Source organism: Castor canadensis, chromosome 1 (assembly GCF_047511655.1).
Source record: "Castor canadensis chromosome 1, mCasCan1.hap1v2, whole genome shotgun sequence".
Taxonomy (NCBI): domain Eukaryota; kingdom Metazoa; phylum Chordata; class Mammalia; order Rodentia; family Castoridae; genus Castor; species Castor canadensis.
The window spans coordinates 16,097,529-16,385,886 of NC_133386.1; the positions used below are offsets into that span (position 1 = coordinate 16,097,529).

Here is a 288,358-nt window from a genome sequence, read left to right on the forward strand (position 1 = left end):
TTAGGTTAGTGGCCAGACCTGACCTATGAAACCCAGGAGTTTGGTCCTGTACCCTAAAGCTCCTGTAACATCTCGACCCAAGTGGGCCAAGTGGGCCAAGTGGAGGGAAGGACAGAGGATGTCAGAAACACAGGTAGGGCAGTACGCAGGCATGGAAGGACCAGAGCTCCGTGGTTCCTGGATGTCTGTGAGGAAGATTCTGCCATGTGTAGGGCTGAGGCCTAGATTAACACCTGGAGGAGGTAACTGGAAAGGGCCTGACAGCCCCAATCCATCAGGCTGGGTGAAGCAGGCAGGTGATTAGGAGATCAGGAGGAAGGCAGATGCTGTAAGACAGACCTAGGAATTCTGTCAGGTGAGAGCGGGATGGGCTTCTGGGCACACCTGGACACTCCTGCCCCTCCCTTGTATGGAGACTCCTGACTGCCAAATTTACACCAGACTCCAAATGGCAGTGAACTCAGCTCCAGAGCTGATCTTAATGAGTGTGTGCTGTAGATCTTACCTTCAGAAATAAGAGACAGGTATTGCCAAGCCACTCTGGCTGATGAGCCTTGCACAGCTTTTAAATTTTCCCTGCATCAAATCGCTAATGCTCCCTCGGGAATAGGAGTGGTTAAACCAAGAGATTATGCAAGTAACCCTGCACAACTTTCCTGATTTAGTAGACTCTTCTCTGGCGTCACAGGTCTGAGTCATAGTTGAGGAGAAGTAGGGGACTGTGTCCAGTCGAGCCACACCTCTGAAGGAGTTTGAATGTGGGGTATAGAGACCACAGACCAAGAACCATTCAGGAACCTGAGTCTTCCCAGACTTCACAATCATTCAGCTACCACCACACTGGCCTGAAACAAGATCAAGGCACAGATATGACAACAATGAAAACTGATCTAAGAAACCTGACAGAAAAAGGAGTTAGAAGCTTCTAGGTGGCCGCAGAGTTAGTTAGGCATTCACTGCCTGAGAACCCCAACTTTGTACAAGAAGTCGCTTTTGCTTTCAGGAAAGTTTTCCGAAGCTCGGCCCCCAGCGGTGGAGGCAGAGTGGAGAATTTCCTGTTGGGAGCCTGGACTTTGATTCTGCTTTTGCAAACCTTAGGCTCCAGAACCAACTCCAGAAACACATCATTGATGGCAAGATAGGTAAGGACTGTCGTCAACCACATTGACTTCAGACGGGACCGAATCGGGGGACCAAAATTCATAGGTCATTCAAGAAAAAAAAAAAAAGAGGGGGAGGAAGAATCTGAAGGTAGGAATGCCAATGGGAAAAGACACCGACCCGGGATGTGGGAGGGAAAAAGGTAGGGTGACAGACACTCCAGAAGAGCGCTTAAGAGGCTTGGGTTTCGGCCCAGAAGGCAGAAAATCCCAAGTGGAACTTTCACCCGGCTCATCCTGGTCCACTGCCCGCCGCCTTCCCCGCCCCTGTCCCGCCCATCAGCAGGCGTGGGGAGAAGCTGATTTCTTTTCTTTTATGAAAACAATTCCGGATGTTTGAGTTTTGTCTGCACGCGCGGGGGGGTGAGGGCGGAGGGGGCGGGAATGGGAGGGGCGCCCTCGGTACCTAAGTCTCGCGCGGGTCAGCCTGGTGGACACATTTTCCGTCGCCGGGCTGCAGGAGGCTTGGACTAGGAAAGCGGCACAGGAGAGGTGGAATCCCGGGAAAGGGAAGGGAGGGGGGAGGCGGGACGAGTGAGCGATCGGGCACGCGGGAGTCGCTGCTGACACCTTCCGCCCCACCGCCGTTTGCGGGGAGTGGGGTCAGGCCGCGGGGACCCGGGAGTGACCCCGAAGGGATCTATGAGAAGATCTGGAGGCTGGGGACGGGGATGGGAAACCAAGGGAGGAACTGCTTGGAGATGCGAAAGTTTCTGAAACTTTTGAAATTTGCCAGCAAAAAGTAGAGCGATGCCCGCGCCCTAGCGAGGACGCTCAGGTTTGTCTCCTCGCTCCCAGGCTCCGCGGCGGACACCGGCTTGCGCCCAAAGTGCAGAAGAAGCCATGGCGCGGGCCGCTGTGGCCGTCCTCATTCATTCCCTGCTTCTCCTACGGTGGAGCCAGACCGCTGCAGCCGGTGAGTTCCCGCGGTCCATCTGACTGGGAGTGGACGGACGCTGGGACAGGCCGTTCCGGACAGGACCCCCGAGCCTTGGTCCTTCCTTGGTGCCTTGCCATCCCCGGCATGCGCCTTGCCAGAGGCGCGCTGGGTTCTCCCTGAATCCACCCCTGCCCCCGCCCCTCCCCCGCTCCCGCCCCGCCCGGGCCTGCAGGGAGCTGAAAAGTGAAGAAGTTAGCAGCAGAAGAGTGGGACTGGGGACTGGGCGAAAGGGACAGGGAAGCTAAAAAGGCAATCAGGAATCTCGGGCGACACCCCCCCACCCCCCGGCCTCACTGCCATCTGCAGTAATGGGACTAGAATCACCTGGCCCGGATGTGATGCGGCACAGGGGATGGATCCCACAGGAACTGCCCAGACACCCTGACTCCACCAGGCCCCACTGATCTCTGTAGACTTCCTCCCTGCCACGGGCCCTCCAACATAGCCAGGGCTTTTTGCCCTGCTACTTCCTCCCGCACTTGCAAACAGATCACACTATAGGAACCCAGGAGATCACCCAACTTCTCCGTGACTTAGCCCACCACAAACCTCCCTCTTCAATGCCCATGTAACCCTGGCCCTTCTCTAACTTCCTGTCGTCCAAGGGGCCCTAACCCCTCCTCCCCACCGCTGGCACCATGTGTCCCTGCCTGAGGATGCACATCCCCACCTCAACCACAGAACCTAAAGCAGGAAGAATGGGGCACATGTCCCCACATAAGCCCCTAGCATGGTGCGGAGTAGGGGCGTCTGTAGACTCCTGCCCCTGAATCCTCTGCCATCTGCTTTACATCTGGGGAGACAGCGACCTACAATGGTATTAATTAGATAGGACTCAGTTGCTTTTTCTGTAAAGAGCAGACTGAATAGTTTCATCTTTGGGGGCCACACAGCATCTGTCTCTGTATCAGGTACTCAACTGTCCTTAGTGTGACAGCAGCACATGACAACATGCAAATGATTGAGAGACCAGATGTGGCCACTCTTCCAGTTTTCTGACTGGATTCCGTACATCCAGTGTCCCATTGCTGGTGCCTGTTGCCAGGGCATTGTCCCGTCATGGTGCCACAGTTGTATGTTTCACAGTCAGCAAAAACTCCTATGCTGCCTGTGGTTTGGCATGGACTGGAGGTGACAGCATGAGATCCTGTTATTTGGGGCCCACTGCTCCCTCCTTGGCTGTCTCATGGATTCTTTGGTCCACAAGGGCCAAAAGAGACACTCCCTGAAGCCACAGGTGTGCACCAAGGGTGAGGTGGCACCTTCTAATTGAGGGTCATCTTGGTCATGTCCTCCAGGATGAGATAATTGGTTTTTTGACATTTTTATTAGTATATATTAACTGTCCAGGAGTGACTTATTGTGACATTTACATATGTGCTTACAAGGTATCTTAATCAGATTGACTCCCTCCATCATTCTCTCTCATTCCCCCTTCTTAGAACAATTTCAACAGGTTTCATTGCAAAGTATTTTTTTTGCCCTCCTTCACCCTCTCTGCTTACTCTCCCCCCTTCCAACTGGTACTCACCCCTGGACAGAACCTGTTTTACCTTCCTGTCCTTGATTTTTTAAGTGTGTATTGATTGTTCGAGGGGGTTCACCATGGTATTTCACACATGCATATTGCACTGGAATCAGATTACCCCTCTATTACTCACTCTGTCTTTATTGCCCTGCTCCTCTGTTATTCAACAGCTCTCAGTGCATTTTGCTATACCATCTTCACACACAGATGCAACATATTTTGATATTAGTCACTCTCTAGTGGTATTATTTTAAGTGTATTTTCAGATGAGAGGCCTTGCCTTTCCTTACTGGGTTAGCCATGCACAAGTGACTTGCTAGCTATGACCCTGCTACATTTCCTCATTTCTGGGAATCTTGCCTATCTGAGCCCGCCCAGCCTATCTACTTATGACCTAGTGGAGAAGCACCCAGCTCATCATGGCCCCCGAGCCTGCGTGGTCACTTATGTCCTAGGACAAAGGCCCATAGCCAAGGGCCCAGGACCATGCCAGAAGCTGCCTTAAAATGCTATCCAGTTCCCCAGTGCCCGTGGCACAGGCTTCTAGACACTAGGAGTCCGTGTTCTCATTCTCCACTTAGGAACTTCCATAACTCCACACTGCACGACTTCCTAGTGCAAGTGCCTTCGTATCACGGGTGGTCCTGAGTCCCAGGGCCCTAGTGGCAGTTTCAGCCACACTTGTCATTCACATATTGTCTATGGCTGATTTCAAGCTGCAAGAGCAGAGTTGAGTAGTTAGAACAAACGATCTTGCCTGCAAACCCTTAAATAGTTACAATGTAGCCATTCTCAGCAGGTTCTAGGAGCCCTAAGGTGGGGTGAGTGAGCCAGAAAGACTCCTGGCACTTGCTATGGGAGTAAAGGGAGCTTCCTTATTTGAACCTGGTCTCTCCTCCTAGGAATGGACTCTGTCAGTGTGAGAAGTGATTCAGTTGGGGAAACTGGCACAGCAACCCAGCTTTTAATGGATGAGAGCTTTATCATCCTGTCATCTGTCCCTGTGTTTGTCTTTAAACATTCAAATCCAACAATATCTAGGTTTGTTGCACATGTATTTGACTCAAGGATCTGTGTGTTCTATTAGTCATGGACGTAGCCCTCTGGGAACCAGGCCCCAGGCCGCATCCACCTTTCTAATCGCATGGCCATTGTACCTTCCATGTCTGATTCCTGAGCACTCTACCTGGGGTCTTTATGTTGGCATTTTCTGCCCTGTGTTTACTGGGAGCCCAATTCAGGAATACCGTCTTCTACCACCAGCTCCAGCCTTAAGCTCTTGACATCACTGACCTCCTGACAATGCTGGTGCTGCTCTCACTGGGCATCCTTTCTGTGCTTGGTGAACAAGAGTTCACCATGGAGCTGAGTGGACTCGACGTTTCTCTGAACATCTTACATATTCTGTCCACTGAGGCACATGCACTCTCTGAGCCTAGGGACCTCCCCTTTACTACTACATTTAGAGGTTTTGGATTTTCTACTTAATGCAGTGCGGGCCATCCTCTGACCTGGTTCCAGGAAGCCATCCATGTAGCTCACTGGCATTATCTTCAGAACACTTTGGCTATTCATTGTCTGCTGAAAGTCCTGTGTGTCCAGGTGGACTCTAGGCCCCCAAGAGGACAGTCAACAGAGGATTCTATGCTGCTTGTGGCTTCTGGGTGGACTGGAGGTGATAGGAGGGAGTCCTGTGGTTTTGGGCCCACTGTAAAGGATGTTTTGCTGTCCAGTGAATTTGCTGGTCCATGTGGGCCATAGCAGATACTACCTGAAGCTGTAAGTGTGGCTTCTTCTGAACATTGTCCCACAAGAGCCCAGGACTCTGCTTATTGTAGCTGCTCTGCAAAAATGTTTGTCAAAAGGCAAGTCACCCCTGAAATAAATTTTACCTTAAAATTTTGTTTATTGAATAGTTAGGGCCAAATAGTAAATATTTATCATCTAGAAGTTTAATATCCATTTGAGAAAATCATATACAGAAGTAGATATAAAAAATAATATGTTAATTTCATTATTAACCATAATTATTTATCAATGGGATAGTGTGTGCCTTTTGGGAGGTATACAACTTCCCAAACCTGAATTCAGATTGGACACTGACACTCTCATTGCCTATTTCTTTCTTTTTTTTTTATTCATATGTGCATACAAGGCTTGGGTCATTTCTCCCCCCTGCCCCCACCCCCTCCCTTACCACCCACTCCGCTCCCTCCCTCTCCCCCCCACCCCCTCAATACCCAGCAGAAACTATTTTGCCCTTATTTCTAATTTTGTTGAAGAGAGAGTATAAGCCATAATAGGAAGGAACAAGGGTTTTTGCTGGTTGAGATAAGGATAGCTATACAGGGAGTTGACTCGCATTAATTTCCTGTGCATGGGTGTTACCTTCTAGGTTAATTCTTTTTGATCTAACCTTTTCTCTAGTTCCTGGTCCCCTTCTCCTATTGGCCTCAGTTGCTTTTAAGGTATCTGCTTTAGTTTCTCTGCGTTAAGGGCAACAAATGGTAGCTAATTTTTTAGGTGTCTTACCTATCCTCACCCCTCCCTTGTGTGCTCTGGCTTTTATCATGTGCTCAAAGTCCAATCCCCTTGTTGTGTTTGCCCTTGATCTAATGTCCACATATGAGGGAGAACATATGATTTTTGGTCTTTTGGGCCAGGCTAACCTCACTCAGAATGATGTTCTCCAATTCCATCCATTTACCAGCGAATGATAACATTTCGTTCTTCTTCATGGCTGCATAAAATTCCATTGTGTATAGATGCCACATTTTCTTAATCCATTTGTCAGTAGTGGGGCATCTTGGCTGTTTCCATAACTTGGCTATTGTGAATAGTGCCGCAATAAACATGGGTGTGCAGGTGCCTCTGGAGTAACCTGTGTCACATTCTTTTGGGTATATCCCCAAGAGTGGTATTGCTGGATCAAATGGTAGATCAATGTTTAGTGTTTTAAGTAGCCTCCAAATTTTTTCCAGAGTGGTTGTACTAGTTTACATTCCCACCAACAGTGTAAGAGGGTTCCTTTTCCCCACATCCTCACCAACACCTGTTGTTGGTGGTGTTGCTGATGATGGCTATTCTAACAGGGGTGAGATGGAATCTTAGCGTGGTTTTAATTTGCATTTCCTTTATTGCTAGAGATGGTGAGCATTTTTTCGTGTGTTTTTTGGCCATTTGAATTTCTTCTTTAGAGAAAGTTCTGTTTAGTTCACTTGCCCATTTCTTTATTGGTTCATTAGTTTTGGGAGAATTTAGTTTTTTAAGTTCCCTATAGATTCTGGTTATCAGTCCTTTGTCTGATGTATAGCTGGCAAACATTTTCTCCCACTCTGTGGGTGTTCTCTTCAGTTTAGAGACCATTTCTTTTGATGAACAGAAGCTTTTTAGTTTTATGAGGTCCCATTCTTAGTTGCTGTGCTGCTGGGGTTTCATTGAGAAAGTTCTTACCTATACCTACTAACTCCAGAGTATTTCCTACTCTTTCCTGTATCAACTTTAGAGCTTGTGGTCTGATATTAAGATCCTTGATCCATTTTGAGTTAATATTGGTATAGGGTGATACACATCTCATTGCCTATTTCACACAGATTGTTTACAAAAGTATTTGAGTTTCATCATAGCAAGTGTTGAAAACACAGATGGTAGACTATCCCAAGCAATGTTCCATAGTCCAAATGTTGAAGTTTGAAATACTTTGAACTAGTGCTACCTCTGGTGTGCAACAGGGAGCACTGCATACCTTTCAGCTGTCTCATCTTCCCCAGAGTGTTTCAGAGACTGTGTCCAGAGCCTGTGGGCACAGATTGGACATAGACTAAAGAGAGGGCCAAGGACCTGGAGACTAGTGGAAGTTGAAGGGTCTATGGAGAGCATGGGATGGTCTTCGTGGGGGTGGGCAGTTTCTTCCACCTTGCTGTCAAGATGTAATCTTGTCCAAAAGCAAATGGATGGTCTCTGGTGGCCCAGAGGTTCAGACCTTTTGAAAAGATTTCCCTCTTTTTGTTATAATAAAAGCCACTGAACACTTGTTCATCCCAGAACTAAGGAGAACAAGGAGAAATGTCTGAATGAGGAGCTATCCAAGGACTTCAGAAAGATCTCACAATGAGTCTACATTTACTGGAAGGCAACCCCTTAGGTAACAGGTTGGTGACCAAGATGGGAGGATGTGACCATTCCCAAGATGTCCCTACAGTGTGTGTGTGTGTGTGTGTGTGTGTGTGTGTCTGTGTGTGTGTGTTTGTGTGATAACACACATGTATAAATAGTGAATTTCCTGGTTGATTTGTTGTGAATGGAGACACGGACACAGGGAAATAGGGTTTCCTATCCAGCCTTCCTTTCCTGTGTTACCTGCTTATGATCCTGTAGAGACATCACCACCCCACTAACCCATGTCTCATTACCCTGAACTTATTTTCCCCAAATCTACGTAATACAAAACCATCACAAAACTAAGCCAAATACTGAAGCTAACATAAACCCAGGGGCCCTGGCGCTCACAGATCTTAGGTGACTGTGCAAGGCACTCCCCACTGATCTCCTGCATTATGGCAATGGTCCAGGGCACATGGGAAAATCTTTTCCTCATATCTTTTTCAACCCCTACTCCACTGGCAAACGACTCTGCTTTTAAGTGCTCCATCTGGATTCTGACTTTTTGTGTGTGTGATGCCAAGGATTGGACCCAAGGCCTCACAAGTCCTAGGCAAGTGTCCTACCACTGAGCAACACCTCCAGCCCCTGGATTGTGACTGCTGTTTCTGCTGTGTCCAGTCTCCCTCTCTGCCCACGGGACCAGCCCTATGAAGACAAAGACGTTAGCATTAGTATAACCCAAGTTGAGGTACTAACCTACCTATAACACAGCTCCTAACTCAAAATCCTCTATCACAAAAAAAATAACTCCCAAGGATTCTTCCGTCCGCTGTAGAGTCCTAATTCAATGAAGTGGGATGACACGTGTAACCTTTAGAATATAATGAGGGTGTGGAATGTGACTTCCAAAGCTAGATCTTAAAAGGAAACAGGCTGTTCTGTCATAAGGACACCCAGAGAGGCTGGGTGGTGCAGGCCTGAGCCCTCCTGCCCACAGCCATGAGTGAGCCAGCTTGGAGGTTGATCCACGGTTCCATGAAACTGGGGATCATCTAGATCTAGCCTCCTTGCTTTCCATCACCAGGCAGCAGACCACATGTAGCAGGGAAGCAGCATTAAAGGCTGCATATCTGCTGATGGGATGGAACCTCTTTGTCTCTGCTGTGATCATGATTACAGGTGATAGAACTTTTCTCCTTGCTGGAGAGGATGGGGCCATCGACCACATTGTCCACCATGCTCTTTAAACGCCCAAGACAGGAAATTCTCAGTGGGTCCTTGTCTGACCTTCTTCCTCTCCATAACTGCATCTCATGGATGCCTCCCACCCAGACACTGTGGGAGGGTGTCCCAAGTCTCCCTGACTTACAGTTGCTCCTTGTTTTGAAGTCCCCTGAGTAGCCCATCTCAACCAACAAGCCATCACTCAAGGTGGTGCCTGGCTATAACTCTCCAAGACACAAGGAATGACAAAATTGATTTCTTCTCCGGTGCCACACAGGAAGAGTCACTGTCACACATAATCTCCACAGTGGATTTAAGGCTTGCAAGAGCTGTTGGTTTATCCTGTGGCTACAGCTGTCAGTCTTTTGTCACCAAGGCTGCCTGGCTCACCTTGCAGTTTTGGCTTCAGTTTCCTCTCCCCCCGAGGGAGGAGGGCTGGAACTGCAGTCCATTTCCTACTTTTCTCTGCGTAGCGTTTCTCATTCACTGTGTTTTTCAGCTGTCCTTTCTCCTTGTTCATGCTTCCCAATGTTCTTCCTCTCTTTCTCTCTTCAGAATATAGTCTGTCCTTTGTGCTCCAGAATTTTCTCATTCACATAGTTGCATGGAAAAAGCTTCTAATCTGCCATATTACCTTAAATTTGTCATGTCTTCTGTTGTCACTACTGCTGCCAAAGAAGCCTGGAAGACTAGGAGCCATAAGTATTTTTGGATGCATGAACTGATGGAGGAAGAAGGAGGAATTGATACTTCATGCTGATTGTGCACACATGGATATCTCCTTTTCATGATGAAGTGACAGTGTGGTTTAGTAGACGGAACCCAGAGATAATTTGAAACCAAGTTCACTGGTGGCGGGAGGGGAGGGGAGTAGGGGGAGAAAGGGCAGATAGCCTAAGGCACTAGCAAGGTACTGTGCTCACATGTGACAGCTCACATGAATTTGCCATGTGTCCCATGATACCTCCTTTTGCATTCTGTTGAAAGTGCTGTCTGATCAGCTAACTTTTCAGTACAGGAGGACAGACCCTGTCTTGTATAGCAAACCTCAGAACTGGATAGAACTCATTAAATTGCTTGTGAAATGCATCCTCCTGGTAACACTATGTGCAACCAACCTCAGACAGTTTCAGGTGGTACACAAGTAAGGATCTAGAAGTTTGAAAGGGGCCCAGCATGAACACTCCTCCCTCTGCCAGCATTCCCTTCAGAGGGTGACTGGAATCAGAACGTTGGGTCCCAGTGGCCCTCTTCTGCCTGTCCTGGAACTCACCTGAGTGATTCTCTTACAGCTACTCATCATCTTCTCCTCAAGTTCACTGTCAAGTCTCAGTCGAGACCTCTACAGCCCTGGTGTGAAGTGCTGGGCTCAGTGGATGAACAGCATGTCCTTAAATACGATAGTGACAGCAACAAGGTCGAGCCATTGAGTCTACTGATAAACAAATTAAATGGCACCAAAAATTGGACAGAATTGACTCAAACCCTGGGAGACATAGGGCGAGAGCTCAGAATAATCCTGCTTGACATCAATGGTACAGAAATAAGTACAGATGGTAAGTATGGGAAGGGGTGCAGAGACAGAGACAGTCAGCAAGAGAAAGGAAGGGCAGAGCATGTACAGAGGGGTTTGAGATGGCTTTGTGTAAAAGAACTAAAGGCTGCCACAACCCTGGAGGCACATGGTGCTTAAAGGGCAAGAAAAGAAAAGTCAGGGAGAAAACAATACAGGCCCCTAAATGTGCAGAGAAACACTGACCTTTTGGGAGGTGATGAAGCTGTCAAGTGGAGGATGAAGGATTTGTTTGGGTTACAGGTCATCCCACCTTGCAGGCCAGGATCATTTGTCAGCATGAAGGAGAACAGTGCATTGGTGCATTCTGCCAGTTCGGCATCAACACAAAGATATTCTTCCAATTTGATGCAATGAACAACATCTGGAACGTGACTGATCCTGTATCCAGTGGGATCAAGCACAAGTGGGAGCATGACAGGGAACTGGGGAATTTTCTCAGGAGGATATCCATGGGAGATTGCAGTCACTGGCTCAAGATATTCTTGAAGGAATTGTATGGTAGGTTGTAGGATGGGAAGAATGTCTAAACTTCTCTCTGTGTGGATGTCAGCAAGTGTGTGCAAAGGAAAACTTGATGGAGACTAAGTGATTGATTTCTTTTGGTGTTCCTGTCTGGAGAGATAGTAGTGGCCATAAGAATTTATCACTATCTTTCCTTTCCCATTTTACCTCCATCCTCCCTTTCCCATCTCACTTACTGATGTTTTTTCCTCTATATAAGAGCTTCCTTCTCTATTAACCAATGACTCAGTCACCAAATGTTCTATTAATGGGTTCCCAGTATATATGCATCATTATAAGCTTCTGGGGTCTTTTCTCCCTGGTTATTGTTGTCTTTCAACCAGATCCAATGTCACTTGTTATGAAGACTTCACCAATTTCCCCAGTCATCACTACACACCACCCATCTGGTCAACTTAAACCGAGTTCTACCCACAGTAAGTATGTCAAATTCTATGAGAATTGGATGGGCATTTGCTTCCCTCATAGAGATATGAGCTCCATGAGTACATGGTACAACCCGTATCATGTCTGTACAGCAAGACATGGTAGAATAAGTGTCAAATGAGTCAGGAAATATATGGTCCCATGGGCTTCCTGGTGCTAAGAAAAATATGTTTTTAGATTTGACATGGATTTTGCTTTTTGTTTTAGATCTGCCATCTAAGAGCCCAGCTGCCATCTACTCTCCATTGATCCTGGTTATTTCATGTGTCTTCAGTGGTCTTCATCTTCTTTCCTAATTGACATTTCAGCATGGACTTTTGAAGGAGATCAGGTGGCATAGAAGTTATGGAGCAGTCTGGCTGCTGCCTCTTGGGAAAGTCTTAGTCTGCTGAGAACTTGAGGGAGCCATCCACTGGTCTCATCCAAGCCTCTGTTCACCAATGTATCTCTCTATGGAAATGATGCCCCTTCTTTTCTGGACCCCAACCCCCTTCACTCCACAGTAGGGTTTGGAATGAGTGTTGTTGTGGTAGAGGAGGCTAGCATAGGCAGCACAATGGTGCAGTGATAGGAGGGACAATACAGGGTGTCCTCCTGAGGTGGTACAGGGTCTATAATCTGGAAAACCTGGGTGAAATGTTATCTCCTCAGGATCCTACCAGGGGATCCTACCAGATCTTTTATCAAAATATTGTCTGCTCCGTAAGGATCACATGATGGATTCATAGTTGGTTGCATTATTTGGAGGTGATGGAAATTAGAAGATGAGACCTAGCTGAAGAAAGTAGATCACTAGGGGTTTGCCCTGTCAAGATATACCTTGTTCCCAGCCTCTGCTAATCTCTCTCTCTCTCATTCTCTCTCTCTCTCTCTCTCTCTCTCTCTCTCCTTCCTGGTCACCATGACTAGTGAACTTTGCTCTGTCATGCTTTTCTGCCATGATGCTGTACTTTGCCACAGATCAAAAACAATGAAGCCAGCTGACAATGAACTAAAACCTCTGAAGTCCTGAGCCAAAACAAATCTTTCTTCCTTTTAAGTTGTTTATCTCAGGTATTTCACACAACACTGAAAATTCTAACACAAAAGGAATATTATTCAGCCACAAAAGGGAGGATATTGTACAGCAACATGGGTGATCTTCATGAGGTTATGGTAGTGAAATAAGCTAGAAACAGAAGGATACATACCTTGTGACCTCACCTATTTGCTGGGTCCAGAAAAGTCAAACCCACGGAAACAGAGAACTTTAAGTTATAAGATGAATGTAATATATATAACATATAACATGGTGACTCCAGTTGTTAATGATTTGTATTTATGTGGAATTTGCTATGAGGGTAGATCTGAAATGTTCTCGGCATATGACACACATGTTACCTGTGTGTGATGATGGATGTATTACTTGCTGTAACTATGGCAATCATACACAATATATGTATAACAAACCATCATGTTACACACATTAAATACATTTTTATTAGTTAATTATATTTCAATAAAGTTGAAACAACAAAACCAGGGGTGATAAAAAAAAAAAAGTTGTGAAATGACAAAATCATGAGCTAAAATCTCCATGATGTGATGTGTCAATATCTCAGAGAAGATAATACTATCCAGCAGTTATGGAGCCTGCATTCCAGGTGTGCCATTGTGTTTTCAATGCCTTGAATGGTGGCGCAGTTATTTTTAGTCTACAGGTGAGTGATCTGGAGATTAAAGAGGCTTGGCGACTTGGTCACCATGGTCACACAGTGTCATGCCTGGCGTTGTGCTGTATTTAGTAGGATGAGAAGCATGAGAGATATAATGGAGAATTTAAAGGACTATGACTTTGGGAGAAGGGACAGACCTCTGGAGCATGCAGAGAGACAAATATTTAAAGCTGAAAAACAGCTTATAGCTGGACATCAGTGGGTCACGCCTATAGTCCTAGCTACTTGGGAGGCTGAGGTCAAAAGGATTGAGGTTCCAGGTGAGTCCAGGCAAATATTTGTGCCTGAACTCCAAAATAACCAGAGCAAAATGGACTGGAGGCGTGGCTCAAGCAGTAGAGTCCCTGAGTTCAAGTTCCAGTCCCACATAAATTAAAAAATGAATGAATAGATGATAGCAAGTATAAGAGAAAATGTTCTAATGAATACTAAACACTGTTCAGAGATGGAATGAGGTGCAATATATTGCATTATCAGCCTGTGAAGTGGGGATAGTTTTGGCATGTGCTATTTAAGTGTGTTGGAAATAAATAAGTCAATGTTTGGGCAGAGCTCAGAACAGATTGTAAGTTCTAATGTAGAACTCTTTATAAGTGTTTCTTTAATTTGAAGGAATTGACAGACATGTTGAAGCCAAGCTGACACTGGACCTTGCCTTAGTCGATGTAGAAGTTTTCAGGATTTCCTACAGTCCCTTACCACCCTGCTCTTGAGAATGGCCTTTTGCTCCATCCTTAATGTGGGTTGGGAAGGCAGTGCCCACAGCCATGTTTGTACCTCATGATCTCTGCACCTCAGTTAACTGCCCCTGGGTACATAGGACCAAGCTACATTTATAAGAGGGTCTTATCTCAGTTTCTGTGCATTGCTGGACTTGAGGTATGGAGGGCAGAAAATACCATGTCTTGAAAGAAGGACAAACGTTATGTATGTGCAGAGAGAAGTGGAGAGCTAGCTTTAGAAGAGGGAAGCAGCAACTGAGAGATAACTGCCTGGCTACTGAGTGGTCCACCTCCCATGGTCCAGGACCTTCTGAGACTCAGCCACCCCCTCTCCCTGACTGTGAGACAACACACATGCTTAACTTTTGTGACCCTTTTTCTTTAAACCCATCCCAAGTGGTTTTCTGTTCTTTGCAATCCTTAACTAGGACAAACCCAAAGCTTCCACTGCCATGGTTAAAGTTCATGTAAAGAATTCCAAGTGGATGCTCAGGGGAGCCCCTGGGGACCAGATGCATCAGGCAGCTGCTGTCTTCACCCTCTATGTCCAGGACTATACCTACCTGGTTCTCTACCTACTCCTGAGCACCCCATTTGTCCCCTGTGATGACCAGCTTCTCTGCTCTACTGCCCCCTTTCATGTAGCCCTGAAGATCATCTGAGTTCTCAGCTATACCTCTCTCACTAAATCCTCTTCTTCCTCGATCCTGTTTCTTATAATCTGACTGGCTCAATTTGACTGACATAGTGGCTAGGGTTGGGGACACTTGAGAACTGAGGCTGCCAGAACAAACTCCAAGAAAGGGATGTGGAGGAGGAGGAATCTTAGTGAAATGGCCACTTGGCTAGAATGGTACAGAGGACATTTAGGCTTCAGCTGGCTGCACAACGTATAATCTTGGGGAGGCTCTTTCATTTCTGTGTACTGTGGTTTTCTTATAAAATTAAAAAATTAGACTAGCTCTGTGTGCTTGGTTGAAGAGGACCTTCTACCATGGAGGAGAACTCTTCTTTGGTTAAGAGTATTTGAGTAGCTCTGCTCCTCTGCTAGAACCTCCTAACAAGCCCTCAAGAAGTGAGACTAGAAGTAATGACATTGCCTAGCATTTACTGAGCTTCTACTGTGTCAGATGCCCTTCTCAGCACTCCATGTGCACTAATTCAGCTTATTCAATGCCTATGAGGCATTTAAGATGGTCATTATAGACTAAAGTTTTTAATTCCCTAAATTCACCTTAAAACTTAATCCTCAGTGTGAAAGTGTATGGAGATGAGGACTTTGAGAGATGGTTAGGTCATGAGGATGGCATGCCTTTGAATGGGATTAGTGTCCTTATTAAAGACACCCTAGAAAGCTCCCTCACCCCTTCCACCATGTAAGGACATAGGAAGATCACCTCAGAGCTTAGAAACAGGCCCTCACCAGATGACTAATCTTCCAGCACGTTCATCTTGGATTTCCTAGCATCAGAACTGTGAAAAATAAATTTCTATTGTTTATAAGCCATTCACTCAATGGTATTCTATCACAATGGCCCAAACTAAGACAGTCAGCATCTCATTCTAACATTCAGCAAATTGACCTGCAATGTGCAAACCTCAGGTTGTTCAACCTTTAGCCCAAATGGTCTGATGAGAAACCAATCACCATCTTCCCAGTCCACAATCTGACATTTTTATCCTCCCGGAAAAATTTTTCTATCCACTACTAATGTCAGGATGTGTAAGCTTCCAAAACAAAACTAAAAGAGGAATCAGCCCAAATCTCCCCATAATGTACAGTGAATAAAGCTTGCTTTTATAGCTTTATTATCTGACTTTGTTTCCTAATTGTACCTCCTTGTAATCCTAATCCTGTCTCCCTACTCAACTCCATGCCAGTTGCATCACAAGGTTTTTCCACCTGGATGTTGGGAACATGAACTAACTATTCCCAGACCTGTGCAAACTCAGAAGTTGTTGAGCCTGCTTCTTCCCAGTGGTTCTCACTCCAGTCTCAGTAGTTTCCTTATGTACTCAATCAACACTCAGATGATGAAGGCCCGTTCTGCAGATCACCAGTCCTCTCTCTTTCTACATCATTCTCTCCTCACTGGCATTCTGCCCTGTGTATCAAGCCACCTTGGTCTCCCTAAACTCTCAGTTCTGTCTCCCCACTCAGAGAGAATGCCAGGCTTTCTTTGGGCTCCCCTATCTATGCTGCAGCTTGGAAACCCTCTTCAGGCAGTAAGCAAGGCAGTCACAAAGCTCAGCTCTTTTGTCTCCCTTCTCCCAGTTCTGTATTACCATTGTTTCACACATTTTTCCCCAGATTTTTCATTTGTGATTGCAGGGTAAACCCAGTCCCTGTTAGTTCATTATAACTGAAGCAGAAGTAAAAACCTGTTTTTTAAAAAATCTTTTAAATGGTTTACTATAAGCTAATTGTAAAAAAAAAAATCAACTGATAATGAAGTCTCATAAAGTACTATTGTGAACAATCACTTTCAGGACCTCTATCTCATGCACCAGAAATAACCACTGCCACTGGGAAACAAACATACGCCATTTCTACTTTTCTCAAAAAGATTTCATTGTGCGGGCAAGAATGTAGGTTGTGTGTACATCTCAAAACCTTTATGAAAGCCATATGAAGTTATGAATGTGAAAACGGAAAACTTTGAAACCATAAACAATTGCTAAAATTATATCATATTATCACATGTTTACTTTAAATACTAATAGTTATTGAAATAACTAGTCTTTAAGTTTGATGATACTTCAGTGCCTTTGGGGCAGTATTAACATTTGAACTCAGGGTCTCACCAAGTGCTCTACCACCAACCCATGCCCCCAACCCTTTTTGCTTTAGTTTATTTTTCAGATAGGGCCTCACACTTTTGCCTAGGGCCAATCTCAGATCATGATTCTCCCACCTCCACCTCCAGAATAGCTTGGATTACAGGCCTGTATCACCATACAAATCCTTGTTTTTGAGATGGGGGATCTTGCTAACTTTTTTGCTTGGGCTTACCTAGAACAGTGATCCTCCTATCTCTGCTTCTCAGTAGCTGCGATTACAAGCATGAGCCACCATACCAGCCCCCTCAGGGCCATTTTTATCACAAGTGAAAACTTCCATAATAAACCTACTTGAGTTTCCCAAGGCCTATGGCAAAAAAAGAATCCTTATATTGCTTCAAAGTCATCTTAAAGTAGCTACAGTTGTGTGGGATAAATATCCCGTAAGTGAAAGAAGCTCTAGCTCCAAAGTAGTATAGTCCAGACATAACCTTTAGGGCTAAGAGGCCATTTCTTTCAGCCTCAAAGTCACTCATTACATCCCCCCTCAAAAAACTTCATAGTTTCTCCCCATGATAGAATGACAAGAAACATTGGGCTTTTTTTTTTTTCTTTTCTTTTCTATTCTATTTTTACCTTCTAATTCTACCTCCTACTCTGTTCTGGGATGGCAAACAGTGGAGTGGGTTCCTAAATGTCAAAAGAGGAAAAAGAGCAGAGGGTCCTACTTTTCTATCTTATTATTCTTTCTCTCCTAACACACACACACAGACACACAGACATTTAACAATGTCCAGCATCCAGGCAGAAATTTCTGGATATGCTAAAAAAAAAAAAACAAGAAACTGTGACCCATTATCGGGAGAAACCGACTTAAAAATAAACAACACACAGAAGCCGAAGCTGGTCACTTATGGGTAGGACTCTAAGGTGTTTCCCCATTTTCTTATACCTTACATCATTTAAGACACACATCCCTGATTTTATATAACCTAGCAGCTATAGAGGGCTCTCCTTCCTAGGCTGCAGAAATTGCTCACCAGGTCCCCATAATTGGCTGGGTTCCTATTCTTAGTTACATTTGTGGAAATCTGAGAATGTGGCTCCTGGTTTTTATATCTTCAAACAAACAAAATTTCCTTCACATTTCTGCTCCCCAAACCCACGTCCCCAAGCACATCTTGGGACGTTAATGTGGAAACAGGGTCTCTGGACCGGAAAAACAGATGATGCAATCTGGTGGTTCCCTTGCTGTGCACATCCCTTCTCTGGAGCAGTCCTCCAGAAGTCAGAAAACCCTTCCATCCCACTCACTCCGTCCCCCACCCAGTGCCCTGCTCCTGTGAGCTGTCACCCTGGGCAGGTCTGCTTGGTTAATGAAGCCTGCAAGGCCCAAACATTAACCCTGGGCAGGGCCACAGTAAGGGAGGATGTGGGGGTGGGGACCATCACAGAACCTACTCCTCTGCTCTCCGCCCAGCTCTTCTGCCTGAAAGGAGCCAGCGCAGGGCCCGGGGGGCGGAGCCACGACAATCCCCGCCCCCTGGCGCGGCCCCGCCCCCCGCGCGATGCCGCTCGCGCCGCCGCCATTGTGCTCTGTCCAGGTGCTGATCCAAGCCTAGGCCAGCTCGTCTCCACCTAGCGCACCCAGCTCGGAGCAAACCGGAGTCGGGCGCCCAGCAGCCTCCCGGAAGGCCCGGCCCGCTATGTCTCCAGCTGCTGTAGTGGCGGCCGGCGCCGGCGCGCCCGCGGCCTCGGGGAAGCAGCCGGGCTCCTGGGGCGCCGCGCTCTGAAACCGGGCCTAGCGCCAGCCGCGGCCGCCCGCCCGCCTCCCCGACTTCCTTCCGCACTCGGCCCGTCCCCGCGGCGGGCCACCATGGCCTGCGCCACCCGGGACGGCGCGGGCTCCGGGCGCCGGCGGCCGACGCGACACCGGGCGCTGCGCGGGCTGCTGCTGCTCTGCCTGTGGCTGCCGAGCGGCCGCGCGGCCGGGTCGCCCGCGGCGCCGCCGTCCGAGCTCTCGGGCGTGGAGCAGCTGCTGGAGGAGTTCCGCCGGCAGCTGCAGCAGGAGCGGCCGCAGGAGGAGCTGGAGCTGGAGCTGCGCGCCGGCGGCGGCCCGCGGGAAGGCTGTCCCGGCCCCGGCGGCGACGGCTACAGCGCCATGCCGGACGCCATCATCCGCACCAAGGACTCCATCGCGGCGGGTGCCAGCTTCCTGAGAGCACCGGCGTCCGTGCGGGACTGGCGGCAGTGCGTGGCGGCCTGCTGCGCCGAGCCGCGCTGCTCGGTGGCCGTGGTGGAGCGGCCCCGGCGGCCCGCGCCCCCCGCCGCCGCGCTCGGCTGCTATCTCTTCAACTGCACGGCGCACGGCCGCAGCGTCTGCAAGTTCGCGCTGCACCGGGGCTACAGCAGCTACAGCCTCAGCCGCGCCCCAGATGCCGGGCAGGGCGCCCTGGAAGCCGGCACCCCAGCCAAGGCCACTGCCTGGGCCTCGCCCCGTCTGGGTAAGCGCCAGCCTGCTTGAGTCCCGCTATCCTTGCACGGGGGCTAGAGGGCTGTGCTTTTTCCATACACCTGGGAGATCCGCCCTGGGAGGACAAGCCAAGTTACAAAGGAAACGCGCTAGAGCCCAACTTAGTGTAGTAGCGGATAAGCAGAAGAGTGGCGTCGATTGTCAGTCTTAGGGATGGCTCCTGAGAAAGCCCGGTAAACTGACAGAGGCAGGTGCGGTGAAATACTGTTGTATTTTTTCTAAATTGGTTTCCTTTTTTTAGGGGGGAGGGGACTGATCTGAGAAGATTAACAGAAGTTTGATTTTAAAGGGAGAATAACTGAGGGGCAGGTTATTTTATTCTCAGGTTTTATAAGACATGGTTTGCGTCAGGTAATTACAAAGCAAAATCTAAGTGCCTCTCACCACTCATGATTTGGCCTGTATGTAGTTCCAAAAGACAAAAATGGGAAGGAAAACTACTGTTGAATTAATAAAGAGTGAAAAGAAGGGACTTCATTTTGGATGGGATATAAGAACATTTACAAGAGCTAAAAATGCTGGTGTGTGATTTCTAATAACATAAATTATATCATCAGCAAGATTAGCATCAGCCACTTTAGAGAGCCAGGTATTCCATGTGGATCTGTTATGGTCTGAATATGAACTGTCCCCCAGGCTCATGTGTTGAACCCTTGGTCTCCAGCTGCTGACATTCTTTTGGGGGTTCTGGAAACTGGGAGATGGGGCCTAATTGGAGGAAATAACTAGGTAATTAGGGACATGACTTTGAAGGTTACCTGGTCCCCAGACCCTTCCTCCCCCTATGCTTCCTGTCCATGGAAAGGTGAAGAGTTCCTGGGCTCAGCTCTTCACGGCCATGATGTTTTGCCCAAGTGCATGAGGCCAAGCAACTATTGACTGGGCCCTCTGAAATCCTGAGCCAAATAAATCTTTCCTCCTTGTTAGCTGTTTATGTCAGCTTACTTTGTTACAGGACACAGAAGTAACCAATAAAAGATTCATTGAGGAAGTTCTAGAAATCTTGTATGGATGGAGCCCAGCCTCCCTCCTCTGCCTCCACCTGAAATGAGGGCTCAGAACCTTTGTCAGTCAGGGAAACAGACATCAAAGGGCCATCCTGCAACTAAGACATTGGAAAGGACCCTGTGGTTTCCTCAGCACCTGTTCTTGGACCCCTACCAGCCTCCCTGAGCCCTGCTAAGAATATAACCTGCCAGAGGTTAGGGACCAGAACTGAATAGCCTGAAATCCAGTCTCTCTGGGAAGAATTTGGGAAGTCAGGGAAGGTTAAAGCTGTATAGGCAGAGTTCTGCTGCCCTTTCTGCAGACCACCTGCTGCCAGTCTTGTTCTTGCATTCTCCAAGTGCGAAGGAAGGAATTGACTTTTGCGGTCAAGGCCAATCCCTCTCCAGCAGGCCGACCCAGCTGGCTGACACAGCTCCTTCTCCAAGGACCTTACTTTCTCACATTTTCATCTTCTCTGTTTTGTATTACAAATACATTGTAATTGTATTTCATAAGTTGCCGGTTGGCAATGTTGAAGAAACTACATTTAGACCTGCAACTCTGGCCACGTACAAATTCCAGATAGGCTAAACAAATATTTTTATTAATTAAGCCACAGGTTACTCCATGGATACTAAAATTTGAAAATAAATTACTAGCCTGGTGCCAGTAATCCTATAATCCTAACGACTCAGGAGACAGAGATCAGAAGAATCACGGTTCAAAGCCAGTCTGGGCCCTATCTTGAAAATACTCAACACAAAAAAAGGCTGGCAGAGTGGATCAAGTGTAGAGCACCTGCCTAGCCAATATGAGGCCCTGAATTCAAACCCCAGCACCCCTAAAAATAGTAAATTTACTATTGGATATCTGGACGGAAGATAGCTTTCTAATCAGTTAAAAGATCAGAAAGAAAAATGACAAACTTTATATATGTGAGCTCCATGTCAAGAAATAAAAGGAATTATAAATAAGAGTCTGGAAAGTGTGATTTTAAAATATTATGTTAAAGAGCTTACGAATCAGTAAGAAAAACAAAAATAAATGGGCAAAGGACCTGAGTAAACAGTTCCCAGAAGAGGAAGTGTAGTCGACAAACATGGAAAATGTTCAGCCCTAGAAGTAATCAAAGAAATGTAAATAATGCAAGCTTGTACTTCTTAAATTGATAAAAGTAGGTTTAGTTTTAGCTTGGCATATATATGGGAAACTTTTTGTACTGTTCCGTGGTCACTGATAGTGTAGTTAGTACCACCCTCTTAGGACTCAGTGGGAAATATGCAGCACAGACCACTAAACCATTCATTCTTCTGGAATGTCTTCAGGAAAATGACCTAGAGTAGAGAAAAAATGTGAGCAAAAAGTGTTTAGCATCATTATTTATAATAATGAAAAGGCAGCAAAGTAAATGTCTAATACAGAAGTTAGGAAATTAACATGACAGTGAAGTTTAGATATAAAAAAGGCAGTCCTAGGATGTAAGAATGAATATTACGAGATGGATGAGGTCATTCGTTAATGGATTCAATTCTAGATGTGAGTGGGATACACTTAGGGTATCTCAAAGCATACTGAAAGGAGCTTTTGAGTTAGAAATACTTCGGCATTCTTAAGCTAATACATTTCCCATTTGTCTTAGGCACTAACTTAGCCTCTCTGAGCCTAGGTTCCTTGTCAGTAGTACACAGATCATAATACCTACCTCATATACTCTTAGAGCTAAGTGAACTTATGCACTGTGCCTGGTACAAAGAAGTCATCCAATAAACAATTATAATTATGTGTGATCATCAACTTGTATGGAGAAAGACCAGATGGTTCATAACAAAAATAATGATAATCATATTGGGATCATGGGTAAGTTTTTTCTAGAGGATTGCAGTTTAAAAAAATATATGATTGGGGCTGAGGATATGGCTCAAGTGATACAAGCCCTTACCTGGCAAGTGTGATGCTCTAAGTTCAAATCCCAGTACTGCCAAAAACCAAATACATAAAAACACATAATGGTGCCACACTGGTACCTCATTTCAGGGTCCTTTCTCATTTCTCGGCCTGGTCAGTGTCCTTAGCGCCACACAGTACAGATCCACACAGTATTTGAGGTGAACTCTCTGAGTGTTTTAAAAAATTATTAATAGTACCAGTCATGGTGACTGTAATTCCAGCTACTCAGGAGGCTGAGGCAGGAGGATCTCAAGTTCAAGATCCAACATAGCAAGACCCTATTTTGAAAAAAATTACTACTAGTGTTCATTGCTCTTTACAGCATATAGGGATATTTTAATTTGTCTACTTAAAACTAATATTTAAAAATAAATGTTAGTATAAATTGATGCTAACTGTAATACCTAATTGCTGAATTATAAGATGCTTCCCAGTTTCCTGTGGAAACTATGAGCCTTTCATAGAACTAAATGAAAGGTCAACACTCCAGAAAGGCCTATTGAGCTTATAGGTTTCATCTGTCCTTGCCTGGGAGAAGCAGAATAAAGCAATTTAGTACTCAAGCTCTGCTCAGAGGTTGGAAAGGCAAGACAAGTTTCTTCTTAGCCCGGGGATTGTTAACTTGGCTTATTTTAGTCAGAGTTACTGGTGACTTACAATGTATTACCTTATAAAAAGAAAAAGTTTATTTTGGCTCCTGGTTCTCGAAGTTGTAGCCCAAGATCAGAGCACCCTGTTGCTTTGGGCCTCTGGCCAGAGTAGCACATCATGGCAGGAGTATGTGGCCAAGTAAACTACTAAAAGCCAATAAGTAAAAGAAAGACAGGAGGGATGGAGATCCCACAGTCTCCTTCAAAGGGCATGCCTCCAGTGTCCTTAGGACCTCCCAGTAGGTTCCAACTCCTATAGGTTCCACCACCTCCCAGCAGTGCCATGCTGTGCACCAAGCTTTAAACACATTGGTCTTTGGAGAACAGCCAACATCCAAACCATGGACCTCATCTTCATGACACACACATCTATGTCTTAACTCAGCATGGTGGCTCATGGCTGCATCCCAGCATCTGGGAGCCTGAGGCAGGAGCATCTTGAATTCAAGGCTAGCCTGGGATGCATAGGGAGACCCTGTGTCAAAAAAATAAAGCAAAAAGCAAACAAGAAATCCACACAAATAGGTTCATGTATCAATAGCAATAAGCAATAAGCATTTGTATTTCTTCCCTATAGTCTTAAATTATTTAGTGCCATTGAAGATCAAAGCAAATACATATATGTTTTGCTGATTGAGACCATCTCAACAGAAACTGCAGCTTCTATTATAAAAATTAGTTATTAGATGTTCTAAACCTCTTCTGTTTTTCTAGATGATTGACTAGGTTCCAGGGAATTTCTAGGTAGGCTTTATTTAGTGTGGATCCAAGTTTGCACTAACTTTCCAAATTTATGTATTTCCCATCCATTGAACACTTTATATTGCTCTTATTTTTAAAACTTAAGGGTAAGAAAATAAAATCTACACTAGAAGTAAATTATGTTTTATTGAGATTAGGTTCGAGGATCTTTTTTTAAATAAATTCATTTAATAAAACTTTGAACTTAAGTCTTTTATAGGCAACAGTTGTACCTCTTGAGCCATACTGCCAGCCCTTAAGTCTTTATAAAGTGAAAAGTTCACTCCAGAGAATAAAAGTATTTCTCTGGATTTACATGTGCTCTGGCTCCAGTGCATTGTCTTGTACCCACACTTCCTCTATAGCTATTGCTAGTAGCTGACACTCCATACTTGCACAAGTGTCATAGCTAAATTCCGTACCCATTATATGTTGCTGTTTTATTGCTTGTTATGGAAAGACACAGTGAAAATCAATAGGGAAATAAATTCCAATTCATATTCATTCTCTTGCTAGTTCTTTGCTGAACCAAATCTATGCAGGCAAGATACAGTCTCTTCATAAATTAGAAAAAATAGGGAATCATCTCTCTTAGGACTATTTATTTTCTCTCTTAGATAAGGATGAGCCTCCACTTAGCAAGGCCGGAAAAGATGTGGTTTTGCATCTGCCCACAGATGGGGTGATTTTGGATGGCCGTGAAAGCACAGATGACCATGCCATCATCCAGTATGAGTGGACACTGCTTCAGGGTGACCCATCGGTGGACATGAAGGTACTGCATGTCATCCTAGCGAGCGAAAACTGATGTTTCTGGGAAGTAGTTTTTTGTCCTTTCACTCATGTTCCCAAAATGCCTGTGAGCAAGCAAGAGGCAGAAAAATGGAGAAAGTATGAAATTGGTTGTCAAAAAAATTATTTATTCTGTAAATGTACTTTTCTAGTGAGTAATTTTGATCATTTGCTTTGAAGTGTGTCACATTCTTGCTGCTTTCTCTTGACCAAAAACACTTCAAGGAAGCCAGGCAAGACAGTGTACCTCTGCAATCCCAGCTACTTGGGAGACAGAGATCAGGAGGATCACGGTTCAAGGCCAGTCCAAGAAGAAATTTGGTTAGATCCCATCTCAACCAATAAAGCTTAGTGTGGTGGCAGATACCTATCATCTTAGCTACAGGGGCAGCATAAATAGGAGGATCACAGTCCAGGCCTGGGCAAAAACACAAGACCGTATTCAAAAAATAACTAAAGCCAAAAGGGTTGGGTGTGTGATAGAGCTCCTGAATAGAAAGCACAAAGCCTGAGTTCAAACCCTAGTAAAGCCAGAAAAAAAAAAAAAAAAAAGGAAAAGCAAAGAAAAGAAAGAAAGAAAAAAGAAATTTTGAAAAAACACAAAAGAATATAATAATAGAATGAACTCATTTTTCACATATCAGAAAGTAAACATTGTACCTAGTGGTCAGTCCTTCTTGCAACCAAGTGTGCTAAGAAGTAAGGGGTGCAGTGTTTCCGCTCAGGCACTTGCTGTTCTCTATCTAGACCTGGCTGGATTTGCTGCAGTGTAAATGAGCTACTTGCCCAGGATCTGCCTGTACATAGGAGGTCTTGAGTCATGAGATAAGTCAAGACTTTTTCTAGATAGGAGCTTTTCCCGGCTAAGGCAAACAAACATCATCTAAACCACCCATCAGAGGAACTGAAAGAAGAAGGTGAGATAGTGAAACACCAATTTATACTCTGTTGGAACTAAAGCAGAAACAATAATCAGCTAGTCTGATAACACTGATGTCAGTGATTACATAGTCTTAGAATTGGACCAGGCCAACGTTCAGTATCTTACCCAGCCCATCGTCCAAACGAGAGCCCTCTACAACTCCCCATCCAGAGGCCGTCCACTCTCTGCCTGACTTTTCCAGGAACAAAAGCTCACTATTATGCATCATACCGCTTACCATCAGCTCTATTTATTAGGCAAACAGTATGTACCTCCTTGTTGCATCTATGTATCGGAACTAGATCTTCCCTTTGGAAAAACACTAAACACAACTTTTTATCCTGAGTAAAAGTCCTTGAATGTGTTCTCACACCATCCACCATCAAGCCTCATCTGGATTTTCTTAGATTAACCCACATACCTCTTAAAAATCGGACATCCCTAATGGAATCTCATATTTATTCTGTGGTTCTTCCTGACACACTGCTTCCAACTATGATCCACGTGTTGTCTCTACTTCTGTTGATGAAGCTGATTTCCATGAGCTGTCTCAGTGGCCGTGTCTCCTGATGGGCTCATGTCAAGCCTTCCATTAGCAGGATTACCCACAACCTGATTCATCTTTCCACATGATTGCTGTTATGACGGTCTCCCCTCTCCTGTGTTTGTATAATTGATTTATTGAACCTGAGTGTAGGACGTTCTTTCTGTTTATCCTTATACCGCAGCTTTTGTTTTTTCCTTTTTTTTTTTTTTTTTTTTTTTTTTTTTTGCTTTTTCCAGTACTGGGGCCTGAACTCGGGGCCTACACCTTGAGCCACTACACCAGCCCTTTTTGTGTGTGTGAAGGGTTTTTTCAAGATAGGGTCTCATGAACTATTTTTCTGGGTTGGCTTTGTACCGTGATCCTCCTAATCTCTGCCTCCTGAGTAGCTAGGATACAGGCATGAGCCACTGGCACCCAGATACCTCAGCTTTTTGGTCTTTATCTACAACAGAAATAATTTCGAACTGTATGTCATCTGCCGTATTTATTATCCTTTTATGTTTTTGCATCAGCTGTGAGACTGATTAATATATCTCAATTTAAATTGTGAGGATTAAGGTTTATTAGGAAAGATATATGGACAAGCCCTTGATACCACTAGAGAGCTCCCTTGAGATGACACCAGCTATTTCATGGCACTTCTGGGATGTATCTGTTCAGGCAGCTGCAAATGAGCTTCCATCATCCTGTAGCTTTTCATAATTGCTACTAAAAGCTTTGTTCTGCAAGCAGTATATTGCACCGCTGGGCACTGAGTAGAAGTAATGCTAATGATGCGTTATTTAGTTTATTGAAGGTATTTATGAAGGAGAGACTAAACTAGGTATATTAGGACTGGCTGCTGTGCCATCAAGAAAAAACTGGACCAATTCCTCAGCCAGGTGTACTACAGTGATGGCACATAGATCTAAAGTTATAAAGCCATCATCTAAGTGACAAAGCCAGCACTGTGGGAGCCATTTCCTATGAAATTGGGGCTCTCTTATAATGGTGTACATTCATGAATGATCCCAAAAGTAAACACTCATCCTACCAGGTCATTGTCATAATCATAGCCACCTCCAGCATTCACTCAGTGCCAAAAAGTTTAGACTTATCTGTAATTCTTGGAATAGCCTCAAAGGAAGGCTCATTCCCATTTAACGAATAAAGATTGTCAAAATTGTGAAAGACTTTGAAATTCAATAGAATTCTGGGGGCCCCTGCAGGGTTAGTATTTATAAGTTGTAGAAAGCTGACAGCAATATAAATGATTTTCCTTTGTAGAAATGCAAATATATTTTTCATATATAGACACAGTTGATGTTCACTCTGGAGAAAAGAGGATTTCAAACATGATATTTTTTCCCTGTCAATACTAACCAATCAATTAAAACATTTATTTTAGTATCAATTACAAATGCATTTCAGGTTTTTTTCTACCTCTGCACAGTGGCTTTCGTTTACTGGCATGAGACAGAATTGAGACCTCCAGTTATAAAAAAGTCTACTTTGACCTACAAGCTCTCCATCACTTTCTGTGCAGAAGCTTAAAGCTGGGAGTTGGAAAAGAAGTCCATCTGTCCTTTGTTGTTTATTTCAAAGAGATGTTAAGCACTGTTCACTGACATGCTGTTACATTACCTTAAAGTACAGCACACTGAGAGAATATCACACAGGGCCATTTTAGTAACTACCAAGGAGCCTACAGTAAGAAACTGATCAAACTGGGAACAAGAACATGCAGCGTGAAAAGTGGCATCCTGAAGGGCTGGGGATGTGGCTCAAGTGGTAGAGTACAAGCATGAGGCGCTGAGTTCAACCCCAACACTGTCAAAACAAAGAAAGTGGCAGCCTAAGAACTATCAGAAACCATTAGAGTTTTATGTGGGTAAAATTGCAATGAGACTAGAACTGGTTTGGGACCTCAGTGTTGTATTTTGACCACCTCACACACACACACTTTTTTTCATAACTCACATCCTATGCATCACTGACTCTATCTTAAAAACACACCCAGAATTTAACCACTTCTCTTCACAGCCGCTCTTATGACCCTGGTCTGAGCCTGTCCCCTGTATGATCACTCAGAGTGGTTGTGCCTTAATTAAGGTAATATAACAGCAAGACACTCTATGGAAGTTTAATTTCCCTGTGTATAAAAATGATCTGAGTAATAGAGTACCATTCATCTTGATGAGGGTCAGCCAAGGGAGAGCATGGAAGTACTTGTGAAATGTGGAATTCCAGGTCTCACTGACTCAGATGCTGTGAGGCTGGGGCCCAAGAGTCCATCCCTTAAAGAGAGCTCTGGACTATAATTAAACAGCAGAAAGTCTGAAACACTGTATCTCATTGTATTGCTTGTTTTGGGTTTTTTAATTGTTGTTTTTAAGACTAGGTCTCCCTGTGTAGCTAGCCCAGGCTAGTCTCAAACTTGCTGTATAGCCCAGGCTGGCTTTGAACTCATCATCTTCCTGCCTCAGCTCCTGAGAGCTATTACCACTAAATAACCATAAAGCATTCTGTGGTGTGTGTATGTAGTACTGAAAAATCCTCTAAGCCAAATTTATGCACAGGAGTTCAGATTGTCAGCTTTCACACATAAAAACAAGCAAAAGATTGCGATAAAAGGGCAACCTGTATAATTTCAAATCAACATAATAGAATGTGTAGTGGTTAGCATTCATTTGCATGGACAATATCCAGACTAGTTTATTTAAGCAGAAAGGGATTTTTTAAAATAAGATATTAAACAGTTAGTTTAATTAGAGAGCTGAAGAAGCAGTCTTTCAGCTGAATGCCCAGGAATGACTCCAAACTCACAACACAGAGCAGGGCCTTGGAAGCTGTGATTCTTGCCATGATCAGCAATCTGTCTGCAAATGGTGTGGAGAGAGGAAGGGTGAGGATGAAGCCCTGGGGTAGGGAACAAGCAGAGGTGAAGGCTAGAGGCCCTCAGCAAGAATGGATGGGGAAGCCAGACATCCATGGTTCACACCTGTAATCCTAGCTACTTGGGAGGCAGAGATCAGGAGGATCTCAGTTTGAAGCCAAATGGTTCTTGAGACACTATCTTGAAATATCCTACACAAAAAAAAAGCTGGTAGATTGGTTCAAGTGATAGAGTGCCTGTGCCGAGCAAGCACGAGGCCCTGAATTCAAACCCCAGAACTACAAAACAACAAAAAAGAACGGGTAGGGGAACTCAAGAAACAGAGGCAAAGGAAGCAAGGGCATCAAAAAGACAGGACTGACCAACTTTGTTAAATACAGTAAGAAGGCCTGTTAAAAAAAATTATATAAAGGTTAAAAAAAAAAAAAAAAAAAAAAAAAATTATAAAGGCAACGAATATTGTTGATCTTGAATACTTGGTCACTTTTGCAGTTCTGTTAGTGAGTTTTCTCAGCACAGTCTGGGGAAGTGTGGAAAGTGGCCACCCGGGTGGGTGAAGACCAATCAGGAGACAACTGGAAGCAGCAAGTGCAACACAGCCAGCCCTCAGGGAGTTCCATGACTGGAGAGGATCCTTGAGTTTAGGGAATGATTTACTTATTGTCATTCATTTTGGTGGAGGGGCAGGGAGGATGAGAGAAACTTGAGCATAGTTAATAGCTGAGCTATTTTAAAGACAAGTTAATTGATGGGGCAGAGCACAGGAGGGACAGCTCCTTTGCAGTGTGTCAGGAAGAAGACAGCAACAGCACAGGGACATGCCTGGGAGGAGATGGGTGCAGTCGTAACCAGTGTCCTGGTTTTCTCCTTGAAGTAGATGAGGTTACCTGCTGAGAAGGATGGGACCCCTTATGGGATGTGGAGCTTGGCAGGGAGGTGCAGGTTTACAACAGTGGCTGCTAAGGGCAGGTGAAGGGATTGTCAGTTAAGATAACTCTGGAAATGGTGGATTCAAAATGGGGCCACAATGGTGTGGGATTTAGTATTTGGCAGCCTTGGACCTGAAGAGGAGAAGCAGGTCATGGCACTACTCCATGGAACCACACTGATTTCCACTTCAGGAGGATGCTGGACCCTATGTTCAGCTATCCTCACTAAACGTAACTTGTTCTGTTTGTGACCAGGTGCCTCAGCCAGGAACCCTGAAACTGTCCCACCTGCAGGAAGGAGCATACACCTTCCAATTGACCGTGACTGACACTGTGGGTCAGAGAAGTTCCGACAATGTGTCAGTGACAGTGCATCCCAGGACCCACTCCACAGGAGGTGAGAAAGCATTTCTCCTTGAAGTTCACCATAGCAGTCCAAATCAGCTATTCATGGGAGGACAGACTTGGATTGGCATTTTACAGTCCAGCTCTGCATTCCATGGAATGAGAAAGTTTTTGCTAAAAATATAATATCAAAAACAGGCCTCATATTTCGGAGTGAAGGGAACACTCTGGGGTATGAGAATAGAGTGTGAACTACTAGACCTGTAAGTAATTCATCTGTTCTCACTTACCTTCATCAAAGACAGCATCTAGCTAGGCACCGCTGGCTCACACTGTAATCCTAGCTACATGGGAGGCTGAGATCAGGAGGCTCATGGTTCAAGGCCAGCCTGGGCAAATAGTTCAAGAGGCCCTATCTCCAAAATAACTGGAGCAAAATGGATTGGAGGCTTGACTCAAGCAGTAGAGTACATGCTTTTCAAGCATGAAGCCCTAGGTTCAAAACCCAGTCCCACCAAAAAAAGAAAGCATGTGGCTTTTCCAAGAGAGGATTTTGTTTAAAGATGCAGGGTCTTTTTGATATGTATGTTCAAAGAGTGAGGCTGAGAAGGTCAGCTGAAATAGCCCAACACAGGGCTGGGGCATGACTCAAGTGGTAGAGCATTTGCCCAGTAAGCGCAAAGCCTTCAGTTCAAACCCCAGAACCCAGCGGGGAAGAAAAGGACTATTTTGCCTAAAACAGCCCACCCCATAGAAGCAGAGTGCAGAGCTGTGGATACTTGAGGCTGGAGCATGTAGAAGACATTGGTCAGCATTCTGGTTAGGTGGAAGGAGTAAGTTTTAGGAGCAAGTGCACATCGTGATGACTATGGCAAATAAAAACGCAGATTTTAAATGCTCTCACCACAAAACTGATAGGTGAACTGAAGGATATGTTAATTAGCTTCATTTAATCCTTCCACAATGTATACATGTGTCAAAACGCTGCATCACACCCCATAAATATAACTATTATATTTGTTAATTAAAAATAAAGTGTGGAGGGGAGGAAAAGCATACCACAGGATGGAAGTAAGACTTGGCTGTTGGGTGCAATCAATTTCTATACAATAAATTATTTCAAAAAAATTTAAGAAAGAAATAAAAGAGTATGATTAAAGAGTGCAGTTCAAACATATTAAAATATGCAAAGTACATGGGTCAATTGAAAAGCACTACTTAAAAGTTTTCCTGGACACTACACTGTACAGGAAAGTATTAATAGTATAATTTTAAATATAATGACATTCTCTTATTCTATTGCACAAGGAAAAATCATTTCTTTCATTCTTCTATGCTACTTACATCTGCATTTCTAATATTAGCTCCCCAAGTTTTAAAAAAGACCTGTTGTTTGGAACGGGCAACACTAAGAATACAGAGGCATTGCACCCCTCACCATCGTTCTCTGGAGAAGTGCTGAGATAGTGCACCTTTGAGAACCCCGTTATCCAGTCAGGGGATATTTTCTTAGAGTCTGCAGTGTGCAGGAGCTGTGCTAAGCACTGGGGACAGAGAGGCACACTCAGTAGACGGGACCACCATCCTCCCGAAGCTTTGCCATCCTCACTAGCCATAGCTCTAGCAAATTTGCAGCACATCTCTGGCTTTCTTGAGTACTAAGTGTCTAATACTTAAGATTTGGCTGGTAATTAAGCAGCAGTTTGAAGAAGAAGGATAAAAAAAATTGGAATATGACTGCAATTTACTTTTACAATAATGGATTTAGTATTCCCTCAAAAACATAGATATGCACATTAAAAATGAAGTTTTACAAAGCTGGAGGTTTTAGAATCCTAAGGACTTGGCAACCTTGATAATTTGCATAAGTAGCATTAAAATTTTGCATGGCTGACAACTCCCTGTTCCCGCATGGTTTACCTGCCGTGAGGAAGCCAGACACCAAACTCTCCCCACTCTGGCATCATCGTGTCTCCAGGGATAGTGAGTAACCCAGTCTGGATTTGGTCAGCCCTGTGGATTGACTGCAGCTGCACAGGAGAGTCAGCCAGCTACTAGAATCATGCCGAGTGTCTCCGTGGCTGGGCATGCACCAAGACACAGGAAGCCCAGCACTGGGGACGCTCACAGCTCACTGGTGTAAGATTGAGGGTCCAAGGAGGCTCACCTGGACAGGCACTGAATCAGGTGCTGATTCTGGGAGGAAAGTGCTCTTGGGATGAAGACACAGCCAGCCTTGTCATCTGTGCAGGAATTAGTAGCCTGGGGCCTGTCAGGGAGGAAGAGCCTACATAGACATGAGCAGGTGGCTGACACCTTACCAGCCAGTGGTTTGCCCTGGTTTATTCATGCAGGCCAGCTTTCCAGGCTCTGAAGGCAGACCATCAGTTGTAAATTTCTGACCCTTCTCCAGGATAATAAAATGTATTTGAAGTGACAGAGAACAATGTGAATCACCTACTGAAAAGCCACTTTGGTGTCAGTCTATGTATGTACTTTATATAAGAAATATGAATCAGTATCGTATACTACTTCCTGGAATCACGTACTGGTTACATTGGAAAATATGCTATGATTTAAAGTTAATGAAGTACTGTGTATGAATAGTGAAAAGCAGGTAGGGATAGAGGGGTTTTTCTGTCTCCTCTGTTATATATGCTCGTCTTGCGATTAATGACCCAGCTGTTACAGTAACCAAGAGTGGCACCTACCAGAGTAAACAAACAAGAGGGTACCTCTGACCACATGATAGTAATTGGTTCAATTGTTACTAGATTGACATTTTTAAATACTTTTTTGCATGTTTGGAAAAGAAGGTACTTCCAATATGATCTAGAGTGGGCTCTAGATAAGACCCCCAAGAGATGTTCAAAACATTTTTAGCACAGGAAAGAAGAAAATTTAATCTTCTGAAATTTTTCAGTATGTGTAACAAGGTGTATATTCTATGCATATTACTTACATATAAATTTGAGATGAGTGTTCAATATATCAAAAAGTTTGGAGACCACTAATCCAGATACAGAGAAATTATAAATATGGACCTGTATCTAAAACCATGCAGAAATAAGTATAACCTTGAGCTATGTAGGATTTTCATGTTATGACTTTAAGAAACATGACAAGCAACTAAGTCGCACTTGGTCAGAGTTTCCCTTTGCTTTTTCTTCCAACTCCTCCTGATAGCTGCAGCTGACTCTGGAAGCCCATCTTTCTGTCTTAGCTGTAGACTGCCTGCAGGAGCTTCTGTTATCATTTACTTTCTTTACCTTGTTTTTCTTCCTGAACCAAGATATCTTCAACTTGCCTTGCACTCCTTTTCCAACATCTTAGCTTAACTGCTTTTCAATAAAATATATGTCTAAGATGTCATTTGTACACGTGGAGTGTGCTTGGTCATCGTCATCAGTAGAATATCACATAATTTGCACCCTCCCATGTTCCAGAGAGAATTGTCTAGGAAGTAATTATCATCAAAGGAAATAATTATCAGAGTGATGAGACAGCCTACAAAATGTTAGAAAGTCTTTGCAATTATTCATGTCACAAGGGATTAATAACCAAAATATGTGAGAGCTCAGAAAATTATAAACACCAAAAGAATAAATAATGCAATTAATAAATAGGTATATGACTTAGTTCTCAAAAGACGTACAAATGGCTGATAAACTCATTAAAAAATATTCAACATCCTTAGTCATGAACGGAATGCAACTCAAAACGACATTGAGAGTTCACTGTAGTCAGAATGGCTATCCTCAAGAAAACAAAAAACTGACCAATGCTAACGAGGATCTGAAGGGTAGGGAGAAGTTGTCCTTGTACACTGTTCGTGAGAATGTAAATCAGTGCAGCCACTATGGAAATCAGTATGGAGGTCACTCTAAAAACAAAAATAGAACTAACATAGGATCCTGCTATCCTACTCCAAAGTGGCATAGTCCATCTATTACTGCAAAACTGTGGGACTCCTTCTGACCTAATTCTAGCTGGATATCTTTCATCTGTGTTACCAGTGTCAGGCAGTACCCAGTCCTTGTGTAGCTAAGTCTAGTAAAGGTGCCTTAATCAAGGATGAAGAAAAATGCCTTTCAAAAAAATATTTAACAGGGTATGGTGGTACACACCTATAATTCTAGCACTTGGGAGGTTGGGGCAGGAGGATAGAGATTTTGATACCTGCCTGGGCTATATAGGGAGATGAGAGAGAGAGAAGAAAATAAGATATTTGTTGCTTCTATAAATTGATTGTACTGCAAACTAAAAATTCCTAAGAGCTCCAAAAAGGAAGAAAATGTCATTATTCCATAAAAATAAACTCCTGTCAGCCAATAGCAAAAGACTATGTTGGTAGACAACAAGTGGGATTCAACAGCAGAAAGCTCATCTCAGTGAAGAATTACTTGGATATGCGAATGCAAGAGACAGCATATGGTAACCCCATCTCTATTAAAACATAGTCAGCCAAGTGGTGGCACGGTGTTAGGTGGCCAACTGAGGAGCAGTCAATAACCAGAGGAAGAGAACCCAGTGGGAGTGAAGGAATGAATGCAGGTGAGACACCTGAGGGACACCAGGGGGCATGGAGGGTCCAGAGTCACTGCTCCTCTGTTCCAGCCTCTTAGGCAGCGTAGGCTTGGAGAAAGGCCCTCAGGCAGAGCCCTGGGCACTCCTAGAAGACAGTCATCAGGTCAAGAAAAGGCCCTGCAACCTTTTCAGAACCTGTTGCTCTGACTCTTAGGTTTTCCCCATTGTCCCCATCACTTTACCCAAATGCCTGTTCCCCTTCCCCTAGCGTCTGCTCATCTGGACACAGTGGGTCTTAACTTTTCCTGCACTCCTGTGACTTGAGACTGGTTTACAAACAGGATGTTTGACTGTTTGCTCACGCTACCACTTCTTCTGTGACGATGGCTGCTGCGTTGACATCACCCTGGCTTGTGATGGAGTACCACAGTGTCCTGATGGGTCTGACGAAGCCTTCTGTCAAAACTGTGAGTTGACGCGTGGCCTTGTCACTAAAAAAGGTTGGAGAGGAACCCAGTGTTCATCCTCTGCCTAGTGTTAGGTCTAACTTTATTTGAAAAAGCTATGCCTTGAGTGGGAATTCACTAAGTTTCAGGTCTGAGTTGCATATGTCAAAATTTTGATTCTATATGTTTTTTTTTTTTTCCAAATATTTTCCCATCCTGAAAATACTGAATTACATATCCTTTTTAAAAAATTGAAATGAATTAATATTTTGTTTTGATAACTTTTTTTGAGCCTCAAGGCTAGCCTGAAACTCAGCATACTCCTACCTCAAACTCCTGAGTACTAGGATTACAGGTATATGCCACAATGCCTGGCATTGTTTTGATAATTTTTAAAGAACATTTATGACACACTAGGGTCAGACTAAGCTAAGTTAGAGCTTCAATGTCACATACATAAAAGTGCACTGCGAGAAAGAAAAGCTGCAGTGGACTCAGGAACTCACTCCTATAATCCCAGCGACAGATAGGAGGATCACTGTTTGAGGCTCACCCTAGGCAAAACTCAAGACCTTAATCTTAAAAGTAAACTAAAACAAGAAGCGCTGAGGACAAGGCTCAACTGGTAGAGCTCTTGCCTAGAGAGACTGGAAATACAAGGTTTTAGTTTTGTCTCTGTCCATTTCTTTGCATGTAATATTTGGAAAGCTGCTTACTGGGAGGGAAGACTGATTACTCATTTGAAAAGCAGAGAGAGTGGTAACAGTTTTTACAGGGCTCTGACATGTCTTAGCTGGGTGGGTCATTAGTCTCAAATAGCCATGACTTTAAATCAACTACAAATGTAGTGGTTTTCGTTAAACTTCAGAAAAGAAATCCAGCAACTAACTAAGCTCTTCCACACGTCAGTGGGCCTTGGCCGCAAGACGGCAACCCACACAGCAGCCAGTCCTGCCCAGCCGGGAGCTGCAGGGCTGAGTGATGATGCAGAGGGGGACTCCTGGTTGCAAAAGTCTCAGAAGGTCACTGCTCCCAACCAGCCAGCAACTTTATCAGACCCGGAGAAGAAGAATCACTCTGCCTTCGGGGGACTAGAGAGTCAAATTATTCCTGTGATGCCAGGTAAGGACTTGGACAGATTCTCCATGAATAACCTCATTTTCAAGTTTATGTGACCATATACAAACTCATGTATAGAACATGTTTGTAATGGTGGAACTTCTCTATGGAGCTTTGGGTAGGGAGGAAGAGGGAAAGGAAAAGATTGGTAGAGGGTCATCAATATTGAAATACATAACATCTGTGCAGGTGAGGGTATAACAATATGTATTGAAAGCTGTTGATAATGGGAGATGAGAGGGAAGGGGTTGGAAAGTAAAGTATACTCACAGTGGGGATACTTAGAGAAACCCCTTTTAACATTGACTTAGGAATTAGTAATGAGAGGCACAGTGTAGAGGGGTGCTTATGAGAAGGATGGCAGGTGTATGGAAGAGATGAAGGTGAGAGAATAATGGTTGATGGACTTCACATACCTCTTGCAATTGCTTTAAGTGGGAAGGGAAGGAGTTGGGGGTAGGGGAGATGGTGAGGGTGATCCAACCAATGTACTATGTAAGGCTATTTGGAATTGTCACAATGAATTCCCCTGTACACTGAATATATCCTAATAAAAATGAGAAAAAATATGAAGAGTTTGGTAAAAAGAAAAAAACCTGACATTTTCACTGATTAATTCATAGTAAGGAGCATCTACTACGTACACTCATCCCTTGGTGTCCCTTGGGAGTGGTTTGAGGATACTAAAGTCCACAGATGCTCGGGTCCCTTCTAAAAAGCGTCATGTTATTTGCATGTCACCTGCACATATCCTCCTGTGTACTTTAAATCACCTCTAGATTCCTTAGAACACCTGGCACACTGTAAGTGCTGTGTGAACTGTTGTTATACTGTATCATTTGGGAACTAATGGCCAGAAAAGCTGGCTACATGTTCAGTACACACCCAGTGTTTTGTATTGTGCTGAGGATTGAACCCATGTCCTTGTGTGTGCTAAGCACTGACTTTACACTGAGCTACACCCCAGCCCAAAACACATTTTTTTTTTTATCTAAACAACTTCAACAAGAGGTTAGTTGAATCCATGGAAATGGAACCCCTGGATATGGGGGGATGACTGTACATTCATATATATATACATACACCAAATGTACCAATACATTTATTTGTAAATAAATTAGCTTACAGAAACTAATGCCCTAAGTGTGAAACTTCAGGTTATGCTGAGATGAAGCAGCATAGCACGAAGAGAAGGGTCACCTTGACACAATCATCTGGGGTACTAATTCAGTTATATGTCCAATTTCACTTAACCAATCAGGGTTTTTTTGTTTTTTTAAATAAGGCTAATAAGATTTTAAAACACATTCATACTACTAAAGTATTATAAAACTCCTTCATTTTAAATTTCTTTTTGTATACCTTTATATTTGCATTATTACGGAACAGAAATCCAGATTGTCAGATTTCAGTTTTGTGACTGTCTTTGCAGTATTCAAACTCTGCATGTTTTACTGAAATAATCTCAGTACTTTAATAACTTTTATTAATAAATTTTTGTTTATTTTACAAAACATGGAAGATGCAAAGTAATAACACAAAAATTACTTAAAATACCAGTCTTTATTGAAAATTACTTTTAATATTTTGGTACATTTCTTTCCAAAGTTTTTTTTGAATATTTTGTACATTTTAAGTGCCTCTATACAAACATGTCTGCAAAATGCTGAATTCTTTAAGGAGTTTTCTTTTTTTTTTGGCAGTAGTAGGATTTGAACTCAGGGCCTTGTGCTTACTAGGCAGGCACCCTACCACTTGAGGCACACCCCCAGCCCCTTTTACTTTTGTTATTTTTAAGATCAGTTCTCTGTGTCTAAGCCAACCTGGACCAGGATCCTCCTGTTCATACTTCCTGCATAGCTGGGATGACAGGTGCATGCCACCATGTCCAGTTTATTAATTGAAATGGGATCTCACTAACTTTTTGTCCAGGCTGGCTGTGAACCACAAAGCTCCCCATCTCAGCCTCTCAAGTAGCTAGAATTATGTGTGTGAGCCACTGAGCTCAGCTTTGTGGGGTTTTTTGAGTCAGTGTCTTTCTAATCCAGGCTGCCCTTGAACTCACACTTCTCTGGCCTCCGCCTCCTCAGTCCCGGGGCCATGCCCGGTGTACCTCATGGCAAACTATGAGGGCTTTCCTTGTGACCTTTCAGTTAGGCACACTTCACATGCCAGTTCTTGGTTCATGACTTATCGGTACTGCCACCTTCTGGACAGATCAATCACTACGTATAAGCCACCACCTAAAGAACAGGTAAGTGGAGACCAGGTGGCCCTGGCAGAAGTGCTGCAGGGAAGGGAAGCTCACAGAGAACTGGGTTCTCAGAGGCCAGGGTAGATGAATTCCTGCTAAGGCCCTGGTAGAAGGGCCCACAGGAGCACAATCACAGTGGCTGAGGATAGAGTGGAAACAAAACTGGAATAGCCTGGCGCTTATACTTTGCTCCTTAGCCTTCCCCACGCTAGGTACTGCCTATCCGTTACCACACGATGCCCAGGGTTTTGAACTCAGCTTAAAACCTCTGAAAATCGTGCTCCAGGAGGCTGCCACCAGCAGTTGATAGAAGTCAGCACCCAATGTCAGATGTATTTGCAATCTGTTTTTGTCCTTTTTTATAATCAATAAACCTTTAGTTTTAGCTATGAAGATGTAGAGTGATGTTTCAACAGAGGCAAAAAGATTAGATGTCCAGTTATTCTTTATGACATATTTGCACATTTTTCAAATTATTAAAGCAATTCACATTTATTGTAGAAAATTTGGAAAATATAGAAAATGTAAAGAAGAAAATTAAAATCACCTAGCTGGGCACTGGTGGCTCATGGCTGTAATCCTAGCTACTCAGGAGGCAGCGATCAGGAGGATCACAGTTTGAAGCCAGCCCAGGCAAATAGTTCAGGAGACCCTATCTTGAAAATGCCCAACACAAAAAGAGATTGGCAGAGTGGCTCAAGTGGTAACAGCTCCTGCCTAGCAAGTATGAGGCCCTGGGTTCAAACCCTAATGCTGCCAAAAAAAAAAAATTTAAATCATCTAGCAAAACTCACAATAAACACTTGGTTGCATTTATTTCTGGTTACTTTTTTTTACACACACATTTATTCATTTTTAATGAAACCAGGATGATAATGTTTTATAAAATTTTATTCTCATTTGTGAGCAGTCATGTGTTATAAAATATTCATCAAAAACACAATTTTTGAAAGTCTAGGGATGAAGATAGAACTTTGAAAATGTTAGAAAGAGCCCTCTGCCAGGCCCTGGTTGTTCACATCTGTTATCCTACCTACTCAGGGGAGGCTGAGATCAGGGGGATAGTGGTTCAAGGCCAGCCCAGGCAAATAGTTGAAGAAACCCATCTCCAAAATAATCAAAGCAAAATGGACTGGAGGCATGTGTCAAGTGGTAGAGCACCTGCTTTGCAAAGCCCTGAGCTCAAACCCAGCCCCACCAAAAAAAAAGAGCCCTCTGTTTCTGTTTAGACAGCAGCTGTCTCTATCCTCCCCCTCTGCTGTCCCTAAACCCACCAGATACTGTCCCTGAATGGCAAAACAGAAATTGATTTCACTGTGCATTATTGTTTGTGACATATGTTTGCATTTTAAAAGGATCATCAGATGTACAATAAATATGATTTCTTCCACTGCCTCCTTCACCCACAGGCACATGGTAAGGAGAAATAGGACTTGGCTCATTAAGACATGTCAACAAACTAGGCCCCAGTGGCTCACGCCTATAGTCCTAGCTACTCAGGAGGCAGAGATCAGGAGGATCGCCATTCAAAATCAGCCTGGGCCTAATAGTACCCTTCACAAAAAAGGGCTGGAGGAGGAGCTCAAGGTGAAGGCCCTGGGTTCAAACCCCAGTCCATTAAATAAAAAAGAAAAAAGACATGTTTACAAGGCACTTAGACAAATACTAATGTTGTAGCATAGAAAGTAAGGAGATGCAACCTTTCATCTGTCAATGACATTGTAAAAGGTAAAAAAATCATAATAACTAATGCCTGTAAGGGTGGAGAGAAACAAGTCTCATGCACTTCTGATGGGAATAAAATCAGTACAGTCTGCTAAGAGATGTTTCTGAAGCCTGAAGTCTGGGGATGCCTACACCAAGTTACCCCACCCTTGGTGGCTCATTCCAGGGATATCACTGGGGATCAGATGAAGGGCTTGTACAAATGTTTGGTTATACAAGTGAATGCACACTCAGGACATTCCAAGCCTCTGGCTAGGGGAACACAGACTCTAGTGTGGCCTGTGTTTGCTCAGCACCTAATGACATAGTGGCTGGATTGTTGTTGGATATGTTTGCAGCTGGGAGCCTGTTCTCTGTGTAGTCCAAGTCATTCATTAACAAGGCAGTTCTCTTTCATCCAATGGAGCAAGAGGAAACAAATCTGATTTCAAGCCCTGCAGAGTGCTGTAAAAATAGTGTTGTATCTGCCTTCACATGAGCTCTGGTTTGGGTTTTTGTTTTTTTTTTTTTTTTTTGACAATTTGAGAATTCATGTCTAGCACAGCACTTCAGTCAGATTCTGTAAAAAACTGAACTGAGACATGGATCCAAGAGAAGGTATGCTTTGTGTGCAAGTGTGAAGTTCTTTTTGCATTTTCCTGGTTTCTCTGCTAACTAGGCCAAAGCTCATTGGTAGTTTCTTCTGGAAGTACTAGAGTAAGCAACTTTGACCTTTGTGTTATGATAGAAGGTATTTTATTTAAGGATTTTTTTTCCCTTTTTTTTTGGCTGGGGGTTCAAACCCAATGCCTCATGTATGCCACTCCACCACCCCTAAGGACCTTTTTAAAGGTTTTATTCATATGCCCTAAATTTTTCATATTTCACCTTCTCATTGTGGTAGACTATCTCTTTTCTTATGGGGAAATCATTTGGAAACTGTCAGGTCACAGTTCCAAGAAGGTAGTTTGGATTTGTCAAAGTATGATAGACAGCACAGCTGCGAAGCCTATCTTTCTCCACCATAGTGCCAGGAATCTGTCAGATTCTGAACCAGATGGAAAATTCAGTGAAAGGAAATTCTCTCATTACAAATGAGGACATCTTGTGGTTATTTCCATGAGATTATTTTGAGGGGACTAGGTCCTCTTTCATTGATGTACTTCTTTCTTTGGAAAATGACTTTTAATCGTCTGTAATCAGCAGATGCCTGACAGCAAAGTCCATTATCCTGAGGCACTTGGATAGGTGGCTATCTTGGAAGAGGCACGTGGATCTTCTACACGGCTTATCTGTCACATAATTTTTATTTTTGAAATCTATAGATGTTTAGTAAATTCTATTTGTAACCCCTAACTCACATGTGGGTAAGTTCCAAGGAACCACTTGATTTTAAATATAATTGTACCTAGAAATCAGTTTAATATCCCCAGCATTCTGATAGAATTAAAACACTACCCTACAGGCGAATGCAAATATGTTCACAAACAGTGATTTTGTATGTGTGTGGTGCTGGGGACTGAGCCAGGGTCTTGTGTGTGCTAAGCACCGCTCTATCACTGAGGTGCACCCCCCATCCCCAACAGTGCCAGGTATACCTGGTTAACAGCTATCCTTTCCTAGCAAAATACTAAACGTTTCCTGAAGAGAGGCCCCTCTTACCTGCTTTGCAGACATTCAGAGTCCTTCACAATGACCAGCAAGAAAGGTCAATGCTGGTTACTGTGTTGGTTGGGCTGGTGTCATGGGTAACCACAGAAAGCAGCATGGCAGTCTAGAAGGCAGGCCCATATGTTAGCCAGTTTCTCAACTGTACTTCCAACTTAATCCAGAATGTGAAAATGTTCTGGGGATTGAAAATGAAATTAAAGCAATTTCCAATCAGCTGCCACCTCCCTCAGTGAATGGTAGGCATGCATGATAGACATAATGCAATAGGTCATCTAGAAGAGGGGGAAAAATGTCTTCCCAAGACATGAACTCTTCTAGAAGGATCAATACAAAAAGAAACATTTTCGATGCAAGTGCTGTAATTGTTTCTTGTTTGTTTGTTTTGGCAGTACCAGGGTTTGAGCTCAGGGTCTTGGCACTCTACCACTTGAGCCACGTGCACTGTAATTGTTCTGTTTAGTGCTGATCTGCCACACTGGATGAAGCCCGTGACTAGATGTGTGGGAGTGAAACCTCCTCTATGGCATTCCATGTGCTGAAGTCTAGGAAAAGGGAATCAGGCAGTCTGGGAAATTACAGTGCATTTTTCCATGAAAGGTAGAAAACCAAAATTCACATTTTGAATACCAGGAAGGCACGGTAATACCCTGGAAAGTTCTAGAATCCATGGCAGTCATGCCTCCTGGTGTCTTCTGAGCACATATGTTCTCTCCCCCAGTATCTGATTCCTCCCAACTCTGCATCCCTGTCTCCTCCTCCCCAGGGATAGGGACACTGAAGAAAATACTCTTTAATTTTGAAAGCTGAAGATTCAGAATGAACTTGACCCCTAAGTTCAGACCCCCTTTCCAGTTAACAGTCCATTTCTCTTCTGCAGCCTTCACAGAGCTTTGTCCTAGGCTTTTACATTGAAATTTGTAATAATGCCAGGATATGAGTTAATAAATATGATATCATCTGTAAGTTCTTGGAGTAGGAAGCTTGTGCTTGCTAGCTATGACTTTGAAAGCAGTGTTGGTCACTGGAAAGGCTGCTTTGGGTCAGTTCTGGGTTCTAATTCCAGCCCCACTAGCTCCTGGCTACTACTAATTAACTTCTCTGAACTGCATCTCCTCATCTGTAGGAGGATAATATTATCTGTGGCTACAAAGGTTGCATGAGATATTATATGTAAATAATTTTTTCAGTAAATGTTTGCACCCTATGAAGTTTTGCTGGAACACTCACGTTCAGTGGTAAGGCAAAAGAGCTGAAAGTCCATAGACAGTTCACTCAGATAACCAATAGACAGTGCGATGCTGGCCCTGGCACTGAGTTTCTCTTCAGAGTTAAGATGAACAAGCTCCTTAGAAAGAAACATGGTGAACACAATTTTTTGTTTTCCTTTTGGGTAAAAGACAAGCCAGTTAATCCTCTAAAAAAAGGACAGGGGCTTGGTAAATTTTGTCATTTTTTGTGTAGTTCTAGGTCCTTATTTTTCAAAAGGTTAGGACTTCCTAACCATGTGATCTTCCCACTTCCAAATTTATTACTGGAGAGAGCAGTGATGGAGAACGCACAGAGGTCTCTTTGCAGCTACCTGGGGGGAAGAGGAAAGGAATGCAGAAGTGGTGCATCCAGTAGCTTGAATTCCAAGGGCTGCTAAATTTTGAGTGCACAGCTGCTGGGCAGACCAAGAGATAGGCATATCAGTAATTTTTATCTCCACATCATAAACTGTGTTCTTTTTGAGATCCATAAGCAAATAGCATTTGGAAATTTCAGGTGATTAACTCTGAAACACAGCAGTATTTCCTGTATCTTTGACAATCGAAAGCTCAAGAACACTCACCAAGGCTGAGAGTGTATAAGCAAATGACAAGGCTTGCATTGAGCCTTCAAACTGGTACTGACGTACTCGGGTTTCAGTATGAACACCAGCTCCATGACATTCACAGCTGTACTCCTTACCACATTCCTGAAGAAGGATTCCAAATATTTCCTGCCAAAAAATTCCACTCTAGTGTGTCTACAACAGTGAAAAAGTAGTAAAATATAGGCTCTGTGGTCATTGTTGTTTCTCCAAATTGAGTAGTGCTTCCTGTTCCACAGCTGCTCATACCCGCAGAGTAGCTACCTAGGCTACTAGAAGCGTAGTAAAATCTCACAGAACTACCTTGCTCCAGGATCAAGCAGAATATAAGAAAATCCTTATATCTGGAGGAATCCTTGGTGACCTGTCCTGGCTATATTCTGCAAATCTGGAAGTTTGGTTGAAATATATTCTGATTAAAAATAGTAATGATTTTCATGCATGAAATGCCTGTTACTCTGAGCTCCTTAGGTCTTTATAATAGCCCAATGACAGGCTGGGCACAGTGGCTCATGTCTGTTACCCTAGCTACTTGGGAGGTGTAGATCAGGAGGAACACCATTCAAGGCCAGCCCAGGCAAAAAAGTTAGTGAGACTCTCCCCATCTCAACAAATAAACTGGGCATGGTGGTTCACTTCTGTAATTCCAGATACACGGAAGGTATAGGTTGAATGATTTCAGTCCAAGGCCAGCCCCAGGCAAAAACATGAGAAAGCCCTATGTGAAAAATAATTACAGCAGAAAGGGCTAGGGTGGGGTGAGGTGGGGGGATGGTTGCCTAGCAATCAGAAGACTGAGTTCACATCCCAGTACTGCCAAAATAATAATAGTAATAATAACCCTATGACATTAGAAATCATTGCCCCCATTTCATAGATGGAGATACTGAGGCACAGAGAAGCCAAGGACTTAGACGAGGCCACACAGCTAGTAAATGACGAGGCCAGGATGTAACTGAGCAATCTAACGCAGTCTAAAGGGTGACGGTGGCTGGGCAGCCAGCCTCGTGTGCTCAAGGGCCTTCTTGTAGCTACAAACACAAGAAGCAGTCACAGCTCCCTAGATCCCTGCCTGTGAGGCCGGTAGAAGCTCAGGAGGAAGAGGCCGCAGCACCTGGCACGTGGGGCTCACTGTAGGTGGGGCTGCATGAGGCCTCACAGGCCATCCATGCTTTTGCCCTCAAGCACTTCTGCACTTTCCTCCTTAAAAACAAACTTAAAGAAATACGTGTTATGACTGTATTGGAATAAAGTATAACCCAGGTTGAACTCATATTTATTCACCATTACCATTACAGGTTGTTGTCTTGTGATTTTAGAAGAAATTGAATACATATTTTTGTGAGGCCCCAGGCTCCAGGCCTACTGTGCCTAAGTCAGCCCTGGCTACAGGATGGGCTCAGAGATTCAGCTGTACTCTGGAGAATGGGGAGAAAGAATTGAGTAAGAGGGAAAAATATTTTAATTAATTTCATAGGAAAATGGAGTTGGGAATGAAATTACCTAGCCAGGATACCCTAGCTGTCCAAAGTGAAGGGTACTTATTGGGACTAAAGGATGATAAGAGAACTTGAAAACCATAGACAGAGCTGATCAGAAAGGAGAATGAGGGCTGGCAGCCTGGCTCAAGTGATAGAGCACCTGCCTTGCAAGCCTGAGGCCCTGAGTTCAACTCCCAGTACCACCAAAAAAAAAAAAAAAAAAAAAAGACAGAATTTGGAGCACTGGGGACCCAAAGCCAGTGCTCACCCATGAAAAAGCTTTCTTTTACCCATGACTAAATGAAAAAACTGAGGGCTGAAGATCCGGCATTGAGGACTGAGGGGCCACCATCAGGGATATTTCAGAGATGAAAAAGGAAATGGTCTGCATGGTGTGACTGACAGGATGGACAGCTATGTGGAAGGAGTGTTCAGAAAGCCATAGGGAAGGAATTGTTCTTGTAGACCTTTCTGTTTAACAGTGATAACATGCAATAACCATTTTACTCATTCCTTTCTGCCTCTAGGGACCTGACTGACTACAGTTGCTCACTGTCTAATTGACTTTGTGATACTTAGTAAATTCACAAAGATTGAGTAGTATGTTACCAAAGAATTTTATATACTACCTTGATACTGTCTTACTTCAATTGCAGGAGTTCTGTTATGAACAGAACATTTCTGTTATGAACAACAGAATATAAGCAAAGAAGCATGTATAAGCAGATAAGCAAAAGGAACTCTAAAATTTTGTTTCTCAATAAAAATGGACCTTCTCAATAAAAAATGACCTTCTCATGTGGAAAGGTCATTTCTAATTTATTACCATTTCTAATTAATTATAGTATTCAAAAACCTCACTTGAAATCACATCACAGCATGAGAGTAACTCCACCACTCAGCAGTACTGCCCCGCCAGTGCAGTCCACACAAAAATTCTGTGCCGTTGCTAAATGGGAAGTAACAGAAAAGCACAGCCAGGGTTCATCAGACCTGGAGGTAAAAATCCTAAGACATGATCTTTCTGGATAGTTTCCCTCCACCTTATATAGCACCTGAATAGAAGAGTTAAACAAATATCTCATCAACAAGCAGCTAGACATCCCTGAGCTTGACCCCAGCCCTGTGACCCACTTACTAGTGGTGTGAACCTGGACAGGAACCTACACCTGAGCTTAACAGAAAAAACATAGCTATTAATACCTGCTAAGGAGGGTTGTGGTGAGAAGTGCCAGAGCATGTTTTATACCTTACCTGTGCTCATTGTTAATTAATAAAAACAAACACACGAAACCCCTTTCTTGCGCAGTTCTGCTTCCCATGCATGGTGTCCACAGGCTGCCCTTGGCTCCCTTCCTCTAGCGGTAGCACAGAGTAGGCACAGAGTGCTGCTCTCCCTTTCTTGGTCGAGGTGGCTTTGTACTAGCCACGTACTCTGCTTTATTACATTGGTTGCATTAGTTAGATCTGGAGTTTTAGTAGCAAATGCAGGGCTATGTTTATTTAAGACATAGAACCTGCAAGTACTTTCTCTAAGCCCATCTTTTAAAAAAGCTGCATTTTCCTGAATATTTCTTGAAGTTTCTAATATACTGTCAACATATGTCTATTTATTTTCCACAGACAGTAGTTCCTCAGGGAAGAACAAAAAAGAGGAAAATTATATTTTTGAGACCAAAAGTGATCGAGGAAGAGGGGACCATCCAGCCCCAGAAGCTGGTAAGTGCACAACCTTAGAAACACCTTGCAGAGTAGAGACATCTGCAGACCACTTGTACCCCAGCTGAGGATGTCAACTGGAGCCATTAGAGTTCACAGCCAGAGCAGTGGTCCATGGGCCAGAACTGTCTTCTCTGTCACAATGCATCTTGGTATTCTTGGTAGGAGTACACCATCTTTACTCCTCAGCTCTTTCACACACCCTGCCAGGTGTGATATTCTGTGGAAACAGTCACACTTGTAGCAGAGAGGTTAAGAACATGGGCTCTAGAGTTCAAATCCTGGCTCCACCTCTAAACTCCATGACCTTGGCCAAGTTCATATCTCTCTGGATCCCAGTTGGTGAGATGAAGATAGTAAAAATTTTGTTTTATGGGATTGTTAGGAGAATTAATGGGATGCTTACACCAGGGCATTCAGTGCACTGCTTGGTTCATGTAGTGAGCCAAGTATATAATGAGGGCTCTTACTGTTATTTATGATGCAAAAAGAGTGATGAAGAGATCTAGTGCCCTCTCCCAGCATTCCAGGAACAAAGACAGAAGACAGTAGAAAGGGGAAGAGGTACAGGAAGCAGAGGAAAAATTTACTAAGTAGAAGAAGAATACCATAATTCCATACTTTTGGTTGTTTTTAACAAGAAAGAAATCAATGGACATATTCCTGCAGAAAAGCAAGCTGTAGTCCTAATCAGTAGAAAGAGATTTAGGAGAACAAAAAGAATTCTTAAAGTATATATCTAAACACTGAGAAAGCTGTCTTGAGAATCCTTTGTAATATCTGGACAATATAAAGTATAATTATTAAATAATCAAGGTCTGAGGCAATCCAGATGCCAAGCACCTGGGTTCCCTCATTCCAGTCTCTGGTCTGGTGGACATAGCCTGTCTCGCGGTATGTGAATAAATGGTTCTCTGTCCCCTAGCACCATCCAGACAGAATCCAGCCTCCCTCTGTTTTTTTGTTTTACGTTTCCTTTTTAGGTATTCCTTGAAACTGCCAATATTGCAAGTCTTTCATAGAAATATGGAGCTGAGCAGATTCTTTTCATCTACAAAATTATGGCATAAACATGCTGAATTTTCTTTATTATTGCTAATAAACCTTACAGGTACATGTTTGTAAAATAAACTCCTAAGAACTGACTGTAGAGCATGTTGCAAGGTACAAGAAATAAGCTAAAAATGAGTGTGTAAACCTACATCTGCACCAGCACAGTACTGAATGCTGGCAAGCACTTATGATAGCACAGGGAAAAATTAATAATAGGAAAGAGAGTTCAGTCCTGAAACGCTTAAATCTAATACATTATTGTTTCCAACTGTCCATACCAAATTGCAGTGCTTGAAAAAAGCCAAAAGTCTGGCATGGAAAATTACACAGTACTTATAGAAACACAGCTGCTTTTTGAAAACTAGGTAAGTTAACTTGGTTAATAAAAAAAATAGTTTGTCTCAGAAAGGAATTCACCCCATGGATTTTCTGGTTAACATGACACTAGTTAGGTTAGTTCTTAAAAATGGCACTGGAAATTCTCTGTGAGCGCACAGATGGTACCAGTTTCATTAAGAACAAAAGCAGTAGGGAAAATGATGGAGTGGGTGAATCTAATTAAGATACCTGGTAATCACGTTTGTAAATGTCACAATGAATCCCTACTGTACAACTAATCTATGCTAATTTAAAAAAAGCAGCGTTGGGCATAATGGCACAGGCCTGTTAATACCAGCCTCCCTCTTGCCCTCACACCAGATGTATCCAGAGACCCAGTTGTAATTGGCTGGTGTCCATTCTAGTTGTTAGATATTTTGATGTCACCTCCAATCATATGAACAGAATACATAATTCTTCACCTTAGCTTCCTGAGAATTATATCATAATGTTTTTTAGAAGGGGTTAGAAAGTTTTTAATCTCAAATTCTAAACTAAAAGTATTGAAGAAACTATGCCAACTAAGTACTTAAAAGTACCAATAAGTTCTGATGTCTGGTAAATACTGCTTTATGGGAGATTTCATTTTCTTTGTCACAGAGGTGCCAAACAGGGGTCAGGTTTGACAGTTCAGCAACCTCGTATCTGATTTGGCAAATAGAACATTTTCTTTCTTTGTCTGTGTTTTGTTACCATAGCTAAGTCTGAGCCCCTGTGGGGTTTGGATATTTGCCTGCAGCTTGCTTCCCCTTTAGCCCAAACACTGGTCCTCGTCTTTAAGCAAGTCAGACACATTTTGAGGACTGGAATCCTCTTTGTCATTTTCCTTCCCCCACCAGGCATAACTGGAGCTGGGTGTTGTATTCCAGTTTGTAAGAAATGGTTTGGGGATCCTGCGGTTTCTGTGGGAATAGACCAAAGTCTCCTTTTCTGGTCTTGTTCCTTTGTTATACATCCAGCTCATGTAGCCCATTCAGTAAGACAGAGGAAAACTAACACCTTCAAGCCACTCAGCCCTTTCAAAACTTCTTCCATCAGGGTGGCCATGAGGAGGCAGTAGTGGCTATAAAAGCCCCAAACGCTAGGCATGGAAGGGAGGCAATAGTTCTGGACCCTCTTGAGGGCTGAGTATGTGAGACATCTGAAGTCAGATTCCATGCTGGGGGTTTAGCTCAGATTTTTCTTTTGCAATACTCTAGGGGAGCATTGGTCTCACCCCAAAATGTGATACCCTGTAACTAAAGCGACTTTCACATCCCCTGTCCTTGAGAATCTTCAGGTTTACCTGGGTTTCTGAAGCTGCCCCGAGGTTGAAAAGTCCTCAGTGTGAAATCAGTTCCAGATCCTCACGTCAAGAGGCCAGCTCTACCTGGGCTGTTTTAGGCCAGAAAATCAAGGCTGTGTGGAGGGAACTTGTTTGGCTACCCACCAACTATTCTGTTTGCACCACCCTCCCCTTTCCTCCAGCACTGGATAAAGAGGTGTCCCGTCTCTCTAAGGCCGTCACTCCTGGATCTTGATGTGTCCTCTTGTTTCTCAGTTTCCCTATCATCTAATAAGTTTCCAGTGCTTCTCAGTTTCCCCACTGACTCATTCACTCAACAGCTACAAACATATTCAGATCTCTCTCAGTATAAAACTGTGGCCCTCAGTCTTCATTGTCCTAAATCCAGTGGATTCCCTAGGCCTCGTGCCTTCACCTCTCTGTAGCATTTTATTCAACTGAGCCTTTCTTTGTGGACTGTGCTTCCCCTCCACTCCCAAGCCGCACTACTTCTCTAATCTGTCTTCTGCTTCTTTGGGGGCGTCTTCTTTTGTGTGCCCTCAGGATGTTGGCCTTTCCCAAGACCATGCTCCTGGCCCTCCTTTCTTTCTTTGTCTCTGGCAGCTTCACACACTTTCATGGCCACAGCTACCACCTTTATGCTAGAGGCCACCACACAAATTGACCCAGATAATGCAAGATGCTAAGAGAACATTTCACCTGAACTATTTATAAGCATCTTAATCTGAAAATGTAAAAGAGTAAACTGATCCACCCCAAATGAACCCCAACATAACATCGAAATCACTGCAGCGAAAACCCTACTGACCAGACACATGGACCACTCCCTTCACATCTGTACTGCTTGTGCGGTTCTGTCATGGTAACTTTAATCTTCACTGTAGCTTTTCATTTAAATGTCTATTTATCCAGACTTAAAGTCTTTCAGAAATGCCTTTCACTTTTGGAGTAGGTACCATACTGGCTAAAACCACAGGCTCTGGAGCCGTCCTTCTGGTGGTATCCTATCTCTGTAACTTAGAATTCTTGTTGCCTTAGTTCCCTCAGTTTGTCAAATGGGTACAATAATATATATCCACTCCTGTGGTAGTGGTGAGAATTCAATGACGAGTTCTAATACTGGTACTCTTAGCATTAGCTTATCTGTTGGGGGGGTATTTTTATTTCTTTTTTAATTGACAAAAATTGCTTAGTGTCTTTGATTACTAGGATTTAACCTCAGTGTCTGGTACATGGAAAGCTATTAATTAATGCAGAATGAATAAATAAATGAATGAAAGAAAATGTTATACAATCAGCTTACACAATGGAGACATTTGCTCCTCCATTTTCACCAGCTGCAAGTCAGTATAGCTAGAAATAGTTCCAGTATCTCATCCCAAATCTGGTCGACTAAGAGTAGATAGACTAAGAATAGAGCCTGCTGAGCTTGGTTGGAAGACGGATCTGGCATCCATGCCCCCTTCAGACTCTAAAAGTTGCTTCTGGTCTGGTGTCTTGGATCAGCCCCACAGGAAGAACTACCTACCCACGGCCAAAGTCACACCAGCATATTTCTAATTAATTTTTATTAGTATAACTTCATAATAAATTAATTATTCTTGATGGTGCTGGGGTTTGAAACTCAGGGCCTTAAACTTGTTAGGCAGGTATTCTCCCACGTAAGCCAGTGTCCCAGCCCACGCCAGTATATTTTGAGGTTAGTTTCCAAGAAAGTTTCTACTGGCTGGACACCTGGAAGAGTCCTGGAATTAGGAAAGGAACTAAGTATCTTAAGCCTTAACCAGAACCAGAAATCAGGAGTTAGTCCATACTGGAAAACGACCATGTATGAATCCATAAACACAATCTATGACTACAATGAAAAAAATTTCCTGTGGTCCAGTGTTTATTACAGTTGGATGTGAGGGTGATCTTACTGCAATGTTTGTCCCCACTAGCACCATGCACATTTTGTAGGAAGTTGGTACAGATTTGGTTTTCAGGAGATCTGGGTTTGAGACTAAACTTACAGGTATACAGCCAGGCACTCTTAGGCACGTTACTTAATCTCTCTGCACCTTAATCTGTAAAATGATGGTAACCCTGGAACCGATTTGATTAACTAAAATAGTGCATGCAAAGTGCTCATCATGTAGGAAGCAGAGCTGTCATTGCTGCTAGTCACTGACTGACCTACCCTATTTGTTTTGAATGTGTCACAGGCGCAGTGCTACCCCTGGCATTGGGTTTGGCCATCACTGCTTTGCTGCTTCTCATGGTTGCTTGCCGACTACGACTGGTGAAACAAAAACTTAAGAAAGCTCGCCCCATTACATCTGAGGAATCTGACTACCTTATAAATGGGATGTATCTGTAATGAATATAATTCAGCTGTAGGCGAGAGCCGTTTCACTTACAATTTATTATGTTAGGTTCTTATTTACAATCTGTTTTTAATTAGGCTAGAAGATTCTGTAAATCACAAACCTTTATTCATTGTAGATTTTCTTTAGGAAGCAGGTAAAATGTTTGAAATTTAGAAATTCATGTAATTAAAAGACTTTTACGTGGCTCAAGTGGCAGAGTGCCCACCTAGTAAACGTGAGGTCTTGAGCTCAAACTCCAGGAGCACCAAAAAAAAAAAAAAAAAAAAAAAACCACACACATACACACAACTTTTACTATTCTGATTTACTAACCTGTCTGTGGAAGCAGAAATTTGTAGTTTACCGAAGCCGAAGTCAGTATCTCAAGGAACCACCTCGGGAGACAGTGCTTCATGGGCCCTGGTAACCCTGACAACCCTGGCAGCATTAGATGCAGCTGCCCCATGTTCTGTGGCCATCTTCTCCTGTTTTAAGTTCCAGTGCTCTCCTTTTCCTTTCCCCTGTGGATCTCGAGTGAGTGTGCTTTGAATAAGTTACCTGTGGGAGGTATGTATGTTATAACCTTATGGACAGGTCAGAGAACCCTCAGGAGAAGAATGTGAGTGCTTCCCAGTGCTTCTCATGCTGGCTGGTGGCTGCCACCTTACACTGATCTTTGCAGGAAACTTCCCTTCCTAACCTGATTTTGGATTAGGAAGAGCTCTAAGATGGCTATGGAGTGGGATAGGAAACCAAAGTGGAAGCAGAGAACCTGGCAGGACAGAATTTTTAGCAGAAATGTAGGTGCAGGGTAAGTATGCAAGGAAAACAATTACTACTTTGTTCTGTCTGCTCAACACTGCTCCCTGGCACAGAGCACAACTTGTGCATGTAGTCAGTGGTTCTCAAGATGAGTCTTTGTTAATGAAAGAGAAAAATGCAGATTCTAGAGCAGAACACTGAGTGGATTTCTGGGTACAGCTTTTGTAAAAATGTCACCTAAGGATTGGCAGGTCATGTGACCTAGTGGAATGATTTGGGTTTTGTTGTGTGGTGCTGCTGGAGAGAACCAGGGCCTTACACGTGCTAGGCAAGTGCTCTACCAATGAGCTACATCCTCAGCTTGCCCTCATTGTTTTAAAATGTAATGTACAATCAGCCAATGTCAGACTTCTGCATTTCCGGAACATAAAGCAGTTTTGCACAAGTTCACCCTTAAATAAAACTGGCATAGCGTCTCCTTTTAAGTTTGTATGCATTTAAAGGCAGCTTATTCTACTGGCAGGAGTGCAGTGTGGTGCTCATCTACACTTCATCATGTTCCTGTTTTGTTGTTTTTTCTTTTTTCCCCATAAATGGCAAATGTTTTAAGGCACTTTAAAAACCCTCAAGAGTCTAGTACGGTTTGCTTTTAGACTAAAGTAGGTGGTTTCTTTAGCAAGGGGCTTAATTTTGATGGGGTCATGTAACCTATCAAGATACATTAACAGAGCTACCAGTTTCTGGGCTCTGCTGCATTACTCTAGCTGTAGCTTTCTCTAATAAATCCTACTTCCAAAAAAAAAAGATACATTAACAAATGGAAAGTTAGTTCTAGAAAAACAAATCGAGTATCATTTTTTGTTTCCTGAGAAACTCGAGGCTTTTGTTGAATACTTAGAATTGAGCAATGATTTAAATTTCTCACTGGCAGTTTAAGAGAAGTGGACTGAGTGAATGAATTTAAGATGTTTGTATTCTGTGATGCTTTTTTTTTTTTTAATATACAGAAGGATGTCACCTATAGCCATATCCAATAAAATAAAATCTGATAAGGCATGCATCTTTCAGCACATATTTTATATATTAAATTAATACAATTTAGTATTGTTATGGTGTTGAAATACTTAAGATGTCCATATATATGTAAACAAGTCCTTTAATAAATTGTATTTTATTCTTATGCCTTTTAAAAAATCTTTTAATGTATTATGTTGGCTTAATTATACCAATCCTGTTTTACAAAGGGGGAAACTGAAGATTGGAGAAGTGACTTGCCCAAGGCTACGTAAAGTATACTGGAGCTGGGCATGGTGATGCATGCTTGTAATCTCAGGCTAGTTGTGAGTTCAAGACCAGCACCAGCAAAGTTAGTGAGATCCTACATCAAAACAAAATGAAAACAAAAGGGCTGGGGCATAGCTCAAGTGGTAGATCACTTGCCTAGAAAGCATGAAACCCTGGGTTCAATCCCCAATACCATAAAAAAAAATTAAAATTAAGTGTACTGGAAGGGAAAAGGATCAAGATCTACAAAGTATTTAAATTATCAGATGGACCAAATGAGACTTTCCAGCCTCTTAAATGCTGGGGTTGCAGGTATGTATCACCTTCTGGAGTTGAGTAGGACTTTTAAAGAGTCATCTTACCTGGGATCATCTGATTGAAGAAGTTCCACATCTAAGACAACTCAAAAACGTTACTAAAAGGGAAAGGTGTCCACATGTGAAACATGTTCTGTGTTTCACACCTGTTCCTAAGGAAAGGCCCACCAAAACCATCTTTCTGAAAACTTTCATCCTGAACGAGTTGACATCAGCTACTCTTCCAGCCTTCCACAGCATTTTAACGTTCCATGTCACCCGAGAACCAAATACGGTCTATTCCACAGGCAAATTTTTTTTCATCTTTCTCGTAGTGACTTTTTCAAAACATGATTCGGCACCACGATTCCCCATTGCACTTCTCAACACCTCCTTTTAGTCACTGATGGCTGCTCTGTACTGTGTCTTCCTTCAACCCAAACACAGGGGTGACATTCCAAGTGGGCCTCCTCAGTTTGGCTGTTCACGGCAGCCCGTCTGACTTTTAACTGAGTTTCTCCTGTGTGAACATTCTACACAGCAGTATATGCCCTGGAACACAAGCATCCCTTACCTTTAGATGTTCCCTCAGTATCCTCCGTAATATAAGCATCTAAGCCTGGGCTTCTGTTAATTTATATCATCCCCAAACAATTTCAGAGTTTGGTTTTATTTCTTTAGAGATTATACTACTTTCTTCCTAGCAGAGCAACTCTAATCATTTGTTTTCTGACTCCAGGTTTTCTACATCTTTTTGTATGGAAATCAAATGAGAATTTCTAACAAAGAATGCTCAAGCTGAATACAAAGAGGAAATGGCTTAGTTTGCTGGTGAAAACTGTCCTCATGTAGCTGGCTTTTTCTTTTTTTGTGGCACTGGGGTTTGAACTCAGGGCCTGATGCTTTCTAGGCAGATGCTTCTACTACTTGAGCCACTCCCCACCCCCCCTTTTTGTTTTGTGATGGATATTTTTGAGATAGGGTCTGGAGAACTATTTGTCTGGAGCTGGCTTTGAACTGTGATCCTCCTGATCTCTGCCTCCTGAGTAGCTAGGATTACAGGCCTGAGCCACTGTGCCCAGCTTGGCTGGCCTTTTCATCAAACACCTGTCAGGAAGTTCTTTGTTCCTGGCTCCATTTCCCCAGCTCTTTAGCCCTACTGAATTATAGTATAGATAGAGGGAATTTAAATTATAGCTACACTGTTGGCCAAACATGAAACCACCACGATGAACATAAGGTTAAGCACCCTAAAGCTAGGAGTTTTTAGGAATGGATGGAGTGGTTAAAACTGAGCCTTCTCCTACATTTGCTTTATTTAGGTCTAAGAATGTTTTCATTCCTACTTATTTTAATTCTCAAATCATACCAGTTTTTAAAATCTTATACAACATAGCACTGCACATTGGAAAGATATCAACTTACTATTCAGCTTAAAGATCTTTTCATAAAGTTATTTCTAAACTTAGGAATCTTCTCAAAAACAACTTTTTAATACAAAATAACAGTTAAGACTTTTTAAGAGTGGGAGGGGTTTCTCACATGCTAAGTGAGCATCTCTTTGTCAGAATTATGCACATGAGAGAAGAGCGTTGCTGAGAGTGCTCATTCGGCTCAGGGAGAGCTTGGACTATTTCCTCAACCTCTAGAACCTTTAGAAAAACTAGAGTCTTCTTATGAAATGTATAAAACCACAACACTGAAACAAGATCCCTAAGTGTCATTACCTTCTTACAGTCATTATATTAACAGATCCATTTACAGGCGAGAGGGGTTTCAGGATGTTTGTTCTTAGCTATGTTCTTCCTGGACAGTAAGTCAGTTCACTAACCCTCCCACCTGTTTGGCATTTATTGTACAGATACCAAGGACAAGCCCTGGGATAAGTAGCAGAGATAAATGGCGAGTAGTCTCAGCCCTGAAGAAATGTCACATTTGACGATTTGTCGACGCACTAATGCCATTTACCTACTCCAATTTCACAAAATGGAGCATTAGAGAAATAACATTTCCTCTGTGATCTGAGTCAGCATTCTGGATATGGTGGATGTGCTGCTCTTCCTCCTAGATTCAAACACCACCAATACCTCTTTCGCTTTTACTTTATTTGGCAAAGCAGCGCTGCATAAACTGTGCAGAAACTAGCACACAGCCTACACAGCAATGTTAGATTCACATACATCATCGGCAGCCAGCTAGAAACAGAAAAAACAATATGAGCTACAAGTCTCCTGTCATTTTTAGAAAGAAAAAACTGTCAGTTACGTCCAATCTGAACAGTTGAGTGTTTCAAGGACATCACCTGCCATCTTTTGAGTTTGAATATTTACAAAGCCTAGTTTTAAGGTAACAAAGCAGCTGATTGTATCTATAACATGCTATTCTATGACACCACATCGAAAGCTTTAAAAAGAAAGCTCATCTCTATTTTCTTAGTAGCATCTAACAGACATCCAAATATCAAGAACCTTAACTTGTGGATGGTGGTGTTATCTGATGTACAAAAGAAATCTGATAAATTAATAGTGGAACAGAATTAAATGTCCAAGACAAGAAAAACCACTCCTCAAAATCAATTCACAAACTTAAGTTTTCCATTGTGCAGAACCCCTTCTTTTTTAATATATTAAAGTAAAATGTGGGCATGTTAAAGTAATAACTCACAAAGTTAGACTTTGTGTCCTACTAATTTGGTTCTGTGCCTCTTTGAAGAATTAGAAAAACCTACAAAACCACACATTTCATGCTGAAAATAATAGTGTAACAAAGTCCAATACAAGCTGTGATGCTGTTGGTTTTCAAAAAGCTTTAAGGACTGAGATGAGCAATCCACTGTAATAGTATAGACTGGTCAAGCTGATGTTGCTTTTACAATTCATCCCTGGGGGGAAAAAAAAAGAAAGAAAAATGTCAGTAGAAGTTGCATACCATAAAATTTGGCTTTCCAATAGTTTAGATATAATACTTAAGTCAGTAAAAATGCTCTGATTCCCCAAGCAATACATGAAGAGAAATAAAAGCACAAATAATTCCAAAGTCAAAGCAAAAATTCCAAGCATCTTTCATGCTACTCCAAAATGAAGTTGAAACCTAAAGAGACTGTGGTCTTTATTTTTTAATTCTAAAGATAAGTTTTCTTCCTATAAGATAAAAAATTCAGAAAAATGATAACTTCTACATCTAGGATCATCTTGCTAATACTACTTATTGTAAAATGATGATTTGAGTATTCAGAGTTCAAATGATTTTTTAGAGTTATATTCACAAAACTGGACCAAAAAAATGTAGTCTTTTGCTTAGAGTGTCTGTTATCAATTGTGGAATGGATGGATCTCAGCCCAAACTCCTCGGGAGGAAACGCCTCATCTGTAGGTAGGTTATACCTGTCAGGTGATTTCATAAGGCAGCTTTATCAGCTCCAAAAGAAACCATTCGCTCAGCCAGGTGCAGCACTGTGCCAGCAACTGCCAGTGAGAGGAAGGGAGGAATAAAAATGCAGTCTAAAATAAACCGCATGGCGTATAAATCCTACCTCAATAGAGCTGTCAGAAGTGAAAAAATACAACTACCAGAAATCCTACAAGCCTCATATTTGAGGATAATCTGAGTGACAAAAACATCATTAAATACTCAAGTACTTCAGGGATAAGGATGGTCTCTGCAGTTAAATCTCAAATGATTCAGGGAAAAAAAAATCACATATATATATATATATACATATATGTAGAGAGAGAAAGAGGGCATGAGAAGAAAAATGGTAATAACTCATGACTTTGGATGAAAAGATCAGGAAGTCCCTGCACTACTCTATCAAACTGTCACTAATAAGAATTAAAGTGAAGATGGAGTGGCTTGGGTGGTAGAGCGCCTACCTAGCAAGCATGAGGCTCAGAATTCAAACCCCAGTACCACTTTAAAAAAAAAATTAGAATTAAGTGTTTCGAAAAGTTGTTAAAATAAATTTGAAGGTAAAGGTAACTGAAATGAAGAGCTTCTGGGTCATAGGTAAGGAGAGGGATTACCAAACAATTTCCCCTTGTTAAAAATGGAATTCCATAAATAGTGAAAAAAAAGTTTAAGCATAGATTGGCCTAAAAGGGACAGAAAAGGAGCAAACAAAAACCAGATGACCTCTAAAATCTCCTATAAACCTAAATTTTAAAAGAAACAGAGCATCTAATAGAGGAAAAGGGAGAGAGTAGGGTGGAAACTGATTTCAGATCACATCAGTCATAGGGGACTCCTCTGACTTCCAGTTAAGTCTGGCCCCCAAGATGTCTTGGTAAGAGAGAGGAGGGTGGGAGGAGAGAACATTGAGATTTATAGACCTGGTCATGGCCACCTCCCTCTATCACTGTATCTCCTATAGCTTCTGTCAGGAGCCACCCCTGTCCCTGCCTGTACCTACCCTCAATGGGCTCTAGTTAACTATGCCTTTCCCTTTCCTCATTAGGCCTAGAGCAGTCAGTTTCCTGCTGTTACTCTGTGTCCTTGGGTATGTCAAGATCTTTTATTGGCTCCCACATTTCTGTCCCATATTTCTCTGAATAGTCCCTTCATTAATATCACCTCAAAATCCTACTGAGTATATACTTCCACTTCCTGCCTGGACCCTGGCAGTGTATGAACACAAATAGAAATAGTAAATTAAGTTAACTGTTAATGTTCTACCCTTGCCAACATTAGACTTCCCGGTAATGTTTTAGGACTTTTTTTATAAAGAAATGTAGCAGATATTTTTTATCAATTTAGTTTGTAGATTTTTGCTTCACCTTTAATTATATTCTTTAAGCCTCCAAATTACAATTAATTGAGTAGTTTTGCAATTAGAACCACACCTATGGATGTATAAAAGTATATTTGAACAAAAAGGACATCTACAACAGAGAAAAATTAGAATTCCAGTATAACTACAGAAATGTTTTCTAATGATGTAAATATGCAAAATTAATATTTTTAAGTTTGAAGGACAAAAAAAAATCAGATCTACGTTTAAATGCTTAGTAACATTTAAAAACTGCCCATAAACTTAAAAATTATTCTAGGGCTAGGGGTGTAGTTAAGTGGTAGAGTACTTGCCTAGCATGTGTGAAGACGAGTTTGATCCTCAGTACCATCAAAACAATGATCAATCAACATTTTAACACTAACAGGTTGGCTTTAACAGATTTTGAAGGGCCTAAAGCTCATGTAATTAGAGAGAGGAGAGGGGTATCTTTAAGAAGAAAAATGAAGACTATGCACATAAAATTGGGGTCAGGGCCAGGAAGGGCCTTAGCAAGCAAGGATTCGCAGCGTCAGCTCCATGAGGGTCACAATGAATCCACTCCTGGTTATAAAAACCAAATTCCAGGCTGGCAGAGTGGCTCCAGCAAGTGTGAGGCCCAAAACAAGTAAAAACCAAATACCTTTCAGTATTCCTTCACATTAAATGAGAGCTAGGACTGTCCAAGGCTAACATTTATCATGTATAAAATGAAGCATTTTAAGTTTAATCTGAATTTTTAGCCTTAACTCTTGATACCAAATTTCAGTTATATCAGTGAAATGTTTGCCCCTTTCAAACGATGTTCATCATAGTTATATAAAGTTGTAAGCATACTAGAAATATAATGAAAGAAGGTTGTAAGTGTTGGTTACAACTATATCTCATTCCAACTGAAAACCAATGATTTTTAAGAAGTAGTGGAACTGCAGGCTACAATTCAAAGAAAATAGCTATAATCACACTAGATGAAGAGTAAAACACAATTCCTAAATTCCTAGTAAGAGATCTTAAAAAAGGCCAACCTGAATTTAGTTAAAAGTAAAACATTGCTAAGCATGGTGCAAACACCTGTAATCCCAGCACTTAGGAGGCTGAGGCAGGAGGATCACAAGTTCAAGGCCAGCCTGGGCTACTATAGTGAGTCCCTGTGTCAAAAAGCCCAACAAAACAAAAGGTAAAACACTGTTTTGAACAAACTGAATTAGGTTCATTATCATTTTGGTGATTAAAAGTACCATCCCAACTACACAGGAGGTGGAGATGGAAGGATCACAGTTCAAGGTTAGCTCAGGCAAGTTAGTGAGACCCTATCTTAAAAAATAAGATGGGTGTGGTGGCTCACACCTGCAATCCAGCTATATGTGAGGTGGCTATAGAAGGATCATGCTCTGAAGCCAGCCCTGGCAAAAAGCATGAAACCCTTTCTGAAAAAGAAACTAAAACACAAAAAAGCTAGAGGCATGGCTCAAGTGGCACATGGCTTATCTAGCAAGCACAGGCCCTGAGTTCAAACCCCAGTACTTTTCCTCTTTATACAGAACAAGTGGACTTATAATCACAATTTACTTACTAAGAAAATAATTATCATAAAATAAGAATCTTCTTGGCAACTAAAAATAGATTTCAATTTCAAGTAGTCATAGCTAATGGCATGCCTATGTGCTCGTCTCACTTCCTCTCATTGAGAGAGAGAACTTTCGGCTTCAAACAAAATTCAGATTATGCTTGCGGCACTGACAAAATCGGACATTTACATTTACAGTGAGCCACGTGAAGACGATGTGAAGACGATGTGAAGCCGATGCTACAAGCTGCTGTGGTTGTGAGACCCAGGTATTCACTGCGCAGCTTGTCAAATCCCCCCCTCCCCAGGAACTCAGCTTGAACAGCTTAAAATCGCTGGCCTAGTCTACAGAGTAGTGAGAAGCTGACTCCTCATTGTGGCTCTAAAATGTGGAACAGCTATGAACCGACTAAAGAAAGAAATCAAGACAAAAGGTAGAATGTCCTCTCTGAGACTCAGGGTTTTGAAAACAGACAACTGTGTCTTTCCCTTTTTTTCTTCTTATAACAACAGTACAACAGAAAGAAAAAGGCAGGAAATGACAGCACTTTTTTCTAGACAGAGGACTTTGTCCCATTCCTAGACAGCTGAAACAGCGGCTGATAATGAATAAAATGCACTTAGAAAGTACTGAACTAAAGCCGAAACTCTCTTAAAAACAAAACAAAATACCTTTATGACAACCCAGTGTCACCCTCCCTTTCCCAAAGATGAGTTACTGAAAGAAGGGCAGACCATGCAAAATTTTTCACAAGTTTAATGCAATGAATTTCTGGTATTTTAATGGAGTAGCATGAAGGTGGCAATGAGAAAACAGCCCTTGCAGTCTAATGTCTTAAAATCCACACCCTTTCACCTTGCATGTGTGGAAGAAGAAAGAGCAGAAGAGAAAATCACTTCCACCTGGACCACTGCTTTTCTTTATCTGTTAAAGGCACATATATCACCCCCATCAGAGGCTTCATTTTGACGCTGCCATCTTGTAGCTTGTCATACTGCTCCAACATTTGGTTTCCACCAGCAGGACCAACTGGCAATATCAATCTTCCGCCAGGCTTTAACTGGTCTATTAGCTAAAGAAAGAAAGAAAGCAAAGCAAAACAAAAATACACACCAAGTTACAGATTTTACAATAATAGCTGACATCACTGTAAACAATATTCAGTGTCCATTGGCAGAAGCCAAAAATATACTTTATTTCATCACTTCTCAGTATCCTTGGGGGATTGGTTCCAGGACCCTTCAAGGATACCAAAATCCAGTAGCTCCAGTCCCTTATATAAAATGGTATAATATTTGCATATAACCCACACACATCCTCCTGTACACTTTAAATCATCTCTGGATTACTTGATATATCTAATATAAGGTTTCTGCATCACTTCATTTACATGGATTCAGTACAATACTTGGTGGACAGCAAATTTAAGTTTTGCTTTTTGTGGTCCTAGGGTTTGAACTCAGGGCCAGGTACTTGCTAAAGTTTTACCTTTTCCATCTTTCTGGATTTCTCCCCCTGAATATTTTCTATCCACCGTTGGTTGACTACAAGAATGCAGAACCTGGTTCAGACTCTACTGCTGTTGTGGTGCTTTGGGGCAAGAAGCTGGTGCTCCACTGGGCCCTGGACCTGAAGATGAGGTGATATGGGAACTATGGCTATGCTAACAGTGGACCAAATTATATTTACAATGTCATAACTGAAGGGCTGGCGGAGTGGCTCAAGTGGTAGAGAGCCTGCTTGGCAAGCATGAGGACCTGAGTTAAACCCCAGTACCACCAAATAATAATAATAATAATAGTAAGGGCCAAGGTCATAAATGAAAATGATTTTAATAATACTTCTTGATTGGTTGGATTGGAGGAAGGGAAGACAGCCAACTGTACATACTTTGAGTGTTGTACTCAACTGTCCACTTACTCATTTACCTCTCAGCCTCCCCTACAAGCTCCTTGAGAACAGGGACTGTGCCTTATTCATCTTTGTGCCCTAGCACTTAACACAGTACCTGTCACAACTACAGGGCTCAACATGCTTGAACTGAACCACATGATGTAGTGGGAACGTCAAAGGCAAAGCAGAGAATTCTAAAGCCTGTGGATCTTTTTGGGTTGGAAGGGAAGTGGAGGGGGGCGAGGAGAGAAAGTGTAGAAAACAGGCAGGAAATCACTATCCTATTATTGTTGAATCTAGGACATGACTGAAGCAAAGATAAGGGAACCTTAATTACATGACTGAATTTAGGACTACTGGCACCAAGAGGAGGGAAGTTATGTTGGAGTTCTATAGCATTAGAATGAAGACATCCCTATCAATGAAGAACCAAGACTACTCAGTGAAAGCCTCTCCAGTTAGAAATGTTTAAATATGATACCATTTGAATATAACCTTACAGATTGCCACTATTCAAAAAAAAGAAGAAACCTGATTTTGGGTATTACTACCCTAGGGAAGGGTGCCCTCAATTAAAATTTGGTCAGCAATTCTCTTATTTTTTCCATTTTAATTTTTATTAGAATAATACTTATAAGTATTCTTTGAGTTGTTTTTCTGAATTTTAAGGCTTATAATGAAAAACAATAGATGTCTTCCCAACCCCAACCTTGCTTCCTAAATTTAGTCATTTTAAATCCTTTTAGCTGTGTCTTCTATTACTTTTATATTTCAAATTATATATTAGATAAAGATTGAACTTTTAAATATACAGTCTACTTCCATTCCCTAATCCAACAGTCAAAACTTTATTAAAACCATTTTTCAGTTATTACTGTGTAAAATACAATTTGCTGTTGGGCCAAAAGATAGCCCATGACTGTTCTTTTCTTATGTATAATAGGTTTATTTCCACTGCAGCTACAAGTGAAGACTTTTCTTTTCAACTGTTTAATTTTCTTTGAAACTGTCTCCTTGTCTTTCTACCTTCCAACAGCTTCTCAATGAAATTTTCACACTAGTTAGATAGCTAACCCTATCTCCTTAATGCTCTTTTTGTCTTTTCTGCAGGATTCCTTCTAGGCCTAGCATACAGGTTTCATTCTGGGACTTTCCTTTACAATAACCCTGGGAACTCTTACACTTCTCTCCGACCAAGATATCTGACTCCTAAACCCCATGACTTTCTGTCTTTGGTCTTTCCTGTCTCAATCTCTCCTCATTTCATCAATTTTTTGATGATATTATTAAAGCAATACCTCCCCAAAGCATTTTGTGGAACAGTTCATAAGATATGAGAGAGAATGCAATTTCCAAACCTAAAACTATTCTTATTCTATTCCTTTGGTGATGTGAGTTCATGGAGAATTCAAGGGTGGAAATCATTTTCTCCTCTTAACTCTGATGGAGCGCCTCCTCCAAAATTTGCTCCTGTGCCTTACTGATTCTAAGGCTGCCATCTTAGCAGTCTGATGCCTTTCTGATTACCAATCCTTAACTATTACAACTTCCTGTTTCCCAAACATCCTGAAATTTCGTGACGATATTGTGGTTCTTTCTCTCTTTAAAAATTCATTGTACTGGACAACCTTGTAGGTCTTGTCTAGAATTATCTTCTATAAATTACGTTTTTCAGTTTTGGCTGAGGGTTGTTTCTCATACAGAGTTTCTAGCAGCAACCCTTCTTTGCAGACTCATGCTTCACCTTTGATAGCCCAGGTCTTGAAGCCTTTTCCGGGGTTTGCAGTGCAAATCGCTGTTGTGATGATATCTCCCTCTGCAGTCACATGGTTTCTGCTCCTCCTGAGTCAGCTACTATTCATCATTTTCTACTTTCACACATGGCTATGATCAGGACTAGACGTCTGATCACCTAGTTAAGTGAGTATGGAGCTTTTGTTTCTGTTTCCTGTTTTTCTAGTTGTTTTGGGGTGGCGCCCAAGAGGAAGCTGAAACATCTTTTCTCTGCTATCTCCAAAATGAAAAGCCCCTACAGCATATTTCTCTTCCAATTTAATCGGTGTACATAGACCCCTATAATGCTTGTAAGTGCTACTATAACACCTGAATTCATATTGAGCTAAATAAATCTCCTTCAAGATCAGTGCAGGGACCTAATGGGGAAAATAAGGCCTGCACCCATCCCTTCACTCAAACGCAGCTCTACTTCAGATTGTAACTGGTTACTCTACGTGGCCAGTATCTTACAACAGTTAAAAACCCATTGGTCTGAGCCAGGTGTTGTGGTGCCTACCTGTAATCCCAGCACTTGCGGGGGAGGGGACTTAAGTAGAAGGGTACTAAGTTTGAGGCCATCCTGGGCAACATAGCCAGACCCTGTCTCAAAAAACAAAAAGAAAAACCCCACTGCTCCAGTGTTCATATGTGAAAATTCATTGAGCTGTTCATCTATGATTTATACAACTTTCTACATGTTAGTATTTCAATTAAAACATGTTAAAAACACTCATTTAGTCTTAATAGATAACCAAGAAAGCCAGAGAACATAAGTGATTTTCCCCAAAGTTATTCAGCCAGTAAACAGTAATCAATAATCAGTTCAAATTCTCCAACTTTCATCTTCTTACACTAAGCCAAACACACACACACACACACACACACAAAAAAAAACTCTTTCCAGACTGAGAGCGACAAAACTTTTAGCCCCTAGGTATGTAGTTAAGACCTCGGTAAAACTCAAATGCAATAGAAAGCTAGCATTTCAGTGAATTTAACTAAAGACTATTAAAGGCTGATATAAACTTATTCAAATCTTACTAAAATGAAAAATCACCACTGTCCTTGAACATTTCCTTGGCTATGTAATATGCAATACTGGAACTAGCCTTCCTTCTCATTGCCAACTAGGTAAATCCTACTATTTTTTAAGATTCAGCTCAAGTTCCATCACTAGATAGTCTCTTTGACCACTCTGCCAAATTCTCTCCCTCCTGAGACACATACTTTCTTTTCTGCCTCATATAGATCATGTTAATGATGTGCTACCTTACTAGTAACTAAAATGCATGAAATAAAAGTCTAAGTATATTCTGAAAATCATTCAGAAGTCATTTCTATATGAATCCTTCAGTTTTCGTTGAATAAAGCAAAAACAGAAAAGATGCAACTCACTGCCTGAGGCACAACTGGGGCTGCAGCTCCCACATGGATAGCATCGTAGGGGGCTTCGGCGGCATATCCCATTCTTCCGTCACCCACTGAAAAACAAAGCCATGCTTTCAAAACCTGTGCAGGCCAAACCTAATATGGCAAATTATAGCATAAGAGGTTGAAAGTGGGGAAAAGGTAGATTTTATTTTGAAATAAATGATATTGGAAAACTAGATTTTGTTTTGTGTGAGAAAAAGTCTATCCTCAGACATACATAACAATCAATGGCAGGAGCACTGAAGACCTAAACACGAAAAGATAAAATGAAAAAGAAATAATGTGAGGATGTATTCCTATGATTTCAGGTAGCCATCAGGACACAAAGCACTGGGGGAGAAAAACGGCAAGTGTGACCACATGAAAATTAAGAAGTTCTATTAAAGGGAACCAGTTGTAGGGACACTGATCAATGGCGGAACCACTAGCCTCACATGTGCAAAGGCCTGGATTCCATTACCTGTAGTGCAAAATAAATAAATAAATAAGGGATGGGCAATAAGATGAAAACGCACACCACAGACAAGAAAAAAGATTTATGATATGTATAAACCAACAAAGGGCTCATCTCTAGAAGACCCATAAATCAAAGAAAAGTACAAGCAATCCAATAACTAAACAGGCACTTCACACACAAGGAAAACAAATGGGAAATACATGTAAAAGTCTCGAATCGCGTTGGTCAACAGGAAAATGCCAATTTAAAATTGTAAAGAGATACGGTGTTATAGTTTCACTACACCGGAAAACAAAAGTAATTGTTTTTCTTATTTAGTACTTAAAGTGAATGTAAAGGAATGTAATTATTATCTTAAGCTTGCATTACGATCTTCTGAAAAAACAACAACAAAAAAAACCCAAAAACGCTCTGGTAAAGAAAATGTTTAAAGTTTTCTGATACTCACCAACCAGCTGTACTCTCCCTGAAGACAAAAGTGTTGGATCATCCTTTCTGACGTTATTTATGGAGTCATCTACTAACTCTTTAATGTGGTCAATTCCTATGACTTTTCCACTACTTCCAACCTGAAAAAGAGAAAATAGTTCAAGAGTTCACTGGGCTAAATTTGTTTTATTAAGTGTCAATAATATGTTTCCTTATTTAAATTTGAGAAATCAAAAATAAATAGCTTAAGCTTCCAATTATATTGTTAAATCCTCAGTCTATCAAACATGATCACACACAATTTCTCAACTATAATCTTTACTGAGTAATTATACTTAAGCACTTGAGAAACTAGAATAGGCTGGTGGAGTGGCTCAGGTGGCAGAGTGCCTGCCTAGCAAGTGTGAGGCCCTGAGTTCAAACCCCAGCACCACAAAAAGAAAAAAAGAAAAAAAAAAAAAGGAATAAGTAACGAAAGTATTACACTAAGAAATTAAATCTGTTTGGATTTCTAGTTTTCTAATCCAGAACTTCAAAATGGGTTCTAACTACCAATATTTAATAGTAATGCAATAATTTTTATTTAAATTCCAGCTAAAAGTGTATCATTAAATATTAAAATGTTACAAAAAATTTTTATGAAGATGAGTGAGATGGTGCTTGCCTACAATGCCAGCACTTGGGAAGGTGAGGTAGGAAGATGGCAAGGCAGCTGGATTCCAAGACAGTCTAGGCTACACAGTAAGACCTTATCTCAAAAAATGACAAAAAAATTCATGAGGTAGGATTTCTATACCTGATTGTACTGTGCCTGTTAGTGGAAATTATAAACATAAAATGTTAAAAGGACTCAAGTAACAATACTAATTGCAAAAAAGTTCAACACAATATAGGCTCTGAATTCAGACTACATGGGTTCCTATCTGAATTTCATCATTTACAACTGCATAACCTTAGCCAGTTAAGCTTGTGAATCAGGGTTCTTCCCTGACTTAAAAGATAACTCAGAAACCTAATGATTTTTAAAAATGAAAATTCCAGCCAGGCACTGGTGGCTCATGCCTGTAATCCTAGCTACTTGGGGGGCTGAAATCCTGAGATCAGGAGGATCACAATTCAAGGCCAGCCCAGGCAAATAGTTCTCAAGATCCCATCTCCAAAATAACCAGAGCAATATGGTCTGGAGGTGTGGCTCAAGCAGTAGAGCACCTACCTTACAAGTGCGAAGCCCTGAGTTCAAACGTCAATCCCCCCAAAAAAAAAAAAAAAAATCCTCTAAAACTGTACATATTTAGCACAGAGAATAAGTCACGAATTAAATGCAATTTCTAACATTTTCAAAAAGAATTGCTGATATCCAGTAGTGCGGACTTGGCCTCTACAAAATAAACAATTTCTGAAAAGTATGTGACACTTCATTTTATACCAGGTACTGTTCTAGATTCTTAGCGTACAGCAATGAAAAAAATTAGATAAAATTCCCACCACTGGAGTTTACATTCTCATAGGTCTACTGAAGATATCTATAGCAAGTTACATGGATTCTAGTCCAAGATGGATCCACAAATCTCAATTTAGCTAGGCCAGAATCTTCCAATCTGGCCTTCGGGCACAAGGCTTCTCATAACTAACCTGACCTGATTATCTGAGCACAGGTGAACCTTTATTCCACTTGCTTCAGTGGATCCTCAGCTGATACTCTGGATCATCACTTACCAGCTGAAACTTGTGTGATAAAAAACTGAAGCACAATAAACAAGTCATTCTTCCTAACAGTACTTTTCCTGATGTAAACAAAGCTCTACCTTCATGTGTAATAAATCCACAGGAGTGTCTGAAAAACAGGCTCACCATATTCTTTTCTGTCAGGTGAGAATTTGGCAGAATGTGGTTTGGGACCTAATTGGGATCCCAATGGTAGAGACTGTCTGAGGATGAAGCTAACATGGAGGAACATAAACCAAGACCCAGAGAGAAGTGCATTGTCAATAACAATATCCGGTCCTCTCTAAATCCAGCCAGGCAAGAACCTAGATGTTTTCCTACACTTTTCCATTGCATAACGTAAATAAATTCCCTTACAACAATCCTAGTGATGCATATTCCTACTGCTGTCTTAATAGAACCAAAAAATCAAAACCACTATATATACATATATATATATACATAGAGAGAGAGAGAGAGAAATCACACAATATGTTTCTGTCAGGATCAGAGTGAAAAACAGAGCTCTTACCATGCGTGCAAAGCAGGCAGTAAGGATTCCACTTCCAGATCCTACATCAAGAGCTGTAGCTCCTTCATGCAGTTGATCAAACAGAAGTTCTAGTGCATATGCATGCTGCCAAAAGAAAACAAACCAAATACTGATTTTTTTCAGGACTCTAAAGTACACATACAATACCATATAAAGTTGCCAAATTATCTTCTATGAAGACACTAAAAATATACTTATATTCACATAGGAACCATATAAGAAAATACTGTTAGAATTCTTAAAGTTAGATATAGTGCTTCAGTAATTCTAGATATTCAGTGTGAATTAAAATTCAAAGTCAAAACATAAAAAAGGATTTACAGTGAAAAGCCTCTATCCATTCCAATCCCCAACTATTCAGTTTCACTTTTTTTAAAGGCAACCAGTGTTTCCAGCTTTGTGGTATCTTTGAAAAAATGCTCTGTGAGCAAATACATATGCATTTTAAAATTTTTATATTTTGAAGGATCATTCATAGCAATACTTAAAACAACTGTTTGCTCTTTTTTTAGCTCAGGAATATCTTTTAGCATGGACGTATTATAATAAATATCACTAATGAGACATTTAAGTTACTTGCAATCTTCTAAGCAAAGCAAGAAATAAAATAATCTTAATGTCAGGCGTATCTGTAAGACAGTAATATAATAATCTTTATAAAAACCTTATAAAGTATATTTATATGTTAAATTGATAAAGGTAAAATTAAAAGAACCAAGGGATATATATTTTTATGCTTATGGTATACATAAGTTATAAATAAAATTATATTGGTTGTGCTTTGGATCAGATCAAGAAGTAAACCCTTCTCTACCTCCATCCTCTTTATAAACTTGCATTTCAGTACTTTTCTAAAATATGAAGTTGGAGCTAATGTTATCTCAAAAGCTGACCTTAAACGCCTGGTGTTTTCATTATTAAAAATCATTAAATATATTTATTATCAAATTTAGTTGATAAAAATACATGTTCAAGTTGGATATGGTGGTGAACTCCTATAATCCTAGCACTTGGAAAGCTGAGAAAGGAGATCTTGAGCTCAAGGCCAGAATGGGCTACACAGAAACCCTGCCCCAAATAAAAAGTGAGAGAGAGAGAGAGAGAGAGAGACAGACAGACAGACAGAGAAATGGAAGGAAGCACAGAAGGCAGGCTAAAAAGAGTCCTAACAATCAGATGAAACTTATTACCTGCAATTTTCTTTTCCCAAAAGATTCAGAACAATGATGAAATCTAAATAAGGTCTGTAAATTGGCTAACAGTGTTGAATTGATGTTAATTTCCATATTTTGATAACTGTACTGTGAGAATGTAAGAAAATGTCCTTATTTTAAATGTAAAGAGTATTATACCTGCAATTTATTCTCAAAGAACTCAGAAAAAGGGAAATATATACACACCTACATAAACATATTTACATATAAACATACATAAATTTGGGAGAAGAGAGAAAGAATAAATGATAAGGCAAATGCGGTAAAGTAACATTTGGGGAGTATGAATAAAGGTATACAGTACTGTTTTATTCCTACATTTCTGTAAGCTTGAAATCATGTCAAGATTTTAAAATTTCTCATCAGAACTAGGAACAGGGAAAACGAAGGACAGAATGGGAGTTTCATATTCTGCACAACTACTCTAGGTGGTAAAAGCCAGAATACTGGTTCCCTTTTTTGGGGGGTGGGGGGTGGGTCTAACTAGAAAAGGCCATGAGGAAGCCTTCCGGGATGTTGAAGCTGTCCAACAGCTTCATCTGGGTGGAATAATGCATATCCATAGGTATACATTCTGTGCACTAAGACTTGTGCACTTTACTGTGTGTATATTACAACAGAAAATTTAAAGATGACTTATTCCAATCACTAAAAGTGGATGATCAAACTATTAAGGTCCTCCTGATCTGATACAACAGAAAGACCATTTAGGAAGTGTTCTTTAAAACATTTTTTAAAAGGAAATAGTTAAACACCACAGGGAAATAATTAACCAAGTTCAGAATGTGAGAATTTCTACAGGACAAAGAAACTAGCTTTGTCAAAAAATAAGTAGCAATTTGAAGAGGAGGGTCTAGTAACCACTGTGGTGCTGCATACATATAATCCCAGCACTTGGGAGGCTGAGGTAGGAGGACCACAAGTTTGAGACCAACCTGTAATACATAGGAAGGCCCTGTCTCAAAAAAAAAACAAAAAACAAAAACAAAAAAACAAGTTGGGTGCCTGTGGCTCACACCTGCAATCCTAGCTACTGAGGAGGCAGAGATCAGGAGGACCCAGGATCGAAGCCTGCCCTGGGCAAACAGTTCATCACAAAACCGTATCTCAATAAAAAAACCAAAAAAGGGCTGTTCAAGTGGTAAGAGCACCACCTTAGCAAGTGTGAGGCCCTGAGTTCAAACTCCAGTGCTGCCAAAAAAAAAAAAAAAAAAACATAAAAGAAGGGGTCAGTTAAAATTAAGAGACAAAAATGACTAACATGAAACCAAACAGATGCAACATCTGGACCTTGTGTGGATACTGACTTAAGTTAACTGTGAAAGAACTTTTTGAAACATCTGGCAAAGTGTGAACATAAAATAGGTATAAAACAAATGAAGGTTATTGGGTATGAAGGCATTACAGAGTTGTATTATTAAAGTCTTTGATATTTAAAGATACAGGGATAAAATAAGCTGCTTTTAGTATCTCCCAAAAGTTTAGTAATTTCTATTATAAGATAATAAGAATTCTACTATGAGAAAAATGGAAGTAAAGAAATACCTCCTATAATACCGCACTTTCATGAATCTAGAAATCAAAAGGACCAGAAGGGAATTGTTAAAGGTTCCAACCCATAATTTACTGCAGTACAGATCCAATAAAATTTCAAAAGAAATTCTGGCATGTTTTTCTTTTTTTCAGTACTGTTTGTACAGAATTTATTTGGATTTTTTTTCTTATAAGGAGGGTATGTTAAGAAGTCAGGTCTGGGCAATTAGTTTGCAAGACCCTATCTCAAAAATACCCAACACAAAAACAGGGCTGGCAGAGTGACTCAAATGGTAGAGTGCCTGCCTAGCAAGTATGAGGTCCTGAGTTCAAATACCAGTACTACCAAAAAGGTGGGGAGGGTATGCTAAGTTTTTATTAAAGTTTCAGTTTCATTCATATTTAAAATGTTAAGGCCTTCAACTAGTGTCTTCCATATTCTTATTACTATAGCTAATCTTCAGTATTTTCATTTCTATGTCTAAAAACTAGCGTATTTTAAAAGTTTACTTTTTAAGTTATGAAAAATTTCAGACCCACAGAAACATCAGAAATATAATGAATGTGCTTTTCTCCTCACATAAATTCACCATCTGTTTATTTGTGCCTCACTATTTTACCAAACTATCTGAAAATAGGTTGTGGATCTCATGGTGCCTCACTCCTACAAACTTCAACACATATCTGCCAAAAGCCAGGACATCTTCACAGTCGTTACTGCACAGCCACATCATCATCAATACCACACTCGAGAAAATCCACTAGTATCATCCAGCCCACTCACCACACTCAATTCTCCTCAACTGTCCTCCAAAAGTGTCCTTTGCAAATCTTTCTCCCTATCCTTTCATGGCTTCTATATTTGCCAGTCTAGAATATTCTTTCCTCATCTCTCCTCCATCTACCACTCTGCTCTGTTCTTCTGAACAGACTGTTTTAGTGTCCTGTTCAGTTGTTCCCGCAGGTAACACCCCACATCCTACATGTGTCTGTCTCCTTGGGATTGGATTCCAAGAAAGAACTTGCACACGAATGCGCCACAGCTCCTGCTGCACACCTCCCACTTTCCACGTCAGGAGGCACATGCTGGTCATATCCTGACTGAACACATTAAGTGCAAATGCTTCAAATTTGTACTTAGAAAGTAAACTGTGACGACTAGAAGACCACATTATTTTCAGGGCATAGTTTTCTCTTTGGAACTCATGAGTAATAAGGAATAATAATTTGCGATCACATGAATATTTTTTGCTCCCTAGCAGTCATCCCATTAATGGTTTTAGATTCATTGACAATCTTGCCTAAATTAATTATTAAAATGATGATTACAAAATAGTAATTTTTAAAATTTTATTCCTTCTATATATATTAGTTGGCATTCTTCTGGTTTTCCTGTAAAGAACAGCTTTCATGAACTGAGCAGGTGGCACATACCTGTAATCCAAGCACTTTGGAGGTAGAGGTAAGAGTATCTCAAGTTTGGGGCCAGCCTAGGCCACAGTTATAGGACCCCCATCTCCAAAAAATAAATAAAACCCACATGTACTGTATGATTCCACTAATACGAGTATCCAGAGTAGTCCAATTCAAAGACTGACAATAGAATGGTAGTCACCAGGGCAGAGCGAAGAGGGAATGTGGAGAGATTGAGTGGGTACAGAGTTTTCATTCTGGAAATAGAATAGAGTTCTGGAAAGTAGTTGCACGACAATGTAAGTGTACTTAACACTACTAAACTGTCAATTAAAAATGGCAAATTTTATGTCATGTATTTTACCACAATTAACATTTTTAATGCATCCTTTTCAAAAATGAAGGCAACCCTTTAAGAGATTTGAATGGACATTTCTCCAAAGACGATACACAAATAATCAACAATCATATAAAAAGACCCTCAATGTCATTAATCATTAGTGAAATGCAAATCAGAATCACAAAGAGATACCACATCATAGTCACAAGGAAGGATAAAATAAAACAGCCCATAATGCATATGGTCAAGGAAATAAAAAAATGCTGATAGAACTGCAGAAATGGTATAACCACTTCAGAAAACTATTTAGTGATTCCTCAAGTAGGATATGTCCAAGTAATTCTACGACTAGGTACACACCCAAAAAAAACAATGAAAAGTTGTGATCACACAAAAACTCGAATGTGAATGTTTATTAGCAGCATACTTTAGAAAAATAAGAAAGTAGAAACAATCCAAATGCCCATCAATGGATGAATGGGTAAACAAAATGTGGTATATCCACATAATGAAATATTATTCAGCCATAAAGAAGGAATGTACTGATTTACACTATAACATGGATAAATTTGAAAACTTTCTGCTAAATTTTAAAAGCCAATCACGAAAGGTCACATATTATTCCATTTATACAAAATGTCCAGAATAGGCAAATCTAAAGAAACAAAAACTAGATTAGTAGTTGCCAGGAGCTGCCTGGGAAGAATAGGGGATGAGAATCAACTTCTATTGGGTGTAGGGTTTCTTTTGGGGTGAGGAAACTATTTTGAAATTACACAGTGGTGATGTTTATATAACTGCCAATAAACTAAAAACCACAGAAATATATCCTTTAAAGAATGCCTACTCTAGTATGTAAAGCTGCTTCATTTTTAAATTTTTCAAAAAACGCATCCTCTGCCATGGAATAACTTCCCATGTTTTATTCGGCAGTAAACTGGATACAAAGGACCAAACTTCAGTGGGGCAAAAATAACACAATATTTCCTTTAATGTCTGAAAACACACCCCTGTAGCCAATTTCCCAAACATATTGAGTATCAATTTTTTAAAACAACTTTTAGGATTAGGTCAATGCTTCTATATACATCTTTCTTTTGTGAAACAGGGGCTTACTACATAGACAAGGTAGGGCTGGATCTAACTAAGTAGCCCAGGTTGGCCTTGAACTTGCAATCCTCCTGTCTCAGCCTCCCCCCACAAGTACACGCTCAGCTTCTACACACATCTTTCATTTGAAATAGTGATTCAATCTATTTGCAAAGATCTTAAGACTATAACCTTTCTAAAAATCATCAATTTCTTTGAATACATAAATGCATAAAGAAGCCATTACTTTTCCATGGCTAAAAAAAGAAATGAGAATGAAGAAACTGATAACAGATGTAGGGTACAGAATGACAAGCTGACCTCATTTGCACTTCTACACCCCTCATCATCTAACCATTCTTATTATAACCTATCTTACAGTTTTTTGTTTTCACTCCTAGGAAAACACGGATGTGTGTATGTATGCATATTTTGTATATTAAAGAATGTTCTAAATACCCTCTGCATTCTATTTTTCTCCTTGATGTTGTTTTATTTGTTTATTTGCTTTGAGATCAAGGCTTACCTTGAGTTTGCTATGTAGCCCAGGATCAAACTCACAATCCTCCTGCTTTGGCCTCCCCAGGGCTGAAATTACAGACGTGCTCTGCCATGCCTGGTTTCTACTTGATGTTTCTTAAAGACCTTGTCAGATTCACACTCACAGAGCTTCCTCACTTTACAGCTTGACAGTATTCCACTGTATATCCATACAGTACTATAATTTATAACTACTTACTATTAGTGGACTATTAGTAGTTATTGCTATTTTTTTGTTATTATAAACATTTTGTCAATGTATAACTTTAAGTCATTTTTGTACTTATACAACTGTACTATGGGATAAATAAAACTGGGAAGTCTAAGCTATATTTATTTCACATTTTGATAAATATCTCCAATTTTCACAGGTATCACCTTCTAAAAACACTCAATTTACTCTCCCACCAAAAACAGGAATGTGCCTACCAGTCATATTGTATTGATATCAACATAAAGTATCAAATTTTTTGATCTCTGACAATGTAACAGGTGAAAAATGGTCCTTTACTCTAGTATTAATTTGAAATTTATTCAATTTAAATGAAGATAATACCCTTTCATTTAACAGTCAATATCACTTGCATTTCTTATCCTTTATCCATGGGATTTACTGGTTATTTTTTTTTAGTAAAGGATACATAGACATAAATATGTATATATGTGTACATATAAATTTGCTCTATGCTGTCATATGTATTATATGTATTTCTCTCAATTTTTCTTCTTTTAACTTAGCCTATAACAATTTTTCTCTGTAAAAACCCTAAAATTTTATGTTGCAAAATATATCAGGGTTTTTATGGCTTCAGTATTTTTGCAATATTTTTAAAACATTAAAAATATAAAACATTGAAAGCAAACATGCTTTCAATTTTATAAATAAGCTTCATATTACTACCAGTACAAATATATACAAAGATTTTATTTAGGATAAAGTTTAAATGAGAGCTTCTCCAACCCAAACATCAGAAAGCTATTGTTCTCACCAGCAAAGTCCAACAGAGTACTCATTCAAACAACTGATATTTAAAACCTAAGAAGGTGAGCAAGCACTATGGCTCATGCCTGTACTCCTAGCTACTTTGGAAGATAAATCAGGAAGATGGCAGTTCAAGGCCACCCTGGGCAAATAGTTCACAAGATTCTATCTCCAAAATTAACAGAGCAAAACGTCTGGAGGTGTGGCTCAAGTGGTGCAGCACCTGTTTTGCATTATGAAGCCCTGAGTTAAAATCCCAGTCCCACCAAAATAATAAAAATAAAATAGAATAACTGAAACCCAAGAAAACTTCCAGACTAAAAGTGCTAGTCTGGGACCTTAAAAATAGGTCCCTGTCAAAGTTATGCAGCTTTGCACTTGCTATACTTAACCATTTCCTAATGATTTTTCCAAATAAAATGTGAACTATTCAACTTGAAATTTCTATATTGTGGTCATTGTACTGTTTACAACCTTCTCTCCTTCACTTAGCTCATCACTAAACAGCCTGCTTCTTTCCATTTTTACATGCCGTAGACACTAATGATGACGTCAAAAGCTTTAGTCATGACTGCTTCTGCCAAGAAGGGATACTGTGTATAAAGCATTTAGTATCACTTCACAGAATTCATAAATAATAAAATTGACATTGTTAAAATTTTTGAACTTTAAGTCAAACATGATCCATTTGTGACCAAATGAACAAAGTTAACTTACCATATGTGGAGCACTGATTGTTGCTTGGAAACCTGCAAAACAAGAAAAGGACTACTGATACATTCAGCTGCAAATATACACCAAATAGTTCAGATAGTTCCTTTTCTAACATCCATATGTTCTTTCTCACAAAAATTCTTTTTTAGCTTTTATGATCTCAAGAAAACAAAATGTTAGAGAATCAGCATAGTAAAAATCAGAAAATACAATCATGCCAAAGACTAATAATTCACGTAGTAAACTAGTTCCCTATTTTAAAAAATGTCCTGTCTCATATTGTTAGCTAAGAAAGGATTTTTTTTCTTTTCTTTTCTGAGACAAGTTGGCCTTGAACTCACAATGCTCAGCTTTCCAATCAGGTAGGAGTACAGGCATGCACCACTGAGGCTCAGGAAGGATTTCAGTAAGTTGAGAATTGGCAGATTTATTGTTTTCTTCAGATTTATAAAACAAAAATAAACTTCCATATATAATATTTATACAAAATCTTTTTATAGTTAAAGTGTTTCATATTTCTGGCAAATTTATAAAAATAGAATAGCTTAAGAGACTAATAGATTACTTCAAGTTACTCTCTATATTATTATCTGATGTTAATTCATGCTATCTTTTGTTGGCTGTTAGCTTTCAGTTTCTTTCCTTCCAGTGTTACTTTCTCAAAACTTATTTACCTGCTTCGGCCTCTGAAGCAGTTTTCACTGAGCGGTGGTAGCAGGTGCCTTCGGGGTTCAGAAGCTCCCCAGGATCTTCTTTCTGACTGTCACAGTGCTTCAAAAGAAGACAGCATGGCAGCTGGTGGACAGAATCCTGAGGCCCTTCTAAGCCTCAAAGGCGCCCACTGCCAAGGCTCAGCAGTTCAGCAAAACCTGCTTCAGGAGAAGGAGTTAAATATGCAACTTTCTACAAACAAATAAAAGCCAGAAAATCGGGCAAGTAAAGCAGAAAAGTCAATAATAACAACTCAGGTATGCTTATTTCCTTTAAATATTGATTAAAAAATTAATGCTGATGTGAAACTCAACATTAAGACCTCTCAAAAAAACTGAGTACTCACTAAAACCCCTACATTCTCATCGAAAGTGTTGTTCTTCATTAAAATATTCTAAAAACCTCATTTTAATCCTTTATTCATAACATACATTGCTTGAAAACATGGAAAAAAACACATTTTTTAAAAATAGATGTGCTTGGGATTATGAAACTCGCTGAGTCATAAAATTCAAATTAGCAGGATAATAATAACTATGTGTCCCAGTGTTTTTCTAATTACAAAAATTCTAGATTAAATGAAGGAAGATGTGACATTTTCAGAAATCTAAAGCTTACCTATTGATTGTGGAGAATCCATATAAGGGTTACATTTTGCATAGTGGCAACGGTCCGTAGCCAGCATCACTTCAAATACTTTATCTGTCTTGATGATTCCATTTTCTGAAATGAATGAGGCAAATGTTTTAAGAAAGGAGTGTCATCTGATATATTTTAGAATTACTACTTTGGCTATACTGTAGAGACTGGACTAGAAGAGGGCAAAACTGTAAGTCACTGCAATGGTCCAGGTAAGTTGGCCTTTAATGATGACAGTTAGGATGGAGAAATAAAAAGGATTTGAATGACATTTAGTAGGTAATGTATACTTGACTGACTGGAATTGGGGATGGAGGTGGGGATACTGATTGTGATGCAGAAGTCACTCAATGATTTGAGAAATCCTGGAGAAGGATCAGAGTTAGAGGAAAAGGATAAGTTATTTAATCAGGGCCTATGGACCATACAAGTGGAGACACTTAACAATTAGCTAGATATAGATCTGGGGTTCAGGAAAGACATCTAGGTTAGAAATACAGGTTCCTATTTCTATAGATGACAAAGTAATGCAAGTAAATTTAAAGTGGCTAGGGAAGAATACATAAAGAAGAAAACCTAAGCCAACATTTAAGAGACATGCAAAGCAAGTGGAACCTTCAAAGAAGATGGGGAAGAGCAGCCCCGGAGGCAGGATAAGCGCTGGCCAAGATATTGTCAGAGAGCCCAGAAGTAAATTTTAGAAGAAGGAAAATAAGGTCATGATTAGTTCTTTGACATTAATGTGAATCTTCAATACAGAATTCATCATACCACACATCTAACTATTATTCAATAAAGCTCTTATTTACTCCTTGTATGTTTACTGGCTGTTGAAGACATTGCAGACACAGTGCTATATGCTTGGGACAGTAAGAACAAACAAAACAGACTAGCTACTATCCTCACAGACCTAAAACCTGTCAGATTAAATGTATGAACTTGACTTTAACAATCCAGAAATAAATGAATTTTTCTTATTGTTGTTTGTTTTGAGACAGGCTCCTGCTATTGCAGCCCAGACTGGCTTTGACCTTGTCAATCTCCTGCTTCAGCATGAATGCTGGGATTGCAGGCATCAAAGAGCACATGAGGAAACATTTTAGGTTTTGGGAGCCATACAATTTCTCAATTCTGCCACTGTAATGACAGTACATAAACAAAAGGGTATTGCTGCACCCCAATAAGTACCTATTAAGCTAGGCAACAGGCCAGATTTGGCCTGTGGGCTGTTTGCTGATTCAGGTAGTATTTATACACTATATATGTATGTCACATTTTTGAAATTGTATTTTTTAAATTAGTGACTTTTTATGTAAATTATAACAATAAACCTGATTTTTAAAAAGTATAAATCTAGGATTTTATTCCCAGTCTTTCAAGGCTGTAGAAAAAATGTTTTGAATAAGAACTCAGAGAATGCTGTACACATAAGCTCTTCCTGAAGAACTTTCTAGAGGGTGTGCTTTATATAACCAAGATAAAAGCAGGATACAACAGCAAAGAACATATATCCAATTATAGAGCAAAGATTAAAATAAGGATAGGGATATGAACAGAATAAAAGTATTTGAATGTTGTATATTCCAAAAGAGTAGAAAGAACGCAACTAAAAACAATAGGAGGAAGAAAAAAGGCAGAAAGGAGAATTAGATCCCCAACTGTTATACAGGTAATCAGAGGAATCAATGGATAGCATTTAATACTGATAGACTAGATAGTAAAAAAAGTTAAGATAAAGGAGAACTAGGGACACTATAAAAGGTATAAATATAAGCCCTCCAAATAACAAAAAAGTTTAAAAATTAACAAACAAGGCGTATCAAGTAGAGAAAATATTGTACTTTAAAATATAAATTCTGGTTAAATTATCCCAAAAATATTTCTATACACAGAGACTTAGGTAAAAAGAAATTTATACAAAAAGGTTATTAAAATGAAACAGTAGAAGCATTTTTTAAAAAGTTTTAAAAGCAGAGTAACAATATAGAACATTTACTGATGTTTACTATGGACCATACATAGTCCTAAGCACTTTACACAAACCATCTCTTAAAATACAAACTTATAAACTATGAAAATACTTTCATGTATCTTTAATAAGCCTATAAAGTAGGCACTATTATTATTACTCCATTTCATAGATGATAAAATTAAGGTTAGAAAGACTAACTGGCTAAGTAGTCCAAGATCACAGAATAATAAGGGGTAGGGATACTTAAATTGAGATATTAGACACCTATTGACCACTTCACTACTGTTACTAACACATTCAAATAGCTTAGTGGATTTTACTAATTCATTTCCCAAAATAATTCTTGAGTGACTCATTTGCTCTGACATCAATTCGAATTCCAGAGGGGTGACTCATAGACTCTCAAGGCCACCAGAGGCCTTAGAAGCTACCAAGTCTAACTTCTTTATAAGTTGGTACCATGCACTCTATTCCAAGAGTTGAATTAATACGATTCTTACTAGCTCAAAGAACTATCCTTTCCACATTCAGACCACTGAAATTATCAGTAATATCTCTGCATTATGATGAACTGAATCTCCCCTTTTTATAAGTCACTCACATGGATACTTAAGTGTTGCTCTCTGGAACCACAAATAATATGTTGAATTTTTCCATCCAGCCAATCTTTTCTACACACCTGAAGATATATCATGGGCTGGCAGAGTGGCTTAAGTGGTTGAGAGCCTGCCTAGCAAGCATGAGGCCCTGAGTTAAAACCCCAGTACCAAAAAAAAAAAAAAATTAGCTATAAGATATATCATGACCACCTGAGCCTTTTTTTTTTTTTTAGGTTAAGAAACCTAACCCAATTATGTTCATCAGTTTTTAAAATCACCATCATATTCACTTTACTCTTCCCTAGATAGATACTTGAAGTGTATTGTTCAATGTACATTATAAAAACCAAAGCAAGCAAGGCGCCTGTGGCTCATGCCTATAATCCTAGCTTTTTGGGAGAATGAGATCAGGAGGATCAAGGTTCCAGAGACTACATCTCCAAAATAACCAAAGCAAAATGGACTGCAGGTGTGGCACAAGCAACAGAGCACTTTCTTTGCAAGTGTGAAGTCCTGAGCTCAAACCCTAATCCCCCCAAAAAAGTAACTAAAGCGATCATTTCCCTCAAGCTAGATAATATACTCTATCAATCTCATTTGAGTTTCTTTTGTTCATTCTTTTTTTTTTTTTGGTGGTGGTGGTACTGGGGTTTGAATATGCAGGGTTTCACTTATGAGGCAGGGGCCCACCACATCTCTAGGCCTAGCGTGAGTTTCCTTGGTTCCTTTCTTACTCTATACATATAGAGACATATGGAAGTTACTAAAAACTCTAAATTGTTCTTAATAGCATGTCACTAGTCATTTATTAGAATGCTGAACACATCAAAGCTCAAAATAAAGTTCTGTTTTGTTTTTGGGATACTGGGGGTTGAACTCAGTGCCTCGTACTTGCTATACTTGCTAGGCTCTATCGCTTGAGCCACTCCAACAGAATAAAAGTTTTATTAAGCCATTACTAAGTGTCTTTCAAAATTCTCATCACGAGGTGCTTGTTATTTATTTTTGCCCAGAATTCCACATTTTGAAAGATGTCTACACCAAATGACATTTACTAAATTATTAAATCATTTTCCTATTTTTGATAACCTATGACATATATAACTGTCAGTACCCTAAAACATTTCCATCAAAAAACAAAGTAATTTGATGTTTTACTTTGCATGTATAGCCTAATTAGAGGCAAATGTGCAATTACCACTAGGCTTTCTGAACCAGTGAACAGCTTGAGAACTGCCCATACTCAATCTGCTTGTAGTCCTAGGGTGCAATGGCCCTAAGTAATTAATTATAATAATGGCTAATGTTGACCTAAAAATGCAACTGATGCAAATAAAAAGCTAGTAAAGTTCAAAAAGGCAAATGTAATAGAATCCAAGCTATGAGCCAAATAAGAAAAAGCTTGAGAATATAAGGGCATATGTTTCCCTTCCCAACTGAAGGGGTGGAGAGGGACACAGAGGCTAAATCGAATTACAAGAGAAAAATCTAAAAAGTCTATGCAAGAGTCTCTCTCTTTCTCTCTAAATGTAAAAATGTGGCATGATTTTAAGCAACTGATAAAGGCATTTGATATTTCTCTTTAATAGTAGAAGGGTCGGTGGTATCAGATGCAAAGAATAGGGAATAAACTTATGGCATACTACATAGCTTTGAAAATTATTGACAGTCATAAATATTAATGATGTTACTGATTTTCGACTTTTACATTAACAATGCAGAAGCTTTATTTCCTCTCAGAATAAAATTTAAATTCTTTTGTAAAAGAATTTCTAATAAATTGGGAAGTAAGATGGAGAGCTCACTAATATCCTTTCTTAAATACTGGAGGAGTCAGGCTGGAGGCTTAGCTTAAGCAGTAGATCGCCTGCCCAGCAAGTGTGAGGCCCGGAGTTTAAACCCCATAGTGCCAAAAAAAGCCCCCAAACAAACAAACAAAAAACCTGGAGGAGTCAAGAGGTAGTTTCAGTTTATAATTAAGGACTCAAAGATACAGGCTAACTCAGTAGTAGAGCATTTGCCTAGCATGCTAGAGGCCTTGGGTTCCATCACCAGCACTACAAAAGAAGTTACAAAGGTAACCATAAAAGAGGAACCAAAAATTACAATATAACTATGTGTGGTAGGAGAAAACTTGTAGTGTATAAATACCAATTCATTTTGAACGAAGGTCAGCAGCTGATATCTAGAGATAATAAAACAAGAAATAGCAGTTTAAGTATATGATTTAGAGATGTGAGGATAATCATCAAAGGACTGAAAATAATTAGAAGTGGCTAACTCTAGGCATTGACCTGGGGATGGGCAGAAACAGGGACAGAGGACTATCATTTTTAATTATAAGTCCTTTTTTCATTAGAAGTATTACTTATTATAATACTTGGTTGAAAAATTATCCTTTTAATTCTCCTAATCTTACTATCATAGAAATAGTATATGTACAGCACATAGCAAGATGTATGTATACAGCAAGATGCAGCAGAGACTCCTTTCCTTCCAGTGATAGAATTTTAACTGGGGTGTAAGCTAGGCATGTCAGTGCATGCCTTGTGTCCCAGCACTCAGGAGGCTGAAGCAAGAGGATTACAAGTTCAAGGCCAGCTTGATACATACATCAAGATACGTGTGTGTGTGTGTGTATCTGTATCTATATTGAGACCCTGTCTCAAGAAAATTTTCTTGAGAAACTGGGCTTGAGTGTTTAAACGCAGGGCCTCACATTTGCTAGGCAGGTGTTCTTATTGCTTGGATCTCTCTACCAACCCCCAGCAAAGCAATTTTTTAAGCTGAGTATATTCTTTAGTCTCCCTTTAATTATGTGTAGGCTTACAGTCAAGTTCTTACCAATGGAACATAGCAGAAATTGTATGTACAACTTCCAGATCATGTCTGTAAAAGAAACGGGTATTGTCCTTCCCACTAGAATGTGGAAATGATAAAGGAAAACTATCTTGAACCTTGCCAGTGAGGGAAAGAGCAGGGCAACATAGAGAAGGAGCTCAGGTCTTCAACAATACGGAAACATGATATTGGCCTTGAACTGCTGATACTTGGATTGTTATGGGAAAGAGAAACTTTTATTTCGTTTAAGCCAGTGTTGTTTTGGTCTTCACAATCACAGCCAAACATGTACCTGATGCACAATGCATGTAAGGAGGAAAATGGGATCAGTCTGTAGGAGTGGAGGTGAGCATGGGAGAAGGCTGCATAAAACACTAAAGCCTGAAAGATAAGTCATAGGTATTTACACTTGATACCGTAACCATTTGGAAGCCCTCCTCACCCCAGAAAACTGACATAACAGAAAGCTGTACACTAGGAAAATCTGTGTAATGGGAAAAATGGATCTGACCCCAGGGAAAGTGAAAAGTATACCAACGTATCAGACACCAGCAGCGCTATTCCAAGTGTGAACTAAGAACCTAGTGTAGGACAGCACTATACTTTGGATCTGCAATGTTCCCCTAAAGGCCCATGTGTTAAAGGTTTGGTCCCTAGCTTGGTGCTATTGGGAAGTGGAAACTTAAACAGGTGGAACCTAGTGGGAGGTCTCCAGGTCATTGGGTCTGTGACTGTGCCCTTGAAAGGGATTTGTGAGACTCTGGACTCTTCTCTCATGTCCTTGTAATGAGGTAGGAAGCTCTGCTCTGCTTCTCCATGATGTGCTGTCTGCCACAGGTCCAAACAGAGCCAATCAACCATGCACTGAAACCTCTAAAACTGTGAAGCAAAACAAACCTTTCTTCTTTATAAGTTGATTATCTCAGGTATTTATCACAGTAATAGAAAGCTAAAAATTGGTATTATGAAGTGGGACCACTGAATATAGCTATTCAGACAATGTGGAGAAGGGGTCAGAATTGGCTTCCAATTCCTTCCATCAAGGAAGGAAGGAAGGAATCTGGAAAAGTTTGGAAAACCAACCTAGAAACAGCCAAAAATGCTGTAAGCAGAGCTTAATGGGAGGTGCTGGTGGGGTCTCAGTAGACCCAGAATGCTGATGAGGTTTCAGATAGAAATGAAGATTGCATTGGGAACTGGACTAACGGCCACCCTTGTTACCCTGTGGCAAAGAATGTGATTGCATTAGTTCATGCTCTGAGACTGTGGGAGCCTGAGTTTAAAGGTGATGTACCAGATTATCTAGTGGAGGAAATTTCAGGGCAAAAAAGCATTCAGGCTGTGATATGAATCTTACTAGCTGCTTTTAACCAAATTCACAGTGAGAAGTGGTAGCAAAAAGGAACATATCAGAGTTGAAAAACTTGCAATTTGGCCAGAGAAGAAAAATACACGTAGGTGCAGCCAAGGAGGTTGCTGTTCCTAAAGAGATTAACGTCATTAAAAAGAAGCCAAGTGCTCTGCACCAGGGCAATAGGAAAGATCCCTGGTGGGCATCCCAGGAATCAGCAAGACCCCACTCAAAACAGGCTAAGATGGAGAAATGGAAATTTGTTTCAAAGACTTCCCAGGGCAGTCTTTTGAGAAGAGAGAGCCAGGGCACCACACTCACCCAGTGCCACCGTCAGAAATTATCCTATATGCAGCCAGCAAGGCTCTTAAAGGTTGCTACAAGCTGTGGTTCCAGTCGCACAAGTACAGCTTACACTAGTGGCAGGCCTTGACATTACCCATGTGATGTGAGTTTTGTAGGCATACAGAAGGCAAGTTATAGGATCATGGAGACTTCCACTTCAGATTTCAAAGGAAAACAGGTAATGTGTGACAGGGTCAGAATTCCAGCAAAAAAACCCCAGACAGAGCAATGCATGATGGAGTTGTGAGTGTGAAGCCTAAGCTGCAGTGAACTTACCAGAAATTCAGAGTTGCCAGGAACACGGTACACCTACTGAGGTGAGCTACAGGCAATGCATAAAACCTGCCTGAGGGTCACATGGGTTGCAACCAACAAAACTGCAAGGGCTGGACTGCCCATACCCTTGGGGGCCTACATCCTGCCACTGTGTACCCTGAATCTCAGACATGGAGTTGTAGGATTTAATGTTTGCCCTGATGGGTTTTGGTCTTAGTTTGGTCTCCCCCATCTATCTCCAGATTACTCCCTTTTGGAATGGGAATGCATACCCTGTCCTACCATTGGGAAGTATATAACTTGTGTTATTTCTTTTTTTTTTTCTTTTTCTTTTATTATTCATATGTGCATACAAGGCTTGGTTCATTTCTCCCCCCTGTCCCCACCCCATCCCTTACCACCCACTCCACCCCCTCCCTCTCCCCCCCACCCCCTCAATACCCAGAAGAAACTATTTTGCCCTTATTTCTAATTTTGTTGTAGAGAGAGTATAGTGTTTTTTTATTTCTTATTGGGACTCACAAATAAAAGAGTTTGTCTTGAGTCACACAGACTTTGGACTTGGGCTTTTGAGCAATGCTGAAATAGTTAAGATTTTAGGAACTCTTAGAGATGAACCAAATGCATTTTGCACTTTAAGATACACATGAACCTTTGGAAGCCCAGGCAGAATGCAATAGTTTAGATCTGGAATAGCCCCCAAAAGCCCAATGGTCTTGTATTAAAGTCTTGGTCCCCAGCTTGTCAGTACTGGGAAGTGGTAAACACCTTAAGAGGTGTGGTCTCATGGGAAGTCCTTAAGTCATGGGGGCTGTGCCTTTAAAGGGGACTGTGGGATCCTGGTCATCTCTTTCTTTTTAATTTCCTGGCCGTGAGTGAGGAGCTTTGCCCTACTACACCCTTCTGCCATGATGTACTGCCTGACACAGGCCCAAGACAACAGAGCCAGCCGATCATGGACTGAATCTCCAAAATGAACCAAATAAACCTTTCCTCTTTATAAGTTAGTTATCTCAAGTAACTGCTGTAGTGACAGAATGCTAAGACTGATGGTATCAGTGAAAGAGATGGCTATGAAAGGCATTTATAAGAACTGGTGAGTTAATTTGATGACAGTCTGAAAGAAAGAATGATTACTGCAAGATTTCTGATCTGAGAGAATAGAAGAATAAAAGTAAACCAAGCAGTAGAAGTATCAGAAGTATGAAGTAGATAGATTTCAAGCCATAGAGAAACTTCTTCTAAACTTGTTATAAAGTTGCATCTTTAGGATTGGAGCTATAGCTCAGTGAGTGCTTGCCTAGCATATGTAATGCAACATCAAAAAAAAAAAAGTTACACCTTAGTAAAAGAAATATTGCCTTATTATATTAGATTATAAGACTTACCCATTATTAATCATTTATCCTAAATTTCTTCTCAATTATAACAAAAGAAACTAACAAAACTTTAACTTCTAAAATTATTAGGTGAATTAGGTGCTAAGGAAAGCTTGAGACACAACCAATATATAAAATCTAAAATGGAAAAGATTTAAATTCATATTGTAATCAAAGAAGTATTTTATGTAATGGAAAGTTATGGCAAAGCACATTAGGTATCAGATATTGTTTAAAAATATATGTCTTTCTCTATTCTTTAGTCACTCTTAGTTGGTAGGTAAAAGTAAATAGTTTCTTTCAATACTACTTCTTAAAGGAAAAGGATGTTTCTTGGACTCATTTTCATCTCTGAGCAGGGCGCCAGTGGCTCACGCCTGTAATCCTAGCTACTCAGGAGGCAAAGATCAAGAGGCCAGCCCAGGGCAAATAGTTGGGAAAACCCTATCTTTGTGGGGGTGGCAGTGATCCCTTTTCATCTCTGACAAACTAAAATCTCATGCAGTCCTCTAAAATGTATGTAATATGAGAAATTACTGTTAAAATGTTAATTTCTATGGCTTGCTCCTATAATATACATACTCTATACTCATTATGCAATCTGTAATACTATTTTAAAATCACAAAGAATCCTGAAATTGGATGAGTCCTTAGAGATGTAGTGTATATTCAAATCTGATGGCAAAATCAAATCCCTTCTACAATATTCCTTATAGTGAAATGGTCAACCATTCTTTGCTTCAAAACATTCAGTGACAGAAAACACTACTTTTCAGAGCCAACTCTTTGTTAAGATAGCTTTGTGAATTCTTCCTTATAATGAGCCAAAATCTGCCTCCCATTTGTCCTGGTTTGACCTCTGCTACATGACATTTCTTCAAACACCATCATCCCCTAAAGCCTTCATTCTCCTAACCCTCGTTCTTATCAAAGCACCATAAAAATGCTGACTCTCTTACCATCTTCATCTTACTTGCCTAAAGACCTTTGGTTTGCACTATCACCTTTAAAGCAAGCCGGAGTAAAATACAATATGAATAAAAATATGTAGAAGAGCCGGGTGTTGGTGGCTCATGCCTGTAATCCTAGCTACTTGGGAGGCTGAGATCAGGAGGACTGTGGTTCAAGGCCAGCCTGGGGAAATAGTTTTCGTTATTCCATCTCCAAAATAACCAAAGCAAGATGGAATGGAGGTGTGGCTAAAGCAGCAGAGCACCTGCTTTGCAAGCATGAAGCCCTGAGTTCAAACTTCTGTCCCAAAAGAAAAACATTAAAACTAATTTACTTCCTTTTACAGATCCCTTTTCATGTCAACATGGTCACATTTCCATCTATTTCTAAGATTTTAATTAAAAGAATTTAATTTAGAGGCTGAGGGAGTAGCTCAGTAGCAGAGTACTTGTCTAGCCTGGGTTCAACCCCCAGCACTGCCAAAAAAAAAAAATTACTTAGGAAAAATGCACACCAAGGAAAAATAAAGAAATATTTTCAAATTGTGTGTCAAAAGCAATTTTCACATAGGCAATTTGTTATTTGTTTTGTTTTGTTTTTTGAGACAGTGTTTCACTATAAACCAAGGCTGGCCTTGAATTCATGATCCTCTCCTGGCTCAATGTGACTGCTAGGATTATAGATGGATACCACCATGCCCAGCTCAAATAATAAGCTAATAAATAAAAAATAACTTAGCTAGAACTACCTCAGTAAGAAGTTTAAAGTTGCACAAGTGTTACAAAAGAAGCTAAACAACTTGAATTCTCTGATTTCCTCTTTCCAGTCATACATCTAGTGTAAAACTTAAGTACTTGCAACATTCATGAATGTTAAATATTCCTTATTAAATTTTCTGACAGAAAAATATCCTTAGAAATTTTTGCTAAGAACAGTAATACATTAAAGTGACTATAAACCACTGGGAAGATCGAATCTTTGCTTACCAGAAATTTGGCCCAAAATGGAGAGACTTTAAGAGCCTGATAGATTATAAATTTGTGCCACTGCCAAGTGTCTACTGTGATAACCTACTGGTGGAAAATTACTTAGTCACAATTCATGTACAGAATGTTGTATACTGTAAGAGTAGGGACTCAGACCATGTTAAGAAAGCTCATTACAATATTTACAACATATTGTGTTTATGTGCAATCCATGAAAACCTACATCACTTCCTACTATTGCCTTAGTCCATAAACATCTACTCTCAATAAAATATTCTTCCATAAAGTAAATGCTGGCAATGACTGACACAATTCTGACATCTAAACACACTTCACAGGCTGGAAGAGTGGCTCAAACAGTAAGGGTGCCTGCTTAGCAAGCATGAGACCAACCCCAGTGTTGCCAAAATAAAAAAAAAAAAAAGTCTAAACACACTTCATTAGCCTTCGTTACTAAATATTAAAAACACAATCCCCACTTTCAGTATTAATAAAAAAAAGTCCAGTGATGAATATATTAAGTGCCAAACAGTTCTACTTATTTCTCCCATTGACCTTTATAATCCTAGCACAGATGTAGGCATATAATTAATGGGCACCTCACTGGCATCTGTGGAAAAAAAGGAATGAGCATTAAGTTCTTTGATTCAGTTTTTTTTTTTAATGGTCCTAGCTCTCAAGATTACAAATAGAGTTGAGAGATAAGACAAACACATGAAAAGCTACAAAACACAGAACAATTAAAATAATCACCTCGAAGGATATGATTTGCGAAGTCAGTGGCAAGGAGAACTATAAATTCTGACCAGTGAGATTATAATGGACTGCGATTCTTCTGATCTTCCGATCAGACAGTGACAATTTAAAAAAGACAATGACACAGCACTCATTCCACCCGAACATGTCCATCAGAGGAAGGAATACCAGTAACTGCAAGAGTGATATGAAGAAACTTCCGTACAAGGTTCTTAAAGCCGACAGCAGCCCGGAAAAGTTAGCACATTCCACATCCACGATACTTGGCTGGGCCAGGACCTCCAAAGGCTCCAGAGGTTCAAGTATCTCAGGAACAGCATCCCCCGGTTGTCTCTCTCTCCGCCCCCCTGGGAGCTTTCCATTAGCCGGAGAAATTTCTCCCAGCACCCGCAGTGGCAAAACTCATCTTCCTCGCCCTCCCCTCGCCGGTATCAGACGGTGGCATCTCCCTCCAGAGGAAAAAACCGAGGGCGGGGGAGCCGAATATGAGAGCAAGCTTGCAGGGAATCAGCATGGAGCAGGAGGAGGAAGATAAGAAAATACGGGGTAGGGGGACCGGGTCCCAGCCCAGTCACTAGGAATCCAGGCCCACACCCCCGCCCCCGCCCCTGAAGTCACGCCCCTCGCCTTTCGGACCGCGGATTCCAGGGACAACCCCACCACCAGCGCCGCGACCAGTCGGTCGCCCAGGCCTGCGGGGAGAGGACTGCCCCGTCCCCCCAGCTGCGGCCCCTTGACCTTTCCCTCCTAGTCGCCAAGTGACAGGTCCCGGGGGAGGCGATCGCCAGCGCTCGCCGTTGCGGACTACCGGTGCAACCCTGCACCGAAGCCCTCCAACAAGCGCGGGGGTGCAGACAGAACGTTCCGGGTGCCCAGGGGGATCCAGTCCAGGCCCAGCCTGCCCCTGCTGGCCCACACCAGCGGGGGTGGCACTTACTGCGGAGATTGTGGATTAGCTCCGAGTGGCTGGCGCCGCCGGATTTCCAGGCCATCGCTAAGCACACCCGGAGCAGGTACAGAACCACCTTCAACGCGGCGACGGTGCCCAGCAGTTTCCCCAAGAGTGAGACCACCTCCCACACGGTCACCGCCCCGCCCGCGTCCCCGCCGAAGTCGCCGCTGTTACTGCCGTCGCCGCCGCTGCCGCCACTGCGCGCTCCCGGCATCCCCCGCGGCACGCATGCGCTCTGTGACGCCTCGCGGCCCGGGGTGCGGCCGGGTGGGGCAAGAGGGTAGGAGGAGGCCCGTTGCCCGCGCGGTGGCTGCGGCTGCTCCGCGACCGCAGGGAGGCCGGGCTGAGTCAGCGTCGCCGCGTCCCTCTTTCTGAGGCTTCCGACTGCGCACCGCCCTCGCCCTGAGGCCAGGCCGGTGGATGGCGTTCCGGGGTGCGGCTCCGGTCACTGAGCAAGGCCGGCGGGATTGACAGGGTGATCTGTGCCGCCGCTGCAGGTGGCTCTGCAGTCGCCGCCCGGTCAGCTGTTGCGAGCGGTGGCGGATCTGCTCCTATGGCTGTCCGGATTGTTAGACGGTGGGCTAACTCCGCTCTGCCTCACCCAACCCCACTGGCTAATATTTGGGGAGTCTAGGCGCCCCGTGATGGGGCCGGAGTAACAATGATCTTAATAGACCCCAAGGACAAAGGCCCTCTCTAACCCGAATACCCCCAGCCTCTGGCTCTGTAACAAGCGTGTCACTCTTTAATTAAAGACTTTGGGACCTTGGTTTGTTTTCAACTCAAATTACATGAGCAAATTAAGAGTGGAAGAACCTCATGACATGGGGCGGGGGAAGGTGCTTCGCTAATTTAAAACAAAACAAGCGTGGAGAGCGATAATTGGTTAAACAATACCACGTTATCCTATGGCGACTGTGACATTCTCCCAATGCAAGTGTGCGTTTTCAGCTAATTAAGCCTCACAAATTCCACCCTTAGCCTGATCACCAGCTTTATTGCTCTGTAAGACCCTGCATGAGAAGCTGACAGAGAGCCCTGCTTGTCACATCCAAATTGCTGACTCCTAAATAGAACTGAGACTGACGGGATCCACCGGTCAGTTAGTACAGTAAACTTTCAGAAAGGAAGCAAAACTCTGTCAATACATCTGTGCTAACACATCAGCAGCAACTTCCAAATGCTAGTTCATACCAAATTTTGTCGAATGTGACTACCTACTTACAATCTGAAATACACATTACCTATTATCTTGGTTACTGTGACCATAAATGAAACCACATGTCAAAATAGTGTTTTGTTTTTTTGTTGCCAGTTGTGTTGTTTTGTTTGAAACAGGATCTTTCTGTGTAGCTCAATCCAGCCTCCAACTTTGGTTCTTCCTACCTCTGCCTCACGAGTGCTGAGATTACAGGCATAAACACTACAACCAGCAAAACTTTTTAATTTCATTATTAGATAGGAATAAAAGTGAATTTGGGGTTCTCATCCATTTAAGAGTTTTCCATCCCATCTCCCTACAGTCTCCTCATGGTCTTGACACCCAGGGAAAACCCGAATAAACCATCTGCTCTTAGTCCCTGAATAAGTAATCTAGCCCACATCTGCTGTTAAAATTACTTGCTTTTCTATACTTAAACTACTTCATCTGGTCTTAGAGTTACTTGCTTTTTGTTGACTGTGGATAACACCTATGTGCTGAAGGGTCATGATGGTAACAGTCAAATTTAATCCAATCACTTTCTCCCACCCCACAACCCTTAAATATCCTGCGAACCCTATCTAAGAGGAAGATTTGAGACTTCTCTCCTGTCTGCACATACTTGGACACCTCATGAATAAACTCTTTTGTACAAAACTCATCATTTGAATGATTGGCATGCTTCACTTGGGCAAAATGGTCCTAGTGGGTAACAGACTCCTTGCTTTAAAAAACAAAAACAAAAACAAACAAACAAAAAAAAAACTCAAGCCCTTAGCAGGGACCTGATAGCTCTCTGACCCAATGGATTACATTTACATGCACTGCTTCCACAAACTATTGCTGTGAAGCAGCACTTACCAATATCAGGGGGAAAAGTAACCCAATGAGATGGTCCCTTTTAAACAAGCAACACATAGTTATGAACAGCTAGCTGTACCGTAAAGGAGATTTAAAAGATGAATAAGTCATACCTTCGTGTTTAGTATGATTTACATTCTAATGGGGGTGGTCTGCCTCAAAAGAACACTTGCAACAGAGGGCAGAGTGTAAGTGCCATTAGTGGTCTAGATCCTTGGTGGTGTGTTTATTTAGATCATCATGGACTGGGCTCATCGAGAAACATATAGCCTGGGCGCGGGTGGCTCATGCCTGTAATCCTAGCTACTCGGGAGGCTAACGTCATGAGAACTGCCATTCAAGCCCAGCCCTGGCAAATAGATTGAGAGACCCCCATCTCCACAATAACCAGAGAAAAATGTACTAGAGGTGTGGCTCACGCTGTACAGCACCTGCTTTGCAAGTTTGAAGCTCTTAGTTCAAACCTTAGTCCCACCAAAAAAGGAGGAGGATGCACAAATGCGTCGTCTCATTCCTGTACTGATTATGCGAGTTCGGCGCAGTCCTTACTGCCCAGGGGCACAGGCGTTCTTGCTTCGGTTTTGAGCTGCACAGGTTGCCCCAGCTCGGGAGCGGCGGGTTTGTCCCGCCCACTGGCGAGAATTGGCTCTCGGCGGCCACCGTCCCTCGCGAGGTCTCCGCCAATCATGACTCGCGGGAAGGGGCGGGACCGAGAGGCGCGCCTTGTGCTTTTTGCTGTACCTGCTGTGGTTGATTTCAGCATGGAGGAAATTTGTGCGAAGTTTGTGTCTCAGAAAATCAGCAAAACCCGCTGGCGACCGTTGCCTCCCGGGAGTCTACAGACTGCGGAGACCTTTGCTACGGGTTCTTGGGATAATGAGGTACCCCAGTTCCCGGGGTGGGGGTCCCCGCCCCTGGCCGCCCGCGCGCGCAACTCAAGCTTTATGGCTCCTTTTGTCCTGGTCCCGAGCTGTGGTGTGCCTGAGCCTCGCACTTCGTTATGTTTTAAACTCTTACCATATCATACGTCTTGAGGTATGATATGCTTCGGAAGCAAGGTTGCCTGAAGGCAATATGAATTTTTACTTTCCGGAGAGTTGACATTTACGTTATCTCAAGATAAAACTTCTGCTTTACAGGAAAATTACGTTTCACTGTGGTCTATTGGAGATTTTGGAAACTTGGATTCTGATGGAGGGTTTGAAGGAGACCATCAGTTATTGTGTGATATCAAACACCATGGTGATGTCATGGATTTACAGGTAAATCTGTGTTGTATCCAAAAGCTAGCTTTTAAAATCTGAGAAAAATACATTTAGAGATGCAGGGCAGTCCACCACTGAGCTATATCCCCAGCCCTCAAGTATTGTTATCTCGGCTTTACCGGCGAGAAAGCTTAAAATAACATTTTTTGAGCCTATACTATGTAGTAAGTACTATGCAGGCAGTTTACATGGAATTGGGTTTTGAATTCTCATAGCTGTCCTAAGTAGATGTTAATTCTCCCATTTTAAAGATTTACTGAAACTTAGAGAACTTAGGTTCTCTAAAAAGGTCTCAAAACCAATAATAAGTAGTCGGTATTAAATTAAGTTTCCAAAGCTGGATGCAGTGTCAGATGCTTGTAGTCCAAGATTCTTGGGAAGCTGAGACAGGAAGATCACTTGGGCTCAGGAGTTTCAGATTAGCTTGGCTAACATAGGCCCCATCTCAAAAAAAGAAAAAAGTAAGTTTAGTTGAAAACTATTGTTCATGAAAATACTTTTATTTGTATAGAAATCTTTACTTCAGATCTCTTAACACTTTATTTGCTTAATGTTTATAGGCTGTTTGCTTTTTTAAATTGTATTGTGTTTACTATTAATTGAGTTGAACAAATACACTTCTTTCCTGTTCAACTTCTGAATCTGTAAATCTCTAACAAGCAAGAATTTTCTATTTAGTTTTTTGACCAGGAAAGAATTGTTGCTGCTTCATCAACAGGATGTGTAACAGTTTTCCTTCATCATCCAAATAACCAGGTAAAGAACTTCTATTTGAAAAGTAATTTTGAATTTAATTATTTTTAAGAAGGCTTAAAAAAGATTGTGCTTAATAATTACACAACTAATAAAGTTTTATAGTGTTTAAACATGAAGGGACGTGGGATTGGTGGCAAATTTCTATAGCCCCAGCTATATTGGAGGCTGAGTAAAGAGGATTACTTGAGCTCATGAGTTCAGGATCAGCCTGGGCAACATAACACCATCCAGTTAAAAAAAAAAAAAACAACAAAACCTTGAAAGGGAAAAATACTGCCTACTTTTTCAGGGTGACAGAAGGTGCTGGGGACTAAGCCCAGGCTCTCAGATGTGTCAAGCATGTATTCTACCACTGAGCTACACTCCCAGCCCTATATTACTCATTTTTTGGTAGATTTAAGTCTGGAATCATGTTTTTGTTTTTATGGAAACTGGACATCCCTTAAATATTTTCTGTTAATTAGATCTAATAACATGGTATTCTGGTGGTTGATTTTCCTGTAGTTCCTTTTTAAGTTATTATTCTAGTCTTTGGAAGAAAGAGCACTTTCTAGCTCAGATACCATGAGTGAGAGCAAGAACAGTTACTTTGCTTCTATGGGTAGAACTCAGGTCTTCATTAAGAGAGAGGATCCACTGCCTCAAGACGTGACCTTTTCAGAGAATGTTGGGGAGGGCAGTTCTTTATACAAGCCCCACTGCTAATAACGCAGTTTTAGGTTGCTGAAGAAGAATACTCATTAGATTTAGGGATTAAAATGGTCACCTTACTAATAGGCATGCCTAGTAATTTTAAAACTCAGATCTTGTTAAGTATTTTTCCTAAATACAGAAAAAGAAGTAGCATTTAGGAAAGATGTAGAGGTTTCTTACATGTAGGGTTGTTCCCATAAGTATTTAAAGAATTGTTTTTGAACATTCAACTACCTGTTAGCTAAAAATCATTAAGTTTGAGGTGATTATGGAACCATACTGAACAACATTCCTTGTGAGTCTAATTCAGTGTGCACAGAGCTTTAATGGAAGCAGTTTCTAGACATAAATACTCTAAAGTACAGAAAAGAATTAGTGCGACATAGAATTTAAAAATACTATTATTGGGGACAAGTGGTTTTGGTTTTTTTAAATCATTTTTAGAAGTTTGCTTTGTTTGATATTATTCTTATTTCTGATGCCTAGACTCTGTCAGTCAACCAGCAGTGGACAGCAGCTCACTATCACACAGGTCCTGGCAGTCCTTCCTATAGCAGTGCACCATGTACAGGTATTGTGTGTGACAACCCAGAAATTGTCACAGTTGGAGAAGATGGTCGAATAAATCTCTTCAGAGTTGATCACAAGGACGCTGTGAGAACTATAGGTAAGAAGAATCGTATTTCTTTCATCTATCACAGAGTAATTGAGCACTTACGATATGCTGAATAAATATAGTGCTAAGTGTTCAAAGGATATAAAATATACAAGGTGGGCCAGGGGGTGGGGGAGGGGAAGGCGGTGCCTTAAGTGGTAGAATGCTTGCCTAACAGGCAAAGCGCTGGGTTCAAACCCCAGCAACACCACATATATGTTTATATATATATATAATATTTTATATATATATATATATATATAACATATATATATATACACACACATGACTTTGAATATACGTATATTTGTCTTTGTCAAGTCAGTATGTTTGTTGATGAGGTCAGTGTGAATGACTGTCTACAGAGGAGAAACTTTTTTTTTCTTTTTGCTAAAAGGGATTATCATATAACAAACCAGGGAGCAAATGGCAATTAAATTAATCTGTTCTAGACCATGAATAATACTACGAGATGATACACTAACAAATGGAGGCAGAGTAAAGCTATATAGCAAATAGCAAAAAATTATACTTTGACCTGACATTCAATATTTATATGGGAGAGATGAAAGATGAAGCCAGAAAGGTAAATTGGGGCCAGATTGTGATGAATGCAAAGCCACAGAGGTTATTTTTTAGTTGGAAACGTAAGGAAGTTTTAGAGCAAGGGTTGTGCTTCAAAAGATTATTTTAGCATAGTGATTCTCAGGATGCCTCCCACTGGCTTGTTTGGAGTCAGCAGTTTACCACTGTAGACCTCTTGGGTCAGAATCCCTAGGGATCGAGCTCAAACACTAGTTTTTTGTATTTTTTATCATGATTTTCATTTCTGAATTAAATTAATTATTAAAAAGCCATTGCCTGGTGGTAGTGTGGAGGAGTAGCATGAAAACATGTTTCAAAGTGTGTATTAAATTATATGCCTTAAGTTTTAGACACAAGGAAATCTAAGGAAAGGACCATTATAACAATCAGGATAGACTTCATGGGGAAGGAGGGAGCTCATGAGAGTAAATACAAATATATTTGACATAAGTCAACGAGTAATAGAAGTCAGAGAGAGCTTTGTAGGAAGCACTAGGATTTAGTCAAGAATGAGTGGGAAATAAGATTAGTACACAGGAACTTGAACAGAGACCTTAGAAATGCAGGGTACCAATCTTAAGAAGAAAGAGAAAAAGTAATATGTGAGAACTCAACCTTCCACTCAGAAAACAGCTCAAATGTCCTGTGGGTGATATTTTTCTACTAGAGGAGAATATGTATAAACATGTATGTTATTGTGCGTTTTTCCATAGAAATTAAACTATAACTAAAATGTTCATTTCTAGTATTTCAATAGATGGAATGTGATTTAAGATTTTTCTTGTGAAAAGGGGACCTATTAACATACACTGCCAATTTTTAAACGTGTAGACAATGCAGATAGCAGTACTCTTCATGCTGTAACCTTCCTTCGAACTCCTGAGATTCTTACAGTCAATTCAATTGGACAGTTAAAAATTTGGGATTTCAGACAACAAGGAAATGAGCCCTCTCAGATATTATCACTGTAAGTTTTGATTTGTAATTTCAGTAGTGTAACACTAAATTAATTTGTTCAATTGGTTATAGCAACTGACTTTCAAATCATACAGTATTTTAAGATAGTGATTCCTGATCAACTTTAATAAAGCAAGTGTAACATGATGGGCTTGATAACAGTCATGCTCCATTTAATAAATATTTGTTGTATTGATTCAGCAGAACCTTTATGTCTTTGAAGTTTATATTATTTATTAGAGAACTTGTTTCTGCTCATCAGATGATTGTATTGATTGTGGGTAAAATATACTGTAAATGTGATTGGGGGTAAGATACAATACAGAATATTTTTTCTGAGCAGAAATCCCCTTTTCTAAGTTTGCAGACTTCTCTCTTAAGAAAATAAAATGTGTCAGTTTAGCTGGGCATGGTGGCACACCCCTGTAATTCTAGCACTCAGGAGGCCAAGGAAGGAGGATCTTGAGTTCTAGGCCAATCTGGGTTACGTAGCAAGACCCTGTCTTAAAACAAAACAGAAAATAGAATGTGTCAGACTGAAAAAAATTCATATTAACTAGGCATTAAATGAGATGTAAGTAGCTGGATGTGATGGTACATGCCTATAAACCCAGCTACTTAGGTGGTGAACACAAGGTAAGATGTAAATAAAAAGTATTTAGCATAGTTGATACATATTTTTTAAAACTTTAGAAATGGAAATGTGTTTTATACATCTTGCCATTAGGTAATTTTGCTTCTAGGGTTTCCAAACTGAAGAGAGAATAATTTTGACCTTTAATACTAAAAATTTCTAACTATTTTAAAATATATCTGATCCAGTTAATTTTTTGGCATCACTTACTACCTCTAGCTACTAAGTAATTATCAGTTAGTACAATGATGTTTCTGGATTTATGCAAAGATAAATACTTTACCACATATTTGATACTGTTGTATCTCCCACAAAAGGACTGGTGACCGAGTACCACTCCACTGTGTTGATAGACATCCCAACCAGCAGCATATTGTAGCCACTGGAGGCCAGGATGGAATGTTGAGTATTTGGGATGTGAGACAAGGCACTATGCCTGTATCGCTGCTGAAGGCTCACGAAGCTGAAAGTAAGTATTGTAGAGACGCAGAAAGTTTTTCCTGGGCGAATTACATGACATAAGTACATAGAGCCAGAACCTCAGTAAAGAGATTGTCATCTTTATGCACTTGTTTTCTTAGGATAATTTTTTAGAAACAGAATTGATGGCCAGAATATTTGCACAATTTTATAGTTGTAATTCATGTTGTCAGATTGTTCTACATAAAAATACCAGTTCATTTTATCTGTGTGTGAGAATGCCCTCTTCCCATGTAAATGCAAACTGTTATTTTTAATTTTGTTAATCAGTTTGGCTCTTCAGTTGTACTTATTTTTTTAACAAGTCCAATAAATATACAGGCTGTTGTTCTATCAAAATGAATTATAGTTTAAATTCTAATTTCAAAGAAGTTTATTTTAAACTTGAATAAAAGTACAAGAAAGCAAGCATAGAACGAATACTGCAACTTCTCTGTTTAAATTACAAATTTCACATTATTTTCTTGGAAAATAAATGACTTTAAGATTACATTAAAGCAGGTACTAGTGGCTTACGTCTCTAATCCTAGCTACTCGGGAGGCAGAAATCAGGTAGATCACAGTTGGAAGCCAGCCTTGGCAAATAGTTCATGAGACCTTATCTCAAAAATACCCAACACAAAAAAGGGCTGGCTTTCTGTCTCAAACTGTAGAGTGCCTACCTAGCAAGTACAAGGCCCTAAGATCAAACCCCAGTACCACTGGGAAAAAAAAAGAAGGAAGTAAAAGATAGAAAATTATTTGCCTTTCCCAGTTATAGCTGTGCCTAAGAGCAAAAAAGGGTAAAAGAGGAATAAGGTATACCCTCATAAATTCTAAGTTGGCTAACCTTGTTGTAGACTTAAAAACTTTCAGATCTCTCTCTGTTTACAGTGCCTAGGGATCAAACCCAGGGCCTCACAAATGCTAGGCAAGAGTTCTGCCCCTGGGCTCCCCCAACCTCTGAGATCTCTTTCTCCCTGTCCCCCTTTAACTGCCAGCCTGTATTGTTAATCAAGGCACACAAATACAGTGGCTTATAATGTTTTATTTTGAATTCATCCTAACTTCTGGTTAGAAATTAAGTAGGGTGTTTTATAGGAGTTTTTTTTTTTTTTTTCCTGGTGGTATTGGGGTTTGAACTCAAGGTCTCACACTTGTTAAGCAGGTGCTCTACTACTTGAGCCACTCCACCACCCCAGAAGTTTGTTTTCTACTTTGAAAATAAATACTTAAAAATGTAGATTTAGACAGTCTGGTCGTGACTTTATAGGATGTTTTATTTCATTTTGTTATTGTTGTTTTGGTTTTGGTTTGTTTGCAGTTGAGTGTTGAACCCAGGGCCTCCCACAGGCTAGCCAGGCTCCCTACCAGTGAGCTACACTCCCAGCCTCTCATTTTATTTTAAATAGTTTGAATGTATTCTATGAGAACTTTACCCCAGAACACATTCTTCTCCTGAGGAAGGTGACCTTCTTATGCTTTGTGGCATAGTATTTAATTGCAGTAGCTGTCAAAAGATTTTCACCTTAGAAACCTGCGCCATTCACTCTATATTGCATTTAGGCACTCTCAAGTGACTAGCCCAGACTCACAGAACACTGTTCAGAGACCTGTTTCCTCTGCATGCTGCAAATAACTTCCCATGGGCCCTGATTAGTCATTGGGTGCCTGATGTCTACGTATACCGAAAGTTCCCTTAAAGTTTGTGTGTGTGGGGGGGGGTGGTACTGGGATTTAAACTCAGGGCCTTATACTTGCTAGGCAAGTGCTCTACAACTTGAGCCATGCCACCAGCCTTTTTGTGTTGAGTATTTTTGAGACAGGGTCTTGTAAACTATTGGCCTGGGCTGGCTTCTAGGCAAGATCCTCCTGATCTCTGCCTCTTTTGTAACAGGGGTTACACACATAAGCCACTAGCACCTGGCTCCCTTAAAGTTTTAGAGCTGTGGTTGGGAGTGCAGTAGCAATCCCAGTGTAGCTTCTTAGAAGGCCTCCATCTGCTACTGAATGCAAATTCTTAGAACACTTCCAAGTTTTGATTTGCTTGGAACTAGTTTGCTGCGGTACAAGCCAGAAGTACCCAGAATCATGGCATGAGCCAGTATTGTATTCTTCCTTTAGAAATTCATTTGTTATGGTCTCTCTCAATCTTTCCAGTAGTACCACTTTTATCTACTAATGATGCAGAAATTGAAAATAAGTGGACTTGCTGGGCACTGGTGGCTCTCACGCCTATAATCCTAGCTACTCAGGAGGCAGAGATCAGGAGAATCGCAGTTCAAAGCCAGCCTGGGCAAATTCTCAAGACCCTATCTTGGAAAAACCTGTCACAAAAATAGGGCTGGTGGAGTGGCTCAAGGTGAAGGCCCTGAGTTCAAGCCCCAGTATCACAAAAAAAAAAGGAAGAAAGAAAGTAAGTGGACTTACCAATATAAAAAAAGCTTTTTGAATATTGACCCATTCTCTTTCATATCCATAAATAGTATTATAGGTTACGTAATTTAGTGGTTATTTTCATTTATTTTTCTGGCCCAGTCCACAAGTAGATTAACTGAAGTTATATTCTCTTTTCTGTAGCTCTGAAGCCTTTGATTTTTAACTGACTTAAAGTTTATAGGTAAGTGATGGAGGCTAATGGAGATGGTGCCTAGAACTAGGGTTTTAATGTTGCTTCTCACTTTTTACCTCCTAGTGTGGGAAGTTCACTTTCACCCATCCAACCCAGATCATCTGTTTACTTGTTCTGAAGATGGGTCCCTCTGGCACTGGGATGTCTCCACTGATGTACCTGAAAAGTCCTCACTCTTCCACCAAGGTAAAACATCTTAGATTCTTATGTATCATTTTCTGATATTTTCTACTTTCTTATTTTTTTTTCCCAACACTGGTGGTGGAACCCAGGGCTTCACACTTGCCAGGCAAGCACTGAACTACCTTCCCCAGTCTTTGGTTTTTTTGAGGCTGAATCTCACTAGATAATTCAGGTTGGCCATTAACTTGCTATGTAGCCCAGGTTAGCCTTGAACTCAACATCCCCTGCCTCACCCTCCCCAGTGCTGGAATTATTTGTGAGCCACCACACTGGCCACAGTCTAATATCTTTAACATTAAAAACTTGTAAAATGTTTCTATTTTCCTGCCTCAGAATAAATTTGAATATCATAGGGCTTGAAACAGGACTGTTAGCTCCTTACTTCTATACTCCTGATGACTGGAAATGCCATCAGCTGGCTTATTTCAGACATCTAAGATTCTTCTTTGTGAGTACCCTTCTCTTGGGTCCTCATGCCATAGAATAGGCCTTGGCAGCTCTTTTATTTTACATTGCCAAGGCAGGGTGTGTGGCAAGAAGAAAGTAGATCTTTTGTGTTTTGGGGGTTTTAAACTCAGGGCTTTGCACATGTAAAGCAGGTACTCTATTGCTTAAGCCATGCCTCCAGTCCATTTTGCTCTATTTGTTTTGGAGATGGGGGTCTTACAAACTATTTGCTTGGGCTGGCCTTGAATCATGATCCTCCCAGTAGCTAGGATTACAGGTGTGAGCCACCATCTACTGTCTCTTTCGTATTTTAGGGTCCTAGTTCTTCCCTATTTAAAAGTCCTTGTCTCCTCATTAAAATTAGCAGTAAGTAAAGCTCCTCCAGAAACTGCACACTAGTAATCAGGGTTTGTTGTTGACCATTTATTTGTTTCATATTTTCCAGGCTTCTTGTTTTTGAGGGTTTGTCTGTGGTTCTAAAGTTCAGTTGTCTGTCTCTTCATCCATTAATTCATACATTCCTGCATTCAGAAATGTCCACCTGTGGTAAGCACACCTATAAATGTTGGGGTCTATAACAATAAGCTGAATAAAAAGTTTCTACACACATATATTTATTCCACCAGACAATAAAAAAAGCTAGGTAATGTATCAGTAACAGTCCAATCAGAAAATAGAAAGTACTCTGGATTTAGAACAAGTTGGTTTTACATGTCTTAGAAGGACAAAAATAAATAAACTACACAAAAGGCTGGAGGGTGGTTCAAGTGGTAGAGTCCCTGCCTTGAAAGTCCAAAGTCCTGAGTTCAAAACCCAGTACTGCCAAAAGAGAATGAGAACACGAGGTCTGTGGAAGAGCCAATAGGAAGAAAGGGTAATACCCAGAAATCAGAACTTGTTAATACTTCTATTGTTGTACTATTGGAAATGCTGCTAAGGTTCATTCTTAATCAGTAGAAAAGTTGCCACCTTAACCAGGCTAGAACTGCTCCCAGTGTTGTCATTGCCAGAAACCTGGAGTAGGAAGGATGCTGCTTTTCCCTCCTCTGCTTTCCAGTCACCTACCAGTAAAGCTTCTCTTTGGCAGGATCCATCTAGATGACAGATGGTACCTTCCAGCAGCCTGAAAATGGAGTTTACAGACTCCTATCCCCTGTAGTGTACAGTGGCATACAGGAAAGGAGGCTAAAAGCAAAATGGGAAGAAAACAACAAAATACGCTGATAATTACTGTAAAGAAGAAGAAAGCAGAATAGGAGGATAAGGAATGAAGGCAGAGAACTGGAGATACAGCTCTGTGGTGAAGCCCTTGTCTGGTGTATGCAGGCCTGAATTCAGTCCCCAGCACTGCAAAATAAATACAAATCTTAAAAAATAATAAAGGCAGAAGGAAGGAGGGGAGCTATGCTAGAGAGAGGTTGTTAGGACATTCCACATCACAGAAATAACGTTTAGGCAGACCTCTATGAGAAGTGAAGGTGTGGGTGACATGAAGGTATCCCAGGCAAAGGGCCTGAGACAGGCCGAACGCTGTACAGTTCACCTAATTGAAGGGGAGTAGTGAGAGGTAAGGACTGCTAGCTGAGTGACAGATCCCATAGGAGTTTGTAGGCCATAATAAGGACTTGAGATTTTTATTCTAAGTGTGATAGGTAGCTATTAGAATTAAGCAAGGAAATAGCACAGTGTGAGCTACAATTTCAAGAAACACTGGCTGCTGTGGAAAATAAACTATGGGAGAGGGTAGAAGAGTAGAAGCTGGGGGACCAGGAAGAAGTCTTATAATGGTGAGGGTTTTGGCAGTGCTGGGGTTTGAACTCAGGGCTTCATGCTTGCTAGGCCAGTCCTCACAGTGGTTCTTTAAGTTTTCCCAATCCAGAAATCTGAAATCTGAACTGCTCCAAAACCTGAAACTTTTTCATTCTTAACCTGACGAAAACGTCCACAACTGAGCTCATGTGATGTGTCACAGTCAAAACCCAGGCACATTAAGACTATTGTATAAGATTTCCTTCAGTCTGTTAATTTCCTGTGTAGACCTTGGTCTTACCCTCAAGATAGCTCATTATATATATAAACCAGATATTCCAAAATCCTAAACACTTTTAATCCCAAGCATTGAGGACAAGGGACACTCAACCCGTATGGAGTTTTTGTTTTCTTTTTTTGGCAGTACTGGGGCTTGAACTCAGAGCCTCACAGGTGCTAGGTTTTGCTAGGCAAGCCATTCTGTCACTCTAGCCACTCCACCAGCACTGTTTTGTGATGGGGTTTTTTGAGATAGGGTCTTCTGAACTATTTGCCTTGAGCTGGCTTTGAACCATAGCATAGTATTCAACCACAGTATAAAATACAAGAGCAGTAAAAAAAATGAATAGAAAAACTGAGGGAAAAAGTTTGGAACTACAGAAAAATCCAGAGAATGGGACTGGGGGGGTGTGGCTCATTGGCAGAGTACATGCTTAGCATGCACAGAGCCCTGGTTCAATTGCCCAGTAACACTGCCCCCGACAACAACAAAAAAGCTGTAGGGAAGTAAAAAATGTACGGAGCATGTATGCAGTCTATGCTGATTTTACTTATGGAGAAACTGACAGTTTTACTTCTTTTTCAGCTAAATACTTGGTTTTTACTTCCGTTTCCCCTACCACCTTACATTTGAAATCCTATTATTTGAGAAAACTTAGTAAGACTATATTTTGTATACCGTATTTTGTATCTACTATTAAGAGACATAGCACTAGATACTGTGAAAGCAAATATAAAAATGTAACCTGCTCCTAAGAAATACTTGATTTAAGCCTAGTATATTGGGGCCAAGCCTGTAATCCCAGCTACTTGGGAGGCTGAGGCAGGAGGATTGAAACTTCAGCCAGGCCTGTGTCAAAAAATAAAAAGGGCTGGGCGTGTGGTGCAGTGGTAGTGCACTTGCCTAGTATGTGAGGGGGCCTTGGGTTTGATCCCTCGTCCGGGGGTGAGTTACTTATGGAGAATGGGCATTGCAAGTTAAATAACGGCAGAAGAAATGAGCCAGCATGGTGGAGCATACCTGTAATCACAGCTTCTTAGGAAGCAGAGGCAGGAGCATTATGAATTTAAGACCAGACCTGGCAAAGGTAGTGACCAGATACTGTCTTAAAACTAAAACTAAAAAGGGATAGGATCATAGTTCAAGTGGTAGAGCACTTATCTGGTATGTGCAGAAGGAACAAATGTGACATGTTAGTAATGTCTCTTCCAGTGCTGAGGGTTCCAGGGCTGGAAGAGACACATGAACTAGAGTTGTCTTCAAAGGTTTCCTAGAGAAAGAAGTTAACTAGGTGTTCAAGGGCACTAGGACCAGGAAGGTTTAAACCTACTTTTTGTTTTTTTTCTTTTATGCTTGTGGTGTTTTTTTTCTTTTATGCTTGTGGTGGAGGGTAGTGCTAGGGATCAAACCCAGGGCCTGGCATACGCTAGGCAAGTACTCCACCACTGAGCTACATCCTCAGCCCCTAAACCTACAATATGTTAGCACCTAGACACTTAGCACAGAGACTTAACACATAGTAGGTGTTCAGCCATGTGTTGAGTTAATGCAGTCCTTGTTTGATTTGAGAGAAAAGGAAATTGTAAATAATGGCTGAGGTTGAAATATACTGCTTCGGCCTCATTTATATTAAATGCAGAATACTGGTAAGAGACAAAAATTCATAATCTAATGTTCTAAAATTACACTTTCAACATTTATTGGGCCAGGTGCAGTAAATTACTGGCTCATGCCTGTAATCTCCACTACTTAGGAGGCAGAGATAGGAAAATTGTGGTTTGAGGCCAACCCTGACAAAAAATGAGTGATGCCCTATCCAAAGATAGGGATGGGCACGATGGGACACATCTACAATCCGATCTGCGTGGTAGGTGGAGGTGGGAGGATTGAAGTCTGAGGCTGGCCCAGGCAAAAACATAAGACCCCGTCTAAAACCAAAAAGGGGTGAGGGTGTGGCTCAAATGGTAGAAGTGCACGTGCAAGGCCCTTAGTTCAAATCCCAGTACCACCAAAAATTTTTAAAAAACCAAAAATAAAAAAGGATCATTTATTTTAAAAGGGTAGTGGGAGGATACCTAAAGTAGATTGATTATATGTTAGAATCAGAAATAAATGTATTTTTAGAAAATACTCATCTGGAAATATATCCAGAAATTCTTTCTTATAAACACTATTTTTGTTGCCTAGGAGCTTAAATTTTTGTGTATTTGGGTGTCATACCACCCCCCCCCCTTTACTTATTCTTTCTGTCTTCTGGCCCTTTTTGCTACCTTTCTGAGACTTTCCATTAAATGATATATAGAAAGACAGAACACAATTAAACTTTCTGCTTTGCCTGACAACTATAAGTTTGGTATCCTTATTTTTCCTTGGAAAATTGAGTATTTAATATCACCAAATAGGTCTCTTTGCTCAGAGATTTTTCTGCCTGTTACGCTCAGAATTAACCAAGTTGAAATCATCACCTTTCTGAAATATGAATAGGTGTTTGATTTTTACTAATATAAAACTAGTCTAAAAGGTTTTACCACTTTTCTTTTTCCCGTAGGAGGAAGAACCAGCACTTTCCTATCTCTCAGCATTAGTAACCAGGCGAATGTTCACCACTCGCTCACAAGTTCCTGGCTCAGCACTGATATTGCCAAAGACCGCATTGAAATCACAAGCTTGCTTCCCAGCAGGACTCTATCTGTGAACAGTTTGGATGTTTTAGGTCCTTGTCTTGTTTGTGGAACTGATGCAGAAGCAATTTATGTTACCAGACAACTATTTTCCTGAAAGTACTGTAATTATAAGATTTCAAGTAAAATACAGTTAGCCTTTTGAATTCCAACTTCTGTGCAAAATTTTATTATCAGAAAATGTGTATTTGTGGGGAAACATGAGTGAAGTATTGCTAACGCTATTGCCCAGTTTTGGCTTTTGTTTGATGGATTCTTTCACACCAGTTGCAGAATGTGATAGATGACTGATAGCAAAAGATGTTCCTTACCCTGATAAATACATTGCCTTTAAACAGATTTTGTATGCGTGGGGGGGGGGTGGTGGGGAGGTGTAGGACCAAGGTTTGAACTTATAGGTTCAAGCTTGCAAAGCAGGAACTCTGCTGCTTGAGCCACACCTCCAGTCCATTTTGCTTTGATTATTTTGGAGATGAGGTCTCATTAACTATTTGCCTAATCTGGCCTCAAACTGAGATCCTCCTGATCTCAGCCTCCTAAGTAGCTAGGATTGCAGGCATAAGCCACCAGCTAGAACAGATTATTATTGACAATTTATGTTCTGAGATTTAACATTATTAAAACACCATAGGTTCCTATAATTTTTATCAATAATAGGTAAGGCATATTCCCTTGTGGGGTCAACATTAACGCTTATTCTTTTTTTTACTCGGTACTAGAGATTGAACTAAAGGCCTGGTTCATTCTAGGCAAGCACTCTACACTGAGTTAGACTGTCAGCTCTTTTTTAAAATTTCATTTTGAGACAGGGTCTTAGAAAGTTGCCACGGCTGGTCTTGAACTTGTAATCGTACCTTCTTCATCAGCACCTTGAGTAGCTAGGATTACAGGTGTGAGCCACCAGCACTCAACACCTCATACTTGTTAGGCAGGCTCTCTACTGCTTCAGCCACAGCTCTAGTCCATAGGATGAAGTTTTTTTAAGACTTTATTATTGCAAAAATAATTGGGGCTGGCAGCGTGACTCAAGTGGTGGAGTGGCTGCTTTGCAAGCTCGAGACCCTGAGTACAAACCCCATTCCCACCAAAAGAAATAATAACTCAATACAAGAAAAGCAAATACAGGCAAAAGAAAAACTTAAGTAAAGCTTATAATCTGATAGATAATACTCTTCATATCCCTTTATTCATTAGCATATTCAATTTTTTTGTTTAGTGAGTTGGATTTGTTGTGTGTTTTTTTTTCATTCCGATGAAGTTTCATCATAGTTGTCTGTGTGGATGCACATCCTCTAGCAATAGAAGCATTTCTCTCATTTTTTAACTGCTGCTTAATATTCTAAGGTAGAGATGTGTGTACCAGGCTTGCCTATTCCTGACTATTCCCCATATTCCCAGCCTCTCCGTTACGATTAGTGCTATAATGTCTCTCTCTTTTTTCCTTTTAGTGAGACTGAGTTTGAACTCAGTTACTTCATGCTTTGCTTAAGCCACACCTCTAGTTCATTTTGCTTTGGTTATTTTGGAGATGGAGTCTTTTCAGCTATTTGCCTGGACTGTTCTCAAACCAAGATCCTTCTGATCTCAGCCTCCCAAGTAGCTAAGATTACTGGAGTGAGCCACCGCACTTGGCAGTTGTTATAAATAACAACTTTATGAAGAATTTCTTTTGCCTTTTGTCATTTGATACAAGTACTTTTCAGTATAACTTTCGGCTTTACGTATGGGACTTTTCTTCTTGTGTACAGCCAAATCAGTTGATTTCTTTACGTTTTGTGCCATTTGCATTAGGCTGTCCTTCCTGAGTTTATATAAATATGACCTCTACAATTCCTCTATTTTGTGGTTCTGTATTTTTCATGTGATTATCTCATTTGGAATTTAATTGTTTAATACATCTGAAATTTTAGGGATAGGGGAGTCCTGGGGATTGAACTCAGGACCTCTTGGGTTGCTCAGCAGGTGCTCTACTGAGCCATGCCGCAGCACTTTTTAACTTGTAATTATTTTTCAGGTCTAGTGTTTTCAGACCTCAGTCCTCCTACCTATGGCTTCCCACATAGCTGGGATCACAGGCATAAGCCACTATACCTGGCTTAGTGAGATGGGGGTCTTGCTAGCATTTGCTGTGGCTGGCCTCAAATCTTTGTCCCAATCTCTGTCTCCTGAGTAGCTAGGATTACAGCATGAGCCACTGTGCCTGACCCTGAATTTTTGTTATTACAAGTAATTTTAAACATATAGTCATTTATTGAACCTTTGTACTTACCACCTAAGTTCATCAGTTAACTCACAGACAATTTTATTTCATGTTTGCTGCCATCTATTCCCCATCACTCCCACTCATGCTCTGGATTATTTTGCAGCAAATTCCGTATTTCATTCATAATTCTTCACAGTGTATGTCTGAAAGATTAAGTCCCCCCACTTACAACATAAGCATAACTCCGTTACCATTCCTATACCACGATTATTCCTAATACCACCAATCACATTTCCCACAGTGTCTCTTATGTCTTTTTTTATACTTGCTTTGTTCAAATCAGACAAAGCCCACTGGTTTACATCTCTTAAATTGCTTTTTAAAAAAAATTTAGGGTCCTCCTGCTTGCTAGGCAGGCACTCTGTCCCTTGAGCCACTCTGCCAGCACTTAAATTGCTTTTAACCCATGGATGCCTCTCTTTCTTTTTTCTTTTTTTTTTCTTGTGGGTAACGTTAAATGAATGGATCGAGCAGACAACACCTGGAACCTGCTTATTTCTTTACATCACAAAAATGGACAAGTAGACATATGACTGTGCTTCCGTGGTATGATATAAAAGGAGTAAACAATACCACCTATTACATATCCTTGCCCAGAAAAGCACCTGTCTTTTATTTTGTGATATTCCAGCATTAATTGTAAACATATATTCTTCAGCTTAGGGTAGATTTTTTTCTCTTTCACTTTTCAAGAAGTTGACTAGATAATTTAGGTATTTGTTACCCTAAATTTCAATTTGAAGACTGTTTTGTTTAGTTGTCTGTTTCCCCAACTGTCAACAACAAAATTGAGCCGGGCTTACCTGCCTACTAGTTTACATACCATATTTCACATGTCAAAACAACAAAGAACATGTCAAATGACCAGCCAATTCCAGAATTGAAAAATTCTGCAAGACAAGCTAGTTTCTTTAACAAAAACATTGCTGCGGTAATTAATGGCTCTGAGTCTAGAGTTGGACTTGATAGTTAAACATGCTATATTTCTGCAGAACAATACATTCATATTGAATTGGAAAAATAAAAAAATTTATAAATGACAAATGATTCTGGGCCCATTGTTGACTTTCTGATTCAATAAAAACAGCTATGAGGGCTGGCGAAGTAGCATAAGTGCTAGAGCACCTGCCTAGAAAGTGAAAAGCCCTGAGTTCAAACCCCAGTACTGCCAAAAACCCCAAAAAAACAGCTATGGATATTCCTTTGTCATAGTTAAAGGCAGTGACCATCTCTGCCAGTACAGGTGTCCTCCTCAACAGGCTTGCATTCTTATTCAGAGTGGGCCTAGAGTCATTTCTCACTCCTGGAAGACCTAGCTCCCAGATGGCACATTTTCCAAGTGCAGTGGCATGTGACTGACAATCTTGTTCTGTCTCATCTGTCACTCTGAAAATTCTGAGCCTTTCACATGTGTTGCCTGAATCCTTTTCAGTTCCCTGAGTCATTATAGCAGAGAACTGGTAGAGGGAGGAGCCAGACATGTAGGTTGAGAATACTAGTTTGAACTGGAAATGATTCTTTGCTTTAGGGGATATTTGTAACCATAAGTAAAAGTATATTTGAATAACATACTTTGTGTCAGTTGACAAGTTCTGCCAGTTTTAATAAGAAACAAACTTTAGTGTGGTATGTTACTTCTTTTTCTTTTGAGGGCTGCAAGATCTGAGGTGGAATGTACCTTGGAGAACATCTCCAATCTTCAATTGATCATCCCTCTGCAGCATTCCTGATAAATTAACATCCAGCCTATATTTAAGAACATACGGTAGGACTGGAGGCATGGCTCAAGTGGTAGAGTGCCTGCCTTACAAGCGCAAAGCATTGAGTTCAAAACCCAGGCCTACCAAAAAACATAAAAGAAGAACAACAAAAGAACATACTGAGCCAGTGGCTCATGCCTATAATCCTAGCTATGCAGGAGGCAGAGATCAGGAGGATCACGGTTCAAAACCAGCCCAGACAGCAAATAGTTTTTGAGACTCATCTCGAAAAAAAAAGGGCTGGTGGCACGGCTCAAGGTGTAGACCCTGAGTGCAAACCTCAGTACCACAAAAAAAAAAAAAAAGAACATACTCAAGAGTTTCCAATTTCCCTATACAGCTTCTTCTCATTTAGACAGCCCTAACTGATACAGCACTGTGTGGCAGGATTTTAGTATATGGATGGACCCACAACCCTCAATCCTGTAAAAATGTAGTCATGTTGTGGGTTAATGTAATGATCATGTGAACCTTAAACAAGTCAATCACAATTATGTCACATTTGAATCTGCAGTATGTTGGGATGCTTTAATGTTGGGTTTTGCTGAATGAATATTCATACACTGACAGAAATTTGCTTCATTTGTCTTATCTCAGGAGCCACAAAGTTCATTTAACTATTCTCATATGTTCAGTTTTTAAACCTTTAGTAACTTCTCAGGAGAAATGTTTCTAATCCTTTTAGTGTTACCTTGTAGGCAAGGTTCTCTTTGCAGCCTTTGTTGGCTAACTCCTATTTTTAGGTATCATTTTCTCCAGAAAGCCTTCCCTGGCTTCCTACTATGAGGGAAATTGTACTCTGCTTCAAAAGCCCTTTGTGCAGAACTTAGTTAAGAAGCCTGTTTCCCTCTACTGGACCCCAGATCAAGACCAGGGCCCATGCCTTAAAGTTGTATTAACAGTATGATCCACAGTATGCAGTGAGTCACTATTTGAACTGAACTCAATCTTGTTTTCTCTTTAAAAATACTCCAGATGGGTGGAAATATGTATTCATGTATGAAAATGGAAAAATGAGACCTGTTGAAATGATTCCAGGAATGGGTGGGGGGATAAAGGAGAATGATGGAGGGGGTGAATTCAACTATGATATATTGTAAGAACTTTGGTAAATGTCACAATGTACCCCCAGCACAATAATAAGAAAAAATATTAAAAATAAAATGAAAAAGAAAGCAAAAAAAATACTCCAGATATAGGCCAGGTGCCAGGAGCTCATGCCTATAAACCTTGCTACTTGAGAGGTAGAAATCAGGAGGATCATGGTTTGAAGCCAGTCCAGACAAATAGTTCACGGGATCCTATCTCAAAAAAATCCATCTCAAGAAAAGGGCTGGTGCACATGATAAAAGCGAGAGCACACAAGGGAGGGGTGAGGATAGGTAAGACACCTAAAAAACTAGCTAGCATTTGTTGCCCTTAACGCAGAGAAACTAAAGCAGATACCTTAAAGCAACTGAGGCCAATAGGAAAAGGGGAACAGGTACTAGAGAAAAGGTTAGATCAAAAAGAATTAACCTAGAAGGTAACACCCACGCACAGGAAATCAATGTGAGTCAATGCCCTGTATAGCTATCCTTATCTCAACCAGCAAAACCCCTTGTTCCTTCCTATTGCTTATACTCTCTCTACAACAAAATTAGAGATAAGGGCAAAATAGTTTCTGCTGGGTATTGAGGGGGGGGAGCGGGAGGGGGCGGAGCGGGTGGTAAGGGAGGGGGTGGGGGCAGGGGGGAGAAATGAACCAAGCCTTGTATGCACATATGAATAATAAAAGAAAAATGAAAAAAAAAAAAAAAAGAAAAGGGCTGGTGGAGTTGATCAAGTGGTAAGAGCACCTACCTACCAAGCATTAGGTCCTAAGTTCAAATCCTAGTGTTGCCAAAAAATAATAATACTCCAGGTGTGGTAGGGTACCTATAATCCCAGCACTCAGAGAGCTTAAGCAGGAAGCTTTCAAATTTGAAGCCAGCCTGAGGTACATAGTGAGTCTCTCTCTCTCTCTCTCTCTCTCTCTTTCTCCCTCTCTCTCTCAATAAGAAAAAAACCTTGTTTGCCAGTGGCCTTCTTTTTTAAATGTGACTTCAAAATGAACACTTCTTGGTGGTGTCTGCCTTGCTGACAGTGTAACAGAAACTAGCATCCTTGTACTAGGTACAACATTCCTTTGTAATGCTCTCAGCTTATTTCAACTTCTGTTAAATTTGTCTTCTCAAGTTAGATTGTTGGTTAGTTGAACTTAAATCCTTAAATTTCACACACCATACTTAACCATATTTCCCACATTCTTGAGTTAATGTAGATGATCTTTGATACTTACACAACTATTGTTCTAAGACAGTTTCATTTCAGTATAGGAAAGTACTAACAGTCTCCTTTGAATCTTCTGTAAAAGCTGTTTATTTTTAGAATTGCCCAGCATCCTCTCACTTGTTGATTAGGAGCTAGGTTAAATGGTTTGGGCTGAATGTCTTAGGCAGTCTGCTGGAGTACTCTCAATTATCAGTGAGGCATGGATCTTCAGTATTTGGCCACAATTACTGAAATATTTGTGAACAAACCTAGTTTATTGACATTCCACCCTATCATCTTGTCCACAAAACTACTGTGAGAAAATATTTGTACTGTAGGTATCATCTTACCAAAACCTAGGCATAATTGAAAAATTCCTTGTCTCTTGTGAATAATACTTCTATTTCATACTATTGTGGAAGCAACTTTCAATAGCCCATTCTAGAATCTTTTCCAAGATGCATACTAAGGTTACCAGTATATAGTTTATATTGAACCTTCATTTAAGCCTATGCTTTGAATATGGTGTCTAGCTCATAGTTACAGAATGTCTGAAGCACCAGTAGTGTTCATGTTTTCCAAATACAAAACCTGGGACACCCAAAATATGATTTGCAATTATTCAAACTTTTCTAATATCATCCTGAACCACCATTAATGTGAAATGTCAGCATAGAACTAAAACTAGGTATTAATAATCATCTTCACATTTAAAAAATTCACAGCAACATTTTGCTACATTAGAGGTATAAGAAGAGGGCAGGAAACCACACTGGATGTAGGGAAGATAGAATAACTACAACCTAGCTGATCAGATTTAAAAGAACAATTAATTTAAAATGTCCAGTTCCAAACTGTCATGACTGTACTTTAGGGGACAGTAATTGACAGTCCTGCCCGACTCACAGCCATCAGAAACACATTGACTCTCAAAGTGAATTTTATGTAGTCCATGGAGCTAAACTGTAATAGGCTACAAAAATAATAGCTTCAATAAATCAAAACCATTGTATCCCTGCACAGTATGAAATAAATTTAAAAATCTCTGAGCAATGTTGAAGGCCCACAGTTTGATCCCTAGCACCAGCAAAACAAAATCTCTTAGCCAGAGAGGTACTAGAAGCAATGACACCTCAGAAGCAACAAGCACACTAGCGCCCAGATTTGGTTTTCAATACCATTCTCCAAGGAAAAGTAGATTTCACTGGAAAAATGATGGGGGAGGGGTAATAAAATATACAAGACAGCTTGGCACATCTTATAGTACCAAAAAGGCACTATGACAAAGTGGCAGTATGACAAAGAAATACAGAAGTCAATTGAAAGTTCCCAACGGGGGAAAACTGGAACAATCTGCCTCATGCCTATAATCTTAGCTACTTGGGAGGCAGAGATCAGGACTGTAGTTTGAGGCCAGCCAGGGGAAATAGTTCCCAAGACTCAGGCCTACATAAGCAATTCACTGAGTTTCTTGAATTATCTAGAAATTTACCTTAAGACAACGGTTTATGGAGATACTCCTTGGGTTTAAAGAGACTTGAGGATCTTAAATGAAGTTCCCGGGGTTGGTGACAAATGACAAAATTCTGGGGGTGGTACAGGCTTTCAGATGCTTAACGTTTCTGGGCAGGGCAAGCGGGTGCGTGAATATTCTAGATTCACGTATTTCACTTAATTTTAGGGCTGAAAGGGGCATTGTAGATTACTTAGTCCTCCAGTTGAAGACGACCTTCTAGGTATAGGGGCCACCTTGGGACATACCCTCTACATTCTTGTAAACTCTGTATTTGCTCGTGGGAAATAAAATTTCAAGCAATGATCTTGACGCGTGTGTGTGTGTTGTCTGCGTCTGCCTGGTGCCCCAGGGATTGAACCTGGGACCTCGCACATGCTAAGCTACACTCATCCGCGGAAATGTGATTTTATTTGGCAGTACTGGGGCTTGAACTCAGGGCCTTGCAATTGATAAACAGGTGCTCTACCACTTGAGCCAAGCTGCTAGCCTCTCCCTCCAATGTAATCTAACTTTAACAGAGACTTTCACATTCAAACTTTTGGATATAGTAGCCAGTGATTATTTTAACATCAGAAAAAAATAGCCTTCAATTTTTTTTGTCAGTCTCTAGTAGAGAAATAACAAAAGGAAATATATGAAAATACTAATTGTATATATTTTCTAGAGGCAAAATTGGCAAAGGCATTGGTATTTACAAAAGGTGGACAGCAGAGCGAGAGGGCTGAGGTAGGAGGATTGCGAGTTCGAAGCCAGGTCGGGCTCCACAGCAGGAGATACTCCCCGTTCCCCCCCTTCCCCCACAAGGATAGACAGTACATTCAAACAGCACAAAGCCAATCATCCCATCCTACACTTCAATTCAACGTAACAAGAAATAAACCTCTTCTCACTCTGTCACCGTTATTCCAATTACGGCGATAACGACCTCGTGCGGATTCGGATGACAGATCTTTGAACTCTGCTAACCAATATGTCCTGGCTGACTCAGAAAACACCTATACTCGAGGCTCACGGGCTTACACCGGGCGAGAGAGCTAAGCAAGAATCAGGTCTTCTTGAAGCCCCAAATCTCGCATCCTGGTGTGCGTGGCGGTCTCCTCCAGGAGCTAGGCTCGAGGAGAGGCGTCTCGGTCGTCTCAGCGACCCTGATGCTGCTCCCACGCAGGGCGTCTGGGCGGGGAGCGCCTCCGCCGCGAACGCGGGCGAGTCCCGCCGGCCGCAGCGGGCGGGAGCGACGTGGGGCGACGCTCAGCCACGTTCCGGGCCGCGCGCGAGCGGCCCGGGCCCGAGGACGCAGACGGTGCGCTTGCTCGGGGAGGCCAGAAGCCCCCAGTCCTCAGCCCCCGCGCAAGCGACGCCGGGAAATGCCTACATCCGGGAAACCTACGGCGGAGTGCGGCGGCGGCGACACGAAGTGGAAGGCAAAATGGCGGCGGCGGCGGTGGCCTGGTGCTAAGGGGAGAGCCAGGTCCCCGCGACCCCCGCGACAGGCCACTCTGGCCCGCGGCAGGGCCCCCAGCGTCTCTCCCCGCCCTGCCCCATCCCAAGCCCCCAGGGCCACTTGGGGCCCCTGAGACAGGTTGCGGCCGCCTCGGCGCCTGCCCTCGGGCCCGTGGCCGCTGTCCAGGAGCCCCGCTGTCCCCTGCAGGTAGGTCCGGAGCCGGCGTAGCGGGTGGGGCTCACTCTCCTCCCGAGTCCGAGTCGGCGGGGCGGTGGCCGCCGGGGCCCACGCCCATCCCCGCTGGCGGGGGTCCAGGGGCTGCAGTGGACGGGCGGGCTGAGCCGGCCCGGTCCGGGCCTGGCTTGGCTGGTTGCGTTGACCCGAGCTGAGCCTTGCCCTGGGGAAGCGAGGGTTGGCCGCACCCGGCGCCGCGGGAAGAGCCCCAGGCTTTTTGGCCTGGAGGTGCAGGTTAGGGAAGACCTGCCTCGCCGGCGGCCTCGCGGTGACGGTGCCTCCCGCCCCTCCCCACCCCAACATGTCTAGAGGGGAGGAAAGCGAAAGATGGCTTTGAAGAAGTCACTAGAACGGCTACAGGTCTTTGGATCGCAGCCGCCTCGATCGGTCCAGGGATCCCTCTTTCCTGTCCGCTCCCACGTTAGCTCACTGTTCATGCGTGGAAGCGGTGGGAGAGATGGAGGTGCCTTATGGAATAGGTGTATGTAAAGAAAATCAGGGGAGCATTGCTTATCATAACTTGAAAGAGAACTTCGATGACTCTCAGGTGGCTTTCACCCTTCTCTGACTTCTCCAATTGAAAGTCATTTTGTACGGGAACAAAGTTTCATCTTTGTTCACTCAAAAGTAAGAGTGGCCTTTAAGACATCATCATCTAGAATTTATTTGTAAGTCAAGTGAGCAATAAGTAATCTTCACTCACACAGTTTCCAGTTTTGGAAATGGATTTGAATGCCTGAGATCATGAAACTTGTCAAATCTTTATGGATTATTTATCGAGGGTTAAAAAGTATTTTTATCAGTTTTCCTCCCTGAGGAAGAAAAGATAGGACATTATGGTTGTAACGAATATACCTACATTTGTGATTGTCTTAACTAAGGTTTTCTCTTGCCTTTAAAGAAGTAGAAAGGTAAAATGGGCTAATTGATTCCCTAAGGCAGTGGAGGAATTTGACTGATTTTGTGGTAAAAGAAGTAGCATTGTGTTCCTCTGATAGGCTGCTATTGCAAGAAACTGGATCATGGCTCCTGCTGGGAAAGGCACATTCTTTCTGTGCCTGTTAATTGAATGTGCCTTGCTCCTGCCCAAAATAATTAAAAAATACTTCTACTACATATTTTAATGTATGATATGACTTTCATTCTATAGGTTGAGTTTTTCTTTTTTTTGTGTTTGCTTTTTATGTTTAGCCTAGTCACTATTCTATATACGTATATATGTAGTCTTGAAATAGTTCCTAGTCTGGTAATTTAGTTATTTTAGATGCACTGTTTATATTAGGGGTGTCATTGAACAACATGATGGGGTTTTTTGTTGTTGTTTTCGTAGTGGGGACTGAACTCAGGACCTTGTGCATACTAGGGAAACGCTTTACAGCTGGGTTACATCCCAGCTTTTTTTTTTTAAGATTGGGTCATGCTAATTTGCCTAGGCTGGTCTTGAATTTGCCATCCTCCTGCCTCAGACTCCTCAGTAGCTGGGATTACCAGTTTGTGCCACCAGGTTCAGCTGTTTTCACTTTTGATCAGTTGATTGTTAGAAAGTAAACAGAAGAAAATGTTAGTGTGCAGACATTTGTGGATGTTGCTCTCTGGAAAAATAAGACTGTACTGCTAAGAAACAGTACATGTTGTTGTCATTCTCATTTCTGATGTGGTCAAAGCATTGAAGCAGGTCATCTTTTTATAAACTTAATACAACCCAAGGTAGCACTTGAAGTCTTATTCTGTAATGGTACCTTTTTTTTTTTCCCTATGTTGGACAAAAACCAGCATTCTTTTACAGAAATTCATATTTTTGAAAATGTGGGTCCAAACTTTCCAAAAACTAGAAGTTATGTCTCTTCAGCGTAAGGAATTTAGGTGCCCCTTTAAAGCAAGAGTGAGTCATAATCTCTGCCCTTAGGAGGCTCAAAATATGGGTGTGATGATTAGATTATCACACCCTAGGCTAGATTATAGGATGTATGGAGTCCTCCCCTAGCATTACCTCCAGCTGGCTACATGACTTCATACAGGTTACTTAACTTCTCTAGATACATTCCCTTGGTGGGGGGGGGGGGGAATTATCTCCCAGACACCTTATGGTCTATGAATCTGTGACCTAGCAGGAAAAACAAGAACATGAATAAGACAAAAGCAAATATTTTATTTGAAATGTGCAAAATGCATTTCATGCTCAGAGAAGGATAACAGCTGAGAGTTCAATGGACATTTCTATTAGAGGAGGCATTCTTGAAGGTTGGATATAATTTCTACAAGAAGATGTATGACAAGGGCTCTCACAGGAAGAATAAACAGGATGAGTAAGAACATGAAAATAGAAAGCACAAAGTATGTTTCACTGAGAGCCAGTGATTTGGTGTTAGCTAGAGTATAAGTTACAAGTACGGAGATAATGGGGAGTATGGGGGAGAGATAAGATAATAACCAGCTCTCTGGGGATCAAACCCAGGCCTTGCGTATGCTGAGCAAGCATTCTACCACTAAGCTATATACCTCCAACCCTACCTTTAAGTAAAGTTTAATACCCGTCAGATGTTTAGAATGAGCACCTGACTCAATGTATGTTGGTTATTGTCTTCTAATGACTCCTGAGAACATATTTTTGCCCACATTTGAAGATGAAGAAACTGAGGTACAGAGGCTAAGCAGCTTGCCCAAGGTCACACAGCTAGTAAGTTGCAGATCTGGGAGTCATACCTGGGTAGTGTGCCTCCAGAGCTCTTCCTTTAACCACTAGATTAAAGGAGTCATGGAAGGAAGGAGTCATGGAAGGCTATGGAATAGGGAAGTAATGTGACTAGAACTGCTGCTCGTTAGGAATACTAATCTGGCACCATTGTACCATGAATTAAAGAGGTAAGCTATTCTGCTTGGAAGAACTATTTTAAAATTCTATTTGCCTATTACTAATTTGAATTTCTACATGTTCTAGTAATAAAGATTACTAATCTTTATCATGCCAGTATTGGTCATACGTTGTTGAAGGGATTGTAAATTTGTACAACCTTTCCAGAAGGCATTCTGACGATAACTATGAGAATTTTAAATATTCACTTCCTTTTATGTGGGTATTTGTGGAGTTCTTTGGTTGCTTTTTCGTTTTGTTTTTCTTTCAGGGCTTTGTGCATGCTGGGCAAGCACTCTACCACTGAACTGTACCTCCAGCCATATGCATTCTCTTTGATCCAGTAATTCCACTTCTGGGGATTTAGTCTAAGGAATGTGCAACAGTATATGCACAAGAATTTTTATTGTAGCTGTTTTGATTTTTCTCCTTTTGGTTTTTTGAGATAGGATCCCCATGTAGCCCACCTAGAACTCTGTCCTCCTGCCTCAGTCTCCCAAGTGCTGGGATTACAAGTGTGCCCTACCACTCTTGGCTTGCAGCATACTTTTATTAAACTGATTTTGCTACATCCAAGGAATATGCTATACACATATATAAGCTATAAAGCATAATAAAATGAAAATATCCATGGACTCACCACCCATCCTTAGAGCTAGAATAGTGCCAATATAACTGAAGTTATCAGTATTTGGAACATTATTTTATAATAGGAAAAAAAGGGAAAATAACCTAAATGTCCATCCATAGAGCACAAATAAATTATAGTACATCTACATGATGAAATTCAGTATATAGGAATTAAAAGGGCCAAGATTGAACTGTCATTTTCTCAGTTCTGAAATACCATTAAATGTAAGACAAACTATCTACTTATTTCAGGGTTTTATTCATCATGAATAGCATATTGTATGCCACATTCATCTGCCACAATTAAGTTTGGGTCTCAGCCTTATATTCAGAATCTAGGATCCTTCTGAATTACTTTGGGCAGGCATCATGATGACATTCAGCTTTTTATAACCCTAGCTAATTATATTTAAACTCTTTTTTTTTTTACTGTATAATTTTAAGGTATATTAAAAAGTGTGTTAACACTCTTAGTTTTTTTTTTTTTTTTCTTTTCATTATTTATTTCTGGAAATTAAACAGCTTCTTCTGAGATAACTCTAAGGGTTTTTTCTTTAATGGTGATACTGGGGTTTGAATCAGGGTCTTGAGATTTCTAGATAGGGTCTCTACCACTTGAGCCTCACCCCCAGACCTTTTTGCTTTAGTTATTTATCATATAGGGTGTTGTGTTTTTCCCTCAGTCTGGCCTGGACCTCAGTCCTCTTAATCTCTGCCTCCCAAGTAGCTGGAATTATATGTGTGAGCCACCATGCCTGGCCTATTTCACAGGTTTTCACAAATGTTTCATGTACTTCATGAACCTCTTACCTTTGAAAATTCTGTAATCTTCCCTAAATTTGGCAATTATTAATGCCTTTAATTACATTGCAAGGCAAAGTCATCAATAAAGTGTACTTCTGGTGGTCTGCTACAAGGATTCATTCATCTTGTTTCAGGCCTGCTGTAAATGGGTTGGCTACATAATTAATTTTCATAAATATAAATTTTAAAAATAAAAAATGATTTTATCTTTAACAGCTCTTTTAAGATACTATTTATGAAACTGGTTTCAAAAGACAATTTTTAAGCTGGAAATCATGGTACATGCCTATAATCCCAGCTACTTTGGTGGCTGAGGCAGGAGAAATGTGAGTTTGATTGACTGTACCCTGAGGGTACATAGCAAGACCTCATCTCAAAAATAAGAGGCAAGCTGGGCACCAGTGGCTCATGTCTGTAATCCTACTCAATCAGGAGGCAGAGATAAGGGGCACATTTTATGTTATATGGTGTATATTTCAATAATAAAATAATTTTAAAATTTATATAAAGTACATAATTCAGAGTTTTTTAGCTTATTTACAGAACTGTACAACCATCACTATTTTTTGTTTGTTTTGTTTTGTTTTTGGTGGTACTGTGGTTCGAACTCCAGGACTCATTTTCTAGGCAGGCGCTCTACTTTTGAGACATCCTGCTAGTGTTGAGTATTTTTGAGATAGAATGTTAAGAACTATTTGCTAGGGACTGGCTTTGAACTGTGAGCCTGCTGATTTTTGCCTGAGTAGCTGTGATTATAGGTGTGAGCCATTGGCAACTGGCTTTTTTATTTTTGTTTTTTGAGACAGGGTCTAGTTGTGTAGCCCAAGCTGGCCTTGAACTCATGATCCTTCTGCCTCAGCCTCCTGTGAGCTAGGATTCATATATGTGCCACCACTTGCTCTTTCTTTAAGAATACACTGTAGAATCTGTTCATGTCAGTACGGTTAGATAGAACTACATCCTAACTAAGCATAGTGGTACATGCCTATAATCCTAGCTATCTGGGAGACTGAGGCAGGAGGATTGCAAATGAGAGGCCACTTAGCCACACCCTGTCTGAAAATTAAAAATAATAATAATTGAAAAAGACTATGGATGTAGGTTAGTGGTAGAGTGTATACCTAGCATGCATGAGGCCCTGGATTCAAATCCTCAGTAACATACACGGACACAAAAGGTAGAACTACATCATTCTTTTATTTTTTGTGGTGAGACTGGGTTTGAATTTGAGCCACACCCCCAGCCTAAGTAAGACAATTTTAGATCGTGATAGGTTCTATCAAGAAAATAAAACAGGGTAATGAGATGGCCAAGAAACATTCTTTGAGGATGTAACAAAGGGCAGAAAACTAAATGACGAGAAAGATATTACATATCTGTCTATACATATCTTTATGTAACATGAGTGGTAGTTACATCTGTGGGAACAGAAATAAGCTCCCAGTACATGAGAATTACAGTGCTTCAAATCCTAGCAGTACTACTTATATACTCTTTTTTTGGAGGGGGCAACTGTGGGGCAGGGGTAGGGGGAATAGAGTCTCACTATGTAACCTGGCTGTCCTTGAACTCACCATGTGACCCAGGCTGGCCTTGAACAGGAGACCTCCTGCTTCTGCCTCCCTAGTGCTGGATTATACGCATGTACCATCATGTCTGGCCTTCATACTCTTTGACCCAAATTCTCTGAACTTCGGTTTCTTCTTTTATAAGGTGGAAATAGCCAACGAATCTCACAGAGCTAGTAGGACAGTTCATTGAGAAGACAGGTAAAATTGTTTAGCACTGACCAATAACAGACTTTCAGGAGGCACCCAGTGAAATTACTGCAGGTCACAAATGGAATGACTTTCTTTACTTAGTAATTTTCCCAATCAGTGGGGACTTTATTATTTAAGTAGACCTTAGATTCTTCCAGTGTGTTGTAGAAGACATTCATGCATAAATGAGGAATAAAAGAAGTTGACCTCACATCCTTTTCTGCCCCTTTTTTGATAACCTTACCATCTCTATGGTTCCATTCTGCAGTCTGAGGAATAAACTCAAGCATCTGTTTTTGATGCATAGGGAATCTTCTGGACTGGTGGCATAAAAACCCTTTTAAAGCAGCAATAACCCTTCTAAAGGAATCTTAAACTGAAGTCTAATTTGTAAAATCTAAAATTGGAGCCACTAGATGAAGTTGACGATGAGAGGGTTGCCTAAGGTTCACTTAGTAATCCCTGGTTATTTTATATACTCTGTATGCTTACTAAAGTGCTCTTAAAATTATTTTGCTATCATGACTACTGATTGAGGTAAATAAGAAAGTTGGGTGCTAGTGGCTCACACCTATAATCTCAACTACTTGGGAGGCTGAGATCAGGAGGGTCACAGTTTGAAGCCAGCCTGGGCAAATAGTTCTTGAGACCCTCATCTCCCAAAATAACCAGAGGAAAATGACCGGAAGTATGGCTCAGATAATAGAGTGCCTACTTTCCAAGTGTGAAGCCCTGAGTTCAAATTCTAGTCCCATCCAAAAAAAAAAATGAAGTAAATAAGGTAAATCTGTTTTAGAGACTATGAAGTAGGCACAGCAAGGCTAAGTGACTTGTCCTCATCCTATAGTAATCCCTAATGGAGCAAGAATTACAATCTGGATCTCTTAAATCCTATCAGTGGGAATTTTCCCTAATACATGGTACTGCTTTATTAATCACTTTATCACTTTTGTTTATTTTTCTTTTTTTGGGTTATTTAGATTATAAAGCATTTTATCATTTCTGTGAGCCTCTTCAAAGAATCCTTTTCACCTTTGCTCAAGAGGAAGTGCTGAATTTGTCAAGTGGCTCTTAAAGAAGTCCTCTTTGTGGGTTACATGAATAGATGTTTTCATGAAGAGGAGCGAAAAGCCAGAAGGATATAGACAAATGAGGCCTAAGACCTTTCCTGCCAGTAACTACACTGGCAGCAGCCGACAGATGTTGCAAGAAATTCGAGAATCCCTTAGGAATTTATCCAAGCCATCTGATGCTGCTAAGGCTGAACATAATGTGAGCAAAATGTCCACCGAAGATCCTCGGCAAGTCAGAAATCCACCCAAATTTGGGACACATCACAAGGCCTTGCAAGAAATTCGAAACTCTCTATTACCATTTGCAAATGAAACAAGTTCTTCCTCCCGGAGTACTTCAGAAGTTAATCCACAGATGTTTCAAGATTTGCAGGCTGCTGGGTTTGATGAGGTAAGAACTTTTAAAGACAAAGGGAATGGTTCTTCTTACCCTGTAATGCATAACTTTTTTTTTTTTTTTTAAACCGGTAGTAGTGGAGTTTGAGCGCAAGGCCTCTAGCTAGCTGGGCAGGTGCTTTACCACATGCCCCCCCAGCCCTTTTTTGCTTTAGTTATTTTTCAGATAAGGTCTCACATTTTTGCTCAGGGCTGGCAAATGCCTCCTGTATAGCTGACATTACAGGTGCACACCACTGTGCCTGGCTTGTTGATTGAGAATGAGGATTTTGCTAACTTTTGGCCTGGGCTGTCTCAAACTGTGATCCTCCCAACAGCCTGCCTAGCTGCCTGCCTGGCCTTACATAACAGCTTAGGTGAGCTAATGCTGAAATGTTTTCCTTTTAAAGAATTTAAAGTGTATACAAATTTGTGTATTCCATCAACAAAGAATGTTTTGTTTACAGTTCTAATTATTGCAACAAAACAATTGTTATTTCCTTAGTTTCTTCTGTGCAACCTATCACTAAATTCTGGAGTTCTTAGAATTTAAAAGGCCAGGTCATGAAGTCAGAGTGGAAATGCAGTTGAAGAAAGCCACAGGTGAGGGTAGAGGAAGGACTTCTTTTTGTGTGAAATGTGAGTTTGGTGTGCTCAGCGGTTGTTGGAAAAATGGGTATGAGGTTTAAGTCTATAGAAAGAATAATAATCATGGATTTGATTAAGCAGTTATATACACATCACTTTTAGACACAAAACTGAAATGAAATTTCAGTTCAGGCTATGCCAAATCTTCAATATTTAGCCTCCTAAGTGCTGGGATCACAGTCATGTGACCACACCTGGGTTTTTTTTTTTTTTTTTTTGAGACTGTTTCTGGTGAATGTATTCTCTGTAGATTTAAAAGCTCAACTATTTCAAGATTAACTGTCTCATAGGAATAAATGTTAAATAGAATTGTTGCATTCTTGGAGGATGTAGATATTACAATAACTGGAGTGTATTTTGCATATGAACATGAAAAACAGAGACATAATTATGTGGATCTAATGTTTTCTTATCACATAACACATTCCAGAGTTATTGATTTCAAGGTGCTCTCTCACACTGCACTAACACCCCTACTTAAAGAACATTTGGTCGACATTGTTACATATGTAAAAATATTTTAAAGCACAGCAGTAAATATATATATACACACACACACACACACACACACACACACACACACACACATATGTTAAAAAGGCAGAATAATAATCACCAAAATTGCAGGCTGAAATTCTGGTGCATTTGACAAAAACATGATCCCCATAATATTGGAAAAAGATAGTAGGTGCCAGTTTCCTTGCTAGTGATAAGAGATAATGGCATAAATAGTTACCTGGTTTAACCAGTTCTCAAATTAAATACTTAACTGATGAATTTTAATTTTAGGTGATTTGTATTGTTTTTAATTTGCATATTAAATAAGACATATTAACTTCTTTACATCTCATTACAAATTTGCAAAGCCTAATAGGAGAGCATAAAATGAGACCACATTGTACCTTTGTTTCAGCTAGGGATTAGTTTGGTTGCACTTTTTTTTGTCCAATACTGGGGTTTGAACTCAGGGCCTTATGCTTGCTAGGGAGGCATGCCACTACTTGAGGTACTACACCAGCCCCTAGTTTGATTGCTTTTAACAAAAATCCAAATAATTCTTTAATCAAGACAATGATTTTGTTTAAATGGCTTTCATTGACTCAGCCTATTAAGATGTCAGAACCTGGGACCTTTTGAGTTTCTTGGATTTTACTTCTTGGTGGCAAATGCTTTAGCACAGAATATCATATCTAACACCTAGAAATCAGGGTTTCAAGGAGAACCAGAACCTAAATCAGAGATATCAGAATTATTCCAGACACCCTTGTTTCTTCCAAAAAGATCAGTAACATTCCCAAGAAAAGTGAAAAATAGATATTGGGTGGGCAACAGGTTTCTACCTCAGCCTTTTTTTTTTGGTCTCATGTTCATTTCCAGTCATTTTACATAGGATAGTCACCTGTTAGTAGTCTGTTCACTCATTCCTCTTTCTAAGCCATTCTTCATTTTAAATGCCATTTAAAATGCTATATCCTGTAGGACAGGTAAGTTTCCTCTCTCTTGAGAAGTGTCTGTCTGTACTTCCTGCATGTAAGTGTATAATTTCCATTTGCATTTCACATAAAAGACAGAGTAGAGGAGGACAGCCAGCATCAGAACTCTAGCCACTGTGCTTACATGCTTTACATGGCTTTTTGTTTCCATTTAATCCCCACCTCAGCCCTGCAAACTTACTAGAGTTGAAGAATCTGCCCACCCAGTTTTGCTGTTGGAGCTCAACCTTGTATCTGATTCCAAATCCTGTTTCTTCCACCATGCTATCAATCCTCCTAAAGTCTTCACATAATTATATCTAGTCTAAGTATTTTTTCCTTTCTGTGTGCGTGTCCCTCTAAGTAGAGTTCCCTGAAAATATAAACTCTTAAAGGATAAAACCCAGAACTGTGTAGCTCTTTTACTGGTATATATAGTGGCAAAGGTGCTTAATAAAATTCTTTAATGATACAAAAAAGTTATTTCCAATATTTTGTATATGGCACTGGGGATAGAACCCAGGACTGTGCACATGCTAGGCAAGTACTCTACCACTGAACTATATCCCCAGCTTCCAATATTTTGAAAGAGACTTTATTAAAAAAAAAATCTAATTTGTGTTTATACAAGAAAGAAATTAAGAATGAGAAATAATCAGAACCATGTTGCTAAGATACTACTCTGAAGATGGTAATCCTAGAAGGAACAGTAATACGTTATATAAATGTGAAAATATTAAAGAAACCTTTGAAAGATATGAGGGGTTTTGTTTTCTTTAGTAGTTTGAGATTTATGTGGTTTTTTAGTAGTTACAAACAGGACATTAATATTATGGTTTGGGGTTCTGTTCCCTTCATAATTGTAAATTTCTCTAGTGGGGAACTCATAGTGTTTCTTTCCTTCCTATTAAAATTATACTATTGAAATTTTGTTTCTTTTTTTTTTTTTAAACTTCATGTCAGGATATGGTTATACAAGCTCTTCAGAAAACCAATAACAGAAGTATAGAAGCAGCAATTGAATTCATTAGTAAAATGAGCTACCAAGATCCTCGGCGGGAGCAGATGGCTGCAGCAGCTGCCAGACCTGTTAATGCCAGCATGAAGCCAGGTGATCCATCAGACATTTTTTCCTAGTCTCTTCTCTTACAGCAGAGTTTTAAAATACTTGACTATATACTAACATCCCAAGATGATAATGTTCTTCTAAATGAATTTGAAAATGGGGCCTCACATTTAAAAGTTGGTAGGTAATTGTGATAAGCAGCTGTCCAGGTGGAGAACTACTAGATTGGTTGTACTGTAACTGGCACATCTTTTTTCCTCCAAATACTGTCTTGGAAAAAAAAAAAAAAGTACTTTTTTTTTTTTTTTTTAAGGTGAGACTGAGGTTTGAACTCAGGGCTTCACTCTTGGCAATGCAGGCACTCGACCACTTGAGCCATGCCTCCAATCCATTTTGCTCTGGTTATTTTGGAGAAGGGTCTTGCTCAGGGAGGAGGTGTGGCTTAAGTGGTAAAGTGTTTGTCTAGCAAACACAAAGCCCTGAGTTCAAACCCCAATACCACAAAAAACAAACAAAAAAGAAACACTTTGTTAATAACCACAATATTTTGGTGTGCTGTTTCCTAGTCTTTTTAAATTCGTTATATGTGTTTATTTTGATTCTTCTTGTTTCGGCAAAAGACAAAAAGCAGCATCATACCAAATCCTACTTTATGCTTTCAGGGTAGCCTGAACTCAGGGCTTTGTGTTTGCTGGGCAAGTGCTCTATTACTCGAACCAACCATTTTTGCTTTAGTTTATTTTTAAAATAGGATTTTATACTTTTTCAGAAGGCTAGCCTTGCACCATGATCCTCCTGCCTCTGTCTCCCAAGTAGCTAGGACTACAGGTATGCACCTGACTTGTTCTTTGAGATAGAGTCTTGCTAATTGTTTCCCCCTGGCTGACCTCAAACTGTGATCCTCCTATCTCTGCCTCCTAAGTATCTGGGATTAATACATGCATGAGCTACCATGCCTGGCACATAAGTTTGTTATTAAATACTCTACAAAAAATTTTATTTTGTCCTGTTGGGGATTAGACCCAGACCTCACACATGCTATATGTAGTATAGCACGTACTACACTGAGCTACATCCCGAGCCCTACAAAATAATTTTAATAGCACCATAGATTTATCAGACTTTATTTAACCAGTCTCCCATTTTGGACATTTGCTTGGTTTCTTTTTTTTTTTTTTTTTTTTAACGTGTACAGCTTTATGTTTGTATATACCTAATGATTTCCTAAAAGTTAATTGGCAGAATGTCAAGGATTTTTACAGATCTTGCTCTTCAGAAAGGTGGTACTAACTTTTATTCCCCCTCTTAGTTTACAACGAGACTGCCTATATTTGTAGAGCCTACATATTAACATTTTTGTCTGTTTAATGGCTGTGGAAATACTATCTCATTTTACATTCACATTTTTTTAATCACTGGTTAACATTTGCTTAATTTTTTTTTTCTTTTAGTGGTACTGGGGTTTGACCTCATGGCCCCGCACTTGGGCAGGAGCTCTACTACTTGAACTATGCCCCTAGCCTCTGTTTTATTGTTTTGGTGCTGGGGATTGAATTAAGCGCTTTGCACATGCTGTACCACTAAACTATAGACACCATTTGTATTTTGCACACAAAATTTATCTTGCTCTGAAGTCACCTTGATCATTTATTCATTTGCTTATTGTCTGTGTCCTCCCCTAAAAAGGTAGGTTCTATGGGACCAAGGCTGTTATCTTGTTCACCAGTGTACTTAGATTGCTTAGAGCAGTCCTTAGCATGTAGTGCATGTTCAGTAAACATCTAGTGAATGATTAAAAAGGAGGAGAGAAACAAAGGAATGCTTTAGAGAGAAGAAAGAAGTGATGGATCATGAATTTAAATTGGATCAGTTGTGCTGTAAAGGCAGAGGAGGACGAAGATCTTGACAAGGCCAAAGAACTTTTATGATAGGCCTAAACAAAAGAGAAGAAGAAGTTGTAGTCTGAGAGTATAAATCTTGAATTAGTGATTTTGAAAGAGAAGCACATATGGGTAATATAAGAATTTGAAATATCTTAAAAGTGATACTTGAGGTAGAGTGGAGGAGGGAAGGTCAAGAAACTGAAAGATGAGGGTAGAGGGTGGTTCATCCATGTGAATGCTGAGGTTACATGATGATTGCAGGGCTTAGGGTAGACCAAATGCCAAAGTTGTAGATGAATGAGTAGGAGCTCTTGAGATGAGAGCAGTCAGTGTTCCTCCTTCCCTGCCCAGGAAGGATGAACCTCAAAAGAGCTGCTTTTTAAAAAGAAATAATAGTGATCTGAAAGCATAACTGGAAAAGAAGGAGGTAGAACCCCACCTTTTGGCCCAGCTTATTTTTAAAAGAAAACCTTAATTTCAAAGGGCTGAAAGAAAAGTAATATCAACAGAAGAAACCGGGTGCTGGTGGCTCACACCTGTAATCCTAGCTACTCAGGAGGCAGAGATCAGGAAGATCACAGTTTGAAGAGACTCTATCTTAAAAAAACCCTTCACAAAAAAAGGGGTGGTGGAGTGGCTCAAGGTGTAGGCCTTGAGTTCAAACCCCAGTACTGCAAAAAACTAAGAAAAACTGAAGAAAACTAGCTTTAAGGTGGTGGTAGGAAAACCTGAAGCAGCGGTTAGTGATCCAGGAACATTGGATGGTTATGAGGCACAGAGGGCCTGGTAGGTGTGATGGAAAGGTTTGGGAAGTAGACGAATGTAGAGGGCTCTAAGGAAGGCGTAAAACAACAGGGCTGTGGAAACTTACATTTTTTTTTTCTTTTATTCATTTATGAATGCAATGTTTGGGTCATTTCTCCCCCCCTTTCCCCCCACTTCCTCCTTTACCCACCCCCCGACCCCTCCCTCTCCCCCCCTACCCCCTTGCTATCAGGCAGAAACTATTTTGCCCTTATCTCTAATTTTGTTGGAGAGAGAGTATAAGCAATAATAGGAAGGACCAAGGGTTTTTGCTAGTTGAGATAAGGATAGCTATACAGGGAGTTGACTCGCATTGATTTCCTATGCATGTGTGTTACCTTACATTTTAACAGAGTGACATAGTGTGGTTAGCTTTAATTGACTGAAGATTGAGCCTGATGGCTAGAGGACTTGTCTAGTTTGTTCAGAGTGATGGCTTTCCCTGAAGTCACTGATCCAAAATAGTGCCTTGCCTAGATGAAATGAAGTGTTAAACTATACATTCTGAACATGTACTGCTTTTTTCTCTAAAGTGTTTTTCCCCAGATAATACTGAACTTTCAAATTTATGAGTATTTCTTATTGCTTTGTTTTGATTTTAAGGGTGATTTTAAGATCTAAATACAGATCTATATTTAGATCTAAATACAGATCTATCTACCTTTCTCTTGCTTGGGAAGACCTTGCTAAGAAGTACAAACAAGGGACCCCTAAATTATTGTTCTTTCTAGTGTTTATATTATTTCATCTTTAATAGTTGATCCTTTTGTTTTGTTTGTTAGGATTTTTGTATTTTGTTTTTTTTGAGACTGGGACTTGCTGTGTAGCTCAGGCTGGTTTTGAACTTGCAATCTTCCTGCCTCACCCTCCCAAGTGCTGGGATTACATATATGTGTCACCATGTTCAGCTTTTAATATTTAATCTTTAATCCTCTGGCTTGTATATTTATATCTGACACCAAGGGGTAAAGGGAATTCCTCCTTCCCCTTCTGAAGGTTCAAGTCTGTGAGTTGGTGTATATAAACTAATTAATAGATTAGCAGGAGTAAGGCATACAAATTTATTTATGTGCCCAGGAACCACATGAAATATAAAAACTCAGAAAAGGGGCAGATCATCGAGGCTTAAGTACCTTCTTCGTAAGGAAGAGGGAGTGGGGTCTGCAGGCAATTTTAGGTAAGTAGAAAATGATTTTTAGGTGAAATGAATGGGCCCCAGAGTAGACAGGGTCCTGAGTCAGAGCTCCTCTGGGTGCCAGGTTTGGTATTTGGTTTTCATTTTTTTTTCCTATAGCTGATCCTTCCTGGTTAATGAGATTTCCTAACTACTAAATTCCTTCTGGGAAGGGAGTGTTCCTTAGAAGAGTTTCAGAGAAAGAGAATCAATGACCATTGAGGGAGGGGGCCAGAGGAAGGTCTGGGAGACCTTCTGAGATGTCTCTTTCCAGCTTAACATGTCAGATCTCTGTGGAGTGTCATTTCCTGAGCTCTAACAGTATGTTGTATAGTTTCTAAAATGTATCTTATATTTTTTTGCAAATGGCCATACACTACTCCATTTTAAAGGTACTGTTTTGGGTTTTTTTTTTTTTTTTTGATACTGCTTATTTCATTTATTTGGAAATTCCATTAAAGACAGACTCTGCTGGGTGCTGGTGGCTCATGTTTATAATCATAGAACTTGGGAGGATCAAGGCTCAAGGCCAGCCTGGGCAAATAGTTTGTGAGACCATGTCTCCAAAGTATAACGGAGTAATATGGACTGGAGTTGTGGCTCAAGTGATACAGTGCCTGTATTTGTTGCAGACATGGAGCCCTGAGTTCAAACCCCAGTTCCACCAAAAAACAACAAAAAAAGAAGACACTGTAAATGTTATACTTATTATTCAGCTTAATATCCTCTACTGACTTTGTTTTAAAAACCATATTAAAATATACTTGATAGTCACAGCAGGGGGCCTGTGGCTTACACCTGGTCTATAATCTTAGCTAGCTGGGAGGCTGAGATTGGAAGGGTCATGGTTCAAGTAAATAGCCAGCTCCAGTAAATAGTTCGAAAGACCCCCATCTCCAAAATAACTAGAGCAAAATGGACTGGAGATGTGGCTCAAGCAGTAGAGTGCTTGTGTTTGTAAGTGTGACGCCCTGAGTTGAAAGAAACCCCAATCCCACACAAAAAAAAAATCGTTATATTCTACAGGTACATGTGCATATGTATGAAATGATATCTATACAGAATTTTCTGTTGCTTTATATTTTTGTGATAAACCAAAAGACTGGAACAACCTAAATGCCTATCAAAAAGAGAATTGAAGTCAGGCACCAATGGCTCACATGTAATTCTAACTACTCAGGAGGCAGTGATCAAGAGGATGGCGGTTGGAAGCCAGCCAGGGGCAAATAGTTCTTGAGACCCTATCTCTAAAAAGACCCATCACAAAAAAGGACTGGTGGAGTGGGTAAAACCATAAGAGTGCCTGTGCTGCCTAGCAAGCGTGAGGCTCTGAGTTCAAACCTCAGTACTGCTGCCACAAAAAAACAGAGAATTGATTAGCGCATACTGATATAATGAGAAATCATAACATTTTCAAAAACAAGAAAATACTTTATATGCTGATACCTAATCTTCATTTTTTTAATGAAAAAAAAAGGACCAGGAACAATATTGTATATACTACTAATTTATATGTCCCTCAAATACCTTGCTGATGACATTAATTACCTTCAAGGAAAGAAACTGATGGGCTCAGAGACAGAAGTGGGTATCATTTTACACTTTGTAAATTTTGAGCCATTAAACTATGTTACATAGTCAAAAATAAATTTAAAAATTTTAAGGTAAAAATGAAATCATCTACTGAAAGTTTAGTTTTTAAAACTTTTTTGGGGGGGACTAAATCAAGCTAGTATGTACTATCTCGTGTGTGTGTGTGTGTGTGTGTAAATGTCTCCTCTCTTAAGAGCTGGGTATAATCCCAGCACTTGGGAGACTGAGGCAGAAATGAGGATGAGTTTGAAGCCAGCCTGGGCTAGGTAACAAGACTCCATCTCAAAACAAAAAACCAAAAAAGTACTCTCTTAACAATGAATTATTAACCATAGTCAACATGTACAGTAGAGCTCTTGAATATATTCATATTTTTACATTTCTTAATAGAGAATTATTTAATAATACCAGAATTGCAAGCTAAGTTTTTCAAAAATAAGAGATTAAAAACACGATTTTTTTTCTCTTTTATGATCATAGGGAGTGTACAACAGTCAGTTAACCGCAAACAAAGCTGGAAAGGTTCTAAAGAGTCCTTAGTTCCTCAAAGACATGGCCCACCTCTAGGAGAGAGCGTGGCCTATCGTTCTGAAAGTCCCAGCTCACAGACGGAAGCAGGAAGACCTTTGTCAGGATCTGGTATTACAGCATTTGTTCAAGCTCACCCAAGCAACAGTCAGAGAGTGAACCCCCCTCCACCAGCTCAAGTAAGAAGTGTAACTCCTCCACCACCCACAAGAGGCCAGACTCCCCCTCCACGAGGTACCACTCCACCTCCCCCATTATGGGAACCAAACTCTCAAACAAAGCGCTATTCTGGGAACATGGAGTATGTAATTTCCCGAATCTCCCCCGTTCCACCTGGAGCATGGCAGGAAGGCTATCCTCCACCACCTCTTAACACATCCCCAATGAACCCTCCTAACCAGGGACAAAGAGGCATTAATTCTGTTCCTGTTGGCAGACAACCAATCATCATGCAGAGTTCTAACAAATTTAACTTTCCTTCAGGGAGACCTGGAATTCAGAATGGTGGTGGTCAAACTGATTTTATGATACACCAGAATGTCCCTGCTGGCGCTGTGAATCGGCAGCCACCCCCTCCGTATCCCATGACTGCAACTAATGGACAAAGCCCTTCTGCTTTACAAACAGGGGGACCTGCTGCTACTTCATCATATGCAAATGGAAATATTCCTCAGACTATGATGGTGCCAAACAGAAATAGTCATAACCTAGAACTTTATAACATTAATGTACCTGGACTGCAAACAACATGGCCTCAGTCATCGTCTGCTCCTGCCCAGTCATCCCCCAGCAGTGGGCATGAAATTCCTACATGGCAACCTAACATTCCAGTGAGGTCAAATTCTTTTAATAACCCATTAGGAAGTAGAACGAGTCACTCAGCTAATTCTCAGCCTTCAGCTACAACAGTCACTGCGATCACACCAGCTCCTATTCAACCTCCTGTGAAAAGTATGCGTGTATTAAAACCAGAGCTACAGACTGCTTTAGCACCTACCCACCCTTCTTGGATACCACAACCAATTCAAACTGTTCAAGCCAGCCCTTTTCCTGAGGGTACCACTTCAAATGTGACTGTTATGCCACCTGTTGCTGAAGCTCCAAACTATCAAGGTCCACCGCCACCTTATCCAAAACACCTACTGCACCAAAGTCAATCTGTTCCTCCATATGAGTCAATAAACAAACCTTGCAAAGAGGACCAGCCTAGCTCGCCCAAGGAAGAAGAGGGGGAGAAAGGTTTTGAAAATGTTGATAGTGGGGATAAAGAAAAGAAACAGATTACAACTTCACCTATCACTGTTAGGAAAAACAAGAAAGATGAAGAACGAAGAGAATCTCGTATTCAGAGTTACTCTCCTCAGGCATTTAAATTCTTTATGGAGCAGCATGTAGAAAATGTCCTCAAATCTCATCAGCAACGTCTGCATCGTAAAAAGCAATTAGAGAATGAAATGATGCGGGTAAAACCTTTTAAAATGTCTATTTTTTATACTTGATCATTTGTTTTCTTGGTGTTTATTTTAAAATACTGCAATCCAGAGTTTTTCTTACTTACTGATAAATATATTCTCATTTTAAATGACAGCAAACTTTAGAAGCATTTTGATTGTACCGTTTTATTTTAGTATTTTAAGATTTACTTAGAATTTTCTGTAAGAAAGTTCTTGTGTAAATTAAGAAAAATATAGACAGGTGCATATGGCTCACACCTGTAATCCTAGCCACTCAGGAGGATCAGGATTCAATGCCAGCCTATCTCAAAAAATCCATCACAAAAAAGGGCTGGTGAAGTAGCTCAAGGTGTAGACTCTTGAGTTCAAGCCCCAGTACCACAAAGAAAAATATAATTTACAGCATCTAGGTTTTAGGTATACATAGTCCCTTTATATGAAAATGGAGGCTTTTACACATTATCTTACAACATTTAAAAATTCTCGAGGAATATCTGGATCTTACACATTTAGAAAGATTTATTTTTGCTTATAAATTTATAGATTTGAGGGTGTATTCATCACATAGGTTTTATTAGAAGGTGTTAGAGACATCTCTTTCTGTTATTTCCCCCTTCTGGTTATACTTTTTTTCTGGAAAAAAATGCTGAAATCATTAATAGAGAGATCAGAGTAAGTGAACACTCAAATTGGTCTGTGCTGTGCTTCCCCATAGATCTCCTTACTAGATGTTATGGTACAACTAGCATAATCATCGTTTTTATCTTAAGCTTAGAATTCAAAGACTTGATCTCTAATCTTATATCTGCCACTCAAAATCTGACAAGCCATACTTGTGATTAAACTTTGAGACATACTTGAGAAAACTATTCTTTGTATTCTTCTAAATCTGATTTTACAGTATTCTTGTTTTTATTATACTTTGAATTATGCTAGAAAAATACCATGGGCTGAGTGTGAAGCTCAAATGGTAGAGCACCTTCCTACCAAGTGCAAGTTCAAACCCTAGTACTGCCATAAAAAAAAAAAAAAAGAAATATCATGATCTATTATGACTTATTCATATTGTGATACTTAGGATTTCTTACTAAAGTCTATCTGTATGTATTTTCTTAGTTTATTTTTCCTTTTTCCTCTTCACTTTCACTAATAGCTGATTTAAACTTTTATGGTGTTGGAAGCTTTGCTGACTTCTGACTTCTGTAGTCTTCATTACTGTGTAGGCAAGTAAGATTTTAAGAGAAATAGTTCTATACTAAGCCCGCATGCCACCCTTCTTAAAAGATTTTGCATGCAACTGTGCATCCTAACAGAAGCATGAGGTTGCTATATTTGAATTAGTCTTGCATTTCTAAAATTAGACCCTACTTTTCCAACTGAATTTTTCTATTTAGACCCATTAGTGAGTTCTTTATTAATTAGCCAGAAGAGGCTTCCTCCCTCCTAAATTCAGGTATTTCGTATCTACTTAGAAGTCAGTTTTTGTTTTTACCTGTTTTTTTGGTATCTTCATAAGTTACATCCACTATTCTTTGAAATAGTCTAAAAGAACATCTAAAAGATACTTTGTAAACAAACCGGTTGTCTCTTAAATGTGATAGGAGAGTTTGCATTTGTGTTAGTGGTAGGTGGTGAGTCCCATACTTATTCTAATTCTCTAAGAGAGATAAAAGGAAAGACTATCAAGACGTTTGTGTATTTCTTGAGAACAGGGGAAAGGGTTGGTTAGAGAAAGCGTTCTTTTGTTGTTTGTAATGCATCATTGAGTCTAGGGTGGAAGAATTTCTTTTCATTAAAGATAAAATGAGAGGAAGGCTATTTGAAGCCTAGGCATTCCACAGAAAGAATTCAATCCTAATTTAATTTGGGATAGATATGCATGGAAAGAGTTGAAAATGCATGTTACCAGACATTTGTTTTATTGCACATTGGGAGCTTTTTTTTTAAAAGTGCTTTAGAGAAGAATAGAAAGCTGAATGTTGGTATCCTCTTCTTGTTCTCCACAGCTGAATTTCCATATATACTCACCTCCTATATACTGTTAACTATCTCTTAAACTGCACTTTTGATCATTAATTTTCTCTGAAATATATTTTAGATTTCTAACATGCTTTATTAAAAATTATTAAGCATTTAACCTTTAAATATATGCCTGAACTTTTCTAAGTTATTTCTTACTGTTTAGTATTGTAGAAGACAATTATTTAACATTTAGTTTATTTACCTAGGTTGGATTATCTCAAGATGCCCAGGATCAAATGAGAAAGATGCTTTGCCAAAAGGAGTCTAATTATATTCGTCTCAAAAGGGCTAAAATGGACAAGTCTATGTTTGTGAAGATAAAGACACTAGGAATAGGAGCATTTGGTGAAGTCTGTCTAGCAAGAAAAGTAGATACTAAAGCTTTGTATGCAACAAAAACTCTTCGAAAGAAAGATGTTCTGCTTCGAAATCAAGTCGCTCATGTTAAAGCTGAGAGAGATATCCTTGCTGAAGCTGACAATGAATGGGTAGTTCGCTTATATTATTCATTCCAAGATAAGGACAACTTATACTTTGTGATGGACTACATTCCTGGGGGCGATATGATGAGCCTATTAATCAGAATGGGCATCTTTCCAGAAAATCTGGCACGATTCTACATAGCAGAACTTACCTGTGCAGTTGAAAGTGTTCATAAAATGGGTTTTATTCATAGAGATATTAAACCTGATAACATTTTGATTGATCGTGATGGTCATATTAAATTGACTGACTTTGGCCTCTGCACTGGCTTCAGATGGACGCATGATTCCAAGTACTATCAGAGTGGTAAGTAAACTTACACAGATTATTTCAGTTCATAATATTATTTATTTATGCAGTAAAATTGAGGATGGATAGTGAAGACCTGGTTCGTGTCTTAACTCTGCTGGATATACTCAGAATCCTTTAGGCACTTACACTTATAAAATGAAAGAGTATGCTAAATTTATTTCTAAGTATTATTAACATTTTTCAGTTAACCTGTGCACAAAATTTTACTTTGAAATATGTCAGACATTTCAAAAGTAATTGTTAAAATGAAGCCCCAAGTCCACAATGATAAGTACTTTAGAAGCCCCTAAACAGTTGCTTCTCCTTCTCTCCTCCAGAAATAACCATTATTTCAGAACTTTGTAATCAGTTCTTTACTTTTCTCCCTTTTTCACATATGTATATATCCCTAAACCATGTATTATTTCATCTTATTCTTGAAACTTTAATTAAATGTAATCATTCTATATGTATTCTTCTCTGTTGACTACTTTTATGTTTGAGCTTTCCCCATGTTATTGCATATTAAATTGATTTGCATTGTTATTATTCCATTGTATGACTTTTAACACACTTATTTAACCCTAAACACTTTATGTACATGATTCTATTTAATCATGACACTGTGAGGCAGGTTGAAGAAAATGAGACTTTGGTAAAGTAACTTGTCCAAGGTCAGAACAGAAACTGAGTGTAAGGGCTATGCTTTGAATCCAGGTTTGTCTGATTACAGGGCCCATATTATTTTCTTCCACATCACACTGCCTCACCAAGAACCCTTGAAGCCCTAACAGAAGTGTAAGTTGATCTAACATTTGTGACTATGGACTAGGTGCTTTACATATATTATAATTTGGGGCTCACTACAATCCTTTAAGGTAAGTTTTACTAGTCTCCTGTGTGCAGATTGATATTAAGTGCAAAAGTTTTAGTGTCTTCCCACATTCATCTTATTATTTCCAGTTCTTAAAAATTACGCTATTGCAGGTAAATGGATGAACTGAAGAACATCATATTAGGTGAAGTAAGCCATGTTCAGAATGACAAAGGTTGCATTTTTCTCTCATAGGTGGAAGATACATCCAAAAGATATATACACAAATACAAACATGCCCATCTACACATTTCTATATAGAACGTGTTTGCAATGGTGAGACTGTCAGATGGGACTCAGGCAAAGAGGGAGAGGAAAAGAGAATTATAGAAAGTGAACAATATAAAAATATATTGCATCTCTAAAGGAAGATGGCATGACAAAACACACTGAAAGCTGTTGAATAATAGAGAGTGGGGGGATAGGGTAAGGGAGAATAATTAAAGGGGTTAATCTGACTACAGTATATTCACAGCTGAAATAAGATCATAACACCCCTTTTAACAATGAACATGGACATAAAAGTGAAGGACAGGATTGTCAAACAGGTCTTGTGAAGGGTAGGGTGGGAGGGGAGAGGGTGAGTATGATTCGATGTCCTTTATATACTTAAATACAGTGAAACCTGTTGTATTTATTTCAAGTAGGGAGAAAAGGGGATAAGGGAGAGAGATGGTGGGAGTGTACCTAACTAAGGCTATTCTCAGTATACATGGAAATGTCTCAGTAAATCCCCCTGTACAGCTATTATATGCTAATACAAATGTTTTAAAAATATCCCTAGGTTCTATTCTGGTCTTTTTTTATTTTTCTTTTGGTGGTGCTGGGGTTTGAACTCAGTGCCTACACTTCTAGGCAAGCACTCTACCACTTGCCACTCTACCAGCCCTGTTTTTTGTGTTGGGGTTTTTCAAGATAGGGTCTCATGACCCAGGCTGGCTTCAAACCTCAATCCTCCTGATCTCTGCCTCCTGAGCATTTAAGATTACGGGCATGATTACCTGGCTCTATTCTAGTCTTGATGAAAGTCTTCACTGAAGAATGGGAATTATATTTTAATCAAATTTCCCAGATGATTATTACAGATAGGTTAATTTCAGATACATTTCTCTACATGGGTTCATCCTATCTTGGCTTTCAATACCATACATATTTCAGTAACTTCCAAGTCTCTCTTCCTTCTAGTCTTCCCAATTTTAGCAAATTGTACCACCACCACCCACTTATTTATCCTGACCCCCACCCCCCAATCCCATCTGATCCATCACCTGTAAATCCTATTTACCTCTAAAACATATCCTGAAGGGCTGGGGGTGTGGCTTAAGTGGTATAGATCCTACCTAGTGAGGCTGAGTTCAAACTTCAGTACCACCATAAAAAAAAAAAAATCCTAAATTTATTCAGTTCTGCAGCTCCATTATTCTACTCTAGTCTAATGCAGGTTTCACTCTCCTTTAGTCTGTTCTGTACAATGCAGCCAGAATTTTTTTTTTCCCTTTGGCAGTACTAGGGATTGAACTCAGGGTCTCTTGTTTGCTTGGCAAGTGCTGTAGCATTTGAGGGATATTTTTAAACCATAAAGCAGATCTTCTCGCTTGTCATCCTCTTGCTTCAAACTCCCCAATATCTTTTCATTGTGTAAACTTATGTGGACTGGCTCCTGCTCCATTTGCAACCATTCTCCTTTCCCTCGTTATCATCTCTACAGTTGTTTTTTTTTTCTTTCTTTCTTTGTAGAGATGGGGGGTCTATGTTTTCTAGGCTTGCCTCCAATTCCTGGGTTAAAATGATTTCTCTGCCCCCTTTTTTAGTGGTGGTAGTGAGGATTGAACCCAGGGCATGCTAAACATGTACTCTACCACTGAGTTACCCTCAGCCCCATCTTCACTGTTTCTTACATGTGTATTTGTTGTGTTTCTTCTACTAGAGTGTAAGGTGCTTAAGAACTTTGTCTTAGTTACTGTCATTTGTTGAATTAATGAAACACTGATCTAATTTGTTTGAAAATTTGCCCAGAGAACAATTTTATTCAGAGCAGTCTGAATAACGATGTTAATCTTACCCACTCATGACTTACATTGTTATCATTTAACAATGAGAAAATTACTGGGTCTTATTGTTCTTAGTGTACAGTTTTCCTATTGATATTTCAGAAAACAGGCAGTTTAAACTAGTCAGTATAAGCACTATCAGTGACTTGACATACTTGTGTTTTAATTTGTCACAAGGGAAGATGTTCCCTAAATCATGATATCAAAAGATTAAACAAAGCAGGGCTCTGGTGGCTCACATTTGTAATCCTAGCTACTTGGGAGGCTGAGATCAGGAGGATCACAGTTCGAGACCAACCCCCACAAGTAGTTCACAAGACCCTATCTCCAAAATAACCAGAGCAAAATGGACTCGAGGTATGACTCAATCAGTAGAGTGTCTGCTTTACAAGCACAAAGCCCTGAGTTCAAATCCCAGTCCCACCAAAAAAGAAAAGGTTAAACAGACTTTAGGTTTACTCGTTTCTTTTATTTAATTATCCCCTTTTATTATACAGGTGATCATCCACGGCAAGACAGCATGGATTTCAGCAATGAGTGGGGTGATCCCTCCAACTGTCGGTGTGGAGATAGATTGAAGCCACTGGAGCGGAGAGCTGCACGCCAGCATCAGCGATGTCTAGCACATTCATTGGTTGGGACTCCAAATTATATTGCACCTGAAGTGTTGCTTCGAACAGGTAAGGCATTTAGTGTTTCATAAGTAATCACAGCAGACCTTTAGGTCAGTATACTAGAATATGCTTTATTTTTCAGTTTTATGATAAAAGTATGCTACAGTGTACATTAGTGATTTATTATTAATTTTGATTCTATTAATTCTGAGCATTTTTAAAGAGTGCTTATGAATAACTACAGTTTTGGTATCTTACTTTAGGATATACACAGTTATGTGATTGGTGGAGTGTTGGTGTTATTCTTTTTGAAATGTTGGTGGGACAACCTCCTTTCTTGGCACAAACACCATTAGAAACACAAATGAAGGTAAGGTATAGAACCTATACCAAAAGAATTGTCACAAAGTTCCTATACCATAGACCTTTATATATACTATCATATATAAACAATACCTTTACGTATCCTGTATCCAAAACACTTGAGGCTAGAAGTGTTTCACATTTTTTTCAGAATTTTGAATATCGGCTTATACATAATGAGATATATGGTGGATGAGATTGAAGTCTGAACATGAAATTCATTTATGTTTCATACACACCTTATGCACATAACCTGAAGATAATTTTATGTGGTACTTGTAGCTCACCTTCGTTTTTTTTTTTTTCATTGTTTTGTTCTACTTGTTGCAGTGGTGGGATCAAATGCAGGGCCTTGGGTACTGAGCTATGTTCCCCATCCCTTGTGCTTTTGTTTTGACTGTGATTGTCATATGAGGTCAGGAGTGGATTTTAAAGAATTTCCCATTTTGGATTTTTGGATTACAGATACTCAGTCTGTACTTCACTTACAGCATCTTTAATCTGGAATTAAAGGAATGAGTTTATATACTGGGTGTAGTGGCACAAGCCTTTAATTCCAACCACTTGGGAGGCTGAGGCAGGAGGACCAAGAGTTCAAGGCTGGCCTAGGCAACAATATGAGACCCCTGTCTCATATGTAAGGGCCTATGAACCCACTAAAATTCCATGCATGAATACTAATCTGTAACATCCCATCATCAGAATATTCACACACATGTTCATATTTTATTCTCATAAAAGTCTTTAGTTCCTTTGGAAGATTTATTACAATTTGCTCCTTGTCAGCCATTGAGCTGTATCTCCTTCCATGTACATTCTAACCCCATATTACAAAGATTTGTGTCTCTGCTGAAAATACCTCTGGCACTTAAATAAGAAGCTGTTCACAATTTTGACCAATTATTGTCCCATTTTAAATCCTTAAGGTCCACAGTTGTCCTCTGTTCCTTTGTTTTTATTCATCCCATTTTGTCAGTCTGGAATGTCTTCCTTTTCTTCTGTCTTCCACAACCCTTTTTCCTTTCTTTTTCTTTTTTTGTAGCATAGCTGGGGTTTGAACTCAGGGCCTCATGCTTGCGAGGCAGGCACTCTACCACTTGAGACACATCTCCAGCCTACCCCTCTCCCTTTTTTGAAGAACCTGGTTAAATCCTGATCATTCCTACTCTTCTTTTATTTTTTTGTTTCTGATTATTCTTACTCTGAGTGTGTCTTCAGATAACATTTCTTCTGTAACTCACTCCGAAGGTGTTGACTACCTGTCATTGCATTTAAATTCCAGGAATATTACAAAAAACTTTTAGAACTAATAGGTAAATTGAGCCAGGTCATAGGATACAAAGAAAACACATAAAAATCAATTGTATTTCTATATTCAAACAATGAACAATTGGAGGCATAATTTTAAAGCAATATTATGCATAATTCTTCTCCAAAAAGGAATACTTAGGTTTAAATCTTATCAGAACATGAACAATATTTGTGTGCTGACGGATGCAGAATGTTGCATAAGTGGAGACAAATACCATGTTCACTGATTGACCCAATATAGTGAAGCTATCAGTTCTCCCCAGATTAATTTATAGAGTTGACAACTTCAATCAATATCCCAGGATTTTTGTAAATATATAAAACCTAACTCTAAAATTTGTATGGATGAACAAAGGAACTAGACTAGCAAAAACAAGTTCTAAAAAGAACAATGCTGGGGATATCAACTGCCTGATTTTAAAACTTACTGTGAAGCTACAGCCGTACAGACAGTGTGATAATGGTGAAAGGATATACACACAGATCAGTGGAATAGACTAGAGTGCTGACCTACACCAATATGGCCATTTGATCTTTGACAAAATTATAAATGGAGAAAGTAGAGTTTTCAACAAATGGTGTAGGAACAAATCAACCAAAATGCACAACCCCAAGTTTTTAGAGTGGAAATTCTATTCCAAAGGATACAGCTCCTCTATCTAGGAAGGCAGGCTGCAGTGTCTGTGATGACTGTGGAGCTGAACATGGTGGATGGTAGTTGGTTCACACATGCAGCAGTGTTACCAAATTTTCACAGCGTCTCCCTTTGTGAAGCACTCCACTGGTTACTGTAAGTGTCCAGTCAATTTCCAGAATTCCCAGTTTATTCAAATCATGTTTTTATGGTTTGACTGTTGTTTTATAAAAAGGTGGGAAGGATTCCATTTTCTGCAACATGTGCCTCTCTACTGTGTTTTTTTGTTTTTTTCTTTTGGTGGAACTAGGGTTTGAACTCAGGGCTTCGTACTTGCAAATCATGTGCTGTACCACTTGAGCCACACCTCCAGTCCATTTTGCTCTGGTTATTTTGGAGATGAGATCTCATGAAATATTTGCCAAGCTGGCGTCAAACTGTGATCCTGATTTATTATCCCTTTGTATGGTTTTGTGGTTGCTCTAGTAACTATAAAATACTAAGTTTTCACTGTCTACTTAGAACTGATATTTTACCACTTCAAGATCAATGTAGAACATTATTATTGGTATCATTGCTCTCTACCCTTTCTATTGTAAGTATATATTAATCTACATACATTCAAATCTGTATTCAATAGTATTACAAATTTTGCTTTTAACCTTCATCTTATTTTAAAGAAGTGAAGATGAGAAGAGTACTCATTTATGTTTGCCTGAATATCTATCATTTTCTTTGCTTTTCCGGCATTCCTGAAGATTCTTTCTATATCCTATCTCTTCTGTCTAAAGAACGTCCTTAAGCAAATGTTTTAGAATAGGTTTTCTGGCAACAGATTAAGATTCTCTTTATGTTCCTTCATGTAAGACTGTCTTATTTGCCTTAAGGTTTTATTACTTGATTTATGTCTTGATCCATTTTCCTTTTCTGGTTTTTTTTGAAACAGCAATCCTCTTGATCACAGCTTCTCAAATAGCTGGGATTATAGGCATGAGCCACCAGCACCCAGCCAAATGCCGTTTAAAGGGCCCACCAACTGTCAACACCATCATCACATTGGGGACTAAATACCAACATTAGTTTTGGTGGGGCCAAAACACATTCAGGCTATAGCAGTATACAATTTTAGGTTTCAGTTCTTGAAGCATTTTAAAATATCTACTTCATTCTGGTTTTTTTTTTTTTTTTTTTTTTTTTTTTTTTTGTGGTACTGGGGCTTGAATTCAGGGCCTACACCTCAAGCCACTCCGTCAGCCCTATATTTTCAAGACAGGGTTTTGGGAACTATTTGTCCAGGCTGGCTTCGAACCGCAATCCTCCTGTCTCTACTTCCTGAGTACCTAGGATTACAGATGTAAGCCACTGGCACCTAGCCTGTTTTTCTGTTATAATTAATGAGACATCTGCAGTCATTCATTCATATTCCTAAAGTAATGCATCATTTTTCTCTGACTGCTTTCAATAATTGTCTTTTGTGTTCAGTATTGTTATTATGCTCTGGCATGGATTTCCTATAGCTTATTCTATTTGGGGGCTCATTAAGCATCTTAAATTTGTAGCTTTATACCTTTTGTCAAATTTGGGTAGTGTTAAGCCATAATTTGTTAAAATATTTTTCTGCTTTATACACTCTCTCTTTTGAGGCTCCAGTGACAGAAATATTTTTTCTTATAGACCCAGAAATGTCTGCTCAGATCTTAAATTGTTGTTCTATTATTTAAATTGTGTGGTTTCTATAATCAAGTCCATTGATTCTTTCCTCTGACAATCTGCTACTGTGCCTGTCCCTGGAGGTTTGTTTTTTTATTTTTTTTTTTACTCTTTGGTGGTATTGGGGTTTGAACTCAGGGCCTTATGCTTGCTAGTCAAGTGCTGTACCACTTGAACCACTCCATCTGCTGTGACTATTGAGTTTTTAATTTTGCTGTTCTAAAATTTCCATTTGGTATTTCTTTATATCTTCAATTACTTTACTGAGACTTTATTTCTAGGGTACTATTTGGAGCACTTTTATAATGGCTACTTTAAAGTTTTTGTCAGATAATTCTAACATCTGTGTCATCTCAACACTGTCAAGAGACCAGAGATGTAGCTCAGTGGAAGAGTGCCAGCATGTGCAAGGCCCTGGGTTTGATCCCTGCTATCACCAAAAAAAAAAAAAAAAAAAAGTCTTTATCTATGAGTTGAAATTTTCCTGGTTCTTTTGAATGCCAAGTAATTTTGGATTATATACTGGACAGTTTGAATATTAAATTATGAAGCTTTGGGTCTTTTTTAAAAACTTACGGAGAGTGTTGACATTATTCTAGCAGGCATTAAACCCGGTTGGATTCAGGTCATAAGTTTCATCGTGCTTTCAATGTCAGCTTCATTTCAAAGCATTTAGTTGCTAGGCAGATTTCTGCCAGGCTCTATGGTATTTTCCTGGCACAGTTCTCAAAGTCTTTGAAATATTCTTTTAGAATCACATCCATATAGGTACAGCTGGAATGGTGAGCCTAGCAGTTCAGAAACTACTTTATGGGGCCCAATCTCTTCCTTCTGTGGTGTCCATGGTACTTTCCACTTCCTGACAGCTCTTCTTCAAGTTTTATGACCGAAAGTGAGGGATTATTTGCCCCTACTCTTCATATGTCTCATAACTGCAACGAGGACAAAAGTGCAAGATGACAACAACAGAGATTCAAACAATCTTTGAGACCATGTGCTGTATGTATGTCATTGTTTTGTTGTCCAATTGGAAAGGAAGGTTCTTTATCAAGAGTTTTATGTGCCTACAAGGCCTTATTGCTACCTGTATTACTTCCAGAAAATCCCTTTCACAGATCTCTGGTCCTGAACTAGAAGGGCTTTTCCTAGAGCTAGCTCTCTCTTGTCTGTGCTGTGCAGCTTCCAGGTTTTGGGACTATCTTGAGTCTAAGCTGGGATCAATAGGGAAAAAATTACAAACTTACCACCAGTGATACTTGAGGTTCTCATCTTCTTCCTCCGTGAGCCTGTTACTGTGTACTGTTCACTTTTCACTTTTCAGTTCCTCAAGTAAACTGCTCCATGCATTCTATCCAGGTTTTATAGTTGCCTTCAGTGGGAAAGGCAAGATAAAGTATATCTAGTACATCTTAATTAGAACTAGAACCTCTCTCTGGTTGTTTGTAGGATTTTTTTTTCTCTCTTTAACTTTGACCATATATATCTTTGTGTAGTTTTGTTGCTGTTGCTTGTTTGTATTTATCTTGATCAAAGTTCACTAAGCTTTCTGAATTGATGACTTTCATCAGTTTTGGGAAATTATCTGTCATTATCTCTTCCAAATTTCTTTTGCTTCTCTCATCAGATTCTAATTTTTATTCATATATCTGTTCTGTTCAATATTGTCCTCCATACCTCTTATGCTTTAATTTGTTTCTATTTTTTCCTCACTGTGCTTTGATTTACATAATTTGTTTTGATCCTTCTTTGAATTAACTGAATCTTTCCATGTACCTACCATTTTTTTGCCTGAATCTAAATATTTCTGAGTGTTCCTTATAATAAAAAAATGAAAAATTTGTCCTGCTAAGTGTATACCTTTGTTTTTCCTGTCTGAAGTAAGTGATGGAACTACACTTACTTATGATATTACTAGATCATGATTTTTTTCCAAAAAGAATTTTTAAAAATTCTATTATCAGTTGAGGTATCTCCTTATTTTAACCTAGACTTCAGACTTCAGAAGAGGGGATAGATTTTTCTTCCTTCCACAATAGTTGATTAGCTCCTATATGAATAAAGAAGAATGGGCTCATTCTTCATCATTATTATTTGATGTTTATTGATTCCCTATCAGGTTGAAAATATCTTATCAAAATTAAATAAGAATGCATTTTGCCACTTAACAGGGTCTTATGCCAATTTCCCCTGCCTGACAGTTAATTCATTTGGCATTCCTTTCTTCCTTTCCATTCCATTTTATTCAAAATCAGAACAAAGATTTGTTGAACATCTATTATGTGTCAAGAGTTCCTAGCCTTATAGAATTTTGTACTTGAGCAGAATGATACAGAAATAAACAGGCACCACAGAGTATTGGAAATATTACAACGGAAGTAAATACACGATGCAGGGGAGGCAGAGAACAAGTAGTAGAAGTAGCAGTTTCTACCAGAAGGGCTGAAAGGAGAGGTGAAAACTTATTGTGAGTCTGTGCTATATGTTGCCTGGAGAGGAGGAGACAGGAGAAAAAGTTACTTCCCAGCAGTGATTCATTATTAAATGTATGGAAGGTTATAATACCATACAAACTATTTTAAAAGTCAAATAGTCTAGTAAGACTTTTGGAAGTTTCTGGTTTTAATCTCTTCCCTTATTTGTTTGTTTTTGAGGTACTGGGTACTAATTTTTAAAACTCTTCTTTAAAGGTTATCAACTGGCAAACATCTCTTCACATTCCACCACAAGCTAAACTCAGTCCTGAAGCCTCTGATCTGATTATCAAACTTTGCCGAGGACCAGAAGATCGCTTAGGCAAGAATGGTGCTGATGAAATAAAAGCTCATCCATTTTTTAAAACAATTGATTTCTCCAGTGATCTGAGACAGCAGTCTGCTTCATACATTCCTAAAATCACACACCCAACAGACACATCAAATTTTGACCCTGTCGATCCTGATAAGTTATGGAGTGATGATAATGAGGAAGAAAATGTAAATGACACTCTCAATGGATGGTACAAAAACGGAAAGCACCCTGAACATGCTTTCTATGAATTTACCTTTCGGAGATTTTTTGATGACAATGGCTACCCATATAATTATCCAAAGCCTATCGAATATGAATACATTAATTCACAAGGCTCAGAGCAACAGTCGGATGAGGAAGATCAACATACAGGCTCAGAAATCAAAAACCGTGACCTAGTGTATGTTTAACATACTAGGAAATAATTGTAATGAAGATCTGTAGAAAGTCAGGGGCTTTTGAAGTTTTGAGAATAAAATTATGCAAATGTGGCAAAGCTATATATGTGCACTCTGTGTACAATATTCTACTTTCCTAAATTATGGGAAAGCCTTTTAAAATGTTAATTTATTCCACCCTTTTAAATCAGTAAGTTAGAAAAAAATTGTTATAAGGAAAGTAAATTATGAACTGAATATTGTAGTCAGTTCTTAGTACTTAAAGTACTCAAAAAATAGTGCTTTTTTTAAAAGGAGAAGCCTGGTATCTATTTGTATATATGCTAATAATTTTAAAATTTGAAAGAGTTTTTGAAATTTTTTGAAAGACAGTTTATCTTGCTTTAACCAAATATAAAACATACCCATATTTACAGAGCTCTTTTTGGTCCTTGTAACCTTATTTTTGGTACAAAATAAGCTAAAGAAATTAAGCCATCATTTTGGAGAGTGTTCCCAGGCTAATGATAATCTGTAAATCACATCCTGCAACTAAGAGACAGGAACTGGAAACAATGTTCATCTGAAGGAAAAACTGAAGAGTTTATTCCACCAGTGGTGTATTTAATCTTCCAACAATTTTGTTCAATAATTACTGGCTTTAAAGAAGCCAAAGCACTACTAGTTTGTTTCAATATTTGTATTAATGCTGCTCCAATTTTAAAAGGGAACAAAGTTGCCATAAATCAAAATTTTCAAATACTAAAATTAGAAAAATTTTTCTACCATCCTAAGCAGAGAATTATTTTCACTTTCTGTAAAATGTTGATTAGAAATTACTTGTGGCTACTCACAAAGTACTTTTTTTAGTGGCTGGAAAGGTATCTCAGTGTTAGAGGACTTGCCTAGCATGCATGAGGCACTGGGTTCAATCTCCAGCACTGCAAAAAAAAAAAAAAAAGTACTTTTTTCTGTGTATGACTAGTTACGATCATGTTATCAAGTGCTGTGGATTTCTTTCAGAACAGTGCAACATATACATATAGTTACTGGCAAAGAAAAATGTGGCTATTTGGCAATATTTTACCTAAGGACAGACTAACTGATGAAAAAAATTACTGTCCCGTAATTGAGATGGCCATTACTAATTAGAAAAAGTTACATAGTGGTCTAAGTAGAAAATTCAGGACCTCCTAACTTATTAAAGATTAGATTAATACTTTTCAACATGCTTATTTAATATTAGGTTCTAAGGTGGAATTGTGGTTCCATACCAAAACACATACAAATAATCTTTTTAGGAAGGGGAATTAGGCTTCAGTCTGACCTTAGTAAAGTTTGTATTTCATCTCTTTTCTTAAGCTTCATTGGTATGAAACTGTTTTATCAAAGTTTAATGTTTGTGGATAAAAGGCATAATTTTAGTGAGTTTTCATACTTTTAGCTTTCTTCCTACAAATGCTAATGGAAACCACAAGTGGAGTCAAAGGCGAAGCTGTTCCAGTTGAACTGGGGGAGGGAAAGACCTTTGTTAGTTTTACACTTCCCACCTTCCTGTAGGGGGCCCTCTCACTGATCAGCTTGAAAACTGCTGCCATGTAATGGTGGGCCTTTGGGGACGCTTGTCCTTTTGAGAATCCAGTAAAGGTTGTGTGGACTCTGGTCCCAGGAAAAAAATGCACATAAAATACTGCATCCAGCCGGGCGCCAGTGGGTCACACCTGTAAGCCTAGCTACTCAGGAGGCAGAGATGAGGAGGATCGTGGTTCAAAGCCAGCCCAGGCAATAGCCCTGGCAGATAATTCCATGAGACTCCATCTCGACAAAACCCTTCACAAGAGATTCTGAACATGTTGAAACCTGTCCCAGACTACAGATTAAGGACTTCTGTCTATAAGAAAATTGACATATGCTTTTAATTTACTGATCAGTACTCAGCATATCTTGCATAAATACTAATAATCTGAGATGGGAAAGATCTGTAGCGTATGATAAAGTGACTATGAATGCTGGTATAACACTATGATGTTTTAAACACCATTTTTGAGGGCACTGAAATGTTTGACTCATTACAGGCTTTCTGAAGGATTTCTAATCAGAATTATAAAATGAAATGCACTATTTTAAAAGGGCAGTTTTCACTTCATGGTACATTTGATTAGTCCTGTAAAATCCTATGCAAAACAGACTAGTTGAAGAATTTGTAGCTTGGTACTCAAATTTGTAAGCGATCCCTCTTGTTCTTTGGGCCTTTTCAGACAGATTTACTTAAATTTTCATTAAATTGTTTTACTTCTGGACTATGGTGCAATACAGGATAAAACCAACTTTGTTACATTTATATTGCAGAAAAACTAAGGTGCTGTCTCCTCCCTTCCTCTGTGCTGCCCTCCCTCCTCACAAAATGGACACTGTTCCTTCTTCTCAGATGTAAACAGCCACTACAAATTTTGTAACCCTTTAAGTTTCCTGACAGTATAAGCTTTTAGTGTTGTCTGTAGCAGTATACAAAAGCCTTTGGTCTCTGCAGTTTTAATAGGTTGGATATACTTATTAGCTATCTTGTTCCCAATGATACCCAGTTTTTCCAGCATAGAATGTGGTGCTTCCTGACCAAAAATATGAGAAAACATAATAAAAAACTGGAATATTCTCAATTGGAATGGAGTGAAAACATTGGTTGGACATGTTTTCTTTTCTAAAATAATTTTTTCATTAAAAAACTTGCTTTCTTATACTTACCCCTTTTATGCATTATCAATAGTATTTATAAGATGTGTTCTATAATTATGTAATTGTAGATACTGTAATGTTTTGTCCAGTGACATCCTAAGGCAGGCCCTATTGCTGTATCTTTTCTACCTTATTTGTAATAGAAACTATAGAATGTATGACTAAGAAGTCACTTTGAGATTGACTTTTTTAAAAAAGTTATTACCTTCTGCTGTTGCAAAGTGCAAAACTGTGAGTGGAAATGTTTTATTCTGACTTAATAATATGTTAGAAGTTAGAGAACACAGTGGGAGGATCTTTAGATATTGCTGCTGCTGTTACCCAAGGTACTTTAGAAATTTTTCTTTAATTAAAAAAAAAAATCCCTTTGGTATTTAAAGTGAAACATTTAACCTGTTTGTTTTAATCTAAGGCAAAATAATTTGAGTCAACATATTGGTATATTTGTAAAGCGCCTTAATATATCCTTTTGTGGAAGGCACTACAGTTTACTTTTATATTGTATTGTGTATATAAGTATTTTGTATTAAAATGGAATCAGTGGCAACACTACAGTTTTATAAAATAATGCTTTGTTAGAAAAAAAATTAAAGCTTTGCAACATAGCAGCTGTTTTGCATACTTCTGAATGTAATAGAATGAATAATCAGCCTGTGTTTTTAATGAATCTATTTGTATTTTCCCAATCATTTCCTCTAGTGTAATGTTTGCTGGGATAATAATAAAAAACAAAATTCAAATCTTTCAAATGTGTGTGGAAAGCCAACTTTTAAGCTGCTTAAGTATGCTGAATTTTTAATTCAAATTTAATCTTTATCAGAAAATTTATTAAAGTTTTGATGCTTTGAAATTAATGAGTGTCTAGTTAGGTTAAGGCAAACTGATGGTAGTGTAATCCAGTAAAATGTTTTCTTTGTATTTAATATATGTACAATAAATGCTGTGTGTGTGTGTTACTAGGTTTGAACTCTGGGCCTGCACCTTGAGCCACTCCACCAGCCTTTTTTTGTGATGAGTTTTTTCGAGATAGGGTCTTGAGTAACTATTTGCCCTGGCTGGCTTTGAACCTTGATTCTCCTAATCTTTGCTTCCTGACTAGCTAGGATTACAGAAGTGAGCTGGCTGTACAATACATTTTTCAAGTCACAGGCTTCCTTCCTGCAGAGTTCCTAGTTTAAAACTTTTTTGCTCTTGAGAGCTTGTTTGGAGGTTCTAGCAGGGGAGCGCAGATACTAGTATACCCTTGACCTAAGAACGGTCCTCCTCTATCAGGGATAGTCATCATCTTTGACCTAGCGCGCAACTTTGGGAGGGAGGAAGGGGACACCCACCCTAGCCAGCCAGATCAGCGGATCAACCCTGGCAAGCAATGGGGTGACAGATGCCGCAGCCAGATCGCCCTCACGTCTACTGTTTTGCTCTTAAACACTACATTTAGAATGATTTTAGTAAATTTATAATTTTAAAATGTGAAGTTGTTGGCTAATGTTTTCCTTTGCAGTGTATCACATGAAATGCTTACCAGATTATGTAGATGTTCTATCTTAAATTATGAACAAAACTTAAGTTTTTCTCTCTTTCAAGCATTACCATTATTCTTTTATTCCCGTTTGCACCCCTTTGTGAATTTCTATTTGATCTAGGTGAGGCTGTTGTACAGTTGACACACACTACAGTATTCCTACCACTCATTTTATTACATTGTGGACCCATATTTGGCAAGCTTAAAGTAGTGACTACCCTTTGCTATGTTCACTCCCCCCTACACATAGGTTTTTATGTATAAAGGGTAGAGAGAGGATGCCAGATAGGTTTGAAGCAGGGATAGCTGTTGCCCTTCAGTAATATAGTTGCCCAGGTATCCTGAAGATTTTGCTATATTCAGAATCTGAATAGAATTTTGTTTTCTCTGGGGAGGAGGATAAATTTGCTCTAAGGTGGTAATGGGGGGGTCATTTCTCATGAGAACCTAGCTCCCAGGGGGGTTGAAAAACAACAGAGGCTGCTCTTGTCTCCTGGTATTTTCCCTTTTACTAATAGTGCCCCTATCCTTTCCCTAGTTCTCACTGCCCCATGTTTCTCATATTCCCTTACAATTTTGCAGGGACCTAAATCCCTCACTGAGATATAAGTAGCTAACGGTGAATTCTGCATACACTTAAAGTTGATATTACTTGCCCTGTATTATTTTCCTCTTGACCATAAAAACTAGGAAAACTCTAGTGGTGGTGATTGATCAAGTTAATACAACCTGGTTACCTGAGAGATTGTATGAAATAGGGCTGCCTGTTCATCCTGAACTGATCAATTATAGAATGTTGAAGAAAAACAAGACATTCGACTCCGTTACTGCTGTCAAGCCTATACCACAACTAACATAATACACCGTAACTAGTAATTTGTATTAGTGTTATACACTAATACTAATACTGACTTGCAGAACAGTTTAAAGAGGTCATTTTGTACTTTGAACATCTCCCATGTAATTAATCATGAAATTTATTTTAATTCTCAGATTTTTCTTGAACTCACCATCTTCATTCTCATTGTTACTAATCTAAGGCTCTCATAGCCTGAATTAGTAACTTTTTGTTTAATTCACCCTGTCCATCATTCTCCTTTATCCCTCCCTCCCCCCATTCCTGGAGTAGTTTCAACAGGTCCATTTTCCCATTTTCATACATGTGTACATAGTATTTGCACCATATTCACCCTCCTACACCCTTTCCCCACATCTTCCTCCCACTGGTACGAACCCCCCAGACAGGACCTGTTCTGCCCTCCTGCTCTCCGATTTTGTGAAAGAAAAAAAAAGGACATTTTTGTTTAAGGTAGCTATATAGGGAGTCTCCTTGTGACATTTCCATGTATATATGGATTATAACCCAATTTGGTTCATCTTCTCTGTTTAATGGATTTATTCTATTACCTATAACAACTAAACATAAACTCTATGGGGATAAAATGCAAATCCTTGAAGATCCTGGAGTGGAGTCACGACCAGGCAGATTCTGGAGCCAACTGCCCTTGGACGAGAAGAATGGCATGAGATGAGTACCCTACTTCTCTGGCTGAATCTTTTTTTCTTGTCTCAAACTTATAATCCTCCTATCTCAGCTTCCACAGTGCTGGGTTTACAGGTGTGTACCACATTTGGCTTCTGGCTGAATCTTTTTTTTTTTTTCCTCAAAGCATTTTTATTTCTGGGCACAGGTGGCTCACTCCTGTAATCCTAGCTAGTCAGGAGGCAGAGATCAGAAGATTGTGGTTTGAAGCCAGCCTGGGCAAAATAGCTTGAGAGACCCTATCTTGAAAAAACCCATGGCAAAAAAAAAAAAAAAAAAAAGGGCTGGAGGAGTGATTAAAGGTGTAGATGCTGAGTTCAACGCCCAGAACCACAAAAAATAAATAAAGCATTTTTATTAGCATATATTAATTGTACAGGGGGGATTCACCATGACATTTCTGAATATGCTTATGTTGTACTTTGGTTAAGTTCACCCCCACCAGCTCTCTCCTACCCCCCATACTTAAACAATTGCAAAAGCTTTCATGTTCTATTTCATATATATATAAAGCACATCAACCATATTCACCCTCCCTTATCTCCTTCATTCACCCTCCCCCTTGCAGAAGTCCCCACCTCCTCACAGGACCTATTTTATAGTCCTGTACTTCAATTTTTAATTTTCTATCTGAATCTTGATGATTACATGTGCAGAGAAAAACCAAACATCCTTTCTAGAATAAAATAACTGAACTGACATTTGAGATGCTGCTCAAGAGAAAAAGGGCCAAACCAAGTTAATTTCTTGCTTAACAACAACACCAACAACACCAGAGGCATGTCACAGAATATATAATGTTGTATACGTACAACATTAACATTTCCAGTGCCTGGGATACAACTCAAAAGTACCTGAGATACAAAGAAACAAAAAATAAAATTATTCTCAAAAGAAACAACCAGTGGAGACTGGCCCCCGCCTCTGAAATCAGCAGGTAAGGGTGTTACAACAGCTTGTAACAGTAATGTAAAGAAAAATATTCTTATGACAAATGTAAGAACAGGAAGTTGCAGCAAGAAAATACAGACCATAAGAAATAACCAAGCCGGGCACTGGTAGCTCACGCCTGTAATCCTAGCTATTCAGGAGGCAGAGATCAGGAGAATCATCGTATGAAGCCAGTACAGCAAATAGTTCGAGAGACCCTATCTCAAAAAAACCCAACACAAAACAGGGTTGGCAGAGTGACTCAAGTGTGCTAAGTAGAGCACCTGTCTAGCAAGCATGAGGCCCTGAGAAATAACCAAGGTTTGAGTCCCAGAATCATGAGAAAAAAGAAAAATTCAGAAGTAACACAAGATCTAATGGGTTTGACAGAAGAACAGATGACAGCGAAAAGTAAATGTGAAGGTAATTAGAAATTACCCATTTTGAAAGATGAGAAACGGAGAAAATGAAAAAGACTCTCTAGCATATGTGAGACAAACCACCTAAAGATTTAGAGCTGGGAGAGGGCAGTTACTTAAGTGGTAGAGCATCAAAGCACAAGGCCCTGAGTACAAATCCCAGTACTGCCAAAGAAAAAAAGATGTGGGGCTGAGGGGTGTAGCTCAGTGGTAGTGTGCTTGCCTGGCATGCTCCTGGTCCCTGGTTTGACGGTCTCCAGCACCACACACACACACACACAAACACAAAAACTAAAGATTTAATATAATTGTTATATCTCTCCTCACAGTAGCCTAAGGGGGCAGAAAAAAATTTACCAAGTTTATCAAATTTGGTGAGCATCTTGGAAAAACCAGGGCACAGGAAAAAGAAGTTGACCACACCTAGACCCTTATGGCAGCCATTCAAATGAACCTCTCAGATCTTCTACAGTGAGAAGCATAATTAAGTGATGGCCCCAGCTGTGTGCTCTAAGCCCACAACCACAATGGCTTTACTGACTCCCAGTCAATGACTGGCCCAGCAGGGATAGTAAGGCAGACATTCCGGTAAGACTTCCCTGATTGGGAGATTTGACTGAAGAACCACTCCCTGACTGTCAAAATGTTAGAACAGCACTGCAGTCTAACGCTTTTGCTACCCCATGTTCCCTCCTTCTCTCCTTCACTGGGCTCAGTCCTGAATTAGGATGTGATGTCTCTCCCACCCTCCTCCTACAACCTCAACCATTTACCCCATAGGTGTCTGCCCCCATAAATCCCTTCCAATCTAATTATTTTAGTGTCTACGTCCTGGAGATTTAAACTACCACAACATACAGGCAAGCTGCTGGGAACTAAAATTAGAGAAAATCTTAAAAGAGAACAGAGAAAAGTGGCACACTATGTTACATATTGAATGTTCCTGGGCGCACCATTAAAATAGAGCAACAAACAGAGAAGCCTAAAGACAGTGGATGATATTGCGTGACATAGTATAAAAATTCAGCAACTCTTACTCATGGCTAGAATTCTCTATCTAGTCTTATGTATACTCTGTATCCCAAGAGATGGCTCAAACTTTTGAACTATGTGGAGGAAAAGTGCAGGACACATCCACTAGGTGAACAAAATAAAATTGCCCTGGAAAGTCCTTTTAGAATTCTCTGATGAAATATAAAAAGCATCTCCAATTGTTAAAAACCATGTATCTTTTCTACAAATAGCTAACTAATGCCAGACACTGCTCCAGTCAAATGGACAAAGTACCTGACTTAATTAAGTTTGTCTCTTGCGGCAAGAGAGACAATAAACAAATATATAATGTTGGGGGGGTCTTTATGGCCATTCCCCACCCCGGTGTAATTCCAGATATCCCACTTCTTACAAAAGTCTCCCAATCTAGTCTTTCTCCTCTAAACCCTTCTATTCTTAGCTGCCAAATTAATCCTATTTATAACTTATACCTTTATTTGAAACTTCTCAGTTTTTGCTTTTAGTTACTATTTCTTTTCAGATAGTGTTGTACTTTTTGCCTGGGTTGGCCAGTACCAAAATCCTCCTACCTATGGCTCCTGGGTAGCTGGAATTACAGACATGTAACACTTGTTTTTTTTGTGATGGGGTCTCATTAACTTTTTGTCAGGGCTGGCCTTGAACCTTGATCCCCTCTATCTCAACGGATCTTTTTTCCTCCCCTAGTGAATAAAGTTTAAACTATTTGACCGGTACCTACCCCACAACTTCATGTGTTTTACAATCCTGCCAAATTAGTCTGACCATTCACTAGGAAAATACAATCTCAGATTTTCTCAGTCCCAGTTTGGATACAATCTTTTTTTTTTTTTTAAGACAGTCTCTCTGTATATGACATGACACAAGCTGGCCTAGAATTTGTTATGGTGCACAGACTGACCTTGAACTTAGGATCCTCCTGGCTCAGCCTTGGGATATGATCATTTTAGAAGGGTGGTAGTTCTGAAAGCCACACAGCCTAAGAAGAAATGACTTGTATAGTAGTACTGAGGGTAGTACACAATATTTTGTTTCTCCAGAGCACAGTGTAGAGTGGCACCTCCCATCCCTTTGAAGTGGGTTTGACCACATTACTTGCTCTGGTCAAGAATTAACATGTATCACATCCAGGCAGAAGCTGTACAATTTATCAATCCTTTTCTTTTCACTGCCTAGGGTCCCAGTGCTTACATCCACTCAGGTATAAACATACGGAGTAGCTAAAAGACCTGGGGGTGTAGATCAGTGGTAGACCCAGGCCCACCACTGCCAAAATAAGAGAACAGAGTAGATAAGAATCAAATTGTCTGAAGTTTAGGAGTTGCTACAGTATAACCTACTCTTTCTTGACTAGTATAACTAGTAAAGAAATGGAAGCACTGAATGTAAGCCTCTCTTTGCAGGTTTGTCTACTTTAAAAAATCTTCATTGAAGCTGGGCACAAGTGGCTCATGTCTGTAATCTTAGCTTTGGGAGGCCAAGACTGGTAGGATGGCAGTTCGAGGCCAGTCCATGCAAATAGTTTCTAAGACTCCCATCTCCAGCTGTGCACTGGTGGCTCACGCCTGTAATTCTAGCTACTCAGGACACAGAGATCAGGAGGATCCTTGTTCAAAGCCAGCCCCAGGCAAATCATTCACGCAACCCTATCTTGAAAATACCCAACACAAATCAGGGCTGGTGTAGTGGCTCAAGTGGTAGAGCGCCTAGCAAGTGTGAAGCCCTGAGTTCAAATCCCAATCACACAAAATACTTGAGTTATAATTTATATAAAATGTACCCATTTTACGTGCATTGCTTTTTTTTTTTTTTTTTTTTTTTGGTGGTACTGGGGTTTGCCTAACTAGGCAAGCACTCTACTATGAGATACATCCCCAGCCCTTTTTGCTTTAGTTATTTTTCAGCTAGGATCTCACATTTTTGCCCAAGCAGCCTGGACTTTGAGCCTCCTATTTATGCTTCCATCTTAGCTGGGATGACATGTGTGGGCCACCACACGCAGCTTTACTGGTTGACGTGGGGTCTTGATAATGTTTTTGTTCCAGTTGGCCTTAAACTGGGACACTCCTGATCTCTGACTCCTGAGTAGTTGGATTACAGGTGTAAGCCACTGCAGCTGGCCTGCTTGCCGATATATACCAATCTGCAAAAACACCTCCCCCACTTAACATTTCCTCCAGCTTCTTGTCAATCTCCCCCACCACAGGCCACCACTGATCAGGTATTACAATAGATTCATTTCACCTACCCTAGACTTTCTTATAAATGGAATCATGCCACATGTATTCATTTTGTGCCCTTTTATAAGTTTTTAACTATAAACTGTCTTTAAAAGTTAGGATGCCTTTGCGTTCATATAAAAAAATGAATTCATCTAATTAGGTAATTAATCTGTACCTCCCTGAATTAAAAAATTTTTTTTATTCCAAAAACATACACTGCTTATAGCTTTCTGTGCTTCATTACAACAGAGTTCAGTAAAACTATTATTTTCTAATTTAGGGGAGCATTTTACGAGACTTTAAGCCTCATGAAACATTCTATTTTTCTTTTACTATGCATTGTTTTTATTGACACTGTGTAATAGTTGCTCAACGGATATTTGTTGAGTAAATGGGTGTATTTGCCCCGAACTGCTTTTATATACGTCTATGTTAAGTGACTGGGATACTTTAACGTTAGGAATTTAATCACTATACAGTCCCAAAGGGAAATGCGTCTTAGTGCCTCTATTCCACCGCGGGAGGCGGGTGGGGGTGGATGGAAGACCATGACCAGAGGAAACATGGCCAAAATGGCACTTTCCAGCAGGTATCTGAAAATCGTAAAACAGCATAAGTTTACATCTATGGTTATGTTAAAACGATGTCCAAAAAAAAAAAGGAAATAAAATTCCACCATCAGAGCTTCGTTTATCGCCTGCCTACCTTACTCGTGTTGTACCGTGACACGTCCCAGCTGACAAATTCTGAGCATTAGGTTCTAAAAGAGGATTTGTCATAAACGGATGAGTTGACCCTTGACATTCACCTGTAAACTACACACTGACTTCCGAACCTCCGAGGATACTGAGGTAAGCTAGAAAGAGCTCGCGTGCTTTATCACGCCCACTCCCCGACGCGTCCGCCGCCAGGCGCGGGCGCGTACTGCGCAGGCGCACCCAGCCTAGCCACGGCCCCGGATCCCGCGGGGCGCGCGCACGCCGCCCGGCGTCCTCGCTCCCGGGGGCGTCGCCCCGCGTGCGCCTGAGTTGCGGAGGCTGGCCCCGGCACCGGAAGTCACCCTGTTGGATTTGACTTCAAATTCTCCGGGAGTTGGAGCGGCGCCGGGGGGATTTGGTCGGTTGAACCCAGCCGTGGTGGGCCCGGAGCGGCCGGTGGAGGCTCGGCGGGCCCTTCTTGCCGCCCGGAGCCGGCTCGGCCCTTGTCCTCCGCCCAGCGGCGAGCGGCTTCCCGAGGCGCCTCGGCCGCAGTCGGTGAGTGCTCTGGGGACCCTGGCCGGGGCTCGCATCGCCGACTCCGGTGGCTCGGGTGCCGGTAAGTGAGGAATGCCATCCAGGCGGGACTTGTCCGGGCTCCCATCTCTAGGGAGGATGTCCCCTACTTCGAAACCCTTTGACGTCGGCGTTCGGCTTCCGTTCTAGCAGTTTGCTGGTGTGGTACTGAGGACGTTTCTTAGCTAATTGTAGAGCCTGGCGTCGCCTGGGCGGCGGATGGCCCGTGTCGAGTTGTTTGGTCCGTGTGGAAAAGTGTCCCTCGCCGCATTTGTTTCCCGTGGTACACGGTGACAGAGCGGGAGATGAACTTGGGGACAGGTGCCTCAAGCCCTTACTTCATAAACACGTCTCTACTTTCCGCTGCGAAGTGCCCTTTACTAGTCGCCAACTCCCACAGCCCCCTTTGCTCTCGAAAGCACTCGCTTGTGCCTTACGTTGAAGTCAGCCCTTTAGTTACTGCGGAACACGCTCCTGGTGTTTTAGAACGTGTGCAAAAGATCTTTGCCGCCTCGGCACAAGGGCAGTCACCCGGCAGGTGTCAAGACACAGCCGTGCTTTCTTTTTCTGAAGGAGGCGTTTCTGATGTCAGTGGATTCCTAGAGCATTAGGAGAGCTCTGCCGTGTGCTAACACTGGCAGCTTGTGGCCCGTGTCATGCTTAAAAAAAAAAAAGTGCTGGTCAACTTTCAGCATTCCTAGACTACGGAAGGCTATGTAAAGCTCCTTCGTGGCATCTGTTATTCAACAAGTCTTTACGTCTTAAATTTAGTATTAGACAGTCGTCAAGGAATTCTGTGTCCTATTTTGAATCTGGTGCCACAGTTCTGACAAATATTGAGGGTTAGAATCTTGTAGAATTTCCTGTATTAACATTGTTGAATTTCTGTGTACAGTGGGTTTTGTTTTGGGAGTGGGGTTAGCTACCTGACTGGAAAAGATAGTGTATCAAGTCAGTATGGTGTTCAGTGCAGATAACATGCTAGATAGATATTGCTTTTGTTGTTTATGGATAAGGGGTTAGGTGTAGCTTTTAAATTACATTTTAATTGTCCTCACTAATCTGTTTTGTTCAAGATAAACTGAATTATTTACCAAAGACGTGTAGAGTGGACTTTTTTTTTTTTTTTTCTGAGCATGTTTCTTTTTTAGTGCTTTTAAAAATAATGATAAGCCAGGCGCCGTTAGCTCACACCTGTAACCCTAGCTACTCAGGAGGCAGAGATCAGGAAGGTTGTGGTTCTATGCCAGCCCAGGCAAATAGTTCTGAAGATACTCTCTGAAAAAAAACTCATCACACACACACAGAGAGAGAGAGAGAGAGAGAGAACTTTCTTTGTGCTTGAGTGTTTATCATATGATTATAAAGGTAAGGAAAATGTATGCCATGCTTTAATTGATCTTAAGGGGTCATTTATTGTGCTTATTCATATTCATCATAGCAGGCACCCTAGGTGCTTGAGCAACACCTCCAGTCTATTTTGTGCTGGTTATTTTGGTTATGGGGTCTCGCCAACTATTTGCCCTGGCTGACCTGGAACCTCCTTTCTTCCCAGTCTCAGCCCCCCAAGTAACTAGGATTACAAATATGAACCACCAGCACTCAGTTCAGAGTCAAACCGAACTCTGGGATACTTCCCAGAGACGAACATTCTGAAAATTGCTTGCCAGAGTATTGCTACCTTAAAATGTGGTTTACTGAAATGCTCTCGGGAAGATGCATGATTTTTTTTTTTCTTTTGTAGTATTGGGGTTTGAACTCAGGACGTCACACTTGATAGTTGAGCCATGCCTCCAGCCCTTTTCTACTTTGTTATTTTTTGAATAGGGTTTCTTGGGTTGGGTTGTTTTGCACAGAGTCAGACTGTTATCCTCCTACTTATGCCTCCCACATGGCTGGGATTATATGTATGACCCAGCATGCCTGACTTGTTTGTTGAAGTGGGGTCTCAATAACTTTTTGCCTAATCCTGGCCTCTACAAGCTCTGACTCCCAAGTAAGTGGGATTAACAGGCTGGAGCCTCTTTGCCCTGCTCATGATTGGGTTTTATGATCTGTTTTTTTTTTTAGGAAATAATTTTTGGTGGTATTGGGGTTTGAACACTGTGAACCATTCCACCAGCCCTTTTTGTAATTTTTTTTTTTTTCTTTGAGGTAGGGTCTCATGAACTATTTACCTGTTCTGGCTTCAAACTGAGATCCTTCTGCTCTCTGCCTCTGAGTAGCTAGAATTACAGGTGTGAGCTACTGGTGCCTAGCTCAGATAAATATTTTTAAAACATTTTTAGGCTTCCAGCATTGATGCCGATTTTTTTTTTTTTAGTCTGTGCTTTAATAGCCTATGCTTGTTTCCTCTTATTTAGCAATGAAAAAATAAATCTAGAGTAAATAAAGTGTTCACAGACCTCAAGAATGTCAAGATCTAATTCTTTTTTCCTTTTTTTTTTTTTTTGGTGGAACTGGGCCTTGAACTCAGGACTTTGCACTTGCAAAGCAGGCACTCTATTGCTTGAGCCACATCTCCAGTCCATTTTGCTGTGATTGTTTTGGAGATGGGACCTTGAAACTTGATCCTGTTCATCTCTGCCTCCCAAGTAGCTAGGATTGCAGTTGTGAACCACCTGGAGCTCCCAGCTGGAGCTCTAATTCTGTCTTTTCTTTTTCCTTTAGTGTAATTCCTTGTAACAGTCTACTTCTGTCTTCATTTTATCTTCAAAGAAATTCCTTGTAACTCACTTGATGCTCCTTAAATATTTCTTGTATGAATGATCTATAAGCATTGTGGTTTAAAAAAAAAAAAGCAGTATCAGTAAGCATCCTTAAAAAATTAAATGGATGGGGGTGTTCTATTTTAGGTGTGAAATATGGTGGAAATAGAATTTGTTGTTTAGGGAGAGCTTAGGAATCTTAGTACTCAGGTATTTGATCTTTTTCAGATTTTTTTTTTTTTTTTTGGTGGTACTGGGGTTTGAACTCAAGACCTCATGCTTGCTAGGCAGGTGTTGTACACAACACTTGAGCCATGCCCATCTCCACATCTTAAAAACATACCAATTCAGTCTGAAAAGAGACAATTTAACAATGGATTCCTATAGTAGCAAGCACATTTTATATCATACTAAAGACACATTCAACTGTGCAATGCAGTGCTGGTGTTCAGAGCCTAGGTGATAGATGCAGATGCCAATCGACTCTTCATTCTGGTGGTTCCTCAAAAACCAGAATAACTTTTTAAGACTCACAGTACTCACAAACATGTAGAAAAATGTATCCATTTTATTCTTCTTAAAGGAATGCTACAAAATGCCTACTTGTTCTTTTACTGAGGATTGATGACTTTGCCAAATTCCTAATATATTTCAATCCAATTGTCATTTTCATTTTTTTTTTTTTTGGCAGTGCTGCGGTTTGAACTCAGGGCCTCGTGCTTGCTAGGCAGGTGCTCTACTACTTGAGTCACTCTGCCAGCGCAGTTGGGTATTTTTGAGGTAGCGTCTCACTTTTATTTTGCCTTGGCTGGCCTTGAACCTCAATCTTCCCATCTCTGCCTCCTGAGTAGCTGGGATTACAGTATGAGCCACCGGTGCCCAGTGATTCCAAATCTTTTGATCACTTCTTTTTCTGAATCCTAAAGAAGGAAAAAAAAATTTTTGTCTCTTTGTGGAGACACTGCACTCCATTAAATATTAAGCTTTGTATAAACTATGTAAAATTGAGATTTTAGCATTTTATTTAAAAAATTTGAATTAAAATTTCACATTGTATCCTGTTTGGTTTAAATAAATGAACTTCATCAATAGCTAAATCATAAATACTTAAGTCTTGTAAACTAAAAGGTGCTTGTGTTACAATAATGTGAAGTAAAAACTTGCTGAGATAAAGCTACATAGAAATCTCTAATAACCTGTATAACCAAGATTTTTGAATTTTGAGGGAATATCATTTTTATAAGTTATCTATTAATGTTGAGTCAATAGGTACTGTTTCCAGTTCATAGTGATTAAAATTTTGTCTGCTTTTAAAAATAGATTCATTTCTTTAAATATTGCTAGATATTATTCGAGGTGGTTTCTGTCCTCTAGTATAATTTCAGCAATGACAAGGAAAATTGGAAAATTTCATGAACTTGCAGTGCTAACATTCACTTGAGAAGGTGTTTAGGCTTAGAAAGGAATGAGAAAGAATTTTTATCTAACATTTAGTGAACTAAGAGTACTTTGATATTACATCTGTAAGCACATTGTTTCTTTGATAGCCAGGGATTTTTCAGGTCATTTGTTATGTGGCCTCGGATTGATTTTTATATTTCTTTTTGTTAGAAAATGTCAGTTCTTTGTCTTGTTAGGAATTGTATCTGACTGAAAGGGAAGTTCAAAACACAGAACCTTTGAAAAAGACCTAGAGTAACTTCTATGAGTTTTAGGCCATTGAACCATGGCCCTAAAAAGAAAGAAAGAAACATGTGTGTAAGTAACAATGTAGGTTTTTTTTGTTTTGTTTTTGTTTTTGTTTTTTTTAAGTAGAGGAAAGATCTGCAGGAAGTCTACTAAGGAAAAAAGGGAGAGAGAGAAAAGATAGGAGAGGCTTACTATCCAAGCCCATCCTCCAGCATCTGGTCCTATTTATACTCTTTCAGTATTGTTGTCCAAACCAGGTGTCACTCTAGGGCAAGGATGACTTCAGGCAGAAGTAATCAAGTTGGAATCAAGCAGTAATCTCAGCTTGGGAGGGATGAGTTGAGGACCAAGGGATATGAGAGTGTCGAGGGTAAGAAATCTTTGTAGTAAAGATGAAATCCTAGCAGTATCCACTCATTTGAGGCTTATTAAGATCTGTATGCCAAGCACGATTCTGACTGCTGGGGATATGCCAGTTAACAAGAGAGACATGGTCTCTGGCCATGGAACTTTAGTTAAGATTCCAGGGAGTCACTATTTAGGTCATGGGATTTTTTTTTTTACCCCTTTGGACCTCAGCTGTCCATTTTTTAATTACTCATAGACCTTAGTTCATAGTTACATTGCTTCACAACAAATTACTGCATAGCTTAGTGGCTTAAAACGGCAGACATTTATCATCTGACAGTTTCTTTGAGTCATGAATCTGGGCCTGGCTTACTGGGTGTCTCTGATTCAGAGTCTTTTACAAAGTATGATTAAGATGTCAGCCATGGCTGTGGTGATTTCAGGGTTCAATTGAAAGAGGGTTCCAGCTCATTCGCTGGTCGGTGGCAGGATTCAGATCCCTATGGGCTATTGGTGTAAGGACCTCAGTTCCTCACTGATTGTTGCCTGGAGCCTTTGTCAGCTCTTTGCCATGTGAACCTTTGCACAGCGCAGACTATATGCTACCTGGATTCCCTTTGGGTGGACCAGCAAGAGACAGTGAGCAAAATGGAAGTCATGATGTAATCTCATAAGTGAAATTTCACTCTTTTTGCCTATTTGTTACAAGCATACATTCAAGGGGAGATAATTACATAAAGATACAGATACAAAGAGGCACAGGTACAGAGAGCCACCTTAGCGATCCACTGTGATTATCTATGGATATAAGTTTTTTCTTTTGTTGTATTTATTTTTTGTTTTCCCCTACTCTTCATCCAATTTCTGTACTAATAGTTTCTTCCTCACTCCCCAGAGGCTACTAATAAGTTTAACATACATTCTTGGATATATATGTATCCTTAAAAGACAAGTGTTTATATTGCATATGTATATTTTAGTTTAAATAAAATGGTACTGGTATTTAGACACTGTTCTAGTTGATGAGTTTTTCAGCTGGCCCTGTGTTCTGATGATTGTCTGTGTTGCTGTTTGTTGAAGTTGTCATAGGTCCATCTGCCATGTGGTATTCATAGGATGTACCACCTTATTCCCCAGCCAGGCAGAGAAAGACTGACCGCAGCACCTTGATCTCTCAAACCGTTCTGTCACTGTCACCCAAAGACAAGTTCCTTTATGGATCTGTGTCATACTTTATCTGGAATATTTACAAATGAATGAGACTGCTGATTATAGAGTTTATGCCTACATAAAATCCCGAAGTATTGCCAGATTATTCACCAAAATGGCTATGGCAGTTTATGCCCACAAATTGTCTGTGAGGGTTCCCTTTTTCCCAAACCCTTCCAATATTTAGTATTATTGAACTTCCTAATTTTAAAAAATCTGGCAGTTGTAAAAGTAGCTGTTACTAGTGTCTGTACTTGTTTTGTTTTGTTTTGTTTTGTTTTGTTTTGGCAGCATTGGGGTTTGAACTCAGGGCTTCACACTTGCCAGGCAGGCACTCTACCACATGAGCTACTCTACCAGCCCAGTGTTTGTATTTGTTAACCATTTGGGTTTTCCCTTCTGTGAACTGCAGTTTATGCTCTTTACCTACTTTTTGTGTGAAGTACTTTGTCCAATAATGTAAGAAATTACAATGAAATTTTTTTTTTTTAATTTTAAAACTGTAAATCATCTTTGCAATCCTGGGATAACGTCCTCCCCACTGGAGTTTGAATTCAGGACCTTGTGCTTGCTAGGCAGGGACTCTACCAGTTGAGCTATATATCCTCAGTCCTGGATAAACCCTTCTTGATCATGGTGTGTATGTATGTGTGTGGATTGTAGGTTAGCTAATATTTCATTTAAGATTTCTGTGTTCATAAGTGAAATGGACCTTCTATTATCCTTTATCAGTTCCAATGCTGAGTTCATCCAAGCCTCAAAAAAAAGAATTGGTGAGGGGGTTGTGGATGTAACTCAGTGGTAGAGCATTTAGTGTGTGTAAGGCTCTGGGTTCCATCTCTAGCAGCCAAAAGGAAAAAAAAAAAAAAGAACTGATAACCTTTCCCTTGTTTTCTGGACCAACTTTTTTCTCTTCCTTTTTTTTTTTTGGCGGGAGGGGCTTTTGTAAAATTAGCATGTAATAGTTGACAGGGGGATACATTGTGATATTTACAATATATTTTAATTAAGTTCACTTTTCTCAGCCAGGTGTGAGTCTGGTGGCTCACACATACGATCCTAGCTACTCAGGAAGCAGAGATCAGGAGGATCGAGATTCGAAGCCACCCCTTTGCAAATAGTTCATGACACCGTTATCTCAAAAATACCAACAAAAAAAAAGGGCTCGTGGAGTGGCTCAAGTAGTTAAGCACCTGCCTAGCAAGTGTGAAGCCCTGAGTTCAAATGCCAGTACCATTAAAACACTCTCTCTTTTTAAATTTGTATATACTAGTAGTACAAAGGAGTTTCATTGTGATATTTCCATACATACATGTTGGATCAACTTTTCTGTGATTAGAATTCTGTTTAGAAGTTAGGTAAAAGCACAATTTAAAAATCCTCCTGCAACTTTTTAAAGAAGGAGGTCTTTCATTAAAATTTCACTTTTAGAGTCTGGTGCCAGTAGTTCATACCTATAATCCTAGTTACTTGGGGAGACTGAGATTGGGAGGATTTTAGTTTGAGGCCAGCCCAGAAAAACAGTTTATGAGACCCCCATCTCCAAAACAATCAGAGCAAAATGGACTGGTGGTGCAGCTCAAGCAGTAGAGCCACAAGCTTTACAAGACTCAAACCCTGAGTTCAAACCCCAGTCCCAACAACAACAACCAATCACTTTTTAGGCAATAAAAGGAAGAAAAGAAAAAAAATTCATTATTCTTTCATTTCAAATCTAGCTAGTTATTTACTCTTTTTTACTTATTTTCCCGCCTTGGTCATACTCTTACCAAAGATCTGGTTTCAGTTGTTCAAAGATCAGGTTTTGGCTTTATAAATCTTTTCCAGTTTGAAGGGTTTTGGTTTTTTTTTTTTTTGCTTGTTTTTTTCTTTCTCATGCTTTTTTAGCTTCCTAATTTGATGGCTTGCTCAGTTATATTCATTCTTTCTTACAGTGGTGGGATGTGGTAAGTCTCTGCTTTTATATTCAATTCCTCTCTTATCATTTTGGTATTGTGTACTTGCCCCAATCCTGCCAGGGATCCTCAACCGAGGAACTGTTCTTTCCTAAGGATTGTCTTTCTTAATCTAGCCTAACATGAGTGGAAGATGGCAGGAGACCACCATGTTGACTTCTTTTTTTTATCAGCTTCCCAATCTAGCCAGGCTTAGGTTTGCCCTGAACTACTCTGCTGTTGCCATGAAGTGCTGGGCTGGCACTGAAGGCTTTCTGTCCTATGATGGCCAGGGGGCTAGGGTGAGCAAAGATTGCCCAGGGCAGTGAAAGAAAAAAGAGTAGACTAGAAAGCTCACTTGGCTCTATTTCCTTCTGGGCTGCCATGTACCAGTATGATCACATACTGGGACCACCTATCATTTCATTGGTTTTTTTTACAATGTAATGTTGGGCTCTGGGGTTCATCAGTCTTTAGCTGCCTGTGACTCCTCCAGGCACTTGGTTTTCAGAAAGGGGGCTAGAAACTATCTTGGTTTCTTGCCTTACCTTGTACCTGGAAATTGAGCCCGATACTGAGATGAAAGATGCTTGGGTTTGATGCTTCTAACACAATATCTAATACACAATACATGACACGTATTAGTCAGTCCTAATGGTAAAGGATCAATAATTGTAACTTTAGCTGGTTAGAGAATAACAACTACCAAGGACTGAGAGCCTGAGATTATTACTGTGATATTGACATCTCTGCTGCTCCAATGAGGTTGTGACACCCTCTCCCACTAGTCTCTCTCTTTTAAGGAGCACAGTACCCACCCTCTTTCCCTGCCTCCCCAACCCCCCAGGGTTGGAACTCAGGACTTCCTGCTTGCTAGGCAGGCACTCTTACCACTTGAGCCACTCTGTTATCCACCCAACATTCCTTGACTATTAATGTTGCCTCCTATAATCCTCGAATTCTGGACTATTTCCATATGATTACCTTCTTTTTTCTATTTGGCAGAAAATCTTTGTAGTCGTAATGCATAGTGAGTCTAGTTTATATTCCTAGTTGACGTACCATCATCATCCTTGCCCTTACTCACGAGATAAACATCCTTCTTACAATTAAGCTAAAAAAAAAATTGCTTTGGCATTGTTTTTTTCACAGAAACTCACATTCAAGAATAATAGACAAAGGGATGCAGAGCGTAAGAATCTTCTTTCCTATCACGTACAAGCTCTGTTGTATCACTTCATCTTAACCATGATGAAGCAAGGAATGGTATCAGAAGGGGCAGTTTTAGAGACTGCTTCTGGCTATGTTAACCTAGGTGGAGGGGGCCTCTCTATAGAAGGTATCCCTGTTAATCTGTGAGGTATTCCTACTTTTAGATATCGTACTGAAATACAAAAGGAGTAAAAAATAATTTCATTTCCTTCATGCTTTTTCTCCTCAGTTTTGCTGTGACCTTTCAGTATTTCTTCACCTTTTTACTTCTCCAGGTTTAAAACCTCATGCATTTTAAATATTGCTTCCAAACAGGGAGTTCACAGGTAACCCTAGCAATTCTTTCTCCATAGTATTTTAGATTTGCTCTTTTTTATTCTCATACCCACAACCCTGAACCAAATCATTGCCCTCTGAAAAGCATGAAGATCCTTTCAACTTTGACCTTTATTATGTTATGAACAGTTAATATCAATGTCATCATTAACAAAGCTAGCATTTATCAAGAACATAATTGTAACACTTCGTTTTTATCCATAACCACATATCTATATGAATGGCCTACTAAAAACCAAAGATTAGACCAGGTTGTCAGGTATAGAAAGTTTCAGGAAAGAAAAATTTAGCATTTATGAAGACCTTCCTTTTGTCAAGTAGTATGGTCTCACTATGAAGCCCAGGCTAGCCTTGACATCATGATCCTTCTGCTGTAGCCTCCCAGATGCTTAGATTACAAGCCTATACCTTTACACCTGGTGCTAACTACTTTAAGTAATCATTTAGAAATAGCTAATATCCCAGAATTATAGTTCTAGCCAAGATTTTTCTAACTTCAAAATACATATGACTTTTGTTAATTCATACTCCCTCCAAAAAAACATATCTAGCGTTCACCATTGAGCCTGCCCATATTAATAAGACTTGTGTTAAAATGCTGAGACTGGTGGGCAGAGTTCCTGAGTTCTTTAGGTTTCTCTCTCTAGTCTAGACCTCAAGGCTCTATTTGCTGCCCCTGAGGGAGAAGTGGGGGCCTGTGCAGCAGTGGGAACCTGTATAATCCATAGGATGCAAAGCTCCTTGCAGCCAGCAGAAGCTCCCAATACACAAAGAAGGGAAACTTCTTAAAAAAAACAAAACACTAGAGAAAAGTTTAGATCAAAAAGGATTAACCTAGAAGGTAACACACACGCACAGGAAATTAATGTGAGTCAACTCCCTATATAGCTATCCTTATCTCAACCAGCAAAAACACTTGTTCCTTCCTATTATTGCTTATACTCTCTCTTCAACAAAATTAGAGGTAAGGGCAAAATAGTTTCTGCTGGGTATCGAGGAGGTGGGGGGGAGAGGGAGAGGATGGAGTGGGGGCAGGGGGGAGAAATGACCGAAGCATTGTATGCACATATGAATAATAAAACAATAAAAAAAATTTGATTAGCTTTAAAAAAAAAACAAAACAAAAACAGCCCCAAATCAGACAGCTGACCCTTGACTGGTCCCTCCCTGAGCCCACATGCAAGACCTACCTGTGTACTAGAAGACTTCAGCTAGTTTTCTTTTCTCTGAGTGGTGCTGTTGATTGAACAGGGTTCCCTGAGCACATGGGTGAATGTTTGGCTAAAGAGCTATACCCCATAGACCAGTGTTGCAAAAATGCACATCAACCCTGCTACTATCTAGTCCTGCTGAACATTGAGAATACTTCAACTGAGAGACTACGGGTGATTAAAACTTCCAACCAACAACTTGGCCTCAGGTGCACAAATCCCAATGTAGAAACATAAGAAGAATGAAAATTTTAAAAGTCACATGACTCCTCCAAAAGTTAACAATTCTGCCATAACAGACTCTGATGATAGTGAAGTGGATGAAGTTCCAGATAGTGAACTTAAAAGAATGTTATAAAAATGATCAGTGAAATTAAAGAGAACACAAAAAATGCCTGATTGAATTCCAGAAGAACACAAATAGAACAGCTGAATGGAACTGAGTGCCCGTGGCTCATGCCTATAATCCTAGCTACTGGGGAGGCCGAGATCGGGAGGATCTTGTTTGAGGTCACTCCAGGCAAATTGTTCTTGAGACCTAATCTCCAAAATAACCAGAGAAAAATGGATTGGAGGCTTTGTAAGTGTGAAGCCCTGAATTCAAACCCCAGTCCCAACAACAAAAAAAGAGCTGAATTAAATAAGGAAACTATGCAGGATATGAAAGAGCAATTCAGTAATGATACAAAAATCCTAAAAAAAATCAAATTGAAATTCTGGAAATGAAAAGCTTAATAAGTGAAATTAAAAAAAAACTCCATTGAAAGCCTTGCATATATACTGGATCAAGTAGAAAATTGATCCAGATTAAAGAATTAGTCTGGTAGAGATAAGACATATAAAGTCACTATAGACAAATGCCTGGAGATGAAGGTCTCAGTAAAATGCCAGCAGACTTTAGATGAGGAAATATTTATTTTGAACTGAGGAATTCTGGGGGTGAGATACCAGCGAGAACTGCTGTCTGATCTAAGTTTTGACACATGTGAGAATGAAGGTACTTCTGTAGCAAATGGAAATAGCAGATGTATAGAAGTGGAAGTGCCATGTGTGGAATTGTGACGTTCTTGAGGGAATCCCTGAAGGTATACTTTCAAAGTATGTGGTTCTTTATTTCTAAGAGACATGTAATGTGAAAATGTTTCTTTTTTCTTTTTTTTTTAGTTTATAGTTGAGCATGAGTCTTCTTATGATTAGTGAGAATGTAAAATTGGCTCGTGAATATGCATTGCTGGGAAACTACGACTCTGCCATGGTATATTATCAGGGAGTTCTTGACCAAATGAACAAGTACATGTACTCAGTCAAAGATACATACCTCCAGCAGAAGTGGCAACAGGTGAGAACATGACTGCTGTGCGTTTTAATGGCTTAAGTTCTAAGAGGAGAAGATGATCAATTATGTCGGTTTGTATACAGGGGTATTTGAAACCTTATTAGTAACAATCTTCTTTCCTTTCAGCAGTGTTACAAGCTCTACTTGTTCTAATTATTGCAATCTAATAATTTTTGTGTGGGTGGGACTGGGATTTGAACTCGGCTTTGTGCTTTCAAAGCATGCACTCTACTGTTTGAGCATCCCTCCAGTCCATTTTGTTCTGGTTTTTTTTTGGAGATGGGGGGGTTTCTCAAACTACTTGCCCAGGCTGGCCTTGAACCAAGATCCTCCTGTTCTCAGCCTCCCAAGTAGATAGGATTATAGACATGAACCACTGGCACCTGGCTGCAACCTAATAATTTTCTAGAGTAATGTTTTTTGATGTTTAGAAAAATATTTTTATCTAGATTAGTTTACTTAAAATTACAGTTGGCCTTATTTGACCATTGTCAAAACTGCAAATGACATCTGAATCTCACACGTACCATATTCCCTATAGATTGTACCAATGCAGGTTATATTTGGATCCCATTTGAGGAACTTTAGTCACTGAGGACAAGCAGAAACTTTATAGCAATGTTCAACTGTCACAAGAGGAAAGAAATGTCATCGAAGTTAGTTGTCTTTTTGAGCTGATCTTGTAGGTGGAATTTTATTCCCTGCTTTTTAAATATTATACTATATTTGTCTTTGTTATCTTTGAGGTTAAGATCCTTTTGAACTTATCCTCTTTACCTAAATCTGTCTGTCCATATCCTTTACCAGAAAGGAAAAAAACATTTTATTTCATAAGAATCTTAAGTTAGCTGGGCACTGGTGGCTCAGGCCTGTAATTTTAGCTACTTAGGAGGCAAAGATCAGGAGGATAGCAGTTCAAAACCAATCCAAGAGACTCTATGTTGAGAATAACCAACATAAAAAAGGGCTGGTAGAGCAGCTCTGTGTGAGGCCCTGCGTTCAAACCCCAGTACTGCCAAAAAAAAGTCTTAAGTTTGTCACTGAAAGGCTTTTTACACCTTTTGTAGTTAGGCCAAAGACTTTTACTTAAAAAGCTAAAAGTCAGTGTAAGCATTTTCAGAAATGTCACAATGAATTCCCCCCTGTACCACTACTGTATGCTAATAAAATTCTTGGAGAAAAAGAAAACAAAGCTAAAATTTGTGGGCTAGGGTTGTGGTTCAAGTTGTACAGCACCTGCCTAGCAAGCTAAGGACTTGAGTTCTAACCCTAGTAATACCCAAAAGCTAAAGTTTGTGTAGAGCACTTTGAATTAAATCATTTAAGTTTTGGGTTTTTTTTTTTTTTTTGGGCGGCACTGGTGTTTGAACTCAGGGCTTCACACTTGCTATATAGGTCTGTTACTGCTTGAGTCACTCTGCCAGCTCTCATTTAAGTTTTAAAAGCAAGCAGTACCAGCTTAAATTTCATTTCAGTATTTACATATGTGTGTGTGTGTGTGTGTGTGTGTGTGTGTGTGTATGTGTATGTGTATATATATATATATATATATATGGTTTTTTTTAATTGTAAAGTATAGATAACCATTTTTAAGTGTATAGTTTGGTAATATTAAATATATAATATTGTAGCCATTACCACATACAGTGAATTTTGATCATAGTTTTAAATAAGTAAGCTGGTTGTGCTGTTGCACACCTGTAATCCAGTACTCAGGAAGCTGAGAAAGAAGAATCACAAGGTTTTGTTAAATTTTTTATTAGCATAAATTAATTGTACAAAGGGATTTAATTGTAATATTTATAGACATGCTTATAATGTATTTTGATCAAGGATCACAAATTTTGTCTGAAAAAAAAAAGATAGCATAAAAGCCACCAAAAGACAACTCGTAAGTTTTATTTTTAAAGTTACAAGTAACTTTTCATGTGTGTGTATGTGTTTGTGTTTGTTTCTTTGAGACAGGTCTTGCATTGCAGCTGAGACTACTCTCAAACTCTCAATTCTTCAGCTTCAGCCTCCCTACTGCTGAGATTACAGACATTTACTGTCATGTTAACCAAACTTTTTAATGTGTTATGCAGTTTGAATAAGGAATAGTAAGTCAGAGTTGGGCACTGGTAGCTACCCAGGAGGCAGAGATCAGGAGAATTGCAGTTGAAGCCAGCCTGGGAAGATAGCTCAGGAGATTATATCTCAAAAATACTCAATAGAAAACAGAGCCAGTGAAGTGGCTCAAGTGGTAGTGTACCTGCCTAATAAGTGTGAGGCCCTGAGTTAAAACCTTAGTACCCTGCCAAAAAAAAAAAGAAATACTAAGTAACAGTTTAGCCAGAATATTTAAGTCATTTCATTAGAAATAATTTTGCAGTTGAAAACAAAGAATTAGTGAACTATTACTAAAATTTTGACAGAATATGTGGGTGTGGTTTATTGGATATCTGATATTAAATTGGAGGTTTCTAACAACTGTAATAAATGGTCCTAGTTTAAACTTGGTAGTGATTTATTAAAGAAACTTAAAGAGCCATATTCTTCTCTGAAACCAGGTTTGGCAGGAAATAAACGTGGAAGCTAAACATGTTAAGGATATTATGAAAACACTAGAGAGCTTTAAACTAGACAGCACTCCCTTGAAAGCTGCACAGCATGAGCTTCCAGCTTCTGAAGGAGAAGTCTGGTCCTTGCCTGTACCTGTTGAACGAAGGTAAGTGGAGACCTTGTAAGAAACCAAATAGTCCAAGAAGGTCATATGTAGGAAGAGAACTGGATGGCTGAGAAATAGGAATGGGAAGGAAGTTTTTATTGAAATACTCTTTTAGGCTTGGGGCATGACTCAAGTGGAAGAGTGTCTCCCCTCCAAGTGCCAAGCCCTGAGTTCAAATCAATTCCACCAAAAAGAGAAAAAAATAGTTCCTTCTGGTCTTCTGTGTATCATTTATTTTCATAGTAGTAGTTGTAATATCATAATTCATTGTACTTGTTTTGAAGAAAAATCTTAATTGACAATTCCATGTTTACTATGTGCCAAGTACTGTGTTAATTGGTTTATATATATTAGTTAACTCTCAGAACAACCTTAAAAAGTAGATACTAATTTTTTTTAGACCCAATTTTAGTTAGTTTGAGATAGGTTCTTGGTTTTTCCTTGTTCTGTCAAGGGACTGTTTCCTCCTATTTATGCTTCCCATAGTAGCTGGAATGACAGATGTATGCCACCATGCCCAGCTGTTGGTTGAGATGGGGTATTGTGAACTTTTTGTCTGGGCTGGCCTTGAACCTGTATCCTCCAAATCTCTGCCTCCAGAGTAGCTGGAATTACAGGAGTGAGCCACCAGCACCTGGCTTGGTATTTGGTTCTTTATATGGTAAGCATTAATTGAAGATTTACAAACAGTGTTAAATCTTTTCCTTTTCTTTCTGGTTTTTTTTTTTTTTTTTTTACCTTTTGCCATGCCAGGCATGCTAGTAAAGCACTAAGCCATTGAGCTATCTCCCTAGCCCTTTCTGCTTCTTTTTAAGGGTTGCTTGCTACTCTTCTGAGTGGAATGTGACCTTTGTAGTTAACTGTGTTCTCGTTGTTTCCTTTTTTCATTATAAGGTTTCAGTGAATATTTGTGAGTAAAACTTTTTCTGCATTTATTTTAATTTCAGAAGTGTAACTGTTGACTAATGGAATTACTGTGTTTTTGATTTTTGTTTTTCTTGCCCAATAAAGACGTTTTTTTCCCCTATTACTTTCTCTTTTCTTTCCTCCTTCTGGAGAATCATCACTTGGCCCCTGTATTAGTCTGGTTGGGCTGCCATAACAAAATACCATGAACTAATTGGTTTAAAGAATGGCAGTTTATTTCTGGAAAGTTCAACATCAAGGTGCTAATGGATTCAGTACCTGGTGAGGGCTTTTCCTGAGAAACTAGCCACCTTCTCTGCATGCTCACATGACCACAAGCACCGGTGAGTGATGTCTCTGCTGTCTCTTATAAGGACACTGATCCTGTCAGGTCAGGGTTCCACTCTTGTGTCCTTGTTTAACCTCAGTTACTTCCTTACTCCAAGTAGTCATATTCAGATTTGGGACTTATGAATTGAGACCTGAGTACACAAACATTTAGTCTGTAACAACCCTAAAACTCCTATTTCAGTTATTGGTAAACTCTTTCCATTGAATAAATGTGACCAGTGAAAAGTCAGTTGATTGTGCATTTAGTGAAGTACTGGTCACCGTCTTATAAGCAGAGGCTGGGGGATTCTCTCTGGAGGGAAAGTAGGAAGCTAAGCTTGACTAGTATCCCTCCTTGTGACTTCCTGCATTCTTCAGTGTCTTTTTCTATCTAATTTTGCCCAGAATTACTATTAAGTTTGCTTTCACTTTGTTACATCTTTTTATTTCTTCCTGAAGTTTATTTTACTTACTTCCTTAAGTAGATACCTTTCAAAACTTTATTTTTCTATTTTCATTTGTAGTCCTGCTTAAGGGTCATTCTTTTTCATCTGTGATGGCGATTCTAACCTTATCAAACCTAAATTTATAGTCTGATTTAAAGAACAGGTTTAAGACATCCATTATTCTCTTCTAACACTGTATACAAAAAAAGTGAGTACAAGGAGATTCACTGAAGATGAGAAGAAGAGAAAAGCTATTCTAAGAATAGCTTAGAAATAGAAAGTGATACTACATATATATATCATTTAAAATGTCTTTTAAAAATCAGCTGGTATACCTCAAATATCTTCCCATCCTGCAGAATAAAACCCAGAATTTTTATGTGTTTTTCCAGGCCCTAATAAGAGATGGTTATCCCTATAAGAGATGGTTCCCCACTCCTAGATCTCAGTTCTCACTGCTGTCTGCCTCAGCCACTGCATTCCAGCCACTCCTAGATTTTGAAGAAGCCAAGCTCATGAGCGGTTCAGTCCTTTCATTTGCCTTTCCTTCAGCTCCAGTGTTTGATGGTTATTCTCTCATTGTTTTTCTCTCAGAAAGGTCATCTCTCCCTCCTTATGTCCTCATGTCTTTTTAACAGTCATAACCTATAGACATATCCCTGCCTTCTGTGTTTATCAGTATATCTTGTTCAGTGTTAAGACTAATCCTTCTAAAACTAAACCTTTTCAGTGGATTCTTGTTGGCATTGGGCTAAATCCACTAAAGGTTTTAGAAGTATGTCTTGAACAGGTCCAAATCTTCTTCCTACTTACTGAACCACCTTATCTGTTCAGTACCCTCTTTCTTTTTGGTCAAACTGGGGTTTGAACTCAGGATTTCATGCTTGCAAAGCAGGCACTCTACTGTTTATAGCATGCCTCCAGCCTCTTCTCTTTTTTAAATTTAATTTTTTTTTAAGTTTTAGCAAGGATTTATTTTAGTATAACACGATAAAGTATGGACAGTGGGGGAGGGAAAGACGTCTCCTGTTACCAATGCAGGAAATGGGAACAAAGACTCTTAATTTTATTTCTGAATTAGCATACATTAATAATATGAGGGGGTTGCATTATGGCAATTCCATATGTATGTACAGTGTACTTGAACAAGTTCATCCCCTCCCTTATATTCCTATCCTCTCTTTCTCTCTCCTTTTTCAAATAGTGTTTGGTGGGCTTCATTATGCTATATGGAGTGTACTTCCATCCTCTTCACCCTTCGGTATCTTTTCCTTTCTTCCACTGATCCCCCCTCCCCACCTAGACGACAGTCCCCCTTTTATGTTCATGTCCCATTATCATCATCATTATTTTGAGTCTAGGTTCCACAAATGAGCAAGAACATGCTGTATGAGTTTTTGAGCTTGACTTGTCTCACTCAACATGATATCCAGTGCTATTCATTTTTCTGCAAATGACATAATTCCCTTTTCTTTATGACTGAGTAATATTCCATGGCATGTATGTATATATAGGTGTGTGTACCATATTTTCTTTATCCATCAGTTTTGGGCACCTCAGCTGATTCCACACTTCGGCTGTTGTGAAGAGAGCTGCGATAAATATGAGTATACAGTTATCTCTCTTGTATATGGATTGATACGCCTTTGGATATATGCTCAAGAGTGGGGTCATCAGTATTCAGTACCGTTTTTAATGTTCCCATTACCTGTTAGACTCATATCTTTATAATTCTGTAGGGATTGTTTTTTGTTTTAAGACAGGACCTCACTATGCAGCCCTATCTGGCCTCAAACTCATGATTGTCCTGTTTCAAGCTTCCTGAGTGCTAGGATGACAGTCTTGTACACTGTGCTAGGCTGAGCTCATTTTTCTTTCTTCATTGATTTTCTTGTCTACAATTGCATCCTCTTGTCTAGTTCAACTGCTATGTTTCTAGGCCCACCCTATTTTCTGGCTTCATGAGGCCATTGCCATTGCTATATCACTAGTAGACTTGCCTAGTCTTATCTTCTTTATGTTGAAATACACTGTAGAATTTAAGAATAGAATCCCCTTCCTTTTGTTTTTTGTTTTTTGCTTTTTGTGTTTTTTTTTTTTTCCTTTTTAATGGTCCCAAACAAGTCTAGGAGCCTAATAAATATTTAGAGATCTGAATTCTTCCATAGAAATAAAGGTGGAATGAGGTGATTGATACAACCAGAAAGTACCTTCCATAAGTTCTTGTAACTGTCCATAGCAAGTGATTATATCAGTTTTTAAAATGGGAAATTGATTAAAATATGAAAATTATGACACATTCTAAATAAAGTTGCACTGAATTGCATATAGACCAAGGGATAAATGTAAATTCAGCACTGTGTTCTGGTTCTCTGATAATTTCTCTTTTTTCATTTTCCAGAAATCAGACTAATTTTCCCTTCATCTTTAATGTACAACAATGTCCTTTCCAAGTAGAGGTGACCATTAGTTTCCCTTCATTATTTCTAAAATATGTTTTTACTGCATTCCTTTCCTTAAATCATCACAACAGTTATGGTGGGACTGGGGTTTGAACTCAGAACTTCATGCTTACAAAGCAGGTGCTCTACTAATTGAGCCACACCTCCAGTCCATTTGTTCTGGCTATTTTGGAGATAAGGTCTTGTGAACTATTTGCCTGGCTGGCCTTGAACTACTATCCTCCTGACCTAAACCTCCCAAGTAGCTAGGGTTGCAGGGGTAAGTAATTGGTGTCTGGCTTGTGTTCAGTTTTTAGCTTGACTTCTTTAGTCACGCTCTGTGTGTATTCATCCATATTTGGATGAAGTTGATTATGATTTTTATGATCTTGTTTTTGTTTAGACCTTCACCAGGACCTAGAAAACGCCAGTCTCCTCAGTACAGTGACCCTAAACCACATGGTAACCGGCCAAGTACAGCTGTCAGAGCTCACCGTCCATCTGCACAAAATCTTCATAATGACAGAGGGAAAGCTGTTCGTTGTCGTGAGAAGAAAGAACAGAATAAAGGAAGAGAGGAAAAGGTAAATGTTACTGATTTCCGTAAGTGAAAAAGTTATTTCTTAACCTTAAAAATGAAGACAAAAACAGAAAAACAAAACATTGTACAAATTTTATGAAGGTCTAGTCATCAGTTCAGTTTGCCAAAGCCATCATAAAACCCTAGTTATACCATAGCTAGTATGTGATTTTTCCCATTCAACAAATATTTTTGGGTGTTATTTTTAACTTTGTATTTTGATATCATTTCAAATAGCAAAGAAGTCTCTGGAACAGTATAAAGAGCTTCCATATGTTTTATCTCATTTTACCAATTATTGGTCCGGGCATGACTCAAGTGTTAGAGTGCTTACATAAGCACAATAAAATTATCAAAAGTTGTGCGTTTTACATTTATACAGTACTGTTATCTAATCCCCAAGTCTTAATAAAACTTTTCCCATTATCCCAATAAAGTCATTTACAGCTTTCCTGGTGCGTCACTCCAGGTCAGATCCAATGTATCATTGCATTGAGTTGTTATGTCTTTAGTGGCTTCCTTTTTTTTTTTCTGTGTTGCTGGGGATCAAACCTAGAGTCTTTTGCATGCTAGGCAAGCATTCTACCATTGTTTAATCTTTTCTTCAGCCTTCATCTTTTTTGACTTGGTACTTTTGAAGAGAACAGACAGTTATTTTGTAGGATGTTCCTCATTTGGGCTTGTGTGATGATGTTTCCTTGTGGTTAGATTCAGGTTAAGCATTTTTGGCAAAAACACACTGGTGTGATGTTCTCTTCTCTCAGTGTATCATATAAACAGGCACAAATTGTGTTTTCTTTACTGGTGATAAATTTGATCCCTTGGTTAAGGTAGTGTGTGCCAGGTCTCTTCACTATAAGACTACTGTTTCATTTTCCTTCCTCTCTCCCTACTTCTCTCAGGAGGTCTTAGTGGATAATAGTATTTAGAAATCAAGACTTTAATGCCAGTGACATAAGTTTGAGGGCTTATATTGTCTAGTAGTAAGGAGCATATGGGAGTCTAGGAACTTAATTTCTGTCCCCTCTACTTCTAGCTCTTCTCTATTTCCTCCTTTTCCCCTATCCAAGGGGAACACAATTTTACAAGTGTGGCTTATTGTGCCAAAAAAGGAGCGCTCCACACCAGTGTGCAAGGCGGAAACTGAGTCTAACAAAATATATAAAGTCCTTTCCTCCCCAGCCACCCCTATCTTCTCCTTTCAAAAACATCAAATCAGCCCCTCTATTTCAAGTTCTGTCTTCTGATTTTTGACCTAGCTCTGTAATTTCTGCAAGAAAACCTCATCCAGTAACCAGAAAACGATCTCACCTTCTTTGTTGATAAAGACACAGATGTTAATTTAGTCCTTAATTTTGTGAGGTCTGCCTTACTTCCACTCCACCTCCATTTTAGGTTTCACTTGCCAGGATGGTTGGTTCCTTTGTGTTCTCTTACCAGATAGTTCTGCAGTCATACATCCCTGTACTTCAAGCAACAGTATTTCAGTTTTAGTTCCTGAAACAAGAAAGGAAATGGGAAAGTTGGCTAATGAACCTAGTTTTATGGAGTATTCTCAACACTGTAGCTGTTGTCCTAGCCTGTCATCTAAAGCTTGTATTATATACCCTGTAACCATCAATGGTCTGTAGAGTTCAATGTCCTCTACCTTTTGCCTTTTTTTTTTGATGATACTAGGGTTTGAACTCAGGGCCTCACACCTGTAGGCACCATTTGAGCCACTCTGCCCTTTTTTGTGTTGGATATTTTCAAGATATTGTCTCACAAACTATTTTCCCAGATTGGCTTCGAACTGTGATCTTCCTGATCTTTGCCTTTTTGCCTTTTAATAGTAGGGCTTTGTTTGTTTGGCAGTACGGGGGGTTTGAATTCAAAACTTTGCACTTGGTAGGCAGGCACTGTACCATTTCAGCTACAGATCCAGTCCTACCTTTTACATTTTGTATTTCTACTTTTATATCCTGAGAAATGATGTTTAGAATCTAAGGTACTATTGTCAATAAATCCATTATCCAAGAGAAGTTAAACTGATGTGATCTGCTTATTAAGGCATGAAAATATAAAACTTTTAAAAATATAATGTGGTAGAGTGTGGGCTTTGGATTCAGGTAGTCCTGTTTTTAAGTATAAGCTCTGGTATTTCTGGTGGTGTTATCTTAAGTTATTTGGTCTTTCTAAATTTTATTTCCTCGTATAAAAGTGGTCCAGTTGTTTGGTCATGGGGGGTGAGCCTTGCAAATGCTAAGGTCTTGCTTTACCACTGAGCTACACCTCCAGTTAACACCTGACTCTTGTAAGGATAGCTGGGTGCCAGTGGCTCATGCCTGTAATTCTAGCTACTCAGGAGGCAGAGATCAGAATAATAGTGGTTCGAAGCCAGCCCAGGCAGATAGTTCAAGAGACCCTATCCCAAAAAAACCCATCACAAAAAATAGGGGCTTGTGGAGTAGCTCAAGGTGCAGGCCTTGAGTTCAAGCCCCAGCACCACAAAAAAAAAAAAAAAAAAAAAGATTTTTGTGAGGATAAATGAGATAAGGTTCTTCTGGTGTACAGGAAGTACTCAGTAAATGTTTGCTATTATTTTCCTAAACATTCCAAGTAACTTAGAGTTACTTGGATTAAATGGTTTTTTTTACCACTTGCATTTATTGAAAAAAAATTCAGTGGGATATTTTAGAAGTTAATGACTATATTCAAAACATTCTTTAATTTATTCAAATGCCAAAATAGAAGTATTGATAAAAGTAAGACAAAAAGAATTCCCCAAAGAGAAGCTTACAAAAAAAAAAATTACTGTTTACTAATAAAAATAGTTTAGCCTTCAATTTAAAATGTATAGCTTTTCCACCACCCTTAATTCTTTGTAGTTTCAGGGACAGATAGGGGAAGAATGTGTACTAAATAAACATTAAATCAGTAACAATAAGAGGAAGTCTTGCTTTTGTCTTGGCTGAGTGTATTAATTGGCTGTATTAATCAGTTCTCCATTGCTGTGGCAAAATACATAAGATAAACCACCTAAAGGAGTCCCATTCTGTTTAGATTCACAGGAACAAAATACAATTTTTCAGTCAATCAAAAGCTCTTACTTTTTTCCTGATATAGAACAAATCACCTGCTGCAGTTACTGAACCAGAGACAAATAAATTTGATAGTACTGGATATGACAAGGACTTAGTAGAAGCTTTGGAAAGAGACATAATTTCTCAGAATCCCAATGTGCGATGGTAAGTCACAAGGTAACTGGATTTGATGATGCTTTTGGAGTAGAAAATGGAGTGATCATGGGCCTGTATTAAAGATCTGTCCTTGGGAACAGAACCAAAGAGCACACAATGTGAGCAGGACACATAATGAAAACTGCACTTCCGCATGGGTTAACCACTTTTAAAAAAAATTTAATTATATACAAAATGGCAATAAGATCACAGAAATTTCATCTTCTGGGGACAGTAAAAAGTCATTGATTTTTATGCATGCATCTCTAGCTTCTGAGAGAAGTTGCTTTTATTTCCTATTACTTAGAGCAGTGTTCTAAACTTTATTAACATATCTGATCAAAAATCTATAACCTAAAAAGATGAAAACTGAAAAAAAAAAAATCTGTAACCTTCCACAATGTAATTAAAAAGCTCACTTTGCCACAGTTGGAAACAAAGCAGCACTATTACAACCTATCTCTACTTTATGCCCTTTTTATTCTTTATAGTTTAATTAAAAAAAATGGCCTTATTGTTTCCAAATCATGGAACTTAGGGAATGAGCATCATGACAACAGAAATTTAAAATGAAATGGCATAATATACATAGGTCAGGCATCCCTAATCTGAAAATGGACAGTCCAGAGTGCTCTAGGATCCAAAACTTCAGACAAAGGCATGGTTCTCAAAATGTTTTGGATTTTGGAGCATTGCAGATGTTTGGGTTGGGAATTCTCAATTAGTAAACTCTATGCATATTACTGCAAAATCCAAAACATTTTTGGTCCTGAGATTTTACTTAAAAGGTTTCTAGCCTAGTATTCATGACTATAATCTTGGAACTCAGGAGGCTGAGGCAGGAGGGTCACAAGTTCAAGGCCAGCTGGGCAACATAGTGAGACCCTGTCTCAAAATTTAAAAAATGCTTATTTTCTCCTGAGCCAATCTGAAAATCATTATTACCAAGAATTGAAGACAAAAATCATGCTCTTCGTGTGTACTGGATGAGGTGTGATGTGCCTCACCATATTGTATGAGTTACTCATGCCCAGAGAAAGGCTTAGCATTCTCTCAGCAGTGTAGAATCATGTGCTTTCAGTGGTTCTCAACAGTGACTACCTGTGGTTGGGTGTGTACTCTACAGGGTGAGTTGATAAAGTATCTTCTTTTTCAGGGATGACATAGCTGATTTAGTAGAAGCTAAAAAGTTGCTTAAGGAAGCTGTGGTGTTACCAATGTGGATGCCAGAATTCTTTAAGGGGATTAGGAGACCATGGAAAGTAAGTTCATCACTCTTAGGCATCATCAGGGTAAATGGCAATACATTGCTATACTGAGCTAATATTTATCCTTACTGGAGAAAGTGGAGTAAAGAAATTTTAAAATTAAAAAGTGTATATTGGCCAAGCATGGTGGCTCACATTGTAATCCTAGGTACTAGGGAGGTGGAGATCAGGAGAATCAGCAAAAGAGATTCCCCCTCCCCCATCTCAGTCAATAAAAGTGGGTGTGGTAGTACATGCCTGTCATCTGGGCCAGGTGAGAAGCATGAATAGGATTGAAGATCACAGTACAGGCCAGCCTGGGCAGAAAGGCAAGACCTACTGAAAAAATAACTAAAACAAAGAGGGCTGGGACTGTGGCTCAAGTGCCAGAGTACCCGCCTAGGGAAGTGCCAAGTCCTTGAGTTCAGACTCCAGTACTGCCAAAAAACCAAAATATTTTGTGTTATTTTGAATTTTGTTGGGGCAAAAACTATTCCAAGATTCCTAGGGTAAGAAATAAGTATAGTGAGGCCAGGCGTGGTGATAAATGCATGTAATCACATACTACTCAGGAGGCAAAGATTGGGAAGATTGAGTTTAAAGCCAGCCCAGGCATAAAAAGTTGATGAAACCCCATCTCATTCAGTAAGCTGGGAATGGTGGTGTGTGCTTGTAACCCTAGCTACTCTAGAGCTACTCCATAGGTAGGAGGATCATGGTCCTGGCTGACCCCCTGGAGAAAAAGCGAGAGACCTCATCTGAAAAAATAACTACAACAAAAAGGGCTGGCTCATACCTGCCTTGCAAATGTGAGGCCCTGAGTTCAAACCCCAGTACTGCCCCCCCTTCCAGAAAAAAGGAATATGTATAATGTTCAGAAGCATTGCGTCATTATACATATAGCAGATTTAGAGTGTGATCTTGCATTAGTCAGCTTATGGAAAAGTGCTTGGTTTCATTTGCATGTTGCGTAACTTAAAACATATTTTTGGAATTGTTCTTAACAAGTTGAGAATTATCTGCATCTAATGACTACTTTTTTTCCTTTTGGTGGTAGCGGGGTTTGAACTCAGGGCTTTGTGCTTTCTAGGTAGGTGCTCTACCACTTGAGCCACTCCTCCAGCCCTAATGAGTATTTTTTTAAAGTCATATGCTCACAATCCCCAGTACTGCAAAAATAAATAAATAAATAAAATAATAAAGTCATGGACTGATAGAAATAGAAACCATCAAGGAAAACTCTTGGATTTAGAAAATGTACAAATGGGTAACTGTGCTTATTATTTTTTAAAAGTCCTTTAAATATTAAGCAAGATACAAAATTACATTTATATTTTGAGTGAACTATGTTTAAAAAAAATGATTCATCTGAGCAGAAAGAGTGTTAGGAAATACATCAAGATGCCGATGGTTCTTTTTGTTGGGATGCAGATATTGCAAACTACTTTTTGAGTTCCAAATTTTTTTTGGTGATACTGGGTTTTGAACTCGGGGCCTTGTGCTTGCTAGGCAGATGCTCTACCACTTCAGCCATGGCCTCAACTGATTTCCACATTTTTAAATAACATGGTTATCTTCCTTTTGTAATGGAAAAAGTAAATTTGTGATAAAGTATTCTTCAACTTAACTGTTTGTTGTTCATTTCTCTTAATGTTATATCTAAAATTTGGTACTTAGTAGAATTATAATGAATTAGAACAACCTGTTGTCCGGTTCCTTGGAAGGCAGAAGCAGGAAGATGATTCCTTGAGCTCAGTTCAAGGCCAGATGTGGCAACATAAAAAGACCCTTCTTAAAAAAGCAAAACAAAACAAAGGCAGGTAAATCCTTTGTTTATGTTACTATATTTCCAACAGGGAGTATTGATGGTTGGCCCACCTGGTACAGGAAAGACCCTTCTTGCTAAAGCAGTGGCTACAGAATGCAAGACAACATTCTTCAATGTCTCATCGTCAACTCTGACTTCCAAATACAGAGGAGAGTCTGAGAAGCTTGTTCGTCTTCTGTTTGAAATGGTGAATGTTTGAGACAGCTCTGATGATGATTCTTTGCCTCTAAAAGGGAGAAAGTGAGTTGTAACTTTCTCCAGGGAACAGATCAGCTTACAGGATGACATTCTGCCCAGAGAATGATTCCTGTGCTCTTATAGCTAGCAACCTTTATAAAAATGAGTAACTTGAATTTTTCTGTCTCCTTTTCTCCAGAGTAGGTCCACATCTGGTTTCTGGACATGTTCACATTATGGGATCAGCATTACTAAGCTGCTATAATCTGAAATAATTAGGTTTTAAAAACCAATAGGCTTAGTTATGGTATTGTAAATGCAGTATTATAAAAAGCCAAATGATGAGAATCTTTAATTTTTTTGCTTCTTGTTTTGAGTTTATTTTTTCTTTATTCAGCCCACCAAATGTAGGAAAAATGTAATTCTATTTCTGGTCGTGTTTGGATTGAATTCAGCCACCTCTTAGATTGTTAGGCTTAACTGATGACTTCTGTTTTTCCCCCTTAGGAAACAGTGTGACTATATGTATTAGGATAGAATTTAGCTATTTTGTAGTGACAGAGGCATGAATTCTTAATCATAGTGGACAAAACCTTAGATGCCCATACTAATATATCAGATCTTCCTTCCGAAGTTCAAAGTAAAACAAGCAAACTAAAACTTTCACAATTTGGATTATAAAAAGCCAAATGATGAGAATCTTTAATTTTTTTGCTTCTTGTTTTGAGTTTATTTTTTCTTTATTCAGCCCACCAAATGTAGGAAAAATGTAATTCTATTTCTGGTCGTGTTTGGATTGAATTCAGCCACCTCTTAGATTGTTAGGCTTAACTGATGACTTCTGTTTTTCCCCCTTAGGAAACAGTGTGACTATATGTATTAGGATAGAATTTAGCTATTTTGTAGTGACAGAGGCATGAATTCTTAATCATAGTGGACAAAACCTTAGATGCCCATACTAATATATCAGATCTTCCTTCCGAAGTTCAAAGTAAAACAAGCAAACTAAAACTTTCACAATTTGGATTATCTGTTTTCTGAAAAAATTTCCTATTTAAGGTCCCATTTTCTTTCTCCTTCCTCATGGACAGCTCATGAGCCAGGAGAGAAATCTTAATAGCTTCTTAGTGGCTTATCAGTAGTCCATAGGACAATAGGAATCTAATGGAGAATTTGATTATTTTGAGAAAAGAATTTGAGTTAAAAAAAAAGTATATTGCCAATATTCCACAATAACTAGGTATTTCAAAAAACAAAAGTATCTCAATAGAGTGAATTATCAAGTATGGGGTATGTAGAATCAGGTGGCTATTTAACTGTGGGCAAATTCACCCTGCCCCCTTTTCTAGGCCTCAGTTGCTTTATGACTGGACATTAACGTACAATCTACCTCTGTAATGTTAGGAGGGTAAAACAAGCTAATATATGCAAAGCCTGTGCCATAAGTGCTTACTGAATATTACCTGTTTCTGTTTAAGTATTACTAGGGGTTAGTGGGTGTGGATCAAGTGATAGGGTACCTATCTAGAAAGTGCAAGGCCCTGAGTCCTGGTACCACAAACAAAAAAGTTATTTGGTACTTTTTTTGTAATTTAAGGGTTTTATATTTAAGAAAACTTTCTCTCCTGTGGGAGGAGGCCTCCTACAAAATTTTAGTGCTAGCTTGCATTATTAATTTTTTTCCCCAACCAAGGGCCTTGACATGCTAAGCCTACACTCTACCTCTAGTCCCAAATTACTTTTTACAGTAAGGTTTATGAAGGCATATTAAAAAGCTTTTTTTTTTTAACCTGCTTCCATGGAGTTGCTTGGGAAAAATCTTAACCATTGGGCTGAAGTGTTAAGAGTGCCTGCCCAGCAAGCGTGGGGCAAACCCTAATACCACCCAAAAAAGAAAAAAACCCTCAACCATTGTTAAATAAATTCCTGTTCAGCTGAAGTATACTACTTTGAGTTGCCCATCTGAGCATTGGCTGAGTCAGAAACCAGTGCCTACAGGTTGGAGTTTCTGCCCTTGTGACCAAGAATTAGGGCCTATATTCAAAGTGAGCTTATTTTTCTTGTTCATCATGAACTCCCTTTCTCAAGCAGTAAAACTGCACTGCCTCTCCTGTATTCTGCTTTTGGCATGCTATAGATGGTGCCTCTTTTAATGTGCCCCCTTCCCAGTAATTCCTCCACGTGAACGTGGAGAAGATCTCCAGGACTTTTCACATGACATAGTAACGAGCACACACAAAAACATAATTGTTTTTAATTTTTGTTGTATTGTTAAGAATGTTTATTTTCAGTTGTCAAAACCCAAATTAAACAGAAAGAATGCTATTCAGAGTCACATAACTGGGAGCTTTTGGGAGTTACTTTTTAGGTTGTTAGTTCCAGCAGGCCACCAATTAAGGCATTCTTAGGAATCTTTCTCTTAGTTCTTTTTACCTCTGAATTTGCTTTGACCTTAGATAGGCCCATGATGTGGCTAAGATAGCTAGCAGAACCTTACCCTTTTTTTAAAATTTAACATTTTTACTAGCATATATTAGTTGTACAGAGGGTTTCATTGTGACACTTCCACATATGGTTACAATATACCTTGGTTAGGTACCTCCACCATCATTCCTCTTCCTTAAAATGATTTCAGCAGGTTTCAGTGCTCTATTTTCATACAAGTATATGAAGTTTATCTACCATATTCACCCTCAGCCCTCTCCATTCACAGTCCCTCCCACAGACTTGTTTTATATTCTGTCATCATCTTTTTTTTTTTTTTTTTTTTTGGTGGGACTGGAGTTTAAACTCAGCTTAACACTTGCAAAGCAGGCACTCTGTTGCTAGAACCACACCTCCAGTCCATTTTGCTCTAGGTATTTTGGAGATTGGGGGGGTGGTCTCAGGAAGTATTCGCCCGGGCTGGCCTCAAACTGCAATCCTCCCAATCTCAACCTCTCAAGCAGTAGGACTACACTTATGCACCCCACAGTGCCTGACTGCCCTTCATTTTTTTAAGTGTATGTTCATTGTTCATAGGGGTTCCCCATGGTGTTTCACCTGTGCCTACATTGTACTTGAATTAGATTAACCCCTTTATTACTCTCCCTTATCCTTTTCCTTCTACCCCACTATTCAGCAGCTTTCAGTGCATCTTGTTATGCCATGTTCTGTCTACATATGTGTATTTATGATCATGTTCGTATTCGTATACATTTATCTTTTGGATCTGTCCTCCACGTGAGAGAAAACATGTGACCTGCAAATGGTATGATCTCATTCTTTTTTTTATGGACTAGGATTTGAACTCAGGCCGTTTAGCCATACCTCCAACCCAATTTCATTCTTCTTTATGAGTGAATAATACTCATAAATACATTGTGTATAAATACCACATCTTCTTAATCCATTCATCAGTTGTAGGGCATATGGACTGTTTTCATAGCTTGGCTATTGAGAATAGTGCTTTAATAAACGTGCGTGTGCAAGTGACTCTTGTATCCTGGCTTACATTCCTTTGAGTACATGCCCAGAAGTGGTATTGCTGGATCATACGGTAGTTCTGTTTTTAGTTTTTTGAGAAATCTCCATAGTGATTTCCATTGCAGTTGTACTAATTTACATTTCCACCAACAGTGTATGAGAGTTCTTATTTTGCTGCATCCTTGCCAATATTTGTTTTTGTCTTTTTTTTTGCACTGGGGCTTGAGCTTAGGGCCTTATGCTTGCTAAGCAGGCACTCCTACTGCTTGAGTGACTCCACCAGCCCTGTTTGTGTTCTTGACAGTAGTCATTCTGAATGGAGTGAGGTGAATTTTTTTTTTTTTTGATGGTACTGGGATTTGAACTTAGGGCCCTGTCCTATTAGGCTGGCACTCTAGCCACACCTCCAGCCTATGAGGTGAAATCTTAATGTAGTTCTGATTTGTATTTCCTTTATGGCCAGAGGAATTGAGCATTTCTTCATGTATTTGCTGGTCATTTGTACTTCTTCCTTTAGAAATTGTTCATTTGCCCATGTCTCCATTGGGTTGTTGATTCTTTGGGAATTTAGTTTTTTGACCTTCCTATAAATTCTGGTTATTAATCCTTTGTCAGATGTATAGCTGTCAAAAGATTTTCTCCCATTCCGTAAGCTGTCTCTTCAGTCTTGTTTCTTTTGCTGTGCAGCAGCTTTTTAATTTGATGCAGTCCTATTTGTCAGTCCTTTCTCTTAATTGCTATTCCCTATACCTATATGTTCCAGTGTTTTCCCTATTCTTTCCTATAGCAGTTTCTAAGTGTCAGGCTTTATATTAGGGTCTTTAATCCATTTTGAATAGTTGTACAGGGTGAAAGACAGGGATCTAGTTTCAGCCTTCTACATGCAGATACCTAGTTTCCCTAGCACCATTTGTTAAAGAAAGAGGCTGTCTTTTCTCCGCCTATTTTAGGGTCCTTTGTTAGGTACCAGATGGCTGGCCTGGCACTAGTGGCTCAAACCTGTAATCCCAGCTATCTGGGAGGCTGAGATTGGGAGAATCACAGTTTGAGATAAGCTCAGACCAATAGTTCACAAAACCCTATCTCCAAAATAACAAGACCAAAATGGACTGAAAGTGTGGCTCAAGAGGTAGAGCACCTGCTTTGCAAGCACTGACCCCTGAATTCAAACCTCTGTCCCACCCAGAAAAAAAGAATCAGATGGCTAGAGCTGCCTGGATTTATGTCTGGGTCTTCTTTTCCATTGGTCTTCATGTCTGTTTTTGAGCCAGTACCATGCTGTTTTTATTGCTATGCCTCTATAGTATAGTAAGGTATTTTGGTACCTGCTGCATTGCTCTTTTTGCTTAGAATTGTTAAGCCTTATTATTAATGTCTTTCATTTCCTAGAGAAATCCTGGCAAAAAAATCTCCTGAGAAATCTCTGCCAAAAGTCCAGTGACTAATACTTGGACTGTTTTGAGTCACATCCCTATTCTTCAAATCACCTGTGGTCAGAGAACTGGAATGATCTGATTGGCTAGGCCTGAATCATCTCTGAGCTCCAACTAGAGTTGGCCTCTTTTGAAGTACTTGATTATTAAAGATCAATGATTTACAAATGAAAAAAGCAGTGTGATTTTATTCACTGAAAATATCTCCACAGTACCTTTCCAGGCCCAGCAAAACCAATTTGGCTAAAGACAGCCCTATACTTCTAAATAGTTAAGATGGTGAATTTTATGTTATGTGAATTTTATCTCATTTTGACATATAAGTTGACTTCTAATTGACTAGTTAGGAGCATTAAAATATACTTATTATTAGTCAAATGTGTAAAAACGGCAATTTAATTAGAATGTCTTTGAGGTACTTTATAATTTTATTTAAGATAATGGTTGTCTTTAACCCAAATTTTTTCTAGAACTTTAGAACTCTTACCGGTATCTATAACTGTTCTACCATAGTTGGAACCAAAAAACTGTCATTTCATCCTTAAATATGTATGCCTGCTTTAGAAGCTATGTTTAGTTACAGTTCTGTCCTTTTCCCCTCAGTATTATATTAGGCAAGAGAGAACAGTCCATATGTGGCAGCCCCTTCAGCCATTTTCTAATTGCTAACCCATAGACTATTTTCAAATGGAAAAACAAAAAATAACTTGGTATTTCATGGTTTTTATTCCTTTAGGCTCGATTTTATTCTCCAGCAACCATATTTATTGATGAGATAGATTCCATTTGCAGTCGCCGAGGGACTTCTGAAGAGCATGAAGCAAGCAGAAGGGTGAAGGCAGAGCTGCTGGTGCAGATGGATGGTAGCTATGTCTATGCATGCACTGACTTGGGCGGATGTTACTAAGTGTCTCCTGCTTCCTTGGGTCAATCTCCACCCCTGGTGCTAGCCTAGTGCTTGCAATCAGTGCTCGTAACTCCAGATGGACTAGAAGCAGCTGGCAAATAGTGCCTAGGACTGAGAACAATAAATTCGGTGCACTTACACTGGTGATGTGTCAGAAATAATGGCCATACACAGGATTTCCTTGAATGTGTATTCTGACTGATCTCTTATTTTTAGCCATGGATTTGAAATAGAAATAAATGCAGATGGCTCTACAAAAGGTTTTGTATTGAAAAAATTTTTAAATTGGTATGTAATTAAGCTGAGCTGGTGGTTTAATTCTATTTTGAATCAAATATTTTGCATACTACAAAAAAACTTATTTTCCTTGGATTATAAATTCACATCTTTACCAGTTAGCTTTCTGAGTCCCCCCCCACACACATCAGGAGTGGTGGTGGTGGTGGTGTTGGGGCTTGAGTACAGGATCTCCTGCAGGCACCCTTACCACCTGAGCCACTCCCTACCCCACCCCCACCCCCCAGTCCAGCTTTTTGTGTCTTCAGTTGGCTTGAAGACTACACTACCTTGTTTTGTTGTGCTGAGTATTTGGCTGAGATTTATTTTGTACAGTCCAGCTTAGTATGTTTTTACTGTCTTCTTACCCTTTTAGGTGTTGGAGGTGCCTCTGAAAATGATGACCCTTCCAAAATGGTTATGGTTCTAGCAGCTACTAATTTTCCCTGGGATATAGATGAGGCTTTAAGACGACGTCTTGAAAAACGAATCTATATTCCTTTACCATCAGGTATCATCATTTCAATCTTGTCTGAAAGCTCCTGTTAACTCTTAGGTAGTTCTGCTTAATTTAAAATGTGGTATTAACCTTCCTTGGAAAGATAAATATAGGCTGTCTTTCCTTGTGTTAATTTAGTTTGGCTATATCTACAGGCTGGAAGCCTTGATGAGTAGGAAATTAAAAGTTTACTGAGGAATCACTTTTGATAATTTAGGCAAATGAATGCTAAGAATTGGAAAACAACTCCTTACACAAAATAGGCTTGAGAAAAAAACATACTGTGTTTATATTGAAGGCTTACATTTTAAAATGTGTTTCTGTTTTAGCAAAAGGCAGGGAAGAGCTATTACGTATAAGTCTGCGTGAGCTGGAACTGGCTGATGATGTTAACCTTGCAAGTATAGCAGAAAACATGGAAGGTTATTCAGGTGCCGACATTACCAATGTATGCAGGTATGTATTAATAAGCTGGGTGTGGTGGCACGTCTATAACCCAGCACACAGGAAACTGAGGCAGGAGGATCATGAGTTCAGTGCCAGAGTGGCTACACAGCCAAGACCTTTTCTCAAAATAAATAAAAAGACAGATGAAGAATAAAGACCTACATTTTGCAGTCTTTCGATCAGGATTGTAAGTTTTGGTTTCAGTTAGTGTTAGCAGCTACTAGTGTCTTTGGGTTATTTTGTATGTGAGTGAAGAGTCTATAATTCATATGAAATCTGCAAGTTCAAAAAACTGATGTTAGCATAATTTGGATAAAAGAGAAAATGAGTAATTGTCTTGAATTTAAAGTTACACTTTAATATAATATAATATAGTTCTTCACTATATTGTTATATAGGAAATGATTGTGAAAAATGATTTAGTGTTACCATGGAGTAACAGTGGTGCAGTTGTGTTTTTAGTGACCATATCCTAAATGTGATGGGAATTAAAAAATGTGATGGTGAGAAGAAAGACTGTCTCCGATGAAGCCAATTCAACTGTTTTGGCATAAACCAAGGCTTTGCTCAGAAGCTTATTAGCACCAGCTTCCTCATCTCTACAGTGAGCACTGCACTCAGGGTTTTGAAGGCCGCAGATGGATAATATGTGCACATAAAGCAGCTAAACTGCTGTTCCTTTGCATACATGGTGACTGCGATTAAGGATGAGACTTGGTAAAAGGGAAGAGGTACTTGAATGTGAAATATTGCTAATAGAGGGAAAAAGAAACTACCTAACTTGCTGATTTTTTTTTTTTTTTTTTGTGGTCCTGGAGATTGCTAAACAAATACCCTACCACTTCAGCTGTCCTTTTGCTTTTTCAGCTAATTTTTCAGAAATGGACTCCTACTCTTTTTGACCAGGGCCAGCCTTTGACTGAGTTCCTCCTACCTCCATTCCATGTCCTTGTACTTGGGATTATAAGCATGCACTGCCATGCCCAGATTGTGGGTTTGTTTATTTTATTTTATTTTTTTGGCAGTACTGGGGCTTGAACTCAGGGCCTCATGCTTGCTAGGCAGACGCTCTACCACTTGAACAACTCTGCCAGCCCCCAGCTGGTGTCTTAAGACAGGGTCTCACTAGCTGTTTTGCCTGGCCTGGCCTCAAATAGGGATTCTCCCATATCTGCCTCTTGTGTCGCTGGGATTATAGGATATACTATCATGCCTGGCCATTTACCTGTCTTTTATGTGGAGAAAATACTTAACTTTCTAGCTAACACATTGTCTTCTGTCTCTGATACTTATTTTTATGCTTTTTTAACACTGAAATACAGTTGCTAGCTTCTTTATTATACCTTTTAATTTTCTTCTTGGACTTTATGTTCACTATTAATTACTTAACAGTTTAAGTAATTAGAATTAGAATCCTTATTTCATCATGGAAGATTTAATTGCTAAAAACTTAAAATAGGCCTCCTAATCCACTGTAAGATCCAGTGCAATATTATACTTTTTTTTTTTTCTCAGTACTGAGGCTTGAACTCAGGGCCTTCACCTTGAGTCACTTCCCTAGCCCTTTTTTGTGATGTATCTTTCGAGATAGGGTCTCTTGAACTATGCCTGGGCTGGCTTCGAACCATGATCCTCCTGATCTCTGCCTCCCAAGTAGCTAAGATTACAGGTGTGAGCCACCAGCACCTGGCTTGTAGTAAGATTTTTATTTTGAGACAGGGTCTCCCTATGTAGCTAGGTTGGTCTTGAACTTGTGATCCTGCTTCCTCAGTTTCCTGAGTGCTGGGATGACAGGCTTGTGCCATCTTGCCTGGCCTATGATAAGATCCTAATTAGAGAATGTTACAGATACATTCATTGAAAAATTATTCAATCTAAATAAATTTTGTGTCTTTTAACTTAAAACCCAGGGATGCATCCTTGATGGCAATGAGAAGGCGCATTGAGGGTCTGACCCCAGAAGAGATCCGGAATCTTTCCAGAGAAGAAATGCACATGCCTACGACGATGGAGGATTTTGAGATGGCTTTGAAGAAGGTTTCTAAGTCAGTGTCTGCAGCAGACATTGAGCGATATGAGAAGTGGATATTTGAATTTGGATCATGTTGACTTCTCACATGCAAACCATGACAAATCTGCCTTAAGTCTTGGAAACAATAATTAAATGTAGCATTTCATTGCACTGAGTGCTATATTTTTTTAAACTTTCATAATGGTAAGATTTTAAAATTTCTTATGATTCTGAATAAAGGCAATTTTTTAAGCTGCAAATTTGTTTTACTTTAGCACTGAAGACAGACATTATAACAAATGTTATCCTTCAGTGGGACAGCCGTCTTATGTATTTTTAAGCACAGCATCTTCTCTCCCACTGTCTGCTGCTATGGTTCTTTCTATGGAAAAGAGTAAGAACTGGCACAAGCTCCTTTGATGGCAGTAGATAATTGAAAAGTACTAAACATTTTTCACACAAGTAGCTAATTAAAGCATACATCAGTCCCAGTGTGCCTTCCTTCCCGCAAGGTATCATGGTAGCTTCTCTCCTTTTTTTTGGGAGAGTTGTGAATTTAAAGAAGGAAAAACAAGTACAGTCTTTCTGAATAACTTTATTCTGTCTACATTAACAGGCCATGCTATGTGCACTTAGGAATGTCTAAGGCTGTACAGTTTACTATAATCTAGTTGAATTCATTCACTCATGATAGTAAACATAAAACTAAAGCTAATGGTATATAAATTTGTTAAATGCCTGGGGGTGTGACTCAATTGGTAGATTGTCTGCCTAGCAAGTACAAGGGCCCTGAGTTCAAACCCCAGTACCATCACCACCCCTCAAATAGTAAAAATTAGGAAATGAAATAAAAGTAAGCGGTATAAAACTGGGGGGTAAGATTTCCATTTATGATTACTTACAAGAAAAAAAACTTGTTTCAGACCAGCCACAGAAGAGAAAAGAGACTCAAAGAGACCAGTACCTTGCTGTGGTCCAAGTCTTACTAGGAATGAAAGTAGCCAGGATAGGAATCTGCTGACTGCTGAGCTATCCTCTATAGATCATGTGGTCTCCTCAATGTTTCTTCTTACTAGAATGTATCACTTACGACTAATGTTAGAACTAGTGTTTTCTAACAACATACAGAACGAAGGGCATAAAGAAAGTACTACTGCTGGTGACTTTAGGATCAAATTATAAATTGCATTCAATCATTTTTCAACAAAAGTGTGAGAACTTGTGAGGCCCAGCTGCATGCCATTGTTTATTCTTTACAGTGTGGAGCTAGGAATAGCACTGTGAAATGTACTAACACAACCAACAAGGCAAAATGAAGTAGCATCCCTTCATTCTCAAACTTAGCATCCTTCCTCTTCATATGTGTTACCTATTTAGCCTAAAGATAACTGTTTTAAAACCCAACCAGTACTGCTTGGATAATGTTTATAAAACAATGTTATAATCAAAAATGGTTTTGTTTTGTTTGCTTTTTTTAAGTAGTTCACAGTGCCCTCAAACTCTTTTTTTGTTTGTTTTTTTTGCTGGCCCTGCACTTGCTAGGCATGACTTCTACCATACCCCCAGTCATGGCCTCAAACTCTTGATCCTCCTGCCTCAGCCTGAGTGCTAAGATTACATTGTGGCCAGCTCAAAAACTGTAATGAAATAGAACAGAAAATACTACATAGTAAAGATACCTTATATGTACTAGGTCACACTGTTAAAATATGTCAACATGAATGATTGTTTAAAAAAAAGTAAAACACTTGTAGGAGCAAATGAATGAAAAGGACAAAAAAACTCTTGTAGGGTAAACGGTGCTACACTTAAAACCACAAGATCAATGGTACACTCTAATTCCATGATAAAGCTAATTGTCTTGTCTGATTTGAGCCTTGGTTTCAGCCAATGTGACTTGAAAGAAGCTATACTACTCTGTACCGATAGGTGATTTTCACCTGAGCAAAGGTTTTATGTAATTGTAACCAAAACATTTTTTTTTTCCTTAAAAAAATTTATTTTAGAGTGAGAACACGTCACTACTGCTTTTAAATCCTGGTGCATTCAAGGTAAGTAGTCTTGGTACAGGACACAATCAAATCATGATACACTTCAGTAATTTTATACTGAGTCACATACTTAATAAAGGCACGTGTACTGAATAAAAAAATAAGTGTTAAATTCTTGAGCTTTTAAATTAGAATTTCATAAAGTGCTTTTTTATAAAATGTTATATATTATAATAATTAAGTGGATATAATTTCCTTAGCAAAGGCACCTTGAAAGGTTATTGGCACTTGCCATTGCCATTCTGTCTCACCTTTCTTTTTTTTTTCCTCTCTTTTTGGTAATTTCAAAATCTCTTCATGTCTTCTCTTCCACATTAATTTTCTTTAACAATTCATTCCCTTTTATGGAATAAGATGAATTTTAACTTGGCACTGTGAAGATCAATTTTCAGGCAGTCTTGGGACTTTGGCAATTTTTCTATGCATAAACTGATTCTGAATGATTTTAAGAAAATTACATTCAGGTGGCAAGTTTGGAGACAATAAATTCAGAATCCATGATTTGAGATGATGTTTTAAATACGTGTTTTATATTAAAGGTTTTCTGGTGTTTTCTTAGCGCCATCTGGATATAAGTTGATGGTTGTCACAGGTATGACATTTACTTTATCCACCTGAAGAATTCCCCTGAAATAAGATAATTATTATCAAAATTAAATATTTCTTTGTCCAACAATAGTTCAGTCTAAGATAGGGTTTCTTCAAGTTTATAGTTATACCCAAGGTTAAATGCTTTTGCCTGGATTGGCCTTAAACCATCAGCCTCCCCAGTAGCTAGGATTATAGGTGTGAGGCATTAGTGGCTGTTTTTATTAATTTCCTTTTTTCTCCCTATGTTTCCTTTTTCTCCCAAATAGACTTGGGAGAGCAGAGCCAGTCATATTCAAAGTTGAATCTCTAAAAGTATTTTGATCACAATAGGTATTCAATAAATATATTCTGAATTTGTCAAAATTGGAAGATATGGTAGAAAAAAAATAGGTATAGGTGTTATTTTACCTCCCACTTGTTTTACCCTAAATTTTATACATTCTACTGTAAAATATAGTAAATATAATTCATGTTTTAATTTAAAATACTAACATTTCAAAAATAAGAAATACCTACTTGTATGTGGAAACTGGGAAAAGCACCTTTAAGATGGTTATGACCCCAGCTGCTCCTAGGATTCCAACCACTATGACGTTCAAAAACATGAAGAACACTGGGACAATACTGCTCCAGAACCTACACAGATCTTTTCTGAACTTTTCCATCCATTGACACATTACCTGAAAAAGGAGTTTTGATTAGGTATGCAAGTTCCATAAACTTTAAATCTCTTTTAACATTTTAGTTTTGGAATGATGAAAATATTCTGCATCTTTAATGTGGTAGTTGTTACACACATGTCAAAACTAACTTATATTTTAGGGGTAGGGGTATATAGCTCAGTGGTAGAATACCTTATAGTTGTGAGGTCCCTAGCACTGTGGCGGGGTGGGGGGGGGGAAGCTGTATATTTTAAACAGGTGCATTTTATTTTAAAATGTACCTTAATGGGAAAAAAGTATAATGAAGTTAGTTGCTATCTTTACATGAAGCCCTGAGTTCAAACCCCTTACCACCAAAAAAAAAAAAAAAAAAAAATTATTATTCGCCAAAAATACAGGCACAAAAATTATTTATACTGTTGTCTACCTACAAATCAAGTGAAAGTAAATGCTAATTGATGAGATTAGTTAGATTTGCCCACTATAAACAAAATGGTCCATAGTCAACTGTTTCAAGTAGATGGAAGACAAGGGATAGGAGAGAAAGACAAACTTAACAGTAGCTTTTAGAGCAGGGCGGGAGGTTCACTGTGTACAAAATGTTTCTGTGTTTCAACAGCAAAAGGACCTAAGGTGGACACTGATGGCATGGTCTATGAAGACAAAGATAGTCTGGGGAGGGAGAGTGGGGATTAGACAGGTGACTGCCAAAATAACCTGGATTTCTCTAGCAATCCCAAATAAATAATTCTGACCTTCATTGAGAACTTCCTCTAGATGGACCATAGGCCCTACTCATTTAAATGAAAATAATTCGGGGTAACAAGGCCTGCCCTTTAAATACCTGGAGATATCAAGATATTCTCTGAACCACATCTTCCTAGTCAGTAGTATAAAGGTCAGGGGTATTATATGAGTACTTAGTAGGTGCCAATGCATGTTTGTATGTAATATCCATCTTATTTAATCCTTATAACACCTTAAGTGCTTTACAGATTAATCATAGTTTAACAGGTTAGAGAAGTTAAGAATTAGCATAAAGTCACACAACTAGTAAAAGACAGTGCAGGTTTTAAACCGAGGCAGTGTGACTTCAAAATATATTCTTAGCCATCTGTGCTAATCACTGTGAGATCCTGAGGGCACATGTATCTGTGTGTGCACATAAAGAGAAGTGGAAATAAAAGAATCTGGAAACTGATGATTCACAATCAAATGAGATTCAGGGCCTTGATACATGATCTCACTATATAATTACTGAGTGGAGCTTATAGAAATAGGAATACCAAAATATATCACATTAAAACCACAACAATAATCATGATTTCCACCTCATTTTAAGTGCTGCTGTCATCTATTTTCTACCATAAATGCTTATAACACCAAATAAAGATAACACCAAATACTTGATTTACCTTGTATGAGGATGGAGGCTCTGCTCTGAGAGGAGTTTCAGGCAATTTTCCAGGTAAAGCATCTTCATCTAAGGTGGTTTCCACATTCCTGATAAGATACTGGCTGGTGGTCTGCAACAAACTAACACTTTCCACTAAGGAGAAAGAACAAAGTTACCAAAATGCTGTAGCATGCTGGTGTCTCAAGGTTACTAAACCAATTAAGTTTAGGATAGTGTATTTCACCATGGGAGGAAAAAAATTAAAATATTTTATTGTTCACTGACTTAAGCACCAGAGAGACAATATACAGAACTATCAAAAGCATCTATAGGGCCATAGATATAGCTCAAGTGATAGAGTGCCCGCCCAGCAAATGCAAGGCCCTGAGTTCAAACTCTAGTACTGCGGAAAAAAAAAAAGTCTACACTCCTAGTTACACAAGTTATGATTTGTCACATGGTCTAAAATTTAATAGCTCTGTTTCAATAGAAAATGGGTACTTCTAAATGAACCTTTAAAATATTTGCATTATATATGTTGTAATGTGTTCCCAGCAAATGAGTAGACAATTACTAGAAAATGTCACTATGTAACCAGTCTTAATCACATTCTACCCAGGCCCTACCTCGGATTGTACTAAGCAAGTGTTCTACCACTGAGCTACACACCAGCTTCTGATGTATTTTTTTAAAGAAGCTTATTTACAAATAGAGTGACTATAATTAAAGATGTATAGCAGGTTTTACAAATAATGTAAAAATTACAAAGCTTATGTACACAAGGGTTCAAACCCCAGTAAGTACTGCAAAAAGAAAAAAAAGAATTTCCTTAATATTTTAAATAATGGTCTTTTAAATTACCTTTTTTGGAGAGGTTGGGAAGGGTAAACAAAATATCACTATCTCGGGAAATAGAATACAGCATGCTTTCTTCCAAAGGAAGGGGATAGTGTGAATGTCTGAGTATTCTCTGGTTCTTAACTAAAATATCAGTTTCAATAACATCCTTTTGTTGAGCCTATGAAAGAAAAAAATAAGTACCTTTTATTTTAAGTAACAGCCCTGCACCATGAAAATTTTAAAGTGAATTTTCCTCCCTAATTTCTATAAAGTGATTGGAGAGAAACACCATTAGGGGGCCTTTCCTTATCACGTCAGAAACAAATAATGAATACATGAATACCCAGCACAAATTGAAGTCTTTACAACTGAATTCCCAGTTAACAAGCATAGTATCTTACTTGTTTTCCATCAATCTCTACTACCTCTTCTTGAATGACAATGAGTTGCAAACTGGAACCAGATGTCATAGGCCACTTGTGAACTAAAATCCGCACACTGATAATTCCAAAATACTCTTTTTCCTCCAAATTTTCATTTTTCACTATAAAAAAAAAGTGATAGCTTTGAACAGAAATTGCCACCAGATCTGTTACTGATTGTTTTGGTGACATTTATATGGAACGAGACAGTTGAAAACCAGTTTAATTGGCTTTCTTCATCCCTGAACTTAACACTTGTTACAGATTTATAAAAACAAAGATCACCTGACAAAGCCTTACAATGCTTACACTCATCTGAAAGAGGGAAATCTGGACGGTGGTCAGATTTTGTATGAAATGCTATTCTGGCAATATCTTTTTCTATACTTTCACACAGGTTGATAATGAGAAGCCAACAGCTAACTACAAAGAGGCCATCAGACAGCCAATCCCATATTTTATCAAAATAAGCACATCCATTCACCTGCAAAATCTAGCAACAGAAGGGACCCAAACCTAAGTTGTGGGTTTTTTTGTTTTGTTTTCACTTTTTTAATCTCCCCAGTAGGTGACTTGTTAATGTTGGAGAAGGCAGAATAGGAAAGAGGATGAGAGAGGCCTGTAATTACTCTCTAGTAATGAAATGGCAACGGGGTAGGATTAGGGCCTAGTCATGTTCCTCTCTAACTAGGAAGCAGCTCCCCCAGTTACAGCTGTTTATGGAACCAATGGCTATTCTATTAAGGTAGAAAGTGCTACAAAAAAAGATAAAAGCAGTTGGGTGTGGTGGTGCATGCCTGTAATTCCCAACACTTGCCAGGCCAAGGCAGAAGAATCAAAGTGTTCCAAGCCAGCCTGGGCTCCACAGTGAGACCCTATCTCAAACCCTTCATGTCCCCCACTGTCCCCCAAAAAAGAAGATATAGTAACACAGAGCAATGAAACTGCCACAAAAAGAGCATTTATTAGTTGTCACTCAAATAATCTGAAGGCTGTTTGTCAAGCGGATGTAATTCTAAACGCAGGCCCAGCTGTTTAAACATTCTGTGCCTTGTCAGGGCTATGTCTTTTGTCTGGAACACCGCAATGTCTAGTTCACTAGCCACTTAGCATTCTAGTAGTTACCTAGCCATTCTCCCCTTCTTTAATGTCCACAAAGCATTCACACAACAGTGTCTGATTTATCTCACTCTGTTTAGGTTCAATTAAACACTGTTGGGGCATCCCCACGAGCTTTCCTGGTAGCACGTTGACTGGTCTTCCTTCAGGCTCTTTGTCTTAGGCTGCTGCTCCTTTAGTGTGCTTAACTCATTATATCCGTTGATGCTTGTAAAATGCCCTTCTCTTGTGGTCCATCTCAGTAGAATTTTGCATATTTTTATACGTTTTGTGGTGCTGGGGCTGCTGGCCACAGGTGGCTGGCCCCTGTGAACCTAGCTACTCTGGAGGCAGAGGTCAGGAGGATCACAGTTCAAAGCCGGCCAGGACAAATAGTTCAAGAGACCCTTATGTGGAAAAAAATCCATCACAAAAAAGGGCTGGTGGAGTGGTTCAAGTAATAAGAGTGCCTGCCTAGCATGTGGGAACCACTGAGTTCAAATCCCAGTACCACAAAAAAAAAAAAAAAAAAAAAAAAAAGGCTTGCTTCCTTTCCATGCATTTGTGCCCTTGTATAACTCCCTCTCTTTAGTCGCTTGTTTCTGACAAAGCATAGCATAAGTGACAGTCGTCATATTCCTTATTTCAAACAATATGACATATTCTAATAAAACATCTGCTTATCTTTAAACAACTCAAGATTTTAAAAGGTTAAAAAAAATGTTCTACTGTCATAAGTGTAGAAGAAACTGAAAAGTAGAAAATCGAAAGAGTAATTTTCTCCTTTTTTTTTACATTTGAGAAACTACCACCCCAAGATTTGGGCTCCTGCTTTCCCAGCTCTATGCACATTTATACACTGATATCAACCTAGCAGACATGAAATTCCATCATTGCCAATGCCAGTCTCATGGGAAAAAAATGTGTATTTCATCAATAATCAATGTAAAGAATGAAGCTTTGAGCACATTAGTGTCATATACAAGTGATATGTATTATTACTTACAAACGGAAAAACAACATTCAATACTAATTTAGTATTACCAAAAACAGAAAAATTTTGGAAATTTTGATTGAGTAGTACTCACCTATCAAAGTCTGACAGCTTACTCGGGTTACACCACTATTTACAGGTAAGTCATTTACATATACCTGTCCACTCTCATAGGTTATGTTAAGAACAACCTTAAAATAAAGCAGCATATACATTAATTCCAATGGTTTGTAAATGATGCAAACTTTTTGTGTGAAAAACACATTATCTTACTAAATTAGATGTGGAGGTGCTTTGGTTTGGATTTGTCCCCCAAGGATTTAAGTGTTGGAGGCTTGGTCCTCAGTGGGGGGAGGTATTGGGCCCAGTGGGAGATCTTTAGTCACTGGGAACATGCTCTCCAAGGAACTTTGGGACCCAGTCTCTCTGGGTTCCTATCTGGCAATGTCATCTCTTGCTTTCCCATGCACTCCTGTCACTGTGGTGCCATCTGCCATGAGGCCTTCACCAGAGCCACACTAACACTCCATAACTATAAGCTAAATAAATGTTTTTTAATAAGATAGGGTGCCTCGGGTATTTCACTGTAATAACAGAAAATGGACTAATACAGTAGATAAAAATCAGTTGCACAACACTTGGCTAAAGGATATATAAAACAATCAAAAGGAAACAAACCTGTTCTTTAGATACTTCCCCATCATCTTCCAGAGTAGTTACATTAATTCTGATGCTGTTCTGTAAAACAAATGTATAAAGTGGACAGCTATGTATTTTACAAATTGAGAAAAACTTAGTTCTTTTTTCCTTTCCCATTATTTTTGTTATACTGTCACCTAAAACAGCACAAAAAACATTTAACTTTTTACAGCCTTTTTATGTTCTTATTTACAATTCCAATTTTTAATAATCTATGCCTTTTCCAATTAATTGTGAAATCTATCACATATTAGCATATAATACAAAATTATAGAGTTTAAGGATTAACCCTTAAGTACCTACCACTAAGTTAAAATCTAGAATGTTACCCATGCCTCAGAGGTACCTGTATGAGGCTGTCAAAGTTCACTCCATCCCCTCAGAAGGAATCTCTAGACTGATTTATTAATCCTTTCCTTCTTTTCTTTAGTTTTACTACTTGTGTGTCTCTCTCTAAACAATATATTGTTTTAGTTTTATTTGTTTCTGAGCTTTATAAAGTAGAACATTTGATTCTCTGGAATTTACTGCTTTTATTGAAAATTACTAACACATGTGACTGTGGTCATTTATTTATAATGCTGTAAGCATCTCCCCATGATCAGCTTTCATAAACAAACTTGCTCTGACCCTTCCAGGTATCTGCAGCATGATGCTTCTGTAAATTTAAATACTTAAATTTACTGATGGCATGCTTTCTGTAGAGAAGAAAGCACTATTTCAAGATGTGTTCACAAGGCCAGGATGGTGGCTCACGCCTGTAATCCTAGCTACTCAGGAGGCAGAGATCAGGAAGATGGCAATCCGAGGTCGGCCCAAGCAACAAGTTCATGAGACCCCCCCCCCCATCTCAACCAATGGCCGTATGTAGGAGTTGTGCCTGTCATTGCAGCTATATAAGGAAGCACCAACAGGAGGATGGCAGTCCAGGATGGCCTGGGCATAAAGCAAGACCCTCTCTCAAAAAATAATAAGGGCTGGTGGAGTGGCTCAAGTGATAGAGTGCCTGTCTAGCAAGCACGAAGCTCTCAATTCAAACCTCAATACCTCTAAAAAAAAAAATAATCAGCAAGAGGGTTGACGGAGTAGACTCAAGTGGCAGCACACCTGCTAGCAAGTGCTAGGCTCTTTGTTCAACCCCAATACCAGAAAAAAAAAAAAGACTTATTCACCAATGACCACAAGAACTGAAATTTGTTATCTGTTATTCAAATTTTTTCCTAAGTTTTTCATAGATGGACATTATCATCCTAGAGTAAAACACTGCTCTCAAATACTTTTTCCTTGAGGTGGTATTCTTAACTTTGAAAACAGGAGAATTACTCATAAACATAAAATATAAGTATATTCCTTGACACTGGATCTGCAATATTCATATTAATATAAAGTCAAGTGGCACATAATGACATTCAGTCAACAACATACTATAGGTGTGACATGGTCCCCCAACACGACATTGCTGACTGATAGAATAGCCAGCTCAACAATAAAATCACCTAAAACATATTTCTCAAAACATATCCTTAGATGACACTGTCATTTCCAATAACTCTGTCATTTCCAATAAGCAGAGACTAAGACTGACATTTATGAGGCTGGCTAACTCCAGGGACAATTTGTGGAGCAAGATGCATCCCACACAAGGCCCACACTGAACAATACCTTTAGCTGACTTTGGTACACTTCCAGACTAGAAACCCAGGAAGCTTTCCTCCTGGTGATTCCTCAGAACCAGTGGGCTTTCTCCTGGTCCACCTTGATCTAGACAGAACTTGAGTTACAACCAACGAACTCTAAAACAACCCATCCAATAAGCCACAAACTTGGGAGTTTTAAGAGTCCAATGTCCAGTCAGAAGTTCCTCTTACCATACTAAAGAATCTGTCAACTATAGATTACTGTTCTTCTAACAGCCCAGAAATAGCTTCCAATGCTACTTTAAGAAACATTTTTACAGCAGCTGCCTTTCAGTAGTGAATATACACTATATTGTTAATGATTTACTGCACTTACATACATCGCTTGCCTAGTAAAATTGGGTTTATAAAAAGCAAAGCGCAGACATAAGCATACTGTATTTTCCAGGGAATCAAGACCTGTGACATCTTTTTCCAGAGGTCAGTGGGTATAGCACAACACTACAGTGCATGCTTAGCACCCTGGGTTCAACCTCTCAATCTCCAGCACACAAAACAATTCCTATCCTAAGTTCAGAGCCAGGCTACACTTCTTGCCCTGAGAACCTCTGATTGAAATGGAAGTTCATGCTTATGAGCCAAGGTTGTATATGCTTAAAAAGTGGGTGGCAATACTGAAAAGTTTCTCCCCACCCATTTTCAGATCTTCCCTCTAATTATTTCTCTCCTTGGGTGCCCATCTGGGGCACAGCTGGCTTCCTAAACACACGGGAGTTGATACTTGGTTTAAAAATAAATCAGGGAGAACTACATGATCTACATATCTATACAAAAAATTGGTAATGTTACCTGAATATCTACTTGCTGACCAAGCTAATTTAAAGAATGTACTATAAAAACTTTTATTAGGGTTTGGGGTTTAGCTTAGTGGTGTAGCACTTGCTTAGCATGTGCCAGGCCCTGGGTCATTCCCCAGTACTAAAAAACAACAAAAATTAAAGATCCCACTTCTACTATTTTACATTCTGACAAATGCATATATAAAAACAGAAAAATGCTTAGAATACCGTAAGTGTGAGTCACTGGGGGAAGGTAGGGAATATTTTCCTGACTTCAACCAGTTTTCTTACATTTGTATCAGGCTGGATATAAAGGATGAACAGATATGTGATAAAACAAAATATACAATGGTAATTTTTCTTTTTGGCAGTACTTGAGTTTGAACTCAGGGCCTAATGCTTGCTAGGCAGGCACTCTACCGCTTGAGTCACTCTGCCAGCCAAGCAAAATGTACAGGAAAATGTCAGTGATGGTCTAGGAATGCAAACTGTTAAACATGGCACCCACTAATCACATGTGGCCATGCAAATTTAAATCCAATGAAGAACTTAGAATTCAGTTCCTCACTCACACTGACCACATTTCAACTACTGAGTGTCAGTAATCATCTAGTGGCTACAGTAAGGGTGACAGGTATATTAACAATCACTGCAGAAAGTCCTACTGAAGAGCACTTATCTAATCTAGGCAACCACTGGACAATTCTGCCTAATTTTCTGTACATTTGAAACTTTTGAAATACTGAAGAAACTTAGAGCAGTTTTAGCATCCCAGGTATCTATCACAAGTAATGAATTTCTCTTTCTAGTGACTCTGCATTCATTTAACCTATGAAATGCTAAGTTTAGATCTGAACTTTGCAAAAGTTGAATGGTGAATGTGACGAAATCACTAAGAATCATCCCACAGGGCAGTGCATGTAATCTTGCAGTTAAAATGTTTCCTACTGATTCTACAGACAGACACAATTTTCTCCTGGGTTCATTCCTAAATGAATCTTCACAATTGGAGAAGTGCTTGTGCACAGCACTCCTGTTTTTAACCAGATGTAACTGTGTGTACCTAAGTGGTTCTTAGAGCTTGCAATGCTGTGGTTCCCGCAATGCTGTGCCAGAACTGAAAAATGAGAAATGCTTGTAATGCCCTAACTCTAAAAAATAAAGCACTAAAAGTAAAAAGAAGCAGGGTACCGGTGGCTCACGCCTGTAATCCTAGATAATTAGGAGGCAGAGATCACGAGGATTGCGGTTTGAAGCCAGCCCAGGCAAATAGTTTAACAGACCTTATTTCCAAAAAAAAAAACCCATCACAAAAAAGGGCTAGTGGAGTGGCTCAAGGTGTAGGCCAGTACCACCAAAAAAAAAAAAAAAAAAAGTGATATTTATGTTAGTCACTTGTGTAGTGATTAATATTCAAATCGATTAGTAAGTAAGAAAAAAGAAAAAGGTGTACCTCCCTACTTTCTTGTCACTCTGGGCAAAGTCTCATCTGGAAATCTTCAAACTTTCCCCTATCATACAGCTGAAGACAGGCAAATGCTAGGCACAAAGAGCAAGAACAGTATTCAGCTGCCCGTGAATATTACGAGGCAATGGTTCTCGCACTTCCAGCTTCAGAGTCGCCTCTCTGGACTGGTGCAAACACAACGCGGGCCCCGCCCCCAGAGTGGCCAAACCAAGTTCCCAGCAGATGCTGTGGCCCGGCCACTTTGGAGGACCCCTTCTCAACACCCCGCAGAGGACAAGCTGGGAAGTGCCGGGTCTTCGGCCCCTCCCCTCGGGCACGAGAGCCGCAGCCTGGGAAGGTGCTCGCTCCTCCCGCTCGCCCGCCCAGCGGACGCAGGTGGCCTGGAAGCTCTCTAACACGGCAACCTCCACATTTCCCAGCACACAGACCTTGCCTGGCCCCAGTCTGTCTCAGGCTCTAACCCAGGAAGGCGCCATTACAAAAGCCCGGGACGATCGCGCACTTTGGACGGTTAAAGCCCACGCAGGACGAGCGACAGCTTGGACGCGCTAAGACTGTCGAGGTGGTGGCCCGGGGCTCAGCAGGATGTCGGCGCAGGCCCTGGTCTGAGCCTCCCTCTCGCTTTCGGCCTCCCCCTCACGCCGCCGCATTTCCCGAGCGCTTCTCCCCATTCCTCCTTTGGGGGTCCCGGACCCGTGACCCGCGGCCAGCGAGAGATGGGAAGCGCCGGTGGGAACAACCCCGGCCTCCCGAAGGGTTCGAGTCGAGGGACTGCCAGCCGCACCCGCCCTGCCCTGCCGTACCTGCGGGGCTCCGGACGGCGGCGGCTTGGAGGCGCCGGCTGTCAGCCACCCTGCGGCCGGCAGCGCCACGAACAGCAGCAGCCGGAGGGAGAGCGGCGCGGAAGGAACGCCCTCCATCTTCCACAACCCGGCCGCAGACTAGGGCGGGGGAAGGTGGAGCCGCCCGAGGGCCGGACGGACCTTCCGGGGGCGGGGCCGGGGCGGGGCCAGAGGGAGGGTCGAAGGCGCCGGGGAGGGGCGGGGTCTCCCCACTGCGTTGAGGGCTCTGGGAGGGAGGGGCCGAGGTCCCGCCCGCCGGGAGCGGATTGCGCACGCGCGTCGTGAAGCACTAAGGGGCGGAGCCAGGTTGGGAGAAGTACGACCACGTGTTCATACTGGCGTTTTGCATTGGAAAGGAGTTCCCGCTAAAAAGAGGGTAAACTGTTCTGTTGCCCTTACTTCCTATTTAGGGTACACTGTTTATAGGTACATGTAGGTATAAAATGAAAAAAATGGTGATACTTCCGAACACTGTTATACATTAAAGATAAAACGTTCAGCGCTGGAGGTATGCTCAAGCCTTAGAATGCCTGCCTTGCATGCGCGAAGCCCTGAGTTCAAATACAATTACCATCTAAATTAATTAAAACATTTGACATTTAGAGGGGAACTTTTTATTAATTCAGTAGTTCCTGTTTGGCTGCAAGGGGCAGCTTTAAAAAGTACTGTGGTTTCCCTTGGCACCCGAGTTTCTAATTTAATTAGTCTGGTCTGGGGCACCAGTAGTTTTAAAGCTCCCCAGGTGGTGTATTGCGCAGCCAAAGTTGAGGACCAGTCACGCAGTAAAAATGCTGTAAAAGGTCAATCCTCCAAGGCCTCTAGGAGCCTTTGTAGTTAGTTTCCTTCTCTGTGAAAGTATAGACTTTACTACTGATACCAGAAAGTTTATTAAGAGAGTAGTAAACTTTCAGTAGACTGAAAGCTGGTTGTATCTAGAATGAGAACGACAGTATCAGCATTTAGAGCTGGATATTTATTGAGGAATTCTCAGTTCCACATCCATTTGATCACTAGGACTCAGCCTATGACCTGGGTCTTTCCTTTGCTAAATTAAAGCAGTCACCTGTGTGAAATTACCAGTCCCAGACACATCAGATGCCTAAGGTGCAGCTTACTCTGTTTTGTGGGGAGGCTGGGGTAGGGGGAAGGGAGTACTGGGGTTTGAACTCAGGGATTAAGTTTAGGTGAGTGGCAGACTTATAGGCGTCCTGTGATGCTTGCTTGGTGGGCTCCTTTGATCTTAACAGAGGCCTAGTTGGAATGTCCAATAGTAATGTTTTTCTCTTGTAATGAGGGCTTAAAAACTGCTTTTGCTGAGCACTGACTCAGCAAATTTGGGGCCCACAAATTAAAGACAGGAAACAGATGATTGCAACACCTTTTTTCCATAGGAATGGAAGGAATAAATTGACAGTGAGGAAAATTTAACCAGGACTATAAAAGGGAAAAACTTAAAACTTTTGGTGTATCCAGATTGTATGCTGGCCAATTCACTGCTTTTTAATCAAACTGACATTTTCCCCCTTTTTGTCTACATTCTGGAGAGTCCAAGGTTAACTCCATGTACTTTTCAATTAAATTGTTACCGATTTGCTCTGTCTTGGTCCAGGGTCTTCGTCTCACAGTTTCAAAGAATGAAAATCATAGGCAACAAATGTGAGCAAAAGCAGGAAAGTTTATTGAGAGGGAGGGAGAAAGAGCAAAGAGCAGAGCTCCCACAGCCCCACAGTTCTCCCTTAGCTGGGAGGGGTGCCAATAGAGGGTTGCCACTGGCTGGTCTTTGTCTAGTAGTGTTGGGGTACTTTAACTTGCAGCCCACCTAGCCTAAAAATCAGCTATAACTGGCATGACCCTTGGGTAACCTCGTGAATAGGAAGATAGCCTTGAAACAGGGTTGTAAAACATGGTAAACTGTCAGTTAAAAGCTGTAACCTCGGACAGAGCTGTGAGGAATTGCCCATTAGAGCCATGCAAAAGTTTGGGACCGAGATGAAAGGCACCATGCAGAGATAAGCACCCATTCCTGCCTTTCTTTGTCTCCACTTGTAAATAAACTTTCCAAAACAGGACTCCCCTGCTGTTCTTATCTAAACCTTAGGTTTCTATTCCACTACTAGCCCCTAATTTATGGGAGAACACATTCCTTGTAACCTGATAAGTAAACCTCTGGTGTTTCCCCAGTTCCCAATAAATAATATTACCCCACCACCAGGATGTGGGCAAGATCAGAAAATGTGACCCCAGAGGCATGAGGAATTCCTATGTGATGATGATTGATGCTTTAAAGAGTGTAAGACCTGCTTAAACTTTGCTTTCAGGGTCCTTGTTGAAACCTGCTGCTTCAGGTGGATGCTCGGACCCTAGCTAGGTAGAAAATAAACCTCGCCTTGTGACTTCCTTTGTCTCGAGTGTCCTTTGTCCTCTCAGAAGGTGGCCGGCCTCTTACCCTAACAGCTGGAGGTTCCACCAAGATCGGCCCCTCCCTGAGAGAAATAAACGGCCTCCGATACCGAGGTTTAATTGGGAAAGACCGCGGAAGGAGGATTGGCCACCTCCGTTTGGAGGGACCTGGGGTCCCCATCTAAATTTGGTTGGGAATTCTCGTTGAGTGGAGGGAAAGGGTTACAGCCCTGGAGGCTTCACTATTGGAAGTCATGGGAGACGTCCCCAACAGGAACCGCGCCGACGTCCTCAGTGGACGCCGTTTGGGCGGTCTTTGGGTAAGGATCCAGAGTCTGGTGTGAATGGAATTGCGCCTGTGAGAGTAGTCTGATTGACTGGCCAGTACTTGTGTATGTTGGAGAGTCCTGTGCAAATTTGTTTGTCTGCTGGAATTGTCTCTCTTGTTCTTTGCTGTCTCCTCTGTCCCTCTCTCCTGATCATCATGGGACAGGCCCAGGTAACTCCTAAGACCCTTCTTCTGAGTCATTTTTTCAGAAATCCGTGCTAAGGGACACAATTATGGCATGGAAATTAAGAAAGGTAAGTTTGATGCCCTTTGCTCAGTGGAATGGCCAACCTTTAATGTAGGCTGGCCCCCTCAGGGTACCCTCTCCTTGGACACAATTAAGAAGGTCTGCGATGTCATTAATAAATCTGGTCTTCATGGACACTATGTGGCAGACTTTAGTAGAGGACCCCCTTCCTGGTTGCGGCCATTTATCCACGAGGCACCTACAGACCGGCCTGCAATACTGGCCATTTTGGGGAACGCCCCCACTCCTGTTAATTCCCCTAAGAAGCCTATACTGCAGGAAGAACCGACTTCCCATCTGTCCTTGATAGACTTAAATTGTGAGGCAAGCCCCCAGCCATATGCCACTGCCGTGCCACTCCAGCCAGAGGCAGCTGCCCCCCCTGAACCTCCCCATTCATCAGCCTCCCCGTCAGCACCCCCTGCCCCGCTCTCCAGACAGGCGCGGGGACTCAGGCCCCGCAGGCAGCGAGAAGAAATTCTGGAGGAGGAGCCCTCCTCCACTTCCACTGCCCCCCCATCCTCCCGGTGCGGGCCCTGGGTGGTGCTGGTCCCGATGGGGGATGCCTCTATCAGTATTGGCCCTTTTCAAGTAGTGACCTGTACAACTGGAAAGCCCAGAATCCTCCTTTTTCTGAGGATCCTAGAGGCCTAACTGATCTGTTCGAGGTCCATTTTACATACTCACAGTCCTACATGGGATGACTGTCAGCAGCTCCTTAAGACTCTATTCACCACTGAGGAACGGGAGCGGATTCTCACTGAAGACAGAAAGAATGTCCCCGGTGACAACGGACAACCGACTACCCTGCTGAACCTGATTGATGACTGTTTTCCCTTAAACAGACCCAATTGGGACTATGGGAACGCAGAAGGTAGGGAGTGTCTCCAGGTCTACCACCAGACTCTTATGGCAGGCCTCCGGGTGGCAGCTCACCGCCCTACCAATGTGGCTAAGGTAAAGATGATAGTGCAGGGGGAGAATGAAAGCCCGGCCACATTCCTTGAGCACCTTTATGATGCATACAGACAGTATACCCCCCTAGGTCCACTAGCAGAGGTGAATCAGTCAGCTGTGATAATGTCCTTCATAAATCAGGCTGCCCCTGATATTAGGAAGAAACTATATAAGCAGAAAGGACTTGGGGAAATGACTATCCGGGATCTGATGAAAGTAGCCGAAAAAGTTTTTAACACCTGAGAAACCCTGGAAGAGTGAGAGGATAGAATCAGGAAAGAAAATCAGGAACTACAAGAAAGGATTTGGAGGGAGAACAGGGAACACCAGAGTAAGGAAAACAAGAAACAGCAGAAGGAAATGGCTAAAATATTGCTAGCAGGGATCCAAGGTTTGGCTGGACCGGGCTCTGGACTGGCCCCCCCCATCCCCGAAGAGATCAGCCCCGGTTAGGCCAGGGACAGTGTGCCTATTATAAGGAATATGGACACTGGAAGAGAGAATGTCCCAAGCTCCAGTGTCGCTTGAGGCCAAATAGCAGGCCCAACAATGACACCCAGGTCCTGTTAACTGAATTGGACAATGACTAGAGGGGACGGGACTTGGAACCCCTCCCCGAGTCTTGGGTAACCATATATGTGGAGGGAAAGCTGTGAGATGCATGGTGGACACAGGGGCTCAATATTCAGTTCTAAATAAACCTACTGGGCCACTGTCTCAGAAAATTAGTCTAGTGCAAGGAGCCACTGGATCCAAGGCATATCAATGGACTAGCAAGTGTCAGGTGGATTTGGGCCGGCATCAGGTGACCCATTCCTTTTTGGTCATTCCTGAATGCCCTCTTCTGGGACATGATCTGCTAACTAAGGTGAGGGCTCACATTCACTTTGAGCCAGATGGAATCAAAGTGATGGATGGACGAGGACAGCCCCTCCAAGTCTTGACTGTGTCTCTCGAGGATGAACATCGCTTGTTCTCCTTGTGGGACCCTCCCCCTAAACCTATTGAGTGGTCCCCTGAAACGACTTATTGAATTCAGACCTTCCCCCAGGCTTGGGCAGAAATAACAGGTGTGGGGCTGGCGAAACATCGAGCACTGATAATAGTAGAAATCAAGGCTTCAGCTCAGCCCATCCGAGTCCGTCATTATCCCATGTCTTCCGAGGCACAGAAGGGGATTGCCCCTCACATTAACCGTCTCCTGGAGGCCGGAATATTATGGCCCTGCCATTCTGCTTGGAACACTCCACTCCTCCCCGTTAAGAAACCTGGGGGAAAAGACTATAGGCCAGTCCAAGATTTAAGGGAAGTAAATAAGAGGGTTGAGGACATCCACCCCACAGTCCCCAACCCTTATACCTTGCTGAGCCATTTGCCCCCTTCCCATGTTTGGTATACAACTTTGGACTTGAAAGATGCTTTTTTTAGCATAGCCCTGGCACCCAACAGTCAACACATTTTTGCCTTCGAATGGCATGATGAAAATACGGGAACCCCCGGACAGTTAACATGGACTAGACTCCCACAGGGTTTCAAAAACTCCCCTACTCTGTTCAATGAGGCTCTTAATCAGGATCTGGACTCATATCGCCGGAGCCACAGTTCCGTCACACTTTTGCAGTATGTAGATGACTTGCTTCTGGCAGCTGCATCTGAAGTTGAATGCCGGCAAGCCACTGGAGACCTCCTCCAGGAGCTGGGGAAGTTGGGCTATCGGGCCAGTGCAAAGAAGGCTCAAATTTGTAGACAAACAGTCACCTACCTGTGGTATGAACTAAAAGAGGGAACCAGATGGTTAACGAATGCTATGAAAGAAACTATTCTCAGACTCCCCATCCCCACCTCGGATCGTGAAGTCCGTGAGTTCCTAGGGATGGCAGGCTACTGCCAGCTGTGGATATTGGGGTATGCTGAACTGGCAAAACCCTTATATGAGGCAACTAAAGATAAGGCCCCGTGGGTCTGGGGGCCAGATCAATAGAAGGCCTTTGAGGAGCTCAAGACTGCCCTCTTGAGAGCCCCGGCTCTGGCGCTGCCAGACCCTCTAAAGCCCTTCACCCTCTTTGTAGATGAAAGGAGGGGAATAGCGAAAGGGGTACTAACACAGCGCCTAGGGCCCTGGAAGCATCCAGTTGCTTATCTATCTAAAAGGTTGGACCCAGTTGCAGCAGGTTGGCCCCCATGCCTGTGGATCATAGCGGCAGTTGCCCTATTGGTAAAGGATGCAGATAAGCTCACTTTTGGTCAACATCTGAAGGTGGTAACCCCCCATGCAGTAGAGGGGGTCCTAAAGCACCCTCCAGGTAGATGGATGACCAACGCCTGACTGACTCATTACCAAGGGCTCTTGCTGGATGCCCCCCGTATCCTCTTCTCTGAACCAGTCTCTCTGAACCCGGCCACCTTGCTGCCAAATCCGGACCTGGAAGCCCCCCTACATGACTGTCAAGAGATCATAGCTGAAATCTCCGAAGTGCGCCTCGATCTTCAGGACCTTGCCCTACCCAACAGCGAGCTGGTATGGTATACAGATGGGAGTAGCTTCATCTCAGATGGGGTGCATAAGGCGGGGTCAGCGGTGGTGGACCAAGGTGGGAACATAATTTGGAGTGCCCTGTTGCCCCCGGGGACCTCAGCCCAGAAGGCCAAACTGATCGCGCTGGCAGAGGCACTTGAGCAGGCTGAGGGAAAACGAGTGACTGTTTATACTAACAGCTGCTATGCTTCCAGCACCGTCCATGTACATGGCGCCATCTATCGGGAAAGAGGTTTCATTACAGCGGAAGGAAAGGAGCTACATAACCTCCCGGAGATCCAGAGACTACTGACAGTGGTGCAGAAGCCCCAAGCTGTTGCAGTAGTACACGTTCCTGGTCACCAGTCTTCCCAGACTCCGGAAGCTATGGGGAACCGGCAAGCAGATGAAGCAGCCCAAAACGCTGCTTTGGCCTCCACGGCCCTAGCACTGACTTTACCCGTGCCCGAGCTCCCACGCTTGCCACCACGACCCGAGTACACCTCAGAAGACAGACAGTGGATCCAAAGTCACTGATGCCCAGAGTCCAACCAGCAAGGCTGGTATCGTGATAATGAAGGGCGACTGATCCTTCCTGAAAAGTTAGGACTGTTTCTCCTCTCCAATTTACATCGAGCCAACCATTCAGGCAAGAAGAAACTACTCACCTTCCTCAAGTCGGCCCGCCTCCGGTTCCCACACCAAACAGCCCAGATTCAAAGGATTGTGGACCAATGTGCCGGATGCCAGGCTATGAAACCCAGCAAAAAGGGACTCCTACATACAGGTACACGGGTACGGGGGAGGGCGCCGGGACAGAGCTGGGAAGTGGATTTCACTGGGTGAAGCTGGGAAGTTATGGGTATAAGTATTTGTTGGTTCTGATAGACACCTTCTCAGGCTGGGTGGAGGCTTTTCCTACAAAACGAGAGACTGCTCAGGTTGTAGCTAAGGTTTTGCTGGAGGAAATCATACCCAGATATGGCATCCCCGAAACTCTAGGCTCTGGTAATGGTCCGGCTTTCATCAGTAACGTCCTACAAGGGCTGGCCCCGGCAGTGGGGACTAATTGGAAACTGCATTGTGAATATAACCCCCAGAGCTCAGGGCAGGTAGAAAGAATGAATCGGACCCTGAAGGAGACCTTATCTAAATTAGCCATCGAGACTGGCGGAGACTGGGTGGCCCTCCTACCCTATGCCATCTTCCGGGTTCGAAATTCACCATATGTACATGGATTGACACCTTTTGAAATTCTATATGGGGCTCCACCCCCCATTGTTGTCCGAACTCTACCGGACCAAGACCCCAGTATGGCCCCAAATTACTTGGCTAGCTTAAAGGCCCTACAGGAGGTCCAACAAGGGATCTGACCCTTAGTGCACTCCTTGTATGAGACCAAAGATGCATCAAACCCGGAACATGGCACTGTCCCAGGGGATTGGGGATGGGTAAAGAGACACAGAGCCCGCACTTTAGAAGAAAGATGGAAGGGCCCTTACATGGTCATTCTGGTTACTCCCACTGCTCTTAAGGTTGATGGCGTCGGGCCTTGGGTCCATCACTCCCATGTGCGTCAAGCCAGTCAGCAAGAACAGGAAGAGGCTAGAGAGTGGATTGCATGGCGACACCCCAATAATCCATTAAAACTGAAGCTTATCCGGCCCAGGAGACGTACAGAGCAACTCTCTACATGACTCTCAATGCCCCCCTTGCAGTGACCTCCGGACCAGGGCAGACCTCAAGGCCCATTAGCCAGCAAGATGATAAAATTCCTCCTTTGCATTCTAAGCCTTCTGTGTCTATGCTGGGTGGGACCTGCCCAGAACCCTAATCCCCACCAACCCTACCACCTCACCTGGGTGGTCATAGATACATCCACAAGGGAGATTCTCACTCAGACCTCCAAGGTGACCCCTCCCAATGTCTGGTTCCCCGATTTAACTTTTGATCTGACAAAACTGGTGGCCCGTGCAGGGATTCTGAAGGATAACTTTTATGTCTGTCCAGGACACCTAAAAGGTAAAAGTAATAGTAAACAGTGCGGGGGGACATCGAATTATTTTTGCGCTTCCTGGTCCTGTGTGTCCACTGGCAACATCTGGTGGTCACCCCCTGAAAAAACAGACCTAATTACCATGTCTAAGGGCTGTATAACAGAACAAAGAAGCTGCTGGAGGCCCCGCTGTGACCTTGTAAAAATCAAATTTACAGAAAAAGGTAAAGCTGACACTTGATGGATATCAGGCCTCATCTGGGGAATTCGCCACTATGACCCGATGAGGCTCGGGGCCCAAGACCAGGGAGCCCTGTTCACCATCCGGCTCACACAGCAACCAGCCCCTACTCGGGCGACAGGCCCCAATAAAGTACTTAAGCCGACCTATGTGGAGCCACCTCCCTGACCTCACACAAATGCTAGTATTACAACTCCAGGACTGCTAGGAACTGGCACTTCCCTGGGAAGGCCCAGCTCCACAACCGGGTCTTTGGACCCCCTTTGGAATTTGGTAAATGACGCATTCCTAACATTGAACCATACCAGCCCTAATATGACTACCTCCTGCTGGCTGTGCTATGATGTGAGGCCCCCATTCTATGATGCAATAGGGCTAAATGTCATCTACGATATCTCGACTAGTGAAAACCCCACTCAATGTTCCTGGGGAAACCGTAAGAGAGGTCTGACCATACAACAAGTGAGCAGCCAAGGAACCTGCTTAGGGAAGGTGCCAGCGGGAAAACAGGACCTATGTGCTGTTGTAGATAACAACCCCACCTGGGGCGATGGTATTAAGTGGGTAATTCCAAAAGACAATGGATGGTGGATATGCTCACAGTCCGGGCTCACCCCTTGCCTATCGACTAATGTCTTTAACGGCCCCAGTGAATTCTGTGTCCTAGTGACTGTGCTGCCCCGCATCATCTATCATTCTGAGGAGAGCCTATATTCACACTGGAATACAGGAACAGGTGAGAGAAAAAAGAGAGAGCCTATTTCTGTATTAACCATTGCTACCCTACTTAGCCTAGGAGTGGCTGGAGCAGGAACCGGCATAGCTTCCCTGGCTACTCAACATAGCAGGATGTCCTCGCTGCACGCGGCCATAGACGAGGACATAGAGAGAATAGAAGCCTCCATTAGTCACCTAGAAAAATCCCTTACCTCCCTATCTGAGGTAGTGCTTCAGAACAGACAGGGGCTAGATTTATTGTTCCTTCAGCAGGGGGGGAATATGTGCTGCCTTAGGTGAGGAATGTTGTTTCTATGCTGATCATTCGGGAGTAGTTAGGGAGTCTATGTCTAAAGTGAGGGAAGGACTGGAAAAAAGGAAGTCAGAAAGAGAAGCCCAAGAAAGTTGGTTCGAAGCTTGGTTCAATAGGTCCCCCTGGTTTACTACCTTGGTCTCCACCCTGGTGGGTCCCTTGGTTATACTGCTGCTTATCCTAACTTTCGGTCCATGCATTCTGAATAAGCTAGTGACCTTCATAAAAGATCGAGTTAGTACAGTCCAACTCATGGTCCTGAGACAGCAATATGAAGGGCTACCTAGCCCTGAAAATGTTTACGCGTATCATCCAAATGAGCATGATTCCTCATTATGAACATCTAAAGGGGGGAATGTTGGGGTACTTTAACTTGCAGCCCACCTAGCCTAAAAATCAGCTATAACTGGCATGACCCTTGGGTAACCTCGTGAACAGGAAGATAGCCTTGAAACAGGGTTGTAAAACATGGTAAACTGTCAGTTAAAAGCTGTAACCTCGGACAGAGCTGTGAGGAATTGCCCATTAGAGCCATGCAAAAGTTCGGGACTGAGATGAAAGGCACCATGCAGAGATAAGCACCCATTCCTGCCTTTCTTTGTCTCCACTTGTAAATAAACTTTCCAAAACAGGACTCCCCTGCTGTTCTTATCTAAACCTTAGGTTTCTATTCCACTACTAGCCCCTAATTTATGGGAGAACACATTCCTTGTAACCTGATAAGTAAACCTCTGGTGTTTCCCCAGTTCCCAATAAATAATATTACCCCACCACCAGGATGTGGGCAAGATCAGAAAATGTGACCCCAGGGGCATGAGGAATTCCTATGTGATGATGATTGATGCTTTAAAGAGTGTAAGACCTGCTTAAACTTTGCTTTCAGGGTCCTTGTTGAAACCTGCTGCATCAGGTGGATGCTCGGACCCTAGCTAGGTAGAAAATAAACCTCGCCTTGTGACTTCCTTTGTCTCGAGTGTCCTTTGTCCTCTCAGAAGGTGGCCGGCCTCGTACCCTAACAGTAGCTTCTATTGTTATAAGGAAAAATGTTGAAACACAGCTCCTTATCTCAATTGGCTGGCAACCATTCAGGTTGCTTTTTTGGGCCAACAAGGCATTTGCATGCTTTGTGTATGTGTTTCTTGTCCTCTCAGGTCTCCATCACTCGGTAGACAATGGCTAGGATTTGCTGAAGATTTTGGCCTTGTTCCTGTAGATGAGGAAGTGAACCATGTATCATGCAGTCTCCCTGCTTGTTAGTTTTCCATGGAAAATTTGGAAGTCCCTGTTTGTGCCCATTGCTTTTTCACAGAGATCTGGAGAGCCTCCATGCCTGTTGTTTTCTCACAAAGACCTTGTAAGTTCTTATGATTCTAGATTTATTACCAGGGTCCATGCCCTGTGTTTCCTCTACCTCCTAACCTGTTTCAAAACCAGGCAATCTTCTACCCCTTATCTTTTCTCTGACATACAGCCAAGACATACGGATTCAGAGATGTAGCATCAGACACCTGGAGAACCAAGGCCAGTAGCCACTCTACATACTCATTTCGTCATGTAGTCAAGCTGAGTCCCTGAACTCCCCTTTAAAAAACAGATATTTTCTCTTAGAAGTGGAACAGAGCTTTGAGAGGTTGACTCTCCCTGTCCTCATCTGACAAACACTAAGCTTTATTTCCGTTTTCTCAAAAGTCTTGCACTTATTTGTGAAACTGCCATTGAGACCAGAGGATCTGCATTCCAGTCACACAGAGACTGGAATTTTTTGTCTTGGTTTTCTTTCTTTCTTTCTTTCTTTCTTTCTTTCTTTCTTTCTTTCTTTCTTTCTTTCTTTCTTTCTTTCTTTGTGCGGTACTGGGGTTGAACTCAGGGCCTACACCTTGAGCCACTCCACCAGCCCTTTTTTGTGATGGTTTTTTTGAGATAGGGTCTCATGAACTATTTACCGAGGCTGGCTTCGAACCACTGTCCTCCTCATCTTTGCTTCCTGCAGAGCTAGGATTGCAGGTTTGAGGCACTGGTGCCTGGCTTTGTTATGTATTTTTGAGATAGGATCTCACAAATTATTTGCCTGGGCTGGCTTTGAACCATCATCCTCCGGATCTCTGCCTCCTGAGTAGCTAGGGTTACAAGTGTGAGCCAGTGAAGACTCCTCCATTTTAGGTACCCTTTGCATAACACCCATCACTCATGGCTGTTAGCTAGACACTTCCACCTTTCAGTTTATTTTTAACTTTTTGAAGCCATCTAAAACATAAAATCCCAAGAAATTCAGGTGTCTCTTATTATTAACAGGATTGCATATTGATTGAGAAGAACTCAGAGACAGGGCTGTTTAGGCAGAATGAGAACCATAACCTTTTTTTGTTATAAAACTTTTGACTTGAAAAAGTAAACAAATCTCATTTTCTCTCTTTGAAGCCCCTTTTCTCTTAGCACCCTTTCCTATGCCTACTTTTTCACTAGTATAAACTATAAAAGGTTTGGTCCAAAGTTCACTAATTCTGATAGTTAACAGATAGACATAAGCGGTGCCCATAAGAGGAAGAAAATCAACTCCACAGATCAAAGTAGACCATCAAGACCAGGCGATGTCCCGGGATGCTTTGAAGTCTGCCACTCACCTAAAGCTTAATCCTTTCTTTCCTCAAGAGTAAATCACACCCCAAACATGGAAATTTTACACAGGTAACTCTTTAACTTTACAAGATAAAGACCCAGACCTAAGTTGGGCACTGGTGGCTCATACCTGTAATCCTAGCTACTCAAGAGGCAGAGATCAGGAGGATCACGGTTCCAAGCCAGCCCAGGCAAATAGTTCGTGAGACCCTATCTCGAAAAAACCCTTCATAAAAATAGGGCCAGTGTAGTGGCTCAAGGTAAAGGCCCTGAGTTCAAGCCCCAGTACTAAAAAAAAAAAAACCAGACCCAAGAGTTGCACCCGAGACATCAGATAGCCCAATATAATAAAATAAAGAGCCAGGCCTAAGAACACATCCTAGGGATCAGATGGAGCTGGGGCTGAGAATTATTCAATGAATATTCCAGCTCCAAATGCTAACATTGTTGTTCTCTAGAAATGACTCACTTTCAGTCTATTGAAAGTGTCCTCCTCGCCTAATAAACTTTACTCTCCTTTTCACTATGTGTTTGCATCTTGCCTGAATTCTTCTTTCATGAGTGCAAGGACTGAGGTAGATAACAGCTCTAAACTTCCCTGTAACAATTCAACTAACTCCTTGCCTGCACAGAGATACTCCATACCATTATTAACTTACAAGTGGCTTCTGCAATGAAGTCCCAACCACATCTGGCTTCTCTCTACATTGGTCTTTTCACTTTTTTTTGGACTTTTCACTTTGTTTCAGACTTCTGGAATTAAAAATGAATCTGGGTCTTCGTGGTAGCCACCAGACCTGTAATCCTACCCACTCAGGAGGTGGAGATCAGGAGGATCATGATTTGAGACCCTTCCAGGCAAAAAGCAGGAGACCTTACCTGAAAAATAACTAAAGCAAAAATAAAAGGGTCTGAGGCGTGGCTCAAGTGATAGAGCACTTGCTAGAAGTGCAAGTTCAAAGCTCCAGTATCACACCCCCCAGAAAATAAATGTGGAGTTCAGAAAACAAGACCTATATAGCTCTGTAGAATGTAATGTATGTGCCTAAGTACATGTGTACATGAAAAGGTAGTAGGTGAAGGTGAAGCCATCTGTGTTTTCCATCAGAGCTCTTCCTGTCATCTGACCATCCATTCTTTCAATGTTTCCAGTTAGGTGTGAACTCCAGGAAGGGAGTAGCCCAATCTTAAAGCACATAGTTGATTAAAGTAGACCTTCAGTGGTGTTGACTGGACAAAGAATGTCTAACTAGTTAACAGTATTTTTTGATACTGGACAATTTTACTATTTTGTATGACATGGTTCTCTTTAGATTACTATTTTGGATATGCATACATAAGTACCATGTAGTTAAAATTATCTGAGGCAGGGGGAAAACCCTTTATACCACAGCTGTAATGAGTTATAACAAAAGTTTAAACATAACATGTTGGAGGGCTCTGCTCACATGTCATTCATGAGAAGACTCAGTTTGGTATACATGACCTTCAACTCACTTGAACTTGATTTTTTTGATCATAAAAGCAATCCAAGTTCAAGTCACCTAACAGTACCAAACTCAGTGTAGCACTATGCACATTTGATGGGGTATTTTTTGTTTGTTTGTTTGTTTTGGTGGCACTGGGGTTTGAATTCAGGGCTTCATGCTTATTAGGCAGGCGTTCTTACCACTTGAGCTGCTCCACCAGTCCTTGATGCTTTCTGCTCTTTGAAGATAATCTTTCATATAATACTTTCATATAAGTATAAATGCAGAAAATACTCTAATAAATTCTGTGAGAAAGAAGTCTTTTTTATCAAAGTGTGTGTCACCATTTTTATTCCCTGCACTGTCTGTAGTTCCAGCTTCTTCAGGATTCTTGTGAAGCCCCTTTACCTGCGAGAATTGCCTGCCAAGCTGTGTATCTTAATTCCTCCCTGCGAGTTAGCATAGGATTGCAGTCACTCCAGAAGATTGTGATCTCTTGATCTGGACCAATCCAGGTTAAGAGGCAGGGTCAATCCTGTCAGGGATGTAAGGAGGGACAGACTGCCTGTCCCTTTTGTGCTTGCCCTGCTTGAGTACTCTTCTGATCAGAAGTAAAGTTTTGCATTGCTGAGATAATTCATTGTCACTGTCTTCAACTGGAACTTTCGTTTGTAACAATTTGGTGCATTGACCGGGAAACCTCCACTTCCATCCCAGAGAGGTGCTCTTAAGCCCCTTCGTTTAGGAGAGGCGCACCCCTCCACCTTGTTGTGGGGGTCTGGCATATCAGGCCACCGGCACTTCTGGACCGGGGACTCATTCCTGGGTCTGGATTCTCTCAGCAACTCAGGGAGAAAGGGCCCAAGCAAGCAAAGCACACCGTGGCCACCAGGCAACTCTGCACAGGCCAAGATAAAAAACGCCAGTAGGTGGCAAAGAATTCCTTGGTGGCCAGAAGTCTTGGGGGTTGTGTGAGAGTGAATGAGACGTGTCTGAGGCATGAAGTGAGTGTGGAGTTCTGATTCGCAGTTCTGTAGGTATCCATGTGACTACATACAGCTTTCCAGCTGACCATATGGTCCTAGTCAGGAGTTCATACCAGCTGGCCTGGTGCTAAGTAGTGCCATCTGCAGAATATCATCCCACAAGGGAATTGGTTGGAGAAGAACAAAGCACGTAGGGTAGTGTATGAGACATCTCCAGGGAATTAGGGAGGTTGAACACCTACCCAGTATTCTCACTAGCCAGATAGACTAGGATGGGGAACATAGAAGTAAAAAGAGCTTAGGAAAGATGGACCCACAAATAAAATCCCTCCAGACCTCCCCTAGGGGCAGATCCCTTAGGACAGATGCTAAAATAGTGGTCCAATAACCCAAGGACCAAAGACAAAAGGAAGCAACAGATAATTAAATATTGCTGTTTCATATGGACCCAGGGACCCACCCTCAAACCAGGAGTCTTTTGGCCAAAATTTGGGACAGATGATGGCTGGGTCATATTCAATTACTGACTGAATATGTTAATGATAAAAGCCCAGAGAGCCAAGAAGAAATTGAATATGCTCTCTGTTGGAGGCAGGGATCTGTTATCCTATTCCCTTTAAAATTGGGGAAAGAACAGAGTGGAGAACAAAACAGAACCAAAGGAAAAGTGTTCCAAAGGGGGGTTTGCCCTGCTTTATAATCCGGGGGCTCCTCAGGCAGATCTCAAAATTGGGATGGAAAGCCCCAATCAGGAGTCCCTGGAGGCTCAACCTAAACCCCCCTCTGAGCCCTCAAATGACTCTCACCCCCACCTCCAGTCCTTTTCAGGTCTTAGAAGGGAGCACCAGCAATGTCAGAGGGATATTCAAAACCTCCCCTTTCCCTCATCACCCAAGGTGCACTCCTAGACCTTTTATCCACTCAGAGAAGTCTCAACTGGAGGTGGAAACTTTGGTTTTGTTGATGCTCTGCTGATTAGCTCTGAAGTCTGAATTTTTAAGAGAATCAAAGTCCCTATTAGAAGATCCACATAAGGTTACTGACCATCTCTACAAATACCTGGACCCACAAATTTACACCTCGTCAGAACTTATGTCCATTTTGAGAATCCTATCCTCTGGAGAGGAGAGAGTTATGATAAGGAGAACTTCCATGGCCATGTGGAAGAGAGAGCACCCACTGGGACCCGGAATTGACCAAGAGGATAGAAAAATTTCCTCTCGAAGATCCTTGGACTAACAATGATCCTGATGACAGGAAAAATGGGACACTTCAGGAAGCTGATCATTAAAGGCATTAGGGAATCTGTTCCATGGTCCCAAAACAGCCAAAGCCTTTGATATGCAGCAGGAAAAAGATGAAGGATCTGCTGACTTCCTTCCTAAACTGAAGGACCAAATGACAAAGTATTCAGGGTTAAATATAGATGATCCCCTGGGACAGGGAATGCTTAAATTCCATTTTGTAATAGTTGGCCAGACATTGCCGAGAAATTGCATAAGATAGAAAACTGGGAAGATAAAAACTTGGATGATTTATTGAGGGAAGCCAAAAAGGTTTATGTGAGATGGGATGAAGAAAAACAAAAGCAAAGGCTAAGATTATGCTGTACACCCTGAGCAGACCACTCAAGGGAAAATCACTTCTCAAAAAGCTAGGTAAAAACCTACCAAAAATCTCAAAAAGGCAGGATTCACAAATCCTAGGGGGAAAGAAAGAAAACAAATGTTATCAGTGTGGGAAACCAGGACCTTTCAAGTGGGAATGCCCTGAGGGGAAGAAAGAAGAGAAGATTATTCCCCTTATGACCTTTGAGTAAGAATAGGGGGGTCAGTGGTTCTTTTATATGGATGGGTGCTATGGAGAACCCTTGATAAATTTAAAAGTAGGACTCAAGCAAAAAGAGAAAACCTCACTATGGCCCCCGGGCCTATCCCTTTCTTTAGATCCTGTCCCTTACTGTTAATTAATTCCCTTTCTGCCCATATCTTCCCAAAGATATGTTCTACCCCAAATGCATACTTAGAATCTGTATAGATGGTCCTTCCTTGTCTTTGAGAAACTTTAGAGACTGATTGAGTGGAAACAACTCAGGTCTGAGCTGACTAGGGTAATCTTCCTGATTCAATAACTCTTAATTTTCCCCATCCACCACTGAATACCCATTGTATCTTTTCCCTTAGATCATTTTAGAGGAATCATCTATATAAACAATTTGAATCCATCCAGAAAGAGAGTCTCTCTGAGGTCTGGCCTAACTGTGATCTGATATTCAATGATATCTAAGCAACAGTGTTCCATGGACTCTTGTGTTTTCCTTCCCAACAGGAACTCAGCTGGATTTAGATAATTCTCTGTAGTCAGAGTCAGATCATCCCTTTCCAGAAGGATAGCCTCGTATTTTAAAATCCTAGAGTCAGTTAACCATCTCCTCACTTTTTGTTGGAGAATGACCCTAACCTGGTAAGGTGTGCTATTAGAGAGCCCCCAAAAGTCAGCTTCCTGCTCTCTTCAGTCAATAGGGCTATGACTGCTAATGCTTGGACACATTCTGGCCCTCCTCGAGTGACAGGATCAAAAACTTTGGATAAATAAGCTACAGGCTGTTTCTTCCCTCCATGTTCCTGGATGAGGAGTCCTAAAGCTGTTCCTTTAGCTACATTAACAAATAGATGGAAGAGCTTCTCCAGGGAGGTTAGGGCCAACACGGGGCAGTGACCAGAGACTGTTCAGGGTCCTCTATCGTCAGAATTTCCTCTGGTTTCCAGATTAAGGGATCAGGCTCTTCTTCTAGGAGTCTGACATGTAATGTTCTGGTTCTAAGAGCATGGGATTCTATCCAAAGCCTACAATACCAGATCTTAAGAATTTTCAAAGCTCCCTATTGGGCAGAGGCAGAGGCATGCCAGTAATCCCTCTATCCTTTCAGGGCTCAGTCTGCATTTTCCTTTACTGACTAGGCGTCCCAAATATCTTACCTCTTCCTCTACAAACTGCAGTTTGGCGTTTGAGACTCTTAGTCCTTGGTGGCCCAGGAAATTTAAAAGACTGACTGTAGCATCAGTCACCTCTTTTTCAGTAAATCTGGACATCAGAAGCTCATCTATATATTATAATAAATTTGTCTGAGGGGGAAGGGGAAATTCTTCCAGTATTCATTCTAAAATTTGGCCAAACAAGTTGTGAGAATCAGTGAAAACTTGTGGAAGAACTGTCCATTGATACTGTTGTTTCCTGCCAGTTTGGGGGTCCTCCCATTCAGTGTCCCTGCAGGTCCAGAATGCATCTTTTAAATCTACCACACTAAACCACTGGTGATCAGGAGGGATTCTGCTAAGGAGAATATAGGGCTTTGGGAGTATAGGGTGTCTGCTGTGAAGTATTTGGTTGCTACCCCTGAGAGCCTGTACCAGCCAATAAGATCCATCCAATTTTCTCACTAGGTAGGCCAGAAGTGCTAAAGGGAGACATGCAAAGTTCCAAAAGGCCATCCTTTAACAGTCCTTCAATTGTGGGTTTTAGACCCAATCCTCCTTCTAGGGGAATGGGATATTGTCTTCTTTGTAATTTTATATCAGGGGTTTTAAGTCAACATGAATTGGGGGGATTTGTAACCCCCCTCTATTTCCATCCTTAGGGATTATTTGGCTCTCAATTTGCAAGGTCGTCAAATTTAAAGAAGTCTTAAAATTTTTTTTTAGCCACTTTTATTTCTATGCCTAATTCAGAATTAAGTCTCTCCCCAAAAGTTTGGTTCCAGAAGAAGACTGACCTATGTTGCCCTATCTCAGAATTTCACCTGGGTGTGCTGCAAAAGCAGAACATTGAATTCTTCTCCCTTTACTCCAGAAATTGTTACTAGTTACAGTAGATCTAACCAATTGGGTTGAGGCTTTGCCTCTATTAAGTGCTACTGCAAGTGGAGTAGTCAAAGTACTTTTGGATAACATAATTCCTTGATTTGGACTTGTTGAAAATATAGATTCAGAAAAGGGAGCCACTTCACAGGCAACATAATTAAGGAATTAACAAAGGCATTAGGCCTGGCACAAAAACAGACGTGAAGACCAGTGGAACAGAATAGAGGATCCAGATATGAAGCCACACAACTATAAGCAACTTATCTTTGACAAAGGAGCTAAAAATATACGATGGAGAAATAGCAGCCTTTTCAACAAAAACTGCTGGGAAAACTGGTTAGCAGTCTGCAAAAAACTGAAACTAGATCCATGTATATCACCCTATACCAAGATTAACTCAAAATGGATCAAGGATCTTAATATCAGACCCCAAACTCTTAAGTTGATACAAGAAAGAGTAGGAAATACTCTGGAGTTAGTAGGTATAGGTAAGAACTTTCTCAATGAAACCCCAGCAGCACAGCAACTAAGAGATAGCATAGATAAATGGGACCTCATAAAACTAAAAAGCTTCGTTCATCAAAAGAGATGGTCTCTAAACTGAAGAGAACACCCACAGAGTGGGAGAAAATATTTGCCAATTATACATCAGACAAAGGACTGATAACCAGAATATACAGGGAACTTAAAAAACTAAATTCTCCCAAAACTAATGAACCAATAAAGAAATGGGCAAGTGAACTAAACAGAACTTTCTCAAAAGAAGAAATTCAAATGGCCAGAAAACACATGAAAAAATGCTCACCATCTCTAGCAATAAAGGAAATGCAAATTAAAACCACACTAAGATTCCACCTCACCCCTGTTAGAATAGCCATCATCAGCAACACCACCAACAACAGGTGTTGGCGAGGATGCGGGGAAAAAGGAACCCTCTTACACTGTTGGTGGGAATGTAGACTAGTACAACCACTCTGGAAAAAAATTTGGAGGCTACTTAAAAAGCTAGACATCGATCTACCATTTGATCCAGCAATACCACTCTTGGGGATATACCCAAAAGACTGTTACTCCAGAGGCACCTGCACATCCATGTTTATCGCGGCACTATTCACAATAGCCAAGTTATGGAAACAGCCAAGATGCCCCAGCACTGACGAATGGATTAAGAAAATGTGGTATCTATACACAATGGAATTTTATGCAGCCATGAAGAAGAACGAAATGTTATCATTCGCTGGTAAATGGATGGAATTGGAGAACATCATTCTGAGTGAGGTTAGCCTGGCTCAAAAGACCAAAAATCGTATGTTCTCCCTCATATGTGGACATTAGATCAAGGGCAAACACAACAAGGGGATTGGACTATGAGCACATGATAAAAGCGAGAGCACACAAGGGAGGGATGAGGATAGGTAAGACACCTAAAAAACTAGCTAGCATTTGTTGCCCTTAATGCAGAGAAACTAAAGCAGATACCTTAAAGCAACTGAGGCCAATAGGAAAAGGGACCAGGAACTAGAGAAAAGGTTAGATTAAAAAGAATTAACCTAGAAGGTAACACCCATGCACAGGAAATCAATGTGAGTCAATGCCCTGTATAGCTATCCTTATCTCAACCAGCAAAACCCCTTGTTCCTTTCTATTATTGCTTATACTCTCTCTACAACAAAATTAGAGATAAGGGCAAAATAGTTTCTGCTGGGTATTGAGGGGGGGAGCGGGAGGGGGCGGAGTGGGTGGTAAGGGAGGGGGTGGGGGCAGGGGGGAGAAATAAACCAAGCCTTGTATGCACATATGAATAATAAAAGAAAAATGAAAAAAAAAAAAAAAACAAAGGCATTAGGCCTCAAATGGCAGTATCACACCCCATGGCGTCCCTCCTCTTCAGGGAGAGTTGAAAGGATGAACCAGACCTTAAAAAGACAATTAACCAAATTAGTTCTTGAGACCAGGCTACCCTGGACTAAGTGCCTACCCCTTGCCTTGCTCAGGATCAGAACAGTTCCCAAGAAGATATAGGAGTTTCTCCTTATGAAATGTTATATGAGTTACCTTACTTAGGCTGGCCCTCTGGCCTCCCTTCTTTTGAAACCAAAGACAAGTTCCTCTGAAACTATGTACTTTGTCTCCTTCAGTCTTGTCATCCCTTAGGCAGTAAGGATTGTTGGCTCAAGCCCCACCACTCAAGTTCACAGCATATCCACACCAGCCCAGAGATTACATCTTGGTCAGAACCTGGAGCTGAGAGCAGTTTGAGCCATCATGGGAGGGACCATAGCAGGTGCTACTCACTACTGAGACAGCAGTGTGCACCGCTGAAAAAGGATGGACCCACTACACTTGAGTAAAGTGAACACCCCGGGAAGAACACTGGACCATGTCCTCAAAACCTGGTGGTACAAAAGTAACTTTAAAAAGACTCCAGTGGGAGTGTTGTTTCCTCATCATTTAGGGAATTGCATAACTACTAGCAGTGTTCCTCAGGCTTCATCTCCCATAACGGTCAAGTTTGATGAATGTCTTGCAATGCCCCGTGGTAATCTTAAAAACCAACATTATATCCAGGACTTGGAAATACATATGTGTATATGGCCCTCTTCCCCTATTTCCCATCTAGATAATCTCACTGGCCACTATGTCGATTCTCCATGTGCTAGTTGGGGTGATGTGGGGTGGATAACAGACCAGAAAGGGAATGTTGCACAGGCAGCTCCATGGTATTCCAGCTATATAGGTCATCCTTTTTGGAAACAAATACTGCCAAAAATGCAAATCCATAGGGCCATGTCCCCTCCCAACTGTCAGTATCTTCAATGCAACCCTCTTATATTGATAATCAATGACTGTTCCTCTATGTCTACCAAGACATCTATCTTCAGAAAATATTGGGCTAGGAGCTCATTACGCAGATAAAAACCCAATAGGTACATTTCTTTTAGAATTGTTTCAAGAACCTATTACCACAACACCATCTCCCAAATGTCACCATAATTGTATAGGAATAACTACAGTACAAGTTAAGGACCTGAGGCAAACTATAGCTATTGAGACAGGTTATGGGGAGACAAATGCCTGGCTGGAATGGATCAAATATTCTGTCCACACTTTAAACAAGAGTGACTATTATGCATGTGTGGCAGGAAGACTGGAACCCCGTCATCCTTTTCCCCCTGGGATGGCGCACAGACCCTGCTGGAATGGTATGTATGATTGCTCTCTTCCATGAAAGGACAGCCTGGGGCAGTAAGTCTTGCAGGACCTTGTCACTACTGTTCCCCTTGATTAGTGACCCTGAAAGGCTAAAGTGCCTCAGTTGGTCAGACCCCCTCCCCACACTTCAATACTCTAACTACACTTTATGCCTCTCTAGGTGTGGGGGGAGAATGAGAGCTTCTGGGGAATGTATCTGGGTGCAATGAAGGCCAATCCTTTGAAGAGGTAACCAATCCAACCACTCTAACTGTTGCCAGGGCTGACATCTTGTAGACCCTTACTTGAGGTTCTTCTGGTCAAATGGAAGGGGACTTGTACTTAAGTCCAATTGGCTATCCCTTTCACCTTGGCATTTGGAAATCCTAAACCCTCCCTGACTAAGAGGAAACAAAAATGAGAGCTCAATTCTCCTGGAGGGTCATTCAACTCTCACATTTATGTAGATGCCATCAGGGTCCCACAAGAAGCTCCCAATGAATTCAAAGCAAGAAATCAAATAGCTGCAGGATTCAAATCAGCATTGTTTTGGTGTCTACTATCAGTAAAAATGTGGACTGGATTAATTACATCTATTATAATCAGTAGAGGTTTGTTAACTACACCCAAGATACAGTAAAGGGAATTGCAGAACAATTTAGCCTCACTAGTAAAATGGCATGGGAAAACTGAATGGCTCTGGACATGATCCTAGCAGAGAAAGGGGGGGGGCATGTGTTCTGATTGGAGGTGAATGCTGTATATACATCCCTAACAATACAGCCCCAGATGGAACTGTAACCACAGTTCCCCAAGGCTTGACAGCCCTGTCAAATGAACTAACAAAAACTTCAGGAATAAATGATCCCTTTATTAGCTGGCTGGAACAATGGTTTGGGAAATGGAAAGGAGTAATGGCCTCAATTCTAACATCCCTCATTGTTGTATTTGGGGCCATGACCTTAATTGGGTACTGTATTATTCCCTGTGTTTGGCTAATAGAAACTGCTCTGACTAAACCAACTCCTGTGTCACCCCAGCTGTTGTTAAGCACAGCTGAAATAGAAAGTCAATTAATGTTAAATGAGTTTGAAGGAAAGAATATAAGTTAAAGAAGAGGGAATTGTGAGAAAGCAGTCTTTTCTATCAAAGTCTGTGTTGCCATTTTAATTACCTGCATTGTCTGTAGTTCAGGCTTCTTTTCCAGATCCTTGCAAAGCCCCTTTGACCGCAAAAATTGCCTGCCACACTGTGTATCTTAACCCCTTCCCTAAGTTAGCATAGGATTTCAGCCAATCGAGAAGATTGTGATCTATTGATCTCAACCAATCCAGGTCAAGATGCAGGACGAATTGCGGCAGGGATATAAGGAGGGACAGACTGCCTGTCCTTTTTGTGCTTGCCCTGCCTGCAATATTTGCACCCTCTGATCAGAAGTAAAGTTTTGCATTGCTGAGACAATTCATTGTTATGTGCCTTCAATTGGAACTTTCGTTTGTAACAAATTCTTACAGTACAGTAGCTGTGAGCAGTAGTATACACTTGTCATCCTGGCCATTTGGGAGGCTGAGATCAGGAGCATCCAGGCAAGTGCAGGTAAAAAACTTTGTGAGACCCCCATCTCAATGAAAAAGGCTGGGCATGGTGGTCTGAGCCTGTCATTCCAGCTACAGAGGGAGGACCGGGGTCCAGGCCTGCCTAGGCAAAAAGTGAGACCCTATCTCAAAAATAACCATAGCAAAAAAGAGTTGGAGGTGTGGCCCAAGTGGTAGAGTGCCTGCCTAGAAAGTGCAAGGCCCTGAATTCAAACCCCCAGTACTGCCAAAAATAAAAAATTTGAACTATTATCTCATCACATAAAATCCCTGCACCACAAGCCTTTATGTATTTCCTTCAACAATTGATTTCATTTTTATTTTCATTATTCCCACTGTCAAAATTTGAGCATCTTTTTCTGCAACTCAAAGCAGGCTTCACACAAAGCAAAATCTGGGATATGAAACTGTATCTGTTTCCAATTTCTGGAACAGAATGAGTCACCATACTTATGTCACAACACACTCTACTTCTGTGTTTTCCAGAGTTGGTCATCTACATATTTTTGAACTTCCTGAAGACCCCCAGGAGAAAACAAGAGAGAGCAAGGAACAAAGCTAGCTATTCTTTTTCGCATCTCCAAAATCATCCATAAATTTTATCTTGTTTTCTCTAAGTATTTTAAAACAACTCTTATTGTCTGGGCATTTAGAAAAGAATTTTACAAAACCTGTGATGATGGGTGATTCTTTTCATATGAAAAACAACTAATTTACAGAAATGTCATCATTGTAGCAGCTAGTTTTTATTATGTTAAATGCAGTAAGTGCTTGATGTATATTTAAACCTCACATCTTAATGACATGATTATAATTTATGATACCATTTTAGTATGTGTGTGGTGCTAAGGATTGGCTCCAGGGCCTCACACAGGCAAGAAGTCTACCATTAAGCTACACGCCCTGCCTCCATGACCCCATTCTTTATACAGAAAACAGAGATTTATAAAGATTATTTTGCCCTGAGTTACAGAAAAGAAAGAAGGATAAAATCCCAGACCTTTCACAATTCTTCACAATTACTTCTGAGATCCCTGTAATCTTATTTGAATGGTGTTTCTTAGGCCATTGTATTTTTATTGCTCACTGAATGGAATTCCCATGTTGCTTTATTTCCTGTATGGCCCTCATCATTAAATACCTCCTTTCAGCTAGCCACACTGGCTTATGCCTGTAATCCTAGCTACTCAGGAGACACTGTAGTCCGAAGCTGGCCTATGAAAAAGTTTGTGAAACCCTCTCCACCAATAAAAAATTGGGCATGGTGGTGTGCAGCCATCATCTCAGCTACTCAGGAAGCATAAAATAGGAGGACTGAAGTCCAGGCCTGCCCTGCCATAAATGTAAGACTGTTTTTGAAAAATAATTAAAGGAAAAAGTACTGGAGGCATGGCTCAAGTGGTAGAATGCCTGTCTAGCAAGCACAGGGCACTGAGTTCAAACTCCAGTACTACCAAAAAAATACCTCCTTCTATTGTGACATAAATAAATGATGCCATTGTAAAAGATTACATGTAGGGCCAGGTGTGCTGGATCACATCTGTAATCCCAGTTACTCAGGAGGTGGAGATTAAGAGGATCGTGTTTGGGCCAGCTCAGGCAAAAAAAGTTAGTGAGAGCTGGGGGCATGGCTCAAGTGGTAAAGCAACTGCCTAACAAGCGCTCTACTTAGTACCATAAAACAACAGGTAGTAAGAGCCCACCTCTACAAAAACAACAACAAAAAATTGGGCATGGATGCCTGTTATCCCAGCTATGTGGGAGGCATAAGTAGAAAGACAGAGGTTGAGGCTGGCCTGGCCAAAACACAAGATGCTGAATGAAAAATAACAAGCAAAAAAGACTGGAGTCATGGCTCAAGTGGTAGAGTACCTGCCTAGTAAGCACAAAGGCTCTGAGTTCAAACTCCAGTTGTAAGAAAAACAACAACAAACAAACAAGCAAGCAAACAAACAAAAAAATCCCAAGATGAGATGTGATTGAAAATGCCAGTATCTTTTTTTTGCAGTCTTGGTGATTGAATCCAGGGCTTCATGCATGCTAGACAAAAGCTCTACCATTGACCTATACCCACTGTCCTGCCAATAGTTTTAAACTAGGAGTGTGTAAGGTTTCTTTGCAAGGCTCTGGGTTCGATCCCCAGCACTAAAAAACAAAACCTTGGCAAAACACTATTCAGTATTATTTAGCAATGCAACAGGTTTTGAAAAATTGGAAATATATGAAACTTTCTATATTAAAATGTCTGCTATAGAGTAGGGTAGGGTAGGAATGGGCAGGTTTCTGTCTCTTGGGACTCAATTTTTTTAGAGCTAATCGTGGACAATGTAATTATAAAACCATAGAGCATGTTAAGTACTTTATCTGTAAATTTTAAGATTTCGGACTATTCAGCTTCAAAGTTACTTAAGTGAAAGGTTAAAAATAGCAAATCTTTTTTTTTTAACATTACTTTTTTTTTTTTTTTGTGGTACCAGGGCTTGAGCTCAGAGCCTACACCTTGAGCCACTCCACCAGCCCTTTTTGTGTTGGGTATTTTTGAGATAGGGTCTTGCAAACTATTTGCCCAGGCTGGCTTTGAACTGTGATCTTCCTGTTCTCTGCGTCCTGAGTAGCTAGGATTGCAGGCGTGAGCCATTGGTGCCCAGCCTACAGTACTTTTTTTGTAGTACTTGGGTTTGAACTCATGGCTTTGCACTTGAACAATGCCTCCAGCCCTTTTTTGCTTTAAGTTTTTTGCAGAGAGGGTCTTGCATGTTTTGCCTGGCCCAGCCTTGGACAGCAATCCTCCTGGCTCCAGAGTTGCTGGGAATTAATTCAAAGAACTATACCCAGGTTGGTCTTTAAGATAGGGTCTCACTTATTTTGCCTGGGCTGGGCTCAAATGGTCATCCTCCTATCTCTGCCTCCCAAGGAGCTGGAATTACAGGTATTCATTACCATGTCTGGCTAGAATGTCATATAGTTAGAATCATACAATATGTAGCCTTCTCAGATCAGCTTCTTTCACTCAACAATATACACTTAAGTTCCTCCAAGTCTTTCCATGACTTGAAACTTTATTTTTTATTGTTGAATAGTATTCCATTGTATGAATGTACCACACTGTTTATGAATTCACTCATTGACATCTTGCTTGCTTCCAATATTTGCAAATCATGAATAAAGCTTCTATAAACACTTCTGTGTAGATTTTTGTTTGGATGTAAGTTTTCAAATCATTTGGATAAATATCTAGGAACTTGACCTCTGAATGGTATAAGTCTTAGTCCAGTTTGTGTTGCTGTATTAAAATACAAGAGGCTGGGAAATTTATAAAGAAAGGAGGTTTATTTAGCTCACAGTTATGGAGGTCAAAGAGCATGGCACTAGCATCTGACCAGTGTCTGATGAAGGCCACATGTTACTCATATCATGGCAGAAAAGTAAAAGAGGAAGTAGGTGCATGTAGAGGGAGCACTTTCGCAGGAGATACAGAGGGGAGACTGACTGCTTTATAACAAACTTCTCACATGGTAACTAGTACATCCCAAGAGACCTAACTCACTCTCTCAGGATTGCATTAATTCCTTGGGAGGGTAGGGCCTCTGTTTCCTAAACACCTCCACTGGGCCCCACTTTTTTTTTTTTGATAGGACTGGGGTTTGAACTCAGGGCTTTGCACTTGCAAAGCTTGTGCTCTATAGTTTGAGACATACCTCTAATCCATTTTGCTGCGTTTATTTTTTGGTGATGGGGGGTCTCACAAAGTATTTGCCAGGGCTGGTCTCAAACCTCAATCCTCCTGATCTCAGCCTCCCAAGTAATTAGGATTACAGGTATGAGCCACTGGTGCCCAACTGGGCCCCCCTTCTCAAAGTCAACCACCTTTCAATAACATTACATTGAGGACTAAGCTTATAGCACACGAATCTTTCCAAATCATAACACTTTAAGATTGTGGTTAGTTTTCTAAAAAAATTGAAGTGTCTTACAACGTGGCTGTCCCATTTTGTATTCCCACTACAAATTTAATTCTTTTAATTTGCATGTCTTTAATTGGCAATACTTATACATTCAGCAAGTATTTATTCACATATTATGTGCCAGGTTAGATGGTGAAAAGCACTATAGAGAAAAAGCTGTAGGGAAAATGTATGTGGGATTAATTTTAATTGTGGTGCTCGGGGAAGTCCTCACTGAAATGGCAATATGTGAGCAAAGCAGTTAAAGGAAGACAAACCATGCAGATGACTGAAGTAAGAAGGTTCCACTGGAGGGAACAAGTGAAATGACACTGGGGCAGAAGTATGCCAGCAGTGTTCATGGGAGAGCAAAAGGATAGCATGGCTTCAGGAGAAACTGAGAGAAGACAGGAAGATGGGGTGGGTGAAGATCATGTAAGGCCTCTAAACCATTATAGAAACTTCGAGCTTTAGTCAGATAGGAAGTTACCAGAAGTTATAAGTGTGAAAGTTGCAAGAATTAAAATGGAGTCACTTAAGCCAAGCCTTAACAAAATGGGATCAGGAGACCATGATGGGAGGGCTCTCAGAACACCTACCTATGATAGGAACTTACAAGGACTCTCTGAAAACCTTAGCATAACTCTGCACAAAGAATACTCCTGTGAGGACTTTTGTCCAGCTACTGCCTGTTCTAACTTGAGACTGTCCAGTAACTGCCTATTCTAGGTTAGAGTGCTATCACCTTTGTTATCGGTCCTTCTAGCCAAGGATAGTTGTTTCAAAATAACTTGTTACCTTCTTCATTTTATTTTTAAAAGCCCCTTATCTTTTTTGCCTCCTTGGGTACACCTATAATCTGTCATAATACACATATCCCAGATTTGCTTAACTATATATACAACAGAATAAAAGAGAGCAATGGGCTGGGCCTGAAAAGTGTGGAATAAACTTTAGTTGGAAAAATGTTACCTGTTAAAGTTCAAATATAACAGGTATTTAGATGCTTTTGCTGAAAAGCACTGACTCCTCATTTGGGCCTACAAATATCCAAAAGGTAACTAAAAGCAGGGTAAGAGCTTGGAATCCCTGCTTCCGTTTTGTGTTAGTCTCCTTTTCTCTAAGTTTCTTTTCTGCAATCAGCTTGGATTCCAGGAAGGACAGGACTGATTGATATCTTTTCTGGGAGGGATGGAAGAAAAGTGCCCCCAAGGAGAGAACAGCAGAGCCTCTGCAGGACCCCCAACTCACCAGGCAACAATGACTTCCTTATCCTAATTGCTTCCTTCAAGCAACTACAGTGATGGCAACTTCTCAAGAACCCCTCCACAATGTTCAACCAGGATGTTGAATAATTAGGTATACCTCTTACCCCTGTCCAATTCTTCCTCTATTTAAACCTAAGGCTCAGGTCTGTACCCTGAAGATGAGCTGAAGTGCTTAGTGTGCCTCTTCCTGTGGCGTGATGCTGCCTGGCAATAACCCTTTCTCTGTCCTTCCCCAGCACTTGCCTATCTATTTAGTGTGTTGGGGAAGATGTCTGTACCTGACATGTAGAACCCCTAGGCCTGTGGCCTAGAACTCCAGTTACTCAAACACCCCAACAGAGACCAAAAGTAGTTCTGTAAGTCAAAATTTTAAGTCAGAGTACTAATACCAGTAGAGATTTTAGACTGAAGTTCATTGTTGGGTGACGGTTAGTCTTGTGTGATGGAGATATGCAAAGAAAACCTAAAATGGAGGTTTCTTCACAGTTTCTGAGAGAAAAATGCTTAACAAATGCTGTTAAGATCAAAATAGCCCATTAAGGTCATAAGATGTCTCTCTCTGTATGTGTGTGTGTGTGTGTGTGTGATTTGAACTTAGGGCTTCAAGTTTGATAGACAGGCCCTCTACCACTTGAGCCACACCTCCAGGACAACACAAGATGCATTTGGGTCTCCCACTCACCCTAAGTTCCTGGAACAATAGATGCTAAAAAAAAAAAAAAAAAAAAGACACAGGCCTGTAAACTGTATCCCAGGGCTTAGGAGGACCTAACAACAATTTGTATATTGTAATTCTGTAGACTACCCTAGCCTCATGACTTTAACCATGACTTCAGTTTTCTGGGTTAGTCCTAGGGAGGGACTTAACGTTCAAGCTCCTTCCACCCCAATTAAAACTGGTTCCTCTCTAGAGACAACCTGCTTTCAGTCTATTGAAAGTATATTCCTTTTCTAATAAACTTTACTATCACTTTCACGTCTTGCCTGAATTCTCTCTGGACTCAAGGACCGACGTATATAGCTGTGCTGACTTTCCAAAAACACTATGATGCCTGTAGATCCGGCTCTAGACATAATTAGCAGGAAAAAAAAGGAAAGAAAAACAAACCACTTTTGTTTGAACTCAGGGCCTACACCTTGAGCCACTCTACCAGTCATTTTTGCGATGGGTATTTTTGGCAGAGCGCGGGCACTATTTGCCCAGGCTGGATTCAAACCGCGATCCTCCTGATCTCTGCCTCCTGAGTAGCTAGGATTACAGGCGTGAGCCACCGGCACCCGGCCAACTTCTTTTTCAATTACCTTTCGGGGTAACAAATTGAGCTTCCAGGCCTGACATTTTTGATTTAGAGAGAAAAGATTGATCAGGACACCCACTCGAAGGTACAGGAAGGCCGCGCCTTGGTCGCCCGCTAGCGGATAAAGGACGGGCCACTTGGACGGCCGACCTGCTCTGGATATGGACACAACAGCCTATACGGTGGACATTTTGAGCGACAGGCTTCCACGCAAGTTACCAAGGGCCAACCAGAATTTTCAAGAGCCGCGCCAGGAGTAAGACCCGCAGACACCGGACGTCAGCAGGTCGAGCCAAGACTCGAGCTAACCTAGGCAGCCGGAAGGAGTAGGCCGGAAGAGGACGGAGGCGCCGGGGGATGACGCAAACACGCGTCGCGCCGAGGATGACGCAAGGCGTAGCTAGCTACGGGTTGCGCCTGTCACTTGGGCGGGGGGGATTGTTGCTGAGAAGCCGGCGCCATGGCGGTTCTGCTGGAGACCACTTTGGGCGACGTCGTCATCGACTTGTACACCGAGGAGCGGCCGCGTGGTGAGGCCAGCTCCCCACTCACTCCTCGCCAGGCCGCTTCCCCACTTTCCCTTCTCTGCGCAGCTCCCGGTGGCCATTGGCTCGAGCTTCTGCTGCTCGCCACCGGGCTGCTTTAATAGCAGACCTTGGTTAGAAAAGTTCTGGTGAGGAGAGCTCGTTTGAGCCTGAGCAGCCCTTCTTTGCGTCTTGTGTTGGGTGGGGGACGCTGCAGTCTTTAGTTGCCTTTGGGGTGTGTGGATTGCTGGGTGATGGGGCTGCGTGCCACTCCACCGGCCTTCGTAGCCGCACTGCGCCTCAAGGTAAAGGAACACGGCAGATATTGCTGGACGTGTAAGCTGGTAAGTCTCGATGAAAGGTCGGATGTGCTTGGCGCAGCAAGTGTGGGCATCGCGTCCCGTCTGGATGGAAGAAGCGGGTATCCGCGGGTGTGGACAGAACCTGCATGACACTGGGCTAAGCCCTAGTCTTGGCGTCTTATCTTTAGGGTCTGATCTTCCACTGGGAGAGATCGAAGCCGGAGCCCGTTTTAACTTTGGGTTGTAGCAGGGGGAAAAAAAAAATGGTGTAAGTTGCTATGGAAACCAGAGGCCTAGTGGGGGTGGGGAAAAGGGACGCAAGCAAAGACAGTAGAGCACTTGAACTAGCTCTTTCAACTACGGGATGAATGGAACGAAGACTTCCTTAGCAGTTCGCTTGGAGTTTTCTGGGAATGGCAAGTAGTTTGGCGTGGCAGGAGGGAGTGGTGTGTGGCGTGAGTGGCAGGCTTTGAGTCTGGTCAGGTCTGAGTAGTCTTCCGTGCCCTGCTGACGACAAGAGCCTTTGAAGGACTGAGGACTGGTATACTGGCTTCGGAATGATAACAGACAGGTCTCGACATAGATAGTGTCAATTGGGAGAAGCCGGAGACCAGGAGATGAGTTAAAATCAGGGTCCTGCTCCTTAGGAAGTGCAAAATCTATCAAAGAGCAAAGCAAGCTGTAGTGCTGTAGCGAGTGCCTCTGCCACGCTGCACTGTCTCCCCACACTCACCGCCCCTAAATGGTCCTTGTCATTCCCTCCCGTTTCCCCTGCCTCACATTCCTCTCCACCCCTGTCCTACAGGGAACTTCCTTCCTATTCAAATCTCAGGCTAGGCAGCGCTCCCTCGTCCCTGTGCAGTTAAATCTGTTTCTTCTGCACTGTCTCAGGTGGTTTTATAAATCATCTGGAGCTCATTTTGTTAGAACATTTACTTATTATCCCAGAATTACTTGCAAAGCTCATCTCCTTTGAAGAATGTACTGCAAGGAGAGCAGAATCTGTATTTTTGTTCTCTTATGTGTTGATTACCTACTGGGCCATGTTGAGGACCCATACTAAAGGTGCCTTCACACACAGTGAGAAATGCTTATGACTATGCTTCTGTTAGCTAGGACGCTAGGTTAGACATGCAACTCAAACTGCCTTAAAGCAGATAATCATTTGCCTTATGTTGCTGGGGTAAACTTGACTTTAAAGATGGCTGGATCTGGGGGTTCAAAGTTTTGCTTTTCTTTGAGATCCTTTGATGCTGTATAGAGCAGCACCTTGCAAAATGAACTGGCCTCTTTCCCCAGAGTGGAGGTAGGGCTGTCTCCCATCAACAAGCAGTGGTGCTGTGGACTAGAACACCGAAAACACCAGTCCACCTGTGTGGCCATATTTGAAAACATGTGGTTGGGCATTACATATCTATCTACTTATCAGCGGATAGTAACAATGTCCAGACTTAACCTTCCTTCCTTCTTTCTTTTTTTTTTATTTTTATAATTGAAAAATCTAAACATACATGATGTAGTCATGTAAGTACCCATGAACATCTTCATTTAATGGTTATCAATACATAGTCAATTTTGTTTTATCTATAATAACCCCCCACTACTGAATTTACTTAATTGAAAATTACTTTAGTATGTATTTCTAAAAGATGACTTTAAAAGAAACCCACAAATCATTATCACACTTTAAAAACATTAACAATAATTCCTTAGTATCAAACTTTGCTGTACCTCATAAACACTTTAAAAATGAGATTTTAAATTAGGATCTCAGCAAGGTTCTTTTTTTTTTTTTTTTTCATTTTTCTTTTATTATTCATATGTGCATACAAGGCTTGGTTCATTTCTCCCCCCTGCCCCCACCCCCTCCCTTACCACCCACTCCACCCCCTCCCGCTCCACCCCCCTCAATACCCAGCAGAAACTATTTTGCCCTTATCTCTAATTTTGTTGTAGAGAGAGTATAAGCAATAATAGGAAGGAACAAGGGGTTTTGCTGGTTGAGATAAGAATAGCTATACAGGGCATTGACTCACATTGATTTCTGTGCGTGGGTGTTACCTTCTAGGTTAATTCTTTTTGATCTAACCTTTTCTGTAGTTCCTGGTCCCCTTTTCCTATTGGCCTCAGTTGCTTTAAGGTATCTGTTTTAGTTTCTCTGCATTAAGGGCAACAAATGCTAGCTAGTTTTTTAGGTGTCTTACCTATCCTCATCCCTCCCTTGTGTGTTCTCGCTTTTATCATGTGCTCATAGTCCAATCCCCTTGTTGTGTTTGCCCTTGATCTAATATCCACATATGAGGGAGAACATATGATTTTTGGTCTTTTGGGCCAGGCTAACCTCACTCAGAATGATGTTCTCCAATTCCATCCATTTACCAGCGAATGATAACATTTCATTCTTCTTCATGGCTGCATAAAATTCCATTGTGTATAGATACCACATTTTCTTAATCCATTCGTCAGTGCTGGGGTATCTTGGCTGTTTCCATAACTTGGCTATTGTGAATAGTGCCGCAATAAACATGGATGTGCAGGTGCCTCTGGAGTAACAGTCTTTTGGGTATATCCCCAAGAGTGGTATTGCTGGATCAAATGGTAGATCGATGTCCAGCTTTTTAAGTAGCCTCCAAATTTTTTTCCAGAGTGGTTGTACTAGTCTACATTCCCACCAACAGTGTAAGAGGGTTCCTTTTTCCCCGCATCCTCGCCAACACCTGTTGTTGGTGGTGTTGCTGATGATGGCTATTCTAACAGGGGTGAGGTGGAATCTTAGTGTGGTTTTAATTTGCATTTCCTTTATTGCTAGAGATGGTGAGCATTTTTTCATGTGTTTTCTGGCCATTTGAATTTCTTCTTTTGAGAAAGTTCTGTTTAGTTCACATGCCCATTTCTTTATTGGTTCATTAGTTTTGGGAGAATTTAGTTTTTTAAGTTCCCTGTATATTCTGGTTATCAGTCCTTTGTCTGATGTATAATTGGCAAATATTTTCTCCCACTCTGTGGGTGTTCTCTTCAGTTTAGAGACCATTTCTTTTGATGTACAGAAGCTTTTTAGTTTTATGGAGTCCCATTTATCTATGCTATCTCTTAGTTGCTGTGCTGCTGGGGTTTCATTGAGAAAGTTCTTACCTATACCTACTAACTCCAGAGTATTTCCTACTCTTTCTTGTATCAACTTAAGAGTTTGGGGTCTGATATTAAGATCCTTGATCCATTTTGAGTTAATCTTGGTATAGGGTGATATACATGGATCTAGTTTCAGTTTTTTGCAGACTGCTAACCAGTTTTCCCAGCAGTTTTTGTTGAAGAGGCTGCTATTTCTCCATCGTATATTTTTAGCTCCTTTGTCAAAGATAAGTTGCTCATAGTTGTGTGGCTTCATATCTGGATCCTCTATTCTGTTCCACTGGTCTTCATGTCTGTTTTTGTGCCAGTACCATGCTGTTTTTATTGTTATTGCTTTGTAATATAGTTTGAAGTCAGGTATTGTGATACCTCCTGCATTGTTCTTTTGACTGAGTATTGCCTTGGCTATTCGTGGCCTCTTGTGTTTCCATATAAATTTCACAGTAGATTTTTCAATCTCTTTAATGAATGTCATTGGAATTTTGATGGGAATTGCATTAAACATGTAGATTACTTTGGGGAGTATCGACATTTTTACTATGTTGATTCTACCAATCCATGAGCATGGGAGATCTCTCCACTTTCTATAGTCTTCCTCAATCTCTTTCTTCAGAAGTGTATAGTTTTCCTTGTAGAGGTCTTTCACATCTTTTGTTAGGTTTACACCTAGGTATTTGATTTTGTTTGAGGCTATTGTAAATGGAATTGTTTTCATACATTCTTTTTCCGTTTGCTCATTGTTAGTGTATAGAAATGCTAATGATTTTTCTATGTTGATTTTATATCCTGCTACCTTGCTATAGCTATTGATGATGTCTAGAAGCTTCTGAGTAGAGTTTTTTGGGTCTTTAAGGTATAGGATCATGTCGTCTGCAAATAGGGATATTTTGACAGTTTCTTTACCTATTTGTATTCCTTTTATTCCTTCTTCTTGCCTAATTGCTCTGGCTAGGAATTCCAGTACTATGTTGAATAGGAGTGGAGATAGTGAGCATCCTTGTCTGGTTCCTGATTTTAGAGGGAATGGTTTCAGTTTTTCTCCATTAAGTATAATGCTGGCTGTAGGTTTGTCATATATAGCTTTTATAATGTTGAGGAACTTTCCTTCTATTCCTAGTTTTCTTAGAGCTTTTATCATGAAATGATGTTGGATCTTATCAAAGGCTTTTTCTGCATCTATTGAGATGATCAAGTGGTTTTTGTCTTCGCTTTTGTTAATGTGGTTTATTACGTTTATTGATTTTTGTATGTTGAACCACCCCTTCAGCAAGGTTCTTATATTATTAGTTGATGTATCTCTTAAATATGTTTTATAGACTCCGCATCACCCTTTTTTTCCTTGAAAATTTTTGAGTAAGGATCTGGGTTATTTGTCCCTGTAGAATTTCTTTCATTTTAAATTTGACTATTTCCTTTTTTTCCTCTTTTAACATATCCCTATCTCTTCTTTTCCCTATAAATTGTTACTTCGATTAAGAGCATGGGTGGGACTTAAAATTAAGGTTTTGAGCAATAATATTTCTTTAGCGTGCACTTTCTACCTGCATTATTTTCAGGAGTCACTTGATGTTTGATTGGCTTTTATTTTGCATGTGATGGGGATCAAATTCAGGGTTTCATCGTACATACCAGACAAGTGCTCTACCATGGAGCCACATCCCAGCCCAGCTTGATATTTTTGTGATGTTAAAATTGGTCTGTGGTTTCAGGCCTTGACCTCTTTCTACAGTGCTCCCATTGGCTTTTCATCTTAAGATTTTGGCATTCATTGCTGATCATGGCCTAAGATGACTTTTTGTTTACTAGTAAAACAATGAAAAACGAATGAAAGCCTGATGCTCTTCAGCTTGGTCCCCATGTCTCCAGCCTTTTCACTATTACTCTCTGCTACCAGAATATTACAAAACTTAGTCTGGTCTTTTGTACATCACCCCTCTCTTCCCCAGACCATTTCAGTTCCAACTTCCAGGCTTCCCCCACCTTTGCAGTGTGGGGATCAAACCCAGAGCCTTGTGCTCAGTGCTCTTTCACTGAGCTGTACCCCACCCCACCTCGAGGTTTTTTCCTAATACGTTCCTGTGAAAGTGTCATTTCTTACTCTCTTCCAGGCCAGTTCCTTTTTTGTATACTTACTTTTCATTGACACATCATATTTTTGACACACTGTGTGATGCCTTTGTACATCCAGACTTTTTAGTACATTCCTTAAGCCTCAACCTACTCTTCTAATTTCCTTATGTTAGGCAGTCCCCAACCTTTTTTTTGCTTTAGTTATTTTTCAGATAGGGTCTGGCATTTTTGCTTGGGGATAGCCTCAGACCATACTCTTCTTACCTGTGCTGTGTCTCCTATGTAACTGGGATTAAATGTATGTGCCACTATACCCAGCTTGTTTGTTGAGATGTGTCTAAGTTTTTGCTCAAACTGGCCTCAAACCTCAGTCCTCTTGAGCTCTGCCTCCTGGAATGATAGACACGTGCCAGCATGCCTGGCCTACTTGTGACCTTGTAAAAACTACTTTTTACTATTTTATTATTTAAGTAGCACAAATGGTATTATTAGATGCCTAGTGTAACTATTTGTATTCAGTTGTACTGGTTTTTTTTTTTTTTTTTTTTTAGCAACTCTGGGGTTTGGATTCGGGCCTCATGCTTAACTAGACAGGTACTTTACCTCTTGAGACACTCTGCTATTCCTCTGATCCTATTTTGTTTGTTTGAGACAGGGTCTCACTATGCAGCCTAGGCTGGCCTGGAACTCTTATCTTCCTGCCTCAGTCCTAGTGCTGGGATTTAAGCTAGGCACCACCATGCTTGGTGTGGCCTAGTTTAGTGTCAGCTCCTTGAGGGCAGAGCACTTCACACATCTTACTGTCTGTGCTTTAGGCACTTGTTAGTGTGATTCTCCACAACCAGGCTATGGATTTGCTGAGGGTGGAGACCATGGTTTGATGGCATTTATGATGGCAGTGCCACACATCTAGAAGGCCCACAGTATTTGTGAGATAAGTGAGTGAATTTTGATGAGGAAGTTTGTTCACAATAAATGTGTGGATTTTTGTGAAGTACTTTTTAATCACTGTTAAAAATTATCCCCAGATGTTGCTATTCTCTACATTAATCTGTCCCACGTTCATATTCCCCAGATCCTTTCCTATCACAGTGTCCTCTTTGTTCTCTTTTTCTCTTGACAAAAGCAATCCATCAGTAAGTGGTTGCTTATCCCAGATTAGTGTCAATTTCCTATGCTAGTTCACATATGCAAAAAGTCCTCACAAAAACAAAATAAAAACGTAATTCAAAATATGTTGCCTTTTTTAAATGTCTGGACAATTTGGCTATTTTTCCCCTATTTTTATTATTATTTTTTAAAAAGTAATTTAGAGATTAAATTATATTAACTGCTTTACTTGTTTAAAACCGAGTGTGTGGATGATTGTGATAAACTTAGTTTTTACTTTATTTCAGCTTGCTTAAATTTCCTGAAGTTGTGCAAAATGAAATACTACAATTATTGTCTTGTTCACAATGTACAGGTGAGTTGGAAGATATTAATCATGTCTTTTGTTATTGGAACCATCTAGTGAACTCTGTGAATTAACAAAGAATCCTATATGTTATAGAGGGATTTTATCATACAGACTGGCGATCCTACAGGAACTGGTCGTGGAGGAGAGTCTATTTTTGGGTATGTTCTTTTATTTTTACATAAGGAAAATTAGAATTGTTCATTTTTCAAACTTCATTTCTTATTTGATTTTTTGAGACAGGGTCATACTGTAACACAGGCTGGCCTTGAATTTGCCATCCTCCTATCTCAGCCTTCCAGTTGCTGGGATTAGTCATGTAGCACCATACCCTGCTTCAATCTTTATTTTAAAAGATGGTTCAAATGTAGGGTTTTTTACCCCCACTAAGTTCCCTAAATGTCTATATCAAAAAAGAGGAATGTTTTGAATCACAGTGGAATTTCTATAAAGAAATAGTTAACACTGTATGTTACAATACCTCCTCTGTATTTCATTTTGCGAGTACTTATGTTTATACCCTTACTGTATATTTTCAGACAACTGTATGGTGATCAAGCAAGCTTTTTTGAGGCAGAAAAAGTACCAAGGATTAAGCACAAGAAGAAAGGGACTGTGTCCATGGTGAACAATGGCAGTGATCAGCATGGATCTCAGGTCAGGAGTTGGGGTGGGAGATGAGCTATGCATACACACAAAGGACAGGAGCAGCCCACGAGGGTACCGTTTTAAACAATTCAATGTAAAAGAATGTAATCACCATTCTGAGTGAGGTTAGCCTGGCCCAAAAGACCAAAAATCGTATGTTCTCCCTCATATGTGGACATTAGATCAAGGGCAAACACAACAATGGGATTGGACTATGAGCACATGATAAAAGCGAGAGCACACAAGGAAGGGGTGAGGATAGGTAAGACACCTAAAAAACTACCTAGCATTTGTTGCCCTTAACGCAGAGAAACTAAAACAGATACCTTAAAGCAACTGAGGCCAATAGGAAAAGGGGAACAGGTACTAGAGAAAAGGTTAGATCAAAAAGAATTAACCTAGAAGGTAACACCCACGCACAGGAAATCAATGTGAGTCAATGCCCTGTATAGCTATCCTTATCTCAACCAGCAAAAACCCTTGTTCCTTCCTATTATTGCTTATACTCTCTCTACAACAAAATTAGAAATAAGGGCAAAATAGTTTCTGCTGGGTATTGAGGGGGGGGAGAGGGAAGGGGCGGAGTGGGTGGTAAGGGAGGGGGTGGGGGCAGGGGGGAGAAATGAACCAAGCCTTGTATGCACATATGAATAATAAAAGAAAAATGAAAAAAAAAAAGAATGTAATCAAAGATACTAGGAGAAGAAAGTTGCACTGTTTTTAATATATTAAAGAAACAGGATTAGGAATGTAGCTTAGTAGTAGAGAGCACGCAGGTGTTCTAATTTAATCCAGCATGCAAGGTGCTGGATTTAATTCCCACACCACAAAACCAAACAAAACACATCAGTTAGCTCTCTTAAATGTAAGCCATGCCCCTTGTGAGTAATTTAGAAAACAGGAAAGTTCAAAGAAGAAAATAAGGTTGCTCACAGTCCCACCACCCATGATTGTCGCCCATGATTTATTACTTATTTTAAATAGATTATGTTTGAGTGCCTTTCTTCAATTATGGTGTTTAGTCCTCACAACAAGTTGATTAGAGTAGGTGCTTTAAACTGAGCTATGTTTTGTTCAAGTATTTTAATAATCAGGGGACATGTGTGTTCATGTTGGTATTCTATAAATGAGTTCTGGTTTTTATTTAGTTTTAGAAACGAACTGGTGCAGTAAATCTAGAGTCACTTTTGTGTTTTTGACAGTCATAAGTGATTTCAGTTACAATTAGATGTATTTATTACGTGCTTTTCTGTAGTTTCTTATTACAACAGGAGAAAACCTAGACTACCTTGATGGTGTCCATACCGTGTTTGGTGAGGTGACAGAAGGAATGGACATAGTTAAGAAAATAAATGAGACCTTTGTTGACAAGGATTTTGTACCATATCAAGATATCAGGTGCGGTTGTAATTTATTATCTTGAATGTACTAGAATGTTTTAAAACTGTGGTATTTGACAAGTAGTGGCATGGATGAAACTAATGCAGAGGACTAATGTCTGAATAATTCTAGAACATAAGTTAGTATAAGATGGGAAGAATCCTTATAAAAAACATCTTTTATATTTTTATACCTGACTTATGTTGGGAGGCATTATTAATGCTTTAGTTTTTAAAATGCAGATTGTTGAGAAATAGGGCAAAAGTACTGAGATTTAGCCATTTCATCTTAAAGTAATGCAAAATAGTAATACAATGTCAAATGATGAAAAATAGTAAAACTTATTGTAGAAGTATACTATAGACCAGTAATTCAGTTGTGCAATATTTTTGTGGGGAAGGGGAGCATTGGAAATACTTAAATTATTTGTTATAATTGTGAAAATAAAATAGATTCCAAAATAAGCTAACTGTAACATTTGACATGGTTTTTTTTGTAAGGATAAATCATACAGTGATTTTAGATGATCCATTTGATGATCCTCCTGGTTTATTAATACCTGATCGATCACCTGAACCCACAAGAGAACAATTAGATGTAAGTAGAGCTTCTTGTGATTTGCATGGATTTAGCTTATAAGTCTATTAAAGCTTATTTCCTCATAATGGTTACCTTGCTTGACGAATTATACTAGAGCAAATGTAGAGTTCTTTTTCTCTTCACAGAGATACTCAGTTTTCTGACTTTACATTTCCCTAATTTCCTTTCTTCAGTTTCTAGTCTACCAGAACAACCCTAGCTGTGGAAGCTTATATGAACAACTCCTTGGGAAATTTCTTTTTTTTTTTTTTTTTGGTGGGACTGGGGATCAAACGCAGGGCTTCATACTTGCAAAGCAGGCGCTCCACCACTTGAGCCACAACTCTAGTCCATTTTGCTGTGGTTATTTTGGAGATGGGATTTCACAAACTGTTTACCTGAAGTGGCTGTGAACTGTAATCCTCCTGATCTCAGCCTCCCAAGTAGCTAGGATTATAGGGGTGAGCCACTGGTACCTGGTGTTCTCCGAAAATTTTTCTTATCACCTAACTCTAATTAGGAGAATAGTTTCAAGGCGAAACTACTGTTTTATGGGGCACTTTTCAACTGGAGATACTCTGACATCAGCCTAGAATCCAGAAATTTCTAAGGAATAAATAACACAGTATCTTCAGATGTTTTGAGGTGTAAATTTCTGCTTATGAGGGTTTCCCAAAGCTGAATTTATGGTTGAGATTGGTGCTTAATTCCAAAATCATTTTTATTCTCCATTCAGCATTTAACAGGAGAATGGATAGTGTCCATATAAATACTTATTTTGATTATGTAAATCAGAAGCTCAGTATAGTACAGAATTAATTTTTTTTTTGGGGTACTGGGGCTTGAATTCAGGGCCTATACCTTGAGCCACTCCAGCAGCTCTTTCTTTGTGATGGGTTTCTTCGAGATAGGGCTTGTCAACTATTTGCCCAGGCTGGTTTTGAACCACAGTTCTCCTGATCACTGCCTCCTGAGTAGCTAGGATTACAGGCATGAGCCACTGGAACCCAGCTAGTACAGAATTAATTTAAATCAGTTTTCAGAGGTTTATAACTTTGTCTCAGTTGCTATTTAAGAAGTTTGGTAGAATTAAGAATAAAGCATAATGTCTTCTTGTTTCTCAGGTTTTTATTCTTTAAATATTTATATCAGTGACTTCTACCTTACAGAGTGGTCGGATAGGAGCAGATGAAGAAATTGATGACTTCAAAGGAAGATCTGCTGAAGAAGTAGAAGAGATCAAGGCAGAAAAAGAGGCCAAAACTCAAGCTATTCTTTTAGAGATGGTAAGAGTCATTTTTGTTCAAATAGTTGTTTTATAACATTTAGCATATTCTTCTTGTGAATTTCTCTATTTTTGGCTATTATCATAGGTTTAAAGTAATAAAAACTTAGGAGTTTTTCTGGATTAAATCTTATGACAAAATTACACACGTGAAAATAAGCAAATTTGATTCCATTATCAATATAGTTCCTCGAGACCCTATCTTGAAAAAAACCCTTCACAAAAAAGGGCTGGTGGAGTACCTCAAGGTGAAGGCTTGAGTTCAAGCCCCACTACTGCAAAAAAAAAAGTGGATCAACATATATATGCATAATATATGCATGTGTATATATACATACACGTATTTTTTAACAGGTTTGTTTAGCAAAACAGTTAAAGTGAAGAGAAATAGAGAAGAGAAAGAAGAGCATCCTCTGAAAACATTTTTTAAACTTTGTTTTCAGATAATTTCAAGCTTTTGAAAAAAATGGTTTATAAGTTTCTATATACTTTACACCCAGATTTAAACAGTTTTTAACTTTTTGCCACATGCTTTTTTGTTCTCTGTGACTGTATGCACATAAATACACATACTAATTTTCTTCTGGACTATTTGAAAATATGTTGCCTATCATTCTCTTTTACCTTCTTAATCAAAAATACTACATATGTTTTCATGGTACAGTTTTCAAAATCAGGAAATTTAAATTCAAATCGATATTCCAATTTCGCTACTAGTTTCAGTAATATCCTTTATAGCTTTCCCCTCCAGTTTAGTTGAATTTAATTTTCATTCTTTGGTCTCCTTATGTGGAAAAGTTTCTTAAACTTTATTTTCCATGGCATTAATATTTTTGACTAAAACAGGTCACTTATTTAGAGAATAGTCTTCAATTTAGGTTTATCTTCTATTGTCTTATGATTTGGTTTAGGTTATGTACCCACAGCCAAAATTATACATGGATGAGTGTCCTTAAATGTTACATCTGGCAGCGTCCAGATGTCCAAATGCATCTGTTCCTCACTGAAACATGGTATCTTATACTTCCTCTCCTCCTCCCCAGCAGGCCTTATACCCCTGCTGTGGATCAAACCCAGGGTCTTGGGCATGCTAGGCAAGTGCTCTGCTACTGAGCTATGTCATAAACCTTGAAGATGATAATTTCTATCACTTAGTCAAGGTAATACTCTGGTGTCATCACTGCATAATTTGTTTTTTCCTTTGCAAACAATGAGCAGTCTGTGATAAGACACCAACTATCTTCTTTCTAGTCACACTCTTCCTCTATACTTCTCAGACATTCATGATTCTTGCCCGGATAAGTCTTGACTGATGTGTGCAAAGTGGCAACTTCCAAACTCAATACTCCTTCCTATCTTCCTGCATTTTCTTTTTGGTGGTGCTGGGATTTAAACTCAGAGCCTCATGCTTGGTAGGTAGGTGCTCTACCAACTTGAGCCATTCCGCAAACCTTCAGCCTGCATTTTACTGTAAGGAAGAGTCTTCTTTTCTTATGTACCTATCCATTATTAAAATGGAGTCATGGATTCCTTTTGTTGTTATCAGTAGACTTTATTTCTTAGAGCAGTTTTAGGTTTATATAGAAAATTGAACAGAAAATGCAGAGTTCTTAAGTACCTTCTTCCATCTTCTCCTAGTTTCCCTTGTCATTAAAGTCTTTCATTACTTTGGAACATTTGTTACATTATTACTAACTAAAATTTATAGTTTATGTTATAGTTTTCTCTGTTTACATCTGTAAAATTGGAAAGCATGTAATAAAAATATGGATCCAACTATATAGACCCATGTAGAATAGTTTCACTTACCTAAAATGTGCTGTGCTGCACCTCTTTTTTTTTTGCTCTGGTGCCCCACTGAGGCTTCTCCTTTTTTTTTTTTTATTTTATTATTCATATGTGCATACAAGGCTTGGGTCATTTCTCCCCCCTGCCCCCGCCCCCTCCCTTACCACCCACTCCGCCCCCTCCCTCTCCCCCCTACCCCCTCAATACCCAGCAGAAACTATTTTGCCCTTATCTCTAATTTTGTTGTAGAGAGAGTATAAGCCATAATAGGAAGGAACAAGGGTTTTTGCTGGTTGAGATAAGGATAGCTATACAGGGCATTGACTCACATTAATTTCCTGTGCGTGGGTGTTACCTTCTAGGTTAATTCTTTTTGATCTCACCTTTTCTCTAGTTCCTGGTCCCCTTTTCCTAATGGCCTCAGTTGCTTTTAAGGTATCTGCTTTAGTTTTTCTGCATTAAGGGCAACAAATGCAAGCTAATTTTTTAGATGTCTTACCTATCCTCACCCCTCCCTTGTGTGCTCTCGCTTTTATCATGTGCTCAAAGTCCAATCCCATTGTTGTGTTTGCCCTTGATCTAATGTCCACATATGAGGGAGAGCATACGATTTTTGGTCTTTTGGGCCAGGCTAACCTCACTCAGAATGATGTTCTCCAATTCCATCCATTTACCAGCGAATGATAACATTTCATTCTTCTTCATGGCTGCATAAAATTCCATTGTGTATAGATACCACATTTTCTTAATCCATTCGTCGGTGGTGGGGCATCTTGGCTGTTTCCATAACTTGGCTATTGTGAATAGTGCCGCAATAAACATGGGTGTGCAAGTGCCTCTGGAGTAACCTGTGTCACAGTCTTTTGGGTATATCCCCAAGAGTGGTATTGCTGGATCAAATGGTAGATCAATGTCTAGCTTTTTAAGTAGCCTCCAAATTTTTTTCCAGAGTGGTTGTAGTAGTTTACATTCCCACCAACAGTGTAAGAGGGTTCCTTTTTCCCTTGAATCCTCCCCAACACCTGTTGTTGGTGGTGTTACTAATGATGGCTATTCTAACAGGGGTGAGGTGGAATCTTAGTGTGGTTTTAATTTGCATTTCCTTTATTGCTAGAGATGGTGAGCATTTTTTCATGTATTTTTTGGCCATTTGAATTATTTCTTTTGAGAAAGTTCTGTTTAGTTCACTTGCCCATTTCTTTATTGGTTCATTAGTTTTAGGAGAATTTAGTTTTTTAAGTTCCCTATATATTCTGGTTATCAGTCCTTTGTCTGATGTATAGCTGGCAAATATTTTCTCCCACTCTGTGGGTGTTCTCTTCAGTTTAGAGACCATTTCCTTTGATGAACAAAAGCTTTTTAGCTTTATGAGGTCCCATTTATCTATGCTATCTCTTAGTTGCTGTGCTGCTGGGGTTTCATTGAGGAAGTTCTTACCTATACCTACTAACTCCAGAGTATTTCCTACTCTTTCCTGTATCAACTTTAGAGTTTGTGTGCTGCACCTCTTTTTCCCATACCCTACCCTACTCCAGCCCCTGCCAACCACTGATCTTTCTGTCTACATACCTTTGCCCTTTCTGAAGTGTCATGTAGATAAAATCATACAGTAGGTAGTCTTTTTGGATTGGCTTCTTTAATTTAGCATATGCATTTAAGATTCTGCCATGTCAACATAGCTTGATAGTTTGCTTCTTTGATTGCTAAATAATATTCCATTTTGTGGATATACCGTAGTTTGTTTATCCATTCACCTATTAAAAGATACATTGGTTGCTGCCAAATAAAGCTGCTATTAACAATTTTTTTCAGTGCTTGGGATTGAGCCAAGGGCCTTTGCCTGCTAGGAAAATGCTTTTCCACTGAGCTACACCCACAGCTCTTTGCCATAAATGTTGGTGTGCAGCTTTTTCTGTGGACATATGTTTCAACACATTTGAGTAAATACCTAGTAATGCAGTTGCTGGATGATATGGCTTAGTTTTGTTTTTGGTGTTTGAACTCAGGGCCAGTCCTTTTGAAAAGCTTTGGTTATTTATCATATAGGGATTCACTTTTTGCCTGCATTGGCCTGGACAATGATCCTCCTATTTATGCTTCTTGCTTAGCTGGGATGGCAGGCATGTACCACCATGTTCAACTTTTATTGGTTGAGATGGTGGTCTTGGGAACTTTTTTGCCTGGGCTGATCTTGAACTGCACAATCCTCCCCATCTCTGCTTCCTAAGTAGCTAGGATTACAGGCATGACACCTCACCAGGCCCTTAGCTTTATAAGAAATTGCCAAACTGTCTTCCAAACTGGCAGTATGCTTTGCATTCACTAGCAGTGAATGAGAGTTCCTGTTCTCCACACCTTTGCTAGTATATGATGTTAGTGTTTTGGCTTTTAGCCTTTCAGATAGGAAATCTTTTTGATTCTCACTATCAACAGGTTTATCTTCTGTTTTATAAGAGTATCCATTTCTTTTACTTTGTGTGATATAATGATAGTTCAATTAATGGTTGTAATGTTAGTTTTGAGCCTCATAGTTGTTGTCAGTATTTTACATTTTTCATGTATCTTTGACTATGTCATATATATTACAAGTTCTTTTTTAACTCACTTTGTTTCTTATTTGTGTTACCTTTCTGCCATTATAGTACATTTGGAAATTTTTACTCAGTTCTCCCTCTTCTGTGTTATTATACATTTTTCCCCCTTAGGACTGGGTCTTGCTATGTTGCCCAGGTTGGTCTTCAATTCCTGGCCTTAAGTATCCTCCTATCTAAGCCTCTCTAGTAGCTGGGACTACAGATATGCACCTTCATGTCCAACTGTGCTACTTCTTGTTGGGCATAGGTTTATTGTTGCCTTTTGATAGACTGCAGAAACACTGAGCAGCTCTTAACTAGCTCTGTAGCTTCTTATTGTCTCTGCTTTTCAAGGTTTTCTTTATTCAAGAGGAGATGCTTTACATGATTATCTTATTAGAAATTATCTCTGAGAGTTCTCAAGTATATGTATAAAGGAATATTATTTCTCATGGAGAATACAATTTTTCCACAATGAAACCAATACTGTCATTATGGTTCCTCGCTGGTTCTTCAGTAGGAAGAGATGTGCTCTGTGTAGTATAGTGGTCAACTGAAGTTGACTGGAGTCTGGCTGACGTAGAAGGCCAAAGTTTGAGAGTTTAAAAAAAAAATCTAAGCTTATGTGGTGGTGCATGTCTCTAATCCCAGCACTTGGGAAATGAAGACAAGAGGATTTCGAGTTCTAGGCCAGCCTGGGTTATATAGTGAGACCCTGTCTTAAAAAAACAAAAATAAAAGAAAGAGAAAAAACCTAGAAACACTATTTAGGAATTGCTACAATTCCACATTGAACAACAATGTAGAAAGAATTGGCATTACAAATGAGAGAAGGCTAAATTCAATACGCTCATATTTTTCCAAAGTTCAGAAACAAGCAAAACTAAATAATTTAGGGCTGCATATGTATATGGTAAAACTAAAACTGTCCAAGGCAATAGGCAAAAAGGAAAATCAAAAGTTAGACATTCTTGACGTCTGATGAGAGAAGTAGTGGGTCCAGGGGGTGTATTAGTTTCTGCTCTGAGTGGTGACATCATGGGTGGTTTTTCTTTTTATGCTTTATAACTTAGAGATACTTTACATGGATTCTTCTCCTCTTAAAAAGCTATCAAATACTAGAGAAAAGGAAAAGCAGGAATACGTTTGGGACTTCGAAGCCAGATACATCCAGGTTCAAGTCTCCACTCTGGTGTTTACTACTGTGTGGCTTTGGGCAAGTTACTTGCTTGTCCCTTTTGAATTTCACTTGACTTACCTTTAAAATTAAAATTGGGGCACCCTCTTTTGGGACCCTCCCCCAAACTCAGGGGGCTCTGCTCTCCCACTTTATACTTTTCTATCTCAATAAACTCTCTCACTTTACTCCTGGGGGAAAAAAAAGGCAACTGCAGGATTGTTTTAAGTATTAATAATGTATTTGAAGCACCTCCTACAGTACTCACACTAAGTATGAGTTGGGCAAATATTAACTATTAATATTAATACCAGGAAAAGTATAGTTTTAAATTTTGAAGTCTTAGATTTCTTTCCCTAGCCTATAGTTTATGACATAAATTGAGATTTTTTTAGGGAAGTCAGTGTTGTGGGCTTGGATAAAGTATGTAAAATGGAAACTAAATAAAAGAATTTATTTGTATTCTTGTTTATTTATAATTTAGGTGGGAGACCTACCTGATGCAGATATTAAACCTCCAGAAAATGTACTGTTTGTGTGTAAATTGAATCCAGTGACCACAGATGAGGATCTGGAAATTATATTCTCAAGATTTGGGCCAATAAGAAGGTAATCCATAGAAGCAGTGAAAAGAAATTAGGAATATCTATGTATTAGTATGTGGTTTTTCTAATGACATTTTTTTTTGGTGTATCTATCAGCGTTGGGTGACCTTTCACAGGTGAATTTTTATGAGTTAGTGTTTGGACAGTAGGGAAGGAAAGTGTGTTTATACATACACAAATGAATTATTACTATTTTTTAGGGGGGTATTAGAATTTGAACTCAGGGCCTCATGTTTGTCTGGCAGATGCTATATCACTTGAGCCACTCTGCCAGCACTTTCTTGTGTTGGGTATTTTTGAGATAGAGTCTCTCGAACTATTTGTTCAGGCTAACTTTGAACCTTATCCTCCTGAGTAGCTAGGGTTACAGGTGCCCAGTCAGCTTCATGTTTTTAAAAATGAGACTTAAAGATACATGGGGAAAGAGATAAGCCAGGTGCTTTCAGCTGTAGCTTACTGGCCCTTTCAGTTGATTATTTCTGTGGTAGATGACTTCTGTGTATTAGAACTTACATTGTTAAACTTGAGCTTCATTTATATTAGATTCCAAAGGGTAGACATTTATGAATATGCATACATTATTCTAAAATAGCAGAATTTTTTTTCCAGCACTGGAGTTTGAACTCAGCACCTATACATTGAGCCACTCCACCAGTGGAGTGATGGGTTTCTTCAGATAGGGTCTCACAAGCTATTTGCCTGGGCTGACTTTGAACTGTGATCCTCCTGATCTCTGCCTCCGGAATAGCTAGGATTACAGGCATGAGTCAAAGGCATCAGGCTGAAGTAGCAGATATTCTATAACTCATCTGAATTTGGACTAGAAATGCATTAAAATTTAAAAAAATTTTTAACAGCTTTTGTTTTTTGATGGTACTAGGGTTTAAACTCAGGGCCTCACACTTACTAGGCAGGCCCTCTTCCACTTGAGCCATGCCTCCCGCCAACTTAAATGTTTTTATTCTAGTCTTTTTTTCAGCATTTAGGGAATATAGGACTATGGGTCTAGATAGGCCATTTAGAGTAGAATTTAGGTAATTTAGTTACTGGATTTATGAATTATATTTTGAAAAAGAATTATTTTTGAAGAAATTTGGAAACTACAGTTTTGAGTTTAATTTTACCTTCTAATGACTGGCTTATTTTACTTTTCCATTTTGAAGAGAATGTATGGTTTTTTTATGTCATTTTTCAAAATTTTCTTTCAGTTGTGAAGTTATTCGGGATTGGAAAACAGGAGAGTCCCTCTGTTATGCTTTTATTGAATTTGAAAAGGTATGTTATAAATGTCATAGTACAGATATGTTAGGTTTGGTGTTTATTTTATTTTAATTTATTTACTTTCGTTGTTGGAGATCGGGCTTTGCTGCACTGCCCAGGCTGGTCTCAAATTAGTGATTCTCCTCCTTAGCTTCCTGAGTAGCTATAAACTACAGGTGCATGTCATCATACATGCTTGGCTGTTTTGAGGTTCTTCTGTTTGTTTTGACATGTTTCACCTTTATTTTTTTGTGTTTGTTTTATTTTATTTTACTTTTATGGTGGGCTTGGAGTTTGAACTCAGGGCTTCACGCTTGCAAAGCAGGCACTCTACCACTTGAGCCACATCTGCTGTTTATTTTGGAGGGAGGGAGTCTTCATAAATTATTTGCTCAGGCTGGCCTTGAACTATGATCCTCCAGATCACAGGTTCCCAAGTAGCTAGAATTACAAGTATGATGCACCAGCACCCAGCCAACATTTATTTGTTTTTTGTTTTCTGGGTTTTTTTGGTGGTACTCTGGGCTGCAAGTGCTCTACCTTGTGAACCACACCCCCTAGCCCTTTTTACTTCAGTTTTGTCCTTTACATAGGGTCTCTGACTTTTGCCTTGGCTAGCCTTGGACCATGATCCTTTTTCCTTCATCTGTGTACCTGGGGTCTCAGGAGTGCACCACCTTACCTGGCTTGTTTGTTGAGATAGGATCTCGGTAACTTTCTGTCTGGTCTGGATTTGAACCGTGATCCTCTTGTTTCCTGAGTAGCTGGAATTGTCCACTACATCTGGCTGTCTTGATGTCTCATTCTAGGATGAGATGGAATCTTATCTTGTAGTTTTGATTTGCATTTTGCTGGTTGTTAAAGATGCTGAACTTTTTAATGTATTTATTGGCCATTTGTACTTCTTTTGAGAACTGTCCAGTTCATTTGCTCAAATGTTGATTAGGTTATTTTGAGTTCTTTATATATTCTGGACATTAATCCCCTGTTGAGGGGAACTGATAAAACTTTTCTCTCATTCTGTCAGCAGCTGTCTTTTCTTTCTGGGAATTGTTTCCTTTGCTGTGCATAAGCTTTTGAATTTGATGCAATCCTATTTGTAATTTCTTTATTTCCTGAGTTACTGGAATCCTATTTAGAAAGGCGTTCCTGTGCCTGTATTGTCAAGTGTTTTGTCTATGTTTTCTTGTAGTAGTTTAAAAGTTTCACATCTTACATCACTTTCTTCTTCTTTTTGTTTTTTGAAGAGGTAATTTTTTTAATACAGATTTCCTAACTCATCATGCAAAATGGGTCCCACAGCTTCCTCTAGAGTTATAAATTTGTCTCTTCACTGCTTATTGGCTGCCTGTGAAAATTGGATCGAAACAACTTAAATGCTACTACAAAACTAGTCATATCCAACCTGTGACACCTATAGCTGGCCCCATGGCAGCCACTCACTGGCTGGCTCTAAGTGGCCGAGGCCACGGACACCCTCATTCCCCGCACCACCTGGCTGCTATAAGCCCTATTGCTGGTGCCCATTGTTGAATTCAGGAACAGTTCTATATGTCTTGCTGCATGTTGGCACATATCTTACATTCCTTTCTTTGATCCATTTTGAACTGATTTTTATGCTCCGTCAGAGATAGGGATCTAGAATCAGTCTTCTACGTGGAAGATTTGTTTTCCCAGCACCATTTGTTGAAAGATTCTTTTCTCCAATCTTTGTTTTTGGTCCCTTTGTCAAGAATCAGGTGGCTGTAGCACCATGCATTTATTTCTGGGTCTTCTCTTCTATTCCATTGGTCTACATGTCTCCTTTTGTGCCAGCTCTGTATGTTTTGATACTGTGGCTCTGAGGTATAATTTGCAGTCTGGAATTGTGATGCTTTCAGTATTGCTCTTTTTATTAGTCAGGTTTTTTTGTTTTTGCTTTTGGTGGTATTGGGGTTTGAACTCAGGACCTCATGCTTGCAAGGCAGGTGCTCTACCACTTGAACAGTGTCCCCAGTGCTCAGTGTTGCTCTTTTTGCTCAGGATTGCTTTGGCTATTTGGGGTCTTTTAGGCTTCCATATGAATTTTAGAATTTTTTTTTCTAGTTCTGTAAGGAATATCTTTGGAATTGGATGGAGATTGCATTGAATATGTAATAAACCCATTTTCCCAGTATTAATTCTACCTATCTGTGAACGTGGGGTAGTCTGTCCATCTTTGATTGTCTTGTTCAATTTCTTTCTTCAGTGTTTTATAGTTTTCATTGTAGAAGCCTTTTTACCTTCTTGGTTAGGTTTATGCCTATTTTCTTTTTCTTTCTTTTTTTTTTTAAGACTATGTGAATGGGATTGTTTTCTTGAGTTCTTTCTCAGCATGTCTATTATTGGTATATAGAAAAGCTACTAATTTTTATATGTTGATTTTTATATCCTGTTACTTTGTTGAAAGTGTTTATCAGATCTAAGAGTTTTCTGATAGAGTATTTCAGGTCCTGTTTTTTATTTGGGGGGTTGGGGAGGGTTGAACTCAAGGCCTTGAGCTTGCTAGGCAGATGCTCTACCACTTGAGCCACACTCATGTAGGACATTGTTTGTTATAGATCTTTTTAAATTTTTGTAGCCTCTTGGTTCAATTTTGGTAGGTCATATGTATATAGAAACTTATCCATTTCTTCTATATCATCTACAAATAAGGATAATTTGGCTTCTTCCTTTCCTATTTGCATCCCTTTTCTTGCCTTATTGTTCTGTTTTTCTTTTTCTTTCTTCTTCTTATTTATTTATTTTATTTTATTTTTTTTTTGGTGGTACTGGGGTTTGAACTCAGGGCCTCCTGCTTGCTAGGCAGGCACTCTGCCACTTGAGCCACTCTGCCAGCCCTGTGTCTGATTTTTCATTGTAGGTACTCAGAACTATTAACTTTGCTTTTAGGCCTGTCTTTGCTGCATCTCAAAGGTTTGAGTAAGTTCTATTTTCTTTTCTTTTTTTTTTTTGCTTTGGTTATTTATCACTTTTGGTGGGACTGGGATTTGAACTCAGGGCCTTATGCTTGCTAGGCAGGCAGGCACTCTACTGCTTGAGCTACATTACCAGTCCATTTTGCTCTAGTTGTTTTGGAGTTGGGATCTCAAGAACTCTTTCTCCTGGCTGGCCTCAAACCTCAGTTCCATCTTAGCCTCCCAATAGCTAGGATTACAGGTGTGAGCCATTGACACCTGGTACTTTGGTTGTTTTTGAAATATGGTCTTGCATTTATGCCTGGCTGATGTGGACTGTGATCCTCCTATTAATGCTTCCCATGTAGCTGGGCTGACAGGTGCCTACCATTACTCCCATCTCTTTCATTTTTGGTTGAGAATGGGGTCTTGTGAACTTTTTGTTCAGGTGACCTGGAACCAGGATCCTCCCTAGCCTCTGCCTCCCAAGTAGCTAGGATTCTGGGCATGAGCCATTGTGCCTGGTTGTAACTTGTGTTTTCATTTTCACTTGGTTCTAGAAATTTTTAAATTTCCTCCTGATTTCTGCCGTGTACTTCATTCAAAAGTACATAGCTCACTCTCCATGCACTTATGTTTTCTGTTATTTGTCGATATTGATTTCTAATTTTATCCCATTATGACCTGATAAAATACAAGAAAATTATTATTTTTTTGTATTTGTTAAGACTTGTTTTGTGACTTAAAATATGGTTTATTTTGGACAAAGTTCCATGGGCTTCTAAGAAGGGGAGTATATTTTGCAGCTGTTGGGTTGAATATTCTGTCCATCTGATATTTGTTCCTTTGTTTGGGTTTTTTTAGTCTAGATGATCTATTAATGAGAGTGGGATTTTGAAGTCACCCACTATTATAATATCTGGACCTATCTGTTCCTTTATGTCTAGTAGTGTTTCTTGGGTACACTAACATTTGGCACATAAATGTTTGTAATTATATCTTCTTGATGGATTGTTGCTTTTATTAGTAAATAATGGCCTTCTTTATCCTGAGTAATTTTGATTTGAAGTCTGCTTTGTCAGATAAACGTATAGCTACTCCTGCTTGCTTTTGAATTTATTTGCTTAGAATATTGTTTTCCATCCTTTCACTTTGAATCTATGTGTCTTTGCCAGTGAGTTCAGTTTCTCTTTGATAGCACCTGATTGGATATTGATTTTTAATCTATTCAGTCATGTGTATTGTCTTTTGATAAATAGAAATTTCTAATTTTAATTTAGTTTAATTTTTAAATATTTTTCTTCTTTTATATGGCCTGTTTAAAAAAGTCTTTGCCTACTCCAAAATCATGAAGATATTTTCCTGTGTTATTTTTAGAAACTGTTGTGAGATTATTTCCTATTTGGATCTGTGATTTGATTGCATGTTACATGTATTTTTACACATTAAATTTTTTTATATTGGATAGCCAAGTGACCCAGTACCATTTAGTAAAAAGTTTGTCTTAGTCCTACAGCTCTGCAGGACCCCCTTTGTTATAAATCAGGCATGCATGTATGTGTAAAATATGATTCTGGTTGCTGAACAATTGCACAGGTACAGTTTGTCTATTCTTGTACCACTGTTATATTGTTTTAATAGGTTTATAATGTCTTGATATCTTATAATGTGAGTTCCCTAACTTTGTTATTCTTAAAAACTGTCTTGGGTATTTTTGTCTTTTGCATTTCCATACATATTTTTGAATCAGTCTCAATTATTGTTTAGGTATAAGTAAACTGAGTATTTGTAAACGGTACCTATAAAAATGAACTGAGAACTTTTTCCTTGGGAAAATGGCAGAGTGATGGAATTATACCTGCCCAGGTGTAAAAATCAGGTTTATCAAACTTAAAATTGTTTGTGTATCTTGTGCTAGATGATGTTCTAAAAGATGTAGCTAGAAAGAGCAGTAAAGCTTTGTTTATGTCTTCATAGAATTTATGATCCATTTAATTCTTTTTTGGTGGGATGCGGTACTGGGGTTTCATCTCAGGGGTTCACACGTGCTAGGCAGGCACTCTACCATATGAGCCACTCCACCAGCCCTTTTTTGTTTTGGTTATTTTAGAGATAGGGTCTTGTGAACTATTTGCCCAGGCTGGCTTTGAACTGCTATCTTTCTGATCTCTGCCTACTGAGTAGCTAGGATTACAGGGTGAGCTACTGGCACCCACCTATCCATTTAATTCTTGATATACATTGTATATAAAAATGGCTATAATTAGTTTTTTATATGCTTCTCTTTGAATTGTCTCTAGCAATTATAAACAGACTGAAGAATAAATTTCCAGGAATATAGAAGAAAATTGATTGGTTCCAGGTTGAAATGTATTACTGTAGTCTTCAGATGTCAGAAACAGAGTTTTGAAATTTGTGAAGTTACCAATAGGAAAGCTTCTTGTGTAGTACAGATCTTGGTGTCACAGGCCCTATAGCTATGTTTTTTAATTTAGAATTTAGAAAGGTGTACTGTGTATATAGATACACAGTCACATTACATCTGTGGAGTATGTAATACCCTGCTGGGCCAGCATTCTGTAATTAATTACAAAAATGTTTCTTTAGTGAAAATGAATATTCATACTAATTGGATTTTAAGAAGGCAGCCAGTAGCCTCCCATTAGGGCAGCCATTGTTGAGGGGAGAGTGGGGGATTGTTTTTGCTTTTGTTCTGGGGATTTCCCTAGGGCTTTGTGTGTATGCTTAGTACATATCTACCACTGAACTCTATCCCTAGTCCCTGCCAAATTGCTTCTAACACCAGATTTAAGAAATAAATTTCACTTTTTTTTTTTTTTGCACTGGGGTTTGAACTCAGGGCCCGATGCTTACTAGGCAGGCACTCTTATCTACTTAACCCTATTTTTGAATTTTGGGTAAAAAAGATTGTAGTATAATACAACTGTACACAACACAATTGGTAAGTGCATATATGTCCACTGCAATCAGACTGCCTCAATTAAAAACCCAGGCTCTGCCAGGTGCAGTGGCTTAAGGCACTTGGGAGGCATATGTTGGGAGGCACATGTTTGAGTGCGAGGAGTGGGGGAGTGGTTCACAAGACCCCACCTCAACCAATGGCTGGACATGGTGGTACTCGCCTGTCATCACAGCTAATTGGTGAAAAATAGGACATCAGTCCAGGCTGGCTGGGCATAAAGTGAGACCCATATCAAAAATAACTGGAACAAAAAGCACTGGAGGTGTAGCTCAAGTGGTAGAGTGCCCACCCAGCAGCTGTGAGGCCCTAAGTTCAACCCTTCATGCCATCAAAAAAAAAAAACAAAAAAAACTATCCTGGCTCTGATCCTTGCCAACTTTGTGATCTTTGGCTACTGAGAAAATGGATGTAATGATAGTACTTCATAGCGTTGTTACCAGGATTAATTGAGATAATAGGTACATTTCATTAATGATATCTTCTGTATAAAAAGTATTCAAATATATTTTGTAACAGTAGACTTTGTATTTTCAATATTTGTTTTAGCTATAGAGATCTTTTCCATACATATTTATGCTTGAGTCTTCATAATTACTATCAGGAAGAAGATTGTGAGAAAGCATTCTTCAAAATGGACAATGTACTTATAGATGATAGAAGAATACACGTGGATTTTAGCCAGTCTGTTGCAAAGGTTAAGTGGAAAGGAAAAGGTATGTTGGTTTATCTTCTTGACTTTATTGAAATTTGATTTTTTTAGATACAAAACTTTTTTAAAGAGTTAGTTTGCTTGTTTTAGTTGTCATATGGTATAATACTGAAAAGATCCAAAGAAGGCTCAAGATGAAGATCTCTTCTACTCCTTCTTCTCACACCCAGTTTCTTTTCTCAGAAGTGACTGTTACCTATTTCTTATGTAACTTTCCACATATATTCTTTTTGCTTTCTTTTTCTTTACTGGGGTTTGAACTCAGGGCCTTGCACTTGGGCTTTTTTTTTTTTTTGGTTTATTTATTCATTTATTCATATGTGCATACATTGTTTAGGTCATCTTCCCCCTCCCCCCACACCCTTGCTCTTGTGCTTTGTCCACATATATTCTTTAAATACACATGCAGATATATATATATATTTTTTCCCTCCTTTTAAAAAAAGGAAAGCACAAAGAACACAGATTATACATACCATTTGTCTGTCTTGCATTTGTCATTGGGCAGTGTCTTAAGAGGTCATTTCATATCAGTACATAAAATACCAAACTCATTCTTTTCATCAGCTTCTTGATCTTCTGTTCAGTGTGTGCGTCATAATATTTTGAACTGGTTCTATTAATGGGCCATCAGGAGTTTCCAGATTTTCACTCATGCATTATCTCTGTGTGCATGACATTTCCCGCATGTGGCATGTAGACATGTCATATTCCTGAGGAGGCATGCTAGACTTAAGGTTAGGTCTGTTTTATGCTGAATAAGTATGAGTATTTGGTTTTATTTTATTTTGTGGATTTTTTTGTGGGGGGTAATACTAGGGTTTTGAACTTAGGGCCTTGCAGTTGCTAGGCAAGCAGTCTGTCACTTGAGCCACACCCCAGTCCTTTTTGCTTTCAGTCTGTTTTCTAGGTAAGGTCTTGTGCTGTTTGCTCAGGGCTGGCCTCATACCATGATCCTCCTACTTAAGCCTCCCACATAGCTGGGATCACATGTGTGCACCACCATGCATGCCTGTTTTGTTGTTAAGATTGAGTATCACTAACTTTTTTGCCCAGGCTGGCCTCAAACTGCGATCCTCTCATCTTTGCCTCCTGCATAGCTGGGATTGTGGAAATGTGCCACCCATGAAGCTAGTATTTTAGAGTTTTGAGACAGTTTCACAGTGTGGGCCAGGGTAACCTCAGAATCCCCATCTTCCTGCCTCAGCCTTATGAGTGCTAGGATTACAGCATGTGTCAACACACCCAACATTTGTGTTTTAATTAACTTTTTTTTTTCTTTTTGGTGCTAGTGACTGAACTTACAGACATTGCATATACTAAAAGCATGCACTCTACAAATGAACTTTACCTCTAGCTGAATTTTTTTGTTTTTGATATGATCTTTTTGAAAAGTTTCACTTTGGTAGTAATTCATGGTAAATTTTACCAGCAATTTTAAGATGACTTTTTTTTTTAAGTACTGAGGCTTGATCTCAGAGCCTTATGCTTGCTAGCAGGGGCTCTACCACTGGAGCCATGCCCCCAGCCCTATTACTTTAACACTTTTATTTCCCATGAGTTTAGTGAATTTTTTTTTTATGTTTTAATAAGAAAAGAATAGCACTATTTGTCGGGGAAGGGCTATATTATTTGGTTGATTGTTCCACCGTCTAGGAGTCCAAAGAAGGGAGAAATATTAGTGACTGGAGTTGGCAAGGAAGGCCAGTGGAAGCCTTGACCACTGAGATAGGAGAGTGACTTGGATTTGCACTGTCAGCTTCCTGAACCTTCTTTGTTACTAGAACACATGAATGTTTGCCAGTGCCTTTTTGAGTGATTAGTGAGAACTGAATTGGTGTATTTGTCACATGTTGTACTTACAATGTTGCGGTTGAAAGAACCTCACAAGCACGTCCAGGAAGTAGTGATGCACTTCTGGCCGGCCAGTAGTAAGTGGCTCTTAAGTGGGCAGTTTTTCCCAGAGTTCGTTTACTTTTATCACTTTTATTACTTGTTTCAAATGTATGAGATAAATATGACAACTGTCATTGCACATTGAGATGAGGTTAAGGCATGATCTTGTGACATGATTTGCCCAGGCACACAATCTGTTAATTTAGACAGACCCTACATCTAATTAGAGTTTTCATCTTTCAATTCTCCGGACTCCCTCACCCATTGAAGAAATGGTACTACGGTCTTAGTTCCTTATTTCAACTCAGTGGATTTACAAGGTCACTTTTTTGTTGTGTTTGGCTTGGTTCTAGGGATTAAACCCAGAGCCTTGCACAAGAAAACTTTTAAGTGAATGTCTTCATTTTTTTTTCCCCAAAATAAAATGTCACCTAGGGGAGACAGGTTTCACCTGTGCCATCATAAATATAGTTTATTGTTAATATTAGTTAATTCTGAGATAATTTTATAAAAAATATATTAATGACTCACATTTTAAAAACTGGATATGCATTACATGTCATTCATAGTGCTCAGTACTTTCCTTTGCACTGTTATTTGATGATTTTAACAGCTCTGTGAAATGTTGGCACTATTTCTATTTTATTTTTTACATTTGTTTTAGCATATACTAGTTGTGCAGGGGATTTCATTGTGACATTTCCTTGTATGTGTACCATGTACTTTGGTTAGGTTCATCCCCACCGTCATTCTTTCTGATCTCCTCCCCCTTACTTAAAAATCATTGCAACAGTTTCACTGTTCTATTTTCATACAGATATATAAAGTATATCAACCATGTTCACTCTCTTGGTTCACCCTCCTCCCCCCACTGCTGGTACCTACCCCCGAACAGGACCTGTTTTACATTCCTGGCCTGCATTTTTAAAAATATATATTCGTTGTTCAAAGGGACTTCACTGTGGTGTTTCACATGTGACTATATTGTACTTTAATCAGATTAACCCCTTCTATTACTCTCTCTTTCTCTGTCCCTTCACCCTCCCCTCCCATTATTCCACAGCTTTCAGTGTATTTTGTTATGCTATCTTCATTTACAGATGCAAATTATTTCAATATTATTCACTCTATCATTCTCTTTTCCTCTCTTTCCTCCCTAGTCCCCTCAAATAGTCACATTATTATTGTGTGTGTGTGAGTGTGATCATGTTTTTGTGTATTTGTGTACAAGTTTATCTTTTAGGTCTGTCTTCCACACATGAGATAAAACGTGACCTTCATCTTTCTGGCCCTGGCTTACTTTGCTTAACATGCTGATCTTCAATTCCATCCATTTACCTACAAACAACATAATTTCATCCATCTTTATGGCTGAATAATAATCCATTACACCATATTTTCTGAATCCATTCTGTAGTTGTAGGCATCTGGACTGTTTCCATAGCTTGGCTGTTGTGAACAGTGGTACAGTAAACATGGGTGTGCAGGTGTCTTTATTGTATCCTGTATGTGCCAGGAGTGGTATTGCTGGATCATATGGTAGGTAACTCTACTTTTAGGTTTTTGTGGAACCTCCATACTGCTTTCCATAGTGGTTGTACTAACTTACATCCCTACTAAGAGTGTATAAGGGTTCCTTTTTTTCAAATCCTCGCCACCATTTGTTGTTTGTGTTCTTGATGACAGGCATTTTGACTGGGGTCTATTTTTAGTTCATTCATTTTTGAGAATGAATTATACAGAATTGAAGCATCTTAACCTTGGGCCCCCCACTAAAATCAAGATTTGTTTATTTTTTTGTTTTGATTAGGCAGGGTTTTGCTATGTAGCCCAGGCTGGCCTCAAACTCACAATCGTCCTATTTTAGTCTCTCAGGGTTACAGGTGTATATCACCACAGCTGGCTTAGAGTTAGGACTTGAATTTGGGACCTCTCATTTTAATCTGTTGCCCTTCTACCATTCCATAACCACCTATCTATAATGAACTTCTAATGGGAGGCACATAGTAAATGTCCTTTAGTGATAAAAGGTGAATGCTTCTTACTACTTCCAGTTCTCTTAGCTCTGGAGTAGTCTAACAGTATATGAAACATTGTCTGCCAGGCACTGTGTCTTCAGAGTCTCTAGACTCACCATGTAGTTTCACCTTGTCTTTGTCATCTCCTCCATCTGCCATTTATGTTTCCCCTTCTTTCAAACTCAGTCAAGGATATAGGATTTACAATCCAAACATCTCTCTGCGTACCTTCCATTTGCTTTCCTTGAATAATGAAGTAGGACCCTTCTGTTGGAAGTGTTCCCACATGAAGTATTTTCTGGTGTGAGCGAAGGCAGATCAGCCAGCAGGTCTGGGATGTGGGTGGAAACTGAGTCTTCATCAGGTAGGATGGTCAGAATGTGACAGTAGTCTTACTTTCCCAAAGGGATTGTTGATTTCATACTTGGTACTTTGGGAGAAATAGAGGTGCTTAAATGTCAGAATTTGAAAGCAGAGATGGTTTTTTTTTGGTGTTCTTGTCAATCGTTTTCTTTCACATCTCTGTTGAACATTGTTACACATTCTGCTTTCTCCTGTGTGTCTGCTGCTCTACAGGAGACAGATCAGAGATCTTTAGAGTCTCACGTCTTCCGTACTTAGATCCCAAGTCTTTGGTTTTCTGTTGTACTTAATGTTCTCATAGGCTTAGTTCTCTGCTTAAACACTGCAGTATTGTAGGGTTCCTGCCTGGCAAGCGTGAGGCCCTGAGTTCAAACTCCAGTACCACCAAAACCAAAACCAAAATAGACAAACAACAAAAATCCCACAGCAGTATTGGTGTATAATTTATTTGAAAATTTGGTGCAATATTTACACATATCATTAGGTGGCAGCCTATGGCTATCGAGCAAAATGGATACTTGGTGTCAGTTAGAATAATAATAGAGATTGAATTACTGTGGCTCTTCTACTCTTCCTCCCTTTTTCTATCTCTCACTATATGTCACTTATACAGTAACACTTATATTTTTATAACATAGTTATTGTTCCTGAGTAATTAGCTGATTTTTCTAACTAAACTCTTTTATTTTCCTTAATAAATAGGTGGAAAATATACCAAGAGTGATTTCAAGGAGTATGAAAAAGAACAGGATATATCATCCAATTTGGTTCTAAAAGATAAAGTAAAGCCCAAACAGGAGTATCCTTAACAAAAATCAGTTAATCAGTGTGTATTGATCATCTGCTCTTTATAGAATACTGTGTGATATGTTAAAAAAAGTCATGAAGGCAATTGAAGACAAGGTTCTTGAGTCTAGATCATTAGTGAAGGAATAACTTAGTTTATTGTTATCATTTGTCATTACATGTATTTTGCTTTTTCATATACCCTGTATTATGGAGAAAATTGGGTTTAAAGGAAGCTTTAGCCTAAATCTTTTACCTTTCTTCTTAGCAGTAGGAAGTGCCTTATTCCCAGGAGATTTTATTGTCTGCATATAGTAATGTTTTAGAGTCCTTATTATCAGAATTTTTCTGTGCCAATCATTCTCTTATGTTTAAACTTCCTTATCTAGGTAGTAAAATCCTATAGTTCTTTGTTACAAGATTAGGTTGCTTTTTTCTGCCTAATATATTGTCATTTTAGAAACAAAGATTTGTTAGGGAAAGATTTTTGTGTGCAAGAGTTGACTTAGTATTAAAAAGAAATCCATCGACTTGACCGACTGTATCTGGTTCTTCCAAGTTTAGGTTGAGACATGTCAAAAGCAATGAAACATACTGTTCATATTATGTCATTTTCATTTATTCAACTGAGTTTTCCCATTATAAAGTTATCACTCCACACATTGCAAAGGTGATTTCTTTTATGATCATTTCTGGTAAATGGTGTCTTTGTTTCCTAGTTGCTGTTGGTGTTTCAGATGTTCCCTTTTCCTATGGTATGTAGGCATTTCCTTTATAAGCATTCATCAAGAAGAGATGAGTATCAGGTTGACCTTTATATAGTCATGTTTAAGATGTGTTGAATGTCTGCAGTGCATAAAGCATTGTGAGGTGTTAGAGCTAGGTAAAGTCTGAAGGGCACTGCCAACATCAGCATACAGAGAAGTTTTCACAGGTAGTCTGATCAACAGCGGAGGTTTAGTCTGAAAAGAGCAACATTACAGGGTGTATGATTAAAAGCTCAAAATCATAAAAGGTATGGATGGAATACCCTTGAGGGTTTTTTTTGTTGTTGTTTTGGCAGCGCTGGGGTTTGAACTCAGAGCCTTGTGCTTGCTAGGCAGGCGCTCCACCACTTGAACCACACCTTTTTGGTTTTAGTTATTTTTCAGATAGAGTCTCATGCTTTTTGCCCAGAACTGACCTTGGACCTCAGTCCTCCCGATCTGTGCCTGTCGAGTAGCTGGTGTTATAGAAGTACACCAACATGCTCAGCTTTCCAAATATTTGAAGTTAGCCACTAATGACTGACTAGAAGAAAGGGGCATGCAGCACAAATAAAAGGAAGGACAGTTGTAAAGCATAAAGTAAAGCCTTTTTCTCCCTGGAGGTAGTTCAGGCTGCAAAGAAGGAATGTGTAGGTCTGGTATGTAGCTCAGCTGTAAAGTGCTTGCCTACCAAGCACAGGCACTAAGTTTGTTCCTCAGCATGCAAGAAACAAAACGAAAAAAGTAATGCACAGTGCTGAGATATTTTAAATGTGAGAATTAAAATGTTTTAAATTTAAGAAGATAGATTGCTAAGAGTTAAGAAAGGAGAGTAAGCATATTTGAGAATCCCTAGTCTAGTGCTGTCAGCAGAGCTTCTGCAGCAATGAAAATGAACCATATCTCTAGTGTGGCCACCAACCACATATGCCTGGTGAGTGTGTAAGATGGACTGAGGAACTGAATTTTTTTCTAACTTTTGTTTAATTTCAGTTAAAGAACCACATCTTGCTAGTATTGAACAGTACAGCTTCTAGCCTTCTGAAGTTGATGTAAAAGACAGGTATGTCCTGGTACAAATAACTCTTAATCATTCTCAAATGATTGACAGAATGAACTAGAAAGAGGAAGTTCTTGACCCCAAAAAATAGTCTTCGTGTTCTTATATTCCTGGTAGTTGACACGTTTCATTTTAGTGAGAAATTTGTAATCTCTGGTAGAGTAATGAAAGGACAGAACATATGTTTATGATATGAAGATACATACACAATCTCCTTTATTCATGCATGTTTGTTATTTGTGGCAAGGGGAGGGGATTCCAAGAATAACTTAATGTTTTAAGTCAATTAAAGGCATGATTGGGGATACACTTTATAGGTCTTCAGAGAAAGAGATTACTGTAAATATAAATTATTAATAAAAGGGATCAAAAATATAGGAGAGGAAGTTTAGACTTTTGGGAAGAAATTAGAGGAAAGAGATCCGTGAATAATCATTTGTGTTTTATACAAAGGATTTTGGAGGGATTTGATACCTTCTTAAAGTATTGGTTTTAGTGGAGAGTGGAAGATGGTGGATAAGCAAGGAAAGAAGAGGTATAAATGTCTGGGTGATAAAACAGGTAATGAATAAATACTTACTTAGCATCAGTTACATCCCCAGTTTAGGAGTGAAGTTACTGTTCCTGCCCACATGGAGCTTACATTTTATTGTTGGAGGAATTATCATAACATAATTACCATTAATTATGTCTAGGATATTGCAAAGAAGTACATTTATAAGATCTGAGACTTAACATTAAGGGTGAGGGGTTAAGAAATACCCTCAAGTAACACTAAGGGAAGTAAAGTTAAAGCTGCAATAGATGGCTGAGTCACATGCTGCCTTAATTGTGATCCATCATTTAAGAAAGTTAGGGTGCAGAGTGCTTATCTGAGTCCCAGCCGAGGCTGTGAGAGGAAGGTGGCTTGAGCCTCATTTAACACCAGCCTTGACATTTTTTTTTTCTTAAAAAAAGAAATGTTTCTTATATCTTAACCTAGTGTAGTCACAGTACAGTCACTCTCTCATACGCAAAACTGAAGCAAATTTTCATAAAATAGTTTTTTTTAAGGTGCTCATGCTATCAGGGCCTTGCATATGCTAGGCAAGTACCCCATCACTGAGCTACTTCTCCAGCTCATAAAATAGTATTTTTGTTAGGTACCATATACTGTTTTCTATTGCATATTCTAAAAATGTTGATTGTGAGCAATGGATTTTGTACCCTGTTGCTGGATTGTGACCCACCCTGGAAGCAGTGTGATATGGTATAAAGGAGAAAAGACATTGGAGATAAAGGAGAAATAATAGGACGGTCACCATATTCTGGAAAGCTAGCCAGCATATTGTGTTTTACTGTTTGATCTTCTGTAGGCATGAGACATCCCCAAGGAAAGCCTTAAGCCCTGGTGAAAACAGACGTGAGGCTCTAGTCCAAGGGAAGTGGTCTGCGTGTACTCTAGTTCCACTGCAACTAAAATAGCTCTTATGTGTTGGGCTTCCTCATAAGCTTTCTTTTGAAAACCACTGTTCCTGCCATGTGAGCCTTCCTCAAAATCCATTTTAGGGCTGGCGGAGTGACTCAAGTGGTAGAGCACTTGCTCAGCAAGCATGAGACCCTGAGTTCAAACTCTTAATATTGCCCAAAACAACAAAATCCAGAAGTTAGAAGTTGAGATTATTTTCAGCAGAGGTTGTCATAGTTTTATGTTTTCTCTTATTCTATGGCCATAATTGTATATTAGGGAAATTATTTCTAAATTAAAATATATTATTATTTTGGTGGTGCTGTGGATCAAATCCAGGGCCTTGCTCATGCTAGCCATTGCTCAGTCACTGAGCTACATCCCACAGCCCCATTGTTAAAATTTTAGTAGCACATTTAGAAAACTAGAAAAGGCGCACTCAGTGAACTATCACCTGAACAAGTGATGCTTTTTGTTTCTCCTTGTGTCTTTCAATCCTTTATCTTTTATAAAGTTTGATAAAGTTCTAAAAACTGCATGTTGTTGTATCATGTACTTCCTCCCTTCCTGTACTAGCCCAGGCTAGTCTCATACTCAAAATTCTTCTATCTCACCCTTCCCAGTAGCTAGATTATAGGTGTGCTCCAATGTATGCGCAGTTTTTGATCTAAGCTTTTTTTTTTTTTTTTTTTTTACTTTTAGTTTTCACATACACCTAGAAAGCTTTTGTATAAGCCTGGAAAGGTTTTTTCATAGCATTTTTCATTGTTAATAATATTATATCATATTGAAGTGCTATAATATTTTTAAGTATATCTTTATTACTAAATATTTTGTTCCCACTTTCTTATATTAAAATAAGTCTAATATATATATTTTTCACTTACTATTTTAATTTAAAAGGGCTTCATGTATACTTGGCAAGTACTCTACCACTGAGGTATACAACAACCTCAAGTTCTATAAATTCTTACTAGAATTTAAAATTATTTTGGTAGTAGTAGCATTTATTAGGAAAGGAATTTAGTACAACAGGATAAAAGTGGGGAGAAATGGGAAAAAAGAGACTCCTACACATGTTAACTGTAGATATGCACTGCTAAGTTTCCTCCTAAAGAACTGATATTATTATTATTATTATTTTGGTAGGATTGGGGTTTGAACTCAGGGCTTCATGCTTACAAAATAGGCACTCTACTGCTTGTGCCACACCTCCAGTCCATTTTGCTCTGGTTATATTGGAGATGGGGGTTTCTCAAAACATTTGCCCAGCCAGGCTGGCCTCGAACTGTGATTCTCCTAATCTCAGCCTCCCAAGTAGCTAGGATTATAGGGGTAAGCCACTGGTACCCATCTGACATTATTTCCTATGCTACTTGCATTTTCCTTTGTGCATTCTCTTTTATTTTCTCCTCCATATTTTTTTGCCTGCTATTTGTTAACTGTTCAAGATCAGGGTTCCTTCTCTTTCTTCTGACTACATAATAAAATATTTTAGTTTTGTTTTAGAAATGCATTCTATTGTTTTTTGAGGTGCTATTTCCTGTAAAAAGTTACTTTCAGCCTTATCACTTCCCTTGTTTACCAGAGTTTTAAGTTTTGATGTTCTATCATCATTTATCATATTTTCCTTAACAAAATGCTGCAGTGCAAAATATGATCTTATACTAGATGAGCAGGCTGATGACTCAAAATCAAGTCACTCACATACAAGTAAAAAGCACAAGAAAAAAACCCGCCACTGCTCAGAAGAAAAAGAAGATGAGGACTACATGCCAATCAGAAATACTAACCAGGTACTCTTAATATCCATGCTTGATGTGTTGCCTGGTAAGTTACATCTTACTGGTGTAATTTAGGAGGTAAGGAATAGTTCTGAACAGCAATTTTTACTCTAAAATGTAGAATGAATGCAGAGGGTGATGGGCTTTAATTTTCCAAAACACACAACATAAGGTATAAAAGATTGTTTGCAAAGTACCTCAGTGTGTCATATGTTTTCACATTGTGAAGCAAGAGTGATTTCCATAAAAAAACAAATGTGGCTATGCTGAAAAAGTGCTTCTCAGTTGTTAGCTTAATTTATCTGCATGTGTTTTGTGTACAGCATGTGGGACCTTGGAGATTTTATGTAAAACATTCATGCGCTTTCATATTGTAGCTATGAAATAAACATAGCAATAATAGTTATCAAAAAAAAAAAGGCCATCCTGAATATCTCCTTTATTTTCCTTCCTTCCTTCCTTTCTTTCCCTTTTCATTTATTTTTTTCCTATTTTTGGTAGTATTGGGGTTTGAACAGCACATTTTCTAAAGCAATGGTAATGAAAATTCCCAAAAGAAAATTAATTTTAAAGAGAAGAAATAATTTCTAGCCTATGGTTTGGGTCTCTGTTAAATAAAAAAGCAAATACATCACAGCCTCTTGCTTTCTTTTTACATCAGGGTATTTGAAAATTTCAGTAGGCTGAGGTGAGAAGGAGGGAATTAAGGAGTGTGAAAATGTGAATTAAAGACACAGATCATAGGCAAAATGAAGGATTTACTGTCAGGAAATTAGATGTACAGCTAGTCATTGATGTGACCATGACAAATTATTTAACTTTCTGATTCACAGTTTCTTCCTCTGCAAAATAGACGGTACTTCACAGACATGTTTTGGATTAAATTAAAAAAAAAATGTGCAAACAGGCTTTTTTTTTTTGAAGCTGAGTCTTGCTATAAAACTAGCTGTGTAGCCCATGCTGGCTTTGAGCTCAAGATCTTCCTGCCTCTGCCTCCTGATTACTGGGATTATAGGCAAACACCATGCCTATAATGGTTCATTTTTACCTTTTTACCCTTTCTTTTTTTGGTTGTACTAGGGTTTGAACTCGGAGCCTTGTGCTTGCTAGGCAGGCACTCTGCCTCTTGAGCCACGTTCCCAGTCCCTGATTGGTTTATTTTTATTGCCACATCTTTTGCTATTACCATCAAACTGCTATTTTATAGTCACTTGTAATAGTTTCTCCTTATAGTGATGTCATTAACTAGGTTCATTTGTTTAATTTTATTTTCCACGTTAAAGGATTGCTTAAGTCATTGTTTAGTTTGTAGTTTTAAAAATGATAAGATTCAAAAGTAAATTCTAGCCAGACATGATATTGCATGAATATAATCTCAGAACTCAGGAGACTGAGACAGGAAGATTGAGATTTCTAGGCCAGTCTGGTCTGCATAGTGAGACTCTGTCTTTAAAAAACAAAAACAAAAAAATAGCTAGAGGTGTGGCTCAAGTGGTACAATGCCTGCCTAACAAGTACCTGTATTTTATGATTTGTCTTCATTTTTAAAAATACTTCAGCAAATATATACTTGGTAAATACTCTTAGCTTTCTGTTTCCTGGACAGTATACATTCCTAACCCTTGGTGCTGTTTTGTAGAGGTGTGAGCTCTCTTCTTTTCACAACCCATTAGTTATTTAAAGATTGCCCCAGGTACACCTTTGTACTCCTCACACAAATCAGTAGTAATAAAAATAATAATAGCTTGCTGGCATTTCCCTTAAAATGTGAGATGGATTCTTTTGTCTCCATTTCACAACAAAGTAAAAATTAAAACGATTATGCTGCTGACCCATAGTTTTACACAGCTAGTAAGTAATGGGGCTTAGACTCTACTACTGTTCTTACCTGAATATGTTTCTGTCACATTTCTTTCCTTAATATTACAGTTATTCTAATGTAGTTTGCTCCGGAATGCCATATTCCAGTGTGATCTTTATTTCTTTAGCTTTCTGTTTCCTGGATAGCATAGTGATTTATTAATGTAGTCTAAGATTTTTTTTATAGTGTTTTTGCCACATTACCATGCTCTTTTAGCATGTTTTCCACTTGAACCTCCCAGACTGTCCCCCTGATGTGCTGCTTTAGCTGCAGCTCTTCCTCCTTGCATGGAGTCTTCAGTGAGTACAGACCTGGGCAACACTGCAGTGTTTGAGGTCATCAGAGCTCCAGTACAGTTCAAAGACTGGCTACGTTTTAAGTCTCTTCCTTCCCATTGTTAGGAATCTTTGGATCCTACTTTTGGTTACTTGAAATCTTACAGTAGCAGAATCCTTCTCTTTTGGCGTGGGGTAAAAAATGTCAGGTTTTGGGGGAACTGCTATTAGCATTTTAAAAAGAACTTTAAGGGAATTAGTTACCATAATGTTGTTAAATTCTGAATTATAATTTCCTAACTTTCTCCCAAGTGCGTTAAATGTTTTTTTGGTTTTATATTTTGCTTTAATAATATAGCTACATTAATTTTCTTTTTTATTTCGGTCTCAAAGATATAATAATTAAAAAGTTATTTTCAGTATGAGTTAAATTTCAGGTGTAGTGTAAATTTTCCTGTTTGTTGGTGTCTTGTTGGCTGAGTCCAGTTTCCTTAGAATGTTTTAACTTATTTCTTCAAGTTGCTTTTATTGAATAGCATCCTTACTATTCAATTCGAAACCTTATCTGTTTAAGTTTTCCACCTCATGTCTTAACTCCAAAAGGTGATTTTTGTGTTGTTGAGGTTTGGGTCTTACTGGGGTTATAGGAAATGAGTATTTGGCTGCGGGTTGCCTGCCTGCGAAGCAGTCACACTCAGTATCAGTTCTCACTGGGGCTTTTGAAGTGTGTGTATCCTTATAATTTGGCACTCTATTCTTGCTGTCATTTTAATGACTTGCTGTTATTTTAGTGTTTAGATTTAATTGATTTTTTAATTTAATATCAGAGGCCTGAGGAAGGCCGAGCAAGAATAGCTTTTAGTTAAGATTTTTTAAAACTGCTTTACAACAAGTCATTTGCTGGGTTAAATTGATTGCTTCAAGTATGTGTGTGTGTGTGTGTGTGTGTGTGTGTTTCCTTTTTGGCTACATACTATCTTAATCACATTATCTCTTGTCTTAAATGTATAAAACATAAAAATGACAGTTTCTCCAAGTCCAGGTTGGAAAGGACTTAGAGCTCACTGGATTGATTTGATGATGCTGACCCCACATGCTTTTAAGTTTAGGGGGAGACCTAGCACTTTACTGTTTATTTTGATTCAGTCATGTGTTGGTTTCTTTTTTTGTTATTCTTTACTCCTAATCTTCATTAGGAGTTAGTGGTCAGTTAAACAGTTATCTTCAACCAAGGTTCCTTGTTTCTAGAATGAGAGTAATACCCTCCTGAAGGGCTTAGCAGTGGCAGCACGTGTTAGAGGGTCCATTCTAACTGGCTTCACCCAGCTACCTAAACTTTCCTCCTGCACATACATGGTGCTACTTCTCCTTGCTTTTCAGTTTTCATTTAACATTACTTCCATAGGCCTTCTTGCAACCAATCCCAGACCCAAACCCACTCATCTGTGAGGCTCACCTCAGATCCGACTTTCTGCACGAAACTCTCCCTGATAAGTTTGAGCTCAAGAGTGCTCTTCATTTGACATATCTCCTAAATAGCAAAGACCATTTGGACCTGTCTTCAAAGCTTGTGTAATTTTGAAAACTACTCCAAGTGGACTAGTTGGAAATTTTCAGTCCTTTACAGATTTTCACCTCCTTACAGATTTTCACCTCCTCAGTTTTTCAAAGAATCAAGCATTTCATAAGCTTTCTTTTTTTTTTCTCTCTTTCTGTCTCTGTCTCTATCTCTCTGCCCTTCTCCTTCCCTTTCTCTCCTCCTTACCCCCCTCAGACATCCTAGGCACTGAGCTCTGTCCCTATTTTCCTAACCTTTATCTCTCTTATTTTAAACAAAGCATTTAAGTGCCTGTTCGTATAACACTGTGGTCAAGATTTTATGGGATTATGCATCAGCTGATACTCTGCATTTTTAAAACTATGTCTCAACTCATATAGAAAATGTACTTGGTTTCTAGAACAGTACATGGATATTTACATTTTGTAAATGTTGCAGGAAGCAACTAAAGCTAAAGGGCTAAAGCATGTCTGCTCATCTTTTTTGGGTTGCTCTGGGGGTGGGCCAGGGCCTTCGGCCTGCTAGGCAAGCACTTTCCCATGCCATTGTCCCTAGCCCAAGTATACTCATTTTATTGTCTTTGGGGCAGTGGGTTACCAGTGTTTCTCTAATAATTTAACAGAACATACATCAGTCTAGTCTGAACATGGAAAATATATTTGAAATGTAAAGAGAAACTAATCAAGTTTGGGGTGCACCTCCATGGTACAGTGTGTGCTTAGTATATGTGAGGTCCTGGGTTTATTCCCAGCACCAAAAAAAAATAAATTAAAAAATGAATTAAAAACACTTATTTCCCAGACCAAAGTATGCAGTGTCTATTTTCTTTTCATTTTAAATCGATTGACTTATCTGTGACCTCTTCTGTGATGTTACTCGAATGATGTCTGGTCACTAGGGGAATTTTAGTAGTCTTGTTGCAGCTCAGTGATGGGACCACATTTTTGGAGAGAGGAGGAAGGGAAAGTGGAACTGTGATTGTACATAAGCAGAACTTTTGATACTGCAGCATTACTCTAAAGGTTTGTTCTAGGGCTAGAGCACTTGCCTTGCATGCGTGAGATCCTGGATTTGATCCCGTCTCCACCAGAACAATCAGACTTGTTCTGATTACACTTGCGCTATTTCAGTTCCAAATTTTTGAATCTGATCCTTCAGTTCAACTGAAAATAGTAAATGGAAAACAACAAGACTGGTAAACAAAATGGTTGAATCTTTTTCTGAATTATTTTGCTTTAGGGCAGGGGGCATTACTGGAGTTTGAACTCAGGTCCTTAAAGCTTGCTAGGCAAGTGCTGTACCACTGAGCCACACCCGTAACCCTTTTTATTTATTTTTTGATCAGATAGGGTCTCACATATTGCCCTGGCAGGCCATAGACCACGATCCTCCTACTTCTACCTTCCATGTGTCTGGGATTACAGAAGTGTATCACTTTACCTAGCTTGTTCCTTGAGATAGGGTCTCACTAACTTTTTGCCTGGGCTGGCCTCAGGCCTCCTATATCTGCATTCCAAGTAGGTGGGATTGCAGGTGTCAGACACTGTACCCTGCCTGGTTTGCTTTTTAATTTATGCAATTTTTGGCATCAGTGGTAATAATCACATGATGGCATATGCCTGAGTCCTAGCACTTTGGAGTTTGAAGGAGGAGGATCACCAGTTTGAGGCCATATATAAGGAGACTGGGCTATATAAGGAGACTGTCACAAGCAAACAGAGACAGATTAGAACTGTTAAAACAACTTGCTGATGTAGACTTTTCTAGATTTTATTAATTGACAGCGCACAGAGTGATTATCTTACTGCTTGGCTCATAAATGCATTTCTTTGACAGGATATCTACAGGGAAATGGGGTTTGGTCACTATGAAGAAGAAACTTGTTGGGAGAAACAAAAGAGTGAAAAGAGAGACCGGCCTCAGAAGCACAGTCGTAGCAGATCTCGAGAGAGGGATGGCCACTACAGTACTAGCCACAAACCCAGGTACCAGACAGATTACGAAAGAGAACGGAGTAAGAAGAGGGACCGAAGCAGAAGCCCAAAGAAGCCCAGAGACAAAGAAAAGTCTAAGTACAGATGAGAGGCGAGGAGCCGACCACATGGCTGACATGCCTACTCTGGCCTGACTCAGTGTGCCAGCAGAGATGCTCACATTTGTGTCCAAGCAGTTAAAGACTGTTATTTTCTTTCTTTCATACTAGAATTATGGCCCTTTTAGATTAATACTGGTAATACAGGACACTGAAAGATAATTGAACATTTCCATGTGTACTTTTTTACACCAATTGTATTGTTGTAAATAAATGGTAGAATTCATTTTCAATGTCTTTCATATTTTCACTGTTTCTTAAATGAAGTGTTTCATACAAAACACATAAACATGCAAATATAAGGCATAAAGAGTAGTATATATAAAATCTATTACCTATCTGCCAGCTTATGTGGAATAGCAGCTGCATTTCAGAAGTTGCATGTGTGCCGCCTTAGTCACTCTTAGTCACTCTTGTAGTTTTACATGTGTATGTATTCCTAAAAGAAATGTTCATTCTGTATGTTTTTGAATTTTATATAAATGGCTTATTGTATTTGTTTACTTTTGTGACTTTCTTGAATTTGACATTTTGAGAGTCTTTTTGTTGTTATGTAGTATTAAATGAATATAGCACAGTTTCTATGGTTGATGGAAGTTTGGGTTTTGTTGTTTGCTCGTTTTTGCTTTTGCAAACAGTGCTGCTGTGAGCATCCTCTATCTGGGAGTGATACTGCCTAGTCGTGTGGTCCGAGTCTCTATCTTTACATGACAATAACTAAATTATAAAGTGGTTGTATCAATTATACCCGTCTCAGTACTGTGATTCACTGTATCTTTATTTCACCTCTCAGACACTTGTTGATTTCAGACTTTTAAAATTTTACCAGTCTGATGGACTGTTTTGGTTTTTTGAGACAAGGTCTCACTATGTAGCCCAGGCTGGTGTCAAACTTGAGATCCTCCCAAGTGCTAGAATTACAGACAGAGGTGTTCTCTCTCACTGGATAAGCAGTTTGATTGTGATGTTCTTAGGGTAGTTTTTTCCATGTTTCCTCTAAATCATCTGTTTACCTACTGGTGGTTTTCATCAAACCTGGAAAATGTGGGCTCCAGTCACTTGCATGTAAGGCTGTTTGAGGTTGTCTGTCAGCACACTGATGTGCTGTTCAGTTTTGTGTGTGTCTTTTTTTCTGTCCCTGTGTTCATGTTAGGTCGTTTCCATTGCTGTTTTCTCATGGTCATTAAGTCCTGTCTTCTGAAGCAAGTGGTCTCCGTTTTGTTCCCCCCAGGGAGCACTTTACCTCAGATGTACTTCTCAGTCTTTGGAAGCACCATTTGAGTCTTTTTTTATCTTCTCTGTCTCTCCTTATTAAGAAACTCATACTTTCCATGGACTTTGGAGAGGGCATCTGTAGTGTAACAGTTGTTTTAGTGTACTTGGCCTCTTTTGTCATCTGCTACTTATTTCTAGTCACTGGTTCCACCCTGCCCTCTTCCCCATCCCCACTCCAACATTAGGCTGTCTTTTCCATACCTTGATGGAATCTTCATGGTGCCCTCTGATCTATATTTCCTGTAAACAAGAAGTTAGGGCTAGATGTTTGATTAGCACTAGGTTACACACTTTAGGTAGAAAATTAGTTTTCGTTTGTTTTTGAGACCAAGTCTTGCTCCATAGCTCAGGCTGGCCTGGCACTCTCAGTCTTCCTGTCTCAGTGTTCCAAGTGCTGGGATTATAGGTATATGCCTCCACTTAGATGTTCCCTCCATTTTGTGTTTAAGAAAGCTACCAGGTTGGGGAGGTGTTGCCCAGTGCTAGTACTGTAGTACTTGCCTAGCATGGATGAACCTTGGGTTTAATCCTCAGCACCAACAAACAAAACCAACCCAAAACAAAACATAGCCATTCTAAGATAATAAAGATGCTCTATATTCTAAACATTACAAAGTTTTATATTTTTACACTTAAATCTTTAATCCATACTGAATTGATAAAGCTGTACAAATTTACTTCTAAATTTTTAACATATGAACATAACCAGTTGTCCAAAGCCCATTATTGAAATATTGGTTGGTCCATTCTCTATTGATGTACAGTTCTTGTTGTATACATGAATTTTAATTCATGGGCTTTCTGCTTTAGTGGCTTATTGTCTATCTTTGGTCAAATTCCAAACACAGATATTTCTGTGGCTTATAGAAAGACTTGATGTTTAAACAAGTTTCTCTTCCTGCTTGTTAGGAATGGTTTGGCTCTTTGTTCTTTGCAATTTTGGAACCAACTTGTCAAGTTCCTGAAGAATTCTGTTGGGACTTTAGCATTGAAACAGACTAATGACAATTTTGTTTTTTTTGTAATATTGAGTCTTCTATTCATTAAGCTAGCATAAATCTCCATTTAGTCCTTAGAATTTTCCTAATAAAGCTTTTGAACATCCTTTGGATTTATTTCTCATTTCCTTTTTTAAGAAAATGTTCTATTATAGCCTGGAGTTGGTGGCTAACACCTGTAATCTTAGCTACTTGGGAGGCTGAGATTGAGAGCATCACTGTTTGAGGCCAGCCTGGGCAAATAGTTCTCAAGACCCCATCTCCAAAAATAACCAGAGCAAAATGGACTGGAGATGTGGCCCAAGCAGTAGAGTGCCTGTTTTGCAAGTATGAAGCCCTGAGTTCTAATCCTAGTCCTACCAAAAAAAAAAGTTCCTTTATAAATGGTAAATGGAATCTTTTTTTCTTTCTTTGTGGTATTGGGGTTTGAACTCAGGGACTTATGCTTGCTAGGCAGGTGCTGTTACCACTTAAGCCACTCCCACCAGCTTGTAAATGACACCTTTTTAAAAAACAATTTTTGGTTTGCTAGCATGTTATATTTTTGATTACTGCTTTTTATATTCAGCCATTTTGCTAAACTTTTGTATTTAAGATTTGTCTATAGGATTTTAGGGTCTTTTATGTGGACAACATCTGCAAGTAATGACAGTTTTTTCCCCTCATTTAAAAGAATTTTAAAAATATGTGTATGGTAAGCCCACCTAACTTGTGGATTTATTACACATAGTTTTGACCAAGTGCAGTCAAGAAATAATAATATCAAAACAAATTTCAAAAAAATTGTAAATTTCTGTACGCACATGAAGCAGTTTGATGGACGTGGAGACGTGCTTAGTTCTGTGTAATCTACAGTTGCATTTCAGTCTTAGTGTTGTCTGAGTGTTCCCTGCTTTTCATTTTGTGAAAATATGCTGTCCCAAAAGCAAATGGTGCCCAAAGGCAAAGTAAAAGTGAATGTACTTAATTGAAGGGATAAGGTGACCATTTTAGATTTGTTGGTCATATAGGAAAAACGAATGAATATCTGCAGCATTTGACCTAGAGCTTGAAATAAGATCTAGTTTTTGGTGAGTAGTATTAACGTGTATTACCTACTCCATGCAGTTTCTAGTATAGTGATGAAACTGGCTGCCTTTTTCCTTTTTGTGTTCTTTGGTTTTGATGTCCAGGTTATACAATGTTAGGGAGAAAAAAAAGATTCAAGTCGTCTTTCCTTGAGAGTTGGAGAGCTTGCCTCTAAAGTTGTCTGAACATTTTATTTCTTTTGCAGGCCAGGTAGTACTGGGGCTTGGACTCTGGGCTTTACACTTGCTAGGTAAAGTGCTTTACCATGTGAGCCATGTCCCAGGCCCTAAAAATCGATTTTCTATATATATACAATTCTAAGTTGGCAGTTAATGTTTTTCCAGTACTTTGGAGATATGCTACTGATAAGTCTTTTGGCTTTTGTTTACTGATGTAATGAAATCTGTTGCCATTCTTTTGGAGGCAATGCAACTTTTCTTTATGGTCACCTTTTGTTATTAATCGATCTTAAAGATATCTGTAGATATACAAGCAGTTATTAGAAGTAATACCATGAAATTCCATGTGCCCTTTACCTGGTTTCTAGTGTGACATCACACAGAACTGTAGTACAGTATCATGACCAGGATGTTGGCACTGACACAGTGAAGGCACAGAACATTTCTGTACCTGTGAGACAACCTCTCATGTTGTCTTCCTGTATCCATACCTGTCTCCCCACCACATCCATTTCCTCCTTAAGCCTTGGTGACTACTAATCGGTTTCCCATTTCTACAATTTTGTCATTTCAAGAATTTCAAATAAATGGAGTTATACAGTATATAGCCTTTGGGGATTGGCTCTCTCCCTTCCACTCGGCCTAATCCTTCAAATCATTGCATGAGTCTGTAGATCACTTGTTTTTATGACTGAGTAGGGTTATATGGTATGAAGATACTCCAGTTTGTTCCAATTGCCCACTGAAGGGCATCTGGACCGTTTGCAGTTTGGAATGGTAATAAAGCTGCTGTTGCTTTTGTGTGAACACCGCCCTCATTTTTCTTAGGTAACTGTCCGGGAGAGCAGTGATAGGTCATGTGGCAATTGCGTGGTTAGATTTTTTAAGTCACCACTGAACTGTTTTTGCCGTTTTACCTTCTCACCAACGATGTACAGGTGATCTGTTTCCAGGTCCTTACCAGCTCTGTTGTTGTCACTGTGTTCCATCTTGGCCATTCTGATAGGTTTTCGGTGCTATCTCATTTGGATTTTAGTTTCCATTTCCCTAATTGCTAATGATGTTGAATGTATTTGCATATGTTCATTCTTTTTGCCACCTACATGTCCTGTTAGGTGAAATGTCCCTTCATGCTAGTGGATTTTTTTTTTTTTACTTTTGGAAGTTCTTTATTGTATGTTCTAGATACTAGTTTTGTCTCAGATTTATTGTTTATAAATATTTTCTCCCAGTGTAGTTTGTCTTTTCATCTTTAATTCTTCATGCTCTTTAATAGTCTTTGCAGAACAAAATATTTTCACTTTGCTAAAGATCAATTTATTAACTTAGTCCTAGCTCCTAAAGTTTTCCTACTACTGTTTTCTAAACATTTTATAGTTTTAACATTTAAGTCTGTGATCCATTTTTGAAGTTTTGTGGCTTTTATTCTTAAAATTCTTTTTTGCTAATGGACATCCACTGTACTAGGACCATTTGTTGAAAAGGTTTTGACTGCTTTTAAGGTTTTTCTTATCTTTTGTATTCTAGAATTTCACTATAATGTGTGTCCGTATAGACGTCCTTTATCTTTCTTAGTATATCATTTCCTGTGTCTAACTGTGTCATGTTTCCATTGTTCTGGAACCACTTTTTGCCATTTTCTCTTCAAATATTCCCTCTCTGCTATTCTACCCTTTTCTTTTGCAATGCCAGTCACCCTTATGTTAGACTTCTTCATTCGTTTCTTTATCTGAACTCACCTTCTCCACGTGGTGCATTCTGAGTAATTTCCTCAGCTCTGCTGTCTGGCTTACCCATCTTTCCTCACTGGGAACTCATGTGCCATTTAACCCAGCTGATGAGTTTGTAATATCATTGGTTCATTTTTAGGAGTTCTGTTTGATTCTTTTTCAGATTTTCTTAGTTATTTTATGATTGTTATTCCTTGTGCATTTATTTTCTCTTTTATTTCACTGATTCTTGTGTATAGTGACTCCAGTACTGGGGAACAAGCCCAGGGCCTCATGCATGGTAGGCAAGCCCATTACCACTGAGCTTACCAACCCCTCCTGTGTTTCAATTTTTGCTTTCTTAAAATGGGAGTACATACTTGGGACTCTGAGTGTGCCCACTGTGAGGTTTCCTCCACACGGGGTTCATATTTGCATGTCAGGCTCCAGTTGATTGGTCACCAATGGAAAACAGCTTTATATAAGAAACTTTTGCCTTGAGTATTGAAATATAGTAGTGACCATACAAAAGGTTCTAAAACGTGGTCTGAAAGAACGAGCAAGAGAGAAGTGCTGACTACATGTGGTGGGAAGAAATAACCTACTGACAACCCACACTTTAATAGATTTGGTGAGGAAAATCAAAGCAGTAAAGATTTCTGAACCTAGCACTCCAAGGAAAAATTATCTTTAATAGCAAGATATGAGAAACTGGTTTTAAAAAGGTGTGCATGTGTGTGTGTGTGTATAAACATTGAGTTACATTAATCAGAAAGTGATTTTAGTCTTTCTAATCACAGCGTTGATTATATACAGTGCAGTCTTGACTTTGCTAGTTCTGCAACTCTAGGGTAAAGTGCCATGTTTCCTATTCCTTTGGTTTTGCTTCTCTAGGTTTTAGGTGAATCCCCCCAAACTCTGTCACTGAAAGTCTCCTCCTGCCCCTGGGTGAACTCCTAAAACCAGGCTTCAGTGGCAATTTCTACTGAAAAAAATTGAGCTATGAGTAATCAGATTTTTTTTGTATTAAAATAGTTATTTTGGGCCTAAAATTGATCATTAATTATAACTTCACTCTAAAGGTTTGGCTTAACCTTTCTTACCGGTTGATTTTTCAAAGATTGTGGTCTAATTTTTAATGGTCTAAGTAAGAGAGAACCTTTACCCCAGCTCACAAATTGTTTTAATAAAGCACTTTTTAGTTACTGGAATATATATTTCACCTTTGTTTTCCACTCATCATAAAAACATTTTATCTCAAGTCTGACATTTCTTACCCAACTAGATTGAGTCACAAAGAATGCATAACAGACAGTAAACCAAAATCACTGAAGCCTTACCTTTCAGTGGCTGTTGCTAAGAAACCATGTTTTGATGGGAAATTTGAGAGAAGCTTGTGCTTCCTGTTGTTAGATGAGAATGTGGAGATCCCCTTCATTTTCAAAATTATCTCTTTTCAAAGCAAGTAATCTGTTTTTCTTGCTGATGGGACAATTTTTATTCTTACCTATTTTGCCCACATGAAACTATTAATAGAGGCACTGCCAGCAGTTAACCGTAACCCTGAAACAAGCCCATGATGACCTCTGGTTCGTGAAAAAAGAAGGTGTTGTGTATTCTTTCCTTGGTCTGTTGGACAGAGCTTGTGATTTGAGTCAGAAAACAGTCAAGAGCAAAGGCATTTGAAGGTCATAATGAGCAGGATGCCAACGAAGAGTAAGATAATAGTCTGACCAAAGCCAAGGACTGGGAAGAGACATGGTGCCAAAAGGAAGGAGGGAATGGGGATAGGAAGGCTGCTGCATATAGAACCAGGAAGAGTGGGTTGGATTTGTCAGAAAGTAGAACATGAGCATATTTAAGGAATGGTCACCAAGGGCTGACAACTAAATTCCTCAGATGGTACTGAATATTATTCATTCAATATGAATTCCACTCATAACCCCAAATCCAGATTTCACCAAAGTCGACTTCCAAGAGGACATGGAAAATAAGCTAAGGACACCTTCATTTGGTACCCCATTTCAAGCAGTCCTGGAGCACAGAATGACTTTGTGACAGTAAACATCCTAAGTCATGCAGTCTTTGCTACCTAGTCACTCAACTGTCATGAGAGTAAACAGCTCAGATGTTTGGAATGACCTGGGGTGAACATGCTTTGGTAAAACTTCATTGAAATGGTGTAAGCAGGGCTGATGAAGTCCCTGGTTGAGGTGGTCTGTGTTGCCCTAGTGGGCCATGTAGCAGAGGTCTAATCTGGTGGTGTCTTGGGGACAGTCACCTTGTCAGATTCATCTCTGCACACCTGGCTTGCAGGGGAGTGCCTCACAGACAGCAGAAACAGCTTGCACACCTGCAGATATCAGTAGGTATTTTTAACCTCATTGTAAGGGCTGCTTCATTATTACATTGATAATTATCTACCACTCACTCTCTGAGAACAAACCCAAAACACATACTCATGGCCTTTTCCCCTCGCATGTGCTTATGGGAAATAATGTGATGGGCTTCACTTCAGAGCGTGCTCTGTTCTCAGGTCTGTCTTAGACGTCTGCTCACTGCACAGCCCCCATCATGTGTGGGACAGCCAGTGCTGTGTCACACACAGGTGGCCAGTGCATCAGGCACATGGCTCCCTGTTGTATCGTAGGGTTTGCCCAGCTGTGAGTAAGTGGTCACCCCAACTGAGAGCTCTGAGGGAAGGTGTTTGGGGAATAAAGGGTGCATTCTCTTCCTAGGGCTGCCATAACACATGACCACGAATTGGGTGACTTTAAGGAACAGAGACGTAACTCTCACAACTCTGAGAAGTCCTCACTCGAGGTGTGGGCAGGCCGTGCTCCCTCTGAAGGTGCTAGGGATGAACCCTGCCGCTCTCTTCCCTAGCTTCTGGAGTGTTCCTTGGATCATCACTCACTGCTCGTTGACCTCCCAGGTTCCTCCACCCACTTCCCACAGTCTTGTTCACAGTCTCTCTTCCTAGTAATTGATAGCGAGTTTGTATGGACTGCTTTTTATGTCCCTCAGGGTTTTCTGAGAGACAACTATGGGTGCCAGAGATAGCAGGTCCCTCAGAGTTAATGTCTTCCCAGAAGAACTATGGGTTATAGCACCCATAAAACTTCCAAAACCCCAAGTAATTTGGGTTTTATAGCCACAATCTCACTACTAGGTAAATGTCTTCAGGACCAAACAAATGAGGCAAGTGTTATAGCCCTCGGTAAATCAGACATGATAAAATAGATCAATGGGTTCAGTAGCCCAGGTTGGACAAAGAGTAGGCTAGAGAGTGCCCTGGAGGATCACTGTTTCTTCACATTGGTGGATGAGAAAGTCTGACGTCCTTCTGACCGAGGTTGGCCAATTTGGAAAGCCAGCCCTCCTCGACACTGGGGCCATTTCCCAGCCCACAGCATGAGGGGACTGTCAGTTGTCCCAAGCTGGTGACTTCATGGTGGCCTAAACCTAAAACTGGAAATCATTTTGTTTTAAAACCTTAAAATAGTCTGTGTGTGACAGCACATATCAATTAATAGTTCAATTAATTTTACATGAAAATGCTTTTATTTTTTATTTAGTTTTTTGAGACAGAGTCTTACTACGTAGCCCAGGCTGACTTCAAACTCAGGATCCTCCTGTCACAGCCTCCCAAGTGCTGTGGATTATAGGCATGCATCACCACACCACACCCAAGTGAAACTGATTTTTTCTTTTGAAAAGATGGTTCATCTAATTTTATTTACAATTTAATGGGACTGCAATCTCTTTCTCATTGATCTACCGCTGGTGTGAAGGGAATGGGCACCAGCTTCCTCTGCCACTCAGCACAACCTCCTGCACAGAGTGGGCTTCCAAAGCTATTTTACATGAACGAGAAAATGAAAACTGGTCATTAGGAATCTATTCCATCGGGATCACCTTTCTTTGCTGAGTTTAAAGATGTCATTGCTGTATTTTGTTAATGCAGTTCCACTCTTTCTTTCTTTCTTTAGTTATCCCCCATCAGTATTCTTTTTATTATTATTGCTGTTGTGCTGGGTGGGGGTACACTGGAGCATTTACAAAGGTTCTTACAATGTATCAAATAAATCATACTAGAATTCACCCCCTCCATTGCTCTCTTTTACCTCCCCATTCCTGGAACAGTTTCAACAGGTACCATTTTTGCATTTGCATACATGTGTATACATTATTTGCACCACGTTCATCCTCCTGCCCCCTCACACCTTCCCCCCACTGGTGCCAACCCAGTGCACCAGGCACCCTCGGGCACTGGTAGAGATGAACCAGTTGGGGATGTAATACACATATGCATGGAAACAACAC

General features: G+C 40.1%; 8 protein-coding genes across 23 annotated transcripts; 6 read left to right on the forward strand and 2 right to left on the reverse strand.

Moving 5' to 3' along the window:
- The first annotated feature begins 739 nt into the window (after positions 1-739).
- Positions 740-12,998, forward strand: LOC109694212 (retinoic acid early transcript 1E-like). Of its 2 annotated transcripts, none has more exons than XM_074072347.1 (6): positions 740-1,142; positions 1,959-2,076; positions 10,249-10,512; positions 10,773-11,030; positions 11,378-11,470; positions 11,688-12,998. In XM_074072347.1, exons 2-6 carry the CDS (start codon positions 2,004-2,006, stop codon positions 11,774-11,776), a joined length of 777 nt encoding a protein of 258 aa, XP_073928448.1. In that variant the 5' UTR covers positions 740-1,142; positions 1,959-2,003; the 3' UTR covers positions 11,777-12,998. The 2 variants fall into 2 exon arrangements, with proteins under 2 accessions (XP_073928448.1, XP_073928447.1); XM_074072346.1 differs by lacking the exon at positions 740-1,142 and adding an exon at positions 1,553-1,652.
- Positions 12,999-18,247: 5,249 nt separating this feature from the next.
- Lrp11 (LDL receptor related protein 11) lies at positions 18,248-56,933 on the forward strand. 2 transcript variants are annotated; one of them, XM_020175999.2, is made up of 7 exons: positions 18,560-19,202; positions 24,174-24,331; positions 29,877-30,018; positions 34,835-34,960; positions 35,849-36,061; positions 46,644-46,739; positions 51,660-56,933. In XM_020175999.2, the coding sequence occupies exons 1-7, from the start codon at positions 18,575-18,577 to the stop codon at positions 51,812-51,814; spliced, it is 1,518 nt and encodes a 505-aa protein (XP_020031588.1). In that variant the 5' UTR covers positions 18,560-18,574; the 3' UTR covers positions 51,815-56,933. The 2 variants fall into 2 exon arrangements, with proteins under 2 accessions (XP_073928467.1, XP_020031588.1); XM_074072366.1 differs by lacking the exons at positions 35,849-36,061; positions 46,644-46,739; positions 51,660-56,933 and having other exon boundaries at positions 18,248-19,202; positions 34,762-34,898.
- Positions 56,230-115,082, reverse strand: Pcmt1 (protein-L-isoaspartate (D-aspartate) O-methyltransferase). 6 transcript variants are annotated; one of them, XM_074072381.1, is made up of 8 exons: positions 115,064-115,082; positions 77,876-77,980; positions 76,550-76,581; positions 68,701-68,805; positions 66,484-66,604; positions 65,543-65,628; positions 61,381-61,550; positions 56,230-57,026 (listed from the first exon to the last, which is right to left on the reverse strand). In XM_074072381.1, the coding sequence occupies exons 2-8, from the start codon at positions 77,940-77,942 to the stop codon at positions 57,014-57,016; spliced, it is 594 nt and encodes a 197-aa protein (XP_073928482.1). In that variant the 5' UTR covers positions 77,943-77,980; positions 115,064-115,082; the 3' UTR covers positions 56,230-57,013. The 6 variants fall into 6 exon arrangements, with proteins under 6 accessions (XP_073928482.1, XP_020031600.1, XP_020031601.1 ...); XM_020176011.2 differs by lacking the exon at positions 115,064-115,082 and adding an exon at positions 90,290-90,533; XM_020176012.2 differs by lacking the exon at positions 115,064-115,082 and adding an exon at positions 90,290-90,533 and having other exon boundaries at positions 61,334-61,550.
- Nup43 (nucleoporin 43) lies at positions 93,075-106,494 on the forward strand. Of its 3 annotated transcripts, XR_012447695.1 has the most exons (9): positions 93,075-93,247; positions 93,506-93,628; positions 94,310-94,387; positions 95,567-95,747; positions 97,152-97,287; positions 98,229-98,380; positions 101,066-101,188; positions 102,078-102,178; positions 106,210-106,348. XR_012447695.1 is itself a non-coding variant. In XM_020175992.2 (8 exons), exons 1-8 carry the CDS (start codon positions 93,128-93,130, stop codon positions 106,437-106,439), a joined length of 1,143 nt encoding a protein of 380 aa, XP_020031581.1. In that variant the 5' UTR covers positions 93,075-93,127; the 3' UTR covers positions 106,440-106,494. The 3 variants fall into 3 exon arrangements, 2 of the variants coding, with proteins under 2 accessions (XP_020031581.1, XP_073928455.1); XM_020175992.2 differs by lacking the exon at positions 102,078-102,178 and having other exon boundaries at positions 106,210-106,494; XM_074072354.1 differs by lacking the exons at positions 101,066-101,188; positions 102,078-102,178; positions 106,210-106,348 and adding an exon at positions 100,951-100,991.
- A 323-nt stretch (positions 115,083-115,405) lies between the features above and the next one.
- Positions 115,406-150,962, forward strand: Lats1 (large tumor suppressor kinase 1). Of its 3 annotated transcripts, none has more exons than XM_074072357.1 (8): positions 115,407-115,821; positions 122,874-123,357; positions 126,425-126,572; positions 132,993-133,972; positions 136,192-136,774; positions 140,182-140,364; positions 140,562-140,668; positions 147,004-150,962. In XM_074072357.1, exons 2-8 carry the CDS (start codon positions 123,007-123,009, stop codon positions 147,511-147,513), a joined length of 2,862 nt encoding a protein of 953 aa, XP_073928458.1. In that variant the 5' UTR covers positions 115,407-115,821; positions 122,874-123,006; the 3' UTR covers positions 147,514-150,962. The 3 variants fall into 3 exon arrangements, with proteins under 3 accessions (XP_073928462.1, XP_073928458.1, XP_020031578.2); XM_020175989.2 differs by having other exon boundaries at positions 115,408-115,821; positions 132,462-133,972; XM_074072361.1 differs by lacking the exon at positions 140,562-140,668 and having other exon boundaries at positions 115,406-115,821; positions 132,462-133,972; positions 147,004-147,197.
- A 7,905-nt stretch (positions 150,963-158,867) lies between these two features.
- Katna1 (katanin catalytic subunit A1) lies at positions 158,868-196,654 on the forward strand. 4 transcript variants are annotated; one of them, XR_012447738.1, is made up of 12 exons: positions 158,870-159,134; positions 170,964-171,138; positions 173,685-173,842; positions 178,369-178,549; positions 181,651-181,772; positions 182,920-183,025; positions 184,867-185,025; positions 190,650-190,776; positions 191,473-191,607; positions 191,925-192,051; positions 193,953-194,257; positions 196,060-196,654. XR_012447738.1 is itself a non-coding variant. In XM_020175990.2 (11 exons), exons 2-11 carry the CDS (start codon positions 170,977-170,979, stop codon positions 194,149-194,151), a joined length of 1,476 nt encoding a protein of 491 aa, XP_020031579.1. In that variant the 5' UTR covers positions 158,870-159,195; positions 170,964-170,976; the 3' UTR covers positions 194,152-194,313. The 4 variants fall into 4 exon arrangements, 3 of the variants coding, with proteins under 3 accessions (XP_073928491.1, XP_020031579.1, XP_020031580.1); XM_020175990.2 differs by lacking the exon at positions 196,060-196,654 and having other exon boundaries at positions 158,870-159,195; positions 193,953-194,313; XM_020175991.2 differs by lacking the exon at positions 196,060-196,654 and having other exon boundaries at positions 193,953-194,313.
- On the reverse strand, positions 194,629-207,722 carry Ginm1 (glycosylated integral membrane protein 1). The gene is made up of 8 exons (XM_020176000.2): positions 207,554-207,722; positions 202,786-202,845; positions 202,202-202,298; positions 199,995-200,137; positions 199,615-199,771; positions 198,773-198,906; positions 197,212-197,375; positions 194,629-196,731 (listed from the first exon to the last, which is right to left on the reverse strand). Exons 1-8 carry the CDS (start codon positions 207,668-207,670, stop codon positions 196,638-196,640), a joined length of 966 nt encoding a protein of 321 aa, XP_020031589.2. The 5' UTR covers positions 207,671-207,722; the 3' UTR covers positions 194,629-196,637.
- A 30,196-nt stretch (positions 207,723-237,918) lies between these two features.
- On the forward strand, positions 237,919-279,029 carry Ppil4 (peptidylprolyl isomerase like 4). 2 transcript variants are annotated; one of them, XM_074072392.1, is made up of 13 exons: positions 237,919-238,064; positions 244,957-245,024; positions 245,112-245,176; positions 245,555-245,672; positions 246,919-247,061; positions 247,544-247,640; positions 248,792-248,908; positions 254,930-255,054; positions 256,259-256,325; positions 262,810-262,921; positions 267,897-267,993; positions 272,882-273,029; positions 278,548-279,029. In XM_074072392.1, the coding sequence occupies exons 1-13, from the start codon at positions 237,995-237,997 to the stop codon at positions 278,791-278,793; spliced, it is 1,473 nt and encodes a 490-aa protein (XP_073928493.1). In that variant the 5' UTR covers positions 237,919-237,994; the 3' UTR covers positions 278,794-279,029. The 2 variants fall into 2 exon arrangements, with proteins under 2 accessions (XP_073928493.1, XP_073928495.1); XM_074072394.1 differs by lacking the exons at positions 267,897-267,993; positions 272,882-273,029 and having other exon boundaries at positions 278,548-278,730.
- The last annotated feature ends 9,329 nt before the right edge of the window (positions 279,030-288,358 follow it).

Bases quoted from the DNA above. Each gene is read 5' to 3' on its own strand.
- LOC109694212 (XM_074072347.1), top strand. From the start codon at position 2,004: ATGGCGCGGGCCGCTGTGGCCGTCCTCATTCATTCCCTGCTTCTCCTA. The intron at 2,077-10,248 runs GTGAGTTCCCGC...ATTCTCTTACAG, and splicing joins GAGCCAGACCGCTGCAGCCG to CTACTCATCATCTTCTCCTC. The intron at 10,513-10,772 runs GTAAGTATGGGA...TTTGGGTTACAG, and splicing joins TACAGAAATAAGTACAGATG to GTCATCCCACCTTGCAGGCC.
- Lrp11 (XM_020175999.2), top strand. From the start codon at position 18,575: ATGGCCTGCGCCACCCGGGACGGCGCGGGCTCCGGGCGCCGGCGGCCG. The intron at 24,332-29,876 runs GTACTGCATGTC...GTTTGTGACCAG, and splicing joins ACCCATCGGTGGACATGAAG to GTGCCTCAGCCAGGAACCCT. The intron at 30,019-34,834 runs GTGAGAAAGCAT...GTTTACAAACAG, and splicing joins CAGGACCCACTCCACAGGAG to GATGTTTGACTGTTTGCTCA.
- Pcmt1 (XM_020176011.2), bottom strand. From the start codon at position 90,518: ATGCCGGGAGCGCGCAGTGGCGGCAGCGGCGGCGACGGCAGTAACAGC. The intron at 77,981-90,289 runs GTAAGTGCCACC...CATTCATTTCAG, and splicing joins GCTAATCCACAATCTCCGCA to AAAATGGAATCATCAAGACA. The intron at 68,806-76,549 runs GTAAGTTAACTT...TTCTTTTGGCAG, and splicing joins CAATCAGTGCTCCACATATG to CATGCATATGCACTAGAACT.
- Nup43 (XM_020175992.2), top strand. From the start codon at position 93,128: ATGGAGGAAATTTGTGCGAAGTTTGTGTCTCAGAAAATCAGCAAAACC. The intron at 93,248-93,505 runs GTACCCCAGTTC...TCTGCTTTACAG, and splicing joins CGGGTTCTTGGGATAATGAG to GAAAATTACGTTTCACTGTG. The intron at 95,748-97,151 runs GTAAGAAGAATC...TTAAACGTGTAG, and splicing joins GGACGCTGTGAGAACTATAG to ACAATGCAGATAGCAGTACT.
- Lats1 (XM_020175989.2), top strand. From the start codon at position 123,007: ATGAAGAGGAGCGAAAAGCCAGAAGGATATAGACAAATGAGGCCTAAG. The intron at 123,358-126,424 runs GTAAGAACTTTT...ACTTCATGTCAG, and splicing joins AGGCTGCTGGGTTTGATGAG to GATATGGTTATACAAGCTCT. The intron at 140,669-147,003 runs GTAAGGTATAGA...TCTTCTTTAAAG, and splicing joins CATTAGAAACACAAATGAAG to GTTATCAACTGGCAAACATC.
- Katna1 (XM_020175990.2), top strand. From the start codon at position 170,977: ATGAGTCTTCTTATGATTAGTGAGAATGTAAAATTGGCTCGTGAATAT. The intron at 173,843-178,368 runs GTAAGTGGAGAC...GTTTTTGTTTAG, and splicing joins CCTGTACCTGTTGAACGAAG to ACCTTCACCAGGACCTAGAA. The intron at 185,026-190,649 runs GTGAATGTTTGA...TTATTCCTTTAG, and splicing joins TTCGTCTTCTGTTTGAAATG to GCTCGATTTTATTCTCCAGC.
- Ginm1 (XM_020176000.2), bottom strand. From the start codon at position 207,670: ATGGAGGGCGTTCCTTCCGCGCCGCTCTCCCTCCGGCTGCTGCTGTTC. The intron at 198,907-199,614 runs GTAATTTAAAAG...CTTTCTCCTTAG, and splicing joins TCCCAACCTCTCCAAAAAAG to TGGAAAGTGTTAGTTTGTTG. The intron at 197,376-198,772 runs GTAAATCAAGTA...CTCCTTTTTCAG, and splicing joins AGCCTCCATCCTCATACAAG to GTAATGTGTCAATGGATGGA.
- Ppil4 (XM_074072392.1), top strand. From the start codon at position 237,995: ATGGCGGTTCTGCTGGAGACCACTTTGGGCGACGTCGTCATCGACTTG. The intron at 245,673-246,918 runs GTCAGGAGTTGG...GCTTTTCTGTAG, and splicing joins GTGATCAGCATGGATCTCAG to TTTCTTATTACAACAGGAGA. The intron at 247,641-248,791 runs GTAAGTAGAGCT...TCTACCTTACAG, and splicing joins CCACAAGAGAACAATTAGAT to AGTGGTCGGATAGGAGCAGA.